The sequence below is a fragment of the Pipistrellus hanaki genome (assembly GCF_964339955.1).
Source record: "Pipistrellus hanaki genome assembly, chromosome: 6".
Classification (NCBI taxonomy): Eukaryota; Metazoa; Chordata; class Mammalia; order Chiroptera; family Vespertilionidae; genus Pipistrellus; species Pipistrellus hanaki.
The window spans coordinates 43,815,121-44,103,478 of NC_140508.1; the positions used below are offsets into that span (position 1 = coordinate 43,815,121).

The window sequence follows — 288,358 nt, forward strand, 5'->3', positions numbered from 1 at the left end:
AGTAAGGAACTCTTCCAGGAGGAAGGCAAGGATCAGCTAAGGCAGAAAATGAGACTTCAGTGAAGTGAGTCAGTCTGACTCAACAAATAATGCTGTATCCTGCTAGAACCCAGCACTGAGAAAGAACTCACATTCTGACCCACCACCACCTCTTGACTATTTTAATACAGACTGAAACTGGATTACTCCATTCGACTGCTGAGGTCTAAGGGTATACCTGTGGCATTTTATGGATCTCCAAACCTAGGGAAATTCTCTCTAGGGCAACTGTAATTTACAAGAATGCCCACTGACTACTATTCACCCCCAAAAGGGATCAGAAAGATATCCTACAGTAGAGTTATCAGAGATAGGAACTATTCTGGGTAACAGTAGTATCCTCTCCATAGTGAGCAGTTGAATTCGGCTTACAAGAGTACGCAATACAACACTTTGACAAAGTCAAGGTACTGGCTTTGTCCCCAACTTACGTGCAACCCAGGAATAACCAAACCATGCTCAATTTTGATGATTCCTGTCCCTAATAACATCTGTTATATAGGTAAGGACTGATCGTATTTGGAAAACATTACAAGTACCTCTGTAATTCTTACTGATTTGTTCTGTAATAACAAATGACTATATTGTTATACCATGACTATATTGCAATATGGTATAGCATTGGCATTACTGGTAAGATTCAATTGCCTTATGTACAATAAATAAATTATACATTAATACTCATATTGATTATCAAATGCATTGTAAGATGGAATTCAAACCTCTTTAGGATGTAATACTGAAGGAAAATGACTGGCCTGAGGAAAAACTGGATTTAGCTAAACATCAGGTAATTTATATGCTAAACAGTTCTATACAAGTTTATCACAAGGTATAAATAATAATAGATCAAAGCAGTCTGAAAGTAATCAAATTGGTACAAATAATGCCATCACAGATGGATTGGTTGTTTCTTTAAGTTTATTTCTACCCACATGAATCCTCCAAGGTTAGGCATATTATTGCTATATCTGTTACATACAACAGTAAATGCTATACTGAATGTATATACTCAGAAAAATAAGTTCATTTTAGGAAAAGAATCTAGGCTAAATGCCAGGAGGGTGGACTTTGTGGGGAAGCCTCAAACCCTGCACATTCTCAAAAATGCCTTCTTTAGGATTGGTACTTGCGGGCTCCTGGAAGATAAATTCTGAGCCCTTGGAATATTCTCCCTGATAGGAGTGCTTTTGTATGCCTGAAGCCTTGAGCCACCCAATACCAGTCTGATCAGATGGTTTGTGCTAACAATATAACTTATGGTGAATGCCTATTTTTGCTTTAGGGGACTGGAGTCTGGGTAGTTCACAGTCAGGCCTATGTGAATAAACCCCAATAAAAACTCTGGACATCAAGGCAATGGTGAATTTCCCCTGGCATGTACACTTTATGTGTTGTCACACATCATTTCTGGGGGAACTAAGCACAGTCACTTGATTCTCTGGGGAGAGTACACCTGAGAGCTTGTGTTTAATTTCTCCCAGATTTTGCCATGTGCCTTTTCCCTTTGCTTACTTTAATCAGTGTCCTTTCACTGTAATGAACTGTAACCATGAGTGTAACCAGGATCAGATTTATCTGCTCCCTGTAAGTCCATCTATTGAAGCATGAAGCTGAAGAGAGATCTTGAGGTCCCCATGGAGTAATCAGAGAATGCAACACAGAGGAGGCAGAATGTGAGCTGAGTCTTGAAGGATGGGTAGATCTCCTAAGTAAGGATAGATAATTGAAGATAAGAGGAAGATTGGACATGTAGGAGAAAGCCTTCTAATGCAATTAGTGACCAGTGAGCATGGACCCACCATGCTTGTCCTGAAATGCTTGTCCAGATTTCTTTTATGTGAAAAAAATAAATTTGTTTTTTGAAAAAGAATATTGAAAGAAAATAGAAGAATTCATCTCATCTAGAATTTTTTTATACTGACTTGTAGCTTCCTGGGAATCTCTTTATGACTACTTTCTAACCCTTGCAACAAATAATACAAAACTTAAATTTTGTCTCATATATTAGGAAGATTATCATGAACAATTCTCCAGTTCACACATTCTCCCTAAACACTGCAACCTCTTTCTATTTTGAATGTTGATAAACTGTGAATTTTATCTTTCATAGAACGTAGGTATTTTATTTTTACAGACAAAGCCCACAAACAGACTGCCTTTTTATTTTAGAAAATTCACAAATAATGCCACATGATAGAATATGTACTATAAAAAGTTATTCCACATCAGCTGAAACCAAAAACATCTGAATTTTTTTGTTTGGCCAATGCTTTTTTCCAAATAGCTAACAATGTTCTACATGGACACCTGATTTCCTACTAAGCTTCTAGTTCATTTCTATGAAAAAGCCCTATGAATCATTGGTATTATCAGATTCAGATTTGCCTGATGTTCTAAACATACCAAAGTCTACAGCACAAAACATCCTCCTTTGGGTGTTTCTTATCACCTCTGTTATTCATTTTTTCTCTGACTGCCTTCTGGTTTGAAGAAATTCTTTCTTGACTCTTTAGCTCCCAAATCCAATATTTTTTGGTGTCAAAACAAGAAACAAAGACCTTCCACAAACATTTCAGATTTTTTTATTTTATTTTTATTTTTTTGCTCTGAAACACCAAGAAAATTCTGGCTAACTTCTTGTAAGTTTTTCTTCTGCATTATAAATGGAGTTTTATAACATAGGAATGAAATGTGGGTGAGATCACTTCTTTCCACATCAAATTCTCCTCCCATGCCTCTTGTATGGTTTCTGAAGGGGGAAAGTAACTCTATAGAAGGCAGTGAGTTGAAGAGTATTCTCATGGGAGAACACTAAGCTCAACTGTTTCCTCTTGTTTGCTTCCTATTTAAGATGTATCTTTCAGATACCTAACAGTTCTCTTAAATTCATACAAATAATGGAACTTGGAGGGACATAAGCCAGCTAAGTAAACAACAGACCGGAAACTCCAGAGCAATCAGTTCTCATTCTATTAAAATATTATAATCTTGTCCAAGTACAATGACCTCCCTCTGCTTTTGATTTCCAGGGTATGAGATCATTCCAGGAGTACTAACCTATCTCACTGGGTTACTTGAAAGATTATTAATAAGAGAAATTTCAAAGAGTTCTTCCAGCAGAAAGCATTATACCAATGTTAAGTAAAAACACATGAATGATTTTAAAATATGGTAGTGAAAGTGTGCTGTAATATAGACTGTAACAGCCTCTAATACTTTGTGTTTACTTTGATAAGAATGACAATGTTGACATAATCTTTGTGAGAGTAACAACAGTAGTCAACCAAGGGCTTGCCTTGCTTGAAGAAGCAGAGCAAGATTTCTTACGTACTTCTGAAGTTGGCACTCTCAACTACACTCCATGTCTAAGACCAGCAGATACACTTAACTTGCATGAATTAATTGAAACAGGGTGAATTTTACCTGAGACTTTGCCTAATTGTGTGATTTGCTCTGTTCTTTAGGCACCTGGCACCTGACAGATTCTAATTTCAATATTTTCAAATCATTAGTAAGATTGCACTAAGCTTTAATTTCAAATGTCTTTAATCACTTAGTAGAATCTGTTTCAACGAAATTGTTCTATTTTTAATACTTTTTTACTGCTAGGAATGAGTGAGAAGTAGTTTCTTTGCCCAACATCTATCCAGAACTTTTTCTTTTCTTTTTTCTTTTTTTTTTCAAATATATTTTATTGATTTTACACAGAGAGGAATTGAGAGGGACAGAGAGTTAGAAATGTCGATGAGAGAGAAACATCGACCAGCTGCCTCTTGCACCCCTCCAATTGGGGATGTGCCCGCAACCAAGGTACATGCCCTTGACCGGAATCAAACCCGGGACCTTTCATTCCGCAGGCCGACGCTCTATCCACTGAGCCAAACCGGTCCCGGCTTTTCCAGAACTTTTTTCATGAGAAAGGTAAAAACTTGAAATTAAACAAGCATAAACAACAGTGGAAAACAACCTATCTGCATCGACCAAAACAGACCTATTGAAAATCCAGGATCAGATCATTTCTTTTCAAGTCAAATTCTCCTTCAAAGTCCCCTTTATGGTTTCTGAACTTACAAGTGCAAAAAGCATTTGACTCTGAGCTCTATCTGTACAAAACACACTTAGTGTGATGATGTTCTTTTTAATGGCATAACCGTCTGTACAATGACTGCATTTCACTCATGTCCAATTTCCAAATTGCGCTACTGAAGAACTCAGCCTTAGCAGATAACCTCACAAACAATGTAAATGCAATGAGAGTGGGAAAATGCACCTACACTCTCTCAGCTCTCTGCAGCCCACTTCCTCCAGGAGGGGAGAGAGATATCCTGTTCATTCATCATTGACAATGTGCTGCCACCATTCCACAAAGTCAATACACACTCCTAACCTGAAGGGAAGAAAGGAAATTGAATTCCCTCCAGCCTATACACACGTGTCTAGGACAAACATATTTGTTCAAACATGAATAGATAGAAGCAGGAATCCAAATTTAGTAAGAAAAGCAAGAGTCTAAGCCAAAAGTTTAAGATTAACTAATATTTCTGCTGAGGCTGAGGTACAGGTAGGATTCCACAGGTTAATGGGAAATCTGTGAGCTCATAAGCTGGACAGAGTGCACCTACCCAGAAAACTCTGCTTTTACCTGAAAGCACTGCTTTGCACTGTAGGAAAGAGTCTACTCCATGTTTAATACTTGGCTGCAGACAGCTTTCAAGTTCCTCGGTCCCTCTTCCCTCTGCTCTATACCTGGCCAACCTGGTATGAAAGCCTAGTGCTCCCTGCTTTGGTGCTAACAAGAGGTCCAACTCACAAGCCTCAGCCCATGTGAGGGAACTGTCACTCCAGTCCCATCCCCAAATCACAATAAAAGACAATCCAATCTCCATTCCCTGTTCTCTCCCACCTGCTTGCAAGTCTGCCCTGCTTGCCCCAGAAACCCTCAGTATGTGAATAATAAACCTTTGGGCATGTATGGCATCATCAGTTTAACATCTGAACAAAATTTTGGGTAGGTGAAAGATGCACCCTGTCTGTGGGGGATCAGAACAAGAGCCACCTATGCTAAGCATGGTCATTAGCAACTGGGAGAGCAATCCATAGGGTGAACTAGGAGTAGAGACATTTCTTCCACTATTCAGTTCGGCATTTTGATTTCTCAGGGTAAAAATGGTAACAAGTATTTTATAGTATTATCTATGTAAAAATAATTGTAACCCTTTTGTCAGAATTGACTAATGGAATAAGAACACTAACTTGTCACTGGGGTTTCACAAATCCCTCAGCTCAAGCCTCTACCCAGACATTTAGAGAAACTTTGCTAGGCAACCCAGCATTTTGGTTTAATCCCTACTGTAAACACACAGAGAATAATGCATAAGTTGAAAGGTCTGATTAAATAAAATTTAAGAGTAATAAGTATATTGTAAATTGTGCTGCTATGAACATAGTGGTACATATATCCTTTCTGATTGGAGTTTCTAGTTTCTTAGGATATACAATAGCTAAGATTTGGAAACAGCCTAGGTGCCCATCAGCAGATGACTAGATCAGAAAACTGTAGTACATCTACACAATGGAATACTATGCTGCTATAAAAAAGAAGGAATTCTTATCATTTGCAGCAACCTGGATGGAATTGAAGAACATGATGCTAAGTGAAATAAGCCAGTCAATGAAAGAAAAAAAAATTCCACATGATCACACTCATTTATGGATAATAAAGAATATTATAAACAGATAAACAAAAAGATAGCTAAAGAGATAGTAAAGCATCAAACAGAACAGTCAAATTACAGCAGGAAGGTTAGGGAGAGGTGGGGGAGATAAGAGATCAACCAAAGGACTTATATACATGCATATAAGCATAACCAATGGACGCAAAACTTTGGGGGTTGAGGGCATGTATGGGAGTGGGATGGGGGGGGGAAAATAGTAAGATATGTACACATATAATACCTTAATAAAAAATGAAAAAATAAGATTAATAAGTATAATATCATATCATCCCATATCACAGCCTATTGTATAATGATTTTCTATACCAATTATTAAATTATTTCCAAAGATTAGATGGGTCTTGATTAAATATAGAGAGCATTTAGGGCAACTGAAATTTAAGAAAAATGGGCTTTTATGTAAATCTCATTCTGTTTCTATCTTAATAAAAGCAGAACAACAAACTAAAAAAGACTCAATAGGAGATACTTATGAGACATACAGTGCTACCACCCCCCCCCCCCCCGACTTCCAGCTGAGTGTTTACAAAGAAAGGAGAATAAAAAGGCAGAAAGAAATTTGGAGACCTGAGTCAGTACTGATACTGCTGGTGGAGGCTAGGGCTGCAGAAGTTACCTCCCTCTTGAAAAACTGAGGCCGCAGTGGTATTAAGCACACAAATTTGGACAGCAACAAATAGCCTGCAATTATGAGCGCCATACATTACATTCTGAAAGTGCTTCCTAAACCCAAGCACTGCATAATTGCAAGTTAGTCGTGGCTGTGTCCCTCTTTCCTACACCCTTAACAGATATCATGGTAACTCAAAGCATATATAAAGTTGGGCTTGATATAACTTCTTTTCACTTTTCTTTTTGAATTCATGTGTATATTCATAACAAGCAGATGTTGTGTATTTGTTAAACAAATTTAAAACAATAAGTTTACGGGATCAATTCTGTCCTGCTAGGAGAAAGGATTTTCTAATTAGAACTGCTCTACAAAGAAATGGGCTTTCTCAACAAAGGATTGAGCTTTCACTCCCTGGAAATACTCAAGAAAAAGCCATCTGTCATGTTGTAAACAGCATTTCTGAAGGGGGGGAAAGATTGAAAAAACATGACTTGTAAGATCCCTTTCCACGTCCAAAATGTGATGACTGATTGATCATGTGGGCAGGAAAAACATACTGTGAACTTGAAAAAATGTTTGTCCTCTTAAAAAAAATTTTTAATCTCTTTCCCAAAATTATGTTTCTAAGGAATGTGACACTGATGGTCCCCTAGAGGAGAGTAAAGACAAAATACCCAACCTTGATTTCTCCTCTCTAAAACATAAATGTCCGATTAAGAGCTGGGGGTGGAGGGATGGTGGGAAAATAACATAGTTAATAAACCTTATAGCACAGCCAGCACATCAATCTATCAACAGCTACATATTGAGTAGTTATTGTACTGCAGGCATTGCAGGAGATAAAGAATGTGTAAATGCAAGGTCCCTAGTTTAATGTCCTTAAAATATGTTCCAACAAATAAGACATAAAAAGTAAACACATAAATAAATGAAGAGGTTGCAAACTAACTACCAGGGACTAGATCCAACCTGCATGTCTTATTTGGTCAACATGCTGTTTTTAAAATTTGTAAAGTAGAATGCCATTAGGCAGGATATACACTTTTCTATTCACCATGTCACCACTCCTCATCATATTATCCTGACCCATGTATGTACAGCAAATACCTGACCTTTACAGGCAGTTGCATTTCTGGCATCCTAATCTATAATACAAAGACTAATAGCAGCAATATTGTAAGATGCATGTGGTTATTGTAAAATAACTTCACAAGCAAGAAACTCTAGAAGGTTTTAGAGAAGGAAAAGGCCCTGAGTCTTCTCCAAAACTTCATGGAGAAGGGAACATTTAATCTGAATTTTAAAGAACAGAAAGGACTTAAACAAGCAGAAAGAAGAAGAGCTATCACAGATGTGGTAGTGACAGGAGTAGAAGTCAGAGGTGGAAAAGTTTTAATCAAAGTTGGGAAGATGTGTTGAGAACAGTGGGGAGTAGAAGAAAGATATGAGGATAAGAATTAAGATTTGATCAAATTGTAGGAGGTTCTGAAAGCCAAATTATATTAATCAGAAATCTTTCCTGAAAGTGACAGAAATCCAAAGTAGGAATTTATTAGATCCTCCAATTGGTAAGTCAGATACAGCTGGATCCAAGCACTCAAATTATATTATGGGCTCTTTATCTCTCTTGTCTACTCATTCTTCTAATCCCTTCTGATTTCTTCTATGTGTTGTCATTTTGTTTTGTTTTCTGTCTTGCTGCAGATGGGCTATCACCATCAAGCTGAATCTTGGACTGCATGAGACTCAACTTCTCCAACTTCACAACTCAGCAAAAATAAAAAGACTTTCTCACTTAATATTCATTTATGGGTTTAATGGAAGACTTTGAATCCAGAAAAATGGGGTCCTGGATCACATGCTAACTCAGAGGAAAGCATGCCTATTAACAATAATGATGTATGCTCACTGTGCAACCATAATAAAAGAAGGTATTGAGATGGCTTAATGGTGTCTTCAGGCCATAGAAATCCACTGAAGGTTTTAAACCTGAAAACCATAAGACCAAAGTATTCTCTTAATAAGTGTACCTGATGAGTTGGAGGGAGGCCAGTTAGAAGTCACATCCAGTAACCTAGGACTTGGAACATAAAGCTTAGACTAAAGTGGAGAAGGACAATGAAAAATAGACAGATGAAACTGATGAACCAAAAGATAGATATAGAGACAGTAAAGCAACAAGCAGACTGTCAAATTACAGCAGGGAGGGTAGGGAGGTCTGGGGTAGATAAGAGATCAACCGAAGAACTTGTATACATGCATATAAGTACAACCAATGGACACAAAACTCTGGGGAGGGAAGGCATGTATGTGGGGGGAAGGCAATGGTATATAATATGTACACAGATAATAATTTAATAAAAAAATTAAGAAAAAAAGAAAAATAGATGCAAGAAATATTTAGGAGCAAATATCAATAGAATAGGATAATTGATTGGATATGGGAGAGAGATGTTTTAACAATAATTCATTCAATAAATATTCATGAATGTTTATTTCATGAATAAACAAGGTATATTTGTTTATCAATATCAAACAAGGTATCTGCATCATAGAGCTCAGGTTCTTCTGGGAAATATGAAAGACACACATAAACTGAGAAATAATATAATCTCAGCTTCTAACATATGCTCTGAAATAAAGTATGTAAATGTTATAGAGAGTGATGAGTGGCAGGTGCTATGTTAATAATAGTGTAGAGAATGGACTGTATGCAAGAGTGAAGCACAAAGAGTCGTTATCAGGTTACTATGGCAGTCCAGACAAGAGGAGATGGTGGTGTCAGCTGTGATGTTGGCAATGGAGATGGTATTGATATTAGATAGTCAAAGAATGTCAAGATTTTGTGCCTGAAAGAAACATGGCATTATCACAAACAGAAAAACAGAAGTGGGTGAAGACATTTTTTTTTCAGAGTGAAACCTGAACACCTGAACACATCTCATACTCAGGAGCTGCCTTAACTGATGGATGATACTCCTTGTCCAAGAGCAAAGGCCCACCAGCACTTCCGACCTACTTTGTGGAGAGGGAGACCTGCGATCTTGTACCTAAGAACTGCTTTTGACCAAAAGTTTTCACCAACAGTGGAAAATTGTTGACAATAGCTATTTCTGATACATCAAAAGCCCTAAAGGATGCCCCAAAGTAAAAGAGAGGATGAGAAAGAAATATAAAAAATAAATCAAAATGAATTTTTAAAAGAAAAATTATTTGACAGAGGAATTTTTGAAAATCTCATAAAAAATGAGTTCCTTTGGCCTCTGGCTTCTACAAATTTTTACAACAAAAAAGCTATAATTCCATCTCTCTGCTTTACTTTCTTTTGTCCATTAAACTTTTTGTGATTTTTTTTTTCAGAACAAAAAATATTAAAGACAATATATATACATTTCTATTTAAAGAGTAAATATCTATAGATTTCTAAAGGGTATTTTGGCAGACTGTATAAAATAAAACATGTTTGCACTCCTTATTTATTTTGCTAGTTATAGAAATTAATCTTAAAGAAATCCAAATGTGTAAAAATGTTTATATAAAATTATTAATTACAGAATTTCTGTATATACATCAGCTAAAAATCTGAAATAATCTAAATGAACAATGATAGGGGTTAACATGAACATCATAGATAAGTTTTTCTGTATCCTTATTGTGTTGAATTATCAATACACATGGGCAGGAGGGGAATCGAGAAAAATCCAAGGCCCTTCTGGAGTTTCACTAGGTGAAGAAAACCTTTCATCTGATACCTAGTCTATGACCCTTGAGTGGCAATAAGAATGAAATTCTGGCTTTGTTCAAAGAAATCCCTGGATCATTTGTTATTTCAGTCCTTAAATTCCAGTTTTGAAAGTAAAATAACCAATTAAAAAGAAGCAAAAATACATATTTTAAAAATCCCATGGAACTATATAGGCTCATCATCCTGGGATTGAAGACAATGAGTTAGCCCCTTGAGTCTGAAGGGTGAGCCTCCCTGGCAGTCATAGTTACTTACATTTTGATCCTGCAATCATCGCATTTTGCAATGCTGCTTTTCTCAATTGCTCTTTGGCCCTATGTGATACTATTGCTATTTTTTCCTTGATATATCAAAAAATCTTTAGTCTCAGTCTTTATCAAGTATCAAGAAGGAACCCAAGGAGCCACAACAAAGAACTGGTTGTCACTGGTTGCCTCAGTTTCATGGAGAGACAAGGAGAGGGAGGGAAAGAAAGAGGAAGGGAGAGAAAGGGAGGGAGGGAGGGAGAGAAAGAAAGGGAGGAATGCAAAAATGAACAAGAACATTCGGCAAGCATGTCAGTGCAGTGACAATAGTACCCCATCTCCTTTGGGTTACTTCTGAATTATTTTTCACAATTAATGGGAGAACTAAGGAAATAAATGGCAGAAAATTTAATTGCGAGTGCTAAGCCTGAATGCAACTTGAGGCAGAGAATTTAATCTGATGGCTTCATGTTACTGACCCAATAAAGAAGGAAAGCACCATGTGTTTATGTTTGAATGATTTTCATTTTTAATTAGTGACTTCAAAGATTTTCAACAAACCTGATTTTGGCCCCTCAAATATCATATAATTTTAATTAGTTTCCAGATTTCTGCAGCATTTTAGAGAATAAATTCAAGGCTTCTTTTCCTTTGAGTGACAAATATCTTAGCACACTGACAAAACCTATGTCAGAACTTTTTAAAGCAGAGATGATTTATAAGTAATATTTACATTTTGGTGACTCTGTTTTAAGGTTTATTTAAAAGGTAACCATGTGCCCTTGGTTATGATAAGAGTTGTTCTACCCTTAGATGGCAAAATTCTCCAGAAAGATCACTTATGATTAACTAAACACATTTGGCACAATCAAAGCTGTATTTTAATGTCCTTATTTGCAGTATTGTCTCATAACTTTGGCCTCTGCTTCAGATGCAAAAAAAAAAAAAAAAAGGAACAAATAATCCAGATCCTAGTTTTTTCTGTTTCCTCCAACATTTAGTAGTTTGCCATGATTGTGAAACATGACTCTTTGTTTCTTTATACATGATGATGTAGGCTGTTGCCTGGAGATTTTTTTTACAGCAGAGAGTTCCCTACTTAAGGAAGAATGAGGGGATATAACATCTCCATGGCAGTGGACTCTGGATCCTCTGGGTGTTTGAAAGGGCACTTCCATCCTAATGACAGAAATGCATCCTATTTATACATTAAAAGAAAGTCTGATATAACCAAAGACCCAAGTTTAATGAGGAACATGATCACCATTTAAACCATGTAAACAATTCCCACCCATGTGATTGGGACACTGATACCTTCATTGGTTGAATAAGAAATTGCCCAGAGGTCACACTGTCCCCACAGAATCATGATGGTTAAAGAAATGAAAGCAACAGTCCAATGTGTTAACAGTTTGGCATTGGCTGAAGAGTCTGAAACTTCCATAGCATGGCTTGCGAGTATTGACTGACTGTGACCATTAGCCTTTTCCAGTTGTGATCTTCCTTTTTTCATTTTGTGTGAGATTAATTTGTGACTGAGATTTATTAGCCTAAAGGAGGCTGAGGTTGATGAGATTTTGCTGATATAGTGCATAGAACACACATCAAGTCAAAGAGAAAAAATGAAAAATTGAAATGATAAAGTTGCATTGCTAGCTTGTTGCTGAGGTAATTGAAGTAGCTTGGGTTGTGCTGTGCTGTGAGGGCTAGAAATAAAATATGTACAAATTTATCTAGATCATCCTTCTGAAGAAAGGGACTACAATATATATTCCCTCGCTCTTTATGTGTTGAGGAAATCTCCCAATTCTTTTTTGACAGTGATACTGAAGCAAGACAAAATGAAACCCATTCAGAACAGGCTCCAGAAGTAAAGGCAGCTCTAAGTTACCCATGGAAATAGGCATAAGGGTTAGCACAGATAATTGAAATATGAGCATAATGTAAAAACAGCATTTTCTTTATTAGGTGAAAGCACAACTCCATAAAATGTCTGTCTCAGAACTGAAATCACAAAATAAAGTCGTTTTTGTTAACCTGACCAACTTTCCCTCTGGTGGAGATTCTGATTATCAGGGTTATGCCTTAAAAAAAAATACACACTCCAAAACACACAAAAAAGCAACTTAAAAATAGGGGTGGGATGGTCATGACATAAAGCATTAGGGTATCATTTTCAGGAGTCATTTGGCATATAAATATGTCATGCAGAAATCTGGAACTCTATGATAGTCCACCAAAACACAATACAGGTCTAGTGGCCATGGGTTTTCTTTGAAGGGAGCATGACTGGATGGATCAGAGACACCTCTCCACATCCCCCGTTCCAGAGCTGTAGAGACTGGCCCTCTCCCTCTGAAGCTCATGGCAATATTCCAGGACTGCTCTCCACCACCTCGATTATTTACTCTTTAGTTCACCAAACATGTAACACTGACCAGGCACTACAGGTCTTCTCAGAGTTCCACAACTGAGAATCCAGATATCACTGTCTTCTCTACCCTTTTCTAACCTAGTACTCTCACACAAGTGAAATGAGGTTTAAATAAGCCAAATGCATAAAAGGAAAAAGCACAAAAGGAAAATTTGAGGGAGATTTATAAAAGCTAATGTGCTGTATGTTGGTGGGTGAGGGCTACGGGAACAGAAGGCATTTGTGAGATTCCAGACTTGGGAGGAAGCATGGGGAGAGGTTTCCATGTACCTGTGGGAAGCACTTCCTTCCACATCACCTTGACCACAAAGCAGAACACTCTATTCCCCAGAGTGTGTTCACTTCCAATCACCAAGGAGGTTTTGGGCCATAAACCTGAGAAGAATCTAGCATTGTGCAGGTACCTATTTATTTTAGTTCCCCTCTTAGTAGCATGTGCTCCAAACAATACCTCCAATTTCCTGAATGAAGGCTCAATCATCACCCAGGGACCCCATCGTGATCCTGCTCTCTCCCTGATGACAGCAGGGACTACCTAAGACCCTTTTCTGCATCAGTCTCTGCAAAGACATCAAAGCCTGAGACTGCCTAAACTGAAAAGCTTCTCACCAACAAAGGAATGGCTAAACTGCTGATGCTGGAAATTTATTAGCTGGATGACCTTGGGCAAGTCACTTAGTTATTGTGAGGCTTATTCTGTTCATATATCAAATGGAAATACAACAGAACTCACCTCGAAAGGTTGTTTTGGAATTGTGTGTGAGAAACTTAGCACAAAGTACTGACACCTGCTACAATTTACTAGTAGATGAGTCTTGAGAACAATATGCTTAGTGAAAGACACAATCACAAAGACCACATACTCTATGATTCAATTCATAGAAAAGTCCAGTATAGATGAATCTATATCACAGAATGTAGTTTAGAGATTGCTTAGGGCTGGAAGTGGGGATGGAGGAAAAAGAGAGATATAGCTAAAGTGGATGAAGTTTATTTTTAGGCAACAAGAATGTTCTAAAATTGACTCTGATGATGGATTCATATATCTGTGGATATATTAAAAACCACTGAATTGTACCCTTTAATAGGTGAATTGTAAATATGTGAATAACATCTCAATGAAGTTATTCTCAAAAGGCTATTTAGTGACCTTGCCGGTGTGGCTCAGTTGGTTGGGTGTCGTCCCCTGCACCAAAAAGGTGCCTGTTCGAGTCCCAGTCAAGGCACATGCCCAGGTTGTGGGCTCCATCCCCAGTCAGGGGCATGCAAAGGCAGCCAATCACTCTTTCGTTTCTCTCTCTCTCTCTCTCTCTCTCTTCCCCCCCCCCCCGCAAATCTGTCCAAAACTGAATAAAAAATACTTTTAAAAATATCTTTAGCACAGTGACTGTCACATATTTAATACTTGAAAATGTCAGACATTATCATTTATTAATTCATTCAACAGATATTTATTAAGTTCCTATTATAAATCTGGCAATAACCTTATACTTGTTACTGTTACTTGTATACCATTTTTACATTTTAAACTTTGCATGTGTGTGAAATATGCATAAGTTTTAGTAATGCAGAAAAATTCCATAATGTTATTGAGACTAAAATGCCTAACTTGAAAAGATAAAATTAATTTAGGTGAATAAAATGTTTTACATGTAAACTTTTATATTTTAAAAATAGTCATTAAAATCCTGAAACCTATTAGGCATCTTGAGAAATCAATAAAAAATGTCTTCATTTATTAACAATTAAAGTTAGTTTATTTATAGTCAACTTAGGAAGTTTTATTCCAAACAAGAAATACATAATTTAGTGACAGCAGAGCAGTTCTAGGCTTCTGTGGATTTGAGCATTTCATATTTAAGAAACACAGAAATGAAATTCTGCTTTGGATGTTTTAAGCCAAATGACAAACAAACACAATCTAAAAGCCATATTTGAATCTCAGAAGACATTAGACAATTATTCTAAGCAGCTCTACAAACCACATCATCCCTGCTATATTTCCCTTGACTTTCATAAAATAATCCAATTCTACTTCCCCTTGCCCTTCTCTTCACCTTCAATCACATTCATTTCCATCTTCCACCAAAGACTGCAGGTAGCAGGGAAAATAATAGACATGTAACCAAAAATTATAAAAAGCAGAAGAAAAAAATTAATACTCTAAAAAAAAAAAAGATCTATACCCAAATAGGAAATCCTTTCACAAAAAACATTTGGATCTGCTTCAGCAAGTGCAGACATTTAAATGGTGCTGAGTTATGCCAAGTTGGCACGCTTGCCAGCTCAAAGCTAGTTGTCTTAACCATTTTTGAGGCCCCGAACACAAAGAGTACAAAGAAGCACAGTGAAAAGACAAGGCAGTCAGCAGCCAGAATCCCCCTGTCAATCCTAACTCCTTTGTTTTTTGTTTCAGCTCAGAAGGGCTGCTCACCAGAGTACTCCCTCAACTTTCTAGTAAATTCTCAAAAACCCACAGAAAGCACTGAAGCACCTGTAAAACTCTATTTCTCCTAGAGATTTGCTGAGACCTTGGCTGCTCACACTGGAACCCAGTCAAAAAAGTAAGTCCGTGCTGGTGAAGAATTTTTATTCTAAAGTAATGCTCTCCTGATATCCCTGCTCTCTTCATAAACATTCCATGGGTTTGTTCATTCACATTGTTGGCTAAACCATCAAAAGCTGTTGGGGGGAAAACAGAAGTTGGGGGGAGGAGACTATCTGAAAATAAAGTCTCCTAGGATGTACTTTTTCCTAATAGACATTTTCAGGATTCCTCCACAAGCACCGATTTTGAAGCAATCAAAGGAAACAAAAATTGAAACAACTAAAAAAAAGTACAAATTTACTCAAGGTTTACAGACTTTCCATGAAGAGCTCCTTGAATATATGGCTAACTTATTAGGCCTCCTACATTAATAACACAGTACATTTAAAACATACAAATATTTAAATTTTTTTATAGAAGCACACTGTTAGTTTTATTTTTATATACAGACCAGTCTATATAAAGTAAAATAATAATAATGATCCCAAGTGAGTTTTTGTTTCTATTAAGATGTGAATTTCTTGATGAATTAAACTTCCTGTTATTAAAATAACTATGTCATTGTAAACAGAGCTACATTAACCTTAATTCAGGTATTTGTCAGATATTCAAACCCTTCTATGGTTTTAGCCTTATGATAGTGGCTAGATCGACTTTAAATTTTTTGAGGAAAGTGGCTGTTTCTTATTATTTATTTGTTTTTAGCCCTCTTACCTCACACAGTGTGCAACACGTAGTATGGCTTCAGAAATTGTGAAATAAGTGAATTACCACCTGAATTACTAATGTATACATGGCATCATTTCAGAGATCTGTGACCAGTTAAGGCAACTTCTCTCATAAGACATTAGTCTAAACCCGAGGTCGGCAAACTGCGGCTTGTGAGCCCCAAGCGGCTCTTTGGCCCCTTGAGTGTGGCTCTTCCACAAAATGCCATGGCCTCACAGATAATAATTTAATAAAAATAATAATAATAAAGTCACACTTTCTTAAAGAAAAAAAAAAATACCACAGCCTTGGCGAGTCTACTGTGAAGAAGTGGTGTTAGAAGAAATTTAAGTTTAAAAAATTTGGCTCTCAAAAGAAATTTCAGTTGTTGTACTATTGATATTTGGCTCTGTTGACTAATGAGTTTGCCGACCACTGGTCTAAACCATTACCAGTGTTCATGGTCTGGTGCCCAAAGAATCACTGAGAAGAGAACTTCATTCTGTTTCCTCTTCCGGTGGGTTTTAAGGGTTGCTGGGAAAGAGGATACGCATTCCTGGTAATTTTACACCATTTCAGCATAATATCTCCTGTTCCTTTGGGAATTAGAATATAATGAGTATATCCCAACTGGTCTATTAACTTCCCCCAAAATTATACTTGCCCACTATTTCCCACTCTGCTCCCAGATGCCTATCCCCACTTGGAGGAACCCGAATCAGGTAGAAAGATATGAGGACACATGGCCTTCCTCTTCGCCTGCCGCTGAAGCTGCCTGCAGTGAGCCCAGGATGGATGCAATGCACGCCCAGGACTCCTCTGACAGTTGCTGGGTTCAGACTCTGTCTCGCTTTTGCTTTCACATGCTTCATTCTTTGCTTTCTGTTAAAGATGTGTATTGACTTTGTGGAACCACTGCAGTGAGCTGTAAATGATGCATTTAATGAAAAATCCTTGCCTGGCTCTCTGAGACAGAACGCAAACAATGTAGGGCAGGCATTGCTGCGCAGTGATGGGTGTTGGAACATCCCATTCATCTGCCTCCCTGGCAAGACAGGTGTTCCAACTGGCAGTATTTCAAGGGGACAGAGTAAAAAATATTAACTAATGTTTTAATCATGCTCATTACTTGTTGTTTCTCCTCTCCCTATCACAGTAATCCTTTATTTTTAAAGGTCAGCCACTATTTTATCTGAACGCCCCAAATCCTACATCCTGCAAAAGATGCACAAGAGGATTTTGAATGGTTTACTTTTTTGGAGGAATTATATGAAAATCTGATTTCTGTGGAGCTCTGTAGTTATTGCTACCATCCTTGTATTTCAATGTTGAACCTCAGGTTATGGAAAGGACTATTTTTCTTCCAACTTCTCTTTCTGTTTCTCTCTTTAAAACAAACAAACAAACAAACGAATGAATAAACAGAATTTGGCTTGTTCCAGGAAGAACAATAGAGGTGACAAAGTCCAACTTAAACAGGCACCTGATGGTGACAGAGAATGTACAGGGCAGGGCCTGGTTTGGATGAAACTAGACTGCTTCCCAGAACCCCACAGTCCCTTGCCTGTCATTCACACAAAGGTGAAGGAAAGCGATGTCAATAGAATTCACAAGTTCACATCCTCCATTATGACTGTACATGAGGTTGTAGCATGTTGCGTGAGCACTTCCTGCTGTAGCCTGACTCAGCAGCCCACCAGCTGGTGTGATAAGAGGCTTCCCCATTTCTGAACAGCCCTGAGACCAGCGACATGGTACAGCCAACAACTGGCACAGGGTAAGCAGCCAGGACTCTTTCAGCGAGCTAGTCAGCCTGCCCTACATGTTGTTGGCCTGGAGCTTTGTAGGCTTGGAGAGAAGTGCTGGCTTAGTGACGTGCCTGCTTGGCCCACTGGAGCAGGCTGTCTAGTTGTCCCCAAAACACCCAGCAGAAGTCACAAACATACCAGTTGACTGGTGCTCTCATTAGCGGAGGCCCATCCTGGAGACAGTATCTTCCTGTGCTGCTCTAGTTTCCATTACTAGCTACTCTAATAAACAGCTGTCCAAACTGCAGCCCAGGGCTTTTCTCTATATGCATTTCTACTCACTCTATTAATTAAAGGGCTTTCTAGTGTTTTTGTGGCATAATCCAACCACAAGAGCAGATTTCCAAAACTATTCTCTATGTGGTACTTAAATATTTGGCCAGTTCTCATGGGGAAAAGAAATTAGTCAACCAAGGACTGGGTCTCATCTGAAAAAAACTGCTTGACAGCATTTTGTTGTTGTTTGTTATTTTGGCCTCAAAAAGATACAGTATGAGTTATAGAAGTGGTCATTCATTTTTTTCTATTTATGTCTAACTTTGACAGGTTCCTGGAGTCTCCAGAATGGCATTCTGCATCTCCAGCCACCCAGAGCATACCCGAGCCTTCAGAGAAGCCTAATTAAAACTGTGGTTAGAAAATCTTACTTTCAAGCATCTCTAATCACAGGAATGTTCTCAAGTGGAGATCTATATAGGATGACTAGAATCCTATTAATTCCAAGTATTAAAGGATCTCTTGTGTTTATAAGTTTTTTTTATTTAAGTGCCTCCCTTAATTTCTTATCACTGAATAAATTATAAAAATAATTTATATACAATTTAAAGATGTATATTTTCCCAAAACTATAATTCTAGAAATATGCCATACCAATTTATTACAAATTCAATATGTTCATATTCCATTTTATTTAACTCATCACTTGTTTTATCTTTATTTTTCTATTTTGTCCATCCTACTAGTACTTTTGGAGTATTATAAATCACTCAGTCTCCCACACTTAACCATACCAAGCTAAAGAGACCTTACCACCTCAAATCTTGCTGTTGTGCTTTCTCTTGAAAAAGAACCTTCTTTGGTTACTTCTACTTGCCTCTTCTTTCCCTCATAATCTTGTCTGCTTGACTCAAAAGTATTTTGCTGCCCAAATTTGGGGACATGAAATGTGTTATTACTTCCTCCCAATGCTTTTCCTGGGCCAATGGATTCATCTCAGGGATATTACACTGGCTTTCTGAAGGAACCTGCTGTATAAAATATCACACATGACTCTGACACTTTTGCCCTAGCTTTTCCATTTCCTGAAGATTTTAAGGATTATATGAATCTCCTCACTCTAAATCCCTCAATTTCTGTTTTATAAGTACGAACCTTCTTCGGCACTTTTTTGTGTGTGACACTTTGCTGGTTTTCCCTGTAAGAAATTCAGCCTTTATCCCCCCATTCCATCATCTCCCTCACCATATCCCTCTAGTCTAGTCGCCTGTCTCTTCCTGCTTTCCAGAACATTTGTTCTCCTACAGACATTCCTTTCCATCGGAGGATAAAACAAGTAGCTTGCTCCCTAGTTATCACATCCCAGTTCCTCACAGAGAATCATACAAACTTCAATCACAACTCACCGGTACTTATAGCTTATAGCAAAATGTGTCAATTGAATATGACCAGATTTTCCATAGGACTAAACATAAAATTATCAACAAACAAAATGTAACCCGTGTTCCCTAATAATGGCTTCTAGCGTCCAATATGTACTTTTCCTACATTTTTATTTCCATTTCTAGTTAATGTTGCTTCTTTTGTCACTCTAAACCACTTTGCCCAAACTTGTACTGTCCCTGTCCCCAATGAATGCATTTTCAATATTTTCCATTTTCTTACATTTTAGGAATTCCCTTTGTTTGGAGATGACACAGTCAATTTTCCCAGTATAATTCTTACATTTCAAATACTGACTCTTTTTTTTTTTTTCATCATTACCAGTGGGACATTTTCTGCATATGTCAATGTGGGATTAGGCTACATGCTATTTCTTTTCATCTTTATAATCTACCAACCTTAAAGAAGGTAACTATCGATATATCTCCCTGGTTTTTCCCCTCTAAAAAAAAAATGTCTAAAATCCACAATTCGACACGGGCTATGATGTGCCTCTTATTCCTGCAATGATTTCCTCTCCACCACTGAGAGTAAAAACGGATGCCTTTCACTTTTGTGTAGACTCTTCACATGTAACAGTAACTTGGCTGGTAATGCACAGCTTTCAATAATCTTAAGAAAAAACTCTGTTGGACCCAAGGTTGTTCTCAGTCTAAACCTAGTAAAATTCCCTCCTTTGGCACTCTTCCTTGTTCTTTCCCTAAGACCAATATTAATCATCTGTCTTCTACCCATGAGGATCTGTAAAAGTGCTTAGAAACCTATTTAACACTCTTTGATATTGCCAGATCTTCCAGTAAGAAGAATTAACCTACTAATTCTGTAACTAGCATTCAAAACATCAATGAAATCAAGTTTTAGTACCTGTCTTCTCCTCTTTTCTTCTTTATTGGTCATCTCAATTCGCTCCCATGTGCCATAAAGAATTTCGCATATTTGTTCAACCAGGTTTAACAAAAATGTAGAAAGAATCCATTCTAAGAATTGTTTTCCATTCCTAAGAATTTGATCATATTGCTAACTTTGAGCTGCAAGTAAGTATTTCAAAAGATACTATTAATGATGTTCTTTGAATGGCAGGAAACTAACTGGCTTCTTTAAAACACACACACGCACACACACGTGCGCGCGCACACCTTTACACACTCAGACCCTTTTAAGTTATTATCTCTTAATGATTATCCTGTCTGCCAGGACTATCTGGGCTTGACTTTGGGAAGTGAGCTGGGCTTACCCGGTGAAAACAGTGGGATAACCAGAAGAATCATAAACAGCCTGAGTCAGGATGACAAGGCCCAGCTGACCCTCTCCTCATGGAACATCAGAGGTTGAAGGTTTCTTTGCCATTAACTGCTTTACTTCTTTGGTCTTTCTCCTGTATTTCTTCACATCCTTTAACCTCAGATTGTAGCTCTTCCTGCTCTGAAAACAGTTCTTAAAAGCACTTCATTATTCACATTATTTCTTTAAGCACCATTCAGTCTAATTTGGTATCCTCACCTGTCAAGCACTCCTTTTCTTGCAAATCAGATGGATTTGCCATTGCTTGACTTCTTTTCTTTATCAACTTATCCTATATATAAATTCTTCCTTTATTTTTTGATTTGTTATTCATGTCTTATAAGCATTCTCTCTCTTACTCTCTCCTCCACTAAAGTATCAATAAGCATGCTCTTTACTAGTATTTAAAGAATCCATAGTGTGTACTTTATTGGTATTCTAGAAAATTCCAGTGCAATCAACAAATGGAAAGGATTTTATTGTCAGTAAACCAGTGAAATTTAGTTGCCTCACTTTCTAGCTTAGGTGATATTTAGCCTACATGTGGTCTCTACCTGGAAAAGGGATGGGATAAGACTAGCAATATCATATATGATTATACATGGTAGTCCAAGAATGTCTTGAAATTTTCTAGATTTTTACATATAAAAGACAATGATCTATTTACATTATATATTTGTAATTTTAATACAGAAATAATCAACATTGTTTAAAATATAATTTGAATACAATCTCATGATTGATACTTGTGCCTCAACTAAGACTATTATTAAAAGGACCTTTCTTGCCCAACTGCAGTGGCTCAGTGGTTGAGCGTTGACCTAAAGAGGTCATGTTTTGATTTCCAGACAGGCACATGCTCAGCCTGCAGGCTCGATCCCCAATCATGCAGGAGGCAGCTGATCAATAATTCTTTTTCATCATTAATATTTCTACCCCTCTCTCTCTCTCCCTTTCTCTCTGAAATCAATAAAGATATTTAAAAAAAATAAATAAATAAAAGAAGCTTTCCTTCCTTCTTTACACTGAATTCAAGCTCTTGTAGATTGTTCACAATTTCTGCTTTGAGATTAGGTGGTGCTATTATATTAACGTTGCAAGTTTCCATAAAAAAATCCCAAACTGGGTTTCCATTTTCATTGCCATCAATAAAACAACCAACTATGTCCATGGTGGACAGAAGGTCATAACACTCATACTTAATCACCAACTTGTCCACCATCTGAGTAAGATCAGTCAATGTGACATACTGTCAGAGGTCATCCCAGTGTAAGTGGAATCTGTACTATTTCCATAGCTTGTCCCAGCCACTGGTTCCTGACACAAGAATAATAAAAATCTTAGCATTGGTAGCTAAGAGACTATGTAAAATTTTCAGAGTAGCTGGGATGCCTTTTACATAATACAGCATCTGAATCATATAAATAAAGTCTCACTTCTTAAGTTCTTTTTTTCTCCATTATTCTATTTGGAGATTCAGATGATGTCTCCTCATGCCAAGAAAACTTTACGATCTCAAGATTTGATGACTTAGCTACAAACCCTTTGTATTTGCCATTTGTTCAGCACTTGGTTCAACAACTTCATTGTTGATAAGAATTCCTTGGTATTGAGGCTGCACCTTATAGAAAATTTGAAGATCAATTTCACCTACACCTCTGCCAATGCTTACACAATCTTAATTTCTGATTTTTTTGTCTCCAACCTTTGCTATTATGCCTGGCAGCTGCTTGTCCAAGAATTCCTTCATGCACAGGTGTTCCATGGGATTACTGAGAAGCCTCTAAAAAGATTCAACATAACTGTTATGATCAGAAAACAAGCTCCTCATGGAAGATTCCATACTTGGTTTTTGAGGAAGATAGGGAGAGACAAATGCTTTCTCTCTCTTGCTTACTTAATACTTGTTGCATGTTTCCATGTTCTTTTAAAATTGAATTACTGGCTTACATCTCTTTATTTCAACATATTCTAAAGTGAATTTATTTCTCCATCATAGATCTTAACTAAATTTTCCAGACTTTACAAATTAATTTAGCTATTACTTAAAAATTAAAAGGAAAATGCAGTATTTATTCAGGTGTTAGAAAATGGTTTTTCAAAAAATTTGTTTACTATCTCTGTCTAATAGGTACTGTACCAGGCATTTTGGGATATACCAATGATGAAGATACCCGCTGTCATACTCACAGTGTCAACATTTACTGTGGAGCTAAGTGTGTAGAGAAACAACTGCAGCCAATGGGGCATATGAGAAGTCTCCATTGGTAGAAAGTGATCAGAGGTCCCAACAGAAGAGGAAGCAAAGTGTTGAAGGGGGAGAAGTGTGCCAATCAGCAAGCTAGGTATCAAGTGGGAGAGTGGACAGGAGAGGGCATTCCAAGCAGGGAAAAAAAATCATCTTCAAAGTCAAAGAAGAGTAGAAAAAATTATGTATTTAAGGAACTACATGTATTAATTGCCTTTACAAAGATAAAGCCAATTATGCACCCAGTTTATTAACAACAACAGCCTACATTTGTGGAAAACTCAGCAGTTTTTGTCACCTCATTTCATTCTAACAACTTTGTGACGAGGGCATTATTTCCATTTTAGAGGATGAAGAAACTGAGGCTCAAAGATTATTTTTAAGTTTATCCAATAAATTAATAAATGTAAAGTCAAGACTGAATCAAGCTAATTCTGATTATGTAACTCATACTTCTCCTGCTATTCTAGGATTTCTTCCAGATCTCATTCCATAGGTGTTAGAAAGCCAGAACAGTTTCATATGGAAGAGGAACTCAATCAGATTTGCGTTTTGAAGAAAACTGGTTTGAGGAGAGATGAACTGTAGGTAGGAATGCCTTTAATGTTTTAATAACCTAGGAAAGAGATTGTGAGGATATTAATTTGACAGATAGTTGTAAGGATAGAAGAGAGAATATAGCTTCAAGAAATGATTAGGAATTAGAATGAACAGACCATAGTGACTGGTCAGGCATTGAGAGTGACTGAGAGGAAAACATTTTAGGAGTCTTTTGGAATTCTGACTTGCACAACTTGGTGGACAACTCAAATAGAGAAAAGTGGGGGTGGGGGTAGAGGATATGGGGGATGAATTTGGTTTCTTTAGCCAGATGGGCTATGGAACAGGCTAAAGTGTCCAACAGGCAGTGATTCAGGTGGGGGCTCAAAACTGAGATTAGAGCAAGAGATATATAACTTAGGAGTCAGTATATTTTTGAAGCCATGGGCATGTAGGATATTGACCAGGGAGAACATAAAGCATAAAGAAAAGAAATACATATAAGGACACAGAAAAGAGGGAAGTTATTAAAAGCCTAAAAGGCCGTTATCAATGTAGGCAGAAAAAGAGGAACATGAAGTTGAAGAAACAGAAAGAGGAGTAATTACTAAGAAAGAAGGCATGAGTATGGTGGTAGCCAGGACATTCCCCAATGACCCCATGTGCTGATATTCACATCCTGTGTAATTCTGTTCCTGGAGTATGGACTCAATTTGGCAGCTTACTTCTGAGTAGAATACAGAAGTGAGGGAGATTGGGTTATAAAAAGATTGCCACTTCCATATGGAACACTCTCTCTTGATGTCTCTTGAAACACTTGGTAGAAGCCAGTGCCATGTCATGAGGCAGTCTTGGAGAAAGAGAATCCAGCTGCCATGCCAGGCAGCTGTGGAAGAAGCTGCTGTGGTAACAGAGGGAGACCTGCCAGCAGCCAGTGGAGTGAGCTTGGAAATAAACACCTCCCCAACCCCCAGTGGAGCCTTGAGATGACAGCAGTGCTCCCAACAGTTTAACTGTCACCGCAGCAATACCTCCCGGCTGAGCCACAAAAACTTCCTGATACACAAAAACTGAAATAATAAATATTTGCTGGTTTAGGCCACTAAATGTGGAATAATTTATCATGTAGCTATTGATAATATAATCACCTGCAAATGCAGCCAAGAATAAGCTAGTTAGGACCAAAAGGAAACTTGCTCACTTCTCAGTCACACTTTATATTTTGTGCTATACATCCATCTGTCAATTTTAGGAACCCATTCATCATTTTGGTAATATATTCTGGCCTGTAAGTAGTGCACAGCGGTGTGCTGAGAAGCAGGGCAATGTGGTAGAAAAGAGCACAGGCTCTGAAACCAGATACTTGGGTCCAAATGCCTGCTTACCTCTTACTCCCTGTGCAGCTTTGGTGCCCTTCTTATGGTAGAAAGGATACTAACAGTAGCCCCTGTAGGGTGGTTGGGAAGAATTAATGTGTCAGTGCAAGCACCTCTCTTTCGACAGTTCCTAGACCACTGCAGACACTCAGTCCATATCAACTATCATTATTGGGGGTTGGAGGATGCATGTGCAGAGAGAAAAAGAAAGAAAAGAGAGAGATACATCAATCTATTTGATCACACTGACTAACCCTTCACCTCCATCGGTCACTCTTTATTTTCAATTGTATCCCTTTTCCCCCTGAGATACAGTTCCTAATTTAACACACCTACAAGCCCAACCTGGTTCCTCCTTGATTGAAGCTCATTATCATATAACCTCCACCCCAGATTTCACATCATGTGCCTTTAGAACAATCACTGACCTAACCCTAACCCCCAACCTAACCAGCCCATCCTGAATCACAAATATAACCCTACTGACAAGTGTTATAAAACTGCAATCTAATTTCTTGCTGTGCAAGAATGCCCGTATGGAACCCTGACCTTCCTTCTTCTACACCTTTGCCTGGTGTTCTCTGCTGAAGCTGCCTCCAGGACCCACCTCACTCATTTCCTACCTTCCGCAATTACTTGCCTTACAGACTTTTCTTAGGTCTCAAGGCTTCTTCCCTCTTCTCCTATAGCTCTTGTCCTTTAATCAGGCTGACGGGCCCTCCTCCTCTTCCTCGCACTGTGGACCTGCCCTTTCTGGGACAATCAATTCTCATCTCTTTTGTTCAGCAGGAGCTGCTTCATGCACTGTTATTGACAGCTCTTCTGTCTTGTCTCTAAGGTGTTTGCTGCCCTTCACTACTCTCTTCCCTCCCCATCAAATCCTGCCTCGCTTTTCCTGTGGCCCCTCCTACTATCTTACCTTCTGCCTCTAGGTGGCACCCGTGCAGCGGTAAGGGCAGATGGCACCAGCTCTGTCCTCTACTGCTCGCTCTGGAAACTGCGCAGTATGCCCTTCTCTCTCACCAAGACTCTCCGCTATCTACATAAAGACATCATTGCTGTGCCCTTGCTCTCCACACCTGAAAGACTTCCACTAACAGCCTATTTACTAGAATAATTTCTTAAACTGCACCTAAAAGCTGTTTGTCTTTTGGGCTCTGCTAAAATTAGTTACCCTCACTAAAGCCTCGCTGTCCTTATCTATGAGGTAATAATAGTAGCCACCTTAAATTGTGGTGATGCAATTTAAATGATATAATGTATGCAAATGCTGGGTACAGTCCTTGCCCAATAGTAAACAAGCAATAAATGCTAGTTATTATGGTTTTTGTCATCATCAACATCATCAGCCCTGTCATATACAAACTGCAGCTCTTTGTTCCATAGGGAAAAAATTCCTGGAATGTGGTTTAACGCCATCTCCCAGGGATATATTTCTATATCCCCAAATATGTCCTTTTCCAAAATATCACCATCCTAAAAGAAGCCCCAATTGTTCAATCCCACTGTTTTATTTTTTGAAATAAGGGTGAGAATTTTTATTCCTAAACATGCTAAGTAAAAACTCAACAAATTTCTTCTAAGACTCCTGTACCTTTTACTCCTATAAAACCACCAAAATAAATCAATTTTCTCTATTGATCTAAAGCTCACAACAAACTTCCTATTGGGAAGACTCTGTTTTAGTAATAAATATTTATCTTGGGTACATCCTAATAAACCGATAGTCAGGGTGTCAGGCGTATAATCTCCTGTTGGACAGATGTCCCTACTCCGTATAAAAAGAATCCTTGTGTCAAAACCTGTTTGGCTCAGTGGAAAGAACATCGACCTGTGGACTGAAAGGTCCCAGGTTCAATTCCGGTCAAGGGCATGTACCTTGGTTGTGGGCATTATCCCCAGTAGGGGGTGTGCAAGAGGCAGTTGATTGATATTTCTCTCTCATTGATGTTCCTAACTCTCCATCCCTCTCTCTTCCTCTCTGTAGAAAATCAATAAAACATATTTTTTTAAAAAGAATCCTCATAACAATTGTACTTTTGACAGCATATTTATGGTCCTCTTTCACAGACTTTCTAGATGTCCTTTACCTTTCTATGTGTTCTGTTCCTTCCTACCTGTAAACTATATGAAAGGCAAAAGGCAAAAGAAGCCATTAGAATTGTAATCATTCCCTTCCTCAAACCTCTTCCAAAATCCCACTCCAGGCTAAAAAGTCATAAGCCAAGTCCTCTGTTCCACAACTGGGTGCTCATGCAGATTATTAACAGCATGAGGTTTGAAGAATCTGACCCACCTTAGCTCTAACTGCCTCTGACTACTTCTTAGGCCACTGTTATAATAAAAGTAGCATATGCAAACCTCTTGCTGGTACATCTCTCACAGCTCAATCTGTTTTGAGCTCCTGGCCACCTGGGAGGCGGTCTGATCCGATGTCAGATTAAGATGAGAAAATGAAAGCAAAAGAAATGAAGAGCTTGCCTAAATTACATTAGATGATTAGAAAAACAGATAAACTCACAACCCCACCACTTTTTCTAGGACAAAAAGAGGCCCTTCCTGCATATTGTCAACAGGATGACTCAGTACCCACCACCCTCCCATGGAAAACATTTTAATTTCCATTCTTCTGTCCTTGTATCTCACACTGATAAAGCTTGCCACCCTTTGCAAGGGTGAGAATCAGATTAATTAGTCCTATAAATTTAATTAGGTTCACAAAACCACATGAATAAGGGAAACACCCTATATGCACATGGAGAAGAAAAGTGGAATGACTTTGGGCAAGTTCCTTTGATTCTCTATACCTCGGTTTTCTCAATAATAAAATGAGAGGAGCTGGATTTAACCATCTTTAAGATCCCTTCTACTCAAAAATTCTGTGATTTATTATTTTAACAATGGTATAAATTATATTGACAAAAATGCTTCCCTCTCCTTTCTTGATAAAGATTATATTAAAATGCATAGAAACACAGGGGTATTCATAACCCTTGTATTACTAATAGTGGCTATTCTTTAATGTAGGTTCACTATGTATCAGATGTGCTAAACAGTTGTCATGTATTATCTAATTTAATCCTCATAAGAACCCTACTATTTGTACCCTCTTTACAAATGAGAAAATGCAGGTACAACAAGATTTAATAACTTGCTCAAGGTCACTGGCAAGTAGCTGAGCCAAGACTCAAACTCAGACAGAGTTCAGGGGCAGCCTGCATAGTCACTAGCCTCTACTGCCTGCATTTTTTTATGCGTTCCAATGAGAGAAAAAATGTGTAATTAGTGGCTGTTAATTTTCCAGTGTAATACAGCATGACTCTTATCATTTAAATCATTTACAAGTCTGCTTTTAATATGTTATCAATAAGCATATTAGAACTGTTTTTTGCAATTATTTGTTGCCATAATATTTCACAACAATGCCAAGAATAACAAATAGATTTTACTTACAAAGGACTTGCAATTGAGTTTCCTTCATCTGTGAAACCTCTCCACATACAATTAGTCATCCTCTTTTATACTTTATTTTTAGGCTGCTCTATGTTCTCGTAACATTTGCTGTAGTTGAATATCAAAAGTCACAGAAATTTTATCTGTATGGAAAAACTTACTAGAGGCTCATATTTTAAAAATTAATTTATAGCCCATGATAATTTTAGGAAACAGTATATTTTTAAATAACATGCACTTTGCCCACCTTATAAAAACTCTGTTATGAATAAGGAGTGATCATTGTGCATATGTGTCATACTGAGCCTACATGGGAGTTTAACAGTGAATATACTTCAAACATCTTTTCTGTCATTTACTGTATTCTTTGATAAAGCATCAAAGTAAAATAACAAGCAACACTGTATGTTACTAAAACACAAAAATTCCTACTCAGTTACTGACAACTTACATTTTTATACAAAGCTACATTTAATATTATTATTACTATCTTATTTGAATTATTAAATTATCTCGCATGACACCTGTGATATAAATAACAACAATTAAACATATTCTTCCAAAAGATTTGCCACTTGAAAGAGAATTATAAAAATGAAAATTGAAAAATGATTGTTTTGTATCAGTAAAGCAAAGACTTGGTGACTCAAACAAGGTTATAAACACACATTATGAATTTTGTGTATCCATACTGTGTTTCACAATTCTTGAGATGCTAGTGTCCAATCTCAGAGTACTGTCTGAGGGATCACAAAGGGAGCTTAATTCAAAATCATCAGCCTCCTCACTGCACCCAGTATGACATAATCAAAGAACAAACACTCTGCCTTCACACCACTAAAGCTGTTGTGTATACTATATTCAGACCAAGATTGGGAATTTTATAACAAAACATACTTCTATAGTTGAATCTAGAACATCACACAACCATAGCTAGTTTAGTTTGGGGCATTCTGAACTGTAATCCTATCTAATAAAAGAGTAATATTCAAATTGACCTGACTCCAACAAGATGGCTAACCCCATGTGGTCAAAGATGGCTGCCCCCATGTGGACACAAGATGGTCGTCACAAGATGGCATGCAGGGGAGGAAAGCTATGGGCAATCAGGCCAGCAGAGGAGGGCAGTTGGGGGAGACCAGGCCAGCAGGGGAGGGCAGTTGGGAGGAAGCAGGCTAGCAGGGGAGAGCAGTTAAGGACAACTGGGCCAGTAGGGGAGGGCAACTAGGGGGGACCAGGCCTGCAGGGAAGGGCAGTTGGGGGGACCAGGCCTGCAAGGGAGGACAGTTAAGGGCAACCAAGCTTGCAAGGGAAGACAGTTAGGGGTGACCAGGCCTGCAGGGGAGGGCAGTTAGGGGCAATCAGGCTAGCAGGGGAGGAGTTAGGTGTCAATCAGGCTGGCAGGGGAGTGGTTAGGGTGTTATCAAGCTGGCAGGCAGAAGCGGTTATGGGCAATCAGGCAGGCAGGCAGGCAAGTAGTTGGGAGCCAGCAGTCCTGGATTGTGAGAGGGATGTCACAGATTGGAAAAGGTGCAGGCTGGGCTGAGGGAAACACACACACACACACACACACACACACACACACCCTGTGCATGAATTTCATGCACCAGGCCTCTAGTCCTATATAATAAAAGGCTAATATACAAATAGACCAAACAGTAAAACAACTGTACAACTGGTTGCTATGACAAGCACTGACCACCAGGGGACACACACAGAACATGGCTGGTGTTGGCCAGGGTGGGATGGTGAAGCAGGTGCGAGTGGGCACCAGACCAAGGCGGGGCACTGGATACTGTCATCGGAGTGAGCCTTTGTTGGTTACTGAAAAATCTTTGTTCCCACATGCCGTGGTCCTGCCCAGCACTCGATTCCATCAGATTCACCAAATATTTTCATCTTCTCAGACATTTCTATAATCAGAAATCATTATTGACTCCAGACATGCTCTTTGTTTTCCAATGCCAATTAGTAAGGGACAGAGGAGAAATTTTGTACTTTGCCTAACAAAATCCAACACCAGCAGGATCAATATTTTGCAATTCCTCATTTACTCTGTTGCCCCACATCAACTGTTTTGTTATTCCATGCAGCAAACAATTACCTAGGGCCAATAAAATGCCTTGCACTGTGCTAGGTGTGTGTGTATAGTCAAGTGTGTATGTATATGTGCATGTGTACATATTTGTGTGCTTATGTGTGCGTGCATATGTGGGTATGGTATGTGCCTGTGTGTTCCTTCATGTGTGCATTCGGTCATGTGTATTTGTGTAAGTGTGGGTGAGAGAGAGAGAGAGAGACAGAGAGAAAGAGAGATGTTGAGACAGAGCATGCAAGACAAGTAGCAAAAAATATTAATTCAATGTAATACTGACACACATACTGATACATTTCAGGTCCCACTTCCTCATTGCTGGCTCAGGCCATTATCACATCTTGTTTCAGATCCTGCAGGTCTCCAAGCTGGTCTCCACCCCTTGGTGGTCTCCCACCTCTGAAACATTTCCACACTCCAACACAGCTGTGATGTGTCACTCCCAAGCTAAAGTGACCCATTCTTCATTGCCTACAGAATAACATCTACATTCCTCCACTACTATTCAAAACCCTCTGGGCTCAGCTCCGTTTCTAGTTTTATCCCCATTTAATGCCAACAGCACATGGGCTGATGGTAATTACAGCAGTAGCTCAAAATCATGCTGTGCTTTACCAGGTCTCTACCTTTGTCCACTGGTGGTCACTCCACCTTTTCCTGTGTGTCCAAATATTACCCATTCATAAAGAACCCAGACCCAACATCACTCCTTCCACAGAGTAGTCTCCTATCCCTTGTCCACAGAAAATAATCTCTCTCCTCAGGGCTCCCACAACATTCCAGTTTTGATCCTTTAATAGATATCCTCATTTTTGCCTTAGATCCTTTATTTTGCTATATATGAAGGCCAGTCTCCCATATTATAAATGTCTTGAGAGCAGTCACTAGTTTTATTTCTCTCTGAAACCTCTATAGCAACCATCATAGCACCTTGCCCATAGCAAGGACACTGTGTTCAAGTTTGTCAGATTCCACTGACTAGATCAGAATTGTCAACTTCCAGAATGTTGTCACAAACACTGATGCTCTGTGTCTACTTCTCCTCAGAGAGGATGGTGGCATCTGTCTGTACTGTATTCACAAACCCAGTAAACCCAATAGGCATCAACAGTGAGGGAACCAATTTCTTCTGAAAGTCACTGATCAACTCATAAAGTCAAAGGATATAATGGATTATATGTTACACCAAAACAAAAGTAAAGTAACAGAATTGAAATGGCCTTAGTAAAATCAGAGGCCTTCTCTGACTTGTACATCAATGCTATAGAAAATAAAGAACCTACAGATAACAGGAATTCCCAATTCTGTGAATGTGTGTGTGTGTATTTTTAACCAAAACAACTGTTCCATGATGAATATTCATGGTCAAGATATGCTATGAAGCTACAAAGTATTTTTAGTGTGTCTTTGTCATCAGTTCTGCTAAATAGTGATCATTACAAATCCAAAAATATCTTAAATGGATAATACTAAAAAATCTACATCCTGAAATTGCATTACAAGGGTATTAGCTGACTCAGGAGACTAATTATAAGGAGGTATTGAGCTGCTTATTGCTTCTCTCAATTGTAAAACCATAAACCACACCGTATAGTGGTTGCCAATCACAGTCAGTGTGAGGGTCAGGAGCCCCAGCTCAGCCGTACACTCTGTGACCTCGGGAGCTCTTAATAAAGATCCTTCCATAGTAGAAAAGCAGATCCCTTTCTTAGAGGAAACACAGCTATCCTCGCAGCTGCTGCTGCTCATTCACAGAAAACAATCATAAACTGCAGAAAGATGAAAACAGTTTAAGAAACAATCTTAAACTGCACACGCGCGCGCATGCGCGCGTGCACACACACACACACACACACACACACACACACACACACATTCATTCACCTTTCTCAGACTATTACCTTCTTGCTTAATAAGCCAGTTTAGTATTATTATTAATCAGATAATTATTATCTGAGCAAGTGTTATCCATCCATGTCCTAAGTAACAGTAGCTGACAAAAAGTATCAAACTGCTTTCTTATCAACAGAATTTACCAGTCAGAGGTCAAAGCTAAAATTATTATATTTATTCCTAAAGCTACTTTTGAACAGTGAAAATAATTATATGATTACATGGTGTTTTTAAGTTTCCAAAGTGCCTGCCAACTATTTCATTTAATCCTAATAGCCCAGTAAAGTCAATAAGACATATTTTTGGAACTGTGCATAATTGGTGTTAGTGGGTTTTCTGAGCACCTCCACTAATCTAAATTTGGGGATACAAAACTATTAAGACAAAGTTCCTAACTTTTGGCTGCTTTTGTTTAGTAGTAGAGACAACACATTGTATTCCAATTATTATTTATGAATCTTAGAAATCCCAGGAGGACACAATGGAGGGTACTGTATTTCTACTGGAAAAAGAAATGTATGTAGGGAGGTGCAGATAAAGGGAGATATCAAAGATGTCTTTCATGAGAAGGTGACTTTTTCATTGAATTATAGTTCCTGTTCTACCTGTTCCTAGAAACTGTGTGTGTTTCTAAATCTCTGTGAGCTTGACGTTCCTCATCAATTAAATATGGATAACAATGCTGAACTCACAGGGTTACCAGGAGGATGGAATGAGAGAGCACACAGTAGAGCAATATGTATGTAGAAAAGTGCCCAAGAAATGTGGTATTTTTATTTGTACTTTATGGAGGCGATAATCTGGTTCACTCCAAAGGTAACTGGTTTATCCAAGATTGCCCCACACCCCTACCCAGAGTTGTGGTCCTCCCCCCACACTGCAACAATGGAGCACTTACAGAAAGCACTTGTCCTCACAACATTTTATGGTTTCAAAAATCATATTAACATATTCACATATGGAAACATTCCAACATTTTCTGTGAAATGTTGCTTCTAAATCCTAAAGGGATACTTCTCCTTAAAAGAAGTATCCAACAGAGCATTGTAAGGGAGGAATCATGTGGGGAACATCTTAAATATTTAATGCAAGAATAAAACAGTATATCCTTTTTTTTTTTTTTACAAAGGATTTTAAACTACTCAAAGTTTCAGAAAGTAAAATGCTGCTGTTTTAAGTGATTGAACTTTAATAGAAAAATATCTGAATAGAAATGTGTCTTGTATTTAGTAGGTACTGAACTACTGCTGAATTTAACCTGATCACTTCTACCCTTGAAATTTTAGTATTAAAATTTCTCCCCTCATATAATAACATCTATAAATTTTGCTTTAAGCCAGTCTATTTTAGTCCACTTTTTAGCTCTTCAAATGTAAAATTTCATTAAATTTGATTATGTCTCCTCTACATTATATATATATATATATATATATATATATATATATATATATATATAATCCCCTTATTAGTGGTAGGATTATAGGTCTGAAAAATGTTAAGTACAAATGTATATTTATTATATGTTATGTACCAGATAATATGTTGGAAGATGAAAATATTCATACCATCATGGGAAATTCACAAATAGTAGTATTTACTGAATGTATCCACCTGCATTACAGTTCTCCGGGGAAACAGAATAAAAGATTGATAGTAAGGAATGGGCTTATGCACTTATTGAAGTGACAAGTCCCAGTTTCAAAGCCACTGGGAAGGAGAAATCTCTCTTACTAAGGGAAAGGTTGGCTTTTTTGTTCTATTCAGGTTTTCTGTTGATTGGGAAGGGCAACCTGCTTTATTTAGCCTACCAATTTAAATGTTAATCTCATTACAAAACACCTTCACAGAAACACCCAGAGTGATGTTAGACCAAACATGCAAGCACTCTGTGGCCAGTCAATTTGACACATAAAATTAATCACATCATTCCTCAAAAAAAATGTTTTCTCCCTCTAAATTGTAATAAATTAATCACCAAGGACAAATCACTTCAACAAAACTCCAAGAATCTGGTTCTCTTTTTAGATAAGGAGGCAGTATAGGCTGCTGGGACCTAAAGGCTCTGGCATATTGATTAGGCTGATTTAGGCCAAAGTTCATCTCTACTGCTTATGAGCTAGGTGCCATGGACACACTACTTATATTTTTAAGTCTCACCTTCCTCATCTATTAAAATGGGGAGATGATATAGTTGGAAAGATTAAATGAGATGACTCATGTATTGCATGTTTGTCACATAAAAGTTCTCAATAAACAGCTGCTCTAATGTTAATAATTACTGTTGTAACTGTGAGTTCCAATTCTAGGTCTTTCTGATACATATTAAAATATGGAAGAATCTTAACCAGGGTGTTTATTTCTTTTGGCACACATTTGGGTATTTTATCAGTTACTTATGCACATCGTTTTATCAGTTGTTTATCTGCACAGATCATTTGACCAAAAGCACAAGTGGATCATTTAGTAACCAGGTAATTCAATCAAAATAACTTTCTATATTTAGAAAATCAGTGATGGGAGAGGAAATTCTAAAAGCACCACATGTAAAGATTACGAACAGAGAAGTGAATGCAAAACTGGGCAGAGTCCCTCTCTACCAACTGGCTAAAGCCAAGTTGTAATCAGTAACTGAAGAAGTTGACATTGTAGGGCAGGAGACAAGAGAGAGATTGTCCATCCTGTTTACCTTGTCTATTTGACCCTAGAATACTGAAGATTGGTCTACTAGTCGGAATCACTTTCAAGAATGGCTCTGCCATAATTACTGTGTAAACTGGGAAGCATTCTTCACCAAGGCAGTCTCAGCTTCCTCCTCTGAAACGTCTGCTTTTTCAAGTACCTCTGCTCCAACCCTACTTCATCCAAAGGCTTAATTAGAACTCTATGATTTTGTTATAATGGTAATGGAAGGAAATATGAGCATTTGGATAATTTTTTTTAAATTGATCTTTATTGCTGAAAGTATGACAGATGTTCCCCCATTGACCCTCTCCTTGCTGGTAGATCAATGATTGAGGTTCTCTTCTCCCTCTGTGATCTCTCCTCACTCCTCCTCTTGAAAATTAGCATCCTCTGCATCCTCAAGGTCAAGGTTAAACCTAGGCTGCTATCCACCTCTTTTCTGATCCTGGTTTGCCCATCTTTTTCTATTCCCATCAACTGCCTCTTCCAGAATCTAGAATCTATGCAGAATAAGTCACTTCAACTTTGATTTCAATGGGTTTGGATGTAGATATGCTCCCTCCCCCACCAAGTCTGCCTACCCCCTTTCCTCTTTTCCTCTTAACATTTCCTCACTCTCAGCCAATAGAGGAGTTTAAAAAGGCATCTAAACTGCATTTAAAGAATTAACCCATTTTGCCCCTCACTGGTCTAAACCACAGGGTGCCCATCGGAGGCTAATTGCTTTCCGCTGGTGGTGTTCTGACAGCTCCTCAGAAGGAAGGAGCGGAGCGCACATTCCTGGCACCAATTGGCTAATTCAATTTTCACCGGCATTAGCCTCTGTCAGAATATTCATGAGAAGGGAAATGAGGACCCGAGGCACAGGCAGGCGGCAGCCACTCCGGCTAGGGAAGGCGCGGGGGAGTGGAAGCGGGCTGCGCACCACGCTCAGGGGACGCTCCGGGGACGGTCACCACAACTAAGCGGTCCTCTCCCTGGCGGGTCCAGCGCAGGGGGCCGAGGGAAGGTAGGGGCAGGGCGTCCGCGGAGTAAGCGCGCCTGGCATCGCCGCCCAACTCCTGGTGGCAACGCGGAGACTTTGCAAAAGATCCGGAGGCAGAAAAGCTGTGGTGACACTTTTGACGGAGGGGACAGGGGGGTGGGGGGTGGGGAGAGAAGGGGCAGAGCCGCGAGCGGGGGGCCAAAGGGACCCAGCAGGACGCCGGTCGCTCTGTGGGGCTGGCAGCAATGTGAGCTGGACGCCCGCCCTGGAGGAGCCTGGACCGAACGTCCTCGGAGAGTCCCCGGCCGTGCCAGGTAAAGCGGAGAGCTCGGGTCAGGCCGAGCGTCTGTTCCCAGATCCGAGCGCTGGGGAACCCAGTCTCCAGGGGGAAGTCGATCCCAGGCTCTGCGCGGGGTCATGCTCCTTGACTCGCCATCCCCTCAAATACCCGCCTCCGCGCGAGTCTGCGGGCGGTGGGAATGGTACTTCCTGGCACTTTGGGAGGAAGGGGAGTGAAGGGATGTCTGGGCTGGGGAACTGCTCTCTGGGAGAAGGAAGCTGGAGCGCAGCGGGTTGGAGGATGCCGCGCACTGGCAGCCGGAGCTGGACACGCGGGGGTAGAAAGACTCACGGGGGCGCTAGGCTGGGCTTCGCTCTCGCTTGCCCCGCCGGCGGCGGCGCCGGCCTCCAGCTGCCCATGGAGGAGAGCCAGCTGCGTCCCCGCTCAGGGATGCGCGCAGGGGAAGGGGGACTGGAGATGCCGGCTCCGGGGAGACGCCGGGCGCCTGTGGGTCGGTGGGTCCGCTTGCAGTGGTGCTTAGAGCCGCACCGCAACCCCCCACTGGAGCTCAGAGAAGAATGTGGTGGTGACTTGTGTCCCCACCACCTGCTGGACATGCTAACTCCCCGGATTTCCTGTCCCCGGGCCTTGACACTCGCAGGGAAAGCTCTGAATTGCTGGATTGCGTGCGGGTTGTTTGGGCTTTGCACCTCGTAGTTGCTCTGGGTAAGGCGGTAGTACGGAGGGTGAGCGGGCAGTGCGAGGTGAAAGTTGCAGATTTGTAAAGGAAATGTTACAGCGGAATCTCAACTGGCCCTTAGCAACAGGAGAGACTGTGGGCTGATTTAGGCTGAAGCCTGGCTATCCACCTTGGGGACAGGATGGGCTGGGGGCTGAAACCTGGAGGGCAGCCCGGAGGCAGCGCCAGCGTCTTTCTTTTCCTGCAGAGACCAGGCAGGGAGTAAGAGCACTGAAAGTAGATCACTGGGGGCAAGGGGGGTGTTGGTTGGTCGCCTGAAAGATTCACAGCTTGCTGTTTCATTATTATTGCCATTATTATCACCGGTATTAACGCTATTGATGTTGTTGTTGGCACGAATGCCAGAAAGGATTTTGTTCGCCTGGAAACTGAGCCTGCCCCTCCCCAAATAAAATGTGCCCTGAAACCCTCTAGTTTCTGATGTATCTTCTCCACCAAAGAAAATCACCCCACAGAGATATGGCAGTGTCAGGGATCCAGCTAGGGAGCTGGATCTACCTGAGAACAAGAAAAAGTCACAGCTGTGTAATGTGCATGCACCAAAGCCACAGATGAATATTAATGTCTATGTGATTACCTTTCTCAGCCTCATCTGGCTATGGAACCCTGAAGACACTGCCAGTCTGGAACCCCATGCTTGACCCAGCTTTTTCCTCTCGTGTATTATACTGTCTGGAAATTAACTTTTCTCTTAGTGTGACCCTCGCAGTCTCAGTAGGCATGTTACTTGGCAGGGCCTGGCGTCAGTTCCCAACACTGGAGGCAGCCACAAGGGCACCTGCGGCTGCCTCCTCTTGGCTTGGCCCCTGGTTAGAGCTCCTGCATGGAATGGCTTGCCCAGCTGATGACTCAGAAAATAGGGCAGGAGTGTGGGAGAACAGTGTCCGAGTTAAACCAGTATGGGAGATGAGGTCAAACCTCATGCTGGCCACATCCCTTCCTGTCAGAGAGACAAATGAAGAGCCAGCAGAAAGTAGTATGAATTGGAACCAAGATCTCAGTCTGGGTAACTGTTGCCACTGACTTGGATTTACCCTTTCCTTTCCAGTGCGGATGTTCCCTATTTGCTAGTGTGCCCGTAGCCATGCCTTCCTAATAGGATCATTGTCATTCTGTATCCCCAAAATGCTTTGAGCATCCTGGGAAAGGACAGTCTATAAAATATGCACTTTTCATGTTCTGTGAAGTTTGCTACACTGCAGGTTAAGGAGATAGATACGTTTTTAGCATGTGTGCCATGTGGCAGTGTGAAATCAAAACAGAAAAGTACACACACACAAAATGACTTAGCATTCATGACATGCTTGTGCATACTTGTAGAAAAATTATCTTTCATTTGGGGCGAGTTGCCCGGGAATTTAATCAGTGTTTACACTACTGAACCGCCCCCTTCTACCTTTTTCCCCTGTAAAATTTTATGACCCAGTTCTCACAGTAACAGCCATGTGAATGTAGTAAGTGCTGGGAGCTGAGAGGCGAGAGCATCGGTTGTTAGGGGAACCGTCACAGAGGGTTTGGAGACCAGTATGGGAACAAAGATGCCATCATCCCTGCAAAACAGGAAAATGTTCTTCGGGGAAAGATGGCTGAGCAGGGAGACCCAGCATTGGCGACCACCTGCTCTCAGGTCCAGGGAGGGGACTTCATCAGATCAGATAGTTCAAGAAGGGCCAACCCAGGTGTTGTTTTTCCCTCTTCCCTTTGGTAAAGGCATTGCCTGCATCTTATCTTTGGGTTGGTGTTAACTTCTCTGGCCCTGCCTGTACACTGCAATAGCTCTCCCTTGCCATTTCAAAGAGACTCAGAGGTACTCTCTCAGCCCCTTATATATTTGTAAATATTCCCCAACCTCTGAAGCTTCCCAAAGACATGCAGCTATTGGTGAATTTAAGTAAACAGTTGGAAGTAATCAAGAGAGCCACTGAAAAGTGAATATGCTTTCCCCTGGTGGAGAAGTCATTGAATGCCTTTTGAGCTAGAAAATTAGCAGTTTAGAAAGGCAGGAGGGATTTCCTTGACTTCTCTCTCCCCATAAACCAACAGTTGTATTTTTCTTTCCTTCATAGTAGTGGGCACTGTTTGCTAAGGATTTTTTTCCAGTTTTAGACTTAGAATGGGGGTTTGCCTGGTGCTGTTCTATGGACAGAGGAAAAATGTAAAGAGATACGGAAGGAAGAGCTGCAGTGGCTAGAACATAAATCAGCCAGAATATATGGGGGGTGATGAGAATAGGTCTTTTCACCCCCAAAAAAATGTCCACTTTGGAAGAAAAAACAGTCTTATTATTGGCATCCAGGGCTGAAACCAAGGCAGCTGATGCTGAGAGGAGCCAAAGGGCAGTTCTTCTTAGTTTAGAAACAGCAAGACAGCCTCTGCCAACGATTGCTGTAAACACGGAATAAAGATTTCATTGTGGGCTGGTGTGACTGGAATAATTAGACAGTTAATTGTTCATTCTGATCTGGTGGTGTTGCAATCAGGAGTGCAGAGCAGTGAAAATAAGAGCAAGGGCAAAGCAGGAAAATAACACGCCACCTCTCTCTTCACTTGCTTCACTTTGATGGCACTTTGGAAAATCCTGGTAGCTAAAAAACAAACAAACAAACAAAACAAAAAACTTATCTCTGTTCCCAGAACACTGAAGAGCTAGCCCTATTGCTAACATCCCTGCACATACCCAGGCTCTACTCTGGACATGGAAAAAAATATCTTTTTATAAAACAGCATGGGAAACCACAGCAAGAATGAATAACTTAGGTAGTTCTGGTATTAATTGATTCCAGTTAGGTGCAAGCGTTAGTGTTGGCTCAATAAAAATATATGCAAGTAGCACTCTATTTTTGCACTTTTCCAACATTTTTTTCCACAGGCATGTAGGGGTTAATAAGTAAATTCTCCATTTTTTACATTTAATTATTTTATAATGGGAAACAAATTGCCTAGTGATTAATTTTGCACATTTAATTGAAGAAATAACCTCCTCTGTATTTTCATGCTAATTGAGAGATAAAAGAAAATGTATTTTAAGTGATAAAGGTAATTTTAAGCAGCTGAGCATCTACAGTTATTATACACAGTAGACTGTAACTCACTGTTATTTACTAAAAGATATCACTGTCATAAATTCCTTCTGAAATGACTTGTGCAAATGAAGAAACAAGTAAGGGACTACAGAGAGGATTAAGTACATGGAATCTGAGGAGAGGACAGAATCATGTGTTTAGCACATTCAAATCCTCCCTGAATCCCAATATTGACATGGAGTACGAAGCAAAGTTTTCAGTCTTTGAAATAAAAAAGGAACAACTTTTACTATCAAAGTATAACGCTCCTAGGAATAAAAGTACGATGTTATTTTTTTAAAAGCATAGTAAATGACACAAGTCATAAAGTCTCAAAAGAGAAATACTTAATTTCTTCAGGATATTCATTTAGTCTCAATGTATTTAAAAGGTACAAAACTATCTTTACTAACCTTTAGTTTCTTTTATTCATCATAAATCAAAAGGGCTGGCAAGGGCAAAATACTTACTCAAGTTCTAAAAAGTGGTACGAAATTATAGAACTATCAAGCTTTCACAAGGCAAAATTCTATTTTACAAATTGTCTATAGCCATGGTCGACAAACTGCGGCTTGCAAGCCACATGTGGCTCTTTGGCCCAGTGACTGCGGCTCTTCCACAAAATACCATGGTCTGGGTGAATCTATTTCAAAGAAGTTGCATTAGAAGAAGTTTAAATTTAAAAAATTGGCTTTCAAAAGAAATTTCAATCGATGTACTGTTGATATTTGGCTCTGTTGACTAATCAGTTTGCTGACCACTGGTTTACAGCAATTAAAAATAGAAAATCATGTTGCCATATTAAGTTATGACAATAACACGTTTTCAAGAGAAGTTTAGCCTTTTCTCATTTAATTGCTAGATTTTCAGAATAACCTGCCAATCTCCTGCTAACCACGACTGTCTAGTTAAGAACATTCCTAATTACATATGGATTAACTTAATTTTAGAACCCTCAGAGTATTCAACTCAAAGCATTACTCAAGTGCAGTGCGAAATAGAAATGATCCAGTTCTCCTCAAGGTATATGCAATATTTTTTAAGCTTAAGGAATCATAAAAAAGAGCACATTTGGTATGGAAATACATCAGTAAATAACTACAATAAAGGAGTAAGGAAAGCTATAAACTGTGGATCTTTTTAAAGAAAATGCTAAGTTATAATGGTACCACTCATTTTTTCTCCCAAAGCAATAAGAGCTGGTCATATAAAAATACCATGAAAAGTACAGATATCAAAGACCTTTCCAGCAATTCCTAAAATAGGAATATAGTTGCTAATTATAAGAATGTTTCACAATCTAATAAAAAATTTAGACTTTATTCTCATTAATGTCATGACCATGTTAAGAGTAAACATAATTAATAAAATAATAATTTTATGTCATGGCAATGGCCATATCTGGTTGTCAAGGAAGTTTATTTGACATATGGCAACTGGTCAAGCCCAACCATAATCTGCAACACTGTGTTCAACATCCGGCAAAAAGACAGAAAGCTAACCCTATGCCCAATATATTACACCTATCTGCCCCTACTCCTGATTTAAAGCTAAAATAAGCTATGTGAACCTTCCACCAAAAATTAAAAAAGGGCTTATAAGGAACAAAAATGCCTCTAGATAAATCATCAGTCTGACTTTTTTCTTTCTTTTAGATCTGACCTTATTTGAATTAACAAGGTTGTCTTAGTGTTTTCTTAGTGAACAGTACATAGTGTAATTTACTGGCATAGTTGGGGGCTAGCAGTCAAGAGAAAACCAGGATCGAATTAGCATGAAGATTCAGTTACACATTGTACCCAGAGAGAATGGTTTACTAGGATTCAAGTTGAGTTGTGGTCAAATAGCATGGCAGGATGGGCAGTGCAAGACTCTTGTTCTCTGGCTGATAATTTTAGATGGAACCAAACTTTGACTTCTACTTTCCAGCAATAAATTAAAGTATGGTTTATTAAATAGTAGCTTATGCAAATTAATGGATAGACATTATAAGTATGTACCTGAATATAAATACTTAGATGCACTTATAAAAATCTGTGGCTAAAGTTAATGTATATGATGTTTTATTGAAGAAGTAATGTACATTTTATATCACACTAGAGGCCCAGTGCATAAAATTCGTGCACTAGGGCGAGGGGGTCCCTCAGCCTGGCCTGCACCCTCTTGCAGTCTGGGACCCTCAGGGGATGCCCGCTCGCCTGCTCACTGTTCCTTACTACTCGGCTCACTGCTCTTTAATGATGCCACAGAGGTGGGAGAGGCTCCCGCCACCACTGCTGTGCTCGCCCAGCCATGAGTGTGGCCACTGACCACTAGGGGGCAGCTCCTGCATTGAGCGTCTGCCTCCTGGTGATCCATGCACATCATAGCAACCAGTCATTCTGCTGGTCTGTCAATTTGCATATTTGGCTTTTATTATATAGGAAAGATGAATTTTACTTTGTTTCATTTTATAAAGTCAATATCATTGAACCCTTACCAAGTCCCAATTTGAGTTAATTTGTAGATATTATGAATAATCAAAGAACTTTAATTTGTTTTTAGACCAATCTTTTAAAACTGAGGTAATTTCATTTAGCAATTTAATTAGAAATTGGCTAAAGACATTTCATTTAGAAGTAATTTCTAAAAGCAACCAAATACATGTTTTTAAATTTGAAAGCTTATTAGCACTCTAATAAAAGTATCAAAACAGATGTGACACTCAAATCTTTGCATCTAAGATCTTTTTTGACTAGACAGTATCACCCACCTACCACCTTGTAAGATCAAGGGGGAAAACAAAATAGATATTATAGCCATCTCTGTGCCCCTATAACACAAGCCCATAGACTTCCCTTACTTTCACTTTCTAGAAACAATACAAACCCCAATAGCACTCTTTCAAATCTCTTGAATTTCTGAACCTTGGGCTCATCTAGAGTATGAATTTGCAACAGCAGCATCATCACATCACTAAAAGAAGCCACACTTGAGAGCATGTGTCTTATAAGCTTTTTTTATATTAAATGAGAATCTAAATCTGTACCCATACTTTTCACAAATTGGCAAGAACTCTCAATGATGTTCATCTATATATATAAATGCCTAATATGCAAATTGTCCCTGTGGGTGTTTGACCGGGAGAACAACCGCTCTCTATAATGTGTGCTGACCACCAGAGGGTGGTGCAGAACAAAGGAAGGACCTGGTCGGCAGCTGGAAGGCCCCAATTGACCCTGATCACCAGCCAGGCCTAGGGACTCTTGTGCACTGGGTCTCTAGTCTTATAAATAACTTATTATGTATCACTTTGTGTGCTTGCATTATTATCACTACAAATTATATTGAAATAAAATAGTATATTGCAATCAAAGGACATCTTCATTAATGTTATAGTTTTGAAATGTGATAGTTATATCTAGCTTTACTCTTAGCCCATAGTCTCATCTCCATAATATCAGAAATATTTGTTTCAGTCTAAAAATGTGAGGCATACTTGCATTTGGAAACAAAATCCTCAAGTAGTCATTAAAAAAATTAATCCATTTGGCAATTCAGCGTCTCAGTGGAATACTCAGGCAGCTAAGCACAGGGGCTGGTGAGCATTTGGAGATCAAATTGCTGAGGAGTGCTCGCTAAACACAGGAAAACAACAGATTTCTCCATAACAGAGAAGTGCTGTCCATTTCTTTGGATATATCTATATGGCTTTCTCGTGTCAATTGAAATGTGTAGCATTTAGAGAGAAAGCAAACAGCGCAGTAAAAATAACTGCCCTTTTATTTAGCCCTGCCTGTGCCAGACATTGTGCTACATGCATCACAGGCACGACCTCATTGATCCTCTCTGTGAAGCAGGCATTGTTACCATCTTCATTTCGCAGATGCAGAAACTGAGGCACAGGTGAAGCAGTCACTAAGGATAGATTTCAAACCCAGACCTGTCCAGGCCCCATATCTATACTCCTAACCAGATAGTCCCCCTGCCTCCCCCTAGAGCACGGCTTCTTAATCTCAGCCCTACTGACATTTGGACCCAGACAATTCTTAACTCTTCTTTGGAAGGGTGAGAAAGGAACTGCCCTGCACATTGTAGGATACCTGGTCTCTACCCACAAGATGCCAGTAGCATCCTCTCAGCTTTGATGACCGAAAAGTCTCCAGACATTTTCACATGTCTCCTGAGGAGCAAAATTACTCCTGATCAAGAACCTCTGCCATAGAGCCAGGTTTAACCTCCACATATTGCTTATTAAAGCACACATTTTTTTTTTTCAATTTAAGGATAGGCCATCAATTTTTCAAAGTATAATATAAACAATTATCATAGTTATGTTAGCCACATTACAAATGATTTTATAAAAAAAAAAAAAAAAAAAAGATTAGACAAAATTTTGGGAGAAAAAATTATTAAGTCAACATGCCTTTATTAACATCACGTCTTTTCCTGTTAAACTCATTTCCTTTGGAGCCCAAATTGGGTGATTGAGTTCTGTGATTATTTATTTATATCAACAAAGATGGGTACAATGGCTAAAAAGTTTTTTAATCACAGTGCCCCAAATGCCAAGTAGTAGTCTGTCCACTGGACTCCAGGTTCCAGGAGAAGAGATGGAAATTCTCTTGTTCATTTTTACATCCCTTGAACCAAAGGTCATACCTAGCACATTGTCAGTGATCAATAAACACTTCTATACAAATGAATAAAATCATGGTTAACCCAGAACAGATGCTGAATGCTCTGTTGTAGGCCTCTGTTTTGGACTTGAAATTATTACTGGTTTTGCTTTAATTAGTGGTATGGATGTGCACAGGATGGTTCGCCAATCATATTTATAAAACAATGAAACCAGAAGGAATAGATAATACATTAGGTGAAGAAATAGGATGAAAAAAGCTGCTAGGATGGGCTAAGTGTAAAAAATTGAAACAAATCATCTGGAGGTTGAGTGGCATGCTAAGGCCCTCAGCCAAGGAAATGCAGACCTAAGACTGAGACCCAGGCCTCTTGATTGCCACTCTTTCCAGGGATGAGTCAATCCTGGCCTTGCTCTATCTTGGTCGGGACACATCTGAGGTGTCTCATGCTGTCCACTCACTGTGCTCTACCAAAGTTGTGTCTGAAAAATATAGCTCCTGCTTGCCTCTGAGGGGCTCAAAAATATGCCATATGAGAGAAATGATAAAAGGTGTTCAAAATGGCAAACCTGATGTGGAAAAGACTTAGAGAGGCCATAATAGTCACCTTCAATTATCTGAAATATCTCTATGTGAAATAGAAATTAAATTAAGTATGCATTGCCATGGAGAACTGAACCAGGGCCCCTGAATGGAAGCTACAACAGCGCAGCAAATTTTACTCCAGCATAATAATGAGCTTCTTTCCATATGATGAATTGTCCTACATTTGAGCAGGCTCCCCTAGGGAGTAGTGAGCTCTTGGGCATCAGAGGGGAACATGCAAATGACTAGCCTATGGGCGGCAGAGCCCAAACAGGTGGGGGAAAGTGCCAAAGGTTCTTTGGATGCTTTCTAGCCCTTGTGTATGTGAATGCTTCCTTATAGGCTATCATTGACCTTGTAACTACCCTGTAATTCTATTAATAAAAGCAGAATCTATGTTTTCTCTAATCCACATATTTAGAGTCATAGGGATAAACTGAATAAGCAGGAGAGGAAATCTTACCATGTCCATACAGAATAAGAACCACCTGCTCTGTGCCAAGTACTGTGTAAAGTACTTCACCAGCCTTATTCCATATATTTCTGAGAAGAAAAACAAAACATGAAATAGGAACCGGTATCATCACCATTTTGTAACTGTGGAAACTTAGTCACAGAGAAGTTACGTACCTTGTGTAAGATCACACAGCTAGTAATTCCAGCCTTGTTGCTTGGACCCAGGTCAGTACAAAGTTGCCAAGTCTATGTCATAACTATTACAGTATACCACCTTAACCTTTAGCAGGGGTACATGCTTCTGTTCAGAATGTTGGTGATTTCTAGAATTTGACACCTACAGCTATTTAATTGCAAGTACCCCAAACATCTTCCAAGTGATATTTTAAAATGCATCATTTAAAAAATAATTTGTGGTTTTCTATTTCCACTCCCTTCAAACAGTGCAAATTCCTATGAGTTAACTTTAAGTAAATGAGCCAAAGAGGGGTTTTAGAGGTTTGTAGGGTCTTGTAAGTCTACAGAAGAAAGATTAGTAATGACATTTCTGACACTATTCTATAAATGAAGCAACTAGAACCCAGGTCTCCAGGCTGAAAGCATCAGCGTGAAACAAGACTGATCATTTTCATTTCCACAGATTCAGGGTATTCTAATGGTCACATTTTTCAGACAATTATATCATTAGAGATGTGCTTTCTTCTTATCAGGAATCTCTTATTGGATTATCTTCTCTTTTATGATTATCTTGTTGGATACTTCATAAAAACAAACTGATTTTAAAAATTATTTTCTCTGCCTCTATTACTTCAGTACCAAAAAACACTGATTTTTGGATTCAGCCTATTGGTAACTCTGATTTAGTTGAAAATAATGTCAACTTCACCAATTTAATCTGGCAATTTCCTATTCTTCAGTAACACTGCCTCCTTCACACCATTCCAGACAATAGTCCACAGGACTTAAAACCCAGTTCAGCATTTGCTTTTTAAATTTAATGTTGCCCTGGAATTACATGCACTTCAACACTTACTGAAGGCCATGATTCTATGTTTATCATTCATGCAAAGTATCAAGGACATTGTAGGAAGGGCCCAAACACTTATCATAGGATTTTAAATGGCATCCTATGCAGCTCTCTGCAGGCAACTGTTTTGCCAAAAGGCAGAGACTTGGCCAAAAAGCCTGTTCTTTATCTGTTGATGACGGGGACCATCTATTGCTAATGAAATCGTCTTGTGCCATTTCCCCACCCACCCAGGCACATGTATATTATAACTTCCTTGCTGAGAATCTTACCATACATTTGCTAATCAGGGTACCATTCCACCAGGTGAAATGTGGCTTGAAGACATTTATCTGACTTTATGAAGTGGAATGGAGATCAGCACACTGATTTTTTATTCATAGATTTCCTGTTTTTACATTATTCCATAGGAAAAACATTTTTAAAAAGAGCATTCTCGGTATACGTTATGGTGGGAAATATTCTAAATCAAGAACCAAGACGTCTCCTAAATGAACATGTCACAGCAAACATCTCTACAACTCCAAGAAGCATAGAGTGTGAAACCAGGAAAGCACACCTTTAATCATATGTGAGTTACCCAGAATGTAGGATCTGATAGGTTATTGGGAGAATGCAGACAGAATAAATTAGAAATTGACCTGAGAAAGAAAGATCCTATGAATACTGAGGAGTGGATCATGCAACCAAATGTTGCTGTAGTACCTGACCTTGAATTTCCTTGAGTCAGTGTGGATGTCAAAAGCCATGTGAGATCAATTTCTACCCTCATTCATGGTTCTGAAAAGTGTAGCTGGCCTTGTAATGCCACCTTTAGAAGTCACTGGCTAAGGGATATGAATAAGTGGGGGAGGAGTAAGTGAAGTATAGAGGAGAAAATGAATGACCGCTAAGGCATGGCCTTATTTAGTGTAAGGGTAGAGAGGAAATATATCATCATTAAAAGCTCATTTCATTATGATATGCAGCCTTTAAAACAGAGATCTGTTACCTTCCCTTCCCCATTTCAAAGCACCATTATTTATGTCCAATGAAAGATACATCTTGTGTCTTTGAGATAAAAGGGAACCTTTCATACCTTTGGTGCTGGGTAAAAAAAATATTTAAGCCAAACTGAAGGCATCAAAAATAAGTAAGTGCATTGAAAAGTCACAGCCATATTTAAACAATAAACAATTTATGGAAGGAGCCCAAGAAAAATGTTTTTTTTTAAAAATTGAAAAGCATAGCTTCTGACAAGTATTGTTTATTCGTGAGTATAAGTAGAATTTTTCAAGGAACACAAAAATACAAAATAAAATGCAACTTTGACACATAATTTTTCTTTGAAGCTTTGTCAAAAAATATATGTATATCTAGATATGAGGTTAACTGCAAAATATAATTCTATGATCATTATCTATGCTAACTGAGAGAAGAGGTCAGGATTATGTAAAATTATAAATGACCCAAAGTCTTTGATAGTTGAATGGGGAAGTGTTTTTGGCCTTTGATTTGAATATAGGTAATCATATGGATATAGCATTTTAAATTTTATAAAGATAATGAAGTCTCATAAATGAAGTCAGATGCCCAAGTTTGAAAACTTGTCTTGTTGTTCCCCTTCTCTCTTAGCTTAGCTCCTCTCTAACTGTCCTGAGGTGCTGGTGGGCTATTCTTTTTTTTTTTTTTTAATATATTTTATTGATTTTTTATAGAGAGGAAGAGAGAGGGATGGAGAGTTAGAAACATCTATGAGAGAGAATCATCTATCAGCTGCCTCTTGTACACCCCCCACTGGGGATGCACCCGCAACCAAGGTACATGCCCTTGACCGGAATCGAACCCGGGATCGTTCAATCCGCAGGCCAATGTTCTATCCACTGAGCAAAACCGGTTTCGGCAGGTGGTGGGCTATTCTTACCAGACCAAAGCTGGTTAGTTTCTGCTGTGTATGCCAGATAACCTGATAGTTTATTAGCTGTCTTCTCGCCTTCTGTTCCCTCAGAGCTCATGCAATTTTATTATGAAATGAATGGGTATGGGGAATAGGGGATGGGAGGAGGTGCTGAGAAAGTTAACCCAAGAAACACAGCCCCAGATCTAACAATTTGCAGACTGTTTACCACTACCAAAATCTCATAAACAAAAATACCATCTCTCTTAAGACATCTGTCTGGTCCCGAGACAAATTGGATTATTAATTATTTCAAAGGGATTCTATGCATGCAAAGTGAATAGCTGTCAAAAAGCCATAATTAAAGAGATGAGATGCTGTCAATAAACTTGAAATTATGATTTTCCTTGGAGCAGCCACGTTATAGCTTATATTTTCTCTACCTTTCTCCTCACATGGGCTTCCTCCAGGATAATCTAGAGTTTTCCCAATATAATTTTGAAGGGGAAACTCCTTATGTAGCTCTTCAGAGACTTTGAGAAATTCATAGAAAAAGCACTCTTCTTTCTTTCCAGGTTGATATGTTGCTCATGTTTTCTTAATAGTTGTGATATATTTTTGGCCAATTATTACAATTATCCTCCCTCCAGCGTTCTGTGCATTTCAGAACCCAATATAGACTCATTAGTTTCTGACTATACAATAAAAATGACCTTAGGTATTTGGAGCTTTGTCTTTGTAAAGTTTTAAATGTGGCATTTTATGTTTTCAATGCCATATGCCAAAAACCCTTCTCCTGACTACAACTGATTTCACATTATTTCTTTGGTCCACTGGAAAATTTTAAGTCTCAACAAATGTCCTATATAATAAAGAGGTGATATGCAAATTGACCCTCACTTCATCACATCATCACAAGATGGCTGCATAGGAGGTGGAGCTTTTGATGCTGGCATAGAATCCGAGCAGCTAGGGGCATGATCAGGCTGGCAGGAGAAGGCAGTTAAGGGTGATCAGGCAGGCAGGCATAGGGGTAGGGGAAATCAGGCAAGCAGGCAGAGGGTTTAGGGGCAATCAGGAAGGCAGGCAGAGGCAATTAGGAGCAATCAGACAGGCAGGCAGGTTAACAGTTAGGAGCCAGCAGTCCCAGTTGCGAGAGGGATGTCCAACTGCTGATTTAGGGGTCGGGCCTAAACTGGCAGTCAGACATCCCCAAAGGGGTCCCAGATTGGAGAGGGTACAGGCTGGGCTGAGGGACACCCCTCCAGTGCATGAATTTTGTGCACCGGGCCTTTAGTTTTTAAATAAAAGTATGACTTTCCATGCCCAAAAAAGTCACTTTTCTTACTCTCAGTCTTAGCAACTGTTCCTGCCATTGCCTTGCTCGTGTTTCTAGAAACCACATTTTTTTCAAACTATATCTGATCCTTTTTCTCTCAGAGATCCTTTTTCTCTCAAAACGTCTCATTCTGAGTGAGAACTCAATTGGCCATAGATTTCTCTGCCCACCCCCAAGACTCTGTTATTCTCACCTGGACTCTAACACATTTGTGAGCCATGCTGCACAGTGTTTTCACCAGTGATAGTGGTTGTCCAGGTGAATATTTTCGCTCCATCACTCCCCTAACTGAGTCACAACTTCTGCAAAGCAGAGACATGAATATCCTCTTTTCTAAGGCACAGAGTTCCCCTCTCTGAATGATGGGGGTTCATCAACATCAATGACCTAGTGCTTTACACCTCTAAAACATTCCACTGTGCCAGCTCAATGCTATAATGTTCAAAGTCCACATCCCCAGCAGTGTGTTCTCTGACTGATACAGCCACAGAAAGATGAGGACTCCAGATGGTCCCTGCCATTTTGGTAAAGCAGGGGCTGCAAAGGTGGTGAATGAAGGGCCCGAGAGCACAGCTAGAGCTAAGAAAGGAAAATGGAAAGCTAGGAAAGGTGTTGGGAGGGAGCAGTAGGCAGAACTATGTAGAAAAGGGAAAAAGTGTTCAGCTTTTTAAAAATATGAATAACTACATTTATGGTTTACTTCTTGGAAACTAAGTATAGCTTTGTTATGTGTTAGGTAAAGTAAACATCTTTTTAAATGGCACATGGATTGTGCTTTAACAGTGGAAGACTGCAGGGGCTGAAATGTATTCTCTTTGTGAGTAGTTGGGAGGAACACTGAAATTACCAGGACAACTAACCATTCTCTCCATCTCTGAAGCCCAGGCACCAGGTGGTATTTCGGTAAATCTGTTCTCTGTGCCCTACCAGCTAAAAGATCTTCTCTGTGACCTTAGTCAACAGCCTCTTCCTAACAAACCCAACCCAAATCCAAAGTGAATGGGTGGATTTAGGTCCTGGAGTTTGTCCTTTTTCTGGGGAAAACTAGAAAAATTTGTTATTGCTTAGCAGTTTGAATTACTCATTTACAGATTAAACCTAAAGCACAGTTATTCTCTGAATATGCCTTCCCAGAGTGAGATGTATGAATATGAGACATGCAAGAAATAGGCTGATTTAGAAGGAATGTGAGTTTTTAATGAAAGTTTCCTACAGATTCCATACTGAATCCACTGTTTTTGCCATGAAAAGAAATACGCCCTCTTCACTGTCATTGGCATGCACTTTTTAGAGATTCATTCCTCGCAGTACAATGATGATTATTTTTCCATAGATATAAACAGATTCAGCAGGTAGAGGTTCTGTACTGAGAATCAGAACATACTCATTCAAACAGTATCATCTCCAAACCAACACTAAAAACAAAATGCAACAACATCCCAAATTAGGACAAAGCACTATACACACTCCTAACTGCCACATGCATGTGACAAAAGAAGAATAAGTAAGATCATAATTGGATATTTTGGTCAATTTCACATTGTAGCTTGCTATACAATGTAATTTACTTTATGTCTCCACAAGCTCACATAAGCTGAAGATTAAATGAATAACTAAAGAGAATAAGGGCAAAGGTGGTGTATTAGTCTTCTAGGGCTGACATAACAAATAGCACAGACTGGGTAGCTAAAACAGATTTATTTTCTCACAGTCTTGGAGACAAAAAGTCCAAAATCAAGGTGCCAAAAGCATCCGTGTCTAATGAGGCTCTCCCCTTCGGGTTTATATGGCTTCATTCCCAATGTGCTCTCACATGATTTCTTCTTTGTGTACAAGGGGAAAGAGGGAAAGGGGGAGAGGGAGAGAGGAAAAAGAAGAGGAGGGGGACATAAGAAGAGGGAAGAGAGGGAAGGGGGAAGGAGAAATCTAGTATCTTTACTTATAAGGGTACTAATTTTGTCTGATCAAGGCCCCAACCTTATGACCTCATTTAACCTTAATTACTTCCTTATTCCAAATACAGTCACATTGGGGTCAGGGCTCCTTAAACATAATATAAGAAGGGGCACATACATTCAGTTCATAACAATGACATTTCAACCAATAAAGCTTATTAAGGTGTTTTGTTGGGGTTTTTTTGGTTTTTTTGGTTTTTTTTTTGTTTTATTTGTTTGTTTTGTTTTGTTTTGTTTTTTTCATTTAGATTGACATAGCACCAAGGAATCCCTAAATGCTATTTGAATCCACTACATTAAGTGCCTTTCTCAGTGGTCATATAATATCTGACTAACCTAAGACTGGATTTCAGGACACCATGCTATTGTTCTTGCTGGCAGAATATAGTGCTCCCTCACAATCCCCCATTTTTGTTATTGTTGTTGTTTAAATTTCTGGCATAAAATTATTGCTAATCTCCAGCCTCCATTCTCATCTTCTACCAGGATGCTTAACTTTCTAACAAGATGGCACTCCCTTTAATAATCCCCTTGGTTCTAGGACTGAGAATCCCAGGTATCTTTGATGTGTCAAGGTAGTTATGCAGATGGAAGTGAATCTTCAAGATTCCTTCTTCAATCAAAGGAACCATAAGTGAATGCCTGGAGCTCAGCTCGTTATGCACTGGAAAGAGAAAGGGTGCCTTGAGGGTGAAAGGCCATTACTGTGAACAGAAGTTAGGGTAATATCTGCTAACTGCTACAATGAAAATACCAAGTGTGGTTTGACACAATGATAGTCTATTTCTTGCTCAAATCAAAGTTCGACTTCATGTCAGGTGGTTCTTCTGAGCATTTTTCCTCCAAGCAGTGTCTCAAAAATTCAAGCTCAGACATCTTGTGACTCTCCCTCCCGAAGGACACAAATCTTTGCTCAATGTCAGCAGAGTAGCGAAGATGGAAAATGTGGAAGATCTTTCATAATATTTTACAGTTAATTACAAAAATGTTGTCTATCACTTCCAACTGCCTTTCAATGACCAGAGCCCTACCATATAACCAAGCTAACAGTAAGGGAGGCTGGGAAATGTCCTCTTCCTGTGTGCCCAGGAAGAGGAAATGGGTCTCATTACCAGCTGGCCAGTCTCTGACACGGCTCACAACCTTTTCTTCATCAGGAGGAAACATCTTGTGCTTAGGTAAACTCATCTAGTTTGGTGGCATTGGGGATGGGGAAATAAGTAAGAGGACAAATAATTCTCAGTAATGCCAACTTAGCTATGACATGAAATGCAAACTCCTTAACAAATCCCAGGAGATATAACACAGAGTCCTGTATGATGGTTAAGTGCATGTTCTCATGAATCAATATAGTACAGCTGGTGCTGCTGATTACACATTGCCCACAGCCTACCCATTTCTGTGGCTGTGGGTACCACTCTCCCCATCTGATGATTAGCTCCTATAGAATTGGTTGGGGTTAGATCCATAAGACACTGGAGTCTGCTTGGCTTTCAATCACTCTTCCTGACTCTTCCTGAGCAAGTTACTTAGATTCCTGAAGAAGTTACTTCTCTCTGATGGAGATTGCTTATTCGAAAAGTGGGGGTAAAGAAGCCAATCTCAAAGAACTTCCATTTGATTATCTATAAAAAGCATTTCCTACTTCCCTAACATGAAGGAAACACACAAGAAATGTTAACTACAAATATTATCAGAAGACAGGGACTATGCATTCATTGTGTGCCTCTGTACTGACTCTAGCCAATAAAACTAACTCTAAAATCAAATTTTAAAATAAAAATTTTAGGTGGTATTCAGTCATTTTAAAACAGCAGGTTTGGTCTCATACCTAAAGGTAGGTATGAACAGTGTGACTTCGGCCAAGTAACTTTATGTCCTTCTTTATAATATGTTCCTATTTCCTATGTCACAAGATTGATGTCATGACTCCCTATATCATGAGATAATGTAGAAATACCCAGCACAATTCCTGCAACATAGCAGGTACTTAACACCTGTTGAGTAGTAGTTCTCTCAAATGTTTCCATACACATGAAAAAACACCATCTTTTAATAAAATAAGACATGTTTTAATAAAATAAATTATCGTAGTTTCAAGCAAATGCTTATAAGGGTGATATTTGATCTGTGACTTTTATCACTGCCCCACCTCCATTTGACAACAGCTTCTGGATGCCTCTATTCAAATAATAATCATGGCAAAAACTCACATCCATTCATTCAGGAACTTGCAGTACACATCTTACTAAACCATAATGAACTGAGGATGTGAAGAATAGCTGGATAAACAGGCCTCTATGTCCAGCTGTCATGTCTGTTTGTGACAGTAACTGGAATTTCATTGTAAAAGATGCTAATTTCAATCTGAGCTGTGGCAGTGTTGAGAGGAGCATAAAAGGAATTCTTGATTATCTATAGCGGTAACTGTAGTCCCTGGGGATATACTCAGAAACTTCGGATCACATATGGCAAGAGTGCTGTGATAAAATATGAATAAAATAGGCATCAATGAAGCACCACGATTTATGATGATAAAGAAATAGAAAGTTTTGGCCTCTGTGATAACCATTTCTCCCTAGTTTTTTCTTTTTTTTTTTTTTTTTTTTTTTTTACTATTTCTGGAGGCTTTACAAAGGACACTTGTCCTAATTATTACACCATTCTGTACCTAGACCATCATCTCATTTCTGTAACTCTTCTGTCAAATTCCTGGAGGCTCATCATAACTGTTTCAACAATGAGGATTTTCCCAGGCTAAATTAGAGAAATAATAATTACCTGAGCTGCAGGACCACTTAGCTGCCTCCAAGAATTAAACAAACACTAATTATTGCTTATTAGTATTGGCCAGGCTACAGAGAAGAGGGAAGCTGAAGTTCTCAGAGACACACAGCACACACTGTGGGAGGAATTCAGGTGACCACTATCTTTTCTTCAGAATGTACCATTCTTTATTTTAAAATTAGAGGCCTGGTGGATGAAAATTCATGCACTGTAGGGGGGGTCCCTCAGCCCGGCCTGCACCCTCTCACAGTCCAGGATCCCTCAGGGGTAGGAGGTAACCCAATGATCAGGGGAAGGTGAAACCCCATCACACCTCTGCTGCTGCCACTGCCAGTAGCGCAGGCCTCAGCCGGCCCTGGTTAACTGAGCCTTAGGCGGTCCTGGGTGGCTGGGGAGCTGAGGGGACTGGTGGACTCTGGAGGTAGGCACGCAGAAAGGCCAGTCCCACTTGGGGGCATGCCTGGCCTTGCTGTGCACCTGCTGCCCCAGTGGGGCTGTGGGTTGGCGTCACCATTTTGTGGCTGTGGGCGCCGCCATCTTTGAGGATGTGGCAGTCAATTAGCATATTCCCTCCTTATTGACTATGGGCACTGCCATTTTTGCAACAGCATGAGGGTCAATTAGCATATTCCCTCTTTATTAGATAGGATTATGCTCTCCCTATTTTGTGGGCAGGAAGTATTACAATGAACTTTTTTTAAAATCTTAAAGGTGATAATACTAGATGATTATATTGGAGATATTGAATTTCTTACTTGGCAAAATTAAAAGTTAGCAACACTAAATACTCCCTTTCTCTGTTTTGACGAGTCCTTGAAATCTCAAAATCTGGAAACCAGTCAGAATCTTTCCTGTAACAAACATCCCATCACAGAATCCTAAGGTGGTCATGGCTTACTCACCAATTCACAAACTATTGGTTCCCTTTATGGAAGCTCTCATTATTAAAAAAATTGCTCATTTTATTGATACAAAATCTGCCTTCATATATTTGAAATCCTAGTTTGGTCCTCTAGTACTGCATGAAATAATTCTCATTTCTTTTGTCATAACAGCTCTTCAAATATATCAAGAAAGGCAGCATGGGTTCACAGGTAGCCTCCACTCAGTAATCATGGGCATCTGCTGCCCACAGTTTCCACCCCATGGTTACCCTCTAACAGTTGCTCCCTCATTTCTAATCCCTCCATGATGTGTGCTCTTACCTACAAAAGAAGGGTCTGATAAGTCAACTTCCAACTTAGAAAATTTAATTTAATTATTTAGGGAACAAAGCACTAAGTTTTTAGGCTGCATTAGCTTCTCCATCTTCTGCTTCCAAACATGCTTGGACAACATATACCAAATCACATCCTTCCTTCCATTATACTTTTCTGACCTTGAGCCTTTTCTCATGTAAATGCTGACCTCTAGCTAAGTCTGACTACTTTTCAAAGCCCACCTCTTTCACCAAACCTTCTCAAATCCATAACTTCACCATCCCCTGGATTCCCATAAAATGCACTTTCTTTTGAATAATTTTTTTACTTGTGTTCCCATCTATTTAAATAGGGCCTTATGAAATCTGTACTTGCACAGGCAGCCTTACTTGCTCCTGAATAACCACAGAGTATATACCATAGTGCTATGCACACAGTTTAATGTTCATTAACATTTTATTCAATTGTATTAAAAGCACGCAACTTATCAAGTGCCTTTTGACCACAATCTCCCAAGTTTGCCAACCCAAATCTCAATGAGATCTGTCTTGATCTCAACCTACACTCTCTAATATAGCTGCCATTGTAGGGACATGCAGCTATTTAGTTTTAAGCTCACATTAATTAAAGTTAAACAAAATTCAACCTTCAGTTCTCCAATCTCAATGGCCACATTTCCAGTTCTCATTAACCACATGTGACTAATATGTGGACGGACAGCAAGATAGAGAATGTTTCCACCACTGCAGATGGTTCTGTTGGAGAGCACAGGTCTAGACACTATTCCAACGATAGAAGCACTACTTTCCTTGCTGTGTGATTAGCCACATCACACTGTTGTCAAACAGTATGCAAGCCTTTGGCTAATTAAAATCCCCAGGTCTTTTTTAAATGAACAGCTTGTAAGCTAAACTTCCCTGATACCACCCTTAAGTAATTACTGTGGGGGATATAAGGGTAATTTCCCTCTGCTTATCCCATTTAACCCTAATACATTTACTCTTTTCTATTTTATCCTATATACCCAGCTTACCAAGATCTTTAATGTTTAATTCTGGCATGTTTTAAGCAATCCTATCCTAGGTTTGTGTCACCTATATATTTCTTCTGACTTCATATCAGTTGTTATTAAAAATGTTATCTGTAAGTAGGGTGACTACATAACCTATCATCCAATCAGAGACACATCAGAGTGATTTGGAATGCTGTGGAAATATATACTTAGACATAGGCTATATGGGACTATGAGGCTGACCAGGATGGACAGAATTTTTTTCACAAAATAACACCTTCAGAACTACTGCCCCATCAATAAAGAATTACAACTAAGCTAGTCAAAAGTCTGTTAATAGGTTGAGTAAAATTTAACCTGGGGCCATATTATTCCAATTAATTCATAGGGTTCTCATGAGACATAAACATCTTAAGTTTAAATCATCTCACTGTTTTCAGCATTTAATAATTAAACTAACACAGAATTTTTTTTCATAAAAGAAGAAAATATAGTTACAAATGGAAATAAAATTTATACATTAAATAAATGAGTGGAATAAAAATTTACAAAATTTTCATATCTTTCTTATTGCTATATAGAGACTCTGGAGGTTCACAAAGAACTGTCCCTTGTACATGATAGAGTAACAACGACTTGAGACTTCATTTTAAGATTCGAGCAAAAGGAAAGAATATTTATATCAGTTTTGTTTGGAAAGTTACTCAACATATACTATTTTATTTGTGGAAGTGTCAATTTGGAGAAAATCTACGGTTTATAGTAAATCATTAACTATCCCTGGCCTTACATCTATGGCAACTGGGCTAACAAAATCTTGGTAAAATCCTAATCCATAGAATGTGTGCCATGTTTTTTTTTTTGTTTGTTTTTAAAGTAAAGACAAAAACAAGTGTGAAAAATGAAAAAGGTGATGTAGCACTGCCAAACCCACATAATAGTAAAATACAGATTTATGTGGAGGCCTGTTTTCATGGATTTTATTTAGAGACTAGAGACCCGGTGCACAAAAATTCCTGCAGTTGCAGTGGTGGGTCCCTCAGCCTGGCCTGTGCCCTCTCACATTCTGGGACCCATCAGGAGATGTTGACCTGCTGGCTTAGGCCTGCTCCCCAGGGGATCTGGCTTAACCTGGCAGTCATACAACACTCTGGCAGCCCAGGAGCCCTCAGGGGATTGCCTACTGCAGCTTAGGCCCATTCCCCAGGGGGCCTAACCACAGTCAGACATCCTTAGCACTACCTAGGATGTGAGAGAGGCTTCCTCCACCGCAGTTGGTCAGCCCAGCTTGTGGCTGAGTGGAGCTCCCCTTGTGGAAGTGCACTGACCACCAGGAGGCAGCTCCTGCATTTTCCCAGTTGTTCCACCATTAAGGTCAATTGCATATTACCGTTTTATTATATAAAAGGATATATGAATAATTTAAGGCGAAAATTAGGCAAAAGCCCCATAAATTAATGTTGCTAAAAGTCAAATAAAGGTCATACCATAAAACTAAAGGAAAGGAATGAAATAATAAAATTAAACTTAAACCAAGGAAAGAGACCAAGTTTGGGCTCCACTCCCAACAAACCCTGGATCCTTAGTCAAATCCTTCATAATCCCTGCCCTTGTTTCTTCATTCCTTCAAGAAACAAGTCTTGAACCCAGCATGACCTTGGCAGGAGTTATGTAGTGGCACCACCCCTCAAAATCTACATGGACAGACTTGAATCCAAGAGTTCTCTACATATATTTAGTTAAGGCTTCTTTTATCCATTGAAAATGTAATTCTCATTTATAATTAAAATAAACTCTGGATTTGCCATTTATTTTTTGGATCTTCATAATGTGTAGCAATTATATACAATGCATCTTTTCTATTTTCAAGATATTGTTAGGATACTATATAGTATTATTCCATTTGTCTTCTTATTTTGTCATGTTTTACTCATTGAGATTATTTTTCTTTAAACTTGAAATCATATATTTGTAATTAGGTATTTATAAGTGAAATATCACTTCTTCAAGAAAATATTACTTCTATTGAGCTATATTAATAACACTAAAATGAAGATTGCTGTCATTTAAGAAAATACTTATTTTCTTCTACAGACTAGGTAAACAGGGAAAAACAACTTTCTAATCTAGAATTTGTGAATATGTGTTATTTTATTTTGGTCCTTATTTTAATTCCCAAGCTAATAGCAGTTCACAGGCAGTTAAGAAACTCAATTTGATCAATTTTCCAAGTCCCTTGTTTTTCATTAGGATGATTCTTAAGGTAGGTGGCCTTCAATTAGTTTGGCGACAGCTCTGGCTAATGTTTTAATGATCCCTAGCAAGGGAAATAGAAAAGAGAAAAAAGAAACAAGGTGGAGAAGGATTTACAAGGGGTGAGAATAAGCGAGGCAAGGAGACAAAGTACATAACCACTGATTACCTCATGTCACTTAAACATATGCAAGCTAAAAGAAGATACCCAAGTATCCCTGCACTTGAAGTACTTGCTACAAAGAGTAGAGCCTAATTCTATATTCCACACACATAGGAATTTGTCAAACAGCCCAGCTACAATATTAATACTAATGCAACATCTAATTTGTGAAGGCAGGACTATACCAAAATACTTGTTGTAAAATGAATGGAAAGAACATCATCTCTTGCAACAGCCTTTAACTGTTCTCTCTGCTTCCATCTTGCCTCTCTGCTAGTTTATATAAAGCAGGCAGAATACTATCCAAGAATAAACTAGATTATATCACCCTTTTTGCTTAAAACTCTCTAAAGGCTTCCAGTTGCAATTAGAATGAATGCAAAAGTCTTTATCTGGCAAATGAACCCTACATGGTCTTGTCCCTGACCAAATACACTTTCAGCTGCATGAATTAGAAACCCAGCTATAATAGCTTAAATGTAACACTTGAACATGCAAGAGATTTATCACTTTACCCTTAACCAAGTAAAATGTTTATCCCCCCACCCCCACCCCATGTAAAGATCTAGAGGCTGAGGGCTAGTACAGCTGCTCAATGAAGCCATTGAGGAACCGTATGTTCTCTGGCATCCTGCTCTACTATCCTCAGCAGGTGGCTTTTGTCCTCACAGTTGCAAAATGGCTGCTCTATCTCCAGGCTCTGTGTCTAAATTCCAGGCAATAAGAAGAGAAACAGCAAAGGATAAAAGCACTGCATGTCAGCTGAGTCTATTTCAATCAGAAAAAGAATTTTTTTCCCCAGAATCTCCATCCAATAGTCATCATCTTGCTGTCGAAGACAATGTCACAAGTCTGTTGCAGCTTGAAAAAATCCAGTGCTGTAATTTTTTGTTCCTTCATTTCCTAAGCTCTTCACTCCATTCTCCATGCCCAGCCATTCTAGCCCCTCTGTCCCTCCAACACCCCTTCCTCATTCCTCTCTCTTTATCTTGGCATTTGTAGTTCCTTTTGCCTGAGCTTTTCCCCAGATGGCTGCGTAGATCATGCCTTCTCAACATTGAAATGTTAACTCCTATAGGCAGCTTTATCTGACCCCTCATCAGATATAGTCCCCATCCCATCTTCAGTCTCACTCTAGCTTTTCTTTTGTTTAATATTTGTTGTTTCTATTGTTACTTTATTTTCTTCATAGCATTTCTTCATATTTGAAATAGTTTATTGTGTCTGTTTATGTGCTTAGTTCCTACCTGCATTAGAATACAACCTCATAATAGTGAAGTTTTCTGTCTTTGCTATATCCACTGCCCTAACAGCACCTAGCACAGGGTAGGTGCTGCGGTAATAGCCTGATTATAACTTAATGAATGGATCAATGGTTCTCCTGACCCAGCCTGAATCTTTAACCCTTCTTTTCACTGCATTCTTATTTACTTGTCTTTGATCTGAAATGAGTAATAACACTATACTGCTTGATTCTATTTGAAATTTTCCTTACATTTCATAATTTCTTAAATTTCCATATTGCTTAGTTGGCTTTTGAAAGCATAGTTTTCTTGGCCATCAAATGTATTTGAGGAAATTATTTCCAATTGTTTGTGTATATGCACTGGACTTTTTATTCCATCATTTATAAGCCTCTGCTTTCAATTTTGTAAACACTTGTGCATTTTTTCTCATTTTCTGTATTCTAGAGACTGTTATTCAAAATTTGTCTTGCACCTTTTCTTTCTTAAAGTCCAAGAACATACATTAAATAATTCCCCACAAACATCTCTAGATCCCTTTTGAAGTAAACAGTTGAAACATTAAATGTTCACATTCTACTATTAGACAGATCTCTAAATCTTTGAACACACATGTTTTTGACTATCTGCTTTTTGTTTCTGATGCAAACTTGGTAGATATAATAAATGACCTCATTGTGACTTCCCTACTCCACCTTTCTTTTGCATCCCCCATGATACATTCTACAGAGAAGAATAGAGGGAATAAATTTCCTTATCCCAAAGATTTAGCATTCATTATATTCAGAAATTTTTTTGGTACAGATTTTTTCCTTTATATTCATTTGTCCCGCTGCAGGGACAAAAGGCTAGGAGATCAGGGAAAAATAAATAAAAAGAAAGAAGAACAAAGAATGCACCAAGCTTACAATTTTTTTCCCTTTCCCTCATGGGCATAAATGAGTACCTTTTCATGACCAGTTTTCTAAGAATTCATTTTCTTTCCTCTCTAACTTCACTGAATAAGGGTGGAGATCATGCATTATCTGGATAAAGTAGAGGTAAAAACAGTGCTACACCAGGATATGTTCTTCTTGTGAAGCCTGCGGCATGGTACATTAAAAAGAATGATCAAACTGTCCCATTCCTGGGGGCTCTTTCTACAGAGACAAAAACATTTGAATACACTGAGAAGGAGGGTTAAACATGTGAAAACAAAGACTGCTGTTCATACGTGAACCAAAATTGATCTTTCTGGACTTGAATTGCGGTCACTGGTAATCATCCATCATCCATCATTACAGCTATGTTTCTGATAGCCCAGACCCAAAAGTAGGTGCTGGGCTGCCCAGCCAGGGTTTGGCATCAAGCCCTGGCTCTATCCCTGTGCTCAAAGAAGCAATAAACACAGACAACTGTCCCTTGAGCAAGGTAAACTCTTCTAATCTGTTATGAAATAATCATTAGCAACATCCCAAAGAAATAGTGGCTGTCAACTTTTAGGGTGTCCAAGAATCACTAGAGAGCTTGTAGGAAAATGCAATAATTTTTTTTTCCATTCTACTTCCCCTGAATAGGGGTGGTAGCATAGATTATCTGAGTGAAGTGGAAGTAAAGATAGTACTAAATTAAGACTGTATAGTCTCTAGGTTGGTTTTTTTTTTTTTCTCTTCTTCTTCTTCTAGGAAGCTTCATTTAGCAAGCTCCTCAGGTGATTTTGATATAGATGATCTGTGGGCTACACTTTGAGAAAAAGTGCCCCAAACTATTTAAATGAGCAAAGGGGAGTGGTGGGGCTTATGCCTTAACAATTAAGCCATTCTTCAAAATTGATGATAATAAATACTAGATTGCAGAATGGGGAAAAAAGAGAAAGCAAGCATGCATGAATAAAGGAATACATTAAATGTTTTATTCACGAATATAAACAGAAGGAATGCAAACTGAAAGAAACAAAGCCTGTCTAGAAGTGCTCCATCTTGTGAATGATACACAAGCTGCCACAACCCCCAGTGGTGAGTGTATAATATAGTGCATGCAGGGCAGGGGCACGTGGAGGGTTGGGCTGAGCAGCTAAGTTGTGCCAAGTGCTGTAGAGATAGGCACCCTACATGCTCTGCCTGGAGGCACTGATTCAGGCCCCAGAAGGAAGATGACACTTAAAGAATTAGTAAGAATGTACCTGGTGACGAAGGTGGGAACATCACAGAGAGGAGCAGAGAGTGCCAAAGCACAGTCAGGACAAAGGATCCAACACTTTTCCAATTCTGCCTGCTCCAGGGCTAGGTGCAGGGAGAAAGATGGTGGGAGACCATTTCTTTGAGTTGCCATCAAAACCATGAATTGTTTCCTGCTCTCAAATTTTTCTCTTATGTATCAGTTGCAGTTTGCAGAAAGCATACCGGTACTCTATTTGACACAATCAGGTTAGCAGTGAAGAAACTACCACAATTTCTGCCTCAGAATTTTCAAGCAAATAAATCTCAGTCTGGGTCCTTGGCACAATATCATAAGGTGTACAATTAATTTGATTGTCATCTAGACAGACTATCTGAATGTCACTAAGCTCTATACAGTGACTATAAGTACTTCAATTAGTTTGCAACAGAAAATTCCAACCGAAACTGGTTTGGTTCAGTCTGAGGACTGAAAGATCCCAGGTTCGATTCCGGTCAAGGGCATGTACATTGGTTGTGGGCACATACCCAGTAGGAGTATGTAGGAGGCAGCTGGTCAATGTTTCTCTCTCATCGATGTTTCTAACTCTCTATCCCTCTCCCTTCCTCTCTGTAAAAAATCAATAAAATATATGATAAAAAAAGAAAGAAAATTCCACTCACTTTTTCCCATCACATTGTGATTACCTTTCCCTTCTGCTAGAAGCATGGTAGTAACCAAAAGCTTAGAGAAGAAGGTAAGAGAAGGAGCCAAAAGAGGAATTAGGAGGAGAAGCCAGAAGAAGCTAGGGGAATAGCTAGGAGGAGCCAGGAGAAGGAGCTAGGAAGAGACACTTAGAGAAGGAGTTTAGAGAAGGACCTGGGAGAAGAGTGAATGCCTGAACTCAAGGACACCTTCAATACCACGTTGAACAGATTCCTGGTAGTGCTGTACACTTGAATAAAATTTTAAAACAAGGGAGAAATTTGCCTTTCTAGAAGATTTTACAGTGCCTTTTCTTTCTATCAGTCGTGGGGTTTTTTTTTCCTTCTAATTTTTCTATAAGTTCACTTTACCTGATTTTTGTTTATGAATTTTATCATCTAAGTCAGCAATTTTCAACCGGTATGCAACAAGAGGCACACTGTGCTGCAAGAATTTTTAAAACATGCAACACCTGACTATTTAGTCAAGGGCACTGACCTCTTCTCCCTTAGATGGTCAAAATAAGAAAATGACAACAGCCAACCCAACAACAGCCATCCAGTGTGAATGAATCAAATTTATACCTATTTTTTGTCAGATCAGCAGAAAATCTGTATTTTGGTGTATCGCAGAATTTTAGTAATTAGTTTATGCATGCCATGAAATGAAAAAAAGTTGAAAATCGCTGATCTAAGTCAATTAGCTTTTTGAAATGCATACAGAGGAAAAAATCTAACAATTGCTGAGCTAAGAATGGAAAATAATAATTTTACAAATATATGTCTGATCAATCATTCATTGGTTACAGTAATTAAACAAGAAGAATCTTCAGAGGTCTAAGTGCCAGCTAGTGCCATTCCATGACCAGCCAGGTACAGAAATTCTCAGTTCATAAATATTTAGCTCATATAATTTATTTTGTCTATTAAACCTAAAAATACATCTTAAATTAGCTTATATTTTAAATATTTTTCATTTTGTCTCCTGTATTTTATGCAAGCATCAGAACACAATAGGTTAGAAAATAAAGCCAGCCAGTCAACACAGATGGTTTGATGTTCTGATCTAAGATAATCCTCAGAATTATAATAATAATTACAATATTAATTTATAATTGCACAGAGCTTTATGTTTTTCAAACATTCCCTCAGTAGCATTCTCTTAATAGCAATCTTGCTAATCATTCATCTCCACTTTACAGATGAAGAACTTCATCTCCAGAGAGACTAGTGAATTAGCAAAGGTCACACAGAAAGTCTGAGGCAGACCTAGGACCAGGACCCAGAGCCCATTACCCCAAGAAAGGTTTCTTCTCTCCCATCCTAACTCAAAACCATCACTTAAAATTAATATTTCAGAAAATCTACCAATATTAGGAAGAAATGTTTTAAACTTTTTCTGAGGCATGGTTTAATCTAGTGTTTAAAAATTTTCTATTTATGGATCATTTTAATCAGCAGAGATATTAGCATACACCATCTCTCCTTTTATTATACAGAAGGGGAAAACAGAGACCTAAAAATATAAGTTCTATTTATCAAAAGGCCAAGGCTAAATAGATGTTACATCTCAGGGCCCAATGTCCTTCCCACTTGTAAACACCACCTCTTTTACTTATTTATTCAACACATATTTACTGAGTGCTTGCTGACCACAAAAGGCTAACCTAGATGTTAATGACATGAACAAAAAAATCCCAGTGTCTTGCAGGTTACATTCTAGTGGGGACAAACAGATAATAAATATAAAAATAAATTAATCAAACATGCACTATGCTGATAAACAGAGAAGAGGAGGGGTGAGAGAGCCAGGGAAGCATCATTTTAAGCAGAGTAATCATGGTACACACCACAGAGCATCTTTTAAATAAGTATACTTTTTTATATTACTATACATGCTTATAATTTATTCATTCAGTTTCTAAAAAAAAAAAAAAAGTGTTATCAGTTTTGGCCAATGAAGGAACTGCTTTAGGAGCAAAATCACAGTTCAGTAATCTTCACAAAAGGCAAAGCCTTTGAGACAAGAGACTTTGAAGATTTAAATGCCCTGGGGAAGTTCTATCCTGTTCTTGCCATCTTCATAATCCAAGAGCAGAAATGAATGATAGCAGGTGCACCTTTTATGATTAATTAACAAGTGATCAACCTGCTCTCCTAACATGCCCAGATCTGTGCCTGAATTGTGGAGAAAGGATGGAGATATTTGGCCCTGCCTTTAGAGAGTTTACAGTCAAGCTTGGGTGATAAAAAAGAACATACTTCAAACATCCCAAAGGCATTTGGGATGAAAATAAACAGTAATAACTGTAAGATGCTGCAGGATTTTGGGCACGTTGAGAAGGCTGGGTGTGAATCTCTTTATTTGGGCAATGTACTTCTTATGGGACCCCAAAAGTCTCCTCTGTCAAATAATAATGTGACAAACATGCAATGATGTCATTCTTTCCATTTCAGCTAATTTATGGGGTGGAGGCAAAAGAGAATTTCTCAAGAATAAGAACTAAGACTAAGAAAAACTCAGAAAAATAGAAACATGGCATTCCTTTAGAGTGATATGATTTTAATTAAGAAATGAAAGCATGTTTCAGCACATTTTAACTATTTTAGTTCTTTGGATGATAATGTGTACATTTTGAATTCATGTGGCTTAAAGTACTGCTTGTTTTCTGGGCTTGTGCTGCATGTCACAGAGAGAATGACTTATTGTGGGTTTATGATGAAGGTCTATAAATTTTTATTTTATTTTACTTAAAACAAGAGCCAGGAAATTCATCCCACAGGATGGTAGTAACAGCCTTTTATGATATCAGAGTTAATGACAGCTTACAGAGAGGATTTGGCCTTTGATTGTGTAACTGCATGACCTAAATGAAATGAGATGGATGGTTCTCCCTTGAGTGGTTCTTTATATTGTTTTAAAATAGATATATATAGAATGAATGAAATCAAAGTACTAGTGAAACTCATCTTCATACAGTGCAGTGCTATTGAGGTCATCCTGTGCAATGCCAAAGTGAAAGTGTTAGTATAGCTTAGAACTGACTCTTTAATCCAGCTAAACAGTGACCCATCTCTATAATTAAGTTAAATGAATTAAAACTACTAAAATCATATTTGTAATATGTTAACTATTAGGCAAAACAAAACAAACTAAAAACTGAACAAGCTAACACTATGGCTTCTGTAAGCATCAAAACTACTTTTATTGTTTTATTTTGGACAGAAATCGAATTTTCTTAACTAGGAAAAGCCTGTGCTTCCAGAGTATTCTGTCTCCACTTTCAGGGCATTTAACTTTCTATATAGAAATTACATATTTTCACATCTGTCTTCTGCCCTAATCGATCACATGCACAGTCCTCAGGAGCAGAAAGCATGTTTCATTCATGTCTGCTTTGCCTGTAGTAGGTAATCAATAGCTTTTGTGGAATGAATCAGCAGTGCCCAAACCATGACTACCGCAGTGCCTTCAAAAGGATCCTGTCAGTGAAGAGCCAGGCATCACTGTGAACACGCATTACTGAGCTGCACTGCAGCAGAGATTCCTCAGGTCCTCCTCAGGATTGCAGGACAGTTTGCCTCTATGTTAACTGGTCCCAGGTGTTATGGGTTTCAACTCCTATTCAGAGTTTAAGCAATTTCTAATCTCATGGAAAACCAGGCCTCCACACTTCATTTTTTTCAGATACCTTAGCATAGTAATGGATTTCCAGTGATATTCCCAGGAGTAAAAAGGGTCCAGGAGTAAAACTATGAGCTCTTTGGTAACTCTTTCTTGGCAGCTCAGAACCACAACCCTGTCACCCCTTTTTATACTTGATCTTGGCCAAAAGACCAAGAAGGGATTCCCTTCACCCCTTTTTAAATTTTTTGTTGTTGTTGTTTGGTTTTTGTTCTCAAATATAAATCAGGGAGGTCAGGCTGTTGATTGAATAGTTGAGAAGATATATTTTCCAAACCTAAAAACTCATAGATATATTGGGTTTACAGATTCCTGGAAATGGAGTCCCTTGGCAGGTAAATGTTTTCTTAGAATTCATGGATTCTATAAATTTGTACCTGAACCAGTAAAACTCACATTAGAGTGAAAAAATGTTTGGCCTAACATAAGTCTTCAATACTTTTACAAAATAGAATTGATGTTTGAGAATTTGTGTATCTAAAATTTTTAAAACTCTTTAGAGGAAAACTTTTGAGTAACAATATTGGAATTTTGTTGTTATACATACTGTAACTTCTTTTAAAAATCAACATTACTTGTAACATTGCACATTTAAGTGACTTACGGTTTTCATAGGTATTATCTAATTTGATGATCATTGTGATCACTCATAAATATAGGCTATTGTGAGATTTTTTAAATATATATTTTATTGATTTCTTACAGAAAGGAAGGGAGAGGGATAGAGAGTTAGAAACATCAATCAGAGAGAAACATTGACCAGCTGTCTCCTGCACACTTCCTAGTGGGGATGTGCCCACAACCTTACATGCCCTTGACCAGGATCGAACCTGGGATCTCTGTCCACAGGCTGATGTTCTATCCACTTGGCCAAACCAGTCAGGAATATTGTGAGATTTTTATCAATTCATCTGTAATACTAAATTCTCAAGTTTCCCTTGGTTCTAAAACTGGCCTCCTCCATATGATTTCACTCATGTATGGGATTTAATGCACAAACTGAACAACCAAGCAAAATAAAGACAGACTCATAGATAGAGAGCAGGCAGATAGTTCATGGTGTGGGGGAAATGGGAGGGTTGGGGGTAGAAAGATGGCATAAAAACAAAAAGAAAAAAAGAGAGAGAGAGAGAGACTCATGGACATGGACAACACTGTGGCAATGGCCAGGGAGGGGGCCGGTAGAGGTGGACAATGGCATATAGAGGGGATAAATGGTTATTGGAAAAAATAAAATATAATTTAAAAATAAATAAATAAGATAGAACTGGCCGCCTGAATTCTCTTATCCTAGATATTATTCATTTCTTGTGTAAATGTCAGGGGCCAGAGAAAAATAAACTCACATTCTGCCATTTGAAGCAAGGAGCCTGAACCAACATCATTAGTGCAGTCAGCATTTGGTATTCAAGTTAGAATAAAAGGGCTCTGCTTCCCCATGGCATCCTTTGGACCACTTTTAGTTTCCTTAGTCATCATGAAAGTTATATTGTGAAGAAAATGTAATGTTTGTAATATGAATGTGGCATTATTTCTCTAATATGTGCATTAAAGAATTGGGCATGCCCATACATTCTTGTGTTTTTATAACAGGTTTTGATATTTTTTAAAGAGTAGCAGTTTGTATAAGTTACAAAAATAATGGAATTTGTATTTCCTAATTTTAAATATGAAATGAAATGAGTCTATAATAAGTAGACTGCTTCTTATTTAAGTATACCTTAGTTATCATTTTAAAACATTTGTTACACAGTTTATTCTAGAAAAATTGAATGCTACTTGGAGATTTATAATGTTGCACACACACTTTTCATAAATCCTTTTTCTAATTTCATTTCCAACAGTGAAACAAAGCAGAAAGGTATAACAAAATCTCTTCTTGCATGGTTGTAGTATTTTATCTAAAAATTATCTATTAACTGTTACTTTACAATTACTTTAAATTACTATTAAAAACTGTATAATTACAGAGGAATCTTGCAGGAATACAAAATGAGTATATTAGGGGTGAAACAGGCAAAATCAATTCCTAATCCTTAGTCTACTAGTGGCCATCTCTGTGTGACTTAAGAGTTACATGCAGGATTGCAATTTCAGAGAAGAAAAGAGGAAAAAGAAAATGGGTCTATTGTGTGCCTTAGTATAAAGGGCTTCTCTAGGCTTTTTAGAAATGGTACACGTTTCTAAAACATTTTCTGTGATGTAGAGCAAGGGAAAATCCTAAAAGAGTTTGCCATTCTTAAGAAAGTGAGAAGAGAAGCAGCATGACGAGCTCCTTTAAAAAATGTTTTACATGTTCTCTGAAGTAGCAGATAAGGAAAAATTAGCCCCAAAGCTTTGAGTCCTCTGTAGATAAAACCAGAACAAAAAGAATCCAAGCAGAACCCCAAGGAAATCAGATTTCATACCTGAGAGGAATTAAACTCACTCACTGTCTAGGGTTTTTATGGCTTCTGTGACGAATTGCTACTTAGTGGCTTAAAACAACACACATTCACCAGCTTACAGAAGTCCAAAATGGGTTTCACTGGCCAAAAACCAAGGTGTCGGCAGAGCTGCATTCATTTTTTTAAGGAAGCTCCAGGGGAGAATCTGTTTCCATGCCTTTTCCAGCTTCTAGAAGTTGCTTGTGTTCTTGGCTTGTGGACCTTCCATCTTCAGTCAGCAATGGCATGTCTCATCTTTCTCTCATTGAATCACTCAGCGACTCTGCCTCCCTGGGCCACATTTAAAGGGCCTGTGTAAGTTTGCTAGTAACAAACTGCCATAACAAAGTGCCACAGCCCGTGGCCTCAACACCAGAAATGTGTTGTCTCACAGTTGTGGAGGCTACAAGTCCAGATGAGGGTGTTGGTAGAGTCTGTTGCTTCTGAGAGCAGTGAGAGGAACATCTGGTCCAGGCCTCTCTCCTCAGCTTACAGCTGACAGCCTTCTTCCTGTATGTTCACATCATTTTCCCTCTATACCAATCTCCTCTTGTTATAAAGATACTCATCAAGTTTGAGTAGGGCCCACTTTAATAACCTTATTTTAACTTAACTACCACTGTAAAGGCCCTATTTCCAAATAAGGTCACATATTGAGGTAATGGAGGTTAGGACTTCAAGGTAGGAATGGGGGTGGGGCACCCATTACAGGGCATTGTAATCATGCTGGGCCTACTTGAATAATTCAGTAGTTATTCAGGTCTGATTAACAACCCTAACTCCATCTGCTTCCTCAATTCCCCTTTGCATTATAACCAGTTCTGGGGAAAAGGACTTGGATGTCTTTAGGGGGATCATTACTCTATGGATCATACTCACTTTCTTTTTTTATTTAACAGCAAATATTTATTAGAAAATATGGTATACCTGCTATGTGTTGATGCCTCAGATATTTTAAATAATTGATAAATGGTGACTATTAGAAAAAACTGCTGTTTCAGTGAAGGGTGAAGCAGCTGGTAAATGTACATAGGGGCAAAATACATTTAAAGGTAAAATAGATCATTCTAGCAATTATGAAAATAGATGCAACACATATAATATTTTTTAATTAAAATTTTAAATGTGCAGACATAGCAAAATGTCCTGTAAGACTATTTTATGTTGATACCATATTTTAAAAAATTATTACATTAATATCACATATCATATCTCTTAATAACAAATTAGTAGCCAACTGCATTTAATATATAAATACACAATTTAATAAATATTGCTTCCAAATCATCCTTCTGGAGAAGGAAAACATCTTTCTCAAGTGGCAAAAATAAGATGTAAAATTTATAAGCAAGATATGGAATTTACATAAAGCCATCCTTGGAAAAAATAAAATAGGAACTAATTCTGTTTCAGAAAAAAATAATTCCAAATTAGTTAGGAGTTCTTAAAATCAGGTTTTTTCCCCATTCTATTTGTCTCATAGAATAGCTATGCCTCACAATTAATAATTTAAAAACCTAATTTCTAATAAATAATAATTTTACTTAAAATAAGGCATAAAATAAAATAATTTATAGAAAATGTTCTGTAGAAACTATATTTGGGATTAGGATTCAAACAAAATATCAGGAGAAAAAAACAAAGTAGCGCCACTTGTTATGTGGGTCTACTATGCATGGGATAGATACAGGTATTTCAAGTAACAGTACTATAAGGTAGGTAGTATTTTAATTTTTTTTATTTTTTTAAATATATTTATTGATTTTTTACAAAGAAGAAGAGAGAGGGATAGAGAGTTAGAAACAGCGATGAGAGAGAATCATCGATCAGCTGCCTCTTGCACACCCCCCACTGGGGATGTGCCTGCAACAAGGTACATGCCCTTGACCAGAATCGAACCTGGGACCCTTCAGTTTGCAGGCCGACGCTTTATCCACTGAGCCAAACTTGCTTCGGCAGTAAGTAGTATTTTAAATTGTGGAAAATGAGGCTCAGAGAAGTTCCATGACTTACCCAAGCTCAAACAACATATAAGGGGGCAGCACTGGAATTGGAATTCCGGCTTCTCTGACTGCAAAGCTCACGTTCTACTCCATGCTGCTTCTCTAAATTGGAAAAAAATATAGTATATAGATTTCTATTCTCTTCACTTATAGGATATAATTTTAATGGGAGTATCTAACTCTATGTATAATACACATTTAATTTAAGAATTATCTTTAAAATACCCAGCTTATATGTTAATGATTATATGCTAAACCTAGTAGTTTTAGGTGATATGCTAGTATTTTAAAAGGGATTTGTAGCCCATGTTTAAATTTTCATTTCCAAGAGTTATCTCTTATTTATGAATTTTTATTACATAGGATTTTTACTCTCAGCAAGACAGTTGTAACTCTATAGGGTGCATAATCTGTTTTGTCCACTTGATTTTCTTAGTAAGTCCTTTGTGCTAAGGAAATAAAACACCCCAAAGTCTCTCATCTTGAGCACAGTCTATCTATTTACAAGATGCTCTGAAGTCCATAGGCTGCCTGGCATGTCCTTTTTCCAAAATGGATTTCAGATGTTTCTGATTTAGTCATTGATTCAGATTGTTTAAAAGTAGGTAGAGCTATGCTTTTGGTCCAGTTAAATTTAATCCCTACTGAAAGTAGGATAATTTTCATAATTGATGTTATATGATCACCATATTACTTTTCCAGTATTCAATTTTTCTTTGTAATATTGGCTGTTCCAATAATAAATCAACATCAAAAGTATCTTTTTTTAAAGTATGATCACAGATCAATTTTTAACTTGAAAGCCATAATCAGTAGTCTTTTAAAATAACAGTAGAATTTTCTACAACTAGAAAACAATTAGACAAAGCAGGTAGCTCCAGCAATAATTATTGATGAATAATAAAATCTACTTTTTAAATATATTTTTATTGATTTCCAAGAGGAAGGAAGAAGGAGAGATGAGAATATCAATTATTGATGAGAGAAAATCATTGATCAGCTGCCTCCTGTGTGCCCAACACGGGATGGAGCCCACAACCAGGGCACATGAAATCAAACCATGACCTCCTGGTTCATACTTCAAAGGTCAACCACTAAGCCACACTAGCCAGCCAGTAAAATCTGTTAAATGACAAAAGCACCCTTTTAACACAACTTTTTACATTTTTATTGAATTTATTGGGGTGACATTGGTTAATAATATTATGTAGGTTTCAAGTGTACTATTCTATAATACACCCTCTATATTTACATCGTGTGTTCACCACCCAAAGTCAAGTCTCTTTCCATTACCATTTATTACCCCTCCTTACCCTCATCTACCTTCCCATATCCCCTGATAGGGCTATGATCTCAGATATTCTGGATGAAGAATGAATTTTAAAACAAGAAAATTTCATTAAAAAGAGAGGTCATCTTTTCTTGGATTTATGTTTTTTTAGGTTTGAAAAAATAAAAAAGGAATTAGTAACCTGCAATTAACCACTATTTGTGCACTTCTCATTAATCAAAGCGCTTTCCATTGTAACCAATGAGACTGAGCATCAAGGCAGTATTTCTTCATTAGTGCTGCTTGGCTTGTTTTTGGTTTTTGTTTCCTATTCAATAAAAACTAACTGGTGATAATGAAATGTCTGTCTTGTTATAGGTATTTGTACAGTGATCACTATAACCCTCTTTGGGCATGCTACCCATAGTATTGGAACACTGCATTTACTAAGTTGAGGAGGCTAGATTCAGTGAAATAAGGTCACACATATTTTGTAATCCATTTATATGTATGGATATAAAATACACCTTTCCTTGGACATAAGGGAAAAAACTTCTTTTTAATGGAACTAAAGAGAAAAGTGAGGTATTTTGTTTCTAAAAATACTCATGTCCTATCTGCCAATACATGGTAATGATTGACAGCTGCCTAGAGGGCTTAGTCTCAGGAAAGGCTAATAAATGGCCAAAAGCAAATAGCTCATTAAGAGCTAGAAAGCAATGACTTTTTATATCCTGCAGCTAAATTTGTGACAAATATGATGATTGGCCTTACATTTTCCAAATGGTCTCCCTTCTTTCATTACAAAACAGGAATACACACCACTGCAAGTCAGCATGTCTTATAGATGATTCTAGTAGAAGAATGATACCTGTAAATAGCTTGGTTAGTCAGAAATGTACTGACTTCAAGAACAATATTTCAATTGCAGTCATTCCCTCTTCAAACATGAAGGTCATGTTCTTAAAAATCCCTATGGGAGTAAAATTGCAAGTTGAGAAAATATCACTGTGGAAAAATGAGGCTGGAGGTCACAGTCAAGAAAGAATCTATGAAAGCTCACTAAATATCTGTGCATGTATTGTATGTGTGTAAGAGCTACACACTAAATAAAAATAATAATAAAAATGTTTCGCTCATTTTAAATTTTGAAATAATTGGTATTTACTATTAATTCCCACCTGTCTTCTCTAGCACACTAGAAATTTCTCAGGATCTCTTTTTTTCCCCTAATGTCAATGTCCTAGACTTTGTTTCACTTTATTGCACAGAATACCCACACTAAAACGTTTTCTGTGTCTATTGATCCATTCAAATGTTCAACTCATTTCTCACTTGATAATGACTTATTAGTAAAAGGAAATATTTCATAATAAAATAGAATGTTTTTAATACATAAATGCTCAAGAAAGACTTCACTGGAAGCCAAAATAATGTCTCCAAAATTTCTCAAATGCTCCCTAATGGACAATATCTACCCAAAGAAGAACCTCTAATATAGGACTCATCGCTTGTCTTCATCCAACCCAGGGGCTTAAGAATGCATTTTTAAATGGTTGGGGTGGGAATAAAAGAATAATATTCTGTGACATTAAAATTACACAAAATTGAAATTTCAGTGTTCATAAATAAAGTTTTATTGGAACTTCTCTACACTCATTGGGTTATGGCTGGTCTCTGACTGCTCTTATGTTACAACCACAAAGTGAGTTGTGACAAAGCGATGGGCCCACAATGCCTGAAGTTTTATAATCTGCCCATTTACAGTGAAAGTTTGCCAATCCCTTATCTAAACTGCAACATGCCCCAGTACACCAAGTTGTACATTTTCTGCTCTGTCATAATCCCACAACCAAATCCACATTTCAATGCCTTTTCACTGATATGTCATTATGAGGGAGGATTTTAATTTATCCTTTCTTTTTTATCTTGACCCAACTCAGTTTAACTCTGCTTGGGGGTTTCAGTGTTTTTTGTTTGGTTTTGTTGTTTTATGTTTTAATTCTCTCCTATAGAAATGACAGTTATTGTGCATAAAATCTATATATTCCCAACTTAAGAAAACATTATATTTATTTTATATCTAAGTACTATTTCATGAGATTCCTGAAATTCATACCCATCAGATTTTCCTATGATTCCTCAGGTCACAGCCCTCAAGAGCTCTCTAATAAGTTTCGTGGGGACTTCTGTCCCTCCACAGTGAATGCCATTCTTCAGACCAGATGTGCCTTCCATGGCGACTGCTATCACCTGACTTTAAGTTGATGACTTCTTTTCTCCTGGCTGCTCTTTCCAAAGCATAGGACAGACTCTGATTCTAAGAATCTGAGACCAAGCCTTAATAAAGGCTTAAAAGATATGATGGAAAAATGTACAACACAAAACATAATTGATAACTGCTACCCTAATGGCTACTTTTAAAGCCCATAGCTCCAAAACCACTGGGACCAGAATCACTAATTTCTAGGAAATTACCACCCACCTCCTTGCCTTGGTATCTGGGATTAACTGAGCCCCCATCAGAGGTGTAGAAATTTGTCCTTCTCAACTCAAGGCCCACTTCACGTTTTACTCCATGTCTGGGGAGATTAACCTTCTGTCCAGATACTCATTCTTCTAAATGGAAACAATGTCCTCAAAAGCTAGGGACTGATGTAGCACCATAGCCTACACTACAGAAATCCAAGTCTGTCAGCACAGTTAGCCCAGCATCTCAATTGTCTTCTACTCTCTGCCACAATCTTTTCTCTAACATGAAGTGACAAGAAAATCGGGTATGTGTTTCTCTCTGAGTCCTGTCTTAACTTATAATCATACCTAGATTAAATCATAATTTCATGCATAGAGCATCTGCATTTAAAGTTATTTTGTGTGTACAGAGGGGTAAATTTTTCATGAGTCATATAGCCAATCTCCATTTTTTAACACAATTTTATTGAATTATCTTATTATTAATATATACTGAGAATAGAGGTTAGGTATTTGCATCACATCTGCATAACTATTAATATCCACCAGAGTGGATCTTCCAAGAATAAAAAGGTCTGTTCCAAATGTAGGGAAATTCCTGTGACTCTTTAAAAGGTAATTTTCCAATCTTAAAGAACCCCATAAAATTTTAGGTTTAGTCCTTTGGACAGAAACTGTAAATAAAATTAGTACTACTTATAAAAAAAAAAAAAGTATTTAGAAGCACATTAGTAAACTCCTTGCTTAAGAGGAGTATTTTTTATGTTCTGATTGTGTTTATTTTTTTAAAATACTAAATCTGCATTTTACACAAATTCATGTACCCACCCTTTTTTAAATCCACAAAAAAATTTCCTTTTTAAGCCATTTCTAATTACTTTCATGGTTTTCAGATTTTTGTGGACTTGAATATTTGGGCTTTTAGTTATCTATTAAAGGTTTAATTATGTCCTTCCAGTTTCAGTCTGAAGTCTCCAGAAACCTGTCTACATAGAGCAAGCACAACTGAAAGACATGGGTCTATGCATTTTGCAGAGGGCATAATTTCCTGGTCTAGCCACTCTGGGTACATATTATTATATTATTTATCAGGTTTTTTTCCACTCAATTTGTGTGTCTTTATCAATAACTAGAGAGGTTATAGACTTTGTAAAGAAAGCAATAACATTGAATGAGAATAACTAAACCCATAATATAGGATAAATTTATTAACAAATGTTTATAAATATATATATATAGATCAAATAATAAATAAGTTGGTCAAACTAATAAATACTTCCTTTAACTCTGTAGACTCTCTCCATTCAATGGAAAAACAATCTTGGCCTCAAATCAGACCCGAGTAAGTAGGAAAGATTTACCTGTTGACTTAAGAAAAGAACCTACTGAAAATGCACATAAACATATTTTCGTTTTTGACCTGAATGCCAAAATTGGCAGAATATGTTTTTTATTTAATGAAGTTCTGAAATGCAGTTCTAGCTTGCAAACATTTTTAAAAGAAACTTCAGCCCTAGATGGTTTGGCTCAATGGATAGAGTGCCAACCTGCGGACTGAAGGGTCCCAGGTTTGATTACGGTCAAGGGCATGTACCTTGGTTGCAGGCACATCCCCAGTAGAGTGTGCAGGAGGCAGTAGATCGATGTTTCTCTCTCATCAATGTTTCTAACTCTCTATCTCTCTCCCTTTCTCTCTGTAAAAATTCAATAAAATGTATTATAAAAGAAACCTCATAGCAACACAATGACATGTGCCCTCCATCCTTAAAATACTATAGATTAAGGTCACCAAGATTCTCTGTGGGCTAATCATGAGGTGTGAAATCAGCTCACCTCCAAGACTATTCCAGTAGATTCTGTTCACACATCAAAGGGATGCATAGCTCTATATATAGCAATTTGTTCTCTATCCTGATTTTTCTATCAAATGTTTAAAAGATTCAAGGCAGTATGACTCGGCTCTCTTAAGATAGCATTTTTATAAACTAAACAATTCCATTCTGAAGAAAAATAAATTACTAGCTATGAGGAATTTTTACATATACTATTTTTCTTAGTTTGCGTTTATATTTGGATATAAAATTTCCACATCTATCTATTCTTTTTCCATCAGAAAGTCACTTTTCCTGAAACTACCTTTAGTATTGCTGGATTTCTAGTACTAATTATAAAACACAACTGGAAAGCTGTTTAGATGTTGATTCTTCTGAAAACAGAAGTTTTTCAACCTAATCTTTCCTTTAAAAACTAAAAACAAAAAAAAATGTGCCTCTATTGGATTTGTGACTACCTGTTCTAATTCACTATTATTAAAACACATACAGCTTGGCCAGTGTGGCTCAGTGGTTGAGCATCGACCTATGAACTAGGAGGTAACGATTCAGTTCCCGATCAGGGCACATGCCTAGGTGTGGGCTCAATCCCCAGTGTGAGTCATGCAGGAGACAGCCGATCAATAATTCTTTCTCATCATTGATGTTTCTCTCACTCCCTCTCTCTTCCTCGCTTAAATCAATAAAAATATATTTTAAAGAAACACATACAAAGAGAGACAGACAACGAAAGAGAGAGAGAATGAGAATAAGAAAAGAAAATAAACATGCTGAAAACCTTATCCTTTAACTTTACTGGTAAGAACAGTTATTTCATAGACAGTTTTTCTATGAGTAAAGTAAGTTTAGCATATATAAGAATCTCAAATATCTCCTTGGATGTGTCACTTTATTATTTTGGAGCAAGTAATTTTCTCCCAGACAAATATTTGTAGAAGTGATACTTAGTACACCATTACATTTCACTGGAGAGAACTGTGTCTCATTGCCACATCTAGCTGCAAAGGAGTATGGGGAGTGCAGTCTCTAACAGAGCAACCATGTACCTAGATAAGTCTTTTTTCAGTGAACCAAGAGAAGAACAACACTGAGAGGTAATTAATGGGTGCTTATTTGAGCACTTTATTATGGGGTCCCCAGTACTTCATTTATCTGTTTTTATGTTGTGGGTCTAAATCTTGAGGGAAGAAATTATATATTGGATCTATGTTCCACTGTACCCCAGAGATCTGCACATATTAGGCCACTTGCTATGTTTTAATTAGATTGAGTCCAAGTCCTAACAAATAACAGGTTACTTACTGCACATTTTGGAAATGTAAGGTCTTACTTTAAGAAAGGATCTGCCTATGGGAGGTGGGGAGGCAGGAACAGGTCAATAGGGGGAAATGAGACATATGTAATACTATATGTAATACTTGAAGCAATAAAGAATTTTTAAAAATAAATAAATAAATAAATAAATAAATAAATAAATAAATAAATATCATACAAAAGAAAGAAAGAAAGGATCTTCCCAAACAGGAAAAATCTGTACCTTTTGCAATTTGTACCAATTGAGAATTGGTATAAATGTTGGAATCTAGGCATTACTTTGATGCTCCTATCTTCCTTGCAGAGTCCCAAGGGCAATAAAACTCTGTTTATATCAGAAAATATTAATGCTAAATACTAGATTATTCACCATTGGTTCAGATTAAATATTTTTACTAGTATTTAAAATTAAATCTTACACAGTATTATGAATTAGCTTCATTTTCAAGATTATGTTAACTTTGGTTAACTAATGTCTTAGTCATGATGAGAGAGAAAGAGAGAGAGAGAGAGAGAGAGAGAGAGAGAGAGAGAGAGAGAGAGAGAGAGAGAGAGAGGAATTGCCTAACATGATCATGGAGATAGAAATCCTAAAACCTTTAGTTGGCAAAATGGAAACACAGAAGAACCAATGGTGTAAGTTCTAGTCTGAATTCCAGTCTGAAGGCATAAGACCAACCTTCCAACTCAAAGATGGTCTGACAGAGAGAGTGAATTCCCATAACTATGTCTTTTTCTTCTATTCAGCCCTCAGGGGACTGGATGTCATCCCACATTGGGAAAGGCAATTAGCTTTACTCAGTCTACTGATTCAAATGTTAATCTCATCCAGAAACACCTCATAGATACACCCAGAATAATGTTTATCCTAACCAAATATCAGGCGCTTGTAACCCAGTTAATTAAACATGTAAAATTAACCATCATGGCTGTTGACAGTCATTCTCTTTAGTAAAAGTTCTGAATTAGGTATGGCAAAAATATCAGATAGATAATGGGAAAACAATTGTGTTTTGTTTTGTGTTTTAATTCTAAAGAACTGGCATTTGGCACTTCACCTTAGGTGTGATGTGGGATATATATTTAAGGAAATAACCACACTCCAAGCAGAATTAATATGAGACACACAGAGCTATTTATCAGAAATAGAATATATACTGCAAATAGAAAGAGAATATGTAGCAATTTAATAATATCTTGTGATAAATTTGAATGGTGACCTTTTTTCCTCCTCTCAATAGTTTTCCCACAGTATTAAAGACTTTCTGAGGTAGCTGTATAAATATGACATATAATAAAAATTTAAGAATAACACCCATAATTGCTTTTATCCTTTATAAAATAATTTTCAGGCTTTTAGGCTATCTGTGTCTCTTGAAATGATGTATAAAAACGATAATGACTCAACAGTGTAACATACAATCAATTCAGATAATTACAGCATAAGAGTAGATTTCTTTTATTCCAACTGCTCTTTTAACTGATCTGATAAAGCTTACAAGCAATTTCTACTTAACTTGTGCTGGGCATATATAATTTTAGCAGACTTGAATCATCAATCTGCTCCCTTAACATTTTTGTTAAGGCTCTTTGAGAAACTGTAATGTCGAAATTTTATTGGTTTCATGAAGGACACCAAGCCTTAAAACATTAATAGAAAAACCCCTTCATGGTATTGCATTGGTTTCCCAGTTTTAAGATACAGAATATACAAACTTAGCCACTTTTCTCTTTATATTATTCTCATTCGCAGTAAAGCTTAATAAGAGTAAGGAAAGACCTACAAAATATTCTTTAGGACCTAAAAGATAGAATGTCTGTTATCAACTGATAGTTTCACTACTGTAAGATAGTTCCCAGTATGAATCCCAAAGATAGCAAAATTTTAGTGTGCATTAAGTAGTTAAGAAAATATCAGAGGGGGAACAAAGGCTACAAAACTGGACTTGAGATTTATTTATCTGTCTCTTCTAGTGTCTTTGTACATAAACTGGTGATTGTTGGAAGTATTGTGATGTGATCTGCAGACAAAACAGGTTTTTGCTTAAATGAGATAACTATTCTCAGTGAGAAGGCTGCCCAGGGGAAGAAAGCAGGTAGGTAAGCCTTCGATGATTTCCTTTGGATTTTAGTGTCATAAACCATTCCCAGTAAGACTCTATAAGCCTTATCTGCTGCTGGACTGAGGCAATGAGCAAAGTGTTTCTAAGGACCATCAGCTCATAGTTCATACAGGCTAAGCCTCCTTGTCAGGATTAGTAATGCAGGCAGACAAGTGGATGTTTACTTTAGATCATTTGTTCTGACAAGACTGTCGATTTAGACTTGCTGGTTTTGGGAAGTACTGGACTTAGCTGCAGGCAGAGAAAGCTCCCCTAAAGGGGGTTTCTGGGGAGAAGGGTCAATAACCTGATAAAAAGTCTTCTTGGATTTATCAATAGTTAAGTTCTTTGAACTTGAAAAATCTAAAGTGAAATCAAAGTGTATTTCCAATACTTGATTCAATAAAGAAGTAACCATGGTGTAAGATAGTGGTCTATTTTAATTATGTTGCGTGTGAATATCCAATTTCTCCAGCACCATTTATTGAAGATATTATCCTTTCCCCATTGTATATTGTTGGTTCATTTGTTGTAAATTAATTAACCATGTATGCAGGGGTTTAGTTCTGGGCTCTTTATGCCATTCCATTGGTTTATGTGTCTGTTTTCATAACAATGCCATATTCTCTTGATTACTATAACTTTTTAATAAAATTTGAAATCAAGAAATGAAAAAAAAAAAAAAGTAACCATGGCAATTTCTTATACTGCATTTGGGATTGAGGACAGGAAAGTGGGGAATGTGTCTCAAACTGGAAGTATAGTATAAATGCCTTAGCAAAATTAGGTAGGAAAAGCATTGAAAAAAGTTAAGTATCTGAGGAACAGGTGACAAGGCATTGGTTGTGTTATTTTGGTTCACACGAGTAGAAACTATAGTTATTTCACATTTCACTGAATTTCTGCACTTTTTGTTGTAAGAGTGAACAAGTCTGGGGCTCAAGAAAGATCAGCATGGTCATGGATGTATATCTTGGTCAGTTGGTAGCACGTATTGCTGAAGTAAGATAAATGGGCTCTGATTTTAAAAAGCAATTATTCTGCAGAAAGGATAGAGCCGTACCTCCCCTTAGTGTGATGAACAATGTGTTTACTATAAAATGCTAATTAGCCCTTAAAGTTATTAATGTAATTATTGCTCATCTAAGGACATAAATCTGACAGCCCCTGAGGACAAGGCCATTGCTCATTTTGAAGAAGCAGGCTTAAAGCACTTTTTGCTTACCTATTTGTTAATTGTAAACTAAATTACTCTTTAAATGAAGAAGAAAAGAAAATATCACAAAGTTAGCAGTCATTCAATGGAGCTGAAATGAGGTTAAGAGACACACTGACATGTGTGTTCATAAGTAAGGCATTATATTTAGGCCTAATAAGAGCAGATGTAGGATTTAAAAGTAGGTGCTATGAATGCCTCATTTAATTTCTGATAGGGCATCTTACCTTAAATACTGTCTGGAAGAATCTTTTGGGCAGAGAAGAAAATGAAGAACAGTGTTGCTCTATTCATAAATATGGAGGATTTTGGAGGGGGTCTACTTATTTCAATTTCTTATAGAACTTCAAAATTATGTGTTGCTAGGGCAATATTGATGTCTTGTCCTCATTGCCTGCTTCAAATAAAGAGGTATCTATCACTCTAGTTGTCTGGAGTGAATAAAATTACCTTGCTACAAAAATAAAAAGCATATTAGAAATTCACCAATCATGTTCCATACTATTTAACTGAGACTAAGGTTAGGACTCCTCGATAAGACAGAAAAGAGTAGGAAGACCTTGTTGCCCAAATTCCCAACCCCTCTTACTTTAAAAATTATTTATATCACATGCAACAAAAAAATCCAACCTAACATTGATTAAGCAAAATAGAGAATGGCTTTTCTTTTAACTGGATACTGTGATGAATACCAGACTCAGAAATCCCCCAGATAATCAAGGCTTCTGCTATTTTTCACTGTGATTCACACAACTGTGCCCTGCTCTTGTATTGTCTTAGGTAACCTGCCCTCAGAGTAGCAATACTGTCTGCAGCAGTTTTAGAAATCAAAGCCACATATCATGTGGTCTATAGAAAGAGAATGTTTGTAGAAGAGCAAAGAGGTGATCACTAGGAGGATGCCCTGGTTCATTGGTCGACTCATCACTGAGCCACACTGGCCAGGCTAGATTCAGAATGTTTAAGTAGATATTTTAAGGTATATTTTCAGTATATTAAAAGAAATCTTTTACCCCCATGCCTTCAGAATTGAACAGAGAGATGCGGGAGAGGCAGCTCTTCTGAAAGGAGTTCCTGAGCAGAACCATGGGCCAAAGAAGGGCTCAGCCTAAATGGAAGTCCCCAGTAGGAAAGATGTGGGCATGATCCACATGTTTCTGAGTGATAGAAAGATCCCAGCCATGTGGTTTGTGAGACTGCCAGATCTCAGAAGCAGGCTTCCCTACCTCACACGCAAATCCGTCACCGGGGCATCACTTCTCTAGGCTGAAAAGAAACCACAAAACAAATCTCTGTTTCCTATTCCCTTAATTGAGAAAAACAGGGGCAGTGGTTCTTGCATTTTTACCAAGAATTGGTGAAAACTGCCTACTACATTTTTAACAGTGTACTGTCTCAGACTAATAAGTATTTTCACTCAATTTTCAGTCCGAAGGCAGGCTAAAAGCATTTATCATCATCATTCATAACGTTGTATCTCAATGGGTGGGGGGGAAAAAAGAGTTGTCCTGATTAACAGTCCTAATTCAGTCTAATTCTGACAATAAATTAATAGTTTTAATATTTCAGTCTTTGGAATAAATCTTCCAAAGGTGAAAGAAATGCCAGCCCTATGCCAAGAAAACTAAAGAATTTTTGTGCCCTCTCACAAGTACCATGTTTTCTCATTGACTCATTCCCAATAACTCTCAGAAAATCTAAACAAAAGGGTTTAAAAGATTGCCTGACAATGTCCTCCAACTGCAGTTATAAGCACTAAATAAATTTGTGATAGATAAAGCATACTGAGACACTGATATAATTTTCTTCCAGAATCTTAAGTATTCTTCCAGCATTTATGGCTTAATTCTAAATAATCAATTGCTTAAGTTGGTAAATTCTAGCTGAAGGATTATTAAAAGATCCACATTAATATTTACCCCTTAAAAAATAACTAGCAGCAAATCTAAGTTGAGAGCACACACAAGAACATTCCACTGCAGCCAAGTACTTTATCCCATCAGTATAACAAACAATAAACTGAACATTATTTGCTCAGCAGATACTAAAAAGATTATATATATATATATATTAAATCCTCACCTAAAGATATTTTTCCATTGATTTTTAGAGAGAGTGAAAGAGAGAGGGAAAGACAAAAGAAATACCACTGTGAGAGAAGCACATTGATTGGTTGCCTCCTGTATGTGCCCTGACCAGTGCCCAAAGGGGGAGGAGCCTACAACAAAGGTACATGCTTTTGACCAGAATTGAATCTGGGACCCTTTGGTTCGCAGGCTGATGCTCTATCCACTAGGCCAAACCTTCTTGCTAGGGCAAGAAGTTATTTCTTAAAATTCCTACTTTTTCCTAAGAATAGTAAAAATAATAGCTAACTACTATAATATGTACAGTTTAGATACATTATCTACTTTAACCATTTCATCAACCTTACCCAGAAAATGGCATCAGACAACTCCATTTAAAAATTAAGGCTTAGAGACCTTATTTCTAAAACTCGACTTTAATTAATCCAATATATTACATACACTATTGGTAAAAAAAAAAAAAAAAAAAAGAAAAGAAAAAGAAAAAGAAAAAGAAAAGAAAAGAATATAGTGCAATAATCCTAATCTGATAAATTACATTTACCATAAATCAACAGGCAATATCATATTACTGGCAAACAAAAAAATTAATGCTGAAGAGCATTAAAAACCAACATAAAAGACATTTAAAATGTATAGAAAAAGCACAAGTAGTCAGTAGGTGTATTATTGATTTTTATATACACATTCGTGAATTCCTATATTTCCCAAAGTCTCTACAGAAAGCCTAGATAGTTTTTACACTCTTTAAAAAATGTTAGAAAAACTAGGGGGTCTCAACTAATGATATCCACTAGGTGAAAATTTTGATACTATCTCAATTTTTGTTGGCAAGAAGCTCTAGTATCTGTGATGTGTTTTCACCCATACTTCTATTCAACTTCCACAAAAGAAACTGCTCCCATCACACTGTTTATGTTCACTGGAATAAAGAATACAGGTGACCACAGTGTGGGCCCCAGCAAGCATGCCTCTCCCACTGTTCTGGAGGCTGGCTTTTTCTCAGTGTGGCATAGACTGTCAGTCCTGCCAAAAAGAAGCAGAGAATGAGAACTAAGAAACTGAGGTAAATAATTGCCAAGGTTCATGCTCAAAGTGTAAGAAACACATTTTTTAGGGTAAAGATAAAACTGTCACATACCATGTAACATCAATAATGTCTTCCCAACTAAACTCAACATTTTATCCACTAGAAAACATTAGAATGAATTGCTTTAGATTCTAAACTTTGACTGTATTAAGGTAATCTATAGTAAAAGCATAATATGCAAATCAACCGAATGACCTAACAGCAGAATGACCAACTAGAGGACCACACTATGACACCCACTGGTGCCAGGCCTGCCAAAGCGGGTGCAATGCAATTGGTCTGGGCCCTGGCTGGTGAGCAGGGTGATCAATCAGGGGGCTCCATGGGCTGCGATGGGTGGGCAGGGCCTCCCTCCGTGGGGCAATGGATGGAGATTGCAGACCTCCGGGACTGTGAGAAGGCACAGGCCGGGCTGAGGGACTCCCGTCCTCTGCCAACTCCCAATGCATGCACTGGGTCTCTAGTGGATTGATAAAATGATTCTTTTCTATTTTAACTTTTCAACATTTTTCCAAATTTTCATTTATTGATTATATATTACTTTTGTAATAGAAAAAGGAAAGAAAGCCAAACCTTTAAGATGTATAATATTCTCTGCCCTTTCAGAAATTAAAACCTGGCAAGGAGGAGAGAGTTGACAACTAGCTATATAACCATATGAAGAGTGTTATGGCCACAGTGCAAAGTTCTCAAGGAGCCCCCAGGGAAAAGAGAAGGTCAATTTTCTCCAGGAAGAGGAGCCATGAGGTTGAGTGAGCATCACAGAGAAGCAGTGTATGTAAGGAGCCTGGAAAAATGAGCAGTGCTTTTATCTGATTTTTATCTGATCAAGAAGAGCATTCAGAGAGAGAGGTCAGCATGAGAACACTCAGAACATGCTAGCGGAAGGGCAGTTAATCTGAGGTTATAGCCCTTGTGTGTGAGTGTTTAATTTTTATTGAACAGCCTTTCCAATTGTCACCCTCTTCCAACCCTATATTTAATCTTGATTAACTTTTAATTCCTCAATATGCATTTGGGTTACAATTGGTCTTATTTTAATATGTTCCACATTAAATAAGGCTATATGCTTTATCTGTCTCAATGTGGAGATTATGTAAAAATGAAACTGATTTCAGAATTAAACAGATTTAAGTGTTCAGTCAATTCATTTGATTTGCATTTTAGAGATTTCTGTTGAGAAATTATAATGGCCCCTCACAGCTCATTATTTCTTAGTAATTTGATTAAAGGTTCTGTAATTCAGCTAATTCAGATGTGGAACAATATTCAGAAAATATATTTAAATGGTTTATGACCTATGTGAAAATGTGCACAACAGTAAGTACTACTATACAGTAATAGTTTCTAGCAGAAATCATTTGATAGTTTAACCACAGACTCCACTGAATCAACAAAAAGCCAGTTGGGGAAGTCATATGGTAGTGATATAAAGGCCTGCCTAGACAAGACATAGAAGACCAGGCTCTAATTCCAGTTGCTAGTCGTGAGATTATAGCCAGAGAAGAACTCTGAACCTCAGTTTCCCCAGACGTGAAACAGACACAATGGCACTGCATAGTCCTTACTTTACAGGATTATTAAAATCACATGAGACTGTGCATGTCATTAGTTAAGTAATTGTTAAAGACCTTAGAAATAATCTTATTAGGTTTCTAACTGCTTCGAGGAGCCCCACTTAGGGGCCCCTGACAACAATATGAGGGAGGATGGGAACAGGTTGAGGGATACTGCTGCCAAGTGAGCAGGGTGCCCTCACTCCCATCCCTGTTTTCACCTGAGGAGACCCAAATTATGTGCTTTACACACTAGGCTCCAGGGAAGCTTCCATTTGAAGAAAATGCCTAATGATTTAAAAGAATTGAAAACCAATGCTTTGTTCCAACTGCCTCATTTTACAATCAAAAAGGAAAACCCAGAGACGTTAAATAACTTTCCCAGCTTTAAGTAGCAATAAAGTGGGTAGGCAGAGAGTTGAATGAAAGCCCTCTGTTTCTAAGACCGATGCCCTTTTTGCTATACCACAAGGAAGAGTTAAATAAATATTATGTACTGAAGTGCTAAGAATCAGTGCAAGTTTACACAAGAGATATGACATCACCTATACCGTGTGAAAATTCTGCTCATCAATATACAACTGTAATTCATTCATTAATTTGTATATTTATTCAGTAAATATGAAGTGTCAGATATGTGCCCAGACATTGTTTGAAGCACCAGTTTCAACATTGTATAAAATTCAGTTTCAAAGAAGTTAGGACATCCAACCCTGACAATGGAATGAAACATTACATGGAATCAATGAATAATATACAGGGTACTATAAATTTAATGATTGCCCATCCAAAACCACCTCTTTAATTTCAGTAGTGAAATAAACACAAATCTACATCTATCTCACCCATCCTCATTGAATTTCCTTTTGTTAATTTGTTCCTTCTACAAAAGTATGCTCAACTTGTGGGATACATTCTACCTACTCTCACCTTCAAGGACCTGGCACTTTCAGGCACCTCTTCCTCTTCTGTATATTTACTTTCTCCCTTTCTGGCAGTCATTTTGCAGCACATAAATATGCTCTAGTGTATCCCGAAAACAAAGCAGAAACCTTCTTTTCCCCCAAATGCCATCCATTCTCCTTTCTTCATTTCAAAGAAAATATTTTTGAAAGAGTTGTCTACAACTACTGTGGCCTTCCTTCCCACCCTCACTATGAGAGAAGACAAGCTCCACTGTCTCTCCCCTCTAGAATGTGAGGAAGGGGATCTTGTCTGTTTACTGGTGTTACTGGTGTACTCCAGCACCTGAAACAGCACTTAACATGTGTCTAACTCAGTTAACATTTGTTGTATGAATCATCGAGAACCATATGATCATTTAGTATATAAGATAGAGCTTGTAAATTCTTCATATATTTTTGAAGAACAAGTCACAATATATGCTAAATTTTTTTAATCCCAAATCAAATTATTTAAACCACTATTTGAAAATATATATATATAATAACCTTCATAGTGCTAGAGTGAAGTTACTCTACCAATGTAATTTAATTCCTACCAAAATTTCAATAGGATATCTTTGTGTAACTTGGCAAAATAATTCTAAAATCTATTTTGGAGCATAAATATCTATATAATAAAAGCCTATGTGATCATTATAGCAGAACAAGAACAACCAGTCGCTATGTTGTGCACTGACCACCAGGTAGCAGACAATGCAGCAGCTGACCCCTAGTGGTCAGTGTGTTCCCACAGGGGGAGCACCAGTCAGCCAGAAGCCAGGTTCATGGCTGGTGAGTGCAGTGGCAGTTAAGGGAGGCTCTCCTGCCTCCATGGTGGCACTAAGGAGTAGCAAGCAGGTGGGTGGTAAGACCAGTAAAAAGCAAGGGGTCCCAGGACATCCCCCAAGGGGTCCTGGACTGTGAGAGGGTGCAATAGGAAAATTTGGCAAAGAAGTAGAATGTAGGCAAAATTGCACTACCAGATATAAAAATGGTGTTGCAAAATAAACAGTCATTAAAAAGTATGAATCTGGCATAGGATGAGAGGCCAGAAACAGAATACAGGGTCCAGAATGAACTCGAATATATTTGAGGATTTTGTAAATAAAAAAGATAAAATTTCAAATCAGGGAGGGAAAGGGTGGTTATTAAATCAAAGGTCTTGGACAACTGAGTAGGTACTTTCTAAATAAATAACCCTCACTCCTCATGCCAAATTCCAAATAAATTCATAATAGATAATAAAGTATTGGGAAAAACTTTATAGCCTAGCCTTAGGAGTGAGAAACACCTTTTAATTATATCAACAAAGCCAAAACCATAAAGAAAAACAATGGCTAATGACATACTCAACTACCTAAAAGTGAAAAATATACATGGTAAAAACAAAATAAATTAGAAAACCCTGTCAATTAGATTAAAAGGCAAACAAAAAAACTAGCAAATATTTCTGTATCATACATATGATAAAGGATTACAAAAGAGTGATGTTAAATCAACAGATAAAAGGACATCCCAATAGATAAATGGGCAAAGGAAATAGATAATTCACATGAAAATATATATAAATGATCAATAAACATGTAAAAAGATAGCCAGTCTCATTAGTAATCAAAATAATACAAGTTAAAATATTAAATTTATTTTACCTATTATCTTAGCCAGCTATAATTAAAAGTATTGGCAAGGCACTGAATTGGCAAGGGAATGGGAAGCAGAATTCTTCTGTACTATTACAAGACAGTAAACTGACACAAGGTTCCTGGGAGTCAGTTTGGCATCAAATGTAAAATATCCATTAAGGGGATAGTGAAACAATACACAAATGGTGTTCTTTGTAGTCATATATAATTGGGGGGGAAAAAGTCTACCAATAGGAGATTATTGAATATGTTATAATTGATCTCTACAAGGAATTATGGAGATCTAATTATATAAACCTACATTTTTGAAATATAGAAGGGATATCCACTATACTAATATGTCAAGTGATAAAAGCAGATTACAAAACCATTCTACCTCCTAAATATTTCTTAAGTCAGTCCTATCTTTCATCTTCATCATTACTCTGGCACAAGCTAACATACTCTCCTCCTTGGTCCCAGCTTCCTCTTGGCCTTTCCTCCATGTAGAATTTTCACCTGCATGATAGTGTTAGAACACTAAGGTCTGATTATCTTACTCCTCACTGAAAGTTTACTACCCGATGGGGTTCCTGCTTACTCCTTCAGCACTCTCCCCAACCACATGGGTCTTCTTTCAGTTCTTCTGTTCCCCTGACTATTCCAACCCTGGTCCCTTACACTTGTACTCTATCTGGAACCTTCTTGTAAACCATGCACCTCCATCTCCACACTGAGCCTATCGCTGCTTCTGCAACTTTCGGCACTCAGCACAAACATTTCCTCAGGAAAGTCTTTCGTAACCACCCTCCCTAGGTCTGCACCCCGTTTACAAACTCCCATTCTCTCTTTCTTTTTTCCTTGATCACCTTATCATAATTTGCAATTATATATTTATGGATTATATCATTACGATTCATCTCCTTCCACAGGGTGAGGACAAGGACCATGTCAATTTTCTTCATCATTATGCATCACATACATATTAAATGTAATTTAGAGACTAAACTTTCAGGCACTGAAATACCTTATGAATGAAGGAAGGGAGGGTAGAAGAAAAGAGAGGGGTAATGACTCAGTGCTCTGTTACTTGAAAAATCAATAAAAAGGCCTGGCCAGTGTGGTTAAATGGTTGAGTGTTGACCAATGAACCAGATCTTACTCAGGGCACATGCGCAAGTTATGGGCTTGATCTTCAGTTGGGGGTTTACAGGAGATAGCTAATCAATGATTCGCTCTCATCATTAATGTTTCTATCTCTCCCTCTCCCTTCTTCCCAGAAATAAATTTAAAAAAATATTTTTTAAAAGACCAAGAGGTAAATAGTCTCTGGATTATTATAATAAAATATGTATACATCCATTACAAATTTTCAACCATAAAGTAATAAACAGGCACCTCACCAAAAATGATATACAGAAGTCAAATAAGAAGATGAAAATATGTTCCATATCATATGTCATTAGGGAAATACAAATTAAAACAACAAAGAGATATCACTACACACCTAATTAGAAAGGCCAAAATCCAAAATATTGACACCACCAAATGCTGCCACGGGTTTGGAGCCACAGGAACTCTCATTTATTGCTTGTAAAAATGCAAAATGGTATAGCTCCTTTGGAAGACAGTTTGGTGGTTTCTTACATTCTGAATATAGTCTATCATTTGCCCTCCTTGGTATTTACCAAAGGAGTTGAAAACTTTGGTCCACACAGAATCCTGCACACTTGTTTATAATAGCTTTATTCACAACTGTCAAAAATTGAAAGCAACCACAATGTCCTTCAGTATATGAATGGATCAATAAACTAGTACATCCTGAATGACAATGTAATATTATTCAACACTAAAAAGAAATGTGTTGTCAAGCTATAAAAAGACATTAATGAAACTTAAATGCATGTTACTACATGAAAGAAGCCAGTCTGAAAAGGCTACATACTATATGATTCTAACAACCTATATGACATTCTGAAAATGACAAAACTATGAAAACAGTAAAAAAAAGAAAAAAGACCAATGGTTGTCAAGAATTAGGAGGGATGGGGAAGAGGAAGATAAATAGGGAGAGCACAGAGGAGTTATAGAGCAATAAATCTACTCTATATGATACTACAATACAATAATGGATACATGCTATTGCACATTTGTCCATGCAATGTACAAAGCCAAGAATGAACATTAACTTAAACTATAGACTTTGGTTGCTAATTAGGTGTTGATGTAGGCTCATCAATTACAACAAATATACCACTCTGGTGAGGGGAAGTGGAGGACGCTATGCATGGGTATAGGCAGAGAATATATGGGCAATCACTAAACTTTCTGATCAATATTGCTGTAAACTTAAAACTGCTTTAAAAAATAGTCTCTTAAAAGCAGGTAGTATGGTGTTTTTCTACTATTTATTCTTTTTCAAGTCAGAGGATTAATGGTACATTGTCTGGTTATTATTCCTCACTACCACAAAACAAGATGGCAGATTAATTTCCGGGGAAGGGTCAAATTCTGATGCCAAGAATCAGACCAATCTCTGAGCCAGAGCCCTGATTCCGTAAATGTTGTCAATAACAAAGCCAATTCTATTTTCCATTTGCATACAGTAAGTCAAACAGTCTATGTTTAGATGGATGATTCACAAATTCTACTTCCCCCTCTTTCTATGGCCCTAAGACGGTTTCACTTTCTTGGGGAAATTTCACTATAAACCCAAAAGGGTGAGACTAATTTCCTCTTCGTCTTCTCTCTTTTTTTCCCAAGCTTTCCACACCATACACTGCAGTGCCCACCAAATCCACTCCTAACAACCTATGAAACTCAAGACAGACATTTCGCTCCCCATGGTTATTGAGTTTTGTTTCATGAATTCCAGCTCAACACTGGATTTTTAACATGTCAAACTGCATAAGCAATAATCAGTGTTAATCTATCAATACAGTAAAGAATTCAGGCCAGTGTGCAGAACAAAGCCTATTTCTCCAATTAGGTTCTCCCCATCTCATGCAGGAGGATGAAAGATATTAAGGGAAAAGAAGACTACTGATTCAAGATGGCTTAAGATAAAGAATTCAATAAATACTGTACATTTTGGCAGCAAATTTAAATAGTGACAACTATAGGCAGATTGGCACCTGTAGATAGTAGGTGGTTGAAGATTTAAAGTCAATATTTAGTCAATAGTTCATTCTCTTTGTTCTAGATATAAACATCTATGACTTATTTTAAACATTATTTTTCACTTATGTAATCTTTTTCCTGATCAATTATATATAGAGTAATTTTTTAAATAATACAGTTCAAACACATTTGACATAGTAGAAAATAGGTGTGCAAGTGTGTTTACATATACAATGTAATTGAAAAAGTGGACTTACAGTTAGCAGATCTTCTTTCAAGAGATCATTTGACATCGCTGGAAATGAGGTTTTTTTACCTGTATAATTTTTAAAAACACAAATTAATTCCAAGGTCTCACACTCCTTTTCAAATAATCTTTATATTTATGTAACAGTCTGCTTGTATCCCACAGCATGTATCAGATCCTACTTGTGTTTTAGTTATATGAATTTTCACACTCTGCCTACTCCTCCAACTCTAGGTCCTTGAAGCCAGGGATTTTGTTTCATCATCTGTATATTCCCTGCTATAAGCAGTTTTGTGATTCATACTCCTTATGACTTAGGCCAAGAATTTGAATTGTCAAAAACTATGTCTTCCTCTTCCCCTTGCAAGCACTCCTGCTTCTTTAAGGCTCACGCTAAACCCATGGCTTCCTGGTCCCTGCTGTCACTGCACCATTCGCTGATACAGCAGAGCAAAGTGGTTTATTATGGAGGTGCTGTGCTCTGACTGCCTGGATCTGAGAAATAGTTCTGACACTTTCTGGCAATGCCGCTGTAGCAAGTTTATCAATCTTTGCGAGCCCCATTTTCTTCAGCTATAAAATTGGAGTAATCCTATCTAATAAAAGGCTAACATGCAAATTAACCATCACTCTGCTACACCCACAAACCACACCTACTAGCCAATCAGGAGCGAGTATGCAAGTTAACCCAACCAAGATGGCTGCAGGCCAAGGAGCAAGCAGGAGGCTTGAGTTTCCCTGGTAATGAAGGAAGTCAAGCTTTCTGCATACCCTGGCTGGCCTAGACCTCCACTCAAGGCTACAAAGTTTCAATTATAGAAGATAAATAAATCCCAACAAAAATGGCTGCAGCCATAGAGCAAGCAGGAGGCGTGGCTCCGCTCAAGGCTAAAGTTTCAATTATAAAAGATAAATAAATCCCAGATGCCAGGACCTCTGCTTGGGTCATCAGGGGGTGTGGCCAGCCTGCAAACCACCACAGGCCCCTCACCTAGGCCGCCCCATGCCCCAAGGGAAACCCCTCTCTGATCTGGGATACCCTTCAGGGCAAAACAGCTGGCTCCCACCCGTGCACCAGGCCTCTATCCTATCTAATCAAAAGTAATATACAAATTGACCATCACTCCAACACACACATGGGCTGCCCCCATGTGGTCAAAGATGGCTGCCCCATGTGGACACAAGATGGCCACCACAAGATGGCCATAAGGAAGGTCAGTTGGGAGGGACCAGGCCTGCAAGGGAGGACAGTGTGGGTGATCAAGCCTGCAGGACAGGGCAGTTAGGGGTGACCAGGCTGGCAGAGAAGGGAAATTGGGGGCAACCAGGTCTTCAGGGAAGGGCAGTTGGGGAGGACCAGACCTGCAGGGGAGAGCAGTTGAGGGGAACCAGGACTGCAGGGGAGGGCAGTTAGGGTTGGCCAGACCTACAGGGAAGGGCAGTTAAGGGCAAACAGGGGTGGCAGGAGAGCAGTTAGGCATCAATCAGGCTGGCAGGGGAATGGTTAGGGGGTGATTAGGCTGGCAGGCAGAAGTAGTTAGGGGCAATCAGGAAGGCAGGCAGGCAAGCAATTGGGAGCCAGCAGTCCTGGATTGTGAAAGGGGTGCTATCGGGCATTAACAGGTAGTCAGACATCCCTCGAGGGGTCCCAGATTGGAGAGGGTGCAGGCTGGGCTGAGGGACACATCCCCCTCGTGCATGAATTTCATGCACCAGGCCTCTAATAATATATAAAAGCTCTTCCAACAGAAACTCCACCTTTCTTAAGGTTGACTTTTCTGGGGAGAGGGGAAAGCTTTCACAGTAGCAAGAGACTGCTGAAGATATTCACCATTTGTCCACATACAAAGTCTCCCCAAGACAACCCTGTGGCTGTCTGCATGATCCCTTCAAGCCTGGATGTTCTCCCCACTATTTATGTTTCTGGGGGTCCAGGAACTGTGCTGACTTTGGTGCCATGCTGGCACTCCAGAGTCTCAATGAGGCTATCCATCTGTCTAGCTCTAACATACTGCTAATGCTTCTGGTAAGTGAGGGGGTCATTGCTTCTATGGCCATCTGCCCAGGACATAGGGAAAAGATTGCCCCTGATCTCAGCATCTTTGAGTTTCTTGGTATTTCTTTGAGTTTCTAAGTTACTCCCTAAAACTATCTCTGGGACCCATCTACATCTCTGCCCTCCTACTTCCCTTCCATATGCTTTCCCATCCTCATACAATCTTCCCACGACCCAACAAATATCTTTATCCACTGGGAGAATAGTTTTCTCTGTCTAGTTTTCTCTGTTTATTATAGATATTTTGTCTGGAGTCCTGTTCTAGCTCACCCCCTTCCTAAAGCAGCAAGCACCCAATATCCTGTTCTAGCCTCCCTGAACCCTGTTGAGCACTTGATATTCCATTGGCCTCCTCTCTCAGCCCTCCAATTAGCTGGCTCCTTCTCACCCTTCCCGCCTCAGTCTAAGTGTCAACTCCTCAACAAAGCCTCCCCTGATCACTCTAAAGAGCCACACATTCCCTTCATCTCCCTTTTTCCTTAAGAGCCCTATTACAGTTCATTTCTTATTACTCCTGTTTGCCTGTTGGCTGTATATATTGCCTGTGGAGGTTCAATTCCAGGAGAGCAGAGATTATACCTGTCTTGGGGATAAGAGCATGGATTTGGGAGTTAGCCTGACTGAACTCTAATTTCAGCTCTGTCAACTTATTGGCAGTGTGACCTTGGGCAAGTTAATCAATCTCTCTGTGACTCAGTTTCCTCATCTGTAAAATGCAGGAAACATACCTCATAGAGTTGTTAGGATAATTAATCAAGTAAGTGAATGACTGGCATATAGTGTTATTAAGTGTTTGTTAGACAAAATAACCAGCACTTGTTATAATATCTAAACCATATGAGATGCACAAAACATCTACACTAATAAAAGAGAAAAATGCTAATTGATTGTACCTTAGCCACACCCACAGCCAATCAGAGCAAGTATGCAAATTAACCCAACAAAGATGGCAGTTAATTTCCATATGCTGAGGGAGGGGGGAGTGAAGACTGAAGACAGCATAGAAGGAAGAGGGAGAGAAAGCAGAAAGCAAGGCGGCTATGGGAGGAAAAGCGCAGGCGGGGCGGGTTGAGGCCAGGACAGGGAGGTGGCGGCAGGCGGTGGTGGGAGGGAAGCCTGCCGGAAGCCCTGTTCTTGCAGGAATCTTCCTACAATGGGCACCTAGTATTTAATGAATGTGGAAATGAATAAAAGAATGAATGAATACATACATACATACTATAAGTTCAAACATATATATAATCTTATATCTGTGACTCACTTGATGTGCCAGCTGAAACACAGCACAATGAGACTCAAGGTCATTTGCTTAAATCCTACAAAGGGCAGCACAGTTTATTGTTCCCCCACAGCAACTAACTTAATCTCTAAGCCTGTTTAGCTGTCTAGCAATGGAATAGTGCTGTTTTTAGCTGTTAGGAATGAGAAAGTCTAAATGGGTCAATGTTTGTCACAGTGTATAAATGATACTTAGGACATGTCTTACCTACCATAGTTTCTTAATTTCACCTGCTTTGCAAATGATAACTATGGTTTTTATTCATCCTATGAAAACTGCAATTTTGCCAATAAACCTACAACTTGAAAAGAGTAATAGAAATTTAATTCTGATTTCCATAAAATCATTTACACATATATATAAAATTAATGTAAGTATAGATACAGTTTACCTATACACCTGGTTATGCAGAGAAAAAAATTTTGAGTCAAGTATCTGCAAACCTTTTGGCTAGTCTTCATAATGACATTTTTTCAATGTTCATAAACAAAATGAAACAAAAAAAAAATGAAAATCAGAAGGATGTAAGAAAATACAAAAATTATCCTTAAAGCCCGGAGAGTGTAGTTAGTGGTTGAGCATCAACCTATGAACCAGGAGGTCATGGCACATGCCCAGGTTGTGGGCTCAATGCCCAGTGTGGGGCATACAGGAGGCAGCTGATCAATGATTCTCTCTCATCATTGATGTTTCTCTCTCCCCCTCTCTTCCTCTCTGAAGTCAATAAAAAATATATTTTTAAATGATCTTAAAGGTGAGTCTTTACTATGAATTTAAGTGTATCTACCATATCTACAAAGTGCAAGCATTCTTGTACCCCTTGCTTTGTGGGCTTTAAGGCTCCTGCTTATGTACTTTTCTCTTTGCTTTGCTTTTTCTCTATCCACTCTAGGTCACTATAAAGAAATACCTGGCATAGGGAGATGGTCTAGCACTACCCAGTCAGAAAAAAGATTATTCTGATATATAAAAATGGCAATTAATTAGAAGGTTGTTAGTATGGGAAGATCCAGCCTACATAAGTATGTTCTGGGTGGCCTGTGCTCATCAAGGAGGACACCCTGGTGAGGAGGAAAAGTACTATTTCCCCAGACCCTATCCATTATCAGCTCTTAAGAGCAGGGCTGTCAAGGGTAAATGAAAATCCATTAACTTGTGTGTTTATACAGTACACTTGAAATTTAGTCAAGCATGGGGAATAGAAAACTTTTATCCACATAACTAATGAAATAAAGACATAAAATAGAGGAATTTTTGTTATGACCAACCTGTCAGATCCTGACCCTATAATCATTCAATATTCATTGTTAATTCATGTTAGTTCCTCAGATGGATTTAGAGAGCACTGGCAATGATATGTAACCTATTGAGTAACATCACTGAGAAGTATTCTGTGCTAAATGTGCCTAGGAGCAAAATGTTCTATGTTGCCCACTAAATTCTATGACATACTCAAGTAGCTTAACTTCTAGCACTGTTTTCTTTCCTGCTTTCCTTTGCTCCATACCCAATTTAAAAATCTCTATGGCTAAAGGGCCACATATAGAAATGCTATCTCCCCGTTACACTTGATTTTGTGTCAATACTATAATTCATTTTATATAGGCAGCTCAATCTAACACTCTTCTCTCCAGCCTAAAATTTCATCGTGCTTTGTTCAGCTCACTGGATCAAAAATATATTGCCATGTCATTTTCTCCACTGGAAAACATACTTACTATCATTATTTATTTTGATGGAAATCAGGCTTTATCCCTTGCACACTGCTCCTCATCTCCCCCACCAATGTCTCTCTCGATCCCTGCCTAAAATTGTTCTTCAGTCCAATAAACTGATATATTGGAATGGGGAAAAAAATGGTTCAGTCTCAAAGATCAATTTATGATAATCTTAAATAAGCTTTGTTTAAATTGAGTTCTACTGCAAATTGCATACTTCGGGTTTACTCTGTAAGCAATACAATTAAACTGAGGCAAAGCTGGTTATGACTCATGTATAATGAAATGAAAACAGTATCATCATTAAACACCAAATAAAGTCATTGATTCCATGTATTATTCTGTCAGTTTTAATTGAATTGCATTTTCCCCTTTTCAGTTCTTAATTATGCAGTTCATGCTGAATCTTTATTTTTATGCACAGAATGGGATAATGTTTCCTTCCTCCTTACCTTGGTGTCTAAAAATATAAGCCTATTGAGAGTAGAATAGTCTTTGTTGCTCTTAATTAAAGCAAAACACCTGCTTTTATCCTGGGAGCTGAATGTCTTGCTGTACTGTGAGGTTGTTGCCAAGTGAGGGGACAACAGGGCTGCTTCCTGTTGCATGTCCCTCTCCCCAATCTGTGGTCTCAGCCCCTTTCCAAATTCCATCCTAAGAGGGAAAGCGTGATATCACGAATAAGATCCAAGGACCTCCCCAGCATGCTAATGAGCTTGAACTTTGTCTAGACTGTCAAGTCTAGACAGAGTACAAAATGAAGTAGGTACTTATTTAGCATGGGGGGTTTGGTTAGTGAGATATTAATCTAAAAATTCCTTATTTTCTTCAGTCAACTTGTGAAAGATTTAACAGCAAAAGCCAGTTTCTTTCTCTGATGTGTGCCACATAACTCAGATTTTGTGCAAATGAAAGTAACAAAAGGGACACAGTAAGTGTGGAAGCCTATATTTGAAGGGAGTCTTGCTACTACAATGTAATTCCTTCAGTTCAAACAAGCAGAGGCAACACAACCTCAACTATTCTCTCTTCTCATAAGGTTATTGTGAAAGTGCTCTTGCTGGATTCAAGTACACAAGCTACTGTAATACCAACACCATTTTATTTCTAAGATATCTTGTCTAGAGGTATCAAATGATAGTGGATAAAGAGTAAGTTAGTTACTTTGCAGCATATGATAAAAACAAAATTTTGTGTTTTCAGCAAGGACAGTGTCTCAACAGAAACCTATATGGTGAAGAAATCTGGGATTTAAGAATGAAGGGATTACTGGATGACCCAGGCTCAGTCTTTTTCTTTCTTTCTTTTCTTTTCTTTTTTTTTTAATATTTTTAATTGATTTCAGAGAGGAAGGGAGAGGGAGAGAGAGATAGAAACATCAATGATGAGAATCATTGACTGGCTGCCTCCTGCACGCCCCCTACAAGGGATCAAGCCCACAACCCGGGCATATGCCCTTGAATGGAATAGAACCAGGGACACTTAAGTCTGCAGGATGACTATCTATTGAGCCAAATCAGCTAGGGCAAGACTCAGTCTTTGATGTCCCAATGACATTCAATATGAACTGTGTAAGTGAAGACTAAACTATTATCAGAGTTTAGACGGCCAGATGACCAGGCTCTGAGTCATGGGAAAGAACAGTGGCTGCCATTTGAACATATCATAAAGTTGAACGACAGGCCTTGGGCCGAGAACATCTGATCTCCCCTGAGGAACTGGCTCTCCCTGGAGTACCCCACAGCTCTGGTAGACTCGACTCTGTCTCCCAGGCAGCTGTATTGCCAGTGTCCATGAAAATAGAGAAAGCTGTCTTGGAATCAGAAGTGGCACTTATTCTTGTACAGACAGTCCTCGGGTTATGTCAGACTCAAGGTATGTCGTTTTGTGATTACATCCCCATCTCCCATTTATTTATTTAAAAAAAAAGGTTCCATCATTTCCATGTATGTACATATGTGCTTTATGTTTTTTTATTATTTACTGTATTTACCACAAATAAAGGTCAGGGATTGTTATCTTTTAATTTTTTTTATTTTTTATTTTTATTTTTATTTTTTACTGTTCCACTTCATTACTGCTGTGTATGTGCTTCATGTGAGTGACGTAGGTGCTTATGTAGGTGGGCTCCGAATTACAGTGAAAATCACGTCATATCGTGCCATAGGGATGGATCTCCGATGTAACCCAAGGACCTACTGTATTCAGTTTACCCATGTTAAAACTCATCTGCCAATATTATATTTTCTTGTATGTTGTGCTGCCAGGCATTCTAATAAACTTATTCCAATTCTATCTCCTTTTTTTATTCCCAATCTACCCTTTGACAGAAGAGAAAGGAGAAAGGAAAATGCCCAAGAAATGAGTAGGGGGGTGTAGGATGGGCCGAGGAAACTCACATTTATTGAGTCCCTTTTATGTTATAAGCACTGTTTGGGTTTGTTTGTTTTTACATCAGTGACCAGTTCAGTTTTGTTTTTGTCTTTGAATAATTAGGTTTTTCTTTTATTATTGTCATCAGTTTATGTTTAGGATCACAGGAAAACAAAGTAATGTCACTGAGATACTCTACAACCATGGGTTAAAAATGTAAATGCAGGAACATGAGTCTACATATTTTATAATATTCCTGACTCAGATTCTACAGTAATAGGGAGCTAGTAAGTTTATAAGTAATGTTGATTTTTCTATGTTAATTTTTCCTAAGGTTACAAACTAATGTTTATGCCATAGTAACTTCTATTTCAAATCAATTCCTTGCAAATGCTTTATATGACTATATTTTTTAATTAATAAATTAAAACAGCATGTTTGGGCAATGTATTTTTTTTTGTTCTGCACAAATCTGCAACGATCCAAAAATATTATGAAGGAGATAAAATTGTCATTTATGGAGTCTCTCCTTCAGAAGGGCTTTTATGAAATTGTTCCTTCCTTATACAAAATGGGAAATTATAAAACAAGAAGATTCATTTTTTAAATATACTTTATTGATTTTTTACAGAGAGGAAGGTAGAGGGATAGAGAGTTAAAAACATTGATGAGAAAGAAACATCAATCATCTGCCTCCTGCATATCCTCTACTGGGCATGTGTCCACAACCAAGGTACATGCCCTTGACCGAATCGAAGCTGAGACCCTTCAGCCCACAGCCTGAGACTCTATCCACTGAGCCAAACCTGTTAGGGCAAAACAAGAAGATTCTAACAAATCCTTGGCATAAATTAGCATGAAGACTGCTGGCAAATTTTAATTAAGGAGAATAGGTTGACTTATCAAATGTAATTGAGAGAATATTGCCCAAAGGTTGATTTGTCTATGGGGTAGTCAATGGAACATGAGGTCTAGACATAGCCTCTCTCACACTCATCCTTGACATCCTTTGAAGAGGAACATTCTCCCTCACCTTGCCTTCCAAAAGCTGAAAGTTATATTAAAATGTCTTGCTGGATCTGACAGCCAAATTCTAAAGAAGTATGAAGGTTCTGACATTGAAGTAACTTTTACAAGTCAACTCTAATGGGATGGATCCCCATGCTTTTGGAGATTGAGTAGGATTCCTATTCTATAACTTGGGCCTCAACAAACACTCTGGTAAGATTTCTTGAAGTACTTCTGAATGTAGGAAGATGTAGGTTTACTTGTCAGCATACAGAAATAAATAATTTCCTGGTATTAAAAATGACATATAATCAAGAAAAAAAATTGAAATTGACTGACAAAAATACTCATGAACTACACCCCTTCATTCCTTATTGTCATCCTTTTTACGAGTCAGGTTTTCTCATGGCCTAAACTGCTCCCTGACCATATGCATAACTTGTTTGACAGTAGTCTGATGATCTACTAACAGAAAATAGGTTTCCAGATAGTATGGCCTGTGAAGTGTATCATTAGTGTAACATTTACCAAATCCTATTTATGTCTTACTAGAGACCCACTATGTGCACCAGTGGTATCCCTCGGCATGGCCTGTGCCCTCTTGCAACCCAGGATCTCTTGGGGGATATCGGACTGCCAATTCTGGCCCAATCCCTGCAGGCCAGGCCAAGGGACCCCACCGATACACTGGTCTGTGCACAGGGCTTCTAGTATGCCTGTAAGATCTTTGGTTAAACTCTTCCTGTCCACCCCCACCCCTTTCCCCCTGGGATTCATCAGTCTGTTCCATGTTTCCATATCTGAGTGTTGAGTGTCCGTCACCTGGTGGGTCAGTGTGCATCATAACTACCAGTCATGGTTTAGGGCTACCATACCAGCAGGGGTGGCAGTTGGGAGTGACCAGGTCAGCAGGGTGGGGCAGTAAAAGGTGAGCAGGCCAGTAGGAGCGACCAGGCTGGCAGGGAGTGGGCAGTTGTGGGCAATTAGGTTGGCAAGGGCTCAGTGAGTGGCAACTTGGCTGGCAGTGGGGGGCAGTTGCGGGCAACCAGGATGGCAAGGGGGAGCAGTAAGAGGTGACCAGGCCGGTAGGGGGGCAGTTAGGAGTGACCAGGTTGGCAGAGAGGGGGCAGCTGGGGGCAACCTGGCTGGCAGCGTAGGGGGGGGGGCAGTTAGGGGTGACCAATCTGGTAGGGGGGACAGTGAGGGGCGATCAGGCTGGTGTGAGGGGCAGTAAGGGGTGACCAGGCCAGTAGGCAGGTTAGCAAGTAGGAGCCAGTGGTTCAGGATTGTGAAAGGGATGTCCGACTACATTCAGACATCCTCCAAGAGGTCCCGGATTGGAGAGGATGCAGTCTGGGCTAAGGGGACCCCCCCCTCCATGCACAAATTTCATGCACTGGTTTTCTAGTAGATATATAAAAGGCTAATATGTTAAGTGTCCAACTGTATGACTGGTTACTACAATGCGCACTGACCACCAGGGAGCAGATGCTCAACACAAGAGCTGTTGTGATTTGCAATGGCACTGTAGACCTGGCACCCACAAAGCAACACTCAGCTTCCCCCAAGTGGATACAGGCCCCACCACCACCCTGGAGCAATACCCCACCAGATCACAGACATCACTGCCAAGACCCCATCATGCAAAATGTGGACCACAGCCAAGCCCAGTCTAGAAACGGTGGCTGTGGGCACCATGTAATGACATCACATAGCAACATCTGGCTTCCTCTCCCTAGCAACTAGCCTCCTTGGAGTTTCTTTAGCCCAAGAACATGACTTGCCTTACAGCCAGGTCCAAACATTTTACACTTTAAATGTTTGTGAAGCATTTTCCCATGCCTCATCTCATTTGATCCTCATTGAAGTCCTGGAGTAGATAGGAGATTCAGTAGATTCCTGTTTTCTTTTCATTAGTTGGAAAATGGAGATTTAGAAAGTGTAGAAACTAGACCCGACAGAAAAGAAGTAAGAAATGGTGGAACTTGAAAATGACTTCGGGTTTTCTCACTGTGCAGAATATTGTCAAACACTGCTACAGTTAAATATTTTACCCTTTGTTCTCCCTATGTGATATATATAATAATCTGCTTTGTCTTGCTATTTACTGCTGTGTTGCTGACAATTACCTGAAAGAGATGTTGGGGTGCTTCACTGGGCTGGGAAAAGTTTAGCTAAATCAGAAAGCAGGTCTAATTAAGCAAGTTTATTCTACATATATAAAAGGCTAAGTTGACTCACACATGTGCAATACATATAAAACTCTTATTGGCACCAATCATACGCATGAGTTTCAATTTGTCATTGTTGATAATGAATTTGATTGATACTTCTATTATAGAGAAAGGGCAAGTAGTGATATTAAAATATTCCTTCTAATTAATTTCCTTTCAATGTGCATGAATTCATGCTCCAGACCTCTAGTATATAGATAATAAAGAAGTAACATATGTGATAAAGGAATCTGAGCCAATGAAGAAATTGATGTGAAAAGCATCTATCCCTTGGGCTGGCATATTTTATGTTCCAATATTGAAAGGGGAACATGTTTTGCATCAGAAAAGTTGCTCTTAGTTGTTGGCAGAGTAAATCCATGCTATCCTACATCCTGAAGCAGTTCATCTGAATCTAATTGGAACATCTGAAGATTTATGCAGCTTTCTGTATATTAAAGTCCTTACCTTTGTGAAATAAATATTTCTCCATAGTCCTTTATTTTTACTTATCTTAGTGTTAATCAGATTAATATGGTATACATTTTAACCACTTTTATGATCCTAGGATAACTGATGCAATACAAGCCTAAAATATCAAGACCCTATAAATAGTGTCCGTGTGCACTGGATTTCATTGCCTTCCTACTGGCCATCAATTTTGGCTTAGAGAAGGGAAACAATTATGAACTCAGTCATTTGCTTCTTGTTATTAGTTTTTCAGAGATCTTCAAGGTGATCCATGCATTCCTGGGATGTGAAGTAGAACCTCTTTGATCTTGGTGTCTCTTGACAGAGAATTCATTGAATCATGTAGGCAATTAGAGCCCCTTCCCCCCAAAAGAAAGTCAATTTCTTTTTGCAATTAAGAAAAATTACTCAGACTAATATAGAAAATGGTATTAAAAATGAGTGTTTTGATAAAGTTAAGTATGTAATAGCCCTCCTTTCTTAGTGAGAAAATATGTCATCTTTCTTGGGTAACAATGCCTCTTGATTCACTTAAGAACTTTTGTCTTCACCAGCCTTCTACATCAGATCAGGCTCACTTCAAGCTAATGAGTAACTTCCACCTTAGCCTTATAACACCCAAGGTATCACTAATTAATCTTAAAATTAGTTTGAATTTCCTCAGGCTGACAAGCAGCATAAATTGAAAAGAGGCCTAATCCTGGAGGCAAATAGACCTACTGAAACTGCAGTTTCATCACTGGGCAGGTGTAAACCCCTGAGCAGTAATCAAACCACCTTGAAATTTAATTCTTCCTGGGTAAAATGGAAATAATAGTATTTACTTTTGCACATGATTTTAAGGATTAAATGAATGCATGTCAATAAACAAAAGCTGAAATGCATGTCACTAATGCATGTCACTAATGCATGTAACTAATGCATGTGTAACTAATGCATGTCAATAAACAAAAGCTGAAATATAGAGATAGGAACCTGAGACAGGGAGCATGCAAAAGAGAGACCCTTTTCTTGACAATTAAAAACAATATAACGTTTGTTTAATTTTAGAAAGAAGGTATTGCTCACTTTTAAAATATTGTTATAAACAAACTCCATCAGCTACTTTCAGTCCTAGGACACTTTGGAGCAATGATTTTCAAAATGCAGTGCCTGGGCCAGCACCAGCACCTGGTAAATTGTTAGAAATGCAAGTTCTTGCCCCCCCCGCCACACACACACACACCTACCAAATCAGAAAATTGGAGGGTGAGGTCCAGCAACAAGCCCTCCAATATGTGCTCAAGTTTCAGAAACACTGTTTTGGACCTTCCTTCAAATGTCAGCATAACCCTGAGGCCTCTGCTGTGAGGATGTGAAGAATCCTAGTAGATTTGTTAAATGATCACAATCTCATTTCTTCCCTTTGGCATTCCATCTCCTGCTATTTAGTCAGGACCAACTTAAGTTCACACTGGCCAATTAGTCAATGCTACAATTTAAATGGCCCCAGTTGTATCCAGAATTAACATGAAAGGTTTCCTGAAATATGAGTGTTTTTTAAAAACACCAGATTTTCCTATTTGACAAAACAACACAGACCTATTAGACCTATTTTGATTCAAGTATAAAGGTGTATTCATGTGCTGCATTCATGTACTACTTCCTCCATATAATTATTTTGTATATTCTTTAAATTCTAACACTAGTTTAAGACTTTGACAAGTTGAAAAAAAATGTGATAAAAGCAGATGGGTGTGTACATATAATGTACATATATGTATATATGTAATATACATGCATATGTGTAATATGCATGTGTGTATGCATTATGTATTATATACTAAATATGTGTGTTAAATAACTACCCAAACTGGCTGATTATGCCTATCTTATTCATTCATTCATTTGCTCATTCCATAAATACTTGTTGAGTACCTATTAGGTTCCAGGCACTGTTCTATGCATGGGGGATTCAGCTGAGAACAAAACAAACATATGAGCTGGGAGTTTGAGGAGTCTCTTCCTCCTGGATTTGGCACTCTAATTGATGAGACCACACTATAAAAAAAGTCAACAAATCAATAAATACAATAATTACAGATCATGTTAAGTACTCTACAAGATATAAACAGGCTGATCTGATAATGGATCCCTGGAAAGAATAGCTTCCTTAGACAAGATAGTTTAGAATGGCCTCTTTAAGCAGATTATACTTGAGCTCAGTCTTGAAGAATGAAGGAGCCTATTATAAAAAGAAGTGGAAGAAATTGGGGGATTTCAGGTCGAGGTTAGTTACAGTAACAACTTGCTGCTCTTCAAGACATGAAAGAAAGCCATAGTCAATGGAGAAGAACATTGTGGAAATATGTAATTTTTAAAAATCTTATCCCAATACAGAAAACCTTTCCACAACACAGGAGAGAAAGAAAACAACTTTATTATTGAACTAGAGCACAGGGCACATAGGGTCCTCTAGATGTAGCCTGCCACCAGGGCCATGTGGGCCACCCAGAGACACCTCACAGGCTCCAGACACTGCTGGCGCCAGGGGTGCGGGGAGGTGGAATTCCAGACCCCAGACCCCGCTGCCTCCATTGCGGATCTCCTTAGCTCATTTGTGCCTGGCTGGTCCCCATTTCTCTCTCCCCAGGGTTGAGTCCCCATTTGGCTCTTTCCCTTAGTAACAGCTCTTACCTTCTGCCTCAATTCCTCTCCCAGCTCCCACCCTTCCCCCACGACCCACCCCCCCTCCTGCAGCGAAGCACCTCTGCTCACCACCTGGGGACCTGCACTGCACTCCCCGCCCGGCTCCCATCTCCCACGCCCTCTTCACTATGTGGCCCCGCCCACCCACCGCGGCCAGCCTTGCTGCAATCAGAGCCTGTGGGTCCCAGGACAGAGAGGTGCTCCATGCACCTCCTGGTGACAGGTCTTGGGTCATTATTGTGTTAAGATCACCGTGATACTCATTATAAGCAACCCCCTGAGAATACCAAGACTGAATGACATCTTTCACTTTTTTACAGCTAAGCAGATACATCCCTGTTCTCAAGGAAAACAATCACTAGTCAACTAAGAGTACATGACAAAACCACTGTCACACACAGTTTCTCCTAAATTTACTTAGTAGTTGGGTGACCCTCTGGGCTGGCTAATAGCTTTATCCAAAAGAAAAATAAACTTCTCTTTACGACAAGAAGAGAAGTAGTTTGGTAACTCAACTCAGAGTGAGGCACCCAGTGAAGTGATGCTCCTCCCCTCCCACAGAGACTGGGTGATAAGGGCGCTATATTCATCAAAAATATGGTTCCTAGGTCCTTGAGAAAGACATTCCTGGACCCTAAAGCTGACATGAGTCTATTTAGCTTTAGAAAGATTTACAGACATTTTAGAGATAGATAACTTAAAATTACTAGTTTTCTAAAGTAAATGCTCTGAGAATAGGAAGTGGGAGTAAGTCTCTTCCTTGATTTTCAACAGGGAGAATTAAACCTCTTATTTTTCCTTCATGTTTGCCCTTACAAGCCTGAATTAAATTACACAGAGAATAGATTCTGCAGGGTCTTAGTAGAGTTTGCATTCTATTCTCAGAGAAATGGAAACCCACTGAAGGTTTGTGACATGATCTATTTTTTTTAATAAGACCCCCTTATAGGATGTACTGAGAAGAGCATAACATCATTTTGTGATAATTCTTGCCAAAAATGCATAACCTCAATCTAATTATAAAAAATGGCACAACTAAATTGAGAGGCATTCTACAAAAGAACTGACCAGTTGTTTTCAAATATATCAAGGTCATAAAAAACAAAGAAAGGCTGAGGCCCCATCACAAATTGCAGGAGACTCAGGAGATTTGATAATTAAATGTAATGTTGATCCTGGGTTGGACCTCAGACCAGAACTTAAGTGAGAAAACTGGTGAAAGTTGAATAAGATCTGGTACCTTAGTCAACAATGTTGTATCGATATTAATTTTCTGGTTTCCATAATTGCTTATGTAACATGTTAACATCAGAGAAAGTTGGGTGCAGGACATATGGGAACACTGAGCTGTTTTTGCAACTTCTATGTAAGTGTAAAATTATTTCAAAATTTTAAATTTTTAATTGTAATATTTTTAAAACATCGTTTACCAGTAAGCTACTGAGTGAATAAACTGATGGAGTGGGGGAAGGAGAGAAGTTAGGAGGCAAATGGAAAAAGGCCTGGTGAGAGAGTAGAGTCTGGAGATGGTGGCAGCAAAGATGGAAAATATATAAGAGCTAAGGTGTATTTCTGAGATGGAATTGAGAGTATTTAGAGATCTGTGTGTAATTAATGAAGGACAGATCATTTCTAGGACTTTAATGCAAGTAACTGTTGTGATAAGCCATTTGTTCAGATAGAACCAAGGGAGACACAAGATTTCAGGCAAGATAACCTGTAATTCCAACCTCTCCTCAAATGTCACTTCACAAATCCAGCTTTAATATATGACTCTAATATGATTCCTCACAAAAGTAGCTACAGACATTTCAAATCCCAGTTTAGACCTGTGTACAAAGTACAACCTGCACATATAAAACTGGTTTCTCATTAATATTTAGTTTTGGACTCATTTTCATTTTCTCCATATGCCCCCTAAATTACTCCTAAATCTTAACTAGCAAACCAGTAAGAAATCAAGGGATATCTAAAACCCTGGTTGAACCATTTGGTCCTCTTAATTTAGCCAATTGTAGAAGAAAGAAAGAAAAAAATACAAACACCAAAAAAACTCTCACCATCTATTTTTTATTTAATTAGTCATACTGCATAAGATGAAGGTATCTAGTTTTAACTGAACTTCACAAAGTTGACAAATGCAGATAAAAAGATAATACTAGCAAGAAAAATGACAGAACTGACATTTATAGTCCTAGTATTAGCTCATCTGCCACATTACAGCTTAAAAGTAAGCACAATCCTATGTAATAAAAGCCTTCTATGCAAATTGTTCCTTTGGGTTGGCAGTCTAGCAGGAGTTCAACAGGGAGACAGGGAGTTTGACCACTCGTTATGACATGTGCTGACCATTAGGGGGTGGTGTAGAACATGGTGGGTGGCAGCCACACGGTACTGGTAGCGGGCAGCAGTAAAGATGCTGCCAGTTCCAATGCACTGGATTAAAAACAAATGTAAGACTTGAAACCAAGGGTGGGGCCACCACTTGGCTTCCAGGCGCTGAGGGAGGAAGGGCAAATAGCAATCCTAAACAATAAAAGCCCAGTGACTGAATGGCAGAATAACCAGAACAGCCAGAGTCAACCAGTCGCTATGACATGCACTGACCACAACACAGTAGCTGTCCCCTGGTGGTCAGTGTGCTCCCACAGTGTGAGCGCTGCTCAGCTGATCAGGACGATCGGCACTCCCACAGTAGGAGCAGCCACTCAGATGCGATCCACAGATGCTCAGCTGACCAGGATGAGCAGCGCTCCCACAGCAGGTGGATGCCCGCAGGCCACACGCCCCCACCAATGGATGAATGCCATGCACTGGGCCTCTAGTATTAAAATATTTCTTCTAATTATTTCCCTTTCAATATGCATAAACCCATGCACTGGGCCACTGGCTAAATCATATAAAGCAGTAACATACTACTCTGCGTTTCGTTTGAAAAATAAATAAATACAACTTGCACATTTCTAGGTAAGAATGACTTTTTAGGGAACTAAAATGTTACTACTTTTCACAATAAACTGATGCTATGCCTTAAAAGAATTTGGGGTATATTTTGAAATGGTTGCTTAGAAATGTTTTCATTGATATATGATTTTGTCATAAAAAAAAATAAGGCAAGTCTTCCTCACACTTCTGATTGTGGGGAAGTGAGGTCCCACGGTGCTTTTGGGACAGCATTCTCATCTCCACTTTTCCTGACTTTAAGAGCCTGACTTTAAGTCCCATTTTTTTTTCTTTTGTTTCCTTTGCTTGAGGAGCTATATCAGAAAAAATATTGCTAAGAGAAATGTCAGAGATTTTACTGCCTCTTTTCTTCTAGGAGTTTTATGGTTTCAAGTCTTACATTTGTTTTTAATCCATTTCAAGTTTATTCTTGTGTATGGTATAAGAAAGTGGTCTAGATTCATTTTTTTGCATGTATCTGTCCAATTTTCCCAACACCATTTATTGCATAGACTGTCTTTACCTCATTGTATCTTCTTGCCTCCTTTGTCATATATTAATTGATCATATAGGGTTGGGTTTATTTCTGGACTCTCTCTGCTGTAACATTGATCTATGTGTCTGTGTTTATTCCTGTACCAGGCTGAATTGATTACTATAGTGTAGTTTGATATCAAGTAGTGTGATGTTTCTAACTTTGTTCCTTCTCAAAATTTCTATGTCTAGGAGCCTGGCTTACAAAGAAACAGGCAACTGTCTCTGCCTTTGCTGGCCTGATCCTAGGGATGACTCCTTCAGTGTGTGCCCATGGCTGTCCTGGGAAAAGGACAGGAGACCCAGGAGAACCTTTGTAGAATTATTTGGATTCACAGCCTGGTCCAGCCACTTACAAGCTATGTGGACTTGGGCAAGCTGTGTATCTCCCTGAGCCTCAGTTCTCATTAGAGAGGATCAGTTGCCTAGTGCTTCCCTCATAGTGATGCTGAGGGTATTTAATAAGCCAGGGAATATAAAGCTTTTAGAAGAGACCTAAATAAAGGGTGGCTACTATTATCCTGGCCTCCTAGTGGTAGCAAGTTTCTAAGTTCCTAGTTTCAGAATTATCCTGCACCTGCATCAACCATTACATTCTTCTTAATTAAAGCATGAGCTGTTACTGAAATATACATATTTTTAATATGGTGTGTCTCAATTAGTTGGGCATCACTCAGGCACCAAAAGGTTGCCAGTTTACTTCTCAGTAAGGGCACATGCCTGGCTTGCCAGTTTGATCCCCAGTTTGGAGCATGTAGGAGGCAGCGAAGCAATGTTTCACTTTCACATCGATGTTCCTCTCTCTCTCTCCCTCTCCTCCTTTCCTTTTCTCTAAAAATCAATACAATTAGATCCCTTCCTTATACTATTAAGCAAAAACTAATGTCAAATAGATTAAACATCTAAACAGAAAAGCCCTAGAAGAAAGCATAGAAAATTATAATCTTTGAGAGTAGGCCTTTCCGTTTTGTTTTGTTTTTTTAATATATTTTATTGATTTTTTACAGAGAGGAAGAGAGGGGGATAGAGAGTTAGAAACATCAATGAGAGAGAATCATCGATCAGCTGCTTCTTGCACTCCCCCCCCCCCCCCACTGGGGATGTGCCCGCAACCAAGGTACATGCCCTTGATGGGAATCGAACCTGGGACCTTTTAGTCCTTAGGCTGACACGCTCTATCCACTGAGCCAAACCGGTTTCGGCGAGAAGGCCTTTCTTAATCTAGTCATAAAGCCTAGAACTCATAAAGAAAATTACTAAAATTTGCATTACAACTAAAAAATATGTATATGGCAAAAAAAAAACATAAATAAAACTAAAAGATAAATGATGGTTTGAAAAAAAAAAACATACTTGCTGGGTATATAAAAGACAGAGGGTTAAAAGTTTCTATAAATCAATAAAAAAGATATAATTGAGTAGAAAATACACAAATGATTCAAACAGAAAATGATTCATTGAAATCAAAATACATACAATACACAATGAAAATTGAAAAGATGCTTTATAACTATATCAATAAAAATTTCAAGTAAAAAAGAATAAAAGAAAAGATGCTTAATTTTTTTAATCACTAAGGATATGAAAATTAAGTCATATGTTAATTTTTTCCTACGAAGTTGATAAAATTTTGTTATTTATAATGTTCGAGTGCATAAAAAATGGGAATTCACATTGTTGTTGGCAGAAATAAATTGTTACAACTTTTTGAACAACAAACTGGCAATATCTATTAAAATTATTAAAGGCTCACATTCTATTACTCGAATATTTCTCTTCCTGGAATCAATATTCCATAAATACTACCATGTGTACACAGTTGTATGTCCTAGGCAGTTTTGTTTAAAATAGAACAACAACAAAAAAAATGAATGGCCTAACAATCCATCAACTGAGGAATATGGGTGGGCAGAGACATAGCAATTCATCTGTAAAGGAGTGTAAATTTTAAAAAATTAAAATAGAAATAAAAAAAATAATGTCATAATCAAGCTATTGCTTTAAAACTATGCTTCATCCATAATGAAATATTCTATAGTCATTGAAAGTGATGCTTTAGAATATTAGCATTAAGATGAAAAGGTTCATGGTATACTAATCAGAATGGGGTTATTTTATCATAGGATTCATATCAACATATTAACAATGGATATCTCTGGGTGGATAAGATGTTCCAAGGTAATTTAATTTATTCTTTTTATTTTTATTGTCCAATTTCTTCAATAATCACAACCAATTTCTACAGCTAAGGAAATAAAAATTTTAATAAGAACAATGAAATGGAGTTTTGGGAGAATTCCTGAACTATGGCAGAGTGCTTTATTTTCTTTCTTCCCAAACCCCAAGCACCTAAAATGAAATGCTTTATATTTGTTTTATACATCTAAGAACAAAATGTTATAATTTCACCTCCAAAGTATCCATAATACCATACAAACTCTGTTAATCCCTTATTTGGGGTCGGGGGTGGAGGGGAGAGTTGTTGGAATTTGTATGGCAGGATCTATGAAGTCGATGTTCTGCTGTCAATCATAAAACCAGGGGTTTCACAAAGTACCATGAATGAAATGTGCCACTCCTGGCTTAGAGATACAATCATTCCACAAAACATTATTTTTAAACTGAAGAAAGAATATATGTTTTAGCCACTGTATATAAAAACTTTTCAATATGAAAGCTCAGCTGCAATGGGAAGAGAATATAATGCATTGTAAGAAAAAATTAAAGTTATAAGCTTGTGTGGCTATGCATTAAAAACTCCTAAAAACTGTGACCATCCCTGGGTTTCTCTGTGAATGGGTCTTTTATTCCAGGGACTTGGCACAGTGTGAGATGCCCTGCATTGTTCTGACATCACACCAGAATTGAAAACACAGTTCTGTTGACATCAATACAATGTGCTACAATAAATTTTTATATCCTCGGTAGGTGTTCTGAAAGGCCCCCTTTGGTGGAAATGCTTTTTTTTTTAATTTCAGGAAAATATGTGCAATAAATAGAATACAAAAGCATTTCAATTTCTTAGAAAAAAAACAGTCTCCTTAGAAATGTGACAGTAACATTAAGCATACAAATAGAAAGAAATTTCAAAGAGATCATATAAAACACTTTTCCTGTGTCACAGTTCATTATGCAGACTCCATATACCTTGGTATAATGCAGTATATCAAGAAAATTAGCTTATTAGGAAACTGGCTCATAATAAACTTCAACAGATCTAGAGAAACTTAATTTTGATGAGGACATGGTTTTATCTCTTATTCTGCTCTGTGTTTTCCTGCCTCCTGGTCTTAATCAAAATTACCTTTATTTGAATTCTTATAAACTTGTTATTTGTGGACTTCATGGCTCCTCTATCAAATTCCAGAAACTAAAATATTATTAGATGTAAGTGTGGATGGTAATATAAATAATGTGGAATGAAATTAAACCAGAGGGAAACCAGACAAGTAAGGAACACATGCAAAGCTTGGACCCCAGTGGGTCTTGGATACTGACTATTCAAGTGTAAGAGGAGCTCAGAATCTTGTTACATGCAGCTTGACTCAGAAACTGGAGAGGCACAAAGGAAGCTACTCGCCAAAATCAATTCATCTCAGCCCTATATATAGTGGCCATTTATGGCCCTCACATTGTACAAAACAGTAACTCCAAAAGAATTATGGGAATTGGAGAACTTAATCATTTGATAGCTTAATTATATATTATGTATACATGGATATATAGAGAGACTAATTTAAAACATTCATTCATTCTCAAGTTGATATGGGATCCACTGTATACAAGTGTCAAAATGAGTGATCTAGGGCTCTACATGTTGCATCTATAATATATGCTGGTTCTATATACTCTATATATCCTTATATGAGCATATTAGCATAGTACTATATTTAATTAATGGCAATTCTGTTCAAAAACATGTAGACCATCCAAAATAAAGGCATGAATAAGAATGAGACCAGTCATTAATGAAATCATTATATTGAAGGCAATTTGAGTTTTAATTTGATTAATATACATGATTATCAGAGGAGAGGGTGTAAGAATTTTTTTTTTTTTCTGAGAGGAAGGGAGAGGGAGAAAGATAGAAATATCAATGATGAGAGAGAATCATTAATCAGCTGCCTCCTATACACCCTCTACCAGGCATATGCCCTTGGCCAGAATCGAACCTGGGACCCTTCAGTCCACAGGCTGATGCTCTATCCACTGAGCCAAACTGGCTAGGGCAAGAGTTATTTTTAATTTTTAAAATTAATTTTAAAATTTTCATGCTATCTTTATTCTTCTGTAAATTATTTATAAACCTTCCCCAAAGTTTTCTTGTATGTGTTGTGCTCCCCACTTATTTTGGGTAGTTGTGGCATAAGATATTGGTTTCCTATCAAATGTCCATTACTCCCTTCTTCTTTACTAAAGAAATGTCTGTTATTTGGGAAAGGCTGGGCTAAAGTGGTCGGCAAACCATGGTTCGAGAGCCCCATGTGTCTCTTTGGCCCCTTGAGTGTGGCTCTTCCACAAAATACCAGATGCACACGTACAGTGCGATTGAAACTTCATGGCCCACTCGCAGAAGTCCATTTTCAGCCTGGGTGAGTCTATTTTGAAGAAGTGGCATTAGAATACTCAAGGGGCCAAATAGCCGTATATGGTTCGAGAGCCGCGGTTTGCCGACCACAGGGCTAAAGTGAAGAATCATCAGAGGAGATTAAGATTATACAGGTAAACTGAGGATAGGGAGAGACAAAGACTGCCTGCTAGGCCAATGGTATTCTTAGAATTACAGAATTTATACCTAAAAGAACACTTAGACATTAGCTAACCAAAAAGACATTAATTCACAAAATTGAAAATTATTTTAGAAATAATATTTCCCATTGTACATGATGATTCTTTTCAAAACATCTTCGGAAGCTGCCCAGCGGCATGGCTCTGTAGTTGAGCATCAACCTATGAACCAGGAGGTCACAGTTTGATTCCCAGTCAGAGCATTTGCACAGGTTGCAGGCTCATGCAGGAGGCAGCTGATCAATGATTCTCTATCATCCTTGATGTTTCTCTCTCTCTCTCCCTCTCTCCCTCTCCCTTCCCTTCTGAAATCAATAAAAATATATTTTTAAAAAATCTTTGGAAGCTACTATCTAAGTAAGCTCTGTTTCAATAAACCCTTCAAATGAGGTTGGAGCCAATAACTAGCAACCAATTCCTTTTTAAAACACTTTTAATTCTTGGAAATTCTTCATCAAATAGAACTAAAATAATTCTAATACAACTTACCCTTTTTCCTCTCTTGGATTACATAGAAAAAGGAATTTAACTAATTTCCAATGTATAAATCTTCAAAATTTTATTCACTTTTATTAATTGATAACTCCCACTTATTCATTCTTATTTCAAAAACTACTTGAATACATTTTTATGTAAAAATTACAGTTTATACAAATAAAGAGCCCCTTGACCTTCCCTAGATCCCACAGAGGGAACCATTATTATCAGATTGTTATGAATTATTCCAAATCTGTAATTCTTTATGCACATAGGGAATTACCTATATTATTTTGTGGGGGTTTTCCATAAATTATAATACATATACACTATATTCAACATGCCTTTTTATCACTTAACTAGAGACCTGGTGCACAAAATTCATGCACAAGTGAGGTCCCTAGGCCTGGCCAGCGATCAGGGCAAATTGGGGCCTTCTGGGTGCCAACTGGGGCCTTCCTTCTGGCTGCCAGCCAGAGCCTTCTTCCTGGCTGCTGGCTGTTGGCCAGGGCCTGCTGGATGGGTGGAGGGACCCCTGGAGGTTGGCCAGCCATGGGAAGTTGGCTATGGGAGTGCACTGACCACCAGGTGGCAGCTCCTGCATTGAGCGCCTGCCCCTAGTGGTCAGTGCATATCATAGCGACTGGTCATTCTGGTCATTCTGTTTGTTCCAGTGTTCCAGTCACTTAGGATTTTATATTATAAATTTTGATAGTATTTTGCATGTCAAATCTGTAGATCTGCTTCTTTCATTTTAACTGCTGCATGGTATTCCATAATTGTAGTAAAGATACAACCTAACTATTATTAAATCCAATTTAGGGAACTAATAAAACTTCCAATGTAAATACCCTTATAAATTTCTTTGTATATGTGCCTTTGTGTGTATGCACTTATGTACAAAATTTCTCTAAATTACCTACAAGCAAATGAGTATTTATAAAAATTAATCATTCCAAATTGCTATGCAACATAACCTTACCATTTCAGACCCACCAACAAATTATGAGAATTTCCATTTCCTTGCATTCTTACCAGTACTAGACACTATCAGTATTTGTATCTTTTCCCAATATGAAACATTTACTTTTTTTGAAGTCACATGCAATATCTTTAAAATGTTTTATTCCAAGCCTAGTCCTGCAGTTTCTTCAATCCTACCTTTACAGGTCATGGTTTTCAGACCTGTCACTATCCCAGCTTGCCTCCTGGAGATACTTCAATTTGTCATTGTCACTCTTCAAATGTATTTCCAAGAACTGATTATAATGCTACAACTGAACTTTGACCTGGCCTGTGTACAAAATAGGACTATTACCTATCTTCTTCTGAACTGGTAGGTATTTATATTTTGTGAGTCACTGTTCTCATTAAGAATCTAATAAAAGTTATAAATGCTTTCTCCTAAAAAAAATAAAGTACACATACATACAATACATACAATATCAGAGGCTCTATGAACCACAGACCCGAGGTTAATCAGTTATTGATGCAGCACCAAATCAGTTACATCATAGTAGTCACATCACATTAATGTTTGTTCACATGTAGTTTGCAATAAACTATATCTCTAGTCTGATTCGCATATTTTTAACTATTGGAAAGTCACATCTTGGTCAGCCTATATTTTTTACGCTTTTTGAACCAAGGTGCTGACCAATTGCATTATTTTAATATTGTATGTTTTCACTTTCTATATATCCCATCAGCCCATTGAGCTCTCTAAGAACTGTAAGTGTGCTGTCCCCTAATTTATGAATATCTTCATGCATCTCAAGGGGAAAATATTAAGTAGGAGTGTAATAACTTCTTTTCAGAATCTTTTATTTTCCTTTCAACAAGTATTTTTAGTGCCCACTGTGAGACAGTCTCTAAAGTAGCAAGCTGTGATCTAACAAACACTGTCCTCCCCAGAAAGATGTCATGCACCAATCGATCAATATCTTAACTGAAATCCAGAGATACTTGATGCATAGAATCCCACAGCCTACCAATGAGTAACCTAAACATCAAAATAAAAACTGATATTAGTTTTCATTGACCAGATTTGTTTCTCTGTTCTTTCAAAAGATTAGTAGTGAGCAGGTGAGAGGTGCTGTCCTAGTGCTGGGACCACAGGTGCACACCTCAGAATGGCGCCTGACTTCACAGCATGCAGTCTGGTGAGGAATGGCAATGTTCATGCTGGCTCCAAGTCATCCCCTCAGCCCATGCTGAGTGCTCGAAAATTTCTACCAAATAATCCATGCTAAAGCTGTGCCCACTAAACTAAACAAAAGGTTGGGATGTTACTTGATCTTTCCAAACTTAAATAGCTAATTAGTGATTACGTTTGGCATTGTTTGATCAAAAGTACAAGTAGCAAAACTATCAAAATGGTGTGGTGTCTACAAAAACATTCAATAATCTTTTTTATAAATAAATAAAGCCAAGGAAGAAAATAGAGGATGGCAAGAACACTGCAACAAACTCAGAACGCTGAACGTAGTGTAATCTAATACACTGAACATGAAAATAATGTTCAATTAATGAAATTCATAATGTTCTAATAATATTTGCAAATGCACTGTTATCACCAGAAACTTAAATCCTACATGCACATCCCAAAAGGGAAACCCAGGAGCTAAATCTCTGAGTCTCTGGCAGACTGAGTTTAAATGTTTCACCAGTTCATCATGCCATCCACAACTACCCTCTATCCCTGGATTTGCATGTCTCTCACAAATGCAAAGTATAAGTGTTGCTTCTTAAAAGAGGCACATGGTAACATACAATTAATAATACCACTGGGAAAACTAAGTTTAATCTGGTTAGTATCAATGAGAAAAAAATAGTTTTCATTTGAATAGTTACAAATTCCAATTTCAGTAGAGTCCATATCATAATGTGACTCATTCTCCAGTCACTTTTCTAAAACCTACACACAATGACACTGCACCTAATAGGTAAAATCACAAAAGAAGTATATTAATTTGGGATTAAAATGGTTTTAAACCCCTGTATTAATGGCCTTAATCAGGATGATAATATAAAAAATTTGTGAAGTGCAATGTTAAATTAACATGAGTAGTTCTTTTGTTCCATGGGACAGAAAAGTGATTTCCTACATTAGCTTACAGACAAAATCAAACATGTATTTCATTTCACTTTCAAGAATATTCTTTTGAGCACATCTGATACAACTGTGAGAAAAGCAAGTGACAGCTAACAGTCAAATAAGAAAACTACTGGTTCTTTATAAGCTACTCTGTGGCTTTTCAAATTCTTTATCTCTCTCCATCACATCCTCGTGTGTTTTGATATTTCTTTAATTACAAATTAGTGTTTTACTGAAAAAATAATATTTCTACAAGTTAAAAAAATAACCAAATTAATAAGAATTTATTTAATTGCTTTCTGTTTAGCCAGGCTTTCTTAATGACTCTTGTTCTGTGTTTCTGAGAGGAGCTGTTACTAATAGATGAACACTACATAGTTATAACTGTAAATTATATTTTTAAAGAAGCTCAAACTATTTTTACATCTCAGACAAAAATTATTACTCAGCATGGGAGCCAGAATTCTGAAGATCATCACATGGCGAGCTTTTGATTACATGGATTTAATAGAAATTATTCATAGCACACATCATAAAGAAGAAAAAATATGTATGTGTTAAATACTCTATTTACATAAATATAATAAATATATAAATACACACATATTTTTACATATATTAAATATATTCTAAAGATATATTTATATTATTGGCCATATTTTATAAAGAGAACTAATAAGTGTCAAAGGGCCTGTAATACATAAGTAAAACTGCCCATCACTCATCTATTTAACATAAACTTACTCTATGAAACAGCAGGGGAACTATATTCCAAAAATTATGGTATTTTGCTTTTGACTTTGTTCAGATGGGAATTCTCTTTTGCACAAAGAGCAATGTTTTTTTCCTATTACTTTTGTGTATTTATTGTTTTGAGTCTTTAAACATTACCAATTAGCAAAAGAGGAAATATTTAAAACGTTTGCAATTCTTCTTTCCCTTCTTCTAGACAAATTAACCTTCCTTGAAGTAACAGGAAAAAATAAAGTTGTTAATTTTTTAGTTAGGATAACATTCTAATTCTCCTCTAGTTTCACTGCTTTCTATTCTTCCCTTTTTTTCCAACATCACAGTTAGCATTACTACTACATACAATGATCAACATAAAGGTCCATATTAAGCAAAATTATGAAATTGGCATTCATGTTTTCACTTTGGAAAACATATGAATAAGCCAAAGCTTGGTAAGCCAGGCAGTTGTTAAAAATGAAACATCAAGCATGGAGGATATCAATGGTTTCATTCACTGGAAAAAACTGCGATAAGAACAAACCCTAAGGAGGTGAAGAATCACCTGAAGGGTGGCCCACGAAAGTTGTGGGTCATCAGGCTCAGGTCAGCATGAAAGCAGCAGAGGTCAAGATATTCAAAGCCCAGGGAGGATATGTTTTAGACGGGGTCACTGCCCCCTAGGGGTCCTTCGTGTCAGCTCTGCCAGGGCAGACTCCATCAGGGCACTTAGTGTGGCTGTAACACAGCCAGTCTTTCCTTTCTTCTTGAGCTCCTCTGAGTGGGACTGAGGACTCATCCCTAGGTGTGGAGAATCCACAACTCTGTGACTTACTAGGTGTACCAGTTAATAATGGCGGGTTTTATAATCAAAGAAAACATGATAATTTCAAGAGAAACACCAAAAGTGCTTTATTCAAAGTAATGTCCATTGCTAGCTACACATTTCCCCCATCTTTAGGTAATTTGTGGATACCACCTCAATAGAACTTTTCTTGTTTTGAGGCAAACCATTCAGAGACCCGATTTTCCACTTCTTTGTACGTTTTGAAGTGCTGCTCAGAAAGTGTGTGCCACTGATTGGAACAAATGGTAATCTGAAGGAGCAAGGTCTGGTGAATACAGCGGGTGGATTAATACTTCCCAGGCAAGATCTTTTAACATGTCTTTAACTGGTTTGGAAGTGTGTGATAGTGCGCCATCATGAAGCAATATTACTTTGCCGTGTCTTCTGGCTCATTCTGGTTGTTTTATGATCAAAGCTTGGTTCAAATTGATTATTTGTTGTTGATAACAATCAGTATTAATGGTTTCACTTGGTTTTAGAAGCTTATATTACAGCACACCTTCCTGATCCCACCAAACGCAAAGCATTGTCTTCTTTCCAAAGCCATTTGGCCTTGCAGTCGATATTGATGGTTGACTTGGATCAACCCATGATTTTGTGCATTTGGGATTCTCAAGACAAATCCACTTTTCATTGCTAGTCACAATTTGATGCAAAAAAACAACAACAATAAAAAACACACAAAAACTTTCTTTCATGTAATTGAAGCAACATTTTACTGATGACTTTTCAGTTTTCCATTTGTTTTTCCTTCAGTTGATGTAGCACCCATTTTCCTTCCTTTAAAATCTTTCCCATTGCTTGTAAAAGTTTGGAAATTGTTTGCTGAGCAACATTTAATCTTTCTGCAAGTTGTTTTTTAATTTGACACGCATCTTCATCCAATAATGCTTGTAATTGTTGGTTTTCAAATTTTTGCAGTTGACCTGGATGTTCTTGGTCTTTCACATCAAAATCATCACTTTTAAAATGTTTAAACCAGCATTCACAAATACCTTGAGATGGAGCATCTTCACTATAAGCTTCCCAAAGTATACGATAACTTTCAGCAGCACTTTTCTTCAAAATAAAGTAATGAATTAAAACTTCCCACAAATGTTCTTTTGTTGGTACTAAATTCGACATTTTTAAGTGTAAAAGTATCTATGAAGTTAACACCTTCAGAAAATTTGACATATAAAGTTTTGAAGCTTGTTGTCAATACAACAAAATAGCATACATATCAAATCGCATATATATCAACATATATGTGACTCCATCTATTGAAAAAAAGCCGCATTATTAACTGGTACACCTATTACACTCTGATAATATAAGCCAGTAGTGGGCAAACTGCAGCTTGCAAGCCACATGCGGCTCTTTGGCCTCTTGAATGTGGCTCTTCCACAAAATACCACGGCCTGGGCGAGTCTATTTTGAAGAAGTGGCATTAGAAGAAGTCTAAGTTTAAAAAATTTGGCTCTCAAAAGAAATTTCAATCGTCGTACTTTTGATATTTGGCTCTGTTGACTAATGAGTTTGCCAACCATTGGTATAACCTCATTAATCAATGTCAGTGATTTCTGCTTCATCCACTAGAGCCAAGGCCCTCTCTTTCCTCTACTCTGACTCCCCTGAATATGATGTATCACAAGTTTGAGCATCTCCTAAGCCCACACTGATTCTCTCCAGAAACTTCTCTTTCTTTTTAACTTAACACTAGTAGGTCTATGCTTGATTATAATATCTAGCCAGTAAGAGCCACTGTTTAATCATGATGTGTTTAAGACTTTCCCATCCCTACTCCTCCCTATCGGTCTCTCCATAAAAATCCCTAAATTCAAGGCTTTATGATCTAATTCTGTAAATCTAAAGTTCTGCAAATTCTTTTTCTTAATATAAGTTGTTTACATTTCATTTCCAAATGCCAGGAAACATGTTGCCTGTTTCACTTCAAATGTTAGATTAAATTCTTTCAACCTGAAGTACCTTTTTATTTCCAAAAGCATCAAAATTAAAGGATATAATGTATGTAAAAAGGCAAAGATCTCATTCTCAAAGATTTTAATCACTTAAAGTTTGTAATTTCCCCCCATTTTCTTTCTCCTACTCTATGGCATACCCTTTTTAGCCTAGTCTTCCTATACTCTCCTATGCCAGAAATCCATGGGCAAGACAACCTCCAGCAGTGCTTCCAATGCAAACTCAAGTAAATGCATGGTCACACAAGCAGTGTGCTAGACATTGAAGACTCACCCATGTCTTCTACAGCATTTTCTAAATGGGAAGCCAAATGAAATTTTAAAAATCTTATCTCTCTGGACATTGAACAACATGGCAGTATTACAGCCGATTATTTATTTGTGTCTAAATTAAACTGAATATGCTCTAAAAAAGATGCCCTTCCTGCTGAAACCAGTTTGGCTCAGCGGTAGAGCGTCGGTCTGCGGACTGAAAGGTCCCGAGTTCGATTCCGGTCAAGGGCATGTGCCCGTTGGTTGCGGGCACATCCCCAGTAGAGGGTGTGCAGGAGGCAGCTGGTCGATGTTTCTCTCTCATCGACATTTCTAGCTCTCTATCTCTCTCCCTTCCTCTCTGTAAAGAATCAATAAAATATATATTTTTTTAAAAAGCCCTTCCCAATCAATACAATATCTGTTACACTATAGAAGCTTATGAAATAAACAGTGATTACCCTTACTCTTCTGATACCTAATTCATCTATACTTTTGCATATATTAATTTTACTTAATGTCAAATAGTATTGACTTAAGATTAGTTAATGTAATCTGTGTGTGGGGAGGAAACTCTTCCCAAAATGCATATTTTTTAAAATATTTTTTATTGATTTCAGAGAGGAAGGGAGAAAGAAACATCAATGATGAGGGAGAGTGTGTGTCATTGATTGGCTGCCTCCTGCATGTCCCCTCCCACCTTTACTGAGGATCATTAAGCCTGTGTCCCAGGCATGTGCTCTGGCTGGGAATTAAACCATAACCTCTTGGTTCCTAGGTCAGCACTCAACCACTGAGCCATGCCAGCTTCACCAGAATGCATATTTTTTGACATTATATATGGTAGCCTTCTGGAAATATACTGGAATCCAACCTGATATTTGAAGCTACCCTCTGCTTATATAATTTTAAATCCCATATAGGCATACCTCAGAGATAGTGCAGGTTCAAATCCAGACCACCACAATAAAGTGAATATTGCAATAAAGCGAGTCATAATATTTCATTTCCAAATGCCATTTTTGCTGGTGGAAGATCTTGCCTTCAATTTGTAAAAATAAATAAATAAAAAGAGCAACATCTGTGAAGCATAATAAAGCAGCACCCACCAAAATGAGATTATGCTTACATTTATTATTCTTCCTTCAATATTTTTGCTTCCCAACAGTAAAAGAAGTGATACAAGAATTTGGCCATTGACTGCAAATCATTTTAGGGAATTCCTCAATATCCTCATCCCAATTTGTTAATAAGCAATAAAAAAGTTAATCAATGGTAGGGTAAATAGTTCTATTCCAAAATATCTCCTATTATTCAACAGTCACTTTCTTTTTCTCCTCCTCTCTCTCCCTTCTGCTTGCAAAGATCTTACTGAAAATGCAAAACAAAGTGACAATTATATTTCTGAGGGGAAAGCCAAAGTCCTAGAGATGCTTATGTCAGACTGTAGGGTCTGTATCTACAACCCCCCAACTTTATTATTCAGATTTATTCTCAAGCAGAGAGAACAGTGAACAGGAAGTGGTGAGAACTTCCATTGCCAACCCTGTTATTGCCCCATATGATAGAAAGTATAGTCCTATACTCTCAGATATGAAGCTCTAAAGAACACAGAGAACAAAAGAAAGGTATGGGGGACAGTGACCTCAGTTGACACCTGCCTGGAATATGTTCACTCTGCAACTCACTACATCATCCTGTGCTCAAGGTAAAATGGGGATAAAGAGAAAGTACTTCCCAGGGAGATTGTGAGGATGAAATGAGTTGGCATACATAAGCTCTCAGAAGAGGGCTCAGCACACAATAAGCCCTCACTAAATCATTTTCAAAGAAATACAATACGATGTACAAGATGTCCTAGGACATAATATTTACAAAGGGTTTGAAAATGATTTCTCAAAGTTTTGGGATAGGAAAAGAATTGTATGAGTAAAGGTGTTCTTTATCTTTTCAAAATATAGAACATTTTATTGATACTAGGCCTAGCAAACAGGGAAGGGAGCAGTTTTGTGTTTGTTTTGGTTGTGTTTTGTTTGTTTTTTTGTTTTGTTTTTTTCATTTATTTGCTTCTTTTGTTTTTTGACCAAATGGAAGGAAGTCTCTAACTCCAGTCTTACAGGTAAATCAGCTCCTTCTCACTGCAGAATCTAGTAGGAGTATAACATCTTGTCCGTCGTCTCCCTATTCTTTCCATGATAAGTCAGTATCGCCTGCCCCACAAGGCCTGACTTAATGGCCTGCATCAGCAGCACATTGTGTGATTCATTTGCTGTACAGGACAATCGGTCATCATTCTCATAAACATTGGCAGTCTCTGCTCATCTCTGTGGCAGTGCTCTGTGACACGTCCTCGTTGTCCTGTTAAGCAGCAGTCTGTGTGCTCTGTCAGGACCACCATCTAGCCCTGGTCATCTCCGTGCTGACTCCAGCAGGGAAATTAAAGCCCCTGAACTTGGAGGGTAATGGTTCGCTCTGTGGTCAGGTAGGCAGGGACCTGAATGACTAAAACATGCTTTAAGAATAAACAGTGTGAAAGGGGCCCAGAGCAAATTAGCAGTCAAAGCCCAGAGAAAAAAAAGTATGCAAGAATTACCAGTAAGAGAATATTATTATCATTGGTAAAGGGTGATTAGGTAGACCGACAGGAAATATAAAAAAGAATCTGTGGGGATCCAGATTCCCCTTTGGGAGCTATGTAACCTCAAATGATGCTTCTTACTTCTCTGTGTCTATTTTTCATGTGCAAAAATAATAATGGTCAATAATTGTGTAACATTTACTATTTGGCAGGCCTGGTTCTAACTGCTTTAAATATGTCAATTCAGTCTATCCTTACAACATGCTGAGGTAGGTTCTAAAAATGTAGTCTTCATCATAACCCACTGTACAGAAGAGAAAACTGAGGACCAGAGATTAAGTAACTTGCACAAAGTCACCCATTTACAAAGCAGAGGACTCCTATTTGGACAGCCTTGCTCCAGGACCCAAGGGCTCAGTCGTTATGCCATACATCCTGTCTAAGAAGTCAGAGAACTGCACCTCATCTGTATCTCCAACTTTTGTTGAGATGGACAAAAAGACACACCTTTTTGTTTCTTTCCTTTTTAGATCTTCATAAAGCAATACTGTGCTAACATTATGAACTAGATGCCCAGTGCACAAAATTCACACATGGGTAGGATCCCTGGGCCTGGCCAGCCAGCGATCAGTGCTGATCTGGGCCTTCTGGCTGATGGCCAGGACCTTCCTTTATTCCGTGCTTCCCCCTGGTGGTCAGCATGCATCATAGCAGGCGATCAAACTCCCAGTCTCCTGGTCGAGACACTTTGCATATTAGCCTTTTATATATATAGATAGGAAGTACTAGGAAAATGAGCACAGGATCAGATGTTCCTGTCATGTCAAATTCCTATAAAAGTTTCTAAATGCTCTCCCTCTCAGTACTTTCTTATCACAGTTCATGGACCACAGTTTGTGCAGTACTAAACTAATGAGCTCCTCTGTGGTTCTGAAGGGCAAATTTTGAAAAGCTGCTCAGATCCCCGCTCCCTTCCCTACAGAAACTTAATTCCAACAGATGTTAAATTTAGAATTAAATAGCCCAGACAGTGTGGCCCAATTGGTTGAATGTCATTCCATGAACCAGGAGGTCTGCGTTCCATTCCTAGTCACGGTACATGCCTGGGTTGTGGGCTCAAATCCCAGTAGGGGGAGTGCAGGAGCAGCAGGTCAATGTTTTTCTCTCATAGATGTTTATATATTTCTCTCTCTTTTTCTCTCTCTAAAATCAATAAACATATTTTAAAAAATAAAGCGCCCACCACAGTGTCCACTTTAGGTTAGATATCTTCCACTCATCTACAAGCATATGCTGAGCACCTGTTTTACTTCTGGTATTGTACCTGGTATCAAGAATAGAAGGATAAAGACACAGCCCCCTGCACTAACTCAGACTCTAGATGGGAGAACAAAAACATACATCATATTCTGCAAGAGTGCTGCAAGTGATGACATTTAAGGTTACAAAAGCAAACAGAAAAATGTTATTTCCTCTCTCCTTTCAGCCCCTTTCAAGGAACAAAAGGAATAAAACCTGTGTTTCCTAACCCATCCTTTTTACCACCTGAATATAGGATGAGAAGTGTCAGGGTAGCATGAAAATGAAATGTCCAGTCAAGTAAAAGAGCATTAATTGGGCTTTGTCCTCATACTCCTAGCAATTCTGCCCCTCTCATGCCTTGTTATTACCAAAGAGGTCTGGGTGGTGCCATACAATGTCTAATGTGTACTCCACAACCAATCCTATGGGACATCATGAGTCATTTTCTTCCTATTCCCATCTGATTCACTGTGGTGACATCTCCTGCATTGCATATAAGTAAGCAACAGCTCAACCACTGATGGTCACTAGACTCCTGCACCTAGTAATGAGGGTCTTGCTACAGGGTCAAGAGCTCTTATCCACCAAGTTAAAGAGCCCATCAATGTTAATGCCTTGCATCTCAATATCTCATCTCCTACACTCAACTTGTTCTTCCATTGTGCTTATTTCATTCCCCTCATACAGAACTCCGGTCTCAATTCACAGCCTAGGGTTGGGAGGACACCGATGAACTCTCTGTACCTCTCAGACACATGGCTCTCTGAGATGTGTGTTTCACCTCTCCCTGATATGAAATCAACTCATTCCCCTTAGTTCTCTCCAGTAAAGCAGACCTACCACCAGTCTTATCAGGCATGATGCAGGCTTAGGCTAGAACACCTATTCAACAATATGCTTCCTCCCCTTTTCTTTATTTTTAATTACCACCACTTGCTTGCACCATAGTGACTCCCAAATTCAATAAGTCTCCACAACACCATATCCAGTAATATATCATAGTTCAGGCAGCAATGGTGACTGTTACAGAATTTCCACATGGCACTGGGGATTTTATCTGAATCTCTGGGAATAATAAGGGTGTGTAGGGAATCATAAGTCTGTGATCTATTTGCTACATGCAGTCACAAAAAAGGGACATTTATGGGAAATCATAATGTGCTGAATTTTTAGAGGCTAATTAACATATCTTTTGACTTTTGTTTCTCCATTGTTCTCCTCCCAAACATAGGGCATTGCACTGGGTGTTGATTCTGTGGCTACCTTTGGGAATTTTACAGGATACCACCTATAGATTCTTGAATTGTATTCCCTCTCAATTGTTCTAACTTGCCTAAAACTTGGCTTTGGGGTAAATAAGATATTTTTTGTGTCTTCTGCCCTTTGTTGTTTATATCATCCAGATAGTCATAATTACTGTTTGTTTTTTTAATAAATATCAAGTCAACTCAACATCTCCTGTGATTTCTACCCTAAGGGAAATCCTGTTTTTCAAATGCAGCCACAACTTCATTTAAATTTAACTTTTATTCCAAATTTGATTAATCTTTCCCAAACCACCTTGAAGAAGGGCAGAGCACTTTTCTCTCCTCCTCTCTGGCATACCTGACGGCCTCTCCTCCTGTTATAATCTCCAACACAAAAGAGTCAAATAAACCACCTGGCAATTCTTTCAAAGCCTTACCAGCATACCTATCAAATCAAGAACAGAGAGAAACTTTGGGGAGTTCATTTGAGAAGTAATTCTTCACTAATCTCAGGTAAACAATGACGGTTTTTAATTTTCATTTCTTGTTTGGATTTATAGTTACCCTTCTCTCTGTTACTTCAACAGACTTTGTACTTGATATGATTTTGAACAAAAGCCTACAGAATCCTTACACTTCAGATCCTATGTTTTGAGTTGCATAGCATATGTATAACTTCAGAGGTGACCCACACAAGCGCCCTAACAGCACAGAGCTCCTAGAAGGGCTAAATAAGGACTGAATATTCGGCTCCCTGTTACTGCCCTCTTACCATTAGGTTTCCTCCTTTCTTTGTTTCTTTCTTCCTTCTTTTCTTTCTTCCTTCCTTTCTTCCTTCCTTCCTTCCTTCCTTCCTTCCTTCCTTCCTTCCTTCCTTCCTTCTTTCTTTCCTTTTCTTTCTTTCTTTCTTTCTTTCTTTCTTTCTTTCTTTCTTTCTTCCTTCCTTTCTTCCTTCCTTCCTTCCTTTCTTCCTTCCTTCCTTCCTTCCTTCCTTCCTTCCTTCCTTCCTTCCTTCCTTCTTTCTTTCCTTTTCTTTCTTTCTTTCTTTCTTTCTTTCTTTCTTTCTTTCTTTCTTTCTTTCTTTCTTTCTTTCTTTTCTTCCTTCCTTCCTTCCTTCCTTCCTCCCTTCCTTCCTTCCTTCCTTCCTTTTTATTTTTGAGGAAAATGCCTAAGTTGTTTTGCAGATCAGTCATGCTTACAGGCATAAACCTCACATTATCTACACTGTAAACTCTAGGAATAGGAGCATATCTTTTTTTTTTTCTTTTTCTGAATAATAATAAAAGGGGTTCTCAACAAATACCAGTCAGTTTATTTCAGAGGTAAATAATGGACAAATCTCTTGAAAAATATCAAGAAAACATGTCTTATTAACTCAATTTGCTTCATTCACCCATAATCAAATGCTTTATTTCCCCATTACCATCAGCGACAGGTCCCAAGATTTGATAAAATGTTGGCTCTCATCTGATTACAGGGGAATGTGAAAATGCCCACATTTTGGTTTGAGTCTAGGAGCTGCCTCCTAGGTCTGCCACCCTAGTCTCCCCTGGAGACTCTGCTCCTAACTTTCCATGCCCTTGGCCCTCTCGATTGGAGACTGCATGTTTGACCAGTCTAGCTAATACTTTTACAGCTCTTGAAACATTTTACCAAAATATTTTTGTTGTTTTAATTTAAATTTATTTGATTACTAATCAGGCTGGACTTTTTAAAAAGTGTGTCTTTGCCAAAACCGGTTTGGCTCAATGGATACAGCGTCAGCTTGGGGACTGAAAGGTCCCGGGTTCAATTCCGGTCAAGGGCATGTACCTTGGTTGCGGGCATATCCCCAGTAATGGGTGTGCAAGAGGCAGCTGATCGATGACTCTCTCTCATCGATGTTTCTAACTCTCTATCTCTCTCCCTTCCTCTCTGTATAAAATCAATAAAATATAAAATAAAATAAAAAGTGTGTCTTTATATTTTATATCCATGTCCTTTATGTGGTCCATGTAGCTTCTTCATTCTTCCGATTTATCTGGCTTCTCCAGGGTGATCAAACTTCCCAGTTTGTCAAGAACAATGCTAATTTATGTCTGCTGTCCTTTAAGAAGATAAATTATGTGGTCAGTCTATGTCCATTGCTGCCCTCATGTTTTTGTTTCTCCCACATAACTGCACTACCACTCCAGCTGCTAATCCTTACTCCATCCCTTTACCCCACTAGTGCCCAAAACATGCTCTGGCAATTAAACAGAGTAAGCTTTTTTATAACTAATCGTCTTCTGCCAAAATCTTCAAAACATTTTGCCAAGTGACTATTCTTTGTAGAAGATATGGTCTTCAATATAAATTTCAACTCAGTTCAGTACTGCCATACTCAAGTTGCCATAGTTGGAAAGAACACAGTGTTCTGAGTGTGACAGTGCCTTTCCCAAACCTTTGTGTTTGACGGACATTTTCCTCTGCTCCTGCCCTCTTAGCTGGACTGTATTCAATGCCAGTAACAAGAGGAGTCATAATGGCACAGCGATGTATACATACACTACTTACAGCCCCCACAGGAGAACAGCCTGCTCTCTCTCCCTTCTTCCTCTCTTACTTCCTCCATCCCTCCTTTCCTTCTTTCCATTCCCTTTTCTTTCTTCCTTTTTCTATCTTACTTTCCCTTCTCACTCCACCTCCTTTTTATGCTTTAGTAAGTATAAGTTGTTAATAGTTCAATTAATTTCCCCCTTTTACTTATTATGCAAATAATTTCATTGAAGAAAAATAGAAATTATTTGCATAATGTGTTGTGGCACAGTGCTAAAATTGAATAGGTGCTCAACAAATAGTATTATTAATAACTAGGGGCCTGGTACATGAATTCATGCATCAGTGGGGTCCCTCGGCCTGGCCTGCAGGATTGGGCTAAAACTGCTTTCAAACATCCCCAAAGGGTCCAGGATTGTGTGAGGGCACAGGCCAGGTAGACAGATCCAACTAGTGCATGAACAGGACTGAGGAGGGATTAGGGAGGTTGGCCAGCTGGGGAAGATCTGCGGAAGGACTCCAGGGCATGTCCTGCCCATCTCCCTTAGTCCCAATCAGCTGACCTCAGCAGCAAGCTAACCTACCAGTCGGAGCATCTGCCCGCTATGGGGTCAGTACATGTAGAAACAAGTGGTTGAGCGGCCTTAGCATATCATTAGCATATTATGCTGTGGTTTAATGGCCAACCAGACGACTGGATACTTAGCATATTAGGTTTTTATTATATAGGACACATCTTTTGTCAAACCTGAGATCATACCAACATTCCCAATTTGGTACCTGATATTTTGCTTAACAAAATACAGAACTCTTTCTAATTAAATATAGATCTGGATTATCATTTTTGGTAATTTATGTCATTGTACTGCATTTTTATTTTGAAATATAATGGGAAGAAAATAAGTTAAAAATAATTAATGAGTATCATATATTACTACTACTTTAGAAACTCATGGAGATTATCATTTATTTCCTTATGAATCATCACTACTCTTATTTGTCTTACACATGAAAACAGGGCCACTCAAAGTAAAAAAGATTAGGCCAATGATGCCTTTGGCAGCCCCTGTTCTCATGAACAGTAGCTCCTCAAACCAGATGTGCCATCAAGGACTGGGGCTGAGCAAGAGGCCTAATGAGCTCTAGGAAACAACCTCGGAGTATTGATCACCAAAGTATGAATTAAAGGTGGTGTTTTCATAATTTTATTTAAACAATTGCCTCTTGGGGTTTTGCTGTTATTTGAGGGACTCTTCTTTGTTTGCTTTCATTGCTGTTGTTGTTTGTGTTGTTCAAGAGCAGAAGTCTGGCTTTCATAATTGAGAAATAAATCAGAAAACAGTATACAAAGTGTAATTTCTATTTACTCTTAGAAAACGGAACCTTGGAAACAAATTCAGAGTTAGGATCAATACAACACAAAGGCAAGGTACTGAATTCCTCGGTATTGGACTAGATTTTCCCTGGACAAAAGTCTGGGAGGGTTTGTTATTTTGGGACACACATATGCATATAAACTCTTCTAGAGCCCCAACATAACAGCAGTAATAGCCCTGTCCACTATGACATAGTATGTATTTCATAAGTGACCTGTATTTTTCTGAATATATTTTCATATAGCATTCTGTATGTTAAAAAAAAACAAAAAATATGATGTATATAAATCAATTAAAGGAGCTCTGATGACATAAATCTTCTTGTCAGTTAACCAGTCCATTTCAGCTAGCACAGTTTCTGGCATTATAGGCAATGATAAATGCATGATAAACTGATTTGAAGGTAAATTGCTACAAGATGTGGTATGGAACTCTGTATGTGGTTTACAGGTTATGTGGAGAGTGTCTTCAAAGTATGCTTCGGCATTAATGACCTTTATTAAGCCCCCAGCACAGTAATAAGTGTTTTACATGCTGACCTTAGACACCTATGAGGGAGCTATTATTATGACCTAACTCTTAGCACAAGGTCCTAAACTTAGTAAGTGTTCAACATTATATTAATATTCAATTTATGGAAGCAAGCAGTAAAGATTAATGAACAGCAAGGACAAGCATTCCATTGCTACCATAATCTGTTGGCCAGAACAAAACATACATGGTAGATGTCTTTATATGTTCAGCCCAGTTGGCAGGTGGCTCCCTGGGGGCCTGTCAGACAGGAAGAATTCATGTGCACTATCTCTCAGTTCTTTCAGTTGAGTAGCCATGATTTGTGAGCCATCATGCTCATCATCCTCTTCCATCAGGCCACTTATGGCCCTTACAACTTCACTCTTGATGAGAATGCATAAAGTGTTACTGGCCCTATGTGCTTACTATATAATATTCAGAACTTACAATAGACATTATTCAATATTGTTAAATGAAGGATTGAACAGGCACACTGAAAGGACTGCATGCTTAAAGGATTCCTTAACCCCACAGATGCTACAGAAATGGATATATATATATATATATATATATATATATATATATATATATATATATAGTTAAATGGTTCAAAGCGGAATTTAGAAAGGAAGCTCTGGATCAACAGCACTAGCCCAGGGGACAGGAGCTTGGTTCAAATAATGACTCTGGCATTCACTTGACCTTGAGCAAGTCACTTTCCTTCTCTGGACATTAAATTCATCTATAAAATGAGGTGTTGGACAGTATAGTGTCTAGGTTCCTTTCCAGCTCTGGCATTATTTGATTCCACAAAAATATCCACTGCAGAATTTATTTCTACTACTCTTTTTCCCCATTGGTGAATCTATACTCATTTCATCCATATTGTGTTTTCAGGTTGGGTTGAATGAAACAGAGAATCTCAAGGTACAATTGCCCAAACTGCTTTTACTTGGCACAGATGTGCCAACCAAGCACAGAGAACTTGGGTAGTAGAGTGAAGTGTGTATATGAGCAAGAATAAATATTTTGAAGCCAGAAAGTTAAATCAATGGTATCTCAATAGGTGTATTTCAGCTCTGCTGGCAGGTCTCACTACCTCTTCTACCTTCAAACCTGCTTATGTCTGTTTCCACCTCTTTGTGCACTGATCCTCACATTAGTTCCTTATCATTTATTGTGTTTTTGCCTCTCTCTCTTGCTTTCTTTTTGCTCTACTTCTCTGACACCCATTACTCCAAAAAGACCTAACAAATTTATTCCCTGCCATCATATATGCTCAGTGTATGACTGGTGTCAGGAACAAGAGATGGGTTGATTCTAAGACTATAGAGAAGGTGGAAAGTAACTCTGAAAAGGGCTCTGACTCTCCTCCACACAGGGCCCGACACATTCCACGCAGGGAGACAGGGAGACAGAGATCACCTGTAAAGGCAAGTCCATAGGGCAAACCAACCAACAATATGTATAGTACTTCATTTTTTTTCAATGTTATTTCAAATCAATTTTTCTGATAGTTGTAGATATTAAGATACTGTTATATATTCATTTTTTAACAAAGAAGAGTAACTTTGAGATTGCCATACTTCCAAAATAGTAAAGTGGCAATGTTCAACCAAATGAAAGAAGCAATGTTAGCAGTCAACCACAAAACACTTTATCAAGATTCTAAGACTCTCAGAGAAGAGTGTGACCTACCATCTATATAAGGTGTTTAGATAATTTTTCTGTTATATAGCCTGTTATGTGAAAGGTAGAGTCCTGCATTTCTATAATAAATAAATTTATTTCGTTGTTTAATATTTTCAACCCATTTTATAGTTAAAATTTAAAAACACTTTATAATTAGCCTACACTTGCATATATGACTTTTTGTTTACTACAAGATTTCTAAGTAGAAGAAAGATAGTTTCCTGTTTTAACAATACTGTTAACCCAAGGAAACTTCATTAAAAGGGGTAAAGTTATAAAATGGCGACTATTGTGTGCTTTTAGAGAAGTCAGAACAAACACTACTTTGTGAAATTTGTAAAGTTTAGTGGGAGCATTGAAACGAAAATCTTTGTAACAGGAAGATCACTGAACCATTAGAAAACCAAAAGGCACTTTCTAAAGCAGTACTTTGATATATAACCTCCTCTCTGGGGAAAGTTAATAGTAATTCATCTCTAAGCAGTTAGCAGTGGTAGGCAGGGTTGGCCCTCTCAGATCCCCTCTTACCCCTCACTGATTTGCCCTCAGGTCTATATATCTAATGACTCCCCAGCTTCCTGGGAAAATGGTGCTTGACAGATGGGAACTGTGATTTTGCTGTGCATGAAAGAGCGTATGCATATCACCTTTCTTCCACCCACCTCTCCCAACCTCAACTGAGCAGGTTCAGTGCAATAAGTTTTGAAGGCTTTTATGATGGAGAGGATATGAAAGAAGACTCCATGAATGGATGGAAGAATAAAGGAAGAAGAGGAGGAGCATTCTTAATCACACCCCAACCCAGTTCTTTTTCCTTCTGGGGCTGAGATACAATCACACTTGCCTTCAGTGACCCACATGATGCTTAAAGGTCATAAAATCAAATGTCTCTCGGAGCCATCAGGCAACATAAGTAAAAATAAATAAATTTTAAAAACTGGGCCAAAAGGATCCCTTGGATTCCTTGACAGTACATGCCCCACATAAAAAGGAGAGTCACTTTTCAGTCCCATATTACTACTGCCATGTAGGAATGTGGAATCACAGACATCAGATGTTAAAGGAATACAAAACAAAGGCATGATTAGGAGTTATTGGAAATGTGAAATTTTATGCAAATCTTTCCATTTCAAAATGTTGACCACAGTGTGCAGGGCTAAAGAAAATATATCTGCAGGTTGGATGCAGCAACATGGAGCCCCAATTTTCAACCTATCCTGTAGAGCATTGCTACTCAAAGCACAGTCCTCAGATCGGCACCTGTGCACAAACAACTTGTTCCAAATCTGCAACAAGATAGAGAGCCAATACTAGAATGTAAATCAGTGCAACACTGAGAACAGCATTTAGTTCTGCCTACATCTTTTCCATAGTAAGTTTTTATTTATAGCAGATGCAAGGCACAAGCTCCTCACTTCACTGCAGCTAACATTTTGAATAGCACTAGTCTTGAGAGAAACTTTCAGGTATCTTCTTCATGGTGCTGGAATGGACCACTACCTTGGATCCTTGAAGCCCAGTACCCAATCAGGAATGGTAAGAGGAAAGGAGACAGTAGAGCTCCGGTAGGATATAGGAAGTTGTATATGAATAGCCCAAGACTAAGTCAGGGAAGTAGGACCTGCCTGAAGTCCAGTGGATCTGAGTGCACAATGTGGGCAGATAAGTAGAGGGTCAGCCATCTAGGCCAATTACTCTTTCCCTTTCTTAACATGCCCAACAACTACATGCACTCTCTCAGGCACCTAAGAGCTTGGGGCTTATAGTTGGTCAAGATATATTGCATGTCATGGATGCTCTTTCTAGTGAAACTTGCTTATTAGTTTGTCTTCCTCCTCATCACTGCCACCCCCTCCCAACTCCCATCATATATTTTTATAAACTCTAAGAGGATAAGGGGTCTATACCAGTATGTAATACATATCAGATACTCTATAAATATGAGGTGAATGGTTATTATAGCAAAGATGTATATGACAGGCACACACAACATGCTAATTAAATAATAAAACATTTTTTAAAATGTTTTCAGAGGCTGACATATACCTTTCTTGGGAACTGTTGAATATACCTTGATTTTTTGTCCAAGACAAAAGATATGTTCATTGACTATTAAATACAGTATTGGAAATGCTTTAAGGCCAAGATGCTTGTAAAAGAGACTGAAGTTGGTAGATATGGGAAGAATTCGGGATGGGGGTCCCAGACATTTTGGCTCTTTGAAAGGACCACAGTGATATAGAGCAGTGTTTCCCAAAGTGTGGTATGCTTACCCCCAGGGGTACGGGAAGAGTTTGGTGGGGGTACGTGTTGCATCGGAGTTCGGTGGAGATATGCACTGCACCGTGCTTAGCTGTGCCTAATTCTACATTCTCATGAGTACGAGGTATACTCAGCATTACGAAAATTATAGAAGGGGTACACATATGTCAAAAGTTTGGGAAGCACTGATATAGAGAAACATGTCTGTTCATATTACCTTGCTGAAACTCTATTCCCTTTCAGTTGCTGCATACAAACTTGACTTAAAATATTAGTAATCATGTATTTCCCTCACTAATCAACAATTTGAGCAGAGTGTGGCAGGAAGGCCCCTCCCTGCTCCATGTGGTATCAACTGGGGTAGTCCAACCAAAGGCTTAAGGATCTGCTTCCCAAGTGATTCACAGCCAGGACTAAAAGGTTGGTGCTGGATATGGCTGGGAGCTCAACTTAGACTTAAGGTCACAGACCTCATTGCCTCTCCAACTGGGTCTCTCCACTTGGCCTGTTCTTCCTCAAAACACACGGGCTAGGTTCCAAAGACAAGCATCCCACAGGAGAGCCAGATGGAAGTTGTATCGCCTTTTATGGCCTAGTCTCAGAAGCCACACAGCATCCCTTACACTGCATTTTATTTGTTAGAAACCAATCATTAAGGCCTGCCTTTACTTGAGGGAAGATATATGAGACAAAACCTCTTATGGGGAAAATATCAAAGAATTTGCCAATATGTTTTAAAATTACAACATATACTATCCCACAATCTCTCACCCATTTCACCTCCATCCTACTACACTACTCACAAAAATAACAAACTTCAACCACCTCAGCATCACTGAAAAAAATACCAAACAGCCCTAGCTGGTTTATCTCAGTGGACAGAGCATCAGCCTATTGATTGAAGGGTCCCAGGTTTGATCTGGTTGAGAGCACATGTCTGGGTTGTAGGTTCAATTCCTAGTGCAGGGCGTGCAGGAGGTGGACAATCAATGATTCTCTCTCATCACTGATGTTTCTCTCTCTCTCTCTCTCTCTCTCTCTCTCTCTCTCTCTCTCTCTCTCTCTCTCTCTTCCTTCTTCACTGAAATCAATAAAAATATATTTTTAATAAAAATATATCTTTTTTAAAAAGTGTCAAACACTAAATTTTCACTTAGAGGCTCACCTTCTTTAACTGTTTCCTGAATAGTCAATTCCTGCTCAGGTTGAGTACTTAGCAATCCTGTTATTCTACACTTGACAAAGGCTCAATGCTGGTTTAAATCTAGGCTGTACTACTTACTAGCTACATAACCCTCTGCAAATACTAACCACTATGCATTTCAGTTTTCTCATCTGTAAAATAAAGGTGAAGTTACCTCCCTCCTATTGATATTGTGGGGCTTTAAATCAGATAATACTATTATGTGTAAGCCACAAACCACAGTTTTTGGCCTACTGTTCATTAAATTTCAAACAAATACAGAAACAAAACAAAACAAAACAAAAACCTAGAAACGTGTTTAGGACAATTCAACCTCCCTTGATTTAGAGGGGAAGCTAGAGAAAGCCCAGCCCTCACCCCTACCATTTAAGGAAATAATTGGAGAGCATGTATTTCATTGTACTTATAAGAAACCTCCCACTCTCTCAAATACAGCAGGGAGGTCAAATAATATAAGCCTGAAAAGTGTCTATGGACTGGGCAAGAACACCTTGTGTAAGTTTCAGAAGCCATTTCAGTTGATTGAGGTAGGCAAAGCCAATAATCACTAAGTAGAAGAGTGAACAGGAAGTGAGAAAGTGAAAACTGTATGAACTTTCCTTTCAGAAGTGTGGCTATTGCAGGAATGAGAAGGAGGCGCTATTTAATTGTAATTAACTGGTGCTCCTCTACAGTCGCATAAACTTTCCCTGAATAGAGCAAAATTGGTCTTCTTGGTTTTATTTGAGCAAAATCTCATTTATTGTCTCTCAAATTTGAAAAGTGTAAAGGTTGTTTTAAATATTCATCCTGTTCTAATGACCAGCTTTCTCTTCTTCCTGACAATTTGATGACATTTACGTATCAGGAAGTGTGACTAAATCTCTCTTTCTGGAGATATTTAAGAAACAGATAGACATTATTGCTGAAAGGATTAAACTTGCTTTAAACTAAGTGACCTCTGAGGTCTCCTTCTCAACAGCAAAAGTTAATGCTCTTTGGGTTCCTCTATCTAAAATCAATTCCAAGTGGTCATATCAATCTCTCCACTGAGAAAGGACTGATATATTCTTATACCACATGCCCTTTCTGATTATATCACCTGTACACCCTGATTCCTGGTACTTAGAGAGGCTACTGATGGCTTTCAAGTCCATTGCCCATTTATATTTTGCTTTCAATGCCAAAAAAGTCAAAAGGACCATATTCACCTAGCACTTTTCTCATTAAAGCCAAACATGAGCTGACACCGCCCCCCCAACCTTTACTACTCAAACCAATAATAACTTCATTTAATTCCAGAACAGAACAATGTCTTTCTCTTAAAATTAATGTCTTGTCCACATAAAATTGAAATACAGAATGCAGCCTTCCTAATGACAAGTAGAAAGCATAAAGGTGACTTTTAAGAAGATAAATTTATTCCGTCAGGGAAGGAATAAAAACCTTTTGCTACTCACCTGTGACTTGAACATTCCTAAGCAGTGAATTCTTCCCTTATTTGTAACTAAACATGATCAACCTTCCTTTGCTGATGTGTTAAATTAATATAGATCATTTACACAGACATCATTTCTGATCCTCACATATCCAATGGCTCTGTATGAAAAGACCAGGCAGTGTGTTGGTTTCCAATAGCCATGCACACCGAATACACTATACAAATGAGTAGGTGGTGGGAAACACAGCACTCTAAATTATTTAAAATAGCATAATTGTATAGCCTCCATTTAAAAAGAATCTCAAGCAAGTAGTGCAAACTGTTTTGAGGTAAATGGAATAATAAAGAATTAAAGTGAACCAATAAGTATTTCTGGAAATAAAATATAGAAATATTTATACTGTTTAATATGAAAGTCCAGGTTTTAAAATAGGGAGATATATTGGATAATTTAACAGAGAAGGGGTGTTTTACTCAATGAATCAAAATCAAGAGTCTTGCATTCAATCTTCTGTTATCTATTTTCCAGATGTGACCTAAGATAAATAATGTTGGCTATTCTCTCAACTTCCTCAAACTCTGTTTTTTGTTGTATTACCTCCAGTGATCAACTATCATTTGGTAAAAACTTACTAGGTGTCAAGTATTTAATTTAATCCCCACAACAAACCTTCAAGACTTATTTTAGCATTCTCCTCCTTCTCATCATTGTCATCCTCATTACCAGCTTTATCATCATCATCACCAGTATCCCATTATGCAGACAAGAATTATAATCAAAACTTGTTAAACACCAGTGATGTATTTAATTCATTTACAACAACTCTATCAGGTAGTTACTACTATCACTATCAATGCCATTATTACTATCATTCCAAACTTAGGTAAACTGAACAACAGAACATTTACATAATTGGTTCAAAGTCACCAGTAAGAGGAAAGTCTGTCCTGCCTCTCAGATAAGGAAAATAAGGCTTAGAGTGGAAAATTATCTCAGTCTAGGTCACAGAGAGAGAAATTGGAATAAAATGCAACCCCCCACCCTTTTTCAATGTTTACATTTTATTATAGAATTTTTCAAAATAGATACCCAAGTAGAGAGAATGGTATAAATTCAAAGCAAGACTCAGCACCCAGTTTAAACCCCTTTTTCTAGAACATGTTTCACTTATGAAATAAATTTAAAAAATTATTCCAGCAATTTTTAATTGAAAGAGCTTTGATATTTCTAATTTTAGAGGTAACAGATGTTTATTATACAACCATTCATTCACAATAGAAAGGTTGGCCTCCATTGTGCATGTCCTTCCAGACTTTCTCCAAAAATAAGTGGGCACATGATATGTTGTTTTTTACAAAATGTAATGATACTATGTACACCTTTAGAACCTGCTGATTTTCTTCTTCAACTGTACCATGGATATATTTCCATTACAACAAATATTGATCTACAGTTTCATTCTTGATGTTCATAATGTATTCCATTATATCAATGAACCATCATTTACTTAATCCCTTATTGATGAATATTTGTTTTTTCTTTTCTTTTTTTTGTTTCCATAAAAATATTGTGGCAAATCTCCTATCTCAAACAACTTTATATGCTTGTAAAATCAATTCTTAGAAGTTCCTGGCACAGAATAGGTTCTCAATAAATTTGCTTAATTAATGAATGAAAGTGAAATGGCTATAATAGTCTTTATAAATCAATAAATAATATGTAGAGATTTTTAATTGCTACTTAAAGATCCATAGATACTAATTAGACCTGGAAAGTTTTATCAAACATAGTTCCTAAGTGAGATTATCCCTTGAAACTCCTTTACTTCATATAAGTTACCAAATTTTCTAAATATAAAGTATCAATATTTTATGTGTGTAATATAAAGCAAATATGAATCAATATCTTTAGATGAAAAATAAAACTTTTTTAAATTTTAACATCTAAGTAAATAGATATCTGAGGAAAAGCATTAATGCAAAAAAATCATTAATTTAACCTTCTCTTCCTTTTTAAATACTTTTAAAACCCCAAGATATCTTAAATTATTTATTCAACAGTAAGTTGTGAAACTCAATCCTCTATCCTATAATCTGGGTGGTCCCATTCCTCTGATTTGCTCCAACTAGGTATAAAATTCAACTGGCTGACAGATAATAAATTTTAGTACATTTGATGGTATTCGGTTCAATTTTTTTTCTTTCCTTATTTCAAGTTACCAAATACACAACGTGACCTTGTGTTCTGTGCTCTGCAAAGGATTTGGTACATACTGCTGAAGTTCTGCCAGACCTGTAGTTGGCTATTTGTTGTTCATGGGTAATACCACTAGCTTCTGTACTTCTCAGATTTGGTAGTGAAGACTCACAGACCAATCTTTTCCAATGCTCAAAGATTTCTAATCTATTGTAATAAAGCTGCTTTTATGATGAAAAAATAAAAGCTATTTATGGTTAAATAGAACTATAGAATCACATAACTATTAAAAACAAAGTTTGCTTTAGACAATAAATAAATTAAAATTTTAAAATGTTAGTTGTTCAAAGAAAACACAACAAAGTTTGGAAGGAGAGGTCTTGAGAGATGATAACTTTTCAATTTATGTAATAAGTATTAATTTGAGATAAAATTAAAGGGTCATCATGTATATGCCATTTAGCATTTTAGCCACATGAATCTAGATTTGCATGGGAGACGTTTTTCAATGGATACCGATTATTTATTTTTCATAATTTAGAAGTGTATTTGATTTTCATTGTTTTGGTTGGTAGAGGGAAGTAGTATGGGTTTTGGAGTGAGTTTGGGAAAGAGAACACTGATAAACATTCACTTGATCTCTGTGACTGAGTTCCTTGATAATCTTATAAAAATCTGTTACCTTCTAATGACTAATTACTTTGTTCTTTTCTCTCAAGAGGGAAAAACATCCCCATGACTTCTCAGGCAGTGATTATGGATTAGTGGAGAAACTCAGTAAGATGCAGAACCTGTTTCCTAATTCTCCAGGGTGTTACACCATATGCCACCCAATCCTTTTCCTCTTTCAGAATGCCCAACTCCATCAGTGTGTGGGTTTTGGGTCAACATGAAGGAGGAACACAGAAAAGAAAGGATCACACTGAATAATGGAGACCTCTCTGAACTCCAGAGAATGCTGGTTCCATTTAGTCTTTTTTTTTTTTTTTTTTTTCCTTTTAATGAAATCCACTCCAGCTTTTTCTGTACTCTTCCAGAAACAGATTATCTAAAAAACCTCCTTGATTAATGAAGTCATTTCCAATAGATCTTCTAATCAGAAATTCTAAATTGACCTTTTTTTTGTCTGAAATTCTTTCTTCTGCTGTAGAGCAGCCGTCTTCCCTTTGAAACATTCCCAGAATCTGAAACTTCTAGTTAATCACTGATGCTGCAGTGGTTGCCTAACCACAGTTTACTGATATGAGCTGTGACTATAAATCCAGAACGCAAGATCTGAATGGCTGAGTCTTCATTAATAACTGCAATAAGACTAACTAGCCTTACCTGGACAGGTGGCTCAGCTGGCTGGAGTGTTGTCCCTCCATACACCAAAAAAAAGGTTGCGGGCTTGATCCCCAGTGGGACATACAGAAGCAAGGAATTGATGTCTTTCATAGCAATGTCTTTCTCCCTCTCTCTCATCAATAAAAAAAAAAAAAAATCACACCCTCAGATGAGGGTTAAAAAACAATAATAAATAACCAGCCTTTATTCAGCACTTAAGAGTTTTGCCAGGCACTGTTCTCAGTACCTGTTGTACTGTCTCATTTAATGCTGATAACAACTTTGAAAGTAAGGTACTCTTATAATCCTCCCATTTTGCAAATGAGGAAATTGAGGCACAGACAGGTTAAAATCTGCCCAAATAACACTCTATGTTCAGCTCTATGAATATTAATTACTAGGGACCTGGTGCATGAATATTCAAGTGACTTTACTTATGTCTCTCACCTTTGCTTTCTGCAAGAGTAACTTGCTCTAGTGTCTAGGAGATCTCACAACTCCTCTGCCACCAAAACTACCATTCCCAGCATTCCTGGTGCTCCCCATGCTCTGGGCTTCCACTTCTGGTCCAAGGGCTGCGCAAACCAAAAGGACTGCGAACTCCAGCTGCCCCCAGGCTGGGCTAACAGACTGGACACTCCAGTGCTGTCCCCGGGACTCTGGCCGCTTGGCATGTGAGGAGCTGGCCACAGGCTCAAAGCGAGTGGAGTCCCCAGGGATGCCCACCGCATTGCCCCAGCTATGTGGAGAGTGGATTGGTGTCCAGCCTTGCCCCAAGTCTCTTAGTGCCTGGGCATGTAGGCCCTGCTTGGCGCTGTTGGGTTAATTTGCAAACTCCTGATTGGCTGTGGCCATCATGGAGATATGGTCAATTTACATATTTGTCTATTATTAGTATAGATATTTACCCTTCCAAGCTGGGTAATTTTCTTCAAGCAATTCAATACCATTAATTTCCTCATCTGCCATGGGACTAGATAGCATCAGTATTAATGCCTGTCCTGTCTACTTCACAAAATTGTTGGAAAGATCAAATATGATGGGAGAGGAATATGTTTGGGGGGTTTTTCTTCTTTGGAACAGTCATAAAAATACAAAATATAGAATAGATAACATACATGACAACATCTTAGCTATTTCGGAAGGAACTGAGTGCTTTCCAGAGTCAAACCAACAATGAAAACATAGGAGGCTGCGGATTCTCCAGCCTCTCAGCCCTTCCCCCTTTTCCATCCAGTCAAGCCTGGGGCCTCGACTGCCATTGCTGCAACCTCCTTTGAATTTTGTATCTATTTTTAAAATGCAGATTCTCCAGTGAACAATCTGTGTCAATTGACTCTTTTTATGAGCAAAGAAACCAGACTTCCTTCAAACACTTTTAAATAAAATACACAAAGCACAGCACAAGTATTTAAACGAACATGACAGCACATCTTTCTGTTATTTCCTCTGCCTCTCTGCATCTTCTTTCCATGTCTAGTTCTCTGTCCTCCTATCTGTCTGCCTTGTTGTTGATATGAGACCCTCAAATCTAGTTACCTTCTTATTCTCTATGATCTCCTCCCTGTGACCCTCCATTCTCTCTTAGCTTACTGTGATTATAATATTGAACCAATAGATTACCTAGTATTCACTCTCTCAAAATAGGATTTTGCCTGTTTAAGGACTAGTGGAGTATTCTAAATATCCATTTCCAAAAAGGACCCCAAAATACCTGAAGTTGTAAATGATTTATTTAGCCCTTACTCATAATTTATTAGTCTCATTCCTGCAATATTCAGGGTAAAGGAAGTCTGGAAAGTAGCCTGTCAAAGAGAAAGTATCTCTTTCCACATGAGGCCCACCTTAGTCCCCTCCCTTCCAAAGCAAAGCAGCTGGGTCTGTGCTCTGCCAGACACAGGCAAGAAATTGTTCTCCACAAACCTCTTTGATTTTACATCCATCAATAGAGCAGCCTGCTGGGTTGGAGAATCAGGCTGACAGGCTCATTCTGATGGAACCTATGATTCCATCAGAAGCTGAACAGAAGCTAAAGGGCCCACATGCAGGAACCTAATTTGAGAGGAGACTGTGCATAAGCATTTGAGAACAAAAGTCACCCTACAACTGTTTGTGAATTGATAAAAGCGTATTAGTCCAGGATTTGTTTTGTCATGTGGGAAGGTGATGACAGAGTAAATCTTCTAAATTTAAGTATATTTTATGTTAACCGCATAATGTAGCATAGATTTGTTGCTTTAAATCTCATCCACAGGGAGCTAGAATTCGGCTTGTTGATTTCTTTTATTATCCACTAAAATGACTCCAGTCCTTGTTTGTGTTTACTTAAGAAGCACAGATCTACTTCTGAATAGCTTTACAACTTTAAGTGTTTTAAGAAACTTTTTAAATACCATTTAGTTAATTGTACCATTATAGCTCCTAAGTGGAATATTATATCTATCACTCTCAAGTGCTGCTATGGATATAATAACTTGAGTCATATTATTATAATTTATTTTATTTAGAGCATCTGGAAAGCTAAAATTCAAATATGCCTCAATCAGCTATCATTCCAACTATTGCTTACCTTAGTAATAAGTAAATACTAGTGAAACTAATACCTCTTGTAAATTATATTCTGAATTCTTCAATGATAGAATATGAGTTCAATGTAGATACATCTTTCTTTTTTCCCCTCATTCCACACAGTTAAAAATGTTTCCTCTGTAAGGCAAGTATCTGTGTGCACTGAGTTTTTGAACTTTCAGTTAGTGCACTTAGTGGGGAGAGAATGAGAATGAAGGAGAAAGGGTTAACTGTGGAACTGTGTGGGAGATATTGCTAAAAGCTAAATCCAAAATGCACTCAACACTAGCCCAGAAATGGTCAGGTGTTAGGAGGTACTGACCCAAGAAAATGAGTCTGAAGCTAGATACACCCAAAATGGACCAACTGTTCTCTAGACATGGTTCACCAAATAGCAGCTATTTACTTCACCAATGAGATTTTTAGAAATGCAAACACTCAGGCCCCATCCCAGGCAGACCTGATAAAATGTGCACATTAACAAGACCCTCAGAGAAGTCCTATGCTTTTCCCAGTCTGTACCTGGCCCAGAGACTCCACTGGGAAGATAGAAAGTCCACCTTGATTAACCTCAAGAACTAACTAAGAATACTAGTCATTCCTCTTGGCAGAGATAGTGCTATAGACATATGAAAAGAAAAAAGCTGTAACTCTTTAAAAATTCAAATCCAACATAGAGACGGGGAAGAGGGAAAGTGTCACACATTTAATTCCAACCAACTGTTGAAACAAAAAGCTCTTGTTGGAATAATTTTACCTTCCTCTCTGTGTGTTGTTATTGGATTTGATTTCTTTTCTTTTAGAGAAGGACACATTTTTAAAAACTGACCTAAATTCAGTATTCCATCCAGACATTTTCAATTTGGCAGGTGGGAAGCAAGTTTTACATAGAGACTGAGCTCACTGAAGGCGATTAGAATTTTGAGCTGGAAAGTACAAAGGCATTTTAAAGTCAAAAACTGTTTAGAAGAAAATAAATACAAGTGACCTTGATGTTATTCGACAATGATATTCATATCTCAGAGCCATATGAGAATAAGCTCCTCTGAGTTCCTTTGAACTAGTCTCCCTGACATTGTGTTCAAAATAATATATTTTATGCTAAATTTCAATTTTTAATTTTTCAATTAAGGCTTATGTCCAATATTATTTTGTATTAGTTTCAGGTGTGCAACACAGTGGTTAGACAATTATATACTTTATTTACAAAGTTTTCTCCCTGATATTTCCATTGCCAAACTGGTACCATACATAATTATTATAATATTATTAATTGTTTGAGTTCTTTATAAATTTTGTCTAATAACCCCTTATCAGATGTATCATTGGCAAATATCTTCTCCCATTCAGTGGGTCCTCTTTTCATTTTGTTGATGGTTTCCTTTGCCGTGCAAAATATGCTAGATTTCACTCAGGCAAATGAGAAAAAGTAGGAGGTGTAGTAGGATACAAAACACATCTAATTTAAGTGGATAAGCCAGTCACAGAAATGGCATGCAATACAGGGAGGCATAACTTAAACAGGCAATCACCACTGCAAAGGCTGTGCTTACCCTGCAAATGGAGTCTTAGGACAAGCTTCCCTCTTAGCAGTGTAACACAGTCCTGCACCTCCCACTCATGACAGACACCCATGGGTGTGATGTGGGCAGCTCCATCATCCTTTCCTGAAGGTAATTTGCAGGGTCAGATTGACTCTGGTCTCAAAATACATTTGAGGTTTTTTACATCCCTTGGCCATATGGTGTATTTATTGCATAAGCTATTTTGCAGTTTCCTTTTTCCTTAGCCATTTGTATTTTCCACATGGTTTTGCCTTTTCCCCCCAATAAGTAGATATCCTAGGCACAGTTACAGCTGCTAATGTGAGATAATATTTAACTACTTTTTTTTCATTTGTTTTTCAAATAATTTATTGATTCAGGAATAAGTACATCTTTCAATATTTTTTCGTCCGAATCCTATATAATAAAAGCCTAGGTGATGCCACGCCCTCACACGATTTCGTCACAAGATGGCCACCACAAAATGGCCACCACAAGATGTCCACGTGCACAGTGGAGGCAGGGTCCAGTGGCCACTCCGCAGCGTGGGGGAGGCTGGTCCTGGCATCTCTGCCACCTCATGTGGAGGAGGCAGGTCGTGGCAAGGGAGGGCAGCTGTGAGCTATCAGGCCAGCAGGGGATGGCAGTTGGAGACAGGCCATCAGGGGAGCAGTTAGGAGGCAATCAGACTGGCAGGCAGAAGTGGTTAGGGGCAATCAGGCAGGAAGGCAGGCAAGCATTTTGGAGCCAGCGGTCCTGGATTGTGAAAGGGATGTCCCAGATTGGAGAGGGTGCAGGCTGAGACAACCCCCAACTCCGAACCCCCAGGCATGAATTTCATGCACTGGGCCTCTAGTCTTGTTTATAATACCTCAGATGATAGTTCTAAACAACTGTTTGGCATTGTTATATTTTTTCACTAAAATAATATAAATGAGTGTTTTAACTACTGGGTTCCTTTTTAAAAGAAAAATATAAACTTTGGCATTTCATAAAAAGGTAAATTTGAACCACAGCATATATAAATTACATAAAAATTATGCAAGTGGCCTATTTAGTTTTTGTGAAAATGTTTGTTTCTTTTATGTCTATAATCCCATCTCAAACAGGAGTATATAAAACTAATAAACTCATTAAAATTGGACCAAAATTATTACTAACTACAGAAAAATAGTTAAGCATGCAATATTCATTTCTGAGCTACCATAACATAGTACCATAAATTGGGTGGCTTAAAACAACAAAAATTTATTGTCCCACAGTTCTGGAAGCTAGAACTTCAAAATCAAGGCTTTTACAGGGCCTTGCTCCCTTCAAACCACTAAGGGAGGGTCCTTCCTTGCTTCTTCAAGCTTCTGACAGTAGGCATCAATCCAACCTCCATCTTCTCATGACCACCATCCCTCTGTGTCTCTGTCTTCTTTTCTTATAAGGACATTGGTCTTCCTGAATTAAGGGCACACCCTTGTGGCTTGATATTAGCTTGATAATTCTGCAAAGATAGATTCGTTCCAAATAAGGCCACATTCACATGTACCAGGAATTAGGACTTCAGCATATCTTTTGGTGGGAAGACACAACCTATAACACAGGCCTAGCATTTTCTCAGTGACACAGTATAGCTTATAACTTCACCAAAATGAGAGTATTATTTTTCCCTGTGCTCCAAAAATTGTCATTTATTTTCATTTGCATTCGCAAAAAAAAAAAAAAAATTTTTTTTTTGCTGGAAATCAAGCAACACTGCTAATGTAATGTATCCAACAAGTATTTGATAAAGGTTATCTCAGAAGAAAAGGAATCTAGGGCGTATCAGTGACATCTGCACCAATAAACAGGCGCTAATAACTTAAGATCCTTTAGATTTCAAGTAAGGCATAGGATTTAAGAAAACAAAGTTATATGTTCAAAATATTCATCACAAGGGCAGAGATAGAAGTCTGTCTAAAGTCATTTACTCCTTATCATAAATAATTTCATATGATAATTTTTTGATACCAGTTGAAACATAATTCACACTAGTGAGATATTTATCATTCAAGATTTAACATACTGTAGTAAACTTCTTTTTGTTGTTACACTTCTGTGCCTGATTTTAAATGTCACTTTCTTCCCAGACTTACAATGTTCCCAACTTCCCCTTGAGTACCACTTCAAGGCCCTCTCTACTATCTCTTTGCCATCCTCCAGTCTGAGCTCCCTTCTCTTCTTTGAAGGCTCATGGGCACCCTCACAGGCACCTCTCAGCAGCACTATCCCAGTTGCTGGCTTCCTCTCATCTCAACCCCAGCTCCCTATTCCTATCCCAGTGTCCTAAATACACATCCATGCCCATCAAACCTGAACATGGGACTTTGTCAAAGTACAGATTCTGATTCATCATGTCTTGTGGGGCAAGAGGATGGTCTGCTATCCTGCATTTCCAACAAGCTCCTGGGTGATACCCCTGCCACTGTCCATGGGCCACTCTGTGTGGAAAGGCTATACAACCTGACTGCCCTATTATTTCCCTAGTTGGGCCTGCCTTTCCCCAAAAGATCTCATACTGCAAAATAATCTCTTACCACCTCTACCAGCCTCCTTTCCTGAGCTCCTGCTGCTTTAAGCATATCTCAGGTGAGCAAATGAATAAGATGATCCAACTAAAGAACAAGTGACTCATACACTCTCCCTACTTACCCTCCCCTTTCTACCACAGGTTTTCAATGGCAGTTTGTGTGGATCTCTAAATCAAGTAACCTTTGCTTGAAGTGTAAATATTGGTACATTTTTCTGGAGGGTGGAGGTCAAGATTGTTATCAGACTTTCAGAATTCCCTAATCCCAAAGGATAAAAAAAAAATCATACTCTAAATAGCAAAATGTCAGTAACCTTGTAGAAAAGGGTGAGGAGTGGGGGTGAAGAAAGGGGGCTCACCACTTGGCTTCCTCCTTTCCCTTTATGAGGCTGCTGCTGGGGAGAGGGAGAGAGCAGAGTTGGGGGCTGCACCTAGTTTCCTACTCACATTCCCTCAAATTCCAAGGAGATCCTTAAGGTTCTACTTCCTTGTTTTCAAACAGAATTCCCATCTGAAGGGTGAAGTGCAGGCTGCAAGGTCAACTCCCAGCCTTTAGAGCACATGTGTCAAACACAAGGCCCGCGGGCCAAATCCAGCCCGCCAGGCCTTGCAATGTGGCCCGCACCGCGCTGTCATCACTGCACTCCGCTGTCAGTTTATGACATTGTCAGTTTATGACTGTTCAGTAAACCATTCGGCCCGCGATTTAGGCTGGATTTTAGATTTTGGCCCCTTCTCTGATTGAGTTCGACACCCCTACTTTAGAGAAACCTGAAGGTAAGATCAGAAATGGAGGGGAAAGTTATGTCCTCATTGAGTCCATTTGAGGCTAAGGTTCCAGGGCCCAGGACATTCAGATTCCCAAACCAGGGAGAGGGCAAGGGCCCTCACACTATGGCAAAAATAGCTACTCCTGCCAAAGAAAAAGGAATCCAGAGTATTCTAAGGGGCCTGGAGCTATAACTTCTCACTCCTTCACCCACACAGGCCCTGGAAATGCCTTGTTTGGCTAAACATTAAATGAGATCACATATGTTAAGGACCCAGCATGAAGCACAGCAGATATTAGGGATTCAATAAATATTAGTTCCCTTCCCTATTAAAAGTAACGCCAGCTACGCTGTTTATGTGATTTGCTTGCTATTATTACCATAGAGCACAGTAAGAAGTGCATATGTAATTAAATATGTACCACTATGGTAATTTCGCTTTTAAAATTTTATTTATAACAGTATTATACACTTTATGTAAGCTCTGAGCTTTTCTGCTTATACAGTCTGGTCATCTGTTCGTAACTTTCAGGGAAAAAATGAAAGGAAACATCTAAGGGAAGAACATTTTAGTAGGTTAACAAGGTAAAAAATAAAAATAAAAAAGTTCAACCTCTTCTTGCAGCTGTGGAATCTCACTTTCCTCACTGTTCCTCCTGTCCTAACCCGTCAACTCTGGTGCTCCCCTTATCTGCCTCCCTTCACCCTCCACAGAACACGCCTTCCCACTGTCCAAGGAATATCCCCTTCCATGTGCTTCTGGAAGCTTTGATTAATAATGCTGTTCAACCCCAACAGTCTGGGAACTACAGCCAGGGCAGAGCATGCTATGGGAGCTGGCAGCTGCCTGTCAAAACCTCTCCTCACTACAGAACCCCTGACCTAAACACTGGCTGGGAGTGAATGTGGGCTATGACTTGGTGCCACAAGGAATCTGAAGGCAGCCATACCCATTTATCAATATTGGAGACTAGGAAAAAACTTGAGCATCAGAAAGAAAAATAGCCACACCTCTCAAACTTGAAAGCAGACATTAATGAACCAAGCACAGAGCTCAAAGTTGAGATTGAGTTAGAACCTTCCATCATAGTCTACATATGAATTATTCTTACCAAAGTAATCTATGGAGCAATTCATCATATTTTCTTAAATTCTCAATAGTATCTATCTAGGAAATGACAGTGTCCAACACTGGTTTCAATGATTTCCAAAATGCCTTGAGACAGCAAACAACTTCAACCCCCAAGTAAATCCTACAGAGTATTTTAAACATGCTCATTAAAGAACTCACTAGAAATAAAGGGCTTGGCCTGGTTGCCCAAGAACATCCCTTGATACATTTTTTAAGTAGATTTTAAAATATATATACATATGTTTTTCTTGATTTCAGAAAAAGGAAGGGAGAAAGGGATAGAAATATCAATGATGAGACAGAATCATTGATTGGCTGCCTCCTGCATGCCCCACACTGGGGATCGAGCTCACAATTCGGGCATGTGCCCTGACTGGAAACCGAACACTGACCTATTGGTTCATGGGTCCATGTTCAACCACTTAGCCAAAACGGCCAGTCTTCCTTGATATTTTTTTAATTGAAAGCAAAAACAGGCACTGGCACGCATGTGTACTCCTGCAACTACTAAAAGACAAAGTATAAAAAGCAAATAACAGCACAAAGTCTATTGACTCTAGTCATCCTTCAGCCCTCTGGCCTCTCTCAACCATAACTTTGCATCTTGTTATTACAACTCCCATTTCTTACAAAGTATGGCACCATTCCCATCTTCTAACTGTAAGAACCTTTTGCCAGTAACATACATAATTTCCCATCACAATAAAGAAAATAAAGCTAAAGAGGCAATAAAAATCCAGAAATTGGTTAGAGTTACCAGGTTTGCAAAAATGAATTGGTATTTGGTCTTCAAAATACTTTTAAAATTTCATATTTTGGAAATAAAAATAGTCTTAATTTTCAGAAAAGAGTAATGGTCTAGAATTTTGTTGTAAAACTGGGTGAGTTTTAATAGCTCATTTTAAATATTAACATTGAAATGAAACATGAAGGTTGAACTGAATAGTGCATCAAAACATCCAGAAAATAGAAGGGATGCGTTGGTGATATAGTGATGAGCATAGCTGCCTTCCAGAAAATAGAAGGGAAAGAATATTTTTTAGTACAGTCAATAAACATTATCCTTATTCTACCTAACCCCTAACACTAATCCTAACCCTAACCCTAACCTAACCCACCCAGATATGGGGATCTGCCCTGGGAAGCAAGTATACTCATGACTAAATAATATAGAGCTGAATTAAGGCATAGCCCTTAGGAGCAAACAACTTCTTTTCACTCTTTGAAACAATCCATTAATTAAAAAAAAAAAAATCATATATATAAATTATTTACAATGAACAATCAGTTGCTATGACATGCACTGACCACCAGGGAACAGACGTTCAACTCAGGAGTTGGGCCTGTAGTGGCCAGTGTGCTCCAACAGGGAGAGCACCACTCAGCCACAAGTCATGCTCACAACTGCTGAGCAGAGTGGCGGTGGTGGGAGCCTCTCCCGCCTCCAAGGCAGCGTTAAGATGTCCGACTGACAGAGGGATTAAGCTGTCAGTTGGAGTTGGACATGCCCTGAGGGCTCCCAGACTGCGAGAGGGTGCAGCCTGGGCTGAGGATCCCTCCCCACACACCCACCCACCCCGACGCTGAGTGCATGAATTTCGTGCACCAGGCCTCTAGTAGATAATAATTCTGAGAGTGATTCTCCACCCACTTTTTCACAAAAAAGAAAGAATTCTACCTTGGTTATCTCACATGTGTTCAAACTTATTTTGTAACATTTACAATAGAAAGTCACTACTTCACTTAAAGGCTGCATCACAGTTCATTGTCTTAAGAATCAATGTTCATAAATCTTTTCATGGCATGATGTTCTAGTCATGCAGTTATAGCTCATGATCTCACTGCCTTTTCTAGGGCCCTTCTTGTTATGACTCTACTTCTGCAGTTCACTTGCTTAATAAAGGTGTTTGAAACAATGCAGAGGTCAGGAGAGAATACAACTCAATAAAAAACTTGAAACTTGCCGAAACCAGTTTGGCTCAGGGATAGAGCGTCAGCCTGTGGACTGAAAGGTCCCAGGTTCAATTCTGGTCAAGGGCACGTACCTTGGTTGTGGGCACATCCCCAGTAAGGGGTGTGCAGGAGGCAGCTGATTGATGTTTCTCTCTCATCGATGTTTCTTACTCTCTCTCCCTCACTTGTCCTCTCTGTAGAAAATCAATAAAATGTATTTTTTTATAAACAAAAAAAAACTTGAAACTTTTTCTCTGGATCTACACCTAGAGAACAGCTTTCCATGAGATAGAATTCCTGTCAATAAAGTTTTGGTCTGAGGGAACCAAACTTCCCTTGGGCTTGTTTTAAGAACAAAAAGGAGATGGTGCACAATTATAGACGCAGCACACAGAGTCCCAGAATGAAGGTTTAGCTCAACTTCCTGAAGGATGAAACTGGGAAGAATAGCCTTCTCTCTTCTCCTGCCCCCCTGTGTCTCTCTCTCTTTGTCAGACTTCCTCTGGGCTGCCTCTGCAGGAGGCAGAGGCACATTCCCAGGTATCAAAACCTTCTTGGCCCACACAGCTTAACTCAAACGTCCACCCCTGTTCCAAATATAATAGTTCAGCCTTGGGGAGGAGCAGAGTCCTTTGTTACAAACAAGCCTGGAGAGACCCATTCTTTGAGGGGAGGCAGAATAAGTTGCACAGGCACCCCCAAAGGTATGTGGGACAATTTCTAGTAAGAGGATCTTACATAATAGTGAGTCTGCCATTAGGGAGACATACTGCTATGAAGTTCTCAGTTAGGTTCTATCATCAGAATCACGTGTAAATTATTTTATTAGAAAAAACATTTCATATTCCTTCTATATTTAGAGAGACAGATCTATGTGGCATGATTTTCCTTTTTCTCCTTTTGAGAATCTGACAGTTCCCATATACTCAAAATTAGCAAGCAAGTTTCAGTCTGTTTTTCCCCTAAAATATGTCAAAAAATTGTGTCCAGGTAAAATTTTACTTCCCATTACTAATAAGTTTCTACTTCCTACTATCCAGCAAATATGGGCTTGTAACTTCAATAGCTTTAGGGAAATTACCGCAACTGACCAATAAGTTATGTGAAATCCCAGGTTGAAAAGAACTATTACCCCACAAAAATGAAGGGTAAGATCCAAACAATAATGAGAAAAGATGAACATTATAATAGTTTGCACCATAAGGACAGTTGTCTCTCTACTTTCGGAAAGAGTTCAACTTTTTTTTTTTTGAGCATATATTATATTCTACACACTATGCTTTGCATGTTGCATACATGAGATGAGTTAATCCTTAGAGTAACTCTGCAACTCTGAGAATTGGAAAAACTCTCTGAACCTCAAAAAGATTAAATAATATGCCCTGGCCAGGTGGCTCTGTTAGTTGGAACATCATTCCATATACCAAAAGGTTGTGGGTTAGATTCCTGCTCTGGGCACATACCTAGGTTGCAGGTAAAATCCCCAGTCAAGGCATGTACGGGAGTCAACTAATCATTGTTTCTTTCTCACATCAATATTTCTCTCTCTAAAATCAATAAAAACGTGTCCTGAGGTGAGGATTAAATTTTTTAAAAAATAATTTGCAAAAAAACAAAACCTAGAAGTGGAATCTAAACCTCATTCTACCAGATCCCACAGCCCACGTGTTTCTTCCACTAGCACCAATAGCTAGTATTTATGGGATACTGGCCATGCACCAAGGCCCAGTTCATACTGCTTCACATATACTGACGGAGGCAGTAGATTTATGAACTACCTGCTACCAGCTCCTTCTACAGATGTGAAAAGGGAAGCATAATGAAGTTAAGTCCTTGCCCAAGTTCACACAGCCTGTAGATGGTGGAGCAGAGATTAGGACCCAGGCAATCCAGCTGCATGGCAGGTAAGATTGCCTCCACTGGAGAACTTGATTCTGTGGGTGGTGCACAGCCCTTATTCATGACAGCTCTCACTACTGAGTAAATTCTGTCTGTGAGAGCAGCCGTGATTCCATCATAAGTTCAAAGAGAAACTGAGTTAAAATTGTATAGCTCGCCTTTTCACTGCATGTGTATAGAAAGAAATGACAGTCTTGGTAGCCAGGATTCACAAATCCTTATTTCACTACATCCACTACATCTTTTCCTTATATCCTCTAAGGATTCAACACATCCAGACAGGCTAAGGATGTTATGAATGAGGAAAATCTCTTTTCATTTCTATGTGGAGGTGTGTGTGTGTGTGTGTGTGTGTGTGTGTGTGTGTGTGTGTGTTGGAAGCAGTAGGGCATAGTACTAAAGAACAATGATAACTCTCTTCTGAGAATGTTCTTTTCCTTACCTCTGATTTTAAGCACAAGCAAATTTTGTCCGTTTCTGCTAGACCGTATTCCTCTAGTACATTTTTTTCTCTCTGCTTGCTACATTAAAAGTCTTCCAATCACTACAGTACCACTGGCTTAATGTACTATCCATATCTTATACATTGTGTCCAGGGTATGATAGACTTTCCTTATAGCAAGCATCACTTCAGTTGCAATGAGTTGGCCATGGCCATGACCTATGGGAGCTCAGTGGCCATTTATGATATTATAAACTACTAGAGGCCTGGTGCACGAAATTCATGCACCAGAGGGGGGGGGGTGTCCCCCTCAGCCCAGCCTGAATGCTCTCATAATCTGGGATCCCTCTTACAATCTGGAAATGCTGGATACTCACTGCTCACATGCCTGCCTGCCTGCCTAATCACCCCTAACCACTTGCCTGCCTGCCTGATCGCCCCTAAGAGCCTCTGCCTCAGCTCCTGCCACCACAGCTTCATCTGAAAGGATGTCCAGAATGACGTCCAAAAGGTCATTGGACTATCTGGTCTAATTATCATACTACCCTTTTATTATTACAGATAGCTTGTGGGTGATGCTAATGAAGTTCAAGAAGCAACATTTTGCATGACTTCACATTTTGCTGTGTCTCCTTCAAAATAGCTAATAAAACACTGGCAACTGTGCTCTTTGTTATTAATTTGTTCCCACATTTTTTTCATTCCTCCCTGTTTAAGGAAAATCATTTCCATTCATCCCACTACAACATATTCCTTCATGACCAGCAAAAAAATAAATAAGCACCCTCGCCCCCAATTGCAAAAACCTAATGCGGTAACTGCCTGCAGATTTGGAGCTTTGTATGCAAACTGTTTATTATAGTCACAAAACTGGGAAGGAACTGCAATAGAACTGCTTCTGGAAAGATGAAGCCAATTTCAGAATCCAATTTGCAATAGGAAATGCCATGTTTGTTTCATGTCTGCCTCTGTTTCAGCTGAAAAGAAAATAAAAACCCAAAGAAAAGCAAAAACAGTTGGTTTGGCTAGTTATTTCCAGGCAAAGAAGAGGGCAGATGGAAAGCCATTCAGCTGGCTGTAGAGCCTTGTCTGTCTACCTCCAGTCACATTTGAAGCAACTGAGAAAAGTTGAATCCCTGTTAAATGAAAATTCACACACACACACACACACACACACACACACACACACACGTTTATTTAAATAGCATTATTAAAAATACATAGGTTTGGCTCTCACAGGGACAGGTGGTGTGATAGACCAGGTTGGCTGCCCAGTTTGATGAGGGCCTTGCCTCCCACCTTTCCTGTAGTGAGAGCACAGTACACAGTCTTGGTTGTACATGTAACCTTTGAGCCCAACACAGCCCTCATTAGGGTGGAAGGATCTCTGGAAGTAACCTGTAGTATTTTGTAGATTTAAAAAAAATAAACCTATGGAGTATGAATATATATATGTATATATATATACATATACATATATATATATATACCTCTGCTTTTACATTTACATATGTATACTATAGTTTTCAGCTATCTACATACATGTGGAATTAAGGAATGAATAAAAACATGTAGTCACACATACACACACAAATATACACCAAACACAGAAAGAGATCTAGATATACTGCAGATATCAAATATATAAAGTATATAAATGATTCAGAAAGATTCTGATATAAAAAAATTATGTAATTAAAAACATGTAATTGATTTTTAAATGAGTTTCTTTCCCCAGTATTCAGCTTTCTTGCCAAAGACCATTTCTCTCATTGCTCCCTGGTGAAAATAATGTAAATGTTGCCTCTGCTGATCTTCACCACACACACACACACACACACACACACACACACACACACACGCACGCACCAATCAGTCTCATCCAAATGTGCTCACCTCTGCTAACTGTTGTGTATGCTCATCAATCACTAACACTGGAACACCCAGGAGGTATAGAGAGAACAAGGTTTGGTTAGCCTGGTGATTGTGGAATCACATCTTATCATGCCTGTACACAATATATCCCATGACTTGTCTGGAACATGAGTGGGCACTGGCTGTATCCAATCTATTTCTATGCTGTATTGTCATTGGTCAAAAATGGCCTTGTTCTCCCATTCCCTCCATTTTCCAACTGAGAAAATAAAGGAACCAATAAGCCTGAGCTCAATTTGTTTTGGCAATTATTGCAAAGTTCCTACTGTGAGGGAGGCCCTGCCCACTGGTGCAGAATGACACAGAGCCATCCAGGGTCCAGACAAAAGGAGACCCGCTTTTCTCCAAGTGTATTCAGCCATGTATAGACATATTGGCTGAGATGCCTGCCCATTCACATCTTAATGGGAAAAAAAAGAGAGACAAGAACCAGGGGTTGGAGGAGGAAAGAAGAATGAAAGATTATCAACTGACAGCAGCAACAAAACCTGAACTTGGTAAAGAAGAAGAAAGGAAACTATTTTGACCACAGAACAGTAAATCACTGATAGAACGTGAATATATGTCTTAGTAGTATTCAGATAAATTATGCTTTTATTACAGATAAAGGTTACTATGACACTAAAATGTGAAACTAAAGAAAGTTATGCTAGAAGATAGGATTATATCATATAGGATTATATGAGTCTTCTCTCTCTCTCTCTCTCTCTCTCTCTCTCTCTCTCTCTCTCTCTCTCTCTCTCTTTCTCTCCCTCTCTCTCTCTCCTCAACCCCACACTTCACTTAGAGCTGCACATTAACTCAACCAAATCAAACTGTTAGGATGAAATGCCACCAAGATGCATTCTAAAGTGTAATTCCTCTGAAATAAGTACTATGTAACTTTATTAAAAATCAAAGTACTAGTCAAAAGGTGAAAAAAATATTACATTATGATGAAAAAGAGGTCATTTAAAAAAAAAGGCTGAAATAACACTTCTTTTTGAAATGGCATATGAAGGCTATTTTAGTACTCAAAGAAAAGGTGACTTTTTCTTAATATTTGTCCTTATTCTCTGTTCATGAAGAGAAGGGTATGTTTGAAGAAAAGGTCACTTTAAATTCTAGACCATGGCACTTGTTCTTCTGTAAGGCTGAATGCCCTCATCTTCCTCTCTTTCAATTCTATCTAATGATAATTGGTCTACCTGTCCAACACTCCTGTCTACTCAGAAAACGTTGACTATGAAGTAATGTCAGAGTCATGTCCAAGACATGCCAGAAACCGTTTCTCCCAGCAAAAGTCACTTATTTCACAAGATAAGTAATGAAATAAATAGGGGAAAATTAAATTAATTAAATTAATTTTAAAATCTGTTATTAGTTGCTTCTCTTTAGTCATATTGGAAATGTAGGAGGAGAACTGCAGATTCAATAACAATATGCATTTTTTCCATTATAGAGAATAGATTAATCATTAGAGAATGATCTCTCTAGCCTTATCAAACTCCAGACATAGAAACAAATGGAAGTTTAAGACATAAAATATACTATAAAATTGTTGGGAAAATTGAACTACAATCCTCAATGAAATTACCTCTTATGGCAATTAAGAGCCCATTTGTAGGAGCATTAACAGCCTCAGGCAAACTCAACAAACCCATTCCTGACTGCATTAATGACAGATTTAGATTTATTAGGGAGTATTATTTAATTAACAATAACGTGAAATACCAGCTCAGCTGAGATACAGCATACTTACTGGAAACACTAAGCAATGGTAAGTGAAAAAGACATGCAATCTGTTAGCCTTCCCATGTTATTTTGTTTCTGAAATACGTAAGTAGATGATATATATTTGCCACTAGATATTTTCAGCTGTCTGTAAGGCCAATATGTCCAAAGAAGTTTAGCTCTTACTATACAATGATGCTAATAGGCCCTTGCTGTTTGATTCTGTTAAGAAATCCCCCTAGGGCCTCAAATGTTCAGGGACAGCATTCTTTGTCCTTTTCCCCGCTAGACAAGGGCAACTGCCAGCCCCCCTTCCTTGTATACACCAGGCTCCCTCCCACCCCCATACATCATTTGCCGCTAATCACCTAACATAAGTGATGCCTTTTGTTCTCACTCCCTTCCCAAGAAGCTTTGGGTTGTCAGCCACTCAGTAGCTGGCTGGGTATTATCCTCCCTCCCCTGTCCCCACTCTCCCCCCCACCTCCATTCTGACCCTATGGCATGGGCAGAGTGAAGAAAAGACTTAGATGGGTGCAGACTTCTCCCCCTCAAAGTTAAATTCCCCACATCCAACGGCCTCCTTTAGAGCCAACTGTCAGTCAAAGACCAGTTTCAAACTGGCAAATGCAGGACCACTTTAGGTTGTTCTGAGACACAGTGGGAGCTGGCAGCATGAAGTGAACTCCACAACTAAAGTGATGAGCACAGGAAGATGCAAACATAGTGCACTCCCTGGAAGAAGGAGAAAAGTAAGTTATAAAACTTTTCATGCTATCTGTTATTTTTATGACATATATTCACAAAAGTTAGTTTAAAATTGGTCAGTGACATAGAAAGGTTGTCTTAGGAAATGGTTGTGCTGATTTACTGTAGTTCCTGTGGGAGCCAAACAAAGCTAGCTAAGATAGTAATTTTAAATTATTATTATTGGGTGGCTGTTAATTGAAGTCACCAGTGTCCATTAAAATTCCTGCCCACAGAAAATTTTTATCTTGACTTGATTTATGAAAAGCTTAGAAATGAACAGTCAGTGTGGAACATGATTATTAAACAAAACAAATTTCTGTTCATGGCTTTTGAAAAGACAAATCTGAAATCCCAACAGTCAGCTTGTGCTTGTATTTGGGAGTAGATTAGGATGGTGTTTGTGTGAAGAGCACTAGCATCCACAGTGGATTAAGATTGATTGCAGAAGCTAAAGATTTTTCTCTTTGATTCTTTTGACTCCAAAGTAGTTTTTGCTCAAATAATATCAAAGGCATCTGATTAAACACATCTCCCAGCAGGATTTTATGGTGGTGCATGCTTTATTATATACAGTTTAATCAGATTAAATAATATGGTATCAGCCAGTGAATGTCTTGTTTTGAAACAACCTGTGAAAATAGATTTTATCCCTTTCTTTAATCCTGATTTGGTGCTATTAACCAATTCCATTATTTAAATTGACTGTTAAGATCAGAATCAGTTTGACTTATCAAAATGTATTTCCCATTAATAAGGCTTTCTTTTTAGCCTCCTTCTTTAACCTTCATTTACTTTTAGTGCTTTGAAGACAAACATTTGCGAAATATTTTTCCTTAAATAGATTAAAGTATATAGACTGATTCTTGTTAAACTCTTCATAACTTTACAGTATAAAAACAAAAACCTGCAGAGTTTATATGGGTTTCTTTAATGCAACTTTACTGTATAAGAAAGATGAAAGGGACTGTAAGATAAAGAAATAATAAATTAAATTTTGCAAAAGATAAATTTTCCATCCCAAAGATTTACTTTACTGACATAGAAAAGAAATCCAGAAGAATTTTAACTGCAAATTCATTTTCACTAGTAACATTTGAACATCTTCGTGGCATTGCTATATGACATTTAAATACCAGGAAGGGGGGAAGGAGGTGCCAGCAAGAAAGCAAGGGAGGTACACAGTTTTCCACACAGCAGAGCTAACAATCCTATCTTGCCACAGGTGCTACCTGAGATCAATCAGCGTATCATCTAAATTCTTCCTTTTTCTAGTGATATTCTACAGCAAATAAAAGTAGATATAGCTACCACTGAGCATTATCATCAATTGATTGCATTTAGAGTGAGACTGCTAAGTCTTTTCACTGAATGCCTGTAAATTCAATGTTTTTCCTAGGCAAAAAATGAGTGCAATGCTGTAAATGCATACTATGATGTAAAAGTCAGCATTTGAAAATGTTGTTGATTTACAGGATTTTTGAAAGACCTGAAGCCTCCTGGTTCCATGCCCACCTTTGGCAGACCTACACTGAAGTCAGCGGGAGAAGTTCCTCCCCTGCAGTCAGTCTGCTGCTCTAGCTTCAGCCCCTGCCCAAAACAGGGCTGGAGACTTCTTAATCTCCATAAGCAACCTGTCCCAGTTTATAAACTTCACTGTCAGAATATCCGCCCCTGTTTAAATCTCGCCTGCTGCTGATTAAAGCCATGTTCCCTGCTCCTAACCCCTAGGAGATGCCCATCTTCAGGGAAGAGGAATTTTTAAAATGTGGATGTTATTTAAACTGCACCTTGACTTTTCCCCCAATAGCCTTAAAGATTCCTTTCTTTGGCCACTGAAGGTTTCATCTTTAGGGCCTCATGTCCTCTGTACCTGCTCCAAACTTCCATCCTCATCTGCCAAAACTAACAAAGCTCTGCTGAGGATCCCAGTCACAGATGGTGGTTCTGCAGATTCCTATCTGTTAATGTTGCTATACAAGTACCACAATTCTCTGGAAATGAAAAAATTGTATTGCTGAATCATTGTACACTTTAACTAATTGGATTCTATTCCAACCTTTACTAAATTCCTGTTTGATGCCAACACTATGCTAATTCTGAAGATACAGAGGCAACAGTCACTGCCCTAAGAGAATTCACAGGATAGAGGGGAAAGCAGACCACAGGAGCTATGCTGGCCTAAAGGACAGAGTGGCATGGGGCACAGAAATGAGGCTTGGTAACCAACAAGTACTTCCTGGAAAAGCGAAGGATGAACAAAGGAAAGCCTGGGAAAGGCATTCAAGTTTGAGCAAAAGCATGAAGGTGCTAAAACATAGCATCTGTTGTTTATTTTGATGGACAAAAAAAAAAAAGTGAGGGAAAAGGGGACCGATGAGGCTAGAATGGTAAGTAGGAGCCAGATACTGTAGGACCTTAAGTGCCTTGTCAAAGAATTTAGATTTTATCAGTTATGAAATAAGGAGCCATTAAAGACCTTTTAGCAGGTGAGTGGCTGATAAGAGGAGAACAGGGTAGAACAGAGACACCAGTTAGAAAGCTGTGGCAGTGGTGAATGTAGGACATTTACAAAACTGGAACTACAGTAATAGCAGAAGGAATGAAGAGGAAAGATGGATTTGAGGAAGACTTGGAAGGTGTAATTGGTAGACTTAAGTAACCCAATATGGGTGGGGTTGGGGGATGGAAGGAGTCAGGGTAGACTGATGTCTGAATCTCTACTTTGATGAGATTAGAAGTGCCATTCATTCCCAGGCTAAAGGAAGCAAACCAAGAGACCCAACAAAGAAAGAAATCAGGAGTCAAACTGAAAGTGATGTCCACTATGATCCTCCAATGATTCTATCAGGAGCTAATTGGACTAGTCTTTGAGGAGTATGAGGGCTCTATTTAGAGACCAAATTAAGACCTCACAACTTTGCTTGAAATGTGGCTTCAGGTATTGAGCTAGAGAACACTACTGAAGAACCATCAGGGAATAAAAATGGTCCAGAAAAATAAGGACTTTAACCAATCTCTGCCCCATGATTATATTATTATCTATATATATAAAAGCCTAATATGCAAAGTGTCCCCTCTGGAGTTCAACTGACTGGGAGTTCAATCACTCCCTATGATGTGTGCTGACCACCAAAGGGTGGCGTGGAATGAAGGAAGGCCCAGGCCAGCAGTTGGGAAAGGGAAAGGAGGGCCCAGCTGGTGGCTGGCAGCCTCTAGGGAGCCATGCACAAATTTCATGCACTGGGCCTTTAGTTACATGTAACAAGGACTGATGCACAAAATTCATGCAAGGGACTAGGCCTTCAGAGCCTCGGCTAGCCCTTGCAGCCCTTGGCAGCCTCAGTCAGCCCTTGCAGTCTCTCACAGCCCCAGCTTCGTCCAGGTTGTTCAGACAGTCATTCTGCTATTTGATCTAATTAACATATTAACTCTTTATTATATAGGACTAGAGGCACAGTACATAAAACTCATGCACGGGAGCAGGGGACCCTCAGCCTGGCCTGTACCCTCTCCAATCTGGGACCCCAAACCAGGGATATCCATCTGCTGGTTTAGGCCCAAACTGGCAGACAGACATCCCTCTAGCAGTCCCGGACTAACCACTCACCTGCCTACCTGCCTGATCGCCCCTAACCCCTTTGCTGGCCTGATCACCCCTACCTTGCCCCTCTGCTGCCCTGATCGCCTCTACCTTGCCCCCCTACTAACCTGATTGCCCCTACCTTGCCCCCTTGCTGGTCTGATCACCCCTACCTTGGCCCCTGCCGTCCTGATTGTTCTAACTTTCCCCCCTGCCAGCCTGATCGCCCTTGGCCCTCAGCCTAAGCTGCAGTCTGTGTGACCTAGCCAATTGGGAAGGTGCGGCCCCTATCACCCCACTGCTGCTGCCATTGGCAGCTACCATGGCTGCCTGAGCCACAACAGCTTTGTCTAATAGGATGACCATCTGGTCTAATTAGCATATTACCCATTTATTAGTATACATTGGAAATAGGTTGCTGCTATACTCTATCAATCAAAAAACCACTCTTGTCACATACGTACAGCTGGGCATGCTCTGTTGGGGAGATCAAGGGATGGTGTATCAAGAAGAAAATATTGAATCTCAGGCTTATAAACAATGTCTTCTACAATTACCTCCTACAAAGGCAATGGGATCTGTAGATACATACCATCAGTCTAGGATAAGCTAATTCTAACATAGCATAGCTCACTCTATTAGTTCATCCTAGCATAGTGTTTTTGTTTGTTTGTTTTTTGTTTTTTGTTTTTTTTTTAAATATATTTTATTGATTTTTTTTTGCCCCCCTCCCTCCCTCCCACACATCCCCTCCCTCCCCAGAGTTTTGTGTCCATTGGTTGCACTTATATGCATGTATACAAGTCCTTCGTTGATCTATTATCTCCCCCAGATCTTCCTCCCCTCCCCGCTGTAATTTGACAGTCTACTTGTTGATATACTGTCACTATATCTATCTTATGGTTCATCAGTTTACAATGTTCTTTATTATCCACAAATGAGTGAGGTCATGTGGTGTTTCTCTTTCATTGATTGGCTGGTTTCACTCAGCATGATGTTCTCCAATTCCATCCAGGTTGCTGCAAATGATGAGAAATCCTTCTTTTTTATGGCAGCATAGTATTCCATTGTGTAGATGTACCATAGTTTTTGGATCCAATCATCTGCTGACGGACACTTCGGCTGTTTCCAAATTCTGGCTATTGTAGATTGTGCTGCTATGAACATAGGGGTGCATATATCCTTTCTGATTGGTGTTTCTAGTTTCTTGGGATATATTCCTAGAAGTGGGATTACTGGGTCAAATGGGTTCCATTTTCAGTTTTTTGAGGAAACTCCATACTGTTCTCCACAGTGGTTGCACCAGTCTGCATTCCCACCAGCAGTGCACGAGGGTTCCTTTTTCTCCACAACCTCGCCAACACTTGTCGTTTGTTGATTTGTTGATGTTGGCCATTCTGACAGGTGTGAGATGGTACCGCATTGTTGTTTTGATTTGCATTTTTCAGATAATTAGTGACTTTGAGCATGTTTTCATGTGCCTTTTGGCCTTCCTTCTGTCTTCTTTTGAAAATATTCTATTTAGGTCCATTGCCCATTTTTTAATTGGATCATTCATCTTCCTTTTATTTAGTTGTATAAGCTGTCTGTAGATGTTGGAGATTAAACCTTTATCAGTGGTAACATTTGCAAATATGTTCTCCCACACAGTGGACTTTCTTGTTGTTCTGTTGATGGTTTCTTTTGCTGTAAAAAAGCTTTTTATTTTGATGTAGTCCCATTTATTTATTTTCTCTTTAGCTTTCATTGCCCTAGGGGCAGTATCAGTGAAGAAGTTCTTTTGGCATATGTCTGAGATTTTGCTGCCTGTCATACATATAGTCTTAACTTCTAACTTTAATGCAATTATAAATGTCATGTAAGACTAAAAATTAGTGAACATGTGAAACAACTCTAAAAATTAAAAATTGATCATTCCTGTCTAACTGTAGTCATAGAAATTGCCCATGGACTGAACTGCAATTTCATTAGCTTTGATTAAAAGTGAAACAGAAAAAAGGGTAAAGTAGGTCAAAAACTTCCTGATTCTTTTGGGGTTAAAACATTTCCTAGATTCTAAATGTGTATGAAAGGATCAGTAAGAATGTATTTCCCATCCTTGGAAGATATGTAAATAAAGATAGGGCATCACTCAATGGGAAAAAAAATGATTATAATGAGAATGAAAAGCAAAAATGAATTAGGCATGAACTTCAGAGAAAGGATTTCTAAAGTGGAAATTCCGTTATTTGTGATCTTAGCTAGGGACACACAAAGCAGGTTTTATATGGGACTGATCAGGTTTTTCAAAGCCAGCTTTTAATTACATCATTCAAGCTTTCTTCCATTTTTTTTTTTTTATTCTACTCCTCTCGTCCACACATGGAAACACACATACGTCTACAGTTATATAAAACCAGATATTGTTACCAAGCTCTTCAACTAAACCATTCGTATACGTCCCTCTCAACCACATCAACCCCACAGTTCCATTTTTGGATTTCAAAAAAGCACTCTCTCTCATAAAGCAGTTTGGTTGTGGGAGGAACAGGAGACAAAAGAAGGAGTGGTGAGAAAGGGAAGAGTTCAGAGACTGAGAATAGCTTCAGTGAACACTATAAGAGCTGAACCTTTAAGGCACATGTGTCAAACACAAGGCCCGGGGGCCAAATCCAGCCTGCCAGGCCTTGCAATGTGGCCCGCACCGCGCTGTCATCACTGCACTCCGCTGTCAGTTTATGACATTGTCAGTTTATGACTGTTCAGTAAACCATTCGGCCCACGATTTAGGCTGGATTTTAGATTTTGGCCCCTTCTCTGATTGAGTTCGACACCCCTACTTTAAGGTCAGTATTTCCACAGTTTTTGAGAAACAGAATTCACAGAAATATAAGTAATCAAAATTAGAATAAGTAAGAGTGATAGCCATCTTATTTAAGAAATTTCAATTGACATTAAGTAGGCTTTGTTTTTCTGTTCAATTATAAAAGAAGGTAATACCATAATTCCTCAAATCCAGTCACATCATCAATTTGTTTACAGCTTCTCTGAGGAGTTGGGGAAGAAAATATGACCACATTAAATGTGAACATTGGTTTTAAGGTATATTCCATTTCAGAAATGTTAACTCTGGGAAGGAGGGCAAAGTCATGAGGCAAGTGAGATGTGGAGGGAGAGTGTAGAAGTGAGAGTAATAACCCAAATGCAGAAAATCTAGAGCCGGATAACCTCTTCAAGCTGTGGAGAGTTGGTCGTAGTTAGCTTTGAGTAAGCTGGTAAGTTGATAGCTACAAAAGAGGGATGAAGCATCTATTCATGACATGGAAAGTATGATGTAAGTGAAACAGACTGTAAGTCAGAGAACTGTCTCATTTTTTCAGCCTACAAAACCATACTATATACACCCTTTCCAAAGCAGACCCTTAGTGGTAGGATTTGGTCAGTAACACAGACATACACATTCAGATTCAGGGGAGTTGGAAGGTTGTTTACAGAAGCACTGAAAGTATTTTCTTTATGGAATTCCATAAGAAAATCTTGTTGTCTATGAACTGTACATGTTCAAAGATATCATCACCATATGCTTTTTCACTCCCCTTCTTACCCATACCACCTGTTTCATTCTCTGTGGGTTTGATATTCCATACTGAAGGATTTTGGTTTCTAAGTAAAGATGTTAGTTTGTATTTCTCAAGAAAGAACCTTGATGGAGAAGCAGGGTAAAGTGGCACTGAGTTGTGTTCTGATTTAATGTTGATGCACCTCATGGTCTCCTGCATATCTAGAATCTTGACAAGTTTGTTTTTTGTTTTTAAGTGCATTTTTGAGGCTCTTACTATAAGTAAAAATGGTAGTTTAAGAAGTCTAGCTGACTAAAACCATGATACACTGTCTGTATTTACCTGTAAAAAGGCATGCGGACATATCAGTAAATTAACACCCACTCCCTTCATAGGGAGTCACTAGCAGAGGCAATTGATTTTCTGCTACTATGGAGATGTCATTTGAGTTTACTGAGTAGTACTTCCATTAACCATGAAAAGCTCAGGAAAACTGAAATAATGATGAAAGAAATAAGAGGGAAACCATAAAAGCCCAGTGCATTTCAATAAGAAAGCAGTAACCATCCTTTCCCCCAAATTTAAATATCACAATGAATTCAAGCAACAAAATAAACAATTCACCAAGAGCACGCTTTATGTACAACTTTAATTTCTTCCTACTGTGTTGTTCATTACTAAACTATTTGCTTTCTTCAGGCAGTATGGAGGGGGAGAAGGAAACTTTTAAAAGACTCATTTAACAGAGAAGTCAATTTCCACTAATGTAGTCTTTGTGTGGAATATGTGGTCCTCTAAAACAGATCTATATACACAAATATACATACATTAGCCTCTTTTTTTATAACAACAACAGAAATTAGCTCACCTTCAAATATAATCGTTATTCTTATCCTGCAGGGAAAAACATGAAAATGAGAACCATATTATTTATAATAATTGCAATCTGGTATTTCTGATAGGAATGATTTTCCCTTCACTTGTATAAAAAAACAGCTCTAAGTGTAAAAAGAGTAGTATAACTATTGTATAACCCAGATTTTACTTTCTAAAAAATTATGCAGGGAAGGAACCAAGATGGTGGCATAGGTAAATGCCTGCACTTGCTACCTCCCACAACCACATAAAAATTACAACTAAAATACAGAACAACTATCATCCAGAACTGCAGGAAAGATCTAAGTGGAAGTACTACAACTAGAGAGGTAAAGAAGAAAGCACATTGAGACTGGTAGGAGATGTGACGGTGCGAAATGGGCTGATCCGGCACCTGGTGTGCTGCTTTTTTAATTGGGAGGGAGATCACTTCTGTGGAGGCTGCCCAGAGGAGCAAAGCATCCCAGCCCCACACCAGCCCCCCAGCCCAGGGTTCTAGAGCTGTAGAAAAAAGTCCCTATGGGCCATAAGAACTATGGACTGTAAAAACCAGTGTGGGTTGGAGCTGAGTGACACGCAGGCTGCTGGGAGACCCAGCTGTTCCTCTTAAAAGGCTGTTACTACAAACTGAATTTACAAGCTCCCACTTCCTCTGAGCTCCAGTGCTGGATGAAGCTCTGGGGGACACAGACTCATACTGAGAGTAACTGGACTGTCTGGCATCAGAGCAGGAACTCAGGGGAAGCTTTCTTCCAGAAGGAAGTGCTCACAGTGGTTATTGTTCCCTGTGCTGGGACCTCCCTGGTGCAGGGCTATCAGCCATTTCTGTTTGCTCTATCCCGGTGATTCCCTGAAACCCAACCCAATTTAGAACCCTACTCAAGCTAAGCTCAATGGCTTTTGTATATAAATGGCCTGTCCTTTCTCAGCCTAAAATATGTCAAACAAGATGCAGCTGGGTCAGAGAGCCACAAAGTTATCAATAAAAGGCCCAAGGCTTGCACCAGCACCAGCCTACCTTGCTTCACAGCTGGGCCTTGCATGTATACTTTCAAACCTGATACAAAGAAGAGGAATCTGCAGCTCTCTGTAGGTCCTGCTGGGTGGCCCCAGACAGTGGCTGAATTTGCACCTCCCTGGAGACCAAAGAGCCAGTGTACCCAGGGTCAGTGTCAGACCATTTTAGATTTCAACTCTTCTAATCCATAAGTGACACACTTAAGGGGAAGACTCAGTGAGCACCAAAGCCCCACTGAAGCAAGTCCTGCTCCATAACAGTGTCTCCTGCACAGCAGCTCTTTCACTGTAGTTGCAGCTAGTCCCCACAGCCAATTGGCCTGGAATTCAATTCCTCCCAGTGACATCGACAGCAATCAAGGCTCAACTATAGCAAAATTGTGCACACAGTCCACAAAAGGGTGCACCAAGAATGTCTACCTCAGGTGATTGGGAAGGCTGAGCCATTGGGCCCTATAGAACACCTACTATACAGGACCACTCTGTCAACTCAAGGAGACTTAGCAGCTACCCAATGCATGGAAACAAACACAGGGAAGCAGCCAAAATGCAGAGAGAAAGAAACATGTCACAAATGAAAGAAATGGAAGAAAGCAAACTACTGGATATAGAGTTCAAAACTACAGTTATAAAGTTACTCCCAGAATCTTCCAGAAACTTCCAAGGAAGTGAGAACTTCAAGGATCTTTGTGAGAATGCAAAAAAAAAAAAAAAAAGAGGGGGGGGGAGGGGAAAAGGACCAGTCAGAAATTAAGCATACACTGACTGAAATAAAGAATAATATACAGGGGTTTAACAATAGACTATAGCAGTGTTTCCCAAACTTTTGACATATGAGTACCCCATCTATAATTTTTGTAACGCTGAGTACCCCTTGTACTCATGAGAACGTAGAATTAAGCGCAGCTAAGCACGGTGCAGTGCATCCCCACCAAACTCCGGTGCAACCCGTACCCCCACCAAACTCTTCCTGTACCCCTGGGAATATGCGTACCACACTTTGGGAAACACTGGACTAGAGAATCCCGAGAATCAAGTCAATGATTTGAAATATGAAGAAACAAAAAACAGCAAACCAGAAAAGCTAAAAGAAAAAAGAATCCAAAAATATGAAGACAGTGTAAGGAGCCACTGAAACAACTTTAAGAGTACCAACATCCAAACTATGGGGGTGCCAGAAGAAGACAGAGAGCAAGATATTGAAAACCTATTTGAAGAAATAATGGCAGAAAACTTCACCTACCTGTTGCAAAACAAACTTAAAAATCCAGGAAGCACACACACACACACACACACACAAAAAAAAAAAAAAAAAAAAAAAAAAAAACAAGCAAGAGGAATCCAAAGAGGACCACACCAAGACACATCATAATTAATATGCCAAGGACAAAAGACAAAGAGAGAATCTTAAAAGCAGCAAGAGAAAAGCAGTTAGTTACCTACAAGGGAGTACTCATATGACTGTCAGCTGATTTCTCAACAGAAACTATGCAAGCCAGAAGGGAGTGGTGAGAAATATACAAAGTGATAAATAGCAAGGATCTACAACCAAGATTACTCAGCAAAGCTATCGTTTAGAATTGAAGGTCAGACAAGAAAAAGCTAAAGGAATTCATCACTACCAAACCAGTATTATATGAAATGCTGAAGGGTATTCTTTAAGAGATGAAGAAGCCAAAACTGGTTTGGCTCAGTGGATAGAGCGTCGGCCTGCAGACTGAAAGGTCCCGGGTTCGATTCTGGTCAAGGGCATGTACCTTGGTTGCGGGCACATCCCCAGTAGGGGGTGTGCAAGAGGCAGCTGATCGATGATTCTCTCATCAATGTTTCTAACTCTCTATCCCTCTCTGTTCCTCTCTGTAAAAAATCAATAAAATATATTTTTTTTAAAAGAGATGAAGAAGAAGATAAAGGTAAAGACAAAAAAAATATGAACAACTAAGTAACAACAAATACATATCTATCAACAAGTGAATCTAAATATCAAATAAATAAAAAAATCTGATGAACAGAATAAACTGGTATATGGAATAGAATCAGGGGCATGGAAATGGAAAGACTGATGATTCTCAGAGGAAAGAGGATGGGTATGATTTGAATACCCAACAATTTCCTGCCTGGCTCAGAATCCCAACACTGGTTGCATCTGGGGAGCAACTTGTTTAGGATAACATGAATAGGAAATTGTGAAGAATGTCAGAAGAAAGCAGAAATAAATTTTCAGAGAAACATCCATGTGAGAGGGTGTGTGAGGTGAGGGAAGATCTTAAATGTATGTATACATTACCTATGGACACAGACAATAGGGTGGCAAGAGTCTGGGGTGGGGTGGGAACTGGTGGAGGAGATCTATGGGGGGAAAAAGAGGGACATCCATAATAATATCAACAATAAAGATTTAAAATATTTTTTTAAAAAGTTAGGCAGGAAGTACTTTTCATTGCACTCCACCATGAAAAAGAAGGAATAAAGTGTGCTGCATTAACTGTAGATATCAAGTTATTTAACATAAAAAAGTTTATGAAAACTGTGGGCTTAGATGCTGAAAGATTTTAAAAGGAGACATGAGAGGGGCACACAGGCCATCAGAGCTTTCACAGGATTACCAAGGGTTCCAGCCCTAAACAGTCAGAGGCCACTTTTGCACATGCTCAGTGAGAGGGAAGAACACTCCAAAGCTTTGCACTGGAGTGTAGAAAGCCAAAGCTGACAATATTCAGTGAGAAGAAGAACACGAGGGCTTTGCATTGGAGGGTAGGAGGCCAAAGTAGACAAGAGAGAGATAGAAGCTGAAGGGACTGACCCACCTATAAAACACTCATCACAAAGATTCCAAAGATCAGTTTTCTCCCTTGATGTCTGCAGATGACATCTATAAGTAAATATGGAAGTTTTAATTGGCAAGAATGCATGTCCATTTTGTAAGAGATGGGAGAATATAAGGGAAAGTACTTAAAATCCCTCAAAATTTCCTCAAATCTCATTCTGTTCATAAATTTAGCCAGTGGAAGCAAGATAGGGAACATCTGCACACCCCATCCATGTATGTGCACCTGTGCACTTCAAATTCAAAGCAATGTGCTAAAACTAGCCAGAAAAAAAAATAAATAAGTAGAAGTCATTCTTAGGCAAAATGTACACGTATGAAACACAAGGATTAAAGGAAATATACTAGAGTATATAAACTGAGTTCTATCGTTATTGAATGCCATCCAAAAGTAATAATTTTTTCTATTCTAGAGAGTTTTTCAATAGCCAGTCCTTCATTAATTTTCCTCAGATGGAAAAACCATGTTTGGTTATTACAATTAGACTGGGCCAAAACCCACTAAATAGTAGAACTTATCACAGATGTAGAAGTCCATGAAATAATGTATATATACATTAAGCCCTTTAAGAATTTTGGTACAAAAAGTATCTGGGAAATGTTTCAGGTTTAGCTTTATCAGTTTTACACATTACCTAGGTCATTTCTCCTATGTGACTGTTCAAATGCAGGTGGGCACCTTAGTCATTTTCAGAGTGCTTTCACCTGCATTATCCCAACATATCCCCATGGTAGTCCTTGAGGTGGGAGAAGCAGTATTGTCCCTGCTTAACAGATGAAGAACAAAAGTGCATCGAAGTAAACAAGTCAGAGATAATGAAGATAGAACAAAGAGTTAAAGTGACTGACTCTTAGGTTTCAGTCTCACAACAAATGGAATATTCCCTTTATGGTTACCAATCACAGTATTCTGGTAACATTTCTTTTTTATTTTGGCAATATCCTTTAGTCTATCTTCTACTAGCTATTTCTCGCCAATCTTTGTCATTAATTCATATCCCAGATTAATGTTCCTTTTTCCAGAACATCTCCCCTTAGGAATCAGAGAAATATAAGCTGGGTTTCCATCTATTGGTCCAAAGAGAGGGAACACTAATACTTGGTAACTCACCTTTTGACATGCCATTGCTCTTTATTAACAAACACATCACCTTAAATAAGGCACACTTGGTTTGTTTTCACTGAACCATCAGTCCACCTTTAGAGCTGGAACTTATGAGAAGCACAGCCTCCCATTCTGTTACAAAAACTCTATAGTCCTCCTTGGCTATTCCCTTTCTCAGTCCTCATTGAAGTGATTTCTTGTACAAAAATGAAATGGCATACTGTATGAAATAATTATAAGATTTTTTTTAATTCCTTTGTTCGTGTTAATAATTGTGTATTTGGGAGGAAAGTTAAAATGAGTTCTGATGATAATAGGTGGAAGGTGGTAACTGAGCTAGCATCCATGCATTCATTTTAAACCACTTGGAGAAATGAAGCATTATTTCATTGCAAAGATCTGAAATCCCAAAATACACACATTTGTTCTGAGAAGATGACTGCAGTTCTCCACATTAACAGTGACATCTTGGTTGTTTTTAGCATGAGTGGCTTGAGTGCTATACCACCTCATTAAGCCCAGCTCAAGGAAGGGTTAATGAGGTCACAGCAGAGGAGTGAGGTCACAAGCTACTCTGACCTCACAGAACAAAAGAAATTTAACTGATGAAAAGATGTCCCCAGAGTAGAAGTCAATATCCTTTTGCCATCCCTATTCTTTCAGTGGGGGAAAAAGTGAAGGCTAGACTCAGTGTGCCCACAGTAGCATGAGACTAACAGCATTTTAAAGTCTCCTGTGAATGATGCAATGACTAGCTGACCATTCAATCTTAGAAAGGTCACATTAGTAGTTCCTATCAGTGCATGAGAGCCGAAACAGTGGAGTGTGAAACTGCAATTCCACTATGAGCTCAGAGAATGATTAAAGTCAGAAGTGATCCATGGCTGCTGAGAAACGAAGTCCAAGATTCCTAATATTATCAGTAACATGGAGCAACATAAGATAATTGTGGGTGGCAAAAAAAAAAAAGTTTGCTTTTAGTTTTTTAATGAGCCAAGAAAAGCAGTTGGGTTAATGAAAATATTAGTTATTAGCTATAAATTTTGGAAATGGATATAATTTTTAAGAGTTTAGAAGGCTGGCTGATCATAAATATTTCAAAGTGCACACTCTTAATTCAGGCCAATCAATAACACAGCATAACCCTCCAGCTACACTACCAATGAGACGAAATTTATGCATTACTATTATTCCTACTGAAATCCATATCCAAAGGTTTGGGATTGGTTATAGCAAGAGAAATTATTCTTTTATCAAATTATTATTTATTACTCAAACAGTTCTAAAGCAATAACATGTTATGACTCTTTAATTTGTTGAGTAGAAAACTGAGTAGTGGCATTTCTTGAAAACTTGCTACCATCCCACAGGAAAGAAATTGATATCATAACAATGTATTTTCCTTAACTTGACAGGAAGTCAACTTCAAGCACATTGACTTGAATTGGGATCTCATTTAGGAAGCGTAAGTATCCAATAAACTGTGCTATTTTTTTTACTTGCAAAATACTCAAGTTCCAGTGGCTTACCATCCTGTACTTTACTTTCTGAAAAATTGGCATTCCCATGTGGACTTCTGGTAGAATGAGCAATGCAAAGAGCTGGCTTGGACTTGGCATGTCCTTGTACTTCTGGGGATTGATGGACCTTGCGACCACCGTTCTCTCGAGCACACCAACACCACCAGGCAAATTAAAAGCGCTCCTGTCAGACAAGCCACAGCCACACTCAAGGACAAAGAGGAGCTGGGTTTGGAACCAGTTTTTTGTTCTGGAAGAGTACACTGGAACTGACCCTTTGTATGTTGGGAAGGTAAGAACTGCCAAAGAAAAGATAAATGATCAGGATATCGAATGCTGAAATTGAATATGAATTGAGTATGAAAGCTCACCTAGACTGTGTCTGAAGCCTAGGAACAATTTTAACAAGTGGTATGTTACTTGACAGCTAGCTGAATCTAATTTTTACTTTGTCAGATAACCAGTCAGAAAGGAAATATTTATCTCCTTGTTCATGCATCTGCTCTGAGTGGGGAGGTGGACAGGCGGGGTGTTTTGAGTGGGATTTGGAGGAAAAGCCTGGGCCTCTGCAAGAGCCATTCAAGTCATTCAAGTCCCAAAAGAAGAAGCATAGTAAATCTTAAGAATGACAGGATAGGGAAGAAAGAAACTAGGGAATGCAAAGGAGGAGGCAGAGGGCTTTTTGCTTTTCTTTTTTTTTTCTTTTTTTTTCTTCAAAGCATTTCCACAGGTATAGCCTAAGGCCCAAATGTAAGGGGAAGGGATGAGAAAACAACATTCTTCATTTCAAAAAATCTTAGCATGTGCTCTATCCTAAAGGATAACTGGAGACAATCAATGAATATATTCATAAACTTTATACTCAAATTCCCTTGATATATCTATCATTTTATTTTTAATCCAAGCTTTCTCCTATGTTTACATTATTTGGTTGTTAATAAGAGACCATGTTATGAAAGCAACCAAGTGAGAGAAAGTGGGAAACAAGGAACTAATTAGAAAATAATTCATTTAAATAATAACTTAAACACTTGTTTAGCACTAATGCTAAGAATATGGGTTTCAGAGTCAGAATCAGACACATGTGGGTTCCAGACCCTGCTCTGCCAAGGGCTTCCAGAGTGACTTAGGACAGGTTCACTAGGCCCCATTAGCCTCTGTTTCTTCAAATGTCTAATGGGGATAATAAGAGAACTACAACTTTTCAAGAGTTGTCTATATAAATGCTTTCCTCCCACCCATTTCTTTTTTTAAAATATATTTTTATTTATTTCAGAGAGGAAGGGAAAGGGGGAGATCGAAACATCAGTGATGAGAGAGAATCATTAATTAGCTGCCTCCAGCATGCCCCCCTCCCACTGGGTATTAAGCCCACAACACGGGCATATGCCCTGACCTGGAATCAAGCCATGTCCACCTGGTTCATGGGTCAATGCTCAACCACTGAGCCATGCTGGCTGGGCCCGCCCACTCAATTCTTAACCTAGTTATCTGACTTCTATCCCCACCACTGCACTATAGCTGTGTTTCCCATGCTCCTAAGGACCTCCCCACTACCAAAGCCAATGGTTTCATTATGTTGATTGACAATGCTAGCCAGCCCCTTCTTCTTGACTCATGATCATTTTTGGTTCATGACCTTCACAATCCTCTCAGCCTCTTTGCTGGTCCTCTCCCTGACCTCAATTACTAGAGGTCTTATAAGCTCTGCCCTGGACCTCTCCTCTACCCAAACTCATTCCCTGGGAGGATTCACCACCTTGTGATTTTTTTTTTTAATATATTTTATTGATTTTTCACAGAGAGGAAGAGAGAGGGATAGAGAGAAACATCAATGAGAGAGAATCATCGATCAGCTGCCTCTTGCACACCCCCTACTGGGGATGTGCCCGCAACCAAGGTACATGCCCTTGACCGGAATCAAACCCGGGACCTTTCAGTCTGCAGGCCAACGCTCTATCCACTGAGCCAAACCGGCCCCGGCATGATTTTTTTAATTCTATATTATTTAAAATATTACATATGTCTCCTTTTTCCCACATTGACCTCTCCCTGGTCATTTCCACCCTCAGCACATGACCTCATCCCCCTACTGTCTGTGTCCATTGGTTATGCTTATATGAATGCATATAAGTCCTCTGGTTGAACTCTTACTCTCCTCTGCCTTCCCTCTGAGGTTTTATGGTCTACTCAATGCTTCTATGTCTCTGGATATATATATATATATATATATATATATATATATATATATATATATTTTTTTTTTTTTTAATATATATTTTATTGATTTTGTACAGAGAGGGAGAGAGATAGAGAGTTAGAAACATCAATGAGAGAGAGTCATCAATCAGCTGCCTCTTGCACACCCCCTACTGGGGATGTGCCCGCAACCAAGATACATGCCCTTGACCGGAATCGAACCCGGGACCTTTCAGTCCCCAAGCCGATGCTCTATCCATTGAGCCAAACCGGTTTTGGCTCTGGATATATTTTTATTCATCAGTTTATGTTGTTCATTATATTCCACAAGTGAGATCATGTGATATTTATCTTTCTCCAACTGGCTTATTTGGCTTAGTCTAATGCTCTCCAGGTCCATCCATGTCGTTGTGAATGGAAAGAGTTTTCTTTTGTAAAGTAGAGTATTCCATTGTGTAGATGTACCACAGTTTTGTAATCCAATCCTCTCCTGATGGGCACTTGGGCTGTTTCCAGATCTTAGCTATGGTGAATTGTGCTGCTATGAACATAAGGGTGCATATATCCTTTCTGATTTATGTTTCTAGTTTCTTGGGATATAATCCTAGGAGGGGGATCACTGAGTCAAATAGGAGTTCCATTTTTAATTTTTTGAGGAAACTCCATACTGTTTTCCACAGTGGCTATACCAGTCTGCATTACCACCAGCAGTGCAAGAGGGTACCTTTTTCCTCACATCCTTGCCAGCACTTGTTTGTTGATTTGTTGATGATAACCATCTGACTGATGTGAGATGGTACCTCAAGATCGTTTTGATATGTATGTTTATATGTCTCTTGGTCTACTGTGTGTCCACTTTCAAAAAGTGTCTATTTAGGTCTCTTGCCTATTTTTTGATTGGATTGTTTATCTTCCTTTTGTTAAATTGTCTGAGTTCCCAACAAATTTTGGAGAAAATATTGGATAAAACACTGGTAAATGTGTTCTCCCACACAGTGGGCTTTCTTGTTGTTTTGTTGGTGGTTTCTTTTGCTGTAAAAAAGCTTATTATTTTGATGTAGTCCCATTTGTTTATTTTCTCTTTAGCTTCCTTTGCCCTAGGGTCAGTATCAGTGAAGAAGTTCTTTTGGCATATGTCTGAGATTTTATTGCCTGTGGATGCTTCTATAATAGTATTTTTATGGTTTCCCGTATGATGTTTAAGTCCTGTATCCATTTTGAGTTTATTTTTGTGTATGGTGTAAGTTGGTGATCTAGTTTCATTCTTTTGCATGTATCTGTCCAATTTTCCCAACACCATTTATTGAAGAGACTGTCTTGACTCCATTGTATATTCGTGCCTCCTTAGTCAAATATTAATTAGGCATGGTGATTTGGGTTGATATCTGGGTTCTTGATTCTATTCCATTGACCTATATGTCTTTTGTTGTGCCAGTACCAGGCTGTTTTGAGAACAGTGGCTTTGTAATACAGTTTGAAGTCTGGTATTGAGATCCCTCCTACTTTACTCTTCTTTCTCAGGATTGCTGTGGCTATTCGGGTTCTTTTATTGTTCCAAATGAACTTTTGAAGAGTTCTTTCTAGGTCAATGAAATATGCCGTTGCTATTTTAATGGGGAGTGCATTGAACCTATAGATTGCTTTAGGAAGTATGGACATTTTGATGATGTTGATTCTACCAATCCATGATCATTACTCTGAATTCTTGCTCTGGTAGGTTGCTTGCCTCTAACTCATTTACTTCCTTTTCTGGTGATGCCTGCTTTTCTTTCATGTGTGGGCTATTTCTTTGTCTCCCTATGGTCTCTCTTTTCAGGATGTCTGGTTATGTGGCATTCCTTCTCCTGCGTTGATTTAAAGGCACAAAATACAACACTACCAGGTACAACACAAAAGGCACTTAACAGGAATGTATTTGCAATATTAATAACCTCTAATAAAGGTGACCACTAGAGAAAGGCAAATTAGGGGATAGGAGAGAAGGAAGAAAGGTAAAAAAAAAATAATAAAAAATAGAATAAAGAAAAATTAAAAAAAAAAAAGAGGGATAAATAAAGAGATAGAAAAAGAAGAAAAAAAGTAATGACGAAATGAAGTTGGAAAATAGGGAAAAAAGAAAAAAGAGAGAGAGAACAGGGAAAAAAGAAAAAAAGAGAGAGAGAGAGAAAGAGAGAGAGAGAGAGAGAGAGAGACAAGAAGCAGACTAAGAGAGAAAGGGGAAACAAACTATATATATATAGTGGAATGGAAAGAGTTTATATATATATGGAGAAAATTCACATAGAACAACCACTAATCCCAGCCAATGCCTGCAATAATACTTGGAGATTAATACAAACTACAATATCCACTACTATTAAGTAAGGCTATGATATACTGAAGTAAAAAACAAACAAAAACAAATGATTTTTATAAAATACAAAGCAACAATAACAACACAAGAATAAGCAAAACAATTTCACTAAAAAGCATAAAAATTCACTATAATCAGCATTCACGCAAACAATGACAAAAGGATAGAAGGAGAAAAGTTTTGTTTGTTTATTAACTAATTAATATAGTGAAGAGAGTGGTATTTATACACTTGGATCAGGGGGTTGGAAATTTGGTCTATAAGTATGGTGAGAGCTTTAGCAGGGGGTATACAGAAAGAATAGGGGAAAAACTAAAGCCGGAAAGGAATAGGATAAACAGGAGACAAAAAGGGTAAAGGTTAGTAAGAGAGTGATAGTGTAAAGGTCGAGTTGAGATAGGGTTGAACGATGCTATAGTAGAGATTAAAATAGAATGAAAACTAATCCCAATGTAAAATAAAGAGAAAATAAAATGTACTGGAGAAAAAAAGAAGAAAAAGGAAACAAAAAAATGCAAAATAGCAGTAGTAATAGTGATGATTGAGATTGAAAAATGTAATAATTGAAAAGGTAAAATCAAGTAAGGAAAAAAGAAAAAAAATCGTTTCTTAAGTAACAGATGTAAAAAAATGAAAATAAAATAAAAGATGTAAAAAATGAAAATAAAATAAAGAATAGTAAAATTAGCATAAAAATGTCTAGTAGTGGTCATTCACTTCCTCTGTTATTGTATTTAGCATGCCTTGCAGTTCCCAGCATTCCACTGCACCTGTTTTGTAAGGTAGTCCTTAATTTTAAGTAGGCTATATCTTAGTTATTTGTGTCCATTTATTTTTGATTAAGTAAAAAAAAAAAAAAAAGGCAGTTTGTAATTCAGCCCCTAGGTGGCAGTGTTTCTGGTTTGACCTCCCAGTCTTTTTGGTTGCTCTGGTCTTCTTTCTCTATGGCTCTAGCTGCCAGGGTGCCGGCTGGCTCCCAGATTCTCGCTTCTGGCTCCCATCCCCCGTTTCCAGGAAGGCAATTTCCCCCTGCAGTCTCCCAGGATATGCCCAACTGGGCAGTCCTTCCCTAGTATTCAGAAGCAAGGGGGTGAAGGTTCCGCCCTTGGCGGGACAGCCCCAATTCTTAACAATCTGTCCCGTGTCCCTTGGCGTTTTAAAAAAGTCCTGCTTCTGGGGAAGATTACGCCAAACCCAGCACTGGGTCTTGCAGGGCAGGATTCTCGCTGCAGCTGCAGACTTCTTTTGGCACAGCTCGGCGCGGGGGCCGCTCGGGCGCTCCGCGGCTACAGTCGCGGTGGGGCCGCTCGGGCGCGCAGCAGCTGCAGTCGCTGCCAGTGCAGTGGGGATCCAGAACCCTCACACTATCCCCGCAAACTCTGACCTTTCTGTGGGTGACCGAAGAACTCCCCTTGAATCCACGTGTTTGCGCCGATTGGGGCGTCACAGCTGCTCGATGGTCTCCTCTGCTGTGGGTTTTCCAGGCCTCAGAGAAGATCCTCTTTTCCTGGTAAGATGGCGCAGCCTTCCCTCTGAGCCCATAGCTCTGGGAAAGGTCTCTGCTGCCGCTGTGCTGGCTGCTTGGTTAGGCAATCCTGTCCAGCGGACCCTTCCTTACCTTCCTTTAGAGTTCCGCTGCCCCTTAGCTGCCAATCAATATTCCCTGAGCAACTCAGATGCTGCTTTTATCTGTTCTGGGACCAGGGTCAGAACAAGTCCGTCTGTTCGGTCGCCATCTTGTCTCCTCCCCCAGATTGGGTATGTTTTTCTACCCTGTCTTCTAACTCACTGATTTGGTCATATAGTCCACTATTGAAACATTCCATTGTGTTTTTATTGTAGCTATATCATTCTTCATTTCCTCTTAATTCTCAAATATGTTGGTAATTTTCTCTTCTAGCCGGTTCAGGAATTGCATGACCCTTACTCTGAATTATTTCTCTGACATATTGCTTTCCTCCATTTCATTTTGGGTTTTTTCTGGCACTTCCTCCTTTTCTTTCCTTGGGGATTTATTTCTTTGTCTACCCATTTTTCTTTCTCTTTCTGGCCTTGGGCTCCCTGCTTCTGGCCCAAGAGGTTGAAGCCCCTAGTGGTTTAATGATCCAGGTCTTGCCAGACTAGAGATTGGGTCTGCCTTGGGTTTCACAACTTTATTGTTTCTGCTCTGAGTTGTACCCCTTCTCCCAAGGTTCTCGTCCGTCAGTTGACCACTTCAGATTATCGGGGTCTGAGGGGACACATGCACAGTTCCTGAGGGCCCATAGCCCTCTGGCATTCACTGTGCAGTCCTGGCACCTAAATCAGGATGGTGCCCTATGACCTTCTGGCAGTGAACATGCAATGTGGTCCTATGACCTGTGGATGGGAACACCAGGTTTCCCTCACTCTTGTGTTCCAGGGGCATAGCTGTGTCAGTTCCTATAACTTGTCAAGCTCTGCCTTATTGTTAACTCACAATGAAATGCTCTTCCCCTGGCTTCTCTCATGGCTGCCTCTTCATTCAGATTTGGATCTTTCTATACCATTCTCTAATGTAGGCCCTCCTATTAGACTCTCTCACTATCCTTTTTTTTTCATAGTTCTAATCACAACCTACAATTTAAGTGTTTATTTACATGTATAATGTCTGAAGTCCCAGACTAGACTATAAAATCAGTGTGGACAAAGATATTGCTTCTATTTTATTCTCAAATCCCAAAAAGCACCTATTATATAGAAGATGCTAAAAAATGATGTAGTTAAGAATTAAATAAGCTGACACATGGAAAACTGTTAGCACAGTGTCTAGTTTGGAGGAAAATCTTAAATGTTACCCTGCAGTAGTAATGGTGGTGGCAGTAACAGTTATAGTGCTAATAGTGGTAGTAGTTTCACTTGACTTCCTTTCCTTTCCTTGACTTCTTTCTTCACACACAGCCAGTCACCACATCCTATCCCTATTCCTTGCCAGTTTTTTCTCAGATTCACCTCATCTTCTCCAATCTCTGTCATTACTGTGGTCCTTCTGTTCTTCATGATTAGACTCACTAAGCAGACGCTGCCTGCCTCCCTGTGGAGAAATTCATCCATCCCTCACCCCAGGACTCAGAACATTTATCTCCTTAAAGCACCCTTTCTATCACATTGCTCCTCTGATTAAGAAAGCACTGGAGAACTCTTAGCATACAGTTTGAGGACTTTAAGAAAATGACTCCTTCTCCCTTAACCAGCCCTCCCTACAATTTCTCACATCTAGCCCTGATCCCAACTGAGCTGGGTCTCCTTAATGATCCTGCCACACGTACCACATTTGTCCCTACCCCAGAAGTATGCCCATGCTACTGTCCTGCCAAAGACATGCAGTCACCTACTCTCTGTTCAATCACATTCAAATTCCTTAGGCCCACTTTAAAAACCATTTCCAATATGAACACACCTTCTATCTACTCAGAATTCCAAAGATTTCCAGTTACTCAATATCTGTATAACATTTCTTCCAACTAGATATACTAGTACATTGCTACTGATAAATTACTTTTAAGAAAATAAAATTGTATTCAGTAACTGCTTTGTATGAATGGACAATTTAGAGCCCTCTTCTCTTCTCCCAAGAAGAGAAACTGAAACATCACTCCAAGCCTTTCTTATACTCCCCAACACTGAAACCCAGCACAGCATTGCAGAAAGACAAGGGTACCTAACATTTTATTGGACTACTACAGTACTATGTGTCAGTCAGTCATATTCACAAAGAGATCATTTCATTGCCATAACAATACTTTGAGGTAAATACAGTTCACCACTTTTAGGTAATTAACCCAGAAAACTTAGCTTATAGAGGTCATTTTCATTGCTCAAGTTATACAAAAGGTAACAGTAATAGCCCAGATAAAATATACACCAAAATCTGACACTGAAGCAATTGGCTTTCCTTTATGTTGCCCTATATATATGTGGCTCTGACTTTAGACTAAGCCCTGAAAGATACACAGAAGAGTCAATGATATTATGGTAGGGCCAGAAATCTAACCAAGCCTGACTGTCTCCTGATGCTGGAAATACTTAGCTGTGTAGCACTGTCTAGTTCTCATGATAAGTGTTTACCCTTTTCTAATTATCCCAACCTAGGACACAGGACACGTCATGCATCCCTAAAGTCATTGCCCAGACAACACACCAGCAATTAGTAGGAGTTTTCATGCTGTTCTGGGTGTACTACCCCCACATGAAGAAGACAATTATCTCTTCACTTACCCAGGCACTTTACCCCCTTACTTACTTTTCAAAGAGAAATCATCTACCTTTCATCCCTTTACATGCCAGGGGCACGAGCTTGTCACTCTGAGCTCTGGAAAATGTCTGTTTAGAGAGTCTGCCTGAGTATCTGCTTATTTCAGAAAGGAGTATTGCAACAATTATCAGTTGTAATTGGTGTGGCCTCATAGAATCCACACTGGGCTTTCTAGGGACAGGCAGTGTCGAGGTAAAGCTAGGTTATATTGGCATATGCAAAGGGAGAGATGCAGAGAGCTCGTGTTTGTGCACAAATCTGTAGTTCCAAGTCATACTGAGGTTAACAACTACACAGAAGCTGTCTAACCATAAATCGAAAGCACTTACTGCATTTCTGGAACGATATAAGACACTGAAAAATGGCAAAAGGACTGAAACTCACCTTGTTTTTAAGATCCTAAATCAACTAAGATTTTTCGTAATCGGTGTGTTCCCATCATTCACTACTCCTCTGGCTGAAGATCTTATAGACTAAAGAATTATTAGGCTAAGTAGACTACACACCCATCTCATTCTGTCTAGGAGATTTGGGGAAGAAAAATGTTTTCCCAAGATATACAAAACTATGTGCTGCCAACTCCACTCTAGAAGTTCCTTCCTTCCTCTAAAGAGCTGGTGCTCAGTCGGTGTTGGCTGAATTTAATAAGGATATGTATATAAAACATTTTATTAAAGTGCCAATTTTCTGAATGACTTAGAAAAGCTGTTAATGTCTCTTCACAATTTTCCCAACCAAATGTGTATCTATGGCTGGCAAATTCTAATGCTGAATGCACACTGCTATGCTGGTCATTAGGCTAGTGTCTCTCTGCTCTATATTCACCTTTCCATACTCCACTTTGTGTTGCTGGTGCTGGGTCTCTGGAAGCCACAATTTCTCCTCTTCCAACCAGTTCCCTGGTGGATTCTGAGAGTAGAATGCTCTGGATGGAGAACCACCAAGGCAGGAGGGGGGAGAAGGGACTTGCTACTTTTATCCAGCCAGCAACTGATTCCAGTTTCTGGGTTCGTTCCACACTCATAGCACCAGCCTTATCACTATCCCTCACAAATATCAGCACCAGTGGGTGGCAACCCCTTCTCAGAAAGCTCAATTCTGCAGAAAGTAACTGCTGGGCACACCTTCTCTAAGCTCCAGAATCCTTAGCCCCAGTGGACAGCACTCCATCTCAGAGGTCTGAGGCCCAGGCTCCTCCCAACATGTAGATTCTAAGAGATCCAACCTCTGCCCTATGCTCCCCAAACTGTGTCCTGGTGTTACTATCCCTCCCAAACCTCAGGGTTCCCTTTTTGCCTTTCATGTTAAATTCTTTGCTAAAATAACTAGTGTAGATTTGTTCCATGATTGGATCCTCAACTGAAACAATTATATTCCCCAGAAACCAATTCTCTGTAAGTAGATCCTGCCCTTTCATAGCTGGTACTCTTCCTTTCATGAGAGCTACCCCCTGATTTACTGCAATCCCTCCCTCCATTCTTCCTTTCCTTGTTCTTACAGATGCAACAGCAAACACACTCAGAAGCTATTTGAAAGATGCTTGCTAGCTCTTTCAATCACAGGTGAAGTGATTTCACAAACAGCTTTACTAGTAACTATAATCCTACATCTCACACTATTTTTTTCAATAAAATTTTACTGAGCATTTACTACATGTGAGGACCCACACTAAGATAAAAGCCACATGGTTCCTGACTTCAAGGAGCTCACAGTCTACAGAGTCCTTCAAATTCTTCCAGTTCATCCATATTAGATTAAAACAAAGATCTGAGGTTCAGCCCAGACTACTGGCATCAGACAGCCAGATGCCACTGAGGAGCCAGAACTTCCGCCACAGCAGCAACGATGTTTAGCCTTCAGTTACTTAATAAGCTCTCTCTAAGGGGAAAGAACTTAAATTTGGTCTATGATGATCACAACTTTGCTTAGCTTTGTTACTGTTATTGAACAAAACCATTTAGATGACAAATAGAACAGCTCAAAACAATCAGTTTCTATTCTTTCTTTTTCCCTTAAATAACCTGCAAAGCCCTGAATTAACCTGCTTAACCTGAATTAACCTATCCAGGTTAATCAAATATAACTTGAAAAGATAAATATCTACAAGTATATTTATATGTATATTTATTCAATACATATATTTGTAATCACATGCAAGCATATATATTTTTTAATTTTAAATAAATCCTGTGATTCTTGTCCTCCTCCCAATTCCATTGTGCTGCCTGGGAACAAAGTTCCACATGGAATGGATTTTCATTTCTTTATGGCCAGATCTGAATAAATGGCTTTCCATTCTACACAATAAGAACTGGGCACCTCTGCTTTTTTAACTGTATAAATAAAAGATTTGGACTGTGAAAAATAATAATACTGTATATGGAATGAGGAAATGTGAGCACTTCATATTCTAAATAGAATTCTTTCAGTAGAAAAAATCCCCAGCTATTTTTTCGGTCAATTTTGTTCTCTTATTTCCCTTCCCTAGATAAGACACAGCTGAATTCCTACAGGCAGCAAAATCACTGTCTGCCTGGTTTGGCCTCGAGTCAATCTGAGATCAGCTCAAAGCCACAACCTCCATATTCATCCTTGTCTGAGGATGTTGTGCATATATTTTCAGGTGTCTTCTTGGTGTCTATACCACTTAATCCTCAGAGTAACACTCTCCCAGCAGTGCTTCAGGCAGTCTTCTGCAGCTTTACCACCCCACTATGCATTTTAAAAAGCCAACAGGTTTCTGCCATCTCTGCTGCATGCCTAAAGGTTTGAAGAGAGCAGAGAAGAGTCGGGCATACTAACACCTTTTTCTTTATGTGCGTATATCATCCTTAAAAAAACAACAGTAAGTTTAGGACACTAAATGCAAAGTGAAAAACTTTACTTATTCATCAACCTATATTTGTTATTTGATACAATCATGTTCAATGAATATTAGTTCTTTGTAGGTAGACACTGTAAACATTTGAATGAAAAAAATTCTATTTGAAAGGAGATCATATGTTAGGACTAAATTGAAAATTTATTTCTGACAACTGTTAATTATCTATAATGAGATTTTGGTACTTTTCCCTCCTAGCTTCATTCAGACATGGACAGGGGAGATGGATCCATCAAATACATCCTCTCAGGAGAAGGTGCAGGCATTGTGTTTACCATCGACGACACCACTGGGGACATTCATGCGATTCAGAGGCTTGACCGAGAAGAAAGGGCTCAGTACACTCTAAGGGCTCAAGCCCTGGACAGGCGGACAGGCAGGCCAATGGAGCCGGAATCAGAGTTCATCATCAAAATCCAAGACATCAATGACAATGAGCCCAAGTTTCTGGATGGACCTTATGTTGCCAATGTGCCAGAAATGTCACCAGTGGGTAAGGTGGAGTTCACTGATTCTCATAGAGTGATTCCGCTATAGAAGGTCTTCCTGTCTAAATACAGAAAAGAAGATTATGCAGAATAGCTCACAAACTATGAAACTGAACCAAAAGTGACAACCAAGTCCTTAGGCAGGACACTACCTAAACACTGAAAACAGCCATTGTAAAATATAAAATTAATAACAAGGCTAGTGTTGTTATTCAGTTCTAGTTCTTCAAAAACAAAGATGGATGGATGGATGGATGGATGGATGGATGGATGGATGGATGGATGGATGGATGTTTGGTTCATAGAGGAGAAGCATTTTGGAATAATTAAAAGAGTAGTAGCCAAAACTGGTTTGGCTCAATGGATAGAGCGTCGGCCTGTGGACTGAAAGGTCCCGGGTTCGATTCCGGTCAGGGGCATGTGCCTTGGTTGTGGGCACATCCCCAGTGGGAGATGTGCAAGAGGCAGCTGATCGATGATTCTCTCTCATCGATGTTTCTAACTCTCTGTCCTTCTCTCTTCCTCTCTGTGAAAAATCAATAAAATATATTTTAAAAAATAAAAAAAATAAAAATAAAAGAGTAGTGAAAAAACTGAGTTGTCCTTATTGGTTATTAAGATTTAAAACATAAGTACAAATTAAACATGCCTAATTTCCAAAGAGGTACAAGATAGGAGTTATGGAAGCTTGACCTAGAAAAGGAAGCAAACATAACATTAGCAAATACTTTAAGATTGCCTATTTGAGATTGTGTCCAGCCTTTAGCAATTCAATTTGAACAGATTTCCATATCTCTCTTCCCCAGGGACCTCTGTTATCCAAGTGACAGCCACCGATGCTGATGACCCAACCTACGGCAACAGTGCCCGGGTAGTATACAGCATTCTCCAGGGCCAACCATACTTTTCTGTGGACTCCAAAACAGGTATTTGATGCAAGTCAAGTCAGGGGTATTTGTTTTATTCCCTAATAATGTATAACTGCTACTATGACAGACCCAACTCCCCTTTCAAGGATTCTCCAGTGAGTGTAATAACCAGAGAAAATTGTTATAAGCTTTGGGATTAAGACAAAAAAAAAAAAAAAGAGGAGGGTAAGAGCAGAGCAGTGCTATGTATAGACAACGTACAGGGCATGATTGGAGAGACCAAAAGGCCTGCCTACACATAATTACCTTCTCATTAGCCTTCAAAAAATCCTATGGCTTTATTTATTCCCAGGGATTAAGGTCTTTTATAACTCTAAAACCTGAGAGGATTGACATATTAACCTGGCTCAAAATAGAACCAGGACCATTGATTTTGAAACTAGAAAGAGCCCATAGAGAATTCATCCAATCTATCACCAATTCACTTACTAGATAAGGAAATTGGGAATTAAGACCTAAAAATGTGCTTCTAGTTGTAGGTATGTCCCCTGACATGTAGTCTGATTTCTTTCGACTGAACCACCCTGTACTAAACAGAGTAAAAGGCCAGAATGAATGGACACTGGTACAGACAGGTTTGATAAGGGAAAAGTGCAGAGCATAGGATGTTATCCCTTTTCCCCCTCCCAAAAAAAAGGCATATGCTGAGCAGGAAACTCCCATAGGAAGAACAGCACAGAGAACTGGGTGGGCAAGGAGCAATGTGGCAAAAAAGGACAAATCCATGGAAGCTTGGTTTTGTTTTGTTTTGTTTTGTTTTGTTTTCAGTTTTACCTGAGAGCTTTCATTGCAGAATTTATTTGTGAAGATATCCCTTTAAAACTTCTGAGTTGGGCAGAATAATGAGTATATCCTTATTATCTTGCACTTGTGCCAGGCTTTCTCCCTTTTAAAATACTTCCATATCTGAGTATCCAGATATTCCTATGAACTTATGAAACATATGGAAGTACTGTTATTCCCATTTTACATTCAAGAGAATTGAGGCCCTAAGAGTAAATAACTCTTAGGGACTTGAGTAAAGAAACTTATAGCCCCAGAGGTAAAGTCAATGGTCCATGCTCAAAGTCATCTCTTTATTAAGAAGAGAAAAAAATGCATTTCTATGAGCAACCTGATACTTTTTTTCTCCTCAGAAGTCCTAAGGGGAACCAGGCATTCATAAAATCATATCATAAAAGCAAAAAGTGAAGGACTGTAAATTAGTAGGAGGAAAAAAAAAAGATTGTAGTTAAGGACTTCTTTAAAGCAGTAACTTTAACAATTCTAAATATGGGTAAGAGTATAAGGTGCCACAGGGAGGATAAGTACAGACAGGAAGAGGGTAATGTGTCCTTTATATCCTAAGAGGAACTTTACATTATTTTGACAGCTCCCAAGGGGTATCTTTAGAGTTAAGGTCAAAATTCCATGAAAAGATAGTTATTGTTGTGCCCATAGGGCATTAAAAAAAAAAGAAAAAGCTGCATATTTCACTTTAGAATGTTGTTTCTAAATGCAGTATATACTTTACAAGAGTTAAACTGCGGACTGGTTTATGGTCCCAATCCCTTCCCTTAGCATGTAAAGGTCTATTTAGCCAAGGATCATGTTGTAAACTTGCAGTAAACAATTCTTGAATCTTTGCCTAGGGCTTAAAAAAAGCAGATAAAACATGACCACACATCTTGGCAGGATTAAAATACATTTCACTGGAGTTTGATTTAGTCCTACTTAATGAGACAGTTTTAGCACTGTGCTATGCTCCTTCTTACTGTCTGTGGAAGTTCATTTCTTATGCATGTTCAATATAAACAACTCACAGAGCAACTTTCATGTCCTAGCTCATGGAATTCAGTGAAGCACAGATGCTAGCAGTATATAACAAAACAGAATGAATATACAACAAAAGGAAAATTAAACTAGAATTCCAACCCTGCTTATAGGTATTGGGAAGGTAGGAAAAAGCAGACTAAGAGTGAGTTCCCTAAAGAAGAGTCATTCATTCTACAAGGGCTCTTGGAGCTGAAGAAGAATTGATCTAAAATCACAGATTTGTGGTAGAGATCAACCAATGAACTTATATGCATATATGCATAACCCCAGACATGGGGGGGGGGGGGGTGGCTAGAAGAGGTTAATGAGAGGTTAATGGAGGGGAAAGGAGGACCTATGTAATACTTTCAACAATAAAGATTTTTAAAAATTAATTAATTAAATAAAATCATAGATTTGCAGACACATTTGCAGCTCTGTTTTCTGGGCCTTAAGCCCGTTTCCTTTAGTGAGATGGAGCAGCCTGACAGCGCCAAGACTGCTAGCTCAAATCTGTCAGAGAACCGTTGCTGCCACCTCCTGTTATATCTCAGTAATGCAGACAGAGGAAATCAGCCCTCTGCATTCACTCATCATTTGTGTAAGCACAGCACTTTCTTGAAGCTGGGATTCTGACATCAAGTTCAATAAAATAGAGGTGACTTGTATATCGACTCTAGATATTAACAATGCACAAGGGAGAACCCAATCTTAAAAACTGGACTTGAGGTTTTGTTTTTAAAAACAAAGTCATTTCACCCGCTCATGTTTCTCAGTGGTTACAGCATCAGTCTGCACCCCCGAAAGGGTCCCAGGTTTGATTCCTAGTGAAGGGTCCATAGATGGTTGTAAATTCTCTCCCCATCACTAGTCTAGGCACATGTGGGAGGCAACCAGTCAATGTGTCTCTCACATCAATATCTGTCTGTCTATCTCTCTCCCTCTTTCCCCATCTCTTCCTCCATTCTTCTGTCAATTCCATTCTCTCTGAAAAGCAAAAAAATATATATATCCACAGGTAAGGATTAACAACAACAAAAATTAAAAACAAAACAAAATCATTTCTATCCTGCAGGTGTAATTAGGACGGCACTCACTAACATGGACCGAGAAGCCAAAGAATACTATGAAGTGATTATTCAAGCTAAGGACATGGGAGGGCAGCTTGGAGGATTATCTGGGACTACAACAGTCAACATCACCCTCTCAGATGTCAATGACAACCCACCCCGCTTTCCCCAGAGTGAGTATCTAACCAATGAGAGTACAGGTTCTCAGGCCAGAGGGGTCACTTGTTACAGAGATGAAAGAGAAAGACCTGGTTCTTCTTTAAGTTTAATTATTCATGATACCTGCCCTACAATTATCATGCAACTCTCACATAACCATTTCCCTTCTATGTCCCATAGCATTTTTTCACTATTACCTCCCTAGGAGCCCTTTTAGACTTTTTCCCTAATTGCTATGCCCTATCCCTTCATGAAATTAAATATGAAGGAATTAGGTTTTGTTGGGTAATGGTGAGCCATTGTATTATCCAAGGTTTTTCACCTCTCCCCCAGCAAGAACCATTTTCTGTACCCTAGGGGGTAATACTCCCCAGCGGAGAATGCACACAGGAAACTAAAGTAGTGACCCACCTCACCACCTAACCAATCAATTCACAAGCAGGAACAAAGTTCCTGCTTTGTAAGGGCATTGGGCATGAGGGGAACAAGATATTTGAAACACAGACCTGGGTTTCTACACTCATCAAAAGTTAACCCAGAAGCAGCATTTGCTGTACCACTTGGTTAGGGCAGAATGAAGCCTTCACAATGAACTAAAATGAATGAAGGCTTCATAAAAGGATGAGAACTCAACAGGGGGCTGAAGAATATAATGCATGTAAATAGGCAGAAAGGAGAACATTCTAGAAGGGAGAAGCCATTCGTTCAAAAGTTATTTGGTTTAGGCACTTTTCTTTGTATGGGATATAGAACGATACACAAAACAAATGAAATCTCTGCTCTCCTAGAGCTCATTCAAATAGAAATCTGAATATAAGGATAGAAATGTATATAAAGACCTGCAAATTAAATTGCAAGTATATTTTATGTTTAATGAAATGAAGACCTGTCTTTTGTGTTCCAAATGTATTCTGTCCAATGAAAGTCACTGACAGGTTTTTTAGCAAGGATAGACACAAAGGAAATCCTAGTTAGAAAGTCATGCATAGGTTGGCAGTGATGGAAACTAGAAGCAGGAGAGTCCATTAGGAGAGTCAATTAGGAGTGATCCAGATGTGAAGCAATAAGGATTTAAGGAAAAGGCAGAAGGAGAGAACTGAAACAAATAAGAAAACACAGATTTCTGCTACTTGATTTTTCTCTCTTTCTCAGAAGGGATTAAAATTTGAGGAAATGGTCCATTAGGAAGAATTGAAAGATTGAAAGTGTTATACTTCTTGCCATTCTAAAAGGAAGATTCACTGAGATAAGAAATAATTTTGGGCTTAGCCAGCATGGCTCAGTTTTTGAGCTTCGACCTATGAACCAGGAGGTCATGGTTTGATTCCTTGTCAGGACACATGCCCACACTGTAGGCTTGATCCCCAGTGTGGGTGTGCAGGAGGCAGCTGATCAATTATTCTCTCTCATCACTAATATTTCTATCTCTATCTCCCTCTCCCTTCTCCTCTGAAATAAATTTTTTTTAAAATTTAAAGAAGAATTATTTTTGGTTTTGTCCTAGCCTACTCATAGGATTACAATCAAGCTACTTTGGCCCCTCCTTACCAAATGTCTAGTACAGTCGACCTAATACCGTTTGCTCAGCCTCTTTGGATCTCAGTTTTCATCTGTAAAGCTCAAGATTTAGTTGTTGAACCAGGAGAAAGATGTTTAGTACAGCATGCCTTATATGATGGGATACTGATGAGACATTTTTATAGTCTCATCAGGCAGATTACAAGACTACAGGTTCTAACCTTTCTTCACAGAACATTATCAGATGAGTGTACTGGAATCGGCTCCTGTTAGCTCCACTGTGGGGAGAGTGTTTGCCAAGGACTTGGATGAGGGAATCAATGCAGAGATGAAGTACACTATTGTGGATGGAGACGGTGCTGATGCCTTTGACATTAACACAGACCCCAATTTCCAAGTTGGCATCATAACTGTGAAGAAGGTAATCCAAATCATTTTAATGAAGTCTTTGAACATTTTCAGGGCTGTTGTACTATTAAAGGCATTGTTTCAAATCCTATGATAAGCACTCTTTTTTACCATCAAAAGAAAACAACAACTCTTACTCCTTTTGCTTACATGTTAACACTGGCTGTGTCATCATTTTACAGAGAGGGTATAAGGTTGTGATAAAAATAAATTATAAATGTTATTTCTCCTAGCTCACTACTTAGTCACTTAAAAAACTGTTATAACTTAATTCCCTAATGATGTTAATGATTAATCAATATTTGTATTTGAATGACTTCATTTTTACCACAGTATGCCATAAATATATAAATATATAAAAAATATATAAATAACAGTAAAGCATTTATAAATCAATAAATAACATGTAGGGATTTTTAATTGCTATTTAAAGATCCACAGACTCTAATTAGACCTGGAAATGCTTTATCAAACATAGCTGAAGTGAGATTATCCCTTAAAACTCCTTTGCTTCATGTTAAGTTACCAAGTTTTCTGAGTATAAGCTATCAATTTTTTGTGTGCATGGTATAAAGCACATATGAATGAATATCTTTAGATGAAAAATAAAACTTTTTTTAAATTAAAGTTTTAACATCTTAGTAAATATATATCTGAGAAAATACATTATTGTAAAAATTCATTGATTTAACCTTCCTTCTCTTCTATTTTAAATACATTAAAAAACCAAGATATCTTAAATTATTTACTAAACAAATATTTGTTGAGTGTCTACGTATGTGCCAGGTATTACTCTAGGCATTTAATATAGAGAATAAATAAAATAGCCAAAAATATTTGCGCTTATGGAAGAGGAAGAAAATACTCAAAATAGCAAGTAAGTCAATAAAGTGATCCTATATAGTAAAAGCCTAATATGCTAAGTGTCTGGTAGTCCATTCAACCAATAAAAGCATAATATGCTAATGATATGTTAAGGGCACTCAACCACTTATTAGGATGTGCACTGACCACCAGGGGACAGATGCTTCAACCTGTAGGTTAGCTTGCGGCTGGGGTCTGGGTGATCGTATTTGAGTGAGATAGGCTGGACACGCCCTGGAGTCCTCCTATGGTCCCTCCCCAGCTGGCCAACTTCTTGCGTCCCTCCCTAGCCCCAATAGTGCACTGGTGGGGGTCTCCTGGCCTAGCCTGTGCCCTCTCACAATCTGGGCTTAGAGACCCCCTCCAAGTGCACAAATTTCATGCACCGGGCCTGTAGTATATTAGAAAGTGATAAGTGCCAAAAGGAGGGGTAGAATAGAACAAAAGTGGTATCAGAAGAGCCAAAAAGGCATTAAATTTAAATCAGGTGGTTGGGATTGGCCCCCCAGAGAAGTGATGTTTATGCAAAGACTTACTTAAGGGGTAAGAGTTACAGCGTCATGTTGGGCAGGTTGACAATACACAACCCTCAGAGGTGCCCTATAAATGACTTTCCATAAGAACTGTACATGGCAGCCGGGAGATGAAGAAATGGGAATGAAGATATTGAGGAGAGGGGACAACAAATGCAAAGGCCCTGAGGTAGGATTTTGCTTGGTTTGTTTCAAGAACAGGGAGTTTGATAAGACTAAGTGGAGGAGAAGATTAGTGGGAAATGAAAAAATTCAGAAAACAAGAGGGCTAGATTGTGTAAGACTTTATAAACTGATGTAAAGTCATGGAGTCTTACTCTGAGAAAAGTGGAAACAATTGGAGGTTTTTAACAAATGTGTGACATGACTGAACTTTCATCAGGAAAAAAAAATTATTATGTAGGTTCTGTTGAGTAAAGACCATAGGAAGCAAGGATGAAAACAGAGAGACCAGCTGAAAGGCTATTGCAATAATACACATAGGAGAAGATGGTGGCTTAGCCTTGGGTAGTAGGAATGGAGGTGGTGAGAAGTAATAAGAATCTGGATATATTTTGTAGGTACAACCAACAGGATTTCCTAACAGATTGGACGCAGATACAAAAGAAAGAGAGGAGTCAATTGAGCAACAAAAAGAATAAAGTTGTCATTAACTGAGATGGGAAGTCTACAAGTAGAGAAGGAGGCAGGGGATGGCAAATGTTGGATTAAGTTCTGGACATGTTACATTTGCAATGTCTGTTAGACACCCAAGTGGAGATGTGTAGTAGCTGTTGGTTACAGGAGTCTGGATTTTGGAGAAGAGTCTTGGGCTGGAAATATTAAATGTAAGAGTTATAAGCATGTAGATGCTACTTAAAGAAAATAATACAGGATGACATTCCAAGGAGAACACAGATGGAGAAGACAGTGAAATGAGCCCTGCAGCACCGCAGCATGAGAAGGAGAAGAGCAAGGACAAGCAGGGAGACTGAGGAGAGACCAGAAAAGAAGGGGGGAAATCAAGGGAGGTTGGTGTCCTGGAAGGCACAAAGAAACTGTTTCCAAGAGAAGGGAATAATCACCTGTGACAAATGCTTCTGCAGGTCATACGAGAACACTAAAATTGACCACAGACATTAGGAACATGGAGGACCTTGACAAAAGTAGCAAAGTTATAATTTACAATGTAGCACAAGTTAGTGTGTTTAATAACTTTATTCTATGTTGTTCCATAGAGTTGAATTAACGCTCCTTTAGAAGGGAAGAGTTTGTTTGTCCTGTTTTATTTAAGGTACAATAAAAATAAAGCAAAAGAAAAAATACATCCAGCAAACCACCAACCATAAATCTTTATAACCAGCACACAATGACCTCAGAACAGTGCAAAATGCTGAGATTAAATAAATCTGGAATAATCAAGTAAATGTGGATGTAATTTAAATTTTTTATAGTTTCTTATTTTATTCTCATCCTTTGAGAATAGCATATGCTAGAATTATAAAAGATGACTAGAAGTAATACCAACTTAGTGCATGACACAGGATTAAGAACATTCCCTTAATACATGATATGGCTCAAGTTAACAATTAATAATACATCACTTATCATGACTGTTAACTGTAAACAGATAAATGCTCAATTTTTTTATTAACAGTGGATCCTTTAAGCAAAAATTCTCTTTAAAAACTAAGCAATCAGAAAAAAAGAGCTTTTGGAATTCTCAATACATTTGAAATTTTATATTTTAAAATAATATATAAGATAATTCTAGCCGAAACCGGTTTGGCTCAATGGAAAGAGCGTCAGCTTGGGGACTGAAGGGTCCCGGGTTCGATTCTGGTCAAGGGCATGCACCTTGGTTGCGGGCATATCCCCAGTAGGGGGTGTGCAAGAGGCAGCTGATCGATGACTCTCTCATCGATGTTTCTAACTCTCTATCTCTCTCCCTTCCTCTCTGTACAAAATCAATAAAACATATATATTTTTTAAAAAGATAATTCTAAATAACAATGTAACAATATTAATTTATATCAATTTATTATAATACTAGGGGCCTAGTGCACAAATTTGTACACCTTGAAAGGAACTGTGGGACAAGAGGCTGTGGTGGGCACAGGGGCAGGTCTCAACCCAGCCCCTCCTGCTGAGACTCCTGGTCCCGTCTTCCAGCAGCCCCTCTCCCACCACCCCCACTTCCACCCGTTGATAGCACTGGCCCTGCTCACACCCACTGACGGTGCAGAATGATTGGGGGCAGTGCCAGCAGTGGGTGCGAGCGAGGTCAGCGCTTTCAGTGGTTGCAAATGGTGGCTGCTATCCCAATTGCCCCTTAGGAACAGGGGGAGGTGGAGAAGCCCTGAGGGGCAATCAGTGCCAGCAGTAAAAGCTCGTACCCACTGACAGTGCCAAGCAATCAGACTGTGCAAGTGGCAGCTCTGGCACCCACACTCCGTGGGACCAAGGCACACAGGAGCAAAGAATTTTCAGTAACCACAAGAGGCTCGCCCCAATGACAGCAACCGGCACCCTGTCTTGGTTTGGCACCCCCAGTCACTTGCTCCACCATCCACCATATTCCACACGCACCCCCTGGTGGTCAGCACACATCATAGCAACTGATTGTTCCACCATTAGGTCTATTTGCATATTATGGTTTTGTCTATATAGATAGCTTGTTCCTTATTATGAGATATTCTTTTAAAGATATTAACTATTACAATTTTGTATCTGAAAGGAACCCCAAAATGTCATTTCTCCAGCTCCCTTGCCTAGAGAAAAGATTAAACCTCACAAGATAAAATACTGTCTTTCCTTGTCATTACTAAAACATGTTTAATCCAAACAGATATTAGTTTTGCCAAGGTCATTCATATTTCTCTTCCAAACTTATGAGATGACAGAAAATGAAATTAAGAAAGAGGTCAATAAGTTGAGTAGATGGACAAGTTAAATATAATAAATACTTTAAAGGCTACTGACTGTTCAAGCTATTTGTTTAGAACAATTCACTCAGATCCCTAATCCAAACCCATCTTCCTACTTTGTTACTAGTAATCCTATATAATAAAAGGTTAATATGCAAATTGTCCCCTCTGGAGTTCTAATGGGAGACCAGGAGTTCAATCTTTCACTATGATATGCACTGACCAGGGTAAGGGGAGGAGAAAGGGGTGTGGAACATGGCAGGCAACCAGCAGCAGCAGCAGAGTGCTGAGGGAGAAAGAAAAGGAGGAAGCAGGGAGGCCCAGAGACAAGAAACCTTATCAGCCCTGATCGCTGGCCAGCCAGGCCTAGGAACCCTACCCATGTATAAATTTCATGCACCGGGCCTCTAGTGTCTTATAAAATGAAAACAAAATTTCTGCTTTTGATTAATTTCCCTAAGGCCTATCATTCATCTAAAAAGCACATACTGCCCTAACCTGTTTGGCTCAGTAGAGAGAGCATCAGCCTGAGGACTGAAAAGTCTCAGGTTGGATTCTGGTCAAGGGTATGTACCTTGGTTGTGGGTACATCTCCAGTTGGAGGTTTGCAAGAGGCAGCTGATCAATGTTTCTTTCTCATCAATGTTTCTAACTCTCTATCTCTTTCCCTTCCTCTCTGTAAAAAAAAAAAAAAAAAAAAAAAAAAAAAAGCAATAAAATATATTTAAAATAAAAACACATACTTATTTTTTAAAAAGAGAAATTAAGCTAAATGGATTGAATTGGATCTTCATAAAAACATTCTGATTACAACCCAGGATCTTAACAGCTTTAAAGATAACTTGAAATATATATTTTTAAGAATGTCCTTTATTCTATGAGTATGCTATTATGTCACTCGTCTTCAGCATGCCTTCCATCTTTCAGCACACAATAAGCAATAGTTTTGAGTCCATTATCCTCTTAGGCCACAAAGAGCAAAACTCCTATATTTCACCAAACCTAAAATGTCCACAAAATGTAAATTCCGTTATTGTTTATATATTACTTAAAAAAAAAAAAAAAAAAAAAAAAAAAAAAAAAAAAAACTCTTGCCGAAACTGGTTTGGCTCAGTGGATAGAACTTCAGCCTGCGGACTGAAGGGTCCCCGGTTCGATTTGGTCAAAGGCATGTACCTTGGTTGCGGGCACATGGCCAGTAGGGGGTGTGCAAGAGGCAGTAGATCGATGATTCTCTCTCATCGATGTTTCTAACTCTCCATCGCTCTCTCTTCCTCTCTGTAAAAAATCTATAAAATATATTAAAAAAAAAAAAAAAACCTCTTGCCAATTTAAATGATGCAATGCTTTCTTAATCAATAGCTTATGGTTTTTTTAAAAACCTTTGCAGACACAGACATATTTACTTCACATTCCTATTTGAACCAAGCAATCTGCCTTCCTAGTTCTTAGTCAAAAGGTAAGGTTTTCATTATGGGTATACAATGTATGGTGCTAAAAAAAATATAGAATAAGTAGAAACCCAATAACAGCAGCAAAACAAATAAAAACATTTTGTTAGAATTTGAAAATAAATTTAGTTAAAGCAACTACTACTGTTTCTCAAAAGCAAGCAGTTGCTTAAATTGACACATGCCTCTTTCTAACAAGAAATGTGCTTAATTCAGAATATTTTATTGAAAAAAAGCATGAATGAATATTTACTAGTAACTACAAAATTTTAAATCATCACCAAATGCACATGTGACTTTTAAGCTTTACTAACTTAAAATACTTTGCTATCCTCTGTAATTATTTTATAGGACTAACTTTCCATGATATTTTTATTGATGATAGTTCGAGGTAATTGTTGCTTAAAACATTTAAATATTGTCAGTGAAAAAGGAAGAAAGAAAAAAAAGAAAACATAAATGGATTATTCTTAAGATATGACATTCAAGTTCACATTCTGCCATTCTGAAGGTAGGTAGGGCTAGATCAAAAAAAAAGAACCACCAAAAAAATAAGATTTTATGGCATGTAGTTTATTTTGTGGGTGATCCCTGGATGAGGCATTTAAACATCTAGAGCAGCATTTTACTCTGACACTATGTGACCATGTTAGCTCAGTTCAGTCTTTGAATTCTCTTAGTCTGTTTCTTCAACTGGAAAATGTGGCATTGGATTCAGTTTTTAAAAGAGATTTTTTAAAAGATCATCTACCCTGTTTCCCCGAAAATAAGACAGTGTCTTATATTAATTTTTTCTTCCAAAGTTGTGCTAGGTCTTATTTTCGGAGGATGTCTTATTTTCGGGGAAACACGGTATGTCTCAGCAGGTTTGACTCAGTGGATAGAACATCAGCCTGCGGACCAAAGGGTCCCAGGTTCTATTCCGGTCAAGGGCACGTACCTGGGTTGCAGGCCCTGGTCAGAGTTCATGCAGGAGGCAACCAAGAGATGTGTTTCTCTCACATCAGTATTTCTCTATCTTTTCCTCTTTCTTCCACTTTCTCTAAATAAATAAATAAATAAATAAATAAATAAATAAATAAATAAATAAAATCAATGGAAAAATATCCTCGGGTGAGGATTAAAAAAAAAAAAAAAAGATCTTCTATGATATAAACTAAATACACAAATACTGATCTGACAGTGTCCTGAGAACTCTTGTTGATAGTTTCTTAGAAAAATCTCTATTGCCTTTGTACTTGGAAATTTTCTCTTTAAGGAATAAAACAAAACAAAACAAAACAAAACAAAACAAAACAAAACAGATTAGATTTCAGTTATATGTAGAGTCTGAAAGATAACCTGAACTCTCTCTTAATTATTGACATCTTTTCAAATGAATAAACATCTCTAAAGACAAGGGGACCATGCTGATAAACAGTAGACTATTTAGAGTCAGTCTTGCTCAGAGTACAGTGGCTTTCTTAACCAGCACACTGGCTTTCTTCACTATCTCTGAAGCATCTAGCATCTTCTTACCTTCTTTACCCAAGTTGTTAGAACTGACATGAAGGCCAAGAACTACAGAACAAAAGAAAAATCCCCTCTACTCTTCCCCGAACCTCTTTTCTACCATTTTAATGAATTGAGGAATCTACCCACCAGCCATCAATGACAGTCATCCTTTGGAACCCTGATATATATGCTGCTGGCTAACCAATTTTCCTGCCATTACTTTTCAGCCCCTGAGTTTTGAAAGCAAGAAAAGCTACACCTTAAAAGTGGAGGGAGCCAATCCTCACCTAGAGATGCGGTTTCTGAACCTGGGCCCCTTTCAGGACACAACCACAGTGCACATCAGTGTGGAAGATGTGGATGAGCCCCCTGTATTTGAACCTGGCTTTTATTTTGTGGAGGTACCTGAAGATGTGACTATTGGAACAACCATACAGATCATTTCTGCCAAGGACCCAGATGTGACCAACAACTCAATAAGGTTTTGCCACAGATTATACCTTTCATGGAATCTTCCCTTCCCCAGCATCAAATTTTCTAGCACTTTTCCCCTTTGCTTTTTCTATCTCTGGAGACTCTCCTGATTCTTTAAATTCATTCTGTTTAAATAACATAGTCTTTTCATGTTATTTAGAAGTGAAGTATCATTATAACTACAAGTTAGTGTCAAATGGTTCAGCAACACGTGTGTGTGCGCGCACACACACACGCACACACACACATACACACCCTTAGTTTTCAATCACAACCCTATTGACATTTTGGGATAGATAATTCTTTGTCATGGGGCTTCCCTGTGCATTGTACAATGTTTAGCAGCATCTCTGGCCTCTAAGCACTAAATACCAGTAGCACCTGAGTTGTAACAACTTAAAATGTCCCCAAATATTGCCAAATATCCCTGAAGAGAGTGGGTTACAAATTACCCCAAGCTGAGAATTACTAATTCAGATAAAGCACAGACAATACATAGGTGTCAAACATTAAAAACTATTGAATTTTAGTGATGAATATAAAGGTAATCATTGCACATTCTTTTGACTTTGATGAACCTTTGACATTTTCAGTTTTAAAAATAAGAAAAAATAACATACAATATATGTTTCCAAATTCTATAGAAAAAACCCACATAGAAACTATTCATGTTGCCATTGGCTTCAATGCTATGTACACTGGTCAGATAGGGCTTTCTATTGCAAGCCCGTGTATCCATCTTTCCAAAATGTGATTTGAACTTAAATATTCCAACCAAGATGCTTCCCCCTCAAGAAGGGGCAAAACAGGAGAGCTGCTCTTATAGCCATGGCCATTTCCATCAACCCTGGAAACCAAAGTGCAAACAGCTGGTGGACAGGTTGACACCTCAACCTTCCAGAGCAACTGCCAAGCCTCTGAGGCGTGACACAAAAGATCAAGATTCCAAAGCCATTTGAAGCCATCTGTCATGTTAAATGTTGGAAGTCACACAAATGGATCTGAAGCTTTAGTGCAAATAACACATTTTAAAAACTCCCTAATGTATTGAATGCCTTTTCTGTCAGCTATTAGTACTTCCCTCACCTGATGCTATTTTATATGTAAAGAAAATGTGCTTCTTGCAGCTTAAAAAAAAGTTTCTTCCCTGAGAATAACTAAACTAGGGGAAATTTGCTTCCTCTAACCAATTAGTAAGCAATTTACATTTTTTCTTTTTTTGAATTATGGTATTTGATTTTTTAGAAGTAAACTAATATTTATGAGCTATAACAACTTTATATGAGTGATATTTCTACCTTAAGCTTTTTAAATGTACAACAGGATGGGAAGAAGTTAGTGAAACCATATCATCCCTAAAATAATTATAAATAAAATTAATTCTACTATAAATGTATATTTTCAGAAGCCAAATATATATATTATTATTCCCCTTACCTCTTTTCTACCATTTTAATGAACACACACACACACACACACACACACACACACACACAGACACACACACACACACACCTTTTGATCAATTAATCTATTCATATCAAAGAAGATACTAGAGGTAAAACTTTAGAGAATAAAACTTCATTGGGGGAGGAGGTTGGAATAAGCACAAGCTTGAAAAAAATCAGATCTCATTACTAAAAGAGTCAACTAGACTATTCAGTGAATATTTCCACATGTTCTTTCCAGATTGACTCTGGACTCCTACATTTCCAGGTAAGCACTGGAAATATGGTTTTGTTTGGAGTCCCATTACTAAATGACAGGAGACTGAACGCTGTCAGAAAATACACAACGCGCACAAATCCTAGAGTGAATATGTATTTTTCAGGACTACAGTTGTTATCTTAAGACATCTAGGAAAGAAAGAGAAATAGCAGGCCTAGATCCACTACTGGTATGGAGCAAATGAAGGAATCCTACCTGGCTAACAGAGTGCTGCTTCACATGATGAGCCATTGAGAACCACTGGATGGCCACCATAATACACAGTTAACATTATGGAAGTCCATAATGAAATGCCTGCCTATTCTAACAGATCCCAATCAGAAATAATCCAAGAGTTACCAGGATGGAGGCACAGAGCAGGATCCATTGAGCTTTTTCCATGGTGGGACTCTAGGTCCTGAGAGAGAAACTGGCAAGAACAAGGCAACAGCCACAGGCTTGGGGTTAATAGTTAAAAGAGTTCAGGCACAGCAGCAAAACAGATTCCACTTATCATAACCAGTTGCAAAGAAGGGGCAGAGTTCATATTGCTAGATAGAGGGTCCCTGATTCTTTGTATTATCCCCCAGAAACAAAGAATGGTCCCTGAACCCAAGCAGAAAATCAGGGGTCCTGGACTCTCATAGGGAAAAGCACCTAAAAGTCTAATGTCTGGCTATCATTTAATTAAACCATTTGGGAATTACTTTCCTACGTTATCTTTCCCCAAATTGTTCACTTATCCTTATTTTTCTTATAAAAGTTATCTTGTTTTGAAATAATTTGCATATGTTATCTGCTGCTTGGCTATCTAATTCAACTTCTGCATTTTTATTACAAACTAGAGGCCAGGTGCACAAATTTGTGCATCATTGGGGTCCCTCGGCCTGCAGACTGCAGCCAAAACCAACTCTTGGACATCCCCTGAGGGGTCCTAGATCACTAGAGGGCACAGGCCAGGCCGAGGGACCCCACTGGTGCACAATTGGGGCCAGCAAGGGACATGGGATGTTGGCCAACTGGGGAAGGACCGCAGGAGGGCTCCAAGGCATATCCAGCCTGTCTCATTCAATCCCAATCAGTCGGACCCCAGGAGCAAGCTAACCTACCAGTTGAGTGTCTCCCCCCTGATGGTTAGTGCACATTATAGCAAATGGTTGAGCAGCCTTAGCATATTATTAGCATATTATGCTTTGATTGGTTGAACAGAGGACCGAACGACTATACACTTAGCATATTAGGCTTTTATTATATAGGATAGATGATGTTTATAGTCCTAAAAAGAAAATAAATATTAAATTACCCAAAAACCAACGTATTACCTAAGGTTTAAATATTATGAACAAATAGCCATTGAACTTTTTTAAAAGGTTATTAGGGCTCTTATAATCTCCTTTTAAAGAAGCCTGTGGTATGTTCAGGCATATATACTGGTCATTATTTACTAACTAGAGGCCCATTGTACAAAATTTGTGCATAGGTGGAAGGGGGAGATGTCCTTCACCCCAGCCTACACCCTTTCTTTTTTTTTTTTTAATTAATTAATTTATTTATTTTTACATATTTTATTGATTTTTTTTTGCTCCCCTCCCTCCCTCCCACAGATCCCCTCCCTCCCCAGAGTTTTATGTCCATTGGTTGTACTTATATGCATGTATACAAGTCCTTCGGTTGATCTATTATCTCCCCCAGATCTTCCTCCCCTCCCCACTGTAATTTGACAGTCTGCCTGTTGCTTTACTTTCTCTATATCTGTCTCTTGGTTCATCAGTTAATAACGATCTTTATCATCCACAGCCTACACCCTTTCTAATCTGGGACCCTTCAAGGCCTAAACAGGCAGTCCAACAGCCCTCTCACAATCCAGGACTGCTGGCCCCCAAATGCTCACTTGCCTGACCTCCTGATTGCACCTAACTGCTTCTGCCTGCCAGCCTGATCACCCCCTAACCACTCCCCTGCCAGCCTGATTGCCCCTAACTGCCCTCCCCTGCAGGCCTGTTCTCCCCCAACTGCCCTCCCCTGTAGGCCTGATTGCCCAACTGCTCTCCTCTGCAGGCCTGGGTCCCCCCAAACTGCCCTCCCCTTCAGGCCTGATCCCCCCCCAACTGCTCTAACTCTGAAGGCCTGGGTCCCCCAAAACTGCCCTTTCCTGCAGGCCTAGTCACCCCCAACTTCCCTCCTCTGCTGACCTAGTCACCCCTAACTGCCCTCCCCTGCAGGCTTGATTGCCCCCAACTGCCCTCCCTTGCAGGTCTGGTCCCTCCCAACTGCCCTCCCTTGCTGGCCATCTTGTGTTGGCCATCTTGTATCCATATGGGGCAGCCATCTCTGACCACATGGGGGCAGCCACCTTCTGTGTTGGACTGGTCAATTTGCATATTACTCTTTTATTAGATAGGATAAACCCTCAAACTAGTCTCCACATTTAGTTAAATGTACATGAAAAATACAATATTTGGATTTCCTGAGATTTTAGTAATTGCACAAGGAATTTCTGGCAAGTGAGAAATTGAACCATTTGCAACTGAAATAGGCTTCTGCTGTGTGAGAACAGCCAGCCCTCTGGTGCCATCCTGGAGTATGTGTGGATTAGTGAGGCTGCCCATGATTCCCTGCCTCCAAATTGCTTCCAAATCCAGTGAATGTCCTGAGCCAAGCAAATAAGCAGGAAGCTAAAAGAACACCAGCCATTGTTTGTTCAAGAGAGTTGTGTATGTGTATGTGGTGCACAGTCTACCCATAATAGATGAGAATATTATGGTTGGAGAAAGGAAAACCACCTGCATAATTCACCAGTATGTCCCAACTTCCTCATTTTCCATCTGTATTTTGTTTGTTCTCTTGTCTCCTGAAATTCAGTCCAGTGTCATATTCAGAGATATAAATGCCATCACTGCCTAAACTCGGGTCCAGTTGGGGAAGTCAGGAAGGGACTATCCTGAATAGGGAGCTTCCGCTCAGAGTGTCATGAAGCAGGACTGCCATGGGTTCTTTCAGTTAGTTATTTCTGCCATTCCATCTCCCACACCATCTGTGACATTTGCCATGGCTTTGTAAATCTGAGTGCAGAAAGCTGGTCATCAGAGGCTGCTCTCCCTAGGCATAATGCCTACAGCCTGGAAAGCTGCCATCAGGGTTGTGGCTCTGTGAGCCAAATGGCTGCTTTACTCACGTGTGGGGAGTGAAAGAAAAGACTGTCATGAGCCAACCAGTATTTTTTTCCTAAGACAAATTCAACTCTTAAAATAGCAGGTAAACTTTACACACACACACACACACACACACACACACACACACACACGTATGTATATGTATATGTATGTATATGTATGTATATGTATGTATATGTATGTGTATTTATTGAATTTTAGAGAGAAAGGAAAGGAGAGGGATAGAGATATAGAAACATCAATGAGATAGGAAGTCATCGATTGGCTGCCTCCTACATGACCCCCACTGGGGATTGAGCCTGCAACCTGGGCATGTGCCATGACCAGGAATTGAACCAACAACCTCTTGGTTTCTGGGTTGACACTCAACCACTGAACCACATCAGCCTGGCAAATTGGTAAACTTTAAAACTAAACCACTAATTATACCTAGAAAAAATACTTATTGAATTTTAAATGAACTTTGTAAGCATGTATTTGTTCTTTATTAAAAAGTCAACTGTTTCCTATCATGGCTTAATCTATCCTCAAGAAGAGATCAGGTGTGTTTCCTCAAACACTATCATTAGTTCCATGTGCAGGAAGGCAGCATGGCCTGGTAGTTAGGAGTAAGAACCTAAAACTCAATTATCTACTCTTGATTCCCAGCTGTGAGACCTTGGTCAAGGGATTTAACCTCTCCATTCCTCAGTCTTCTCACCTATAAAATGGGGATAATTATAGTACCTACCTTGTAGGGTTATTGTAAGGATTAAATGAGTCAATATAAGTAAGGTGTGTGGAGTGAATGCCTGACTACAACAGTGTTCATTAAATAGGGTCACAAGCAGAAAGAGATATTAATTTGCTTCCTTAAATCTCCCAACTCTTGGACAGCTATAACTGAAATGATTCCAACTTCTCTAGCTCTTAATTAATTCATAATTCTCTGAACAGCCATCCTGCAGGGAAAAAATATGTATTTGAACCACATTTTACCAAATAATACACATGCATATTCCATATATTTATTTACATATATTTGGGACAAAAGTTTGACCATCAACATTTACTCTTACTGCATGTGAGAGTATGGCATGCATACATATTATTTCATTTTCTTTCAACACTAGTCATAATCCACCATATTGGCTTAACTAACCTGCAGTCTGAAAACAATACACTAAAAAAACTGCTTACTCCCATCAAAATGCAGTTTCCTGGTTACCCTATTGCTGGCAACTTTAAATAGAATTTTGAACCCAATACATTAGTGTGTGTGTGTGTGTGTGTGTGTGTGTGTGTGTGTGTATGTATGTATGTGTGTGTGCGCGCATGCGCTTTCAAGTCTTCTACAAATTATCAACTGTGTAACTGTTTGAAAGTGACTTAACTTTTCAAAGTCTTAGTTTTCTCTAATAACTTAAGTAATACCTACCTCCTAGAAATGTTGTAAGAATTTAAAAAGAAGCTATAAAATGTCTGGTCTTCAATAATGGCAGCTATTATAATTACTAGCCATTACCAAGGACTACATTAGGTTCTCAAGGATGGATCTCAATCATGGTTACATGTCATAATCTCTTGTGAGGATTTTAAACATACAGATGCCTGAAACTCCCTCCACACTTACTGAATCTCCTAAAATGGGAACCAAGTAAGATGATGTAGATGAGATAACAAAAAGAGTTGGACTGCCAAATCAATTTCAACAGGAATTATAGATCTTACCCAGTAGCAAGGTAAATAATTACTCAAAGGATACAGACAACAACAAAATGGAGGCCAAGCATTCTTTCTTTGGAAAGGTCTGAAACCAACAGGCACAAGTGCCTATAAATATCCTTCTTTTCCAATGTACAAATACATGTTGGTCCACACTGAACACGAAAGGTATAAACAATGGATGTTGCTATTCAGTGCACTGCCTGAACAGAAGAAGCCATCTTGGATAAGAAACATCTGTTTTTTAGACCCCATTAATTATGTACCAGTAACTCATATGACATTTTCCAGCAAGCTGTGCCCCATAAATTCATAAATTCCAGGCTTATTTACAATAAGCAACCTAAACAGACCTGATCTTTCCTGTTAAAAACATTCCACAGATAAAGACTCTTCAGTGAGTAAATATATTATTGTGTTTGCCAACATGTCAGTCATTAGCACATTTATAAAGGACCTGACGAAAATCTCTTCTTTTCAATAGTTGATATTAATTACAGGGAATCGAATCACTGAACTACATGTTTTCCAGCTCCAATTTAGCATTTCAGAACTTATTTGAATAAATTCTTTTTGAACAAAGATACACAGGGGTTGTTATTCAGAGTGTTCCAAAAAGCCTTGGGCAGTTCTCAGCTTTAAATAGCTGAAATTGATCTTTAAATAGCTTACAATTGCCCTAAGGGTTAGCACCACTTTCGATTTAACTTTGTGAATCAGGAAATTAAAGCAGTAATAGTTTGCTGTGTTTTTTTTACAGGGGGAGGAGGAAAGGATGGGCTGGGGAGGGAGGTGCATAATAAAACAGTAAATTCAGTCTTCCAAGTGTCCATAATTCAGAACTAGTGGTGTCGTGTTTCACATGGTACTCACTCAGTTCTCTCCTGTAATATGCTATAGTATATTTATCCAAATGCCATGATGTGTTTAATCTGTGGGTTTTTTGTTTTGGTTTGGTTTTTTTTGCAGATATTCCATTGACAGAAATAGTGACCCTGGAAGATTCTTCTATGTAGACATTACAACAGGTGCCCTAATGACTGCAAGACCCCTTGATCGGGAAGAATTTTCTTGGCATAATATCACTATCCTTGCTATGGAAATGAGTAAGTAACACGATAAATTGGTCTCTATATAGTGACAAATATAAGCAATGTAGAATGTGGATGTTTCTAGAGCTGTTGGAATAAGAATTGTATTATTTATAGGAAGAAACAAAAATTATCATAGTTCATACAAGTGAGTGAATGTAATTAGTTCAAATACTTATTCAGCATCTGCTTGTATAGCTAGTCCTGGCTAGAGATTTTTTTTAAAAGGCACAGCCCAACTGGTGTGGCTCAGTGGTTGCACACTGACCTATAAGCCAGGAAGTCATGGTTCAATTCCCAATCAAGGCACCTGCCAGGGTTTCAGGATCAATTCCCAGTAGGGGCATGTAGGAGTCAACTGGTCAATCATTCTCTCTCATATCCCTTCCTCTCTGAAATCAATAAAATACATTTTTTTTAAAAAAGCATATAAAAGCTGTAAAAAAAAAAAAAAAAAATTCTTAAACCAAGAAGCAAGACTCATATGAGGAAAAGGGGCAGTTCCTGAAAAATCTAAGAGGCTTTCAGTCTTTGACAAGATTGGGAATGCACAAAAAGTAGAAAATATTACTGGATGAAAGGAAGCATTTGTAACAGATGAGCCTTATTACACACATACATGCATTCAAGAATTTCAGACATGTTAAAAATAAAATGCAGATTAACATAAACTTAAAAATGGAATGGAAAAGGAACCAAGTTGAGATTAGCAGGTTTATTATAAATTTAGCAAAAACTAGATTATTTTCTAGTACGTTTACTTTTTTTCATAGCACCTAGTGATGGCTTGGAGAAATGGCAGACCCTAATGCATTGGCAGAAGCACATACAGCCATTTAGGAAGGCAGTTTGGCAATTCATCTTTTGAATTAAGATTCTCTAAAATATTTGTACTCTTTTTTAAAATACTATATTTTTATTGATTTCAAAGAGGAAGGGAAAGGGAGAAAGAGAGAGAGAGATATGTCAATGATTAGAGAGAATCATTGATTGGCTGCCTCCTACATGCCCCCTTACTGGGGATCAAGCCTGCAACCTGCCCATGTGCCCTGATGGGGAATCAAACCCTCACCTCTGGGTTCATAGGTCAGCACTCAACCACTGATCTATGCTGGTAGGAAATTTGTACTCTTTTTCTCAAGAATTCTATTTCTAATAATTATCTTAAGAGAATAATCATATACTAGAATATCAACAAAGATTTATATACCAAAATGTCTACAATATTATTATTTAAAATTAGGATTACCTTAATATCTAATACCTAGAGGCCCGGTGCACAAATTCATACAGTGGGGTCCTTCGGCCTAGCCTTCGGGGACTGGATGGAAACCAGCTCTCTGACATTGTAAGAGGGCACAGGCCAGGCCAGGGACACCACCAGTGCACAACTGGGGCCGGGTAGGGATCACAGGAGGGCTCCAGGGCATATCCAGCCTGCTTACTAAGTCCTGATGGGCCAGACCCCAGCAGCAAGCTAACCTACAGTCAGAGCATCTTCCCCCTGGAGGTCAGTACACATCATAGCAACTAGTTGAATAGACACTTAGCATATTAGGCTTTTATTTTATAGGATGGAAGTCTGACTAAATAAATTATGGTATAATCATAAAGTAAAATGAAATTATCCCTGGCCAGGTGGCTCAATCACTAAGTCATTTGGAGCATCATCCTGTACACCAAAGATTTTGGATTCAATCCCAGGTCAGGGCACATATCTAGCTTGTGGGTTCAATCCTTGGTTGGGGCACATAAAGGAGGCAACCAATGTTTCTCTTTCTGTTTCTCTTTCTCTCCCACTTTCTCTCTAAAGTCAATGAAAATGTATCCTGAGGAAAATAAAAGTAAATAAAATAAAAGTACCATGTAGATATTAATACCTGGGCTCAAAGAATATTTCAAAGACACAAGATAATCTTAATCTAAAATATTAAAAGTTCTGAATACAACTTTTATATGTCATTTGACTACTGTATGTATGTGTGTGTGTTGTGTCCACATTTTTGGACACATATGCAATTTTACATATATCATAATAATGAATAAGGACTGTGGGTCATATTTATCCTTGTGTTTTTCTGGAATTTTCATTATAAAAAAAGTTCTACAGTTTAGTTTTAAAAATTTAAATATGTCCACATTTTTGGCCAAGCAATAGAAATATTTAGGGGGAAAACACAGTAAAGAATAGTATTTTTAAGAAAGAAAAAATGAACCAGAAAAATAAAACATCCTGAGATTTAACAAAAAGTTATTTACCAAGAATAATTTCTGTGTCTTATAATTCCTATTTTATCTTCTTGGGATGGTGACCAAAAAAAAATTAAAAAGACAGGAGGGGAACTACTGGGGCCATGAAATTATCTTTGTGTAGCAATGCCAAGCAAAAGACTGACCAAAAAGACATTTCCCCATGAATGACAATGAGTAACTTCTTCTGCCCCAACCAAAGATATGGATTTGGGGTGTGTTTGATCCTGTAATATCTTCCTAGACCCTAAGCAGAAATAAACATGTAATGTTATCTGTATTCCTATAAGTTGAAACCTCCTAAAAATATAATTCAAAAAACAGATAATTTCACGGGAATAAAGCCAAGCTATGTAGTATACCTCCAATTAAAATGGGCTACTTGCACGACCAGACAGAACTGACCTCCTTTAATTCCAGAACCTGATATCTGAGACAAGTAAGAGGTTCAAAACCTTTTAAAAACTCATTTTGTGGTATCTGCTTCCCCTTGATTCTGGCCCTTCCCCTCATCCTGATACCACACACTCTCTCAAACATACACCCTCTCTGTCCGTGCTTGTGCTCTAGCTACACTCTTATTAGGTAATACATGCATGCTCTGCTTGTGCTGCCATTTTCACGTACTTTATCCATTCTTTAAAAAACCAGGCTGCAAGGAAAATAAATACCTAACTGGCAACAAGCGCTTTCTTGCACTGCTAACATTCACCTTTGGTGTTCTTTGTGTTCTCTTTAGACAATCCCTCCCAGGTTGGAAGTGTTTCTGTCACAATCAAAGTCTTAGATGTGAACGACAATGCTCCAGAGCTCTCCAGATTCTACGAAGCCTTTGTCTGTGAGAATGCCAAATCAGGGCAGGTAAGGCAGCCTTTGAGGCACCTTGGTTCACTCCCCAATATGGAAATGACTTACAGATAACCAAATCCACAGTCAAGTTTAGATTCCAGATCCCCCAACTTCTATATATCACACTGCAACACTTTATTTGTTAAATTATATTTGGAGTCTCCATTGTATTTTATGATCTAAAGACTGCTTTGATGATGGTTTGATTCATGGGCTAGCCTATAATAAGCCATCTACCCACCTTGTATTATAACTGAAGTGTATAGAGCAACTATAATAACATGAGCTCTGGGTCGTGGAAGTGAGAGACCATGAAGACCAGAAGAAAGAATAGTCTTCTCTTTTCCTCGGTTAGCACTAATCCCTAAAAATGTTTAGAGTAGGAAAATTGTATTTTTTATATCCTCCCACCCCATTTCTTAACTTCTAGCAATAAGTACCCTTGTTTCGGGGCTGCCTGCTAGATTCTCAGAACGCTTTGTGACCTAGAATTACCTCTTCCCTCTCCTCTCTCAATTAAAACTCTCATTTGTTAGTGCTGTTCATGTCAGGTAAATTTTGAGATAAAATTAATCTGAATGGGCAAATTTCTACTTATTTGAAATAACTTTAGGGAAAAATTGCATATTTTTTTTTAAATATACTTTATTGATTTTGTACAGAGAGGAAGGGAGAGAGATAGAGTTAGAAACATCGATGAGAGAGAGTCATCGATCAGCTGCCTATTGCACACCCCCTACTGGGGATATGCACGCAACCAAGGTACATGCCCTTGACCAGAATCGAACCCGAGACCTTTCAGTCCCCAAGCCGACGCTCTATCCATTGAGCCAAACCGGTTTTGGCAAAAAATTGCATATTTTTTAAACTTGCTTTTAAACCTACATGAATATTCTGTTGATCAAACTCCAAGTGGTGTAGCTGAGAAACATCTGAAACTCTGCTTAGAGTGGTCATTTATTAATGTATGTGTAGGGCAATCGCCCACCTGAACCCATCCCTCCATACCTCAGATCATAGACCATCTCCGCCTTCTGCTCTTGCTTTGTAAAATTCTTTCCTCCTCTACACCTATGACCCAACAGATTCCCTATCGGTCCTATTTCCCTCTGCAGGACATTCTGTGGCCCTATGGATTCTGATGGTGGGTTGCAAACAGGTCAATATAGTTTCAGAATGAAAGTTTGTGACATGCATGTCTATAAGATGAATTCCTACTTTGGCAATTCAGGACTTCCAACTGTAATGCATTTTTTGTGTTCACTTCTCTCACTTTCCTGAATCATCACCTCCAGCATCCTGTGGCAGAGAGAGACTATGTCTGTACAACCCACGCTTATATTAGCTTCTTGACCTCACCAAAGACTGACTCACATCGCTACCATTCTACTAAGAGCAAAAAGTGATTCCCACACCCCAGGAAGAAAAATGTATCCTATAGTTAATTTGTTCTAAATTATTCCTTCCATTGACTCTGTGTCCATGGTCTATATAGCACTTCTGAAATTTTTTCAACAAGTCTATGATAATTCTACTTCCACACCTATTGAATTTCTAGTCTAAAAAGACCAGAAATATTATGGAACTAATAAAAGTTACAATGAAGGCTTTTATGGCACAAGAAATAATCAATATTATTATAAGAAAAGAGGTATAAAGACTACATATACATGCTTGAAGTTATGTAAAATTATGTCTGTTATGAAGAAAGATTGAGAGATAAGATATAGAAACAACAATAATTACTATGTACAGATGGGTTTTCAGTGAGGAGGTCTAGGTCTTTATGTTAATGTTTTGTTTTATAATTTATTATAAAACCATAATGTACAAAATATTATATTGTAAGATTATACTATAATATCACAAATGTATAGTTCTTTAAGTTACAATATGACAAGAGGCTAATTTTTTTTTAATTTATTGATTTCAGAGAGGAAGAGAGAGGGAGAGACAGATAGAAATATCAATGATGAGAAAGAATCATTGATCAGCTGCCTCCTGCACAAACCCTACTAGGGATCAAGCCCGCAACCTGGGCATGTGCCCTTGGTCAGAATCGAACCTGGGACCCTTTAGTCCACAGGCAGATGCTCCATCCACTGAGCCAAACCAGATAGGGCTCAAGAGGCCAATTCTTCATCTATAATAAAAAATAAATAAAGGACAGTGATAAGTAGCATAGTAAATTAAACCCCTCTCCCTCCAAAAATGAAACATTCCTTTCTTAAAGGGCTTCAGAATAGAAGTTGCATTCTGACAGGTTAATAGCACTTTAACCACCTTTCATTTTAGCACACAATCACATCTCCCTTTCTACATCTCTAAATATAGCTTTTAATGGTCTTTTATAAAGTTCTTTGAAGCACAGTTTATCTGTGACTTAAAATTCAGGTGATGAGCCACAAATCTCTCATATCTATCATCTTTAGCCTAAAATAATGAAAATCCTACCCTTTGATTTTGGCTCTGGGACATGTTTTGAAGATTTTCAAAAGCACACAGGCCACGAGGTATGTTGGTTTATAAAGAATCGACCTCCTTGAGTTAGACTTGTTGCACACTGTCAACAGCTCTGCATCTGCCAAGTTGGGACATGTGCTTTCCTCTTAGTGAGCAGATATGAAGGAAGCCCATGAAGAAATCAGAAGACATACTTGATGAGAGCTGAGGGCAGAATGAAACCTGCTGCGCGGAATAGTGCATGGAGAGTGGAGGGCTGGAGAGCAGGCCATGATGCTCCTCACACTCAACGAGGCAGTGTCTTTGCTCACTTATGCTTTAAAGCCCTGTAATCAACCAGTATTATGCCTCAGGCCCCCCTCTCACTAATATATATACATGACTTCACCGATCAGATGTTCTGAATTGACTTTCCAATTATGTTTACCAAGTTATACATAATCACCTATTTATAACATGCATTGACAAATATGTTATGTCTTTATATGTTTGGCACTATGAGCAAGATGGAATATACAGGATTTGTCTGGACCGGGTTGGAACAATAGGGTGACCTGTGTATGTGAGCAGCACTGACACCAGGCTAGACTATGGGGCAAGTTTATCCTTAGTACTCTCCTGACCCCTATCCTTTATTGCAGCACCATTCCCGCAATTTTTAGATTCAACGGAGGCCAGTTAACAGTTGGATTCACCAGAAGGCATATACTGAGACTGTGTTTTAGTATAAGATGCTTATTAAGGAGTGCCCCTGGGCCAATGCCTGTGGAAGGGAAGGAGTTTGGCAGGACTTGGCAAAAGGAGAGTCTAGTTGCAATGCAGACCCACTCACAGCCTTGTAGGACTTCATGTTGCTTTAGAACTAGAGTTTTCCCAAGTTGAGATAGGTTGGTCAGACCTTTCTACTAATGCATCAGTCACTGGATGTGGATTCCCCTGGAAGACTTTGGTGATCAGGGATAGGTGGTGCTGGAAACCAATCATTGTCTCACTAATAGAAAGAGGCTGGTCAACCTTGAAGCTCTGAAAGATCAGAGCCAACCAACACCCTATCTAACTGAGACAATAGTAACAGGCAACTTTCCCATCTTGTAATCATGTAAATCCTTACTGATATGATAATCCACTTATTACCTGCCTAAGGGCTATGGGTGTTTCCCAAAGCTGCTTAAGGGTACTGGGTGTTTCCCAAAGCTGCTTAAGGGTAATGGGTGTATCCCATAGCAGCCTCAATAAAAGGGATAGCAAGGCCAGAGCCTAGAGTCTTCCCACTAGAGGTTGACTCTTCCCTGGCCCCCCATTTGTCCCAAATTAACTCTTTTCTAGTCTCTCTCTTCATTTTAGTGTGTGGCCTCCTCCAGAAACCAGACCCTGAGTGGGCCCTAATCATGTGGGTCGTGTTAAGGGTTCCCACAAGGTGGCTCTCAGGAACTGAGACAGTCCCCAAAGAGACAGACAGTTGAAGTCTGGGTCACCAATGAAGGGAAATCTGAGCAGCACACTGTCCACAAAAAGTCCCCTTGTTAGAGCTTTCCTGTTATTTAATCCTCAGCATACTGTCAGGGTAGCATTTGCTCCCTTAACTTACAGCTGAAGAAATGAAGACTAAACAAGCCCACCTGGCCCCGGCTGAACTTTGCTGTTCTGATTTCTACCCTGGCATAACACTGCTGGCTTTTTTTTTTTTTTTTTTTTAATTTCTTTATTGATTAAGGTATCACATATTTGTCCTCAACCCCCCCAACACTGCTGGCTTTTAACAGCAGGAACATCACGTCAGCAGGGTCAGGCCCATGAGGGGTGGGAGGAGTCTTTACTATTGGTTGATAGAAAAGCAAACATATAGGAAGGAGATCACCCATTCAACACCCTTCCTATATCCCCCCAAGTCAGCCTGCCAATGGTTCAATTGTGCATTTCATACTGCTTTCTTAGTAGCTTTTTTATCATGGTTTTTGTAAAGCAACTTACTACGCTGAAAAGCATTGTGGAAAAGACAAAGTTTTGGCCAAAGAACTCCAGAGGAAGCTACTCCACCTCTTCCTCTCCTCATCCCCAAGATTTGCTTCTTACTCTAGTCTGTTATTATATAAAGTGACCATCACTCCAACACACAAGATGGCCGTCCCCATGTGGTCAAAGATGGCTGCTCCCATATGGACACAAGATGGCTGCCACAAGATGGCCGGCAGGAAAGGGCAGTTGTGGGCAATCAGGCCAGCAGAGGAGAGTAGTTAGGGAAGACCCAGGCCTGCAGGGGAGGGCAGTAGGGGGAAACCAGGCCTGTAGGGGAGGACAATTAGGAACAAACAGTTAGGGAGGAAAAGGAGGGCAGTTAGGGGCAATTGGCCCAGCAGGGGAGCAGTTAGGCATCAATCAAGCTAGCAGGGGAGTGACTAGGGGGTGACCAGGCTGGCAGGCAGAAGTGGTTAGGGGCAATCAGGCAGGCAGGCAAGAGAGCGATTGGGAGCCAGCAGTCGTGGATTATGAGAGTGATGCTCATTTAGATGGGGGCCTAAATGGGCAGTCGGACTTCTCTTGAGGGGTCCCAGATTGGAGAGGGTGCAGGCTGGGTTGAGGGACACACACACCCATGCATGAATTTCATGCACTGGGCCTCATATATATATATACCCCACTCTGGTGGTCTTGTGCTCTATACTTTATCTAGCTCCCCTTCCTACCACCAAAGAGTGACTGCCCTGTGACCATAGCCAATGTTTATGTTTATGTTTATGTTTATGTTTACTTCCCTTCTAGGTATTGGCTACTTTTAAATAAGGGTCTCTCAAAGATAACAACTTGACCCTGAAATATTAACCCCAAAATGGGGTTAAATCAGTGGGGTGAGAGGATGAAAAACTGGGAGACAAGCAGAACCTTGTAGAATCCCACAGTTCATTTACTCAACATCTTCTATTTAGACTGCCTAAAAATGGCTGGCCTTGGTATGAGAATATGTTATGTCAATGTCTAACATGTGAGGTATTCAGGTAATATTCACCTTGTGATGGTAATGTACTCAAGCCCAACAATAAACCAAAAATAAATCCTGAGTTATGGAGATTTTCCAGGTAAGTTCTAGAATATCCTTCTCATTAGGTAAAATTATCTGCTGTTGAATTTCAGGGTTTTGGATCTCTCTGGGCACTGAAGCTTTTTCTTTTGGCTCTAACTCACCTGAGTTCATGTCCCTCCCTCAGCTGATCCAGACAGTGAGTGCAGTGGACCATGATGACCCACACACTGGTCAGCACTTCTACTACAGCTTGGCTCCCGAGGCTGCTAACAACCCCAACTTCACTATAAGGGACAACCAAGGTAATTTGGTGGATGGTTGGCTACCAATGCTTTCTACTGCTTGGGCTGGACATTTGGGGTTACACCATAAGAACAGTTTCAAATCCCCCTGCTCTTTAATATCAGTAATACTAAAGTGTGGTGTCTTTCAAAATTCCTTTTTTTTTTTTTTTTCAGAACATAAAAGACAAAGAATCTAAAACCTTCATTGAGTCCGTTTACAAACACTTGAGTGCTGGCTCAGCCCCCTGTGCAAGGCACATAGCCTTCCTTCATCCCCACAGCCGTGTTTATATGTCCTGTGACTATGGGAGAATCTGAAAAAAAGATGATAGAAACTGAGTGAGATAAAGAGAAAAACCTGAGGGAACATTTCTAAGCAAGGATCAAAGGGGGAAACAGTAAAAAGCTCCCAGAATAAAAGGGAGGCAAAGGCTAAGTAACACAGATAGCAAAGGGCAAACATGGGGTCACAGAGTAGTTCTGGCATTAAAACAACTTTATTACTTTAGGGAGACACAGCTAAGGCTTCCCTATTCCAGAAAATGCTCCCCACTACAGTTTTGTGGGAATGGAATTCCAGACATTCTTCTACAATAAGCCTTAGATGAGCTAAGGGGTTTACAGTCCCAGCACACTCTGCCCTGGGCACACATGGGAAAATGAGGGACTTCTGTTCTCTAGCCAGATAATTTTCAAAGAAAGATGAGAACAAATGAAAACATAATTTAAATCTGCCAAGTGAATCCCTTCTGTTACTAACTCTGCTACCAACTAGTTGTCTGACCTTGAGGAGGGAGGTCTGTAGTCACCTCATTTTCATTCCAATCCTAACATATAAATTGTCACTTTATAACAATCTAAACAACGATAACAAAAAATTGTGATTAGGCATGTCTGGTCTTATTCTCAAACATCAGTTATTTGAGACTTAAAGTATTAAGTCCACCCCATGTGATATTCTGTTTTAAAAGTTGAGAACATCAAACCTGTGTTCTTCTAAATGGAAAACATCCTTCCAAGTCATCCCTTTAACGTTCTTCATGTTATCATAAAATCATTATGCTAATTCAGGAAGGAAAGATCATATAATTTATAACAACAGACCTACTACAATTAAATATCCTGAAATTTTCATTGGGTCAAATTTTGAACTATTCGGTTATGTGATTTATAGGGGAACCCTTCCTGCAGACAGTGGATCAGCTCCTTCAGGATTGGTTTCACAGTGGAGACTCTAGAGGGGGGAATAACACATTATACTGTTTCTTCAAATTTCCCACTGTGTTACTCTATTCTTTCACTCTGGTATTTATCAGAATCAATACAGACACAATATGGAGCAAAATGCTGCATATTTTTTAAAGATTACTTTGGGTACAAATTCATGGAGCCAATACCTTTAAAAGATAGGCAACCGGAACACGATGACTATAAAAAGAAATAACTCATCTCTTGAAAGGTTTTCCAAAATGAAAGTTAGCACATCTTTAATAGACAGAATAAACTTTTAATATCCTCATGACAATTTACCCCGCGAGTATTCTTTACTGAGGCTCATTAAAAAACTGACCAATATCTGACATTGTAGAGCTATTGGTAAGCCCCCAACTCCCATGCCCAAAACATGATATTCTTTTATGAACATAACAGAACACTATCTCAAATAAAGCCTTACTTTTTTTAAATTCCCAAAGCATTATGAAAAGTATTGTGTGTATACAGCACTTTGCCATCTCAAATGCATTCCCCATACTCAGTTTTATTTAATACTAGAGGCCTGGTGCATGAAATTTGTGCCCTGGGGGGGGGGGGAAGTGGGGAGGGATGTCCCTCAGCCCAGCCTGGACCCTCTCCAACCTGGGACCCCTGTGGGATCAGGCTAAACTGGCAGTTGGACATCACTCTTACAATCCGGAACTGCTAGCTCCCAACCACTTGCCTGTCTGCCAGCCTGATCACCCCCTAACCACTCCCCTGCCAGCCTGATCAATGCCTAACTGCTCCCCAGCTGGCCTTATTGCCCCCAACTGCCCTCCCCTGCGAACCTAGTTGCCCCCAACAGCCCACCCCTGAAGGCCTGGTCACCCCTAACTACCCTCCCCTACCAGCTTGGTTGCTCCTAACTGCCCTCCCCTGCTGACCTGTTTGCCCCAAACTGCCCTCCCTTGCAGGCCTTTTTATCTCCACCCCCCAACTGCCCACCCCTTCTGGCCTGATCACCCACAACTACCCTCCCCTCTTGGCCATCTTGTGGTGGCCATCTTTGACCACATGGGGGCAGCCATCTTCGATCACATGGGGTGGCCATCTTGTGCAAGGGTGTGAGGGTCAATTTGCATATTACCTTTTTATTACATAGAATTCATAAGGTTTGAAGGGAGTTCTTAATCCTGATTCTATCTCACTTGGTATATAAGAAATCAAATGTCCAAAATATTAAGATTGGGACTGGAAGCTGGGACTGTTTTAGCCACACATTCAAAGTTTTGTTTCATCTTGAAAATACTTTTCCTAAATGGGCTACAAAATCCCTTGTTATCATATTCAAAAAAATTCTATAAGTGGCTATTAAGTCCCAGATCCCTTCCAGGACTAGACTCAACAATGTGATGATCTGATCTTTTTTGTTTTTTTTAATCTTAACTAATTCTGAGATCAAGAAACACATGATGTCTAGTAAGTATGCTATAATGCTATAACACTTTTAAAAAATTCAACTCTGGTCAGGCTTTCTTATGACCCAGATTCAATTAAACTGAAAAATAAAAAAGACTTTTGCTTTAGAAAAACTTGGTTTAAAAAAAATTAAAGCTGTAAAATAGAATTTAACAGTATTTAGCAATTAAATCTGGAAAACAGAAAAGAGGATGAGTTATGTGATATGTGGAAATGAGAATATAATCCTCATATTGGCAATCAGTTGCTATCTTTATCTGGAAATAAGAGGAAAGGCCTATACCAACACAGGAAGAGATTTCAATTAGCTGAAGGATTTTCAGCTAATGTCACTGAGCTAAATAAGCTTTTACTAGCACATGGCACAACTGAAGGGGTATAAAGTTGGAGTCAGAGAGACCAGAGTTCAAATCCCACCTCTGCTACTATGTTAGTGACATTGATCAAATTATCTCTAAGCCTTAATTCTATCACTGTAAATGGGTGAAATTATCACCTTGTTGTGAAGAGTAAATGATATGCTTCACATAAAGTCAAACTACCTGACACATAAGCACTCCATGAACAATAGCTGCTACCTGAAAAAGCCAGGGGAGGAAAAAGTGAAAAAGTCCATCAAGTGGGAACACATTAGTCAGTATAGGCTAGGTTATGCTGTAGGAACAAATGACACCAAAATCTCTATGACTTAACATAACTAGAGGTAATTTCTTACATGGTGATGTCTAAGGGTGTCAGTGACCAAGAATGGCTGTCCATGTGCAGCTCAGTGTCCCATGTTGCCTGAATCTCCATCTCAAATATTATTTCATGATGCCACAGCAAGGCAAAGCACAGAGAAATACATACCGGTTGTTAATATTTCTGCCTGGAAGGGACATGGATGACTTTTTACTCATTTTTTTCATCATTTAAATATGCCCAAATTCAAAAGGGTAGAAAACCATAAGCCTTTATTATGTCCAAGAAGGGAGAACCAAAAATATCAATATTGATATTAATAATGTTTACTTTGGGTAGACTTTTAGAATTTTTTGTGAAGTTCTATACTCTTCCCTGTTAGTATAAAACACATCCAGAGAACCTTCCATGTGGATATTATCTTTGAGGATCATTGCTTGCTATGTCCTACCTATCTTTCAATCATTTCCTCTGCTGAAAATTATCTGAGCTTTGCAAAAATATCTTATTTATAATTCAAACCCACTCGGGGAAACTTGAAAACACAGATTAAAAAAACAAAAGATCACAACCCAATATATCACATTAGGCAAATATAATAAACACACACAACACACTCACCAGCTTTGTGGAAACATAGTAATTTTGCTAATCCCTTTTAAAACTGGAGGGAGAAAAAAAATCTAGTACTCTGATCAAGAATGATCACATTAACTATTTAAACTTAGACCACCAAGTAGGGGGAAATAACTATGTTGTCATATGATTAGGTGGCTTCAAATAAGCTTCTCTAAATGAGTAGGCTCTTCAGAAAGCACAGGAGGAGTTGGTGACTGCATTTCAGAGGCATAAAAGATAACAGCAGAAGACATGAATTCCAGCCTAAGTGGCAAAAATAAGTGATCTCCCCCAGCCACAAGGGCTCCTCAGCATTCTTTTCCTGGAGGCAAGAAGCAGCACCAGGCCTTAGAGAGCTGCTGAGGACCTCGAGCCACCTGTGATTGTTCATTTCTGTCAAGCTTTCCCAGGGACATTTCAGTTAGATCTGAAGTCTGACAGTTCGCCCTGGGCATTTTATGTCACAAAGGGTAAGACATAATCTCAAAAAGGGTTTTTTTCTCTCCTAGGCCTTGGGGTTTTGCCTAGAAACAAGCAAAAATCTTGGTTTCTGCATCCATATACTGATCCAGATAAAGCTATAGCAGACCACCTGCGGGGAATGTCTGACCAACCTTTCCCTCCCACACCTGTTCCTTCCCCCTCACTTTCCTCAATCCAAGAGACTAATCCACTTCTTGATTCTTCCCCTTTCTTCTTCTCTCCTTTCCCTCTCCCCTTTTCCAATCCTGAAATCCCTGTCTTCCTCAGATAACACTGCCCGCATCCTAACCAGGAGGTCTGGCTTCCGGCAGCAGGAACAGAGCATCTTTTACCTGCCGATTCTGATATCGGACAATGGGCAGCCTGTGCTTAGCAGCACGGGCACAATGACTATCCAGGTGTGCAGCTGTGATGACAATGGCCACGTCCAGTCCTGCAGCCCCGAAGCCTACATGCTCCCAGTCACTCTGAGCCGGGGTGCCCTCATCGCCATTCTGGGCTGCATCTTTGTCCTTTTAGGTAAGTAAGTGGCTCCCCTTAATTCTGTGGGTCCTGCAAATGCTTACTTAGATATCACTCAGTTATTGTCCTAGCACAGCCATTCAGAACTGGCTTTCCAGACCAGGCTTATTGAAAAGGTGACAGGGCAATGCTGAGAAAAAGTAAAGTAATTGAAGACAGTGCTTTCCTAGGGGATAGGGATTTATTTATCAAGCATCTACTATAGGCCAGGGCACTATTCTAAGTGCTGGGATTAATAAGACAGATATGTCCCAGCCTTCACAGAGTTTACTTCAGAACAAAGCAATTCATTCTGACAACACAGAACTAAATTGACAATTTTGGACAGGATATGATGATCACCTCTTTTAACCCTTTCATTTTGTACTAGCTAAATCACAAATTGGGAGTGATAAGCCCACGCCAAATGTCACAGACAGAGCCAGGACTGAAATGCAGGCAAGCCCTACACTATGCATCTTCTCCTACATGTTCATCCAATATTCTGGAGATGGTTAAGTGTTACAGAGATGGGAAGAGGGACAGGGTGTCCTAAGGGAATAAGAGACGGGGTAGGTGCCATATACAAAGGATGGTGAGTAAAGGCCTATCATTAAGGAGACCTTTGAACAGAGATCTGGAAAAAATAACAGAGTGAAACCACATGCATATCTGGGAAAATAAACTTCCTAGGCACTGAGGTCATCTAATAAGGAATAGTGACTGCTGGTGAAATAAAAAGATGTGTTGACAGGCCAGTGAGTGGGCACTGCCGGATTCTTTCTTCTTCATCTCAAGCCATGCTGCAAGGCAGATAGCCAGCTCCCCTGTATGTAAGGTCATTCATTGTTTTTTAACTCCACAAACACAAGAAATGAAATACCCAAACCAACTACTGAAACCAAGAAAGTATCCACAAATATACCCCAACTCTTCTGATTGAGTTCAAAGCATGTATATTCTGCTTAAAGAAAAGCAGACTTATGAGATAGTAATATTATCCACTATGAAAGAATTCCTAGCACTCTGTGAGAGAAAAGAGTAAATCCCTGGGGATTTAAACTAGAATAGATATGCAGATACCCACATATCCCCTTGAACCCAGGTTTACCATGACACCGAGAAACTCAGTCAGACCAAAGAAAGAAGGGCCTACCTGCAAAATATTAATTAATTCTTCATTGAATTTTAGGTAGGTCTGTGGAATATGTTTCAAAAAAGAAAAAAAAAATTTAATACAACATGTGGTTTAATTTTGATGTTTCAGATCAATGCTACATGAAGGGAGAAGTCTATAAATAACCTTCTTAAGTCCTTGGAGCCCTGAGAAGTTGTCATGTTTCTGGTACTTGTTGGTATTGACAAATAAAACTTTCCTGCAATTCCCCAAGTATCCATAAGGTGGCATTGGGAGTCCTTGAATACATAACAAGAGAACCTACAAGAGGCCTTGCATGAAACTGGCTAAGAGAAATTTCCAGGCTGTCCTTAGTTCTGTCTTCGGAAAATGTTTACATTTTAAGTTCACACTGGCCCATTAAGGAAAGACTGATAGGAAGAGGCTGGTGTGGAGAGGCTCTCAAGTTAGAAGTGGTGTGTAAAGCACAATTTGTTGTGCCTTCCAAATCCATTTTGTCTTGTTTTTGAATTATACAGAATAAATATATTGTTCAGTGCTAAACTGAACAGAGCTGTCATAAAGTCCTCATAGTTTAGGCACTCTTATTTCTATGAATACACATCTCTCATTAAATATCTCTATATATAAAAGTCTAAGTGTCCATCCAACCAGTAGCTAGGACATGCAATGACCACCAGGGCGCAGACACTCAACGCAGGAGCTGCCATGACGCGCACTGGCCATTTAAAAATAAATAGCACCGTGGACCTGGCACTGACAAACCAGCACTCAGCTTTCCCCAACTGGGACACAGGCTCTGCCACCACCCTGGAGCAACAGCCCACCAAATCACAGCCAATGCTGCCAAGACCGCATGGCACAAAATGTGGCCCACAGCCCAGCCCAGCCCAGAAATGATCGCTGTGGGCGCCAGGTAATGACACCACATAGCAACACCTAGCTTCCTCTCCCTAGCAACTAGCCTCCTTGGAGTTTCTTCAGTCCAGGAACACAACTTGCTTTACAGGCAGGTGCAAACATTCTAAACTTTAACTAAGTGTTTGTGAAGCATTTTCACGTGCCTCATCTCATTTGCTCCTCACAGAAGTCCTAGAGTAGGTAGATAGGAAACTCAGTAGAAGTTTCATTAACTAGGAAAACGGAAATTTAGAAAGTTTAGAAACTTGATCTGACTGAAATGTGAGAAATGGTGGAACTTGAAATTGACTTCAGGTTTTCTCACTGCGCAGAATATAGTCAAACACTGCTACAGTTAAATATTTTACCCTTTGTTCTCCCTGCGTGATCTAGAGTAATAATCTGTTTTGTGTTAATATTGACTGCTGTGTTGCTGGCAATTGCCTGAAAGAGAAGTTAGGATGCTTCACTGGGTAAAGTTTAGCTAAATCAGAAATCAGGTCTAATTAAGCAAGTTTATTCTATCTGTATATATATAAAAGCCTAAGCAACCGAACGACTGGTCGCTCTGATGCACACTGACCACCAGGGGACAGACACTTGAAGCAGGAGCTGCCCCCTGGTGGTCAGTGTGCTCCCACAGCCAACCTCCCGCAGCCCTCCTCCCAGCAGGCCAACCAACCGGTGGCTCCTCCCCCTGGCCAACCACCCATGGCCCCAATCGGCCCTGATTGCAGGTCAGGCTGAGGGACCCCACCCATGCACGAATTCATGCACTGGGCCTCTAGTACATATATAACAGACTAAGTGGACTCATGCATACATGATATATATATAAAGCTCTCACTGGCACCAACTGCATGCATGTGTTTTGATCTGTCATTGTTGATGGTGAATTTGGTTGACACTTCTATTATAGAGTAAGTGTGAATATCGATATTAAAATGTTTCTTCTAATTAATTTCCTTTCAATGTGTATGAATCCCTGCACCAGGACCCTGGTAATTCATAAAAGTGAGTAAGATTAAATAATTTTGATTTTTGCAGGACTTTTTATTTCACATCTCAATTATACATCTAGTTCCTAGAAAAATCTCATAGACCCTATATGCTTTGCCTGAATAGAACCCAAAGAGTAAGCATCCCTAGAATTGATTATCTTCAGTGAGGGAAGCCTTTCAGCTAAACAGAACCATTTTCACCAAAATTTGATTTTGCAATACTTGTTTGCAATTTAAATCAGATTACCTAAAAATAAATATGTAGAAACCTTTAATTTTCAAGATATAGATCAATTCCATGAACTGCCTAATTCTTCATCACCATCAGAATTCTTTCCAGCAGATACTCAAAGACTTTTCTAATTTTCCTTCCTAGTGATTTCTTTTTTATTATTATCACTTTCTTTTTCTTAATTTTTATTTTTTTATTCTTATTATTTTTTAATATTTATTATTGAAAGTATTACAAATGTTGCGGAAACCGTTTTGGCTCAGCGGTAAAGCGTCGGTCTGCGGACTGAAAGGTCCCAGGTTCGATTCCAGTCAAGGGCATGTACGTAGGTTGCAGGCACATCCCCAGTAGGGGGTGTGCAAGAGGCAGCTGGTCGATGTTCTCTCATCTCTCTCATTGACGTTTCTAGCTCTCTATCTCTCTCCCTTCCTCTTTGTAAAAAAAATCAATAAAATATATTTTTTTAAAAAGAGAGTATTACAAATGTCCTTTACCCCCCCATTCTAGCCCACCCCAGTCCCTTGCCCCAAGCCTTCAGCATACTATTGTCTGGGTCTATAGGTTATGCATATATGCATACAAGTTCTTTTGTTGACCTCTTCCCATCCACCAACCCACCCACCCCTTCCTTCTCTCTGAGATTGGACAGTCTGTTCCATGCTTCTCTGTCTCTGGATCTATTTTGTTCATCAGTTCATTTTATTCATTAGATTCCACATATGAGTGAGATCATGTGAACTTGTCTTTCTTTAACTGGCTTATTTTGCTTAGAGTAATACTCTCCAGATCCCTCCATGCTATCTCAAAGGGTGAGAGCCTTCTCTTTACTGTTGCATAGTATTCCATTGTGTAAATGTACCACAGCTTTTTTTATCCACTCATCTACTAATGGGCACTTGAGCTGTGTTTTCTAAAATAATATCCCAATGTCACCTGTGTGAAGGTTTTTTCTGAGACCCTTAGGAAGAATTAACTAGCCCTGCATTTTCTTTGCAGCACTTAAAACCTATGACAGACCTGCATTAGTCATCTGTGTCTATATCTCCTTAGACTCATGTTTGTAAGAGCAGTAATCATATTCTACATTGCTTCCCCAGGAATTGGCACAATACTTAGCAAATATTTATGTTTAGCGACTATTTATTGAATCCCACAAACAGCATGTTCACTTGGAATCCCATTTCTTCAATCTGCATCCATCCAACTCACACCCCAGCCTCCAATGACCAGTTCAAGCCTCCACTTCCTTGGAATCCTGTTTTTCCATTGCTCTGAAATCCCACACTTACAGTCATGAGCTGTATTTTTGCACATATATGAGAGTATATAATTGTTTCCTGTGGGTACTTTTGTCATGCAAGCTCTTTGGGAAAACATTAAGTATTAACATCATCAATTGCAATTTACAAAATGCACATTCTACATTAAAATTTTAAAAAGCATTATTATTAGTTTTTTAAGTCCATCCATTATCTCACTGGGCATACACTCTCCCAGCCATCCCCCCATCCCTTGGATAAGCAGGGGTCTTATTTTGCAGTGTTGTCAAGCTGCCCCTGTTCACTAGCTGTAACAATGCATACCAGAAAAATAATCAATAGTAGTTCTACAGCTAAAACAACACACTTCCTAGGAAACATTTTCAGACACAGAGATAAACAGTTCAATAGGATTATATCTCTCTCCTTTAAACCTCGGTGAACGGATGCTAGAAAAAATATATATATTTGTTGGGATAAAATTTTAGCCAAACCTTCAACCACACATCTAACAGTGTGTTGCTTCTTTGATAACACAATGAATTATATAAAATGTCATGTTCATTCCCTCCCTTCCACCAATATCATTGGCTCCAGAAAGGCAAAACCACCTCTCCAATTAGCAAAAGGCTTTTCTGAGGAACTGAGTTTATTGGAAAACAGTGGTCAGGGGCTCTCTTTTCTGAAGGAAGTATAAAAAGGTGAAGATTTTTGGCAAATGCATTAATATATGATGTTTACATAAAACAGAATCCTACTAAGCTGCTAATGTAAGAAAGCAGGATGCCACTTCTAGAATAAGGTTTCCACCTTATAATAGGACAATTGACAGCCATCCTTATAGAGTGGAAGACGTGATCTGACCTTTAGCGTATACTCCATGACCATGACAGGCCACAGTGCTCTGTGCTTTGTTAACGGGATTTTAGATACGGGATACCTTGGGGATACGCACCCACACACAATTTCACGGCAGCAAGCTGATACAAAGAGGCTTTATATGCAACTTGTAGTTGAACCACTCGGGGAAAACATAGGGCTTCATTTGTCTACACTCTCGGTCTAACACGCAGAATGGGCGAGAACGAGGTAGACTCTGTGGTTTTGAATACACCAATGCTGTCTCCGGGCTCACCGCTGAGAAACCGGACCTACCTGTGGTTGGTTAATCAAGACCGCCTCGGGTGTGGGCGCGCGTAGCGGGTCTCAGGTTAATTTCCTGTCCCTTTCCCCCCCGGCAGTGCTGGTGCTGCTGATCCTGTCCATGAGGCGGCACCGGAAACAGCCCTACGTCATCGACGACGATGAGAACATCCACGAGAACATCGTGCGCTACGACGACGAGGGCGGCGGCGAGGAGGACACGGAGGCTTTCGACATCGCGGCCATGTGGAACCCGCGGGAGGCGCAGGTGGGCGGCGGCGCCTCCGCCAAGACGCGGCAGGACATGCTGCCCGAGATCGAGAGCCTCTCCCGCCACGTGCCTCAGACGTGCGCCGTGAGCAGCACTGTCCACAGCTACGTGCTGGCCAAGCTCTACGAGGCCGACATGGACCTGTGGGCCCCTCCCTTCGACTCCCTCCAGACCTACATGTTCGAGGGGGACGGCTCGGTGGCGGGGTCCCTGAGCTCCCTGCAGTCAGCCACATCAGACTCGGAGCAGAACTTCGACTTTCTGACAGACTGGGGGCCCCGCTTCCGGAAGTTGGCCGAGCTCTACGGAGCGTCGGAGGGGCCAGCATCCCTGTGGTGACCGAAGCCCGAGCTTTGAGCTTTGACAAAACCCTGACATTCGAGGCGCATGCTTTGCGGACTCAGTGCGACCAACCCACACGAGCAATACTGTGCTGGAGAATGAGAAGGGGTGTGAGCAGAAGAACAGAATTGTTTCTGGATCAGCTTTACTACTTGGTTCGATTAAGGAAAGACAAGAAGAAGGGGACAGAATCTCCAATGATCTTTTTTTTTTTCTTTTTAACTTTTGGGACACTTGTCTTCAAAGACTTGGAGTCCAAGGTTAAGTGCGGTAAGCTTGGCTTTTCTTTGCCTTTCACGAAGGCCCTTGTCACTTTTCCACCACAAAGAAGCTCTGATCTTAGGGTGGCGGTTGAAAGCAGACAGAATGTTCTACTCTCGCGGTTCTTTTTTATTTTATTGTATTTTCCAATTAAGAGTTTCGCTGGCTCATCAAACTGCACAGAACAACCCCCACAAAAGAACACTGAAAAAAATAATGTTACTCGGTGGAATTAACCTACTTGTCCTGGGATGGATGGGATTTCTTTTAACCCTTTTTGAGACAAGGGGAAGGCAAATCAGCCTTGCATGGAGGGGTAAGGGGAGGGGGGAGAAGGAAGAGGCATTGACTTTGCACTTCAGTGTAATGGCTGAACCAGGAGTTGTTGGCATTACAACCAATCGAACTCCATCAAGTTAGAGTGCTCTTGTTCTCTCAGCACTTTCACTGTGCACCTGAAAAATTGTTCAGAATGAAACCAGAAAACCTGCCTCTTTTGCACTGTAGATGTCTCTTCCATGTGCCAAATGTGAAGATTAGATGCTACAAATGAAAGCCAAATAAAAAGAAGTATCTGATAAAAGCATGGGTTAGAGGGCTTTCCTAATCTGTGTAAGGTCAATCCAAGGGATGTTTACATACTGTAGATAACCTACTTGAACAAAAATCAGTATTATAGAGAATAAATGGATGTAAGAAAATTACATGTATAAGTTTTGTATATTTGTTAATAATTTTGGTAATAAATATGATGTACTGCATCTCAGTACCTTAGCACTTCTTTTAATAAAAGTTAAATAGAAAGGAAAGTCTATCGCTAATTTGTTTAATTGCTGAGCAGGTAGAAGAAGCCTTGGTGATCCTGTCCTGGCCTCAGGTTCTTGGGGCTGGGGCTGATTCATCAGGCAAAGCAATGGGGAAGAAGTATGAGGCTGTGCATTCTAGTTCAGTCACTGAACAGATGAACAGCTATGATTCAAACTATTAAGCCTTTCAAGAACACTATTCCCCCATCTATGAGAAGAGCAAAAGCTGGTTTGAGAACATCCACAATACAGTGGTGAATTTTGTCCATGTTTTTCTTTTCTTCTTTTTTATCTTATTATGGAAAGTATTACATAAGTGTCCCCCCCCCCATTGACCTCTTCCAGTCCACTCCCACATCCTCCCAGGTCCTCACTACCCCATTGTCTGTGTCCACAGGTTCCATATTTTTCATTTTGTGAGTAGGTTTTATACATAACCACCAATGAGACAAGCCACTCTGCTTATATTTCTGTTCTATTGGCAAATCAAATATGCACAAACAAATATGTATATATGTTTACCAAATATTCACAACTTATCAACACTGGATGAGCTCACAGAAGGCTGGGACCATATATTACTCATCTTCCCTTTCCCCACAATAGTTAGCATGGTCCTTTGCATACAGTAGGTGCTTAACAAGTGTATTATGGGTACATGATAATAGGATATTTTTTTTCTTTTACATCATATTACTAAAAGATATTTTACATAATTTTCTTTGCAATTGAGGACAAATTGTAAATAAAATAATTTTCTGCATGTCAGGGTTATAGTAGTGGTTCTCAAGTTTTCATGTGTGTTAGAATCACTAGCTACACTTCTTAAATAATATCTTGTTGGGCCTTACCCCACATTGACAACTCTGGTGTATAGTCTCTCTTTTATTCTCTCCTCTCTTCTTTCTCTCCTCTTCCCTTCCCTTCCCTTCCCTTTCCTTCCCTTCCCTTTCTCTCTCTCCTCTCCCTCTCCCTCTCCCTCTCCCTCTCCCTCTCCCTCTCCCTCTCCCTCTCCCTCTCCCTCTCCCTCTCCCTCTCCCTCCCCCTCCCCCTCCCCCTCCCCCTCCCCCTCCCCCTTCCCCTCTCCTCTCCTCTCCTCTCCTCTTCTCTCTCTCTCCCCAAACATACCAAAACTACATTATCAGCCCATTTGCACTAGGGCTCACTCCACCCATACAGTGGTATTGTGAATCTCCTTACAAGTACAAAAGACATTTTGGCAGAAATGTCTGAGAAGACTGATGTGGGTCTAGAAGCCAGATGGATATGCCTTATGCTTTTTAGGTGGTTCATTTAGCATACTAACCCTTGCCTCCCGTGAAAGGCAGTTCTCTCACATCCTCTTTAAATGTAAGATGTGATGTAAAATAAATTTAGAAAAGCAAAACCATGAACTGGAGTGCAAACCAGGCTCTAAAAAAATAAGTGATTTGAATGTGGGCAAATTAACCCCGATAACATTCTCCCTTTCTGTCACTAGCCCTGAGGACAATGTTGTGACTATTTCCATTTGTGTCGCTTTGTGTTGGTGAATGCATGAGACTTGATTGGAAAGTTTGTAAGGAGGACATTCTGAGAAAAGGAAAGTGTGTGGAAGACCACAAGGCCTGTTTATCAGAATTCCGACTTAGGGGAGACTTAGGGGAGTGCCAAAGGCGGCACCCCTAATTATTCCTTGACCTTTCTAAACAAGTCTGTGCATGTGTAGATCCCGGGTATTTACTGGAATCCTTATGCTTAAGCCCTGGATGCCCTTGCCTAGAGGACACTGTACTAGTAAACACATGTGTCCTCCCAAGATTATTCACCCTATTGATTGTATCTAAAAGATAAACTTGATCTCAAACTGCTGTTGCAATAAAAGGCTAATGAGGCTGGCAATCCAGGCTGCCTGGTTGCTATAGTCCGGCCTCTCCTTCACAGCAAACATTGTATCAGAGTAATCCATTCATCCATTATATAGGGTCTGCTGACCAACCCCAGCATTACATGTGCTAAAAACTGGGTACAGAGGACAAAATGGTGGCAGAATAGACTGACATGTCCTGAGCCTTGTCCAGGAGCAGATAAAATGAGCAGCTGAAACGAATAACACCCACCCCAAATTGGCGAAGGAGACTCAGCTGGTGAGACAATTTGCAGCCAGGTAGGGCAGAGGACCTCTGGAGAAAGGTAAAATCAAGGGTCTGGGCAGGAGAGATCTGCCAGACCTCTGAGCCCAGAGGGTCAGAGGGAAACTGCTAGGCAAGGAACTGCGTCCTTTGGGACAGGCACAGTATCTGACTGTGGAAAAGAGGTCCCAGGACTGCTGGTGGCAGGGGGTTCTAGATCTGGGTCCACAGTCATGAAAGTCTGAGCCCAGAGGGGGGCAGCCTGAAGGGCTGACCAGAACATGCAGTACCAGCAGGATAGGAGCTCGCAGGGGCGCAGTCTTTCCCCTCTCTGTGGTGTTTTCTCCATATATATATTCTCCTTTTTCTTCCTTTTTCTTTTCTCTCTTATCTTTTTTTCTCCCTTTGATATCATTTGTGCTCTCTTTTCTCTCCCCTAATTCTTTTCTTAGGTGGTCACTTATATTTGGGTTATCAGTGTCATGAGTACATTTGTGTTTTGTTCCCTTTGTGTTGTATCTTGTCGAGGAGAATTTTATCCTGTCGGGCCAATGTGCTAGAGAGTGAGCCACATAACCAGACACCTGGAGAGGAAACTCCATCCACGAACATGTCAATAGCATCCCAAACCCAACTACAGAAGCAGAAAGAAGGCAGCAGTGAGGGAGAGAGCAAAAGAGGAGTGTGTGGTCATGTGGTGTGTGTGTGTGTGTGTGTGTGTGTGTGTGTGTCACAATTAGATCGTGCAGGACCTTTGGTGCAGGCTAACCAGACTTGCCTAACTAGGCAGCCTCTGCTACCATTGCAAACAGTACCAGGACACTGGCTCTTCCTCAGAGGCCTTACCTTTTTTAATAGGATAGCTGCTGTAACTGGGAATCTCCACCCAGGGTGTCCTCAGATAACATCTGGGACTCTATAGCCACCCGTGCCAGAGAACTGCTATTTTAGCTGTGGTCCCACAGTCACTGAGTTTCCAGCCACTCTGGGCACAGGTTCCTGTGAGTTCCAAAGCATGCTCTTCTCTGACCAGCCCAACACTTTAGCCCAGGACACTGTGACCACACAAACAGCAAACACGTGAGCAACCCGCTCCTATTCGAAGAGCAGCAGTCTCATGTAGCCTGCCCCTGTCCAAGGAGTAGCAGCTGTGTGAGTGGCCCACTCACCTGTCTGAAGGGCAGCAACCATGCAAGCAGCACCCCTGTCTAAGGAGCAGCAGCTGCATGCAGACTGCACCCTGAATCCATCCGAGAAGCAGCAGTCACACAGCTGCCTGCCCCCATCTGAGGAGCAGCAGCTGTGTGAGCAGCTCACCCCTGTCCAAGGAGCAGCAGCTCCATGAGCAGCCTGCCCCCATTCAAGGAGCAGGAGCAGCCCCACCCAGTCCAAGGAGCCCTGAGCAGACTGCATCAATCCAAGGAGCAGCAGCCATATGCAGCCTGCACCTGTCCTGTCCAATGAGCAGTAGCCAGGTGAGCTGCCCCCCCCCCCCCCCCCCCCCGTCCGATAAGCAGCAGCCGCACATGAAGCTCACTCCCATCCAAGGAGCAGCAGCCATTCGAGCTGTCCAGCTCCATCTGAGGAGCAGCAGCCTCATAAGCAGCCCATCCCCATCCAAAAAAAGCAGCAGCTGTGCAGGCAGCCTCCCCCCACCATCCAGAGGAGCCACCACTGCTGTGAACAGCACCCACCAGAGGAGCCACTGCCAACTGAGGAGCAACCACTTCCACGACTGCCTGAGGAGCAACCGCATCCAGAGGAGCCACTGCCACCCAAGGAGCAGTCCCTGCATGATTGCACATCTAAACCCGTAGGTGAGATAAAAAATGGATAGACAAAGAAACTCCCACAGGAAAGAAAAGGAGGAATCACCAGAAAGGTGATTCAATAAATGCTGTTGGGAAAATTGGACAGATACATGTAAAAAAATAAAAATGAAACTAGACGACCAACTTACACCATACACAAAAATGGACTCAAAATGGATAAAGGTCTTAAACATAAGATGGAAAACCATAAAAATACTAAAGGAATCCACATGCAGCAAAATCTCAGACATATGATGAAGCAATTTCTTCACCAATACTGCTCCTAGGGCAATGGAAACTAAAGAGAAAATAAACAAATGGGACTACACTAAAATAAAAAGCTTATGCACAGCAAAGAAACCATCAATAAAACAACAAGAAAGCCCACTATATGGGAGAACATATTTGCAAATGTTATCACTGATAAAGGTTTAATCTCCAACATCTACAGGGAACTTATATAACTTAATAAAAGGAAGATAAATTATCCAATAAAAAATGGACAACGGACCTAAATAGAATCTTTTCAAAAGAAGAGAGAAAGAAGGCCAAGAGGCATATGAAAACATGCTCAAAGTCACTAATTATCTGAGAGATGCAAATCAAAACGACAATGCGACAATGCGGTACCTTCTCACATCTGTCAGAATGGCTTTCATCAACAAATCAATGAACGACAAGTACTGGCAAGAATGTGGAGAAAAAAGAACCCTCGTGCACTGCTGGTGGGAATGCAGACTGGTGCAGCCACTGTGGAGAACAGTATGGAGTTTCCTCAAAAAACCAAAAACAGAGCTTCCATTGGACCCAGTAATCCCACTTCTAGGAATATATCCCAAGAAACTAGAAACTAGAAACACCAGTCAGCACCCCTATGTTCATAGCAGCACAATTCAACATAGCTAGGATTTGGAAACAGCCTAAATGCCCATCAGCAGAGGAGTGGATTAGAAAACTGTGGTCCATCAATACAATGGAATACTACACTGCTATAAAAAAGAAGGCATTCTTACCATTTGCAACAGCATTATGAAACTGGAGACCATTATGCTAAGCAAAATATGCCAGTCAGCTAAGATAAATATCACATGATCTCACTCATTTATGGAATATAATGAACAACATAAACTGATGAACAAAAACAGAGACAGAGAAGCATTGATCAGACTGTCAAACCTCAGAGGGAAGATAGGGGAGGGTGGGAGGAAGGGGAAGAGATGAACCAAAGGACTTGTATGTGTGCATATAAGCCTAACCAATGGACACAGACAACAGGGGGGTGAGGGCATGAGTGGGGGGTTGGGGGGGGGGAATGGGGGAATAAGGACACATATGTAATACCCTTAATCAATAAAGAAATTTTTTTTTTTAAATCTGAGAATAGCTGTTATCCTAACCACAGGAGATAACATGCCCCAAATCTTGCAAGTGTGGTACCCATGATACTGGGCATGAAGTGATTAAACAGAACCTCCTGGAGCTTCCAGTCCCCTGGAGGCTGTTTAATGGTGTAATATAGGAAGTGTGAGAGAAACACAGAATAGGAGATCCATTTCAGCTCACATTCAGCTGAAAAAAGACTTTTCTCTCCAAATGAGTTTTTAAATTCCCTTTCCACTGCCATGGTTTACCACAAATACTGGTCCCTCTGAAAAGCAAACACCATCCCCACCAGACAGAATGCAGAGTATATGATCAGGTTAAGCAAGAGAGCTATGAAATTACTGAGCCATTCCTCTGTTAACAGGCAAAGCAGCTAGCCTATAATACACATGTTTGAGGGAAACAGCAGAATCTATAGAAATCAATTAAAAGTCTACCTAAAACTGTATTCTGAACAAGAACACAAGCAAAGATAAAAATTAGCAATAAACTTTCTGAATCAAAAAAGTAGACTATCCTAACATGGCATCTAGCAAAGGCAAATTAGAGTGATTCATATAAGAAATAATCTATAAATTCTGAAGACAAAATTCAAACAAACCCAAATCAGTGCAAGCACATTGCTTACGGGTTGTTACTACTTCACTAGTGACCCAGAACCTGACCCTGATATCAGAATTCACAGTATGTCCTTTGTGGTTCTGGGACTACAGAAACATATACACTTTAGAAGCAATCCTTTTTTCAGAGGGACTTATTCTCAAATCTATTTGCCATCTCTGCAATAGAGTTAAAGATCTTTCAAGATATTTGTATGTATAAATACCTGAATTTTGGAGGCGTCTGCTTGATTCTAAAGGTTAAGGTTCTACTATATGGAGTGGACAAAATTAAATAAAGAAATCCTCTTTCTTCTGACTCTTGAGATTCATGTTGTGCCAAAACCATGAGTACTTATTTATAGTGTGTGTAGTCCTATATAATAAAAGCTAATATGCAAATTGATCAATTGGCAGAATGACCAGTCGCTATGATCTGCACTGGCCACTGGGGGCAGACATATGCTTCAGTTTCAATACCAGAGCTGCCCCCTGGTGGTCAGTGTGCTCCCACAGGGAGAGTGCCACTCAGCCAGAAGCTGGGCTCATGGCTGGTGAGTGCAGTGTTAGTGGTGGGAGCTTCTCCCACCTCTGCGGCAGCACTAAGGATGTCCAACTGCTAGCTTAGACCCATTCCCTGTGGGGAGTGGGACTAAGCCATCAGTCAGACATCCCTCAAGGGCTCCTGGATTGCAAGAGGGCACAGGCTTGGCTGAAGAAGCCCCCCAAATGCATTAATTTCATGCACCAGGCCTCTAGTTAACTATACAACCCAAAACAATTTTTCTTAAATATTTCTTCCTGAGTCAGGAAACTGGCAAATCCTGCCCCATGTATTGACCATACTCTTGGTTTTATAAGGACTGTCAGATGACTGATGATGAGGGATTTTCTTCCATTTTAATACTTTAGCTACTGTGGTCACCTTCCTGGCACCCATGATGACAAGAGCTACTGCCCATCTCAGAAAACCTTAGGCCACTTTTTTGGGAGTATTAACTCTCAAAAGCCACTAAAACTACCCAAAAATCTTCTCTAATTTTTCCAGAGGACTGGATCCTACCTTTTCTTTTATTATTCCCATTTCTCCTCCTTCCTAAAAGGACAACTGTTTGTGCTCACAATTTCTGTGGGTCAGGAATTCATGAAGGATACATCAATGACACCTCCTCTCTGCTTCATAAAGTCAGGACCTTAGCTGGAGTGACTCAAAGACTATGGTGACTCATCCAAAGGCTTGTCGATACTGGTTACAAGTAAGAGGTCAGATGGAGCTGTCAACAAAACCTCATCATGGCTGCTTGAGATTCCTCACATCATGGGGGCTGAGTTCCAAGAGTGAACATCAGAAGAAAACCAGGCAGAAGCTGACTCACCTTTTATGACTTCAGACATCACACAGCACTACTTCCACAGTGGTCACAAGCCTTCCATAATGAAGATGAAGATATTAAAGATTAGGGTTTCAACATATGAATTTGGAGGACATACAATTCATTCCATAGCAATTAATATGTCGGTGGACATTTGGGTTATTTGCAGCTTTTGGCTACTATAAGTTAAGCTTCTAGTTACATTTGTGTATGGTATTTATATAGTCATATATTTTCTTTCCTCTTGGATAAATACTTAGGAATGGAATAGCTGGAATCATATGGTAGGTATATGTGTTTGTTTATTTAATTGGTTGTTGGTTTTTAAATGGCTAAACTGTTTTTTCTGAAGTCTTTTTACTATTTTATGTTCCCACTAGTAGTGTGTGAGAGTTCTATTTCCTCAGTGACTCTTGGTATCCTCTGTTTCTTTCCTTTTAGTCATTACCACAGGAGTGTTATAATATCTCACTGTGGTTTTAGTTTGTAATATTCTAATGACTAATCATGTTGAATATCTTTTAATGTACTTATTTGCAACCCATATATCAAATTTGGTGGTGGATCCAAATGTATTTGTTCAGCTTTAATTGAGTTGTTTGAGTTTTCTTTTTATTTCTAGATACAAGTACTTTATTAGGGGTATGCTTTGCAAAGATGTTTTTCCCAGACGGTGCCTTATCTTTTCTTTTTCTTAACAATGTCTTTTGAAGGGCGGGAGGTTTTTTTATTTTTTATGAAATCCAATTCATCAATTTGTTCTCTCATAGATTAGGTCATTTCTAAGAAACCTTTGCCAACTCAAGGTCACAAAGACTTTCTTCCATGTTTTTTTCCTAAAACTTTTATATTTTTAGGTTTTACATTTAAATCTATAATCCATTTTGGGTTTATTTTGTACATTGTTAGGTATGAATTGATGTTCTTCTTTTTCTTTTCTTTTTCTTTTACTGGCATATGGATTTATTATTCTTGTGCCATTTATTGAAAATGGCTTTTTTTTTTTTTTTTTACTACAGCACCTTTGAGAGTTGTTTTGAGTTAAATCATGTCTGACAAAAAGATATTTCAAGTCCTAACCCCCAGTACATGTGAATATGACCTTATTTATTTATAAGGTCTTTGTAGATGTAAGGAAGTTGAGATGAGGTCATACTGAATTAGGATGGGCCTTAATACAATGCCTGGTGCCTTTATAAGAAAAGGGAAATTTTAACACAAAAACAGAGACACAGAGAGGAGGGTGTCATATGAAAATAAGGCAGAGATTGGAGTAGTGCATCTATAATCCAAGGAGCATCAAGATGGCCGGCAACTGCCAGAAGCTGGGAAAGAGGCATGGAATGAATTCTCCCTCGGAGCCTTCGGAAGGAACCCTGGCCACACCTGGATTTTAGATATCCTGAGCTGTGAGAGACTACATTTCTGTTGTTTTAAACCACCCAGTTGGTGGTGATTTGCTATGGCAGCCCTTGGGAGCAAGCCATTATATTTCATTTACAAATATATATTTTAAAATAAAAAATAAATATTAAACTTTTATGCCCATCAATTTGGCTGGATCTATAACACATACATTCATGTGAACTAATTAATTAATTCATTCATGTGTTCATTTTGTGCGATTGTGAGGGTTTTTTTTATTTCAACTCAGCTATTTCATGTTTCGAGTGTACGGAGGCCTCAGAAAATGCACTGTTGACGTAGGCAACAACAATCCTCTCCAGCTGACTGGCAGCCGGTGAGCAGCTCTCAGGCTCCAGACAGGCAGGGGGTAGGGAGGAATGTATGACCAGATGGCTAAGCAGAGACCCATCCATTCACAGGACCCCATTGATGTGGGCAGTGCAGAGAGAATACAGAGAATGTAGCAAGGTTTGTGCCTGCTGAAAACAGCACTGAGTGCCATTGGTCCTCAGGCACCACAGCGAAAAGACAGCATACAAAGAATTCCCTCTTTCTCTAGGTGCAATGCTGCACTGCAAAATGGAAGACTTAACCTTCAAAGAGCAGGCTGCATGGCTTTCTCTGTCTCTTGCCCTTGGCATTCCCCAGCAGCTCCTGGAACCCATGCAATTCTCTGTGTTTCCCCTTCAGGCCCACATACAGTGAAATTCACTCATCCTAATTACTATTCTTCCCTGGCCGACTGAGGGGCACTAACTGTCTGACCTGGCATTTACTTGGAGGATTAGCTTTATCAACCTCACATTTTTATATTTGCCAGTGGCTTTTTGGGACTTCGACTGTTGGACTATGTGATGGTGCAAGATGAGATTCTCAAATGAGAGGCATTACCTGTGGATGAATATTAATTACCTCCAAGAGGGGACACAGGGCTTCATAAGCATGCTCCAGGCTGACATCACTGCTGCTGAGTTATGGAGCAGGGAGGGGAGAAGGAAACTGCTGACAATTGAGCACCTTCTGTATGAAGATACAGTACTAGGCACTTTCACGCAAATAATTTTATACACATTGAAACAGGCAAAGCAGAGACCTAAAACCAGAAAAGGACGTGGAGCCATGTGTGATGTTGGTGCCATTGACTCCTCTGGATATTAGAACATACAATAAGCTCTGAACACATTCTGAACCACCGATTGTTAGTATCCCTTCTACCTGTGTGTCCAGGAGGAGTGAAGATGGCCTTCACAGAGGACAATGAAACCAGGTGAGGAAAGTTGACATGAGTCATCTGAGAAAGAGTAAGTGACCATGCTTTCAAAGTTCCAGTCTAACATTCTTTCTAGAAATCATGATTTCACTATATATGTAAGGATTTTTGTAAAAATGGATGTATTGGGTAGGACTTCATTATCAGGGGCCCAGGTTCATCTCCTCTCAAAGGATCAAGAGGCTATTTCCGGAGGACAAGGGCATGCTGCCAGATTTACAGTGTGTCCCTTCCCCAAAACCGGGTACAAATTCTCTGCAAACTCAAGGCCACTTACCACATCCGGACTCCCACATGGATCTAAGCATATGCCATGTACACCACAGGCACACTGGGCAACCCAGTTATTTATGGGACTTGGCAGAGAAGTCTTCGTCAGGGTGTTTAGTCACAGTCTGTGTGACAGCACCCACTGTGACAGGGAGCCGTAAAGTGAATAATTGTATATCCAACTTGGAAGGTCAATTTCTGCTCATATTTCTAATTATTAAGTACACTATTATTGAAGGCCTCTCCATGGCATAGTTTCCTACTGTGAAGGTTGACTGTTCATTACTCAAAGTCGTTCTGTTGTTAATAGCACAAGTAGAGATCATTGTCCTGCAATCCCTTTCTTTTAAAGAAAAAAAGATGATGTTGTTTTGTTTTGTTTTGTTTTTCTTTTGGGTTCTTGAAATGGAAAGCTAGTGTTTATCTCTCCCTTTTCATCTCAATGATTTCCTCATTGTTAAGTTCATTGATAAATATTAAGGTTCCATTAAGATATAAATTGATTGGGGTCAACCATGGTTGGTTTGTATCCCTCCTGACTAAATACTCTACTATGAAGGAAAAGAAATAATGGGACCCTCCCATTTTATCCCAAAAAGGAAAAACAATAAGACACTTGAGGTGCAGAAATAGGAACTCACAGCACAGAAACCTCTATAGGCTCCTTCTAACCAAAAATACATTCAACTTAAAAATGCCAATACAGGGGAAATGTGACCATCTAATGAGGGTCACATCAGTTGTGTTGCTTAACCATCCTTGGCACAGTTTTCCAATAAGGCCTAAATTAATAAACTAGATAAAAAGCAAGCTTAAGTAGATAGATTATTTTTATATTCTCTACATTAATTAGTATACTTGGGAACCTAAATTATTGAATACTGATCATAAGACTGTTCAAGGGATGACCACATATCTTTTTTCTTTCTAAGTCTTTGCTTATAGATGGCATGATTACACATGCCCATGTTCTAAGAGTTGGCTCAGCATAGTACAGTATTCAGTTGTTTGGCTAAAGTTCCATTCTGCAGGACAGAATTCTTCCTCTCCAAACTGAAAAGAATGGTGTGGTCCATGTGCAGTCACTCTGGAGCTGAAAAAATCCACATCAATGTGGTAAACATTAGGGCTGTTCACAAATGTGCCAGTTCTCCCCCTCCCAGGTAAACAGTATGTCAGGCACACAGTAGGACTGCTCTTTTCCACCCTGCTATAGTGAGACTTGGCCATGTGACTGCCTGGAGCCAATAAAACATGAGCAGGGGCCCTTCCAGCCAATGCGGAATTTGCCACATTCCCTGCCCCTTGTTGCAGTAATCTTTAATGTCAATGCCAAGATGGAGCCCCTGTCCCCTTAGGCCTCAGAGTGACTATTAAGTAGGCTCCTCCTGCTGGTTTGCAGCCTGAGATAGAGAGGAGAAATGATATACAATAGAGCACTAAAGCCAATGAGATTTTAGTTACTTATTACCACAGTATAATTTAGCCTGATTAATATAACAACAAAAATAAACTTCTCTTAAGAAGTTATGAATGAAATATTGACTACTGATGCCTCATCAAAAATGCATGTTCCCAGTTGTTTTTCCATGAGCAAGAATGGATTTCATCGACCATTTCAATTCACTTTTTTCCATTTCTCCTCAAAATTAACAGCACACAATTCCAAGATTAGAGACATAAAATGGCACTATACCCAGAGATGGACAGGCACACAGAAAATATGCCCATGTGACAATTTTGGAGTCATGCAGCTGCAAGTCAAGGAAACTGACAACCATCAGAAGCTGGGAGAGAAGCACAAACAGATACTCCCTCTGTACCCCTAAGGTAGAACCAACCCTTCTAACACTTTGATTTTGGGCTTATGGCCTCCAAAACTCTATAAGAATAAATTCTTGAATTTTTTGCCACTCAGTTTTGGGCACTTTGTTATAGCAGCAGTAGGAAATGAATACAGTGATTTTTAACTACATTTTCTCCCACTCCTCTGCCTGCTTGGCATTTTTACAATGAGTCTTTACAGGATGAGGCTTGACTCGTTGGTCCTGCACATCCCTGCACTTTAAACCTTAATGATTTCCAGGCCTCTTTCTGAGTTGAGTAAACTAGGGTATGGACCTAACCTCTTCTTTCACCAAATAAACTCCATCAAGATCAGAAGCAATGTTTTGTTTGTCTTTTACTCTCTCCTCTAACACCTTCTCAGAACTAGTACAATGCTTGGCTCACCAGGAGGCCTCTAAAATAATTGCTGAGAAAACTATAGAACAAACAGTGGCTATTACTCCTTTTCTTTCTATACCTCTCATCTCATACTAAACAGTGATTTAGGACAACAGAATTAGAAAGTCTGTTGGTGTTGGCTCCTTTCATGGCCAATTACCAAATGATAAACTGGGTTCCTCTGGCAGCCAATCTAAATCAGTCCATCCATAGATGGTGCCAACTATTCCATGGTCTATTAATGCCATTTCCATCCATGATTACATCAGGGCAAGCAAAGGAACAACCAATCACCAGAGCCAAGCTTGAAGTGTTTGAACTAACAGAACATCATTAATCATTGAAGACACCAAGAAACCTAAGACTTAAGAGACTTAAGTCTTAAAAGTTAATCTGAAAAAGTGATACCTCGTATGCCATGTCATCCATGATTGTGTACATGTACCACATCCCTCAACAGAATTTATGTTTATTCATTTGTTATTTGTGTTAACAAATATGATATCTCACAGATATGATATCTGTTGGCTTTCATATACTTTTGACTTTCTTTCCAAGCATAAGGCAAAGCCAATTTCTCATTTTGACTGGGAAAGAGTCCTAATGACCTGAGGACCAGCACATTTCAATCTTGTGAGGACTAATTCTCTGAATTGAAATGCAATCAACACACAGTTTTTAGTCTCACATGCAGAAAAGGCCAACTTACGGTCTTCTCCCAAACTTTTTAATGCCTACAAGATTCTGCAGTCCACTTTATCGTTTGAAATCATATCCCTTAAAGGCAAACAAATGGTCCTGGAAGCAGAACTTTTACCATTAATATTTGCGTGTTTTATTTTTTATTTTTTAAAAAATATATTTTATTATTTTTTTACAGAGAGGAAGGGAGAGGAGAGAGATAGAGAGCTAGAAACATCGATGAGAGAGAGACATCGACCAGCTGCCTCCTGCACACCCCACACCAGGGATGTGCCCGTAACCAATGTACATGCCCTTGACCAGAATTGAACCTGGGACCCTTCAGTCCGCAGACCAATGCTCTATCCACTGAGCCAAACCAGTTTCGGCGATATTTGTGTGTTTTAATTAGCTCAGCTGCTTGTTCATGCCTTTAAGTATCTCAAAGTATCTGCTGGCTTTCTACAGGTCTCAGGAAGATGGCACCCTTCCCAGGGGGTGGCTAGGAAATCCACATGTGCTTCAAAGTTCTGTGGCTTTCTGAGACAAGCAGTTCATCTTCTTATGCCTTTTCCACCACTAACTGTTAAATTTGAAGGCCATGGGTAACTCTGGATTCCATACTCACCGTAAATCGGAAACAAAAGAAAGTCTGCTAAAAGCTAGACCATGAATGTTTCTGTGCTCATTTCAGGAATGGACTGGTCACAAAGGCAGAGTAACCAACTGTGCACCTTGGGTCCAAGAGAGGGTCTCACATTTCTCAGCCTTTCCCCCAACAGATCAACTCTGAAAATGCAAATAGCCAAAAAGGAAATAAATTATCTTCATCAAGACATTTTTATCCATCGCAGCATTGGTTGGGCAATTTTTGTAGAGCCAGAATGAAAAGGTTTTGACTGTGCCAGGGGAGCAAAGAGTATAGATCCAGAGAGGATCCAATAGCAGAAGAGGATAGAATCTTCTGTTTCTGATGGGACAAAAACGTTGTCACCCTCATTTGAGAAAGAAGACACCTGAGTCCATAGAATCAAGAATGGCATCTGGTTAAACAGCCAGAAGGCACTAGATACTTGAAAATTTGTATGAGTAGAGGACAGAAGAGAAAAGACATGTCAGTGAGAGGGTGTCAGTAAAGTAGCCGGCTCCTTCGCAGTCATGCTTAGCATTGTCTCCACTAAGTGGAAATGCCAGAGCCACCTGTGTAGACACCACATGAAGCCACCACCTATTATGGTTCTGAAGAAGTAGGTCTCGAAAGAGAGGTGTTTGCTTGAGGGAAGCATGCCTGGCGCAGGAGGCATGGATGGAAGAGAGAGGCAGGGACATGAAGGGCTCTGGATATCTGGATGAGGAACCTGAGAAATGGGAAACAGAGAGACCAGGCTCACCTCCTCCCTGTTGGGAGTCGTGCTGGCGCTGCTTTTATTGCTGGAAAGAGTGATTGGCAAGTACAATAGTTGGGGAAGTGACCAGAAGGAAGTTAAAGCAGGGCAGAAAATGAGCAAAGCCACAGATTTCCTGTGTTCCAAAACCTCTGTAGTATACTCCCAGGCCAGAGATCCCGACTGCTGCCTGCACCTGACCCACACCGCAGTAGATGTGTCCACATATCAGTTAGGAGTTTCTGTCTGAGATATACAAAGTGTACAAAAGGAAAGATTCATTTCTTTCACAAACAAGAGCTCTGCTGTGTTGCCTCAAATGACTCGATGGTGTCAAGGCCAATGTTGCTGCAATTCTCAGCTTATGAGATGGCAACTGTGCCTCCAAGGAGCAGCTCTCACACTGCACTCAAAGGCAGGAAGCCAGGGACATGGCTAGGATGGGTTCTCTTCTGGACCTTCCTTTTTCCAGGGAGGAAAAACCTTCCCTGCAAGGTCCCTGTAGACTTCTTACATTCCTGTTGATCTATAACACATTCCTGCCTTAAACTAGGGACTATGCCCAAATTCCCTAAAATTAATAGATCCCCGCTGGTGCCTGTCCAAAATGGGTTACCCCTGACCCTTCCTATGAGGGTGGAAGGTGGGGCAGTGCCTATGGAGGGCTCTACTTGTATTGTTGATGAGATCCAAGGGTAGACCAAGCGCTGCTGGGTCAGAGCAGAGCCATCAAGAGGAGCATAAGCAGGAGACAGCTGGGACTGCCTGTAGAGAGAAAAGCCTCCATCCCAACAACCATCCTCTCTAAATTTAGAAGCAAGAGCCAGCCTTTCCAGAGGCTTCTCTGAAACTGTTAAGAAATTATAATTAGACTCTGTGCTTCTGCTAAGTCTTTCATCGCAGGAGCTCAGGGCAATTCCTTACACCGTCTCATTAATCTTCACAACACCTTTGGAGGCAGCAAGCATCTATTGTCATCTTCATTTTCAGGATGAAGGAACTGAGATGGAGGTACAGGTTAATGACTTGCTCAATGTCATTTGCTCAGTGAGTCACCAGCCAGCTGGGGATGGGACCAAAATTGATGGGTGAAAACAGCTATCTCACTCACTGGAGACCCTGGGCAAGTCTGTGGAGGTCATTTACTTACCCAGATGGCATGAGCCCTGAAAGGTGACTTCGTGGAAGGATGTCAGAGCTCTGAGCAAAGAGGCAAGAAGAACAGAGTGAGAACAGTGACTCCCTGTCCGGGCACCTTAGGCAAATCACTTGTAACTTCTGCACACTTTCCTGATTTAAAAAATAAGAATAATAATTCCTACCTTCCCACCATGTTAGGTCATAGCAAGGAGATGCCGTCTATAAACCTGGAAGCGGGTCCTCCCAGACACTGAATCTGCTAGGACCTTGATCTTGAACTTCCAGCCCCCAGAACGGCTGTGTAAAACAGAAGTGTGCTGAATGAATGAACGAGTCTGAGCTCAATCTCCAAAGCACCTGGCTTTAATGTGTACATGTTTTGACATTTTTAAAAAGGAATGATATCTCTCCCCATCTATTTCACTCAGCTGATTCAAAGACAAAAGGAATATTTCCAATGAAACCAGGTGAACTTGCACATTTTGTAGTAAAGTCCAAGTCCTCGGAGGGAGAGGTAGAACCAACATGTAAAATCAGCCTGCTGCTCTTGGCTCACACAATCCTAAACTGCAACCAATTATACAGGACTCTTCCCAGATGCTCAAGAAGTTCCTTTCTGCTATTCAGTGTGCTATGAGCCTATTTTCAGCATGCACCGTATGGAATATGCTACGCACGCAGGATGCAGACATAACTAGGATGTGACTCGTGTCCTCTAGGAAATACAGCCTGGCGGATAAGGTAGACAAATGAACCACGTATTTCATTGAGAGGTAAAGTGAAATCAGACTAATAATAGACAAGGAGGGCAAACCAGGCGAGAAAAGGGGTTGGGGGAGGAGCATCCAGAAGAGGTTTATGTTAGCCAGTGGGCTGGGGAGGAGGAGCAGGGGGGAGAAGGGGAGGCAAATAGGCACAGTGGGGTAGTGGATAAAAGCTGAAACAGGAAAACCCTTAGCTCTTTCTTTCTTTCCCAGAGTCCACCATTCTCCCCTCTGAGGAAAGTGAAGTCAAGGTGACAGAGCAGCAGAGGCTGGAGGTTGGGTTGGCTTTGTTTACCTCTGAGAGCAAGGATATTTGCGGCAAAAAACATTTCCTTTGCGCACCCTGGCGCGTTCCTCTCTGCGGCAATCTTACTTTCGGCCGCAGGAGGGCGCTTGTCCTCCTCCGCTGCAGCCAGTGCCGCCCCGCCTCCCGGCTGCATCTGGCTGCGGGGTGGTGTGCCTCCAACACCTGCATCCTGGAAGCAATGCCCTGGCAGCTGGGACACCTGCAAGACGTGATCACAGGCACTCCCAGCTCCCCACGTTTTATCTTTGCTAAACGAGCCAGGGTAGATGTTCCAAAAACAATTACTCTCTCATCAATAGGTACGCTACAAGGACAATAACGCATACAAAAATTCCCAGGGAACTATTGGAAGACTGGCTGTCAGAGAGAAAGCAGCTCAGATTCATTAGGAGGTAGAGATCAGTTCTCTGGCCCTGGCTAGGAGGTCTCCCGGGTCCCGGGCTTAAAGTAGGGTGGTAACCAAGTGACATAGCAGGATACTGCCCCTTCTCAGGGACACCTGTGTGGTGCTAAGGAAGCCCAATGAGGGAGAAGAAAGGAACTTCCAGATCTGAGACACGACCAGAGAAGGAAAGCAGTCGCCTTTCATCTGTATTTGTTTTAACAATTAATTGTTAAAATGCCTGAAGGAAATAAACTCTTCCGGCTGACTCTGCACCAGACAAGAATTCCTAAATTGTACTAACGGGGCTGTTCCCCCAAAGTCCCTTTGTTCTCTCCACACCCTTGTGTGAGCCTATCCTCCCCAGCATCACCTTGTGCGATTTGCCCCCAATGAATTAGAAAGAAGGTTTTAAGAAAAGGCGGGATGAAACACTGACAGCCAGTCAGGACACTTGCACTCAAAAATCCTCCTCAGAATTAATCTAGTAAGACTATTTTTGTTTGTTTGTTTGCCTGCTTCTTTTTGCCTCCTAAGGGTAATTAAGTCCATGGTTTTGGGTTAGCCCAAATAGACCATAACCATAACCCTAACCCTAACCCTAACCCCTAACCCTAACCCCTAACCCTAACCCAAAATAGACCATAAGTTATGAGAGATTCTTGAGCTAAGATCCCAAAACTTGCTCCATAGTATTTGTCCAGCTTCACACCCACAATGCACTGTATATATATTCATAGGTTCTGTCAAATGAGTGCATTATCATTATCACCTTCATCATCATCATCACCTCCATCATCATCATCATCATCATCATCATCATCAGTTTATCAGCCAGATGAAGACTCAGATAAAGCCCATCTTTAAAAATTTCTAAGCCTATTTTTTCCTTTTATTTGCTGCATTTGGGTCCTACTGTTCGACACACTTCCTGGGTCATGGACTGCAGATATGAAAGAAAACCTCCAGTCCCCTCTCCACAGCCTAACACTACGGATTAATCTGAATCAGAGCATAAATGGAACAGAGTCCTCATCTATAAAACTGAGCTGAGAGCAAGATGAAGAATAATGAGTATTGTGTGCTACCATTTATAATTTTTAAAAAGAATCGTTAAATATACATTTATATGGAAACGAACTAGGAGACTACATATGAAACCTGGTTATTCTGTGCTTATTTCTAGGGATTGAAACAGGAACTAGAACACAAGCTGGAGATGTTCACTTTTCACTGGATATATTTTTTAAAAAAATTTAACATGAATGTATAGCAGTTATTTAAAAATTAATAAACTGGGGAGGGGGGAGTAATTATTATAAAGACATTTCCTGATTTGCTACAATGACTATAATTTTGAAGCTAAATTAAAGCCCTTGTATTTTGGATAAATTATAATTAATGATCTGATATAAAACAATGATTTGGTACATTTGTTCTCATTTCCCTTTCTGTCTAAATAAGGACAGTAGAAAAAAGCATCTTGAATTAAAGAGAGGAAATGAAATTTACCTGTAACATTTAAAAGAGGAGTTTGATAGGCATTCAGCTTTTCCATGCATCCCAACCCTAAAATGCCTTTCTGGCTGTCTTCTAATACAGGGGGTGGGGAAAGGGAGGGAGAGGGAGAGGAAAGGGAGGGAGGGGATGAGGAAAGGAGGGAGGGAGGGAGGGAGGGAAAGAAGAAAGGAAGGAGGAAAGGAAGGAAGGAAGGAAGGAAGGAAGGAAGGAAGGAAGGAAGGAAGGAAGGAAGGAAGGAAAGGAAAGAAAAGAGGGAGGCGGGGGAGGAAGGAAGTTAAGCTTCCATAGCTTGTTAGAAATGCCCCTTAGGGACATAGAGCTGCCTTTGGAGTCTAATTACATATTGGCCCATTGTGTTCTCAGCTGCATTTTGCTACCTGGGAAATGCCCAGAAAGATTGCAGACAAGACAGCGCAGCAAGTAATGACACATCATACATCAATACACGTATTCTGTTTTTACAGAATTCCAACTCTGATGAACTTTGCAAGTGTGACAGAACCTAGACCCAAATCTGAAATAACCTCATACATAGATGGCCATTTTGCTGGAATTCAGATTTGTGAGCCCCCTGGTTACACCTCACTATTCTAGACCTTTCTAGATTTGATAATTAGGGGAATTCATTTCCTGGTAAGACCATGAAAAGAAAATCCTTTCATTGCCCCCAAAGATGTGGGTAAGCAGATGCTCTGTGCTTATGGTAGGAATTCTAAGGATGCACAGTGAAGCAGGTGAGACCACGACCCCAAGACTGAGTTAATGCTCAAGTTCAAGGTCCTAGGTTAGATTCCTTTCCTAGTCTCAAAGAAACTGCTACCTGGTGTCACTGGTAGAGCTTGGCTTCTGGAGCCTTGGCACTGACCTCTTTACTCTAAATACTGGAGTGACCCTTTATTGACTTAAGTATAAATCTGTTACCCTCTAGTTAGTTAGGCTGAGGGTGGGAGGTTTGCCCAAGGAGCACAGGGCTCTTGGAAGGAAAAAAATTGGAGACCTCCACTCCTTCTGGTTAAGGCTCCAACCAGTGTTTATAGTCAGGGTCCTCAGCAGAGGCCAGATGCCAGAGGGCAGGAAAAGGGGTTCAGGATGAGAAGCTCAACAAATGAAAGGAAGGAGAGAGTTCTAGAGACATAGCCTGGATCCAAACATCCAAGCCTAAATGTTCCAACACAAAGGCAGGGTCCATATGTCTGATGGTGCAAATACACATATTGAACCAGCAGATATAGCATCATAGTAATGATGAGTGAATGCCGGGATAGGGGGGAGGGAGAAAAAGGGGAAAGAGGGGAGGAGAGAGGAGAGAGAGATTGGCCTGAAAGAGCTCATCACTAAGAACCTTGGATCTCAGGTCCCCTGACAAAGCTGAACATGAGGATGCTCCCATAAAATAAAAGAAAATACAATAAAAAAAAAAATGCCCCAAGTTACTGCTGCAAGAATGGCAGCCATGTGTGAAAAGGAAACACCCCAGAATTGTGTCAGCATCTCAGCATCATTCAACTGCCCCACTCCCCATGCAAATATATATTGCTACCGTACCAGGCTTCACCATCCCATGCTCTCTGCACAACAAATAGCTGTGAGCCACAGGAACCGGCTCAGCTCACCTAAGCAAAAGGATGCCAGGCAGGACACAAGCTCCATAGGATGTCTGAGCAACTGGGCTTGGACAATGGTTGAAACCCAGGAAGGATGGGCAGCAAGAAGAATGGCTCCAGGAAAGGGCTGGCTGGCTTAGACACTCCAGGCCAACGGGATGCAGACTGTGAACACCAGGGACATTGTTTATCAGCTGACCCTGCATCTTTGCAGAACCCCTGGAGATTCAGTCCCAGGCTTGGAGGGTCAGCCTGGCAGAGGCTGAGTCCTGTCCCCAGGCTGGCTGTCAAGGGGCAGGCGTCTCCCCACCTCAGGCTTTGCTGCGGGAGGAGGACCTGCCTCCCAGCCCCCGTGTCCACAAGGTGCGTGTGGAGCAGAGGCTCTGGAAGTAGGAAGTGAGTGCGGTTGAGGCAGACAAAAATGACAGTTGCATTACAGTTGACGTTGGGAGAGAGACAGATAGAAAACAAAGAGGAACAGACTCAACAGACAGTTCATCTCAATATCCACACAATTCATACAGCATCTGTCTTTAAATATGTACAGGTGCTGTGATGAAAACAATAACTCTAACTTTCAGAGCAGTCATGAGGAATAATATCTCCTTGGTTAACTACATGAGATACCTCCATGGAAAACCTAAAAATGTCAGTTCCGCCTGGCCTTTAAGTGTTATTGAGAGATTTTGAAAAGTAGATTATCCAAAGTACACCACAAAGGCTCCTCAGAATTATAAGGCAAACAACTGTAATGCTAATTACACATTTAGTACAGCTAGCATATTAGAAGTGAGTCAAATTTATGATATAGTAATGCTATATTTTAATGTAATATAGTCATATTCTGTAATACATTAGTGCCTATTTTATAGTCAACATGCACAGTACATTTATGTCTATTTTATGACCTTATCACTTCTCATCCTTTTGACTAAAATCAAATGTAATTTATGACCTTGAACATAATTTTAGCATGTATATGATTATAAGGGTTTGTAGATGTAGTTGTTTCATACGAATTACATATTCTTAGTCTGGTCCATAATTCCTCTGAAACAAGATTGTCACCTTCAAATCACTTAAGATTGGTCCTGCCTTCTGCAATAATCAGCTTTATGGCCTAATTTCCAGAGACACAGTCAGAGCACAAACAGAGGCCTGGCCATTTGTTATACCTTTGTATAAAACTTGTTTTTATTATCTAATAAAATGTGTAGGTTTGGGGGCTGAATTTCCCTTGAACCTATAACTTTACAAAATTACACACTTCTTTAGATGTTTTCCAAAGCTCGAATTTTCTAAAAGAAACATGTTCTATCAATGTTTTGGGGCTGTAGTGGGCATTTCTACTGACCAAGATAGGGGAACTGAGTGTGTTCAGAAAGAGAAGATGGTTGGAGAACAGACCAGATGCTCACCACTCACCTGGGTTAATAGCTGACACCAAAGCTAATGGAAATGGAGGATTTCATAAACGGCCTTTTCTCAGCATCACTTGCCCATTATGCTGCCCTCTCATGCCTGCCTCCTGACAGTTCTCTACCAGTTTGATGCTCAGCTCAACTTTAGGTGTGAGTTGATAATATAGTAGTATGTCAGTTGAACATATAAATTATCCTGAAATATATATATATATATATATATATATATATATTTTATCAAAGAAAAGCATGCTTTGCATTCTCATGATTACAACAATCTAAAGGTCCATATCCTGGTGTTGTGGGCTGAACTATGTACCCCACAATTCATATATTAAAGAACTAAACCCCAGTACCTAAGAAAGTGACTCTGTTTAGAGATAATCTTTAAAGTGGAAATTAAATAAAAATAAGCTTGTTTGGATGGGCCTTAATCCAATATGACTGGTGTCCTTACAGAAAGAAGAAGTGAGGACACAGACACACACAGAGGAAAGGCCATGTGAAAACACAGGGAGAAGATGCCCATCTACAAGCCAAGGAGAGAGGCCCTAGAAGAAACTAATACTGCCCACACCTCGATCTTAGACTTCTTGCTCCCAGAATTGTAAAAATATAAATTTTATTGTTTAAGCCACCTCGTCTATGTTACTTTTTTACGGCAACCCTTGCTAACGAATAGTCTTAGGGAAACTTGAATAAATAGGTACTCATCATTAGCACCAGGTACAGGACCTTTCCAGTCCGAGCTGGCCGTCCAGTCTTCTCACCACACTCCTTGCACCCACACTTGAACTTGACCAAGCCCTTCAACTTTCCTGATTCCAAAAGTGGACTGAGCCCTTTGATCCCACGCTTCCCAAATCTTCCACAGATAATCATTCAGAAGCACAGGCTCTTCTATTTTATGGACCTGCCATCCTCTACACCTTGAAGTTCTTATTTTGAGCAAGTAATCAGGGAAAGAGAGTGGGTGGGGAAGAAACACATCACTTCCACTCGTGTTCCATTTGTGAGAACTAGCCACATGGTCCCACTTGGAAACAAGAACAGCTGGACACCACAGCCTCTGGCAGGGCAGCCAACTCCCACCAATTCTACTCTAGGGAGGAGCACCACTCTTTGCTGGACAGCTGGCTGCCTCTGCCACATTCCTTTTATACCTGACCACTGTCACCAGCAGCTTTCGCCTGTTCTATTCCCCCAACTTCCCCACTCCACCCACCTAACCCTGCTCAGCCTGTGGGCATGTCCTGTTCTGACACTAGTCCTTCTAGGATTTTTGAATCTTTTTAAAAAATATATACTTTATTGATTTTTTTACAGAGAGGAAGGGAGAGGGATAGTTAGAAACATCAATGAGCGAGAAACATCGCTCAGCTGCCTCCTGCACACCCCCCACTGGGGATGTGCCCACAACCAAGGTACATGCCCCTGACCGGAATCGAACCTGGGACCTTTCAGTCCACAGGCCGACGCTCTATTTACTGAGCCAAACCGATTTCGGTGGATTTTTGAATCTTAAGGATTCACCCTTTCACTGCCATATCTGAGGATGCTATCAATGTCTTCCCTTCTTCTTCCTTCCCTTTCTGCAAGTTAACCTTATAAATTGTACTTCTGAATTCTGAGAACCCCAGGAATGTGTCATAGTGAGTCCCCTAAAGGCCTCATAGTGTGGCCAGTCCTGGGGATGGTGAGGATCAGGAGCAGAAAAGACCACTGGTCTATATCTGTCAGTCATGGGGGGAGGGTAGGAAGTTCCCTCAGAAGGGACACAGAGCTCCAGATGAGCTTGACTCACATCCCCTGATTAACGTCCACTCTGTGTAGGACTGCTGGTGAGACCACAGCTGAGAGGACACGCAGTTCTGTGATGAGCTCTTCTTCCAATGAGGAAGATGAACTTTTAAACACAATTATAAGGCAGTGTAGCACATGCCGAAATGGAGGTGTAAAAAGGCTTGCAAAGACATAGAAAGGCAGGGCCTAACTTTGCCCGGAGTGGTACAAGGCTTCTCCTAGGTGACAGCATTAAAGCTGAGGATGCACAGGTGACAGGGGAAGGATGTGCAGTCCAGACCAAGGGGAAATAACTGTCAGATCTGACTGTGTAAACAGCCAAAAGCTGCAAAGAATCCAAGTGTCCGTCAGCAGATGAATGGATAAACAAAGTATTCCATCTATACATATGATGGAATATTATTGAGCCTAAAAAGGAAGGAAATCATGACTCATGCTACCAAAGGGATGAACTCTGAAAACTTTATGCTGAGTGAAATTAGCCAAACAGAGAGGACAGATACCGGGGCTGGCAAAGGGGTGGGCAAAAGTAGGCTTACAGTTGTGAGTACACAAAACAGGGTTTATTTTTGTGTTGTTATTTACTAGTTATTATTATTATTGATTTATATTACAACTATAACCCTCCTTTCGTCCACCTCTGTAATCCATGATTTCACTAACGTGAAATATCTGGAATAGGCAAATTCATAGAGACAGACAGTGGACTCGAGGTTACCGGGGTCTGAGAGAAGAGAGAATGAGGAGTTATTATTTAATGGCCACAGAGTTCCTGTTTGGGATGATGAAAAGTTTTGATCTAGTGTTCATGGTTGCATGAACTCTGAATGCAATTAATGCCATTATATTGTATACTTTAAAATGTCTACAATGGCAAAAGTTTTATATGTTCTTGATATACTACTTTACCACATTTTAAAAATATATATGTAGTTGTGTGAAAGGGTATAGGCAAGAAGTTTTTTAATGATCTCTATTTTTAAACCTGGAAAATCTAATTAAAGATCAATTGGGTTCCTGACTATACCCTTATAGCTTTCTTTTTCTTTTTTTCTTTCCTTTTTCTTTTTTTTACATTAAAAAGGGAAGAACTGAGCAAGAAGATCAGAAAAAAAAGGCTCCTCTCAGAAATCCAGCTGCAGGGAGTTCCACCGAGATGTTTCCTTTTCAGTGTCAGCCACTGGTAGCAAAAGAAGAGCTCTCGGTACCTCAACTATGACTTTCTTTTAAAAAAAAAATATATATTTTTTTATTGATTTTAGAGAGAGAGGAAGGAGAGGGAGAGAGAGAGAAACATGGATGCGAGAGGGAAACATCGATCAGCTGCCTTTTGGGGATTGAGCCTGCAACCCAGGCATGTGCCCTGACCAAAAATCAAACCCAAAACCTTTAGGTGCACAGGACAACACTCAACCAACTGAGCCACCCCATCCAGGGCACTGTGACTTTCTTTTCAGTGTTCTTTTTATTAGGCAGTAGTCCATTAAATTAGATTTAATGAAGACTGATTTGATTGATGGACTAAGATCGAACAGTCATTCTCTCCCAAGACAATATAGGTTTGTGTCATTGATCCAAAAACCCCTCACATTTTGGCAACCATGTGACAAAATAATTTATAGCCTCGGTAAAAGCAGGCAATACTGTTGATCTGAAGAAATATCACTTCAGTCATTGCTGTGTAGCAGAGGTTCTTAACTGTTATTAAATCAGCTGTTCATTGCTTGACACATCACAAATTGAAACTACACACACAAATCACACGGCTGAACTTGAAAAGCCAAACCTGTTTTTATTGCACTGTGGAAACTAGAAATGGGATTTCATTCTGCCGAGGTTATCACATGGAAATAAAAAAAAATGCAAAACATCCCTCCTTTTAAAAATAATAAATGGTATAAATCATCTCGACAGCTGACCATTCCACTGTAACATTCCAGTGAGTTTTTCACTAATAAGAAGCTGAATTAGATTAATAACTGTGCATTCTCCTACACATCTCACGGAAATTAATTTAGCTCTTCACATGTCTGAGCAAACCGCTTCAGAAACATTAATTACCGGATTCTTATCACAAAAAAAAATATTTCTTTACACCTATTTGCACATAGGGCTTTGCTAAGCACTTTCCAAGCAATTTGAACTGATGGGTTATAATCTAAAAATGCAGTTTTCCTATTAAAAAGACAACCTGGAACTTGTTTAGGTAAGTGACAAGCTGCACTGACTTCTTTTTTTTTTTTTAAGTTGGATTATTTCTAGTGATAAAAATGTGGGGAGATCTTATTTCATACAAAGGCTGTATCTCACAAGACCTTGTGTAAGTAGAACTTGCATAATTCAAGAATGATTATCTCCAGGGAATAAATATAAAGTAAGACAGGTATTTTCTCAGAGAACATTTATAAATTGTAACACATTTTGCTTTAAAGGTGCTTTTCCTGTCCCTGGCGTTACATCTAATATTTCACAAAGTGTCTTCTCCCACGTTAACAGCTCCGTGTCTCATCACGACTGTGTGCCCTTCTTGGCATCTTATCACATATAACTTCCTGTCAAAACCTATTGATCTGGGGGCACAGTTGTTCAGAATGAGCATTGTTATTTTATGAATACAGCAGTCCCCTCCCTGTCTAAGGGGCTTTATGTTCTAAGACCCCCAGTGGCTGCCTGCAATCACAGGTAGTACCAAACGTTTTCTTTACAACTCATGCATTTTAAGGCTTTTCTTTGTCATTTCCAAATTCCCAGCATGACTACTCTTGCCATTATTAAGTAAAATGAGGGTGACTTGAATACCAGCGTTGCAATCCCTGACAGTCAACCTGATAACCCAGATGGCTACTAAGTGACTTATAGACAGGAGCCTCAACCACATGGAGGTGCTGGACATAGGGTTGGTTCATGTCCTGGGCAGGGTAGAGCATGACAGCGTGAGATTTCATCATGTTACACAGAATGGCACACAATTTAAAACCTGTAAGTTGGTTGGGCATTGTCCTGTGCACCAAAAGGTTGTTTGGTGCATTCTCAGTCAGGACACATGCCTGAGTTGCAGGCCCGATCCTAGGTAGGGTCGTGCAGGAGGCAAATGATGAATGTTCCACTCTCACATTAATGTTTCTCGTTCTCTCTCCCTTTCCTTTCCAAACTCTCTAAAAATCCATAAAAATATTTTTTAAATAAAACTTTCAAGTTGTTAATTTTGGAGTTTTCCATTTAATATTTTCAGATCTTGGTTGACTGTGGATAACTGAAACTGTGTAAAAGCAAAACCATGGATAAGGAAGGACTACTGTACTTGAATGACATTGTTATTGGGTCGTAAAAATATTGTACATAATAATAACAGTGAATGCTAAAATAATAGTATAACAGTTTTCTAAAAATGTACTTGTAAGGGTTTCATGCACATAAACAACAATATGGTTTAGAGTATCATGCAAAGCCAGACGGTATTTCTCTCCCCAGCTTAGTGACAAGCCATAGTATAAAAATATAAACAAGGTTTGCAATACTCATTCTGCCCAGCCATTTTTAAATTACATGATTTTTCACAATCTTTTTAAAATTTTGGTGGGATTAAATTTTGGTGTGATTAACATTTTTATCTTTGAACTAAAGGCTCAGTGCACGAATTCATGCATGGGTGGGAGTCCCTCAAACTGTCCATCGATAGTGGCCGATTGTGGTCATCTAACCCAGTCCTAATCAGGGAGGGCCTGGAGGGACTGGAGGGATGGTGGGGGGGTAGGGGGAGAAGGTTGGCTGTGGGAGTGGATTGACCATCATGGGGCAGCTCCTGCATTGAGCGTCTGCCCCCCTGGTCCTGAGTGCACATCATAGTGACAAGTCAAATGGTCATTCAGCCAACAGGTTCTAATGGTCGCTTAGGCTTTTATATATATATATTATTGGCATTTTTATATTGGCATTTTTATGTTTGCAGACAAAAGCCATGGTGGCCAATGGACAGATAAATTCAGAAGATGGAAGAGACCCACCATCATCTAGGAAGGAGATTTTCTCTCATATCATGTCTACCTGGGAGAAATTGCAGAGCCCGCTTTCTCCAGAAAATAAAAATGACTCAAAATCCATATTCACAGACTGTTGAATCTGAGAAGGAAGGGGTGGGGATGGAAGATGGGTGGGAAGAGATCAACCAAAGAACTTGTATGCATATATGCACAACCCATGGACACAGACAATAGGGTGGTGAAGGCCTAGGTGGGAGAGGGTGGGCGATAAGGGTCAATGGGAGAAAAAAAAGGGGACATATGTAACACTTTCAACAATAAAGTTTTGTTGTTGTTTTTTAATCCACATTCACCCCAGTACCTTCGTCCTCTCACACTTCTGTGAAGGGGCATGGATCTAGAGGGAGAAACTGGTCGTGTTTTAGTCCTGCCTTGGTCACTGCTGCCCAACTGAGGGGGTTGGTCCCTCCTCTGAGCCCAACCTTTAGTATCTGTAACAGATGTTAACCTTCACCAGGCTCCTCTTCTTGGGTGGTTGTAAATTTAAATGAACTAATTACAGCCATTCTCAGTAGTGGGAAGCATACCTATCTAGGTATTAGGAGATGCCTGCAGTTTGTGGAAATTAACATTAAATTCTTTCTTAAATGGAAAAGCAAAGATGGAGTTTGCACTAGAACTGGAAAGGTACTAGCTGATTTTAAAATAAATGTATAGGATATGTTAAAAATTCTAAAGAGCAGGAAGAAAAAAGCAAATAATTCATTATTCCATTACTAAGAAATCAGCTCTCTAAAATTATGATGTACAGTACTTTCCCCCCTTCTTTTACCTGTACCTTTATTTTTTTCCTTACTAATATGACATATATCTTTTTTTTTTATTCTACTTTAAAACCACTTACCCTGGAGCATTTTCAAATCATTATACCAAATCATTCTAAAAAGCAGTTAGAATGGCTGCTTTCTAACCCAATGTTAGCTGTTGTCCTTTAATGCTGAACATTTATTTATTTATTTATTTATTTATTATTTTTTAAAATATATTTTATTGAATTTTTACAGAGAGGAAGGGAGAGGGATAGAGAGCTAGAAACGTCGATGAGAGAGAAACATCGACCAGCTGCCTCTTGCACAACCCGAACCGGGGATGTGCCTGCAACCAATGTACATGCCCTTGACCAGAATCGAACCTGGGACCTTTCAGTCCGAAGACCGACGCTCTACCACTGAGCCAAACCGGCTTTGGCTAATGCTGAACATTTAGACTGTTCCAGAAAATCAACATGTAAAGACGTTATTCTCGCCAAGCCCATGTGGCTCAGTTGGTTAAGTGTTTCCCCACGCACTAAGAGATCACCATTTCAATTCTCGGTCAGGACACATGCTGGGTTGCAGACTCAATCCACTGAGGCGCGGGGGGGGGGGGGGGGGGGGGGGGGGGGGGGGGGGGGGGGAAGAAGCGGGCTGCAGGAGGTAGCCCATCAATGTTTCTCTCTCATTGATGATCCTTTCTCTCCCTTTCTTTTCCTCTCTCTCTAAAATCAATAAAAACATATATTTGTAAAGATATTATTCTCACCCCAACTGGTTTGGCTCAGTGGATAGAGTGTCGCCTGTAGACTGAAGCGTCCCAGGTTCAATTCCAGTCAAGGGCATGTACCTTGGTTGTGGGCACATCCCCAGTAGGGGGTGTGCAGGAAGCAGCTGATCAATGTTTATCTTTCATCAATGTTTCTAACTCTTCCTCCCTCTACCTTCCTCTCTGTAAAAAAATCAGTAAAATTTAAAAAAAAAAGATATTATTCTCCAAGTATAGAGAACAATTAAATTGTTTCTATTTATAAAAAATATAATATTAATTTTAAAATTAAGTAGTTTGCTATAAAATTCAGTAGTTGGTTAATATTTTATCAATATACTCTTTTATATTTTTTAATTGTTTTCAGTTACAGTTGACATACAATATTATATTAATTTTAGGTGAATAGTATCCTTATACTCTTGAATTGCCTACAATTTTCAGACCCTGAAGGTGCAACAGTAACAAAATGACATCCCTGCCTTTAGGAAACATATATTCTAAAGGTTTGGCAGGTAGAGGAGGGGGGGAAAGTGAAGAGAAACAAATATGAAACAAATGTATAAAAATCAAATGGTGAGAAGTGCTATATAAAAAATAATAGTAAGGCACATAATGCTAGGTGCCAAAAAGACATTTGAGTAGAGACCTGAGGAAAATGAAGGAGTTTGTGGGCACAAATATAATGAAGGAAAGTATTACAGATATAGAGAATAGCTGATGCAAAGGCCCTGAGGCAGGTGGCTGCATAATATATGGAAAGAATAACAGGAAGTCTAGAAATTGCAGGAGCAATATTTCAGCTAGAGAGAGTGTAATGGAAAATATCTGAGAGAATGTAGAGGTGGGGGATAAGATTGTACAGGATGTTTTGTGTTATAATGATTTTGAGTTTTACTCTTAACGTTAGGGAAGCCTTCTAAAGATTTTGAGCAGATGACAGACAAAATTAGGACTTAAATTTTTAAAAATATCCCTCTGGCTTCTGTGTTGAGAATAGATCATAATGAAACAAGGGCAGGAGCAGAGATGCCAATTAAGAGATATCACAAAAAATCCAGGGCACAAATCATGACAGCTTGGACCGGTGTGATAGAGGTAGAGATGGCAAGAGATGGTCAGATTCTGGACATATGTTGAAGGGAATTCCAATAGGATTTGCTAATGGTTGTACATGGAGTGGGACAGTAATAGGAGAATAAAAAGTTGTGTGTGTGTGTGTGTGTCTGAAAACTGGAATAAAGGATTGCATTTTTTCCAGATGAAGACAATTGTTGGAGGAGCAGTTTGCGAGGAGGTGAGAGGGTCCAGTTTTGGACACACATTAGTTTTGAGATATTTCTTAGGCTTCAGTTGTAGTGGGTAATGCTGAGTCATACAACCCACCTCAAAATTCAATAGCTTGTAGGACACAAAAAGCACAACCCATTTTTAAAAACCTGATAAATTGAACTCTATAAAATTGAAAAACTTTTGCTGTTTAGAAACCAAAATGTGCTATAGGAGGAAAATATTTACAACACATATATCTAACAAATAACATATCTAGAATATATAAGGAACTCTTGCTACTCAAAGATATGAAGACAAATTACACAATTTTGAACAGGTCAAATAATTTAAGTAAATAGTTACAAAAGAAGAAAAATAAATAGCCCAAAAGCACATGAAAAGATATCCAACACCATTCATTAGTCATCAGGGAAATGAAATTAAAAGCACAATGGGATACCCCCACCTACCTCTCAGAATAGCTAAAATTAAAAGGATTGACAATACCACGTGTTTTTAGATCTCCAGTGTATACAAAGTTAAATTATACTCTTTAAATATGAAACATGCACTACACAAATTAACTAATCAAAATGTTTAAATAAAATCTCAATAGCTTAAAGCCATAATTATTTATTATAGTGCTGGGGGGGTTGATGAAGATTAGCTGCTTTAGGCTACCCTCAACTAATCTTATTACCTGTCTACAGGTAAACTGGTCTAGTTTACAGATAATCTGCTCTAGTCTGGCTTTCCAGAAAAACTAGTCTAAGTCTCTTATCCTCCTCCTGAGACCAGAAGGCTAGCCTGGTCTTGTACTTCTCAAAGAAGTGACAAAATCATGAGAAAGTAAGTGGAAACAAACACAGTCCCTTGAGAAATATGCTTGGAACTTGCACACTATGAATTCTGCTTCAAACTTTTGGTGAAGCAGGTGAGATGGCTAAGCTCAGATTCAGCAGGGGTGGCAGGAAGAATGGACCTTGCCTCTCCAGGGAGACAAAATGTAAAGTCACATGGCCAAAGCTATGAATGTTAATCATCCAAGTGGAGCTATCACATGGGCAATTGGAAATGCATGTATGAAATTCAAAGGTCTGGGCTGAAGATATAAACTTGAGGTTTATAGGAAAGTTTTTGAGGCCATGTGACTACCCTGTTTCCCCGAAAATAAGACAATGTCTTATATCAATTTTTGCTCCCAAAGATGCGCTAGATCTTATTTTCAGGGGATGTCTTATTTTTCCATGCGCTAGGTCTTATTTTCGGAGGATGTCTTATTTTCGGGGAAACACGGTAAATGAATCACCTAAAAAATGAAGGTGGAAAGAGATTGGAATGGTGAATACTGAAATGGAATGCTGGTAAGTGAAGACTTAAGAGAGAGTAACATTCTAGAAGACAGGCTAAAAAAGTGTTTTAAAAGTCAGGAACGAACAGTTATGTCAATTACTGTTCCATGAACTAACTAAAACTGTTTCTACCTGCTGCCCAGTTCTTCTTGAGGAGTCATGACACATGGGTACATTACTGTGCTAAACTGGGACGCAGCTGGAATCTAATAAAGAAACCTGCCCTGCCATGCCCACTTTACCTGCAGACACATTAATGAACCAGCTAAGGTTATCTGAGCCAGCCTAAGCTAGGTACTTTGCTGCATTCGTTCACGGATAGATGCCAGGGTAAGTTCCAACATTAGCAAGGTCTGAAGCCTAATTATTTATGTAGCAAGCATTTATTGAGGGCGTAGTTTTGCCTTACACTGCTCTAAGCAATGAAGCTATAACAGAAAATAAGGTAAGTTTCCAGCTGTCATAGAGTTGCTAGTTCAGTGGTGGGAACATAACAGAAAACATAATTGAGTCATCATAAATCAGCAAGTTTTAGATAGTGTTGTGATGATATAGCAGAAGGATGATGTTAGGGAGGAAAAATTTTTCCTGTACTCTTCTAGGTTCTTCTGACTGGTCTAATAATTAAGTTAATGTAAGACAAATGAATAGGAGAAAACCCGACTTAATTGTGTATGCATAGGGATTCCATAAAGACAGAGATTCAAGGGCAAGTTGAGGCTTCTTTGCTATTCTGAGTCAAGGAATAGGACAAAGGCTTGGGTCTTCAAAGGGAGAGGGGGGAAATTCATAAGACTAGAAAAGATCAGATATTTAGTAGTTAGATGTTTGTCCTCCTTACAGATAGTCATTCAAGTAAAAAATTATCTCTCTTTCTGGGTCAGGCCACTTACCCTGTTTCCCCGAAAATAAGACAGTGTCTTATATTAATTTTTGCTCCCCAAGATGCGCTAGGTCTTATTTTCAGGGGATGTCTTATTTTTCCATGAAGAAGAATACGGTACACATTTATTGTTAAATAAAAATAAAGGAAATTTATTACCTGTATATGATACAGTAGTACGGTAGCTGTCAAACCAGACAAATTGTGAATCTTACAGTATCAAGAATTTACTCATTTATTCAATGACAATCATGTCATCATCTTCTGAAACATCATCATAACAATCCAATTCCTGAATTTCCTGGTGAATTTCTTGTGACTCCATTTCTTTCAGAATCAGTGGACCAAATCTCTCACGTTTAGTCTAGGGGGGGGCTTATTTTCGGGGGATGCCTTATATTTCACTCAGAAGGAAACCTGTAAGTAGGTCTTATTTTCAGAGGATGTCTTATTTTCGGGGAAACACGGTATCTAATTTCTGTAGGTAATTCAAGGTGGGGTAAAAGCTTTGGGTGTGTTTTTTGTTTGTTTATTTGTTTGTTTGTTTGTTTAGTCTGCCAAGTTTTGATTGCCTTCAAGTCAAAATAGTCTTCATGTCCAAGTGGCACATTTTGAGGAGGCTCATTCTGAATCCTTTCAATGATTAGAGAATGACTGGAGGAATTACTTTTGATCATATGATCAGGGAAGACTTCTCTGAGGAGGTGACAAAGGGCTGAGATTGGAATTACTAAAATTAGAATTACTAAAATACTCAGTAAGTTTCATTATAGCTCTTTGACCTTCCACCACTCCTGGGCTGCTGCACAAAAAAAAAAAAAAGGAATTTCAGCATCATCCCCTGTTTTGCTTCTTGCCTTTACCAAAGCCCCATGAGAAATGTAAATAAAGGGAGAGATCAAGAATATCAGGGAAGCCCTGACTGATCACTCGGTTAGAGTGTCATCCCAATACATCAAGGTTATGGGTTTGATCCCTGGTCAGGGCACATACAAGAATCAACCAATGATTGCATAAATAAATGAAACAACAAATCTCTCTCTCTCTCTCTCTTTCTCTCTCTCTCTCTTTCTCTCTCTCTCTCTCTCTCTCTCTCTCTCTCTCTCTCTCTCTCTCAATATTTCCCTCCTTCCCTCTAAAATCAATACATAGAAAAGTTTTTAAATAAAAAAAATAATAATAATATGCCTGCTGAACTATGTGATCATAAACCCAGTCTTCTCTGGCCAGACAAGAGCTTTTTTGTGGGACCCAGTTAAGGCTTGTTGAAAACAGAAAAGTTTCATTTGATTCAGCAACTATGCTTTCTCTGTGGCAGAAAAAGAAGGTAGTAAACTTTGCAGAAGTAAAGTCATGATTGTCTCAAAGCGACCTTAACTGGCCAGATTTTTCTGGCATTCTGCTATCAGAGGCGAAAGGAGGTGCGGGTGATGTATATACCACATTTTCCTGAGACCCATTAGCAAACTACGATGGCAGAAATCATTCTTGGATTGGCCCAGAGGATTAAAAAACTTACCCAAGGTCATTTAGTTCATAAAAGACAAAACCAGAATATGAACCAAGGACTGGCTATTTCTAAAACCCATGTTCTTTCAACTAAATTACCCTGCCAAGGCTGCTAAACTGGACATCAGAAAATATGAATCATTAAAAGGTACAGAGCACAACCAATTCATTTGTAAAAACTCTTCTAAGGGGGAGAAAGGAGAAAGGGGGCAGGGGAAGATCAATAATGTCATGTTATATTTTTAGTGATGGGCAACAGGAGCAGACACAACAATTTATAGGAAAGGAAAGGAATTTGTATTCCCAGGGGCTAGAAGGTTGTTAGTCATTAATAGCAAGAAAAGTGTTAGGAAGCTGACAAGAGGTAAATGTCCTTCCTTTCTCCCCTGCAGAAGCGTCACTGCAGGAAAAGTAGAAGAGAACAAGGGATTGAAAATGGAAGCTGATTTTGGGATAGAAAAAACGCAGAGGGGTGGATGCGTCTACGAGAAAGTCTGGAAGAAAACAATATGACGTGAAAGAACTTCAGAGTAAAAAGGAAAAGAAGCCTCTCTGTTGAATGAAGAGCAGGGTGGTTAATTAACAAGGGGCATAAAAATGGCCTGCAGGTAATATTTATCATCCTTCCCAGTTTTCCTGTTGCTTTTATTTGTGCCCATCTGTTAGCTCTATCTTTTCCAAGCGTCTGTTGCCACAAACACAGGTCATTAATTTATTTAAAATATTACTGAAATTAAATTGCTTCTGGCCTTCCTACTATTTTTAACTTTTTCAATAGAAGTGTTTGTTTGTTTGCCTATTTCTGTTTTTGCTGGAAAGTGGGGGTTATTCCCAGGCTAGAAAACATAGTCTTCCCAGTCCATAGAAAAATTAAAACATAGCAAACCTTCCTGTGTGCAGAGGCACTCCATCTAAATTTGCAAAACATTTTTGCCAAATGTACCTGTGCACACATCCCTCTTCCCCTAAGGTGAGAACTCCAAATCTGAAACATTCTTACAAAAACAAAGAAAGCAATGGCAGTATGGCATTTGATTGCCTTAGCAAAGAACATAGCTAAATGGTTGGCTCTTATTACCAACACTAGAGGCCTGGTGCATGACATTTGTGCACGGATGGGGGGTCCCTCAGCCTGGCCTGCGCCTTCGCGCAGTCCAAGACCCCAAGGGGTCCTTAGTGCTGCTGTGGAAGCGGGAGAGGCTTCCACCACTGCTGCTGTGCTCGCCAGCTGTGAGTCTGGCTTCTGGCTGATTGGCACTTCCACAGGAGAGTGCACTGACCACCAGGGGGCAGCTCCTGCATTGAGTGTCTGTCCCCATCATTCCACACTTTGGTCAATTTGCATATTAGCCTTTTATTATATAGGATATCCATTTTACATTTAAAATAATAATAATCCATTAGACTCCCCTAAAAAATGAGCAGGTGGTTCACTTAGATTATACCCATTTTTATTTCAAAAATAAGGATAATAAGCCTTCCTGTCAACTCGGTCCCAAGCTGATATAAGGCACCCTAAGTGAAACCACTATGAAAGGAAGATAATTGTGACATTTTTAATGTCACATATAATCAGATTTTTAAATCATCAGCTGAGTGTGTACTCCCAGAGTCATGAACAAGCAACTCTGCAAAGCGCCTGAGGCCTTGATTTGTTTTCTTCAGCTTTCCAAAGTTGCCCCCAAAGAGCAGACAGGACACCCAATTCCTCCAACTTGTCAGACCTGCTCAGGCCCCAGGAGGGGTTTATAAGCACTTCGCTTCTTCAAGGAATACCGCCTAGGCCATTGGGCTGTAAATGTGAGCTGCCTATTATTTCTCCTTCATTTCCCAGGAAGTCCGGGTGAGAGAGCTCCATGCCTCCTGACGGGAGCGATTTCCTCCCTGCCTCCTCATATCCCCTTCTCACGCTGAGCAACTTTTTAACTGGAAAATCACAGCTGCTCTTCACCTTCCAGTTCACTTGCTGGCAGTCTGGTGTGCAAGGGAGAGGGGAGAAATGGAGAGATTGGGGAACCAAGAAGCTTTTGGAGGCTTTGCCAGGGAGACAAAAAAGTGGTGGTTGTTTTTTGTTTTTGTTTTTTTCCCTCTACCTATCTTAGCTTCATAATTGGCTGGGGATCTCAAATTATCAGTGGGAGTAGAGTTCTTAGGGTGCCAAGAGGAAAAAAATTTTCTGAGACTCCCATGGGAAGATGGAGCTTCATGGAAATCTTTATTGATGATGTAAAATTAAGGGGGTTCCCCTCCAAGGTCCCATCTTTGTTCATTTCACCATGGAAGAAGTCCAATGTTGTCTACAGCAGGGCTAGAATAAAGGCCATTGCCCATAGTTTGTGCTTCAGATTAAAGTACAGCCCAGCCCAGCACCTGGCTAGCTTAGTGCGTGTTCCCAGCTACAGTCTGAGAGGACAGGGCAGGGCGAGGCTAACTCCTGACTAGAACCCTGCCTCCTTGTGGGGCAGGGCGGAGGAGCTATCCTCCATTTCGTGTAACTGGACCCTAGCCCTCACCCAACCAATCAGGGTCAGCCAAAGCAGTGACATCACCACCGGTGTAAAACCCCTGGACTTGTCGAAGTTCGCTCTCTCGTCTGCCATGCTGTTGGCATGAGTGGGACAGAGCCCATGTTAACATGGAAGAGGCTCCTTTAATTGCATCGGACTTGGCTCCCTGCTGGTCTTTGGGGATCACGGAATCTCGGTATAAGACAGTCCATGGCCCACGTGGCTGCTTAAGGCCACGTGGCTATGGAGAGAGAACAGGCGAACACACAGACAAGTGGGGGTCACAGAGCAAGCAAAGAACAAGTGCGAACAAGCACACAAGAGAGAGGGAACTCTTTGTCTAGGGATTTTAACCAGGAGCTTCTTTAACCAATGAACTCTTTAAGATTTCGAGTGCTTCTGGTAGGGTTGACCTACTAGCCTCTGTTCTTTTTCCCAGTCTAGATTGACAAGCTAGCACCTTTCCTACATTACCCCAACTTCATTGCCCCTGAGCCTGAAATGGGAATTTTTAGGGGTGAAATAGGCAGGTTTAGAAAAAAATTTAAATTAAAGGGGTCCATGGAAGAAACACAGGGCTACAGAGCTACAAAAATTACATTTCCATAAGACAAGGAAAAGGCAGAAGTTACATTTCCATAAGATAAGGGAACTGGGAGTAGCCAAAGGTCTATATTTATGAAATAAAGGAGGACCACACACATCCCATGTGTGATGTTTGACCTTTGAGCTCAGGAGTTGCTATGGTGACCAAATCAAAGGGGAATAGTGGCCAATCAGACATAAAAACCACAGCCTTTATAAACCAGGGAAAAAGGAACTCTGTAGGACTCTTTCCCCCTCCCCATGTGGGAGTCTGTACTTGTTCTTCAATAAATTTCCACCTTTGCTATATCATCTTCCATCCATGGTTTTATTCTTCGACTCAGATGGACAAAGAATCTGGGGAAGCCATCCTGCCCAGGGGAACACCACACTGTTCCAGTCCAAAAATCCATATCAAGCCCATCTAAACGTTTGTTTGAGCCCTTCCCCCAGTGATCTGCAGGGATTGGACTGGTGGTTCCCTAGAGAGTGCGAAGCTGCCCAGATGATCATGCTTATAATGTCCGGCCTCCTCTTTGCTCTCTTTCTATTATTAATATTAATAACTAGCTAACTAGTTAATTACAATGATAACAGAATCAAAGTATAAAAGACAGATTAACAAGATAGAAAAAGATAGATTTAATTAGATGTGTATCCATAAGTCTCCTTGACAAAGAAAGGAGACTTAAGAAGGCATCCGGATGATTGTACTTTATATGCCATTTTGGGCTTAACAAAGGAAAGGGGGTTTGAGGGCTCTTAGGTGGGGAGTAAAAATGTGGGAAACAAGGGCCGTTTAGTCAAGTTTGTTATACAGATTTAAATAGTAATTTTTAAATCTGTATAACAAACTTGAGAGTTATTCAGAATCCTCCTGAACCACAAGAGGAGACACTTTTACAAATGAAATGTCTTCATAAATGTAAATTGCCTTTACAAAAGAATAATGTATGCCCTGTTTTTAGGGCTTTCCCTGCAACTACTGGTTCTTAATGACCTTTAATTCAAAATAGTGTATTTGCCAAAGAGATATTTTGGAATGGCACATTCTGGTATCCCTTAATTTGTTTTGCCTGAAAACAAATATTTGAGGGAGAAAAAAAATGATTTAAAGCCAAGGACTGGACAGTTAGCAATTAGTTTCCAAAAAATAAAAAAACTATGTATCAGTAGGTGTTCAGAATGAGTTATCAAGGTTTGTCTCTGTAGTATGTGTCTCTATAGCATGTGCTATAGTATGTGTCTCTATACTATGTAGTTTTGAGCTATGCAGGCTCAAGAGAAACTTCTGACCCTCCCTTAACTACCAAGAAGAATTTGAACTAGGATCCTTACTCATAATATGAGATTATAACAGATAATCTATTTTTACCTATATATAGAGCAGAACAAACTTCTAAATTACTAAACATCTGCTCTTCTTATCTGTCCTATAAAGACCCTTTGAAGCCCCCAAGGCACCTTACCTCATCCTTAGCTCAGAATGTCATATATATTGGGTCGGCAACTAAGTAATTGCTGGTTTCACACACATATTGCTTCAGTTGAATTTTTAGGTTTGCAGACGTAGTACAAATGTAAAACACATTTTGTTATTTGATAGTTGGCTATTCAGCTGTTAATCAGTAAAAAAAGTTTTTTGATCTGTTTTGTAGTTTTCGTTTGGCGTTCGTTGAAAAATGGAAAATCAAAAGGAACATTTTCGTCATATTTTGCTTTTTTATTTCCGCAAAGGGAAAAACGCATCGCAAGCTCATAAAAAGTTATGTGCTGTTTATGGTGACGAAGCCTTAAAAGAACGGCAGTGTCAAAATTGGTTTGCCAAATTTCGTTCTGGTGATTTTTCACTCAAAGATGAAAAACGCTCTGGTCCTCCAGTTGAAGTTGATGACGCCCTAATCAAAGCAATAATCAATTCGGACTGTCACAGTACAACATGTGAGATTGCAGAGAAGCTTCATGTATCACATACATGCATTGAAAATCACTTAAAACAACTTGGCTATGTTCAAAAACTCGATACATGGGTTCCTCACGAACTGAAAGAATCACAGTTAACGCAACGCATTAGCAGCTGCGATTTGCTAAAGAAACGTAATGAAAATGATCCATTTTTAAAACGACTGATAACTGGCGATGAAAAATGGGTTGTTTACAACAATATCAAGCGGAAAAGATCGTGGAGCAGGCCAGGTGAACCAACTCAAACAACATCAAAAGCTGATATTCATCAAAAGAAGGTTTTGTTATCAGTTTGGTGGGATTACAAAGGAATTGTCTACTTTGAACTCTTACCACCCAACCGAACGATCAATTCTGATGTCTACATTGAACAACTAACGAAATTAAACAATGCAGTTGAAGAAAAGCGGCCCGAATTGACAAATCAAAAAGGTGTTGTATTCCATCATGACAATGCAAGGCCACACACATCTTTGGTCACTCGGCAAAAATTAATGGAGCTTGGTTGGGATGTTTTGCCACATCCACCATATAGTCCTGACCTTGCACCATCTGATTACTTTTTGTTTCGATCTTTACAAAACTCTTTGAATGGTAAAAATTTCAATAATGATGATGATGTCAAATCGTACCTGATGCAGTTTTTTGCTAATAAAAACCAGAAGTTTTTTGACCGTGGGATTATGATGCTGCCTGAAAGATGGCAAAAGGTCATTGATCAAAATGGGCAATACATTACAGAATAAAGTTATTTAGTTCCATGAAAAAATTGTCTTTGATTTTCTTTAAAAAATCCGCAATTACTTAGCTGCCGACCCAATACCTCATTTTCCTTTTCTGTCTTGGAACCACTCATATATGAGGGGTCTCTGAATCTCTCATGTATGTGGAGTTCCCATATGTATTTCTGTCATTCAGTTTGGTTATTTCTCTCTTGTTAATTTGTCTACTTGATTTCTAGGCCAGCTGACAGAACTAGAGGGAGAAAAGTTTCTTCCTCCCTCACATTATAAAAACTAAAAAATAAAAAAAAGGAAGTGGTGGAGGTACCCTGGTGAATTAAGGGTGGGCACAGCCCAAAACATGAGCAGACACTCCTAAGCCTACATAAAAGAGAGACAAAATTTTCCCCAAATGTTACTTAAGTTCACTTCAAAGATCCAATTCCCTTTGGTTTAAAGGCCTGTCGATGCCCTTCTAATTAGAATATTCAAGAATATGGTGATATCTGCAATGGGTTCCCACACACAAAAGAACTAACTATAGGACATAGAATTCCAATATATGCCTCTCTGCACAAAGAATTATTTTGAGTCAATTATTTAAAACTTGGCAGTCACAAGAGAAGTTCTAAAGTTGGCACTTAAATTTCCATTTTGCAAAAGAAATTTACATTTATTTATTTATTTATTTATTTTTAATATATTTTATTGATTTTTTTACAGAAAGGAAGGGAGAGAGATAGAGAGCTAGAAACATCAATGAGAGAGAAACATCGATCAGCTGCCTCTTGCACACCCCCTACCGGGGATGTGCCCGCAACCAAGGTACATGCCCTTGACCGAATCGAACCTGGGACCTTTCAGTCCGCAGGCTGACTCTCTATCCACTGAGCCAAACCGGTTTCAGCTACATTTATTTTTTAAAAACTCAAAAAATATTCATTTGTAAGTGTGTGTCTCTGTATTTTTGTCAGGAAGAGAAGGATGACTCTTAAATCACAAAAGGCTCATAAATGGATAAGGCACTACTTTAAACCTGTATAACAAAATTTACCGTCCTTTCCTGGCCATTTTCCATAATTGTCTTTTCTACCCAGAAGCCCTCAAACCTCTTTTCTTTATCTGGTACTTTAACCTTCAGATAAAAAAATAAAGAAATAAAAATGAGGTTCTGTAATAAAACTGACAAGTCCAGTGAGGGAAAACAATGTCAAAAGTAATCTGATCATAAATTCCTAACTGGACAGGTCATAGTGATTAGTCATGGCATATATTAGTAACTTTTTAATAAGAGATTTATCTTTGTCTTAAGCAAGCCATGTCCATTGTTCTTGTGCATCTATGTTAAAACATCTTTGAAATGTCAGAGGAATCCTCTTTTTAGACCCCTCTGAGGTGTAACCACCCTCAAAAGAGCACATAACGTTATTAACTAACTGGTAATCTAATCCTCACCTTGCTTTCTCCATCTTTTATTTAATCTTCCTTATGTTCCATCCTTATTTCCAACCCATAAAAGAAACTGCAAACTGTCATTCTGAAAGGCAATTTTCTCAGTCTGTTGAGATCTTTGTTTCCAGGTGTATCCATTATTTGGTTCAAATAAACTCATAAACATTTTCTACACATTTGGACATTTTTGCATTGACAAACACAAGTTCTAACCACCTGTTTGAGTCACTCATTTGTGATAGTCCCATGTTACTTGCATAATGCTCATGTTGATAAATTTCTGCTTGTTTTACTCTTATTAATCTTCTCTTTTGTTACAAAGCCCCAGTTGAGAACCTACAAGGGTATGTCAAAACCCAAACTCGGCTCTCTGAGGAAAGGGAAATTGGAGGATTGGGTAAAAGATGAAAGGATGAAAAAACACACTAAAAAAAAATAAATCTCATAGACACAGAGAACAGTATGATGATTACCAGAGAGAAAGGGGTTGGGGGCAGGTAGAAGGCAAAGGGAAGATGAGTGGTGACTGAAGGAAACTTGACCTTGGGTGGTGAACATACCATACAATATACAATGATCTGTTATAGAATTGTACACTTGAAAACTATATGATTTTATTAACCAATGTTACCCCAATAAATTCAAATTTAAATTTTTTTAAAAAAAGAAAAATAACTCCGCACACTGAGTAAAACAACACAGAAAGATGAGTTTATTGCAAGATTTTCAACCTGCAAGCCAAGAAATTCAAGGTTACAGGAGCAATGAGCTCCAAGTTGCTAGTAAATTAAGGGTTTTTATGGAGTAAATGTGGAAGTTCTTTGTGTGTTTTTTTGTTTTGTTCTGTTTTGTTTTGTTTTTCTTTGAGCTGGTTAGTTGCTTAGTGGTCTTCTTATTTGGATCAGGATAGCTGAGTCAGGCAAACAGGAAGTCCAGTTAAACAGGCTGAGTAAATACTCTGCATTTCTGTACCAGCAGAGAATTTATCGAAGTTTCACTTTGCTGATGTGGCACTCCAAGCAGGCGTGGCTTCATCTTAGGCCTAGAAATTTATTTCAACAGATAAAAGGAAAATAAAACTTGTCCTTCCTCTATGGAACAAAAGCAAATAAAATAAATTTCTGAGCCGTGGTTCTGCAGCCCCAGACTTCCTACTGTCTTTAGGGAGGAAATTCCCCCCAAAATCAATTCAGGGCATCAAAAACTTAGTTCATGATTGCAACTGCCTGTTAACAGCCCTGAAGAGGCTTTAAGAATTAGCCAGAGACTACCAGCTTGGATTCCATGAAGTGACCCTCAAATTGGCCACAGGTCTGAATTTTAACAGAGGCCTCTGGGGGACTTAGCTAGAGGAAGAATTATTATTTGAACCAAAAAAAGAGATTTACTCAACAGGGAGACCAGGAAGCACTTTTCAGTTCTGGTACTAACCCTTTGAGTAGAGCCCTGATCTCAACCTGACAGCAAATTAGGATCCTCTGGGGAACTTAAAAAAAAAAAAAAAAAAAAAGTCTTCAACCTACCCAAGACAAACTAATCTGAGTATCTGAGATAGGGGCTCATGCTTTGGTTTTTTGTTTTGTTTTGTTTTGTTTTGTTTTTTAAACTCCAAAAATAGTCTAATACAGAGCCAGCTCTATGGCAACTCTAGCATCAGGGTCACCCCAGGACAGGATGGGGTGCCCTCACTGAGCTTTAAGCATTCTCCCTCACGTGGGCTGAGTTGAGCAGTAGGACTGCTGTTAGAGGTTTTGCAGCTCTGTTGAATAGCGTGTACTGACGAGACAAAACTTCATGCTGCAAGGGTAAATGAAATTTTCTTTGTTTAGTAAAAAGAAGTAGGCTGCTCCCCAGCCCTCTCCTTGGGGTGTCTCCTGGAAAACACAATAGTTCCAATAATAGGCCTGACCTTTTGATTTACAGTGCAAGGTCACAAGCCTTCTGACCCTTGGAACTGCAAACATACCTCTGAAATTAACTGAGGAGTACAAGAAAGTAATACAAGGTCCATTTTATCTCTGGAAAAGATAAAAGAAGTTTTAGATATTTCTTCTTCTACTTTACTATATAAATTTGTATGAAATTCTGTGCATATTTAGTCATCTCTCACAGATTGCCTGCATGCGTGTAATCTGATCCCCATACTCAAAAATAAATCGTGTTCTGTCTGTATCTTCTATATTGGTTAAAGGGGTCTTTTTATTGACTGGGTTTTTAGAAATTTTCCCAATGATCAGGATAGGAGTTTCAGGTCAAGATAGAGGATAGAGCCCTGGCTGGATAGCTCAGCTGGTTAGAGCATGGTCCTGATACACCAAGGTTGTGGGTTTGGTCCCCAGTCAGGGCTGACATAAGAATCAACCAATGAATGCATAAATATTTATCTCTCTCAATAAATAAACAAACAAATAAATAAATAAATAAATAAATAAATAAATAAATAAATAAATAAATAAATTTAAAGAAAAAGCACATAGGGGGTAGTAGGGATACCACTGAAGCAAAGGATGAAATGGGGGTCAGAATCCATGGATCAGACCAAATCCAAGGGCTCAGACATAGTTGGAAATAGTAACCAGAGCCAGCTGTACCCTTCCATTCTTGGCTTTTATTTTCATCCCTTGAGATTCATGCAGCTTTGCAGGCTAAAGCCTCTATCTTATCCCTGGTCTCTAGAGGTGGCTTTCTGACCAAGAGCCTTAAAATTCCTCTGTCCTATAGGTGCTCTTAAGACAAGGTTATAGCATTTGCTGCAGCCCAGCACAAGAAAGAACAGTGAGTGACAAGGTAGGATAGCAAATATGAGCTGTGGGCAGAATGGTGACAGAAATGAGAAGGGATGTAAGACAAGAAGTAGAACCAATAGAGCCTGGCAACCAGTTAAAGATGATGATAAAGAAAGAAAAATAAAAAATAAAAACAAGACTATACAAGAGTTCATATATGGATGACTAGATCAACAGGGTCACAGGGCAGATGAGGAAGTCAGGTGAATGAGAAGGGGGCTGAGGCTAGGAAAGAGGTCATCACAGATTAGTTTAATTTTAGACAGAGTTAGTTCAAGACAGTAGTAGGACATCCAGGTTGAATATATAGTACAGAAAATGAAAATGTTAAAAAGTAATAATAAGAAAGAAAGAAAAATAAATAAATAAAAATGTTAGACATGTTCAGGAGAAGTTATTTAAAATTCATTCCATTTGTGTTGAAATGAATAAGAGGCCTGAAAATGAAGTATAAAACCCTGGTCAGTGCTTAGCATGAGAGACCAGGAGGAGGAAGAGGAGTGATGAAAAGGAGTCAGAGAAGACTTGCTAGAGAGGAGGAGAGAGAACCAGGACTCTGGTTACAATACGTTTAAAATTAGTATATTAATTTCCTAGGCCTGCCATAACAAAATACACTAAGTGACTTGACACAACAGAGACTTATTTTTTCAAAATTCTAGGGGCTAAAAGTCCAAACTCAAGGTATTGGCAGAGTCATGCTTCCTCTGAGGCCTGTAAGAGAGAATCCTTCCTTGTCTTGTGGTTCCCAGGAATGTGGCTTATAGCTACATCACACCAACTTCTGCCCCCATTGTCAAATGGCCATCTTCTCCCTTTGTGCCTCTCTCTCTTTTTACAATTTATTAGGGTCATATTGGGTAATAAAATGTATAGGTTTCAGTTGTACAATTCCATAATATGTCATCTGTATATTACATTGTGTGTTCACCACCCTAAGTCAAGTCTCTTTCCATCACCTTTTATTCTCAGTTTACCTTCTTCTACATCTCCCCATTCCCCTTTTCTTACAGTCATATTGGATTAAGTCCCAAATTAATGTTCTCACTTAATTTGATTACTTCAACAATGACATGATTTCTAAATAAGGTCACATGCACAGATATTGGGGGTTAGTACCTCACTTTTCTTTTGGGGGGACACAGTTCAACCCATAACAATTAGCAGTCTTCAAGGAGGAGAAAGTGATGGGTATTGTATGTTTTGAGGAAGTTGTAACTGAAAATTTTTAAGAGCTGATGACTGAAAGTTTCAATTAATGTAGATGGTGATGAAAGTCAGCTTTCAAGAGGTGAATAGATCCCGGCCAGCATAGCTCAGAGGTTGAGCATCGACCTATGAACCAGGAGGTTGTCGTGGTTCAATTCCCAGTCAGGGCACATGTATGGGTTTTGGGCTCCATCCCCAGCTTGATCCCCAGTGTGGGGCATGCAGGAGGCAGCCAATCAATGATTCTCTCTCATCATCAATATTCTTATCTCTCTCTCTTCCTCTCTGAAAATGATTCTCTCTCATCATCAATATTCTTATCTCTCTCTCTTCCTCTTCTTCTTATGTGCAGAAGTAAAAGGCAGTGAGAATAGCCTGCCATTCAGAATGTGGCCGGTGAAGGTGTGGGATAGGCTGGAGGCATGATGCCACTGTGGCCCTGACCACAGGATCCCTTACCTGGATACCTCCCACATTGCTGTCATTTTCCTGCCTCAAAGTCTGTGTACTCTTGGGGGCCATGCACCAACATCCTATTTCCTGTCTGAAGGACAATGGCTCATCTGCAGAGGAAAGATAAGGGATATGCCAGTGAATGATGAGCCCACAGACCTAGCAACCTCCCTTTTCCTGAAAGGCTTTCTGGTGACTCATTGCTCTGGTATTCCCAACATAATTTAGATGGTTTTCCTAAGAGTATTAAATTACATCACTAAGGTTTACACATGAGAACTATGCAACTAAGGGAATATACTTTTTAAAACAGTAGAGCAATTTAACCCCAAAATTACTATAGAGTATACAGGAAGAGCTGATCAGATATGAACGAACAGGCAGGGAGACTTAGGAGGCGACCCAAGCCCCAGACCAGAGACAGGTGAAGCAAGACACACTTGCAGACTCACCCAAGCCTGAGTATTTAGACAGCAACCAAATCCAGGCAAGGAAGCCAGGGCCAGCGCCCATGGGCATGGTACAGAGGGTGGATTATAGATTCAGTGCCTGGAAAGTCTGTCCTCTGTCCTGGTTTTCCTCCTCTGTGACCTAATTTGTTATACATCTTTCTTATTCTAAAAGAACAGCCTTGCTGATACATTGGCCCCAAAGTATGGGTTTATTCTTTCCATGCAACATAAATGTGTCCTTTAACAAGACTCAAAAGTGAAGAGTTGTGAGCTGGAACAAACCCTGCAGACCTCTAGGTAATGAAGGGCTCAGAAATGAGCCATTAAGGCATAAAAATTATTTTGAGCTGAAGGCATTTGAGTTCCTGAAGTCCTTGCCTACCTAAAAGCAGAGCCTCCCAAAAGAAAACAATTGTTATAAATCCCCTCCCCAGAGCAATTTTAATCTCAGGAAGAAGCTGGCACCACACCCAAAAAGACATTGTCCCAAACCTATCCAATCTCCTATATATTCTCTTAAGGGCTCATTTATCTTTGCAATAAGTCATTTGTTTTTCTATACATGCTCTTTATTCCCCTTCCCCCACCCAAGAAATCATTTGTTCTCCCTAAAGTACCCCCTGCCTTTCCCCATTCCCTACTAAAATGGTATATAAGTTCCAAATCTAACTGTCTCCCTGAGTCTCATTACTCTGTGAACTCTCATGCATACATGTGTAATTAACCCCCACCCCCACCCCGCTTTTTTCAGATTAATTTTGGGGGCCTTGAGCACTAAACCTAACTAAGAAGGTAGAGGAAAAGTTTTCCTCCACAACAGTACTTTGGAAGCATATTTGCATTTCAGACCATAATCAAAGAAGGTTGCCCTGGGGCCAGGCAACCCAGAGATAGAGTTTAATCAATCTAAGGGAAAGCTCAGGAGCTAATCCCAGCATTGATAATATTTCCCTTTGAGGGAAAGGGCATATTACCATCACTATTCTCCAAGGCCTCTAGACCCTCCAATCTTAAAGCAACTGTACATGATGACTCATCAGCTGTCTAAGTTAACCAAACAATGCCAGGCTGTGTCATGACCCCTCCAAAGGTGTCCAGGTCCTAATCCCTAGACCCTGTAAATGTGGCCTTGTAAAAGTCTTAGCAGATGTGATTAAGTTTAGGAGCTTGAGATAGGGAGATTATCTAGATTATCCACATGGGCAGTGAATATAATGTGTCCTTACAAGTGGGAGGCAGAGGGAGATTTGACCACAGACAAGGAAGAAGGTGAGACGAGGAAGACAGCAGAGACTGAAGTGATTGCAGTATCTAGAAGAAAAAGGCAAGAAGTGAGGCCTTCCCTAGAGCCTCTAGAACAGTGGTTCTCAACCTTTCTAATGCTGCAACCCTTTAATACAGTTCCTCATGTTGTGGTGTGCGGGAAGAGGGGGTGGGTGCTGATGTGGTGTAGATTTAAAGGTGGGAGCTTGGTGGAATGCCATTCTCTCTGATGGAGAGGCAAGAAGAAGAAGACAAGGATGAAGACGTGACCCCTCCCAGCACATTTATTTTATACCCCCAATACCAGGAAGTAACACCAAAACTTAGGGTCAATGGAACTTATTTGCATTCTTAAGTAGGCCCTAGCATTCCTGTTGCTTGTCTGGATTTACATATTTAGACCCACCCCTGCGGACACCTGGGCTTGATATGAAGGCCAAGCTGATTACACTTTCCGCTATCTTGGGGAAACGTGTATCTGAGCCTCAGGCTCTGTCAGTTGTCTCAGACTCAGCTGACAATTTAAAGGAAAATGCCCATGTGCCTTCCAAGGCAGCCCTCTACAGTGGTGACCCCCAACCATAAAATTATTTTTTGCTGCTACTTCCTAACTGTAATTTTGCTACTGTTAATGAATCATAATGTAAATATCTGTGTTTTCCTATGGTCTTAGGCTCCACAGCAGTGGTTCTCAACCTGTGGGTCTCGAAAGGTTGAGAACCACTGGTCTAGAAGGAAGCAGCCCTGCCAACACATTGCTTTTAGTTCCATACCATTCAGCTCAGACTCCTCCCCTCAAGAAATGTAAAAGAATAAATGTGCGTTCTGTTATGTTTTTCACGGCACTATCTTCCTTAATTGTTATACACATAGAGAAACTATTAGATATTCACAATATTGTTCTTCTGTTATGTTTTGAATCAGAACCACCTTTCTATTCTCCATTCATTTTCATTTTAAAAATTAAAATTCAAGAATGAGGATGTTTGATACTTAAATAAAATATCCTTCTAAAAGGTTCCAACGTCCATGTCATAATGACCATGGAAACTGACCCCAATGGGTGTTCAGTTTTCAAATTCACAGCCAGCCTGCAGACTCCAATCTTTAATATTCTGTCATTCCACTCTGCTTGTTCAGATAATGGATCCATCTGTAAGTACGAAATGCAATTTTTAGGAAAATGGCACCTTAAAATATGCCAGCACAATGTTCCATCAGCAATCCTTACAGTTAGACAAATAAAGACAATGAAGAGCCATGCAGACCTGTTACCATCTGCTCAAAGCCTGCACCTCATTGCCTTGCCTCTGCTAGCACTAACTTAAGCTAGAATTCACTCAGATAATTCCTTGAGCTCCAAATGCTTTGCATGCCACATTCCCACCAAGTCTCATTTATTTTTTCCCTTTATTATTTTTTCCAGTAAATGTGTGTTGTTTTAAGCCACTATTCTGCAGTAACTTTTCCCAGTAGCAATAAAAAAGTACACAAATAACCTTGTACTCGGAGGCCCCCAAAAGCCTCCTGCAGGCAGTTTAGGCTCTCCTTCCATGAAACCACTTGGCCATGCTGATTTCCATGAAATACCAAAAGTTTCTGGTGTTCTGACTCTTGCCCACGCGTAGAGTGTTCTTTTTTTTTTTTTTTTTATGTTCTTACTGATTTTTAGAGAGAGATAGGAAGGGAGAGAAATAAAGAGGTAGACATATCAATAAGAAAGGAACATCATTGATCAGCTGCCTCCTGCACACCCCCTACTAAAGATCGAGCCTACAACCTGGGCATGTGCCTGACCAGGAATCGAACCATAACCTCCTGGTTCATAGGTCAATGCTTAACCACTAAGCCACACCCGACAGGCCTCCTTGTCCTTCTTGTCCCTTTCTGTCCTCACCCTTCTGACCCTTCATCCTTTATATGTAAGAGGAAAGAAAATCTGTGTCCAACTTGGTAGAGAATGAGGATAGCTGGATAAGGAAGGAAAAGAAAGAGGCAGAGCCAGTTGCCTTCAGGGTGATAGGAACCCAGAGAGGGCATGATTAGTCATTAAGGCTTGCTGGTAAATGTCCTGGCACTTTGCTGAGACTTTGGCAGGTTCATTGCATCAGTTAATAGACTAAGTGCCGTGTTCTATAATGTTCATAAGGAGGAGTGCCATTTGGACCTGGCCAGGACCTCTTCTAAAAAGCTGTACGTTTTTGGATTTTTGGGAAAGGATTCACCCACATTTCCAGATAAAGCAAATGGAAGAAAACAGCTGCACAGCGAACTGACATTTTTGTATTCTAGTCACACCTGGATTTATAAATTTGTGTAGCAGAGTCCAGAGTTAAGAACTTAGATCAGTGCCTGGCCCAGATTGGCACAGGTTAAATGTTAGTTGTTGTTGTTGCTGTTATTATCACTACATTTTCTCTAATGATTCTAAATTAGATCAGTAATTGCCTTCTCCTTTCTAAAAGAGCTTCAGAAATGTTAGGAAATCAGGAGATGCACACGACTCTAACAGGGCTTTGCTTTTCTCAGGAATTGCCTCCCTCTTTAAGTACAACTTTTTATGTGTGCCTCTTGCATTAAATGGAATTTTTTTGTTCTTATTCTCTCATCTACCTGAGAATATATGAAATAAATCTGTTGCCCTATCAGAAATATTTAAACTGCTCTTGGCCATGGACTATTCCAGACTCTTCCAAATTACCTACGTTTCTACAGGCACATCTAAAGGATAGACTCCAAGTACAGAGATAAACATGATGGAGATTTTGGAAAGTTGACACCAATGCTAATGGAAAAGCTTGTAGAAGCCTGTCCTCCCCCTGCTGAATTCAGGATCAAGAATCAGCCCAGCTGCCTGAGGTGTGGGATCAGTGAGGATGGGAGCAGGCTGGAAGAGGTTAATGGGATAAAAAAGAGGACCCATGTAATACTTTCAACAATAAAGATTTAAAAAATAAAAAAGAATCAGCCCAGCCGGCAGGGCTCAGTGATTGAGTGTCAATCTACGAACCAGGAGGTCCTGGTTCAATTCACAGTAAGAGCATATGCCCAGGTTTCAGGCTGGATCCCCAGTGAGGGGCATGCAGGAAGCAGCTGATCAAAGACTTTCTCAACATTGATCTTTTTTATCTCTCACTCCCTCTCCTTTCCTCTCTAAAATCAATAAAATAAATTTTTAAAGGAATCATTGGGATTGGTAGATATGAGCAGAGCAAGGACAATGTGCCAGGTACAGAAACTCACCAGGGTAGAAAGCCCTGAATGCCTGGCAAGGGGCAAAACTGGGAAAATAAGAACCTTGCTCCCAGGGTAACCTATCCTCTCCTAGCATATCACTGGTCAGGTGGTTTAGACCCCATCACCTTTTTCTCCCTAAAGATAACATCTAGGCCTCAGTTGTATTTCAGCTTCAGGCCCAGAAAAGCAGGAAAAGCAGACAAGTGACATCGGTGGCTGCCTAAGGACCATCTACATTGACTAAGGTCTCCCTGCCCTGGCACTGACCAATCAGTGGAGACCATGCCCTGAAAGAGCACACCTGGAAAGCTGATGAATATTCTTTTAACACCCTCGCCTAAAACCTCCCCTAAGATTTCCACCTGCAAGAAAGATGAATATGCTCAGGAAAAAAGACTCAGTATGCACTAGTGCCATTCCCTCCCCCTCTCCACCCTTCTAAAGGACTCCACAAGACTTATAACTAGGGGAGCAATGAGCAGTGGAAGCTCATTCCAGGCTACCCCCTGAACCCATCTCCAAGACCCAGCCAAAGCAGCAAAACCTAGGCTCTCCTGTTGCTTTTTCTATGTCCTTCCTTATTTCATTGTGCCAAGTATATTTTTGATGCCATCATGGAGCCAATACCCTTAGGCTCAGTGCTGTGTAGCCCTTCCCTTTGGATAGCCCCATACCCCACCCCCTTTTCTTTAAAGAAATTCAAATTTTCTTTATTCGCCCTCTGAGGTAGCTATTTAAACTGCCTGTGCATCACTGACTTTAATCTTTCAGGGATAAAATCCCAAGTAGCCTGGCCTCCCACCTTGGGCTTGACCTCACATGGAGTCATCCTGGCTCATCCCTTTGCAACACCCTCCCCCGCTTCTGCTGGTCCTCAGTATTTCAGGATCTTCCCTCTCTCTGCACACTCCCTTCCACAGAAGCCATGGCTTTTCTACCTCTTCCTCCACAATAGAGGTCTCTGTGCCTTGCCCATTTTTCTCTGAATAGACGAAGTCTTTTACAAAGGAAAACAGAGAGCTACACACTTGGGATTCATTTTTGATAACTATACGTGCATTTATGTGTATAAACTCAAGGCAAGGTATAGAGTCACAAAAAATGATTTTCAAAGTAAACAGTATCAACTTCTGTGGCTCAAATTAACTTATAAACTATAAAGAAATAAATTAACTTATGTTTTTCACTCCTCCATACTTATAGCCAGCAAATGTCTACTGTGGAATTTTAATGTACACAGGCCATTTCATGTTATTAAAGGGGCTAGAATTTCTATGCAAAGGTGAGAGTCTCAGCAGTCAGCTCTTTTGCAGCCTTATTCAATCTCAGCTGACTTATCCTACAAGGCTCCGATAAAGGCCGGAAATGTAATGTCAGCTCATGATGTATCCCAGCAACTATAGCTGCATTTCCAGAGCACACCAATGGGAGCAATTACTTGTATTTCCAGGAAACCATATTTGTCTGAGAAATCCTTACATCTATTTTCTCCCTTAAAAACAATGAAAATCAATCCTGAGCAGAGAAGTAACCACTAGCTTTCAGTCTGCACCACCCACTTTATGTTGCTCTATACTTCTCTTGTACATGATGATCACAACCCTGTTTCCTGGTTTGTAGGAAGTGCAGATATTTACTGGCCATAACTTTAATGGGGGGGAGGGGGGAGAAACACAGAAACAACAATCACTTATCTAGCCATTCCACTACTTCAAGACAGGGCTATAACATTTACTCTAGAACTTGCTAATGCAAACTGTTTATCGTAATCGGTACACACTAAGATGTTAGAACTAGTCCTCTTCCACCCTAGTTCCTAAGTCTCTTTTCTGAATATGTAAGTTATTTATTAGTAATGAAGTAAACTGCCCTGGCTGGGTACTCAGTGGTTAGAACACCAGCTCTTGGACCCGAAAGCTGGGCACTTCCCAATCAAGGGCACATACCTTGGCTGTAGGGGCATGATCTGGAGGCAATAATCAATGTGTCTCTCTTACCTGATGTTCCTCTCTCTCTCCTTCCACCCCCTCCTTTCCACTCTTTCTGAAAATCAATGGGAAAAATATCCTCGAGTGAAGATTTAAAAAAAAAAAAAGTGTTAACTGAGTAAGCTTCCCTTAAGTCTAATTTAGATAGCAGAAGATAAATGAGGTATATCCTTAGGCTTTATGTCATTTATAATAATAAAAGTATAATATGCTAATTAGATTGGACAGCTGAATGACCTTCCAGATGTCCTTCTGGATGACCTTCCCAACAAAGCCGGTCTTCAAGGGCTGAGCCTCTTGCACGAATTTCATGTATCGGGCCTCTAGTGTTGAATAAATAAGCATGTACAAACCTTTAGGAATACAGTTAAAAATGTGAATGAATACACAATCCCAAGAAAGACTCCTGGTTGTCCTTGACAGTTGTCTGAAAAGATCGAGTCCCCATATCTAATACCAAGACTCACTTGTCTTCAATAATTCAACTCAGTAAACTTTTATCAGTCATCTACCAAGTCCAAGTGACCGGGCTTCTCATTACAATGGGCATTAAGATGACTAAGACATGGTATCTACGCCAAAAGGACTTATTAATTTCTCATCCATTAAGGTATTGACACATTTTTAGTACCCAATTTTATTTTCTGTTCCCAACAAGACTACATTTGACAGAATCAAAGCATATCCTGCCTCTTGTGACATGAATTGAATCTATAGTGAAAACATCGATGCTGAAATAAAGGAGGAAAAATTATCAATTTTTCCTGGAAAAACAGTTTGTTGATTGGAATCTCTTTATTTAGAGCAATACACACACACACACACACACACACACATATATATATATACATATATATGAATTTATTTCAGAGAGGAAGGGAAAGGGAGAGAGAGCTAAAAACATCAATAATGAAAGAAATCAACTGCTCCAGCACATCCCCTACTGTGGATTGAGCCTGCAACTGGGGCATGTGCCCTGATTGGGAATCAAATCTCCTAGTTCATAAGTTGATGCTCCACCACCAATCTATACCTGCCAGGCTAGAACAATTTTTTTAAATCCTCACCCAAAGTTATGTTCATTATTTTTTTTTTTCTTGAGAGGGGGAGAGAGAGAGATTTGTTATTCCACTTATAACAAATATATATATTGGTTGAGTCTAGTGTGCACCCTGATTGGAGAGGGAGGATTGAACCACAATCTTAGCCTAACAGGATAATGCTTTAACCCAGCAGTCACCAACCTTTTGGATCTCACGGACCACCAGTGGACTGCTGCCTTACCAACTGATGAGCTACCTGGCCAGGGCTAAATCTTTATCTTTTATTTCTGGCCAAAACCTCCAGACTCTTTGAATTGGGTTGATGTGAAGAACTTCGGAGCCATCTTTTTGTGTGGGTGCTTTGCTTGGAAGCTTCAACTGACACCAAGGATAGGACAGGAAGAAAAAACAGTCACTGGGAGTATGAAATGAGCCTCGAAATTCCTGTGTTGCACAACCCCAGTCACACTGATCCCTGGAATTAAGCAATGGGGACAAATTGGCGCTTCCATGGACAACTCTGCTTTGTCTAGACTTTAAAAGACTTCTCAGTTATATGATTGCAAGAAAGCTAATTTACAGCCCTATGAGTTGTATGTAACTGATAGCAATGTAAAATAATTTTTAGCTATAGACATGCACATTTTGCCCTATCCCTAGAGGTTCCATTCTCTTAATGCAAACACTGTGTTGGGGTGCTCTTGCACATTCATTTCAACATTCCTGTAACCCATAGATTGGTGCCTTTTTGTTGTTGTTTTACATTTCCATTGACCTAGTTATAACATCAGTCTGAGTAAAATAAAATCTTTAGCATGTGTTCATTTTTATACCTGTATGAGATTTGTGATTTTGTCCTTTTTTGAGTAATTATTCTTAAAAATTTTGCAGTAAGAACCTAGCTGGGTCTTTCCTGTGATCCAGTCACAAGCTGATAAAAGGGAAGCCATAGAGAACAAAATGCTCCTGCCTGCTCAGTAACATTAGCATAATAATAGATGCTTCTCTCTGGAGGCCCAGACTTTTTTCCTTTCTTTCCACCAGGGCTCCTCAGAGATGAAACCCTTATACCCCAGGGAAGGTGTTTTAATTCACATCTAAGTGATTAGACCACAGGCTAGGTATACATCCTCAATCCACTGGAGCCTGGATTCATTTGCAAGTAAATAAAATATAACTTCCTTCTTCTAACTGTCCTTAATGCCAGTGACAACAAGGAACTACTATGAAATTTTCATAACTAAAGGGCAAGCTTTAGCCTTGATTGCTAAGTGGGGCCCTTTAAAGATAAAAATCAAAACCCTGGCCTTCTTATAGCCCTCTTTCTTTCCCCTTCTTCCCTCCCTCCACTGGGATCTGCCAGGAATCTTAGCCTGCTGGAGTACCTTGGGATTCCTAGGCCTTTTATTTTGCTAAAACTCAGCAACTCAGAGGAGATAATACAATGGATAAGTGGAAGACCAGGATCTAAAATTAGTGGTTCCAAATTCATTGCTTTTATTCCTATTACAACCTGACCCTCAGGCAGTGATCTCTAGCATAAAAGTGTAGGAAGCAATTATATAAATTTGCTTCAAATTCTTTATTTTTAACTTGAAATTTTTATTCATTTTTAAATATTTTATGTATATCTTACAATATTATATAGCAGGAATATCATATATGTATGTAATTTATAAATTAATGAATAAACAAATATCAGGGGTATATGCTCAAAAAATATATGATAAAGATGGCCAATGAAAATAATTTAGAGGCCCCTTTCTTAATTAAACTTTAAGCCCTATGTTCAATAAAAGCAGGGATGGTAGAGAAATTATCTCACCATTTTGTGTTACTATAAAACACAAAGGATAACCAAAGTAAGTCCCACCTCTTCCCTTCTTCAATGAATTAGGGGCTATAAAGTAATGGGTAAGACCAATGAGAAAGAATTAGATAAATTAGAACAAGTAAAGGCTGGTTCTGAGATGATAAGTGCTAGTTGACCCTTAAATTGAGTTATTTGTTGTTATTACTGAATTGTTACCCCCTCAAATTCATACATTGAAGCTCTAGTCCCCAGTGTGGCTGATTTTTCTCTATATCTTACAGAGATTTTCCTATCAACAGTATAAATATCATGAGGAAAGGGCCAGTACCCTCAGCTCTGGAAAGATGGTGACATGTTCAGCTAAAATCTAAAATGAGAACCAGATGGCTCAACAGGACTCTTCTGGGAGAAATCATGCCCAAGTCACATGACCAAGCTGTCCCTCAATCTTATCCTTAAGAAGGGCACATTCACCCTTGCACTGGGAGGAATTTTATAGGCTTGGGTTTGCAAAGCCAAGTTGAAAGGGCTATTAATCTCCCCCTGCACACCCTGGTATCCAGATACATGTTAATGCTTGCATATAGCTTTCAGTCTCAGAAGCCCAGCTTCCCATAGCTATTGTGAACTGAACTGAAAAGACTACTTTGTTGCACCCTATGAGTTCTGTGTTGAATTTTATGTTTCTGAAATGGAAACTGATAAACAGATGGTGAAAAATTTACTTAGATATTCTCAAGAATTCCCATGCCCAGTTTGCAAGAGACATGCAAGAAGGAACCTCCACCTGTCTCCCGTCACCCCCTGCCTGGGGTTGTGTTGTGAAACAGCGTTTGCTGAAGCCAGGCTACCACAAAATGCTGCTGCTGTGATTACCATGACCTTAATTACTATTGCCTATTATTCAAAAACACTAATTGAGTCATGGTCCCACTGCAAATGTGACTTAACTTGCTGTTTTACTGCTTGCTCAGGCACTGCAAATAAAAAATAATGGCAGTTGTAATTAACTCAGAACCAGCAATCTAACCTGCCCCTTGGCGCGTGAAGGGTAAAAGTTCAATTAAAAAGTAAAGTTAGCAACAGAGTAAGGTTTGGATACACATCTGCCATACAGAGTATGACAGGACACAAAAATTACCCCATGCTACCAGAGAATCACTAGGGGCCTGTGGTAATTTTTTTTTGAGGCTTTCAAAGATAAATCGCTCCATATATTAAGCAATTTGAATTAGTCCCTATATACAATAATATGATTAGTCACTAGCTTAAAAAGTCTAAATGGAAGTGTTTATTTTAGAGTCATGAAAAGTGCATTAGCAATAAATAAATTACTAAACAAAAACAAAAAAAGAAAGAAAGAAAAGGGTGATGAAGAAATGCTAAGAATATAAGAGCCTTGTAGAAATGTCTGCAAACCACCCAAAAGGTTAGTTTGTTATTCAAAACCTTCAGAAAGGTATTTGACACAACGAGTTATTGCTCATACCCACTAGGATGGCTCTCCTCAAAAAGCAGGACAATAACAAGGCCGAACCAGGATGTGGAGATGAAAAATGAAATAGCCTCTTAGAAAGCAGTTTTCCCAAAAAGTTAATCAAAGTATTCAAATGCCCCAGCATTTCCACTCCTAAGTATATACTCAAGATAATTAAAAACACTTGTCCACACCAACGCTGTACACAAATGTTTACCCCAGCATTATTCATCATAGCTCCAAGGTAAAAACTGCCCAATGTCCATTGGTTGATGAATCAAAAAAAAAAAAAAAAAAAAAAAAAAAAGTGATCTATCCATACAATGAAATATTACTCAGCCATAAAAACGGATGAAGCACTGATATAGGCTACAACATGGATGAATCTTAAAAACAGTATGCTCAGTGAAAGAAGCCAGACACAAACGGCCACGTGTCATGTGATTCCATTTAGATGAAAAGACCAGAATAGGCCAATCTACAGAAAATAAATTAGTGGTCACCGGGGCTGAGAGATGGGGTGTAGGGGAGGAAAAACTTTCATCATGGACTGGGCCCATAAATTATATTGAAAAAAGCTGGATTAACAAAGGAAAAATAATGAATTAGGCATGTATACATAGGGGTTTCACAAAAAAATGATATTCAAGGAGTACGCTAGATGATTGAGGTCTGTATATCATATTAAGCTAAACAAGATCAAGGGGTTTGGGCTTCTGGGAAGGGGAGGCACATTATGGAAGGGAAGGGAGAGGAGGAAATGTATGGTAAATAAGGGATGTCTTGTTATGCTGGTAAAAGTTTCTCAGATGATGTGTTGTTTGTGAGAGTTGTTGTCTTCCTGGTTTGGAAGCACCTTTATAAATATGTTTCCTTTACAAAAGGAGAAATTCATACTTAATTTTAGCAGTTAGGAGGGTGTAGTAAAGAGCTTTCTCTGCTGGTTTTCAATTGACTTCAACTCAAAATAATCTTTATGCCAACAGGTATTGGCATTAGTTGACTTATTCTTCTATTAGTCTCATGACCCCATACCACACTTGTCTTTCCTACAGATAGTTACCGCCTCAGGAAGTGGTGCACACTAGCAAAGCAAATAATTGAGATAATAAAGAAACAACTAAGAGTGAAATCAAAGGAATTGATATAGGCATGGACCTTGGTGTTTTTTGCCTGGGTATATATATTGTATCAAGATTGCAAACTTTAACACACATATAGAGGAAAATGACATTTTTTATTTTTTTTTAAATGTTTTTATTGATTTTTAGAGGGAGAGGAAGGAGAGGGAGAGATAGAGAAAGAAGCATCATTGATCAGTTGCCTCCAAAACACCCACTACTGGGGATCAAGTCCACAATATGGGCATGTGCTCTGACCAGGAATTGAACCATGACTTCTTGGTTCCCAGCTTGATGCTCAACCGCTGAGCCATACTAGCAAGGCTAATTTTTTAAATTTTGTTTGTAAGTAATTTGGCCTCCCTCTTTGATTTTTATGCTTTGAAAAATTTTAGCTGAATGTCCAAACCTGTTTAAAACTAAATTCAATCTGGTAATGTAGACAATGCTTTAGGAAGTCTCTGGTATGTCTGAGTAAAGGTGCTCAAACTCTTGGATAGCTTCAACTCCCCCAGCTCCTTCTCCCCGGTAGACAATGCCTGGAGATTTGCACTGCAGAACTGGCTGCGCTGCCAGTATTCTTGGCTGAATTCTGCAAACAGTGTAAATTTATCTTATCTTTCCTCTGCACTTACAGACCTCCCAGCAATCCCAGCTTCAGCTCTTATGTCCCTTCACCCTATCATGGCAGGCCTGGGGAAGATCCACGGCTCTTAGCTCAGCATCCTGCCATGTGGGATTCCAGGCAGCCTTCCTGGGTCCTTCCTCTCTGGCATAATTGGCACAGTTGCCTCCCAGGTTCAGACGGACATGTCTGAGAATTCACGCAGAGAGATTTTCAGGGTCCTAATGAGATCTTGGTTGACAGAGCCATTTCTTGGCCCTTGGCTTTTCTCTTCCCTTACTTGACTCAAAGCCAAAGGAGGCAAGAATCTAGGCATACACAATGCTCTTTGGCTCCTACTTCTCTCTCCAAGCCTCTTCACAAGGCCCAGGGGCTGGAATAATCAGGCTTTTCCAGCAATAAATCTCGCTCTCATATCACAACTACCCTCCCTAGCAGAACTATATGGGCGGAGTTGTCCAGGATTGACCTATGTTAAAGGGGATATGTGAATAAGAAATGAAGTGAATTGGAATAATCTCTTTAAATCTTTTTTGAGTCAGAGGCCCAACATTATCTCATTTCTCCCTGCATTCACACTAGAATATGCTGAACCTCCCATGCCTATATGCTCCTCCACCCTTCACCCTTTGGCCTAGTACTCAAAAAGGAAAAAGAGAAATGCCCATTAATACTTTGCAAAAGCTTTCACTTTGCCATATAGGTGCACACTATCTATTGGGTCGGCAGCTAAGTAATTGCGGATTTTTTAAAGAAAATCAAAGACAATTTTTTCATGGAACTAAATAACTTTATTCTGTAATGTATTGCCCATTTTGATCAATGACCTTTTGCCATCTTTCAGGCAGCATCATAATCCCACGTTCAAAAAACTTCTGGTTTTTATTAGCAAAAAACTGAATCAGGTACGATTTGACATCATCATCATTATTGAAATTTTTACCATTCAAGGAGTTTTGTAAAGATCGAAACAAAAAGTAATCAGATGGTGCAAGGTCAGGACTATATGGTGGATGTGGCAAAACATCCCAACCAAGCTCCATTAATTTTTGCCGAGTGACCAAAGATGTGTGTGGCCTTGCATTGTCATGATGGAATACAACACCTTTTTGATTTGTCAATTCGGGCCGCTTTTCTTCAACTGCATTGTTTAATTTCGTTAGTTGTTCAATGTAGACATCAGAATTGATCGTTCGGTTGAGTGGTAAGAGTTCAAAGTAGACAATTCCTTTGTAATCCCACCAAACTGATAACAAAACCTTCTTTTGATGAATATCAGCTTTTGATGTTGTTTGAGTTGGTTCACCTGGCCTGCTCCACGATCTTTTCCGCTTGATATTGTTGTAAACAACCCATTTTTCATCACCAGTTATCAGTCGTTTTAAAAATGGATCATTTTCATTACGTTTCTTTAGCAAATCGCAGCTGCTAATGCGTTGCGTTAACTGTGATTCTTTCAGTTCGTGAGGAACCCATGTATCGAGTTTTTGAACATAGCTAAGTTGTTTTAAGTGATTTTCAATGCATGTATGTGATACATGAAGCTTCTCTGCAATCTCACGTGTTGTACTGTGACAGTCTGAATTGATTATTGCTTTGATTAGGGCGTCATCAACTTCAACTGGACGACCAGAGCGTTTTTCATCTTTGA

General features: G+C 39.2%; 1 protein-coding gene and 1 pseudogene across 5 annotated transcripts; one reads left to right on the forward strand and one right to left on the reverse strand.

The window, feature by feature from the left end:
• Nucleotides 1–21,797: 21,797 nt before the first annotated feature.
• On the reverse strand, nt 21,798–22,661 carry LOC311624835 (histamine N-methyltransferase-like; annotated as a pseudogene). Its single transcript has one exon. The product of its transcript is annotated as a histamine N-methyltransferase-like (transcript).
• Nucleotides 22,662–36,277: 13,616 nt separating this feature from the next.
• Nucleotides 36,278–227,929, forward strand: CDH20 (cadherin 20; the record flags this gene model as incomplete). 4 transcript variants are annotated; one of them, XM_084888306.1, is made up of 14 exons in its annotated part: nt 36,331–36,404; nt 80,524–80,645; nt 173,224–173,273; nt 173,392–173,620; nt 185,233–185,527; nt 186,329–186,448; nt 189,321–189,488; nt 191,226–191,413; nt 198,876–199,129; nt 206,676–206,812; nt 209,787–209,908; nt 215,563–215,680; nt 220,388–220,639; nt 226,393–227,929. In XM_084888306.1, the coding sequence occupies 11 exons, from the start codon at nt 173,393–173,395 to the stop codon at nt 226,902–226,904; spliced, it is 2,394 nt and encodes a 797-aa protein (XP_084744432.1). In that variant the 3' UTR covers nt 226,905–227,929. The 4 variants fall into 4 exon arrangements, with proteins under 4 accessions (XP_084744433.1, XP_084744431.1, XP_084744432.1 ...); XM_084888305.1 differs by lacking the exon at nt 80,524–80,645 and having other exon boundaries at nt 36,290–36,404; XM_084888307.1 differs by lacking the exons at nt 80,524–80,645; nt 173,224–173,273; nt 173,392–173,620 and having other exon boundaries at nt 36,278–36,404.
• Between the last annotated feature and the right edge of the window lie 60,429 nt (nt 227,930–288,358).